We start from the raw sequence: 271,566 nt of genomic DNA on the forward strand, positions 1-271,566 counted from the left end.
CTATTTTCATTGCCTGGAGTGCCACAGCAACCACAGTTTGTGCTGTAAGCATACATTCTGGTAACCTCACTTTCAATTCAAACGGCCATATGTACCAAAATAATTCATCTGGGGAACAAAACAAACATGTATTGTTTAAACGTTGTAGCAGTACAGTAAAAGCCGGCTGGGTGAGTGGTTCAACCAGCTTGAGTTCTTTGACCCACCGAGTAAAAGGTCTGCCACTCCTCCATATGGTGAAGTAATGCCTCATAAAATATGTATGCATTATGGATGCACTATAAGGCCGATGCTGGAGGACAATCATTGGTTTAAATGCTATGCATGCCCACCTAAACAGGAATGTTCATTACATGTGCTTCTTCACAGTAATGGGTAAACATTGATGTGAAGTTTGTTTAATCTACAATGCATTAATACATTAATCCTAAACCTTGTACATACAGTGAGGTGTATATACATACTTTTATTGCAACTCTCCACTTTATATTTATCCACATAACGTATTTAAATATACGGCATATATATTTATACGTATAAACAGACAAACAACAAAATGTAAAATGCAGCAATGTTGCTCAATTTTCACCAAAAATATAATTTTTTGCACAATTACAAAACTTTTTGATAGATTTTTTATTTATAAGTCATATTTATTTATTTTTCATGCTTTAAGTTGTCATCTTGCTACAATGCCGCTCTCACTTTCAAATTCAGTTTTGTGGTTTTTAATTCTCAAAACCTCACAAATGTAGTTTTGTGAGATTTAATTCTAAAGCAGCTTTATATCTTGGTTCTCCCGCCTTCGTACTTCTCTGTAAACCTTTTGTTCTTTGAATTCTGATTTTAGGGGCAATATTTTGCACTAGAACATTTGTGTATTTATATGTTGCACAATTTTACAAGAACCTTTACATACAGTGGGGGCCAAAAGTCCAAGACCCCTGTTGAAAAAGCTTCTATTTTGCATTTTCTCATTTTTAATACAATGTTTTTTGGATAAATTATATAATCAGCATATCAGTTTCTCTTTAAAAAATAAACTAATTTCTTGGCACAACTGAAAAACTAAGCACATTTGTGAAAGTGACCATGTCGATCCAATTGTACCAAAGGTCAAGAGTTCCTTGAGTTCTGTCCTTTCTATTAAAGCACATTTTAGAAGACTTTGAGCAGGGTGATCTGCTCATTAGAAGTTTAAGTTAATACATCTGCAACTGTACATCTCTAGCAGAAGTTTTGTACTGTGCAATTTACTTTACTCTTGTACACAGTATACATCTGTGGTATTTTCATACAGATGTACTACACAATAAGCTAATAACTTACTACCATAATGGGTGGCAAAAAAAAAGCTAGTTAACCTTAAATTTCATCAAACTCCGGGTCAGGGTCGCGACAGGTCACTGAGCGTATCCTGGACAGGGCGGCAACCCTTTGCAGGGCTTATTTCTTTTGACTTTAATATGAACGAAACATGTGTGTTTATATGGATGTATAAACAATGACCCAGTGGATGAATCCAGATAATTTGCAAGCAAAAGCCAACATACATTTCTGTACATTACTGTTTACAAGATGCCGTTTGAAACTGATACGACCCGGTGCGTGAGCGCGCGCGTGCGCGTGCGTGTGTATGACTCTGTCTCCGCCCCGTATCTCAGTGCAGCAGTGGGCTGAGCTGATACAGGATGAAAGTGATGTGCATATAACGAGTCATTCTACTGAGCCGATTACTTCGAACCATGTCCTGTCAGTGAGTCAAATGCGAGTTTTGATTCACCACTGCTTCTATACTAGTGCGCAGGTTACCGTTTCATATGTATGAGTCAATTTATAATAAGAAACAACTGGACAGCAAACTTTGCGCTGATTATATATTTATATAATAATACACTCTAATTAAGAGCACATTTTTGAATCAGGATATTTTTACCTCACGGTTTAGACCACTTAACAGCACCGTGTGTCCTTAAATAATTAACAAGCACGTCGTGGTGAAAAATAAATAAATGAAAGTGAAATACGCAGATTTTCGAGTTGAATCGGTTCGATTGAAGGAGTTGTTTAAGTGAGTCGTTTATATGGAGCCGTTTGGAATGCGACTCGCTGATGTGTAATAAGGAGGCAGTGCGGATCCTGGCGGTCACTCCCAGCGTCTCTGTCGCGCACTGCGGACTCGGAAAGGAGGCGAAGTTAGAACGTGCTCTTCGCTTGGTAAGCGTGAATAAATGTTTATGTTTAGCATCTGGCTGAGAATAGATTTGCATGGTTTGAACATAGCATGCAGGTTGGGTTTAATTGAAGGATGACGCTGTATTTATTGGTTAGCGGCGCTGGATTGACCAATAACTAGAACTATTTCGTTATAGTTTGTGTCAATGAAATCAATGTCAGTTAACGCAGGCGCGTTTGGTGGTTCAGTCACTCGTGGCATGTTTATTACCGATTAAGCGTGTTCGACATGGACGTGATTTTGCCTCTTCTGGCCTAGTGGCCTTTATTTTTCTTGTATTTGTGATGATCTGCATGGAGCCTGAGAAATAACGGTACAGTAGATGGATGGAAACAGGCGTGGCTCTGCTGTAGTGGAAGGTTATTTGAAACGCCTGGTCTTTGGGGATTTTTTTTCATGCATTTAGCGATTAAACCTCAAATCTGCTCTGTCTGTTGGTTGTTAGTTGTCGATCTGATCATGTGCAGCTGCTTTTGCGCATTTATCATGTTTATGCTTTGCCTATCAACTCTGATTTCATGTGCTTTACATGAGCTTACAGATTTTTAAACCCCCTCCTGCATGTAGATGCTCATCAGTGGCTACAGTGGAACACTACTGGCATGTCCGATTCCACCTTCTAGAGGAGTTTTACCCATTAATCATCCGTGCTGCAGCACAGCAGCCGTATTTTCTGACGCCAGGCATGCAGTCGCCTCTCATATTTTATTATACTATAAACGAGTGGGATTTTACACACTGTAATCACCCTATCGGAGCAAAACATTGAGCTGAGTATGATGTCATATTGCCACACACATCCCTCCTATGCCCGTTCAACTCACTAAGCAACCAGGCAGCTCAGTCGCCATAGTGATCCAGGCTCAATCCCAAATGGCTCCATGCTGCCTATACTAGTATAGTAGTGATAAAGCACTTGTTATCACAAATCAAGTGGTGCCTGTTAATCCTCATCATTATGAGAGGTTTGGTTTGCAAGTTGTATGGAAAAAAAAAACACTTAGGTAGCTACGATAAATTGGCTCAGGCCTACAAAAAGGCTTAGACATCACAGTCTCCTGTTAAAAGCAATGTGGAAATCCTTAATGGTCTTTAATTTTTTATGGACAGGTCACAAATCCATCGCAGGGTTTCGACCACCATCCCCCTCCGACATAGTCACTCATGTCCAGTAAGCCGATAGCACAGCTGAGATTTTAACCCGAATCTCAGCTGTGGTGGGCTAGCGTAACATACCTCTGTGCCACCCAAGTGCCTATGAACATTCATTTATTTGCTTCATTTATTCACTGCTTTATGGTCAGGGTAGTGGTGGGTTTGTGAGCTGTGTGGATTTCAAGTACTCTGTTTCCTCCTGCTAGCAAAAATATGTCAGCAGGATTGTTTTTTCTTAACTGTCCGTAACCAAAAGCCTTTACTATTACTCTCAAAGCCATTTTATGGAACCACTGAAATCAGGAGTGTTGAAGTCGCTGCTTAAGCGCCCAAACAGAGGCTGCTTGGCAGAGCTGGGAGTTGAACACTCAACCTTCCGAAAGATGGCCAACAGCCCTAACTACTAGCGACTATGGCAGCTGTTATAACTTGTGCTTGTGTGAGGGTGGAATGCCTTATAATGGATTTTAGCCCTGTCCGCAACACTGGTCGGGATGAAGCAGTATCTAATTATACATTTTATTTCCTAAAAAAATGTGCCACAACTGACCACAACTGCTGCTGCAGTTAGCGCTATGTTTAAGTCATCCCCCACTTCCTATGCTATGTAAAGAAGATGTCCCTTTTAAGGTCAAAAAAGTCTACTACGCCTACTCATTTTGCATACTAACTTGTTTGTTTGTTATAATTAAAATATTATATAATGCAGCGAAGCCATGAGTATTCTCAAATCAATTTCCTATTGAAATTAATCACACACAATTGTACCGTAATATCATAAAATGCATCAAATATATCTTAACTGGGTATCAGTGGCTCAACAGCTAGTTTTGGTGCCACACAGCTGTAGGAACCCAATTTCTGTGTCTGTGGAGTTTGGTATATACTGCCCATGTTGAGTGGGTGTCCTTGATCCTAGTGTTTTCTAGTATCTTGTCTTGATCACAGTGTTTCTAAAATAGGCTCTTGACCCACCACAGCCCTGACCAAGATAATGCTTAACTGCAGATACATAAATAAAATATTTGTAATTTTATGGACTAACAGATCATTTTACCTGTGCTGTTTTGACAGTTTGTGGCCATACGTTTTTTAAATGTTTAATTTTTTAATAGTTTTACTGTTCTGACACAATGATGACAATTTTCGAAGCAGGCTTATTCATATAGGTTCAGTTTGCACTGTCACTGTTATTAGGCTACATGCTAAATAGTTATCCATCAAGCTATGCTAAATCGTTAGACACTAATAAAGTAATAATTAAAGTTTGATGTTTTAGTTAAACTATATGACCAGAGATTCAAAAATGTAGCATGAAAGTTGTAAATGAAAAATAGTCCAACAAGAGCAGAATTTGACACAATCTACCAAATCTAATAGTATTACATTTTCACTGTGGCATTTACAAACAATTAGATGTTACAGTTTATAAAAGAAATGCTGTAAAGTTTGACACAGATTTTTGTCAGAAATACTGCTGTGTTATTCGAATGACTTAGCATATTGCTAATAAAGACTCATAGCCAAACCACATTAGCAAACACTTATCTCTCTGTCTGAGTAGACATAATAAAACTTTGTTTTTTCAGTAAAACAAAACAAGCAGTTTTTGAGGTAATGTTTTTTTTATAAAAGATTTGGGTTGCTGAAATGCATTTTCATAATAAACAGTAACTACTTTTTAAACTTAAGAACCGAGGTTTAGAATACAACAATGCTCTCAACACAAACCTCATTTAGGTTTACATGTAATACATACTTTAAATGCATTAATAAATTTTAACCATTTAAGTACAATGTCTTTAAATAAGATGCTAGCATTATTACATAGCTTGTGAGGTCTGTATTTATATCTAGTATATTGCACAATAGTGCTAATAGGAAAGCTACAGGAAGAATACATGATAAGAGATGTGTATTGTGACAGCAGGAATTTGATTTGTTTAATGGTGGGGGGTTAACAACTGATTTAAAGGTGCTAAGGACACTGTGAATCACAACTTGTGAATCACTGGAATTTGAAGCAAATCCAGATGGTTGATTACAGCCAACAAGTGTGAGGCCAGTCACCTCAGAGTAAAAAGGCGATAGATTTGGGCCTGAATACAAGCTCTTGTAAAAGTTAAATTAAAATTGTATATTTGAGTAAACCTAGTGCCTAAAGATTTGCAAGACTTGACATTTGTTGCTGCTACAGTTGCATCCTTTGAAATTATTACATTTTAATATTGCTTAATTGCAGTTATTTTAGTTAATATCCATTATTTACAATATTGTTAGAATTGTCACAATTATTCATCAGGTTCCTGGCAAACACCAGTTTCATTATCAATGAGTTTGATACTCATTGTCTTAAGTGCCCTGCAGTATTTTTGTGGTAGCTGTTTTATCTTATGGCACTTCACAACAACTCAAGTGAGATTTGTATATCAAAATACCTTTAAGCCTCAATTATTTAGCTTTATACTTGGACTGTATCTGCTTTACTTGTAGATTTATCGATAAAATTGTCAGACAAAAGTAATGAATGTAAATATAATTCCACTGATTACTGTAAAGGTTTGTTTTGCTCTGGCGTTTACCATTTTAGTGCTTTGGTACGCTTTGTGATTAGTTGCTTTGCTTTATAGCTGTGTTTCTTTAAGGGTGGGGTCACCTTGCTAGGGAAATGCTTCAGCCACTGTGTGTGTATGTAAGAGAGAGAGAGTCAGTTATGTTCTCATCCCTAGGGGTACAAGTCTGCAGTGCATGTGCTTATTAAAGGTTTAATGTCTGGGGATTGTATATGTTTGTGTGTTTTTTAGATTTACGCCGCAGCAACGTTCAGTGCACTCAAAAGTATGGGACTCCTTGCCTTATATATTCCCCCAGATTATCCATTTCTGGATGCCAAATTTAGGTTACTAGGGTTTTCCACATGAAGTTACACTATTAATCTCACTCAGAGTAATTTCAGAAGTCACTGCGACAATCTGTTAGCAATCGGTGTGACTAAAACAGCTCAACTTAATAATTAGTGTCCACTATAGGGGTGTTAGCAATTAACTGATATAGTCATTGTTTATATAATGATGACAGTTCAAAAGTTCAATGAAAATGGGTTTAACTGTGAGAAAAGCTACAGAGCGCCACACACACACACACACACACACACACACACACACACACACACACGCACACACACACACACACACACACACACACACACGGTAGAGAGAATCCAGACTGCTTATTTGTCAGGAGCTTAGCCGGGGTTGCAGAAGCTTATCCTTTTATTATTCGCTATCTGTTGGATAACTTAATTACTTTCACAGCACAGTGACAGTGTGGGACAGGTGGCATCAGGGGGTCGTTTACTATCTGAACTTGTGAAATAAAAGGGAAATTTGGGTGATGTTTGGGAGGGTGTGGTGTGATCTTGACCAGCTGTCACAAGAGGCCAACGACAGGTGAGTAACACATGGTGCCTATAAGTGTTAGGCTTGCAAGCAAGGGGGTGAAAGGGATGGTGATGGCATGCTTGGTTGAATTTAAAGCATAATCTTAAGTCTGCCTGGCTGACCAAGCATCTCGGTTATCTTGACCGTGTTTCTCCAGCCGCCTCTCCTGGGACTGCCTGGAATGTTTCGTTTTTATTTTTAAGTCTAAAGTTTAAGACATGGCAGAGCGCCGTGTGGCTGCAGGGTTTAAGGGAACATTCGTGTTTTCTCTGTTCTGTGACCTTAAAGGAAATGATTGTTTAATATGATGCACAGTCTGTATGGCTGGTGTTGTTGTTCTTGTTTAGTTTCTTGCCTTTAAGATTTTTTTGAGTGACTGCTGTCTTCTTAATTACCTAAGATATCCATGTTGTAAAATGTTGCATTAATAACTTGGTGACAATTTGTGGCTCATTTTTACTTGCAGATTATTAAACTTTATTTATATGATGTTTTTAATGTTTTCTGTGGCTATGTGTATTTAGTTTGAGACCTTTTTGAAGCTCATTTACTTCACCATGGTTGCTACTTCAAATCTAATCTAACCAAACCAATGCCAACAGATTTTTATAATGAAACAGAGTGCAATCATTTATTTCTTTAAATGAAAATCTAGAACTTGACATGTATTTTTTACTATAGTGACCGAATACTTTTGATTCTTATATTTTTAACATCTCGCTATTAATGAACACATACTTTATTGTTTACATTTTTTAAAACATGTACAATAAAGTCAAAAGGCATGATGTGTATACATTCAGAGGGAATATACTGTATATACTGTATACTGGAAGTATAAAAATGTCTTTCAGTTTTCTAAATGACTCACTCCTGTTATTTGATCACAGATTTTTCATCATGCTGATGAAAACAGTATAGTTCGGTAAGGTGGTAATGTTTTGTAATATGAATTTAGTACCACAGTATTAATAAATCTGATTGCTCAGAGGAAGCAGAGAGCTGCATTGTTTTTCTAGCATTAACAAGCCCATTAGGCAGAAACCTCTCATTACAACAAGCCTAATAGCAGAAGAGATATTTGTGTGCTGATTGTTTTTGTCAGAGCCATAAGTGACGTACATATTCACCGCTGTCTGAGCCCAAAGTGAAATAGAAGAAACGAGAGAGATGCTGAGGGACTGGGCGAGGTTAGGAACCCTAGACTAAACCTCTCGTATACTGTCCTTATTTTCATTTCTTCTCACACCCCAAAATTCATTACCCCTTTTTGTTTTGCCCTTCTGTCCAATTCAGTCCATTATTCACCCTTTGTGTACTGAATAGTAATTTTAGTATTGAAATTATTATTAATAAAGTAGTAAAATATTTGTGCACACTCGTAGTCCAGTCCTGTTGTATTTCCTCACATCCCCCCGTTATAACTGTTTAATCAGCACATGTGATTATTGTTTAAGAACTTGTTTAAGAAGCCAGTTTAGCCTTAAATAAATATGTCATGTTTCATGTGTTCATTAAGCCTTTAAAAATGCCAATAAACTCAAAGTTTAGAAGAGCTGCCATTTGCTATTAAAAGGTTTTGTGGTAATGACCAGCATTCATGTTTTGGACATGTTTTGTCTGGCACTGGGAAACGTTTGGTCTGTTTTTAACACAAAGGGCAATAACTAGCTTAAACCAGTAAAATAATATCAGTACCGTATTTAGCAGCTTAAATTTACTTGGACCAGCAACCAGCTACACTGTACTAAACTGTGCTGTTTAATTAGTGAGAATAGTCTACATTATATTACCAATTAAAATGCCTAAAGTTGTTTATTTGTAGATAAGTCATGTGACTGTATATTTTCAAACCGTTATAAATAATGTCAGCTCATGAAAAGTCATAAATCATAAACAGAAAACTTTAGTCTAAATATTTGTGAAAGCCGTAAATAGGTTGAATTCCCACTTCATACTCTCCAGCTGTATTACACCAAACTGTTTAACAACTGCTTGTTTAGCCACCCATCAGTTCCTCCCTCATGCACCCACTCCCTCAGCTGGATGCTAATCTGCGTACAGCTGCCTTAATGTGCGGGCTCTTGACCTAAACCCTGTAACTCATCCAGATCCTGTTCTGAAGGACAACACATGGCCACGGCTGTTTGTGTGAGCCAACAAGACGTCGTGTCCCTAATTCACAGTGAAGACATTAGCTCCTCTGGTGTAATCCTTACAGCACAGAGCTGTCATTTGGGATACTGTAGGGGTTAGCCATTAGAAATAGATGAGCAAGCATTGTCGCTACCCTTTATTAGCAGTGTTCAAATCTAAGGCCCTGACTAAAGTTTGTAAAACCACACTAACAGGCCTGTGTGTGTTAAAGGTCTTAGAAAGTCTTGCGGAAAAAGGTGTAGCTCCATTAAATACTTAACAGCAACAGGGAAATAATAAAGTGTTTCCTGTGCCAACAATACATTAGTAGATGGTAATACTTCATTGAGACGTGTATACTAAAAAGATGTGTTCTGATTTTGAACCATTGTTTTGATTAAGAACCCTGTAGGAAGCTTTATTTCCATGGTGTGGCCCAAACACACACTTCCTGACTTACGTAGCCTGGTGTTTCAGTACAAAGTAGATGAATTACAAATGTTTTCACCAGCTAACTTGGCAGGTTCCATGTTTTTGTAGTCTAAAACAGTTGATTTCCCACTAGTACAGGTTAAAAGTTTAATAGCTAGATAGAAACTAAAAAATTGTAAACAAATACACAGAAATTTTTTTTTTGCTAATGCATTGTTACTACATGACTATTTTGTTAGCTACTATAAGAAATATATAGTACAATAAGAAACATATCCTATTGGTGGCCAGAATGTCACTTTAGCTATGTGTACCGCAACAGATTAAATAAACAAATTAGCATTCAAAAAAATTATTATTAGCACAAAAGCTACAACTTGGAATAACATTTACAGTGCAGGAAAATAAGTATTTAACCACTTTTGTTTTTATTTAATATACTTTCAAATATGTCTACCCATCTCTTTCACTTCACTGTCAATATCCCCCTCATGTGTGAAATCCAAGCTGGCCAAGAGGACTGCAGACTAGCACAGGCCCTCTATGACATGTGTGAAGCCATGGGCTCCTTTAATTCATAGCCAGTGGCAGATTCCTAGTTGTACCTGAAAAAGAGGAACACACTACACTGAACCTTAAACAGACAGTAGGAATTGCTGTAGCAGTGAGGCAATACCCCATCCAGTTTAAATATACACAAAATGTCTTCTGACGTTGTACCTATATCTAAATTCTAATTATTAAATCATAAATCTGGACGTTTCAACTACACACTAAGCCCAAACCTGCAGCAAAAGTAACTCAAGTTTTTTAAAAAGGAAGATAAGAGTGTTTAGATCCAGCTAATCTCCTGACTTGAATCCTTTCAAACATTTTTAGAGGAACCCTAATAAACTTGAAAAATTGAAAACAGTTTGAAAAAAAAGTAAAACAATAAGACTAAGTGTATTTTTCAACACTTCCTCTTTCTCTCTCCTCACACTGGACCGACTAAACGTGGGCTGCTGGAAATCTGAGCTGATAGTGATCTCATCTTCAAAGTCTTGCCATGAAACAGATTTGAAAAGGCTGTGTTTGCCTTATGTACACAAACACATTATTTCAGGAAATTGTTCTTACTATTGTATATGTTGAGGGTTAGAATTGGAGCCTGGATGGGAATTCATCATGTTTGTAAAAATAGTAATCAGAGATTAATTAGCAGCAAAATTTTAACATCTATACAAGTGTGTATATATATATATATATATATATATATTTTATATATATATATTTTTCCTCCCAGTCTAGTTGTATCCAATCACCCTATTGCATTACACTTCCTCTTTACTGATATTGATCTTCACTCTGGTTGAGGAGAGCCGAGACTGTCACATGCCTTTTCCGACACGTGTGCAGTAGCCGACTGCATCTTTTCACCTGCATGAGGCGAGTTCATATGTGGATCAGTTTTGTGAACAAAGATCACTGCATTATCCCTCGACTCTAATGTGCATTAATGTGCGGGCTCTTGACCTAAACCCTGTAACTCATCCAGATCCTGTTCTGAAGGACAACACATGGCCACGGCTGTTTGTGTGAGCCAACAAGAACACACGTGTGTGTGTGTGTGTGTATATATGTATATATATATATATATATATATATATATATATATATATATATATATATATATATATATATATATACAGTGTATCACAAAAGTGAGTACACCCCTCACATTTCTGCAAATATTTCATTATATCTTTTCATGGGACAACACTATAGACATGAAACTTGGATATAACTTAGAGTAGTCAGTGTACAGCTTGTATAGCAGTGTAGATTTACTGTCTTCTGAAAATAACTCAACACACAGCCATTAATGTCTAAATAGCTGGCAACATAAGTGAATACACCCCACAGTGAACATGTCCAAATTGTGCCCAAATGTGTCGTTGTCCCTCCCTGGTGTCATGTGTCAAGGTCCCAGGTGTAAATGGGGAGCAGGGCTGTTAAATTTGGTGTTTTGGGTACAATTCTCTCATACTGGCCACTGGATATTCAACATGGCACCTCATGGCAAAGAACTCTCTGAGGATGTGAGAAATAGAATTGTTGCTCTCCACAAAGATGGTCTGGGCTATAAGAAGATTGCTAACACCCTGAAACTGAGCTACAGCATGGTGGCCAAGGTCATACAGCGGTTTTCCAGGGTCGACCAAGGGAGTTGAGTCCACGTGTTCGGCGTCATATCCAGAGGTTGGCTTTAAAAAATAGACACATGAGTGCTGCCAGCATTGCTGCAGAGGTTGAAGACGTGGGAGGTCAGCCTGTCAGTGCTCAGACCATACGCAACATACTGCATCAACTCGGTCTGCATGGTCGTCATCCCAGAAGGAAGCTGACGCACAAGAAAGCCAGCAAACAGTTTGCTGAAAACAAGCAGTCCAAGAACATGGATTACTGGAATGCCCTGTGGTCTGACGAGACCAAGATAAACTTGTTTGGCTCAGATGGTGTCCAGCATGTGTGGCGGCGCCCTGGTGAGAAGTACCAAGACAACTGTATCTTGCCTACAGTCAAGCATGGTGGTGGTAGCATCATGGTCTTGGGCTGCATGAGCTGGCACTGGGGAGCTGCAGTTCATTGAGGTAAACATGAATTCCAACATGTACTGTGACATTCTGAAACAGAGCATGATCCCCTCCCTTCGAAAACTGGGCCTCATGGCAGTTTTCCAACAGGATAATGACCCCAAACACAACCTCCAAGATGACAACTGCCTTGCTGAGGAAGCTGAAGGTAAAGGTGATGGAATAAACCCAATTGAGCACCTGTGGCGCATCCTCAAGTGGAAGGTGGAGGAGTTCAAGGTAACATCCACCAGCTCCGTGATGTCATCATGGAGGAGTGGAAGAGGATTCCAGTAGCAACCTGTGCAGCTCTGGTGAATTCCATGCCCAGGAGGGTTAAGGCAGTGCTGGATAATAATGGTGGTCACACAAAATATTGACACTTTGGGCACAATTTGGACATGTTCACTGTGGGGTGTACTCACTTATGTTGCCAGCTATTTAGACATTAATGGCTGTGTGTTGAGTTATTTTCAGAAGACAGTAAATCTACACTGCTATACAAGTTGTACACTGACTACTCTAAGTTGTATCCAAGTTTTAGTTCTATAGTGTTGTCCCATGGAAAGATATAATAAAATATTTGCAGAAATGTGAGGGGTGTACTCACTTTTGTGATACACTGTATATATAATGTGTGTGTGTGTATGTATGTATGTCCAGATATATATAAAAGAGTGTTTAATGACATGGTTGGTCACTTGGACAGACTTAGTTGCCACTTGGACAGACACCCTTCAAAATCTTGTGGAAAGCTTTCCCAGAGAAGTACAGGTTTGGTCCAGCTCTGTTAATGCCCATGTGTCCACATATTTTTGACATAAAGAGTTTTTCTGTCAAATAATACAGCACATTATGTCCATGTGAAGCTGCATTGCTGAACTGGTTGTCATGGAGACTAAACATACTGTGACTTATTGACTACATTACTGGTAATTTTTATGTAATAATTTTTCGTAATCCTTACAAATAACACATTCTTTGTGTGTAAAACATTCCTGTGTTTGATATTACAGCCTGTGTGTTTACATATTTTGTTCAGGTCCATTAAATAGCATTTGGGATTGTTATGATTTAATTATAATTATGAGCAAATATGTGCAAATATTCAACATCTACCTTCATTCTGGATTTAATTAGGAATTAAAAATGATAATTACAACAATTTTTAAACAATATCTGCTATTCTAATTAGTAATATACGTAGATTTAAAAGCATTTTCTCCCTCTCTCTCATGTTTTTCTCATCACACTGACCCGCTCTGGTGACGTCAATGCTAGCACCGTTTTTACAGTTGAGCTAAAGAAGCATAGAAGCATTTTTGTAAAATCTATAATGCGTTCCAGTTCACCTCTGGATCATAAGCGCTGGCTTCATATGTTACAGATGTACAGAATTAACTTGCTGAAACAGCTGCATTATACTTGCCAGGTACCAAAGTGCTTTGCTATCATTTATTCTTTCTATTCTCACGGACGTGGTGTGGAAGTCGTTAAAACAGCTATGGAAAACGTGAGGTAATCTTAAAAAGACACACTCTTCCTGGGTCAGTGACCTCGACTTGGCTTATCTCCTCACTTTCCCAGAGTTCTTCGAAGCCGGAAGCGCTGTCCCAGGGTTCTACATGACACAATGGCTTGGTAGCAATGATAGAATGTGGCAGCTAGCCATTTAACTGGTGCTGGACAATGTAAACAATTACAATTAATGAATAAACGTGTATCTGTGGTTTCTGACATTGTCTGGTAGAATTGGACATTTGTCCCTTTTAAGATCTGTATGATCGTTTTGTGCTATTAAAAATAACCACGGCTAAATTTCATTAAATATGTATGAAGGATTTTGATTAGCGTTCAGGAATAAAAGACAGTTTGGCAAGAGAAACAGTTCAAAAATAAACCATAATGCTGCTTTAGTACATTATTTTGTACTGTAGACATCTCAAAGCTGTAACTTTGTCAACTTTTCCCCTAGTAATTATATTTCAAGCCATGTTTATGTACAGTGAGAAGGCATTATATGTGGAAATTAGAAGTGGATTTATGTATAGTAAGTATATTAAATAAAAATACTAAAGAAATGAGTGTAATATATTATACTCAAAATATGTACCGTGGGGGCCAACTACATCTACTTAAAGACTAAGACAAAAATGTGCTGACCGTCATGGATTTTGCTCCATAGTCACCTGACCATAACCCGGTTGAGCATTTTTGAAGACCAAGCAGTTAGTGACATCACAACATGCTATTTGTAGTATTGTAATGTGTGTTAATCAAGTGCATATAGCGTGAATTAATTTGTGAATTAATAAACCAAGTGCTAAGAATTCTGAAATTCATGGACTCGCATGGAGTCCATGAATTTTAGAATTTGTTAGCACTTGGTTTATTTATGAGAGAAACAGAAACTTGTGCAAGCACCTTGACAGCAGGAGTCACTCAAGCATCGGCTATGATGTTATACCTCCTACAGCCTTCCCCCCTCAGTCATGGAAAATTGTGTCTGTAAAACACCTGACCGGCTCATTGGCAATGCTAAGACTTAAACCTGGGTCTCAGCGGGCGTGGGTTAACGTAATACGATGCAGCACTGCACTGCTGCACGAAAGCTTAAAATAAAAAGTTATGAAACTGGGGGTGAGAGAGAGGAAGAGGAGGAGGAAAGGTACGAGTGCTGGAACAGAAGGGTATGAAATCCTGTGAGAAGACTAGTTCGAACCGTTGGCTGGGGGAGGCGGAGAGTGAGAGTTGGAGTGGGAGTATAATGACATCCAGACCTCGCTGCAGAGCCGAGTGTTTGTGAGCGTATGGAAGCCAGGTCCAAATGGGATATATTCAATTCCAGCCTCCTGCCAGAGAGCAGGGTGTGGTGAGACTGGCTTTATGAGCGCACAGCCCGTACAGTGAAAGGAAAAGGGGGTACACAAAGGGCTGTTGTGAAAATGTCATTGTTAAATAAATGCATAGGCATAGTAAGAATACGTGAAAGACAATGAAGAGCAGCGGGGTTAAACTGCATCAATAAAGTAAAATGTACATCATAAGCACTTCACTTTAACTGTTAAAGTGGAAATGAATTAGTCATATTAGTCAACATTACTCCATATGGCAAAATTATGTAGACATTCCTGCTAATTATTAACTTAAGGTGTTTATCTGTTGCAGGAAGGTACATTTTTACACAATAATCTTGTCATGATTTGACAGTTTGGTTTAGAAAACCAGAGCCGTGGTTTTAACTCAATTGAACACTTTGAAAAAACATTCTCATCTATTTGGGATGTCCAAAAGAGGGGTGTTACTCCATATTACATTTACATTTTTGCCATTTTGCAGACGCTTTTATCCAAAAAGACTTACAGTACTGTGACATTATATTGTCCTAGTAATTGAGGGTTAAGGGCCTTCCTCAAGGGCCCAACAGTGACAACCTGGCAGTGGTGGCTTGAACCAGTGATCTTTTGATTACTAGTCCAGTACCTTAACCACTAGGCTACAACTGCTCCTATTGTGCCCATGTTTTTGAAATGGAATGTTTAACATGCTCATGTTTAAGTGACCACATACTTTTGGCCATTTAGTGTAGCTTGTTTTTGGCACCTGTTGTAAAAACATGGAATAAAACCAAAAATAAACTCCATACACGAGGCTTTGCGTATAGCAATTAATACTACTTGTTAAAGAATGTACAACAAGGTCATATTATTGGAATGCCAGCTACTAACATTACTCAGACTCTGAGAAATTTCCCACACTGCACCCCTCGCCTACTGTGATCTTATTTTAAGTGGATCTAATTCAACTGCATTCCACAATCTGCTTGTATGGAGGTTTTATCTGAGGGTACACAACCCAATTCACTTCATCTGTGTGAGATTTAGGAAAATCTTAGGGAGCATGTTGTCGGGCTTTGGATGGGTCATGCCACGCCTTTTCTGTTCACTTTGGATGAACATACTGTCCAGCGAGTCTTTGTTTAAGGGGTGTGTGAGAAGGGAAACGGGGTTATGCCTTGCGTTTTCCAGAAATTCAGGAAGTGAGGTCATAATGCAGCTCATTCACTGGGGAGTCTGACATTCATAACACATGACATGTCCACTCCAGTTAACAAAGAGCAGATGGCTGATGGGAACACTGGTCTCTGTTGAGCTGCTTTATTGCCAGCAATTCAGTATTATGACCAAAGCTCCAGTGAAATGGCCTTGTACCAAACTTGTACCATTGGTCATATAGCAGATTTTTAATTTATATTTTCATTTCTATAAATATGCAATATATTAACAGCCAGTTCTTCAATGAATAGGATCTGCTCGGATATTTATTTATTCGAATAAACTTGTCCAGCTCTAAATCAAAATCTTCATTCAAAGTCCTGATTTGATTAGGATTTGAATGTCTGCCTTTATAAACAGAGCTCTGGTGAGCAGAGTCAAATGAGCATCACTATAACAGCTGGTGTACTTCCTCAACTACTGCTAGTGTTTTAAAACAGGGAACCTTTTACATGATAAAAAAATATCTCATGATGCTAATTTGGTGATAGCCAGAGGCGGAAAGTTGATTAAGACGACTCCAAATGGAGATTGACAGAACCGTTACTGCTAGACATACACTGATCAGCCATAACATTAAACCCACCTCATTGTTTCTACTTTCCGTGTCCATTTTATCAGCTCCACTTACCATATAGAAGCACTTTGTAGTTCTACAATTACTGACTGTAGTCCATCTGTTTCTCTACATACCTTTTTAGCCTGCTTTCACCCTGTTCTTCAATGGTCAGGACCACCCCAGGACCAACACAGAGTAGGTATTATTTAGGTGGTGGATCATTCTCAGCTCTGCAGTGACACTGACATGATGGTGGTGTGTTTGTGTGTGTTCTGGTAGGAGTGGATCAGACACAGCAGTGCTGCTGGAGTTTTTAACTACCATGTTTACTCACTGTCCACTCTATTAGACACTCCTACCTAGTTGGTCCACCTTGTAGATGTAAAGAAGAGACAATCGCTCATCTATTGCTGCTGTTTGAGTTAGTCATCTTCTAGACCTTCATCAGTGGTCACAGGACGCTGCCCATGGGGCACTGTTGGCTGGAGGCCTATTCCCAGTCCAGCAGTGACAGCGCTGCTGTGTCTGATCCACTCATACCAGCACAACACACACTAACACACCACCACCATGTCAGTGTCACTGCAGTGCTGAGAATGATCCACCACCCAAATAATACCTGCTCTGTGGGGGTCCCCTGACCATTGAAGAACAGCATGAATAGTGAGTGTAGAAACAAGGAGGGGGTTTTAATGTTATGGCTGCTCAGTGTGTATATACATACATGTATATGTTAGACATGTCATATACAGTATATCACATGTATAGTATTGCTTTATAGTAACTAAATGGTCATGCAGTGTTTAACAGTGTTGCTGATTCTTGTTGGGGATTGAACTCGATGTTTGAGAATAAATGTATGTACTTAACAGTATTGCTTTTTTCTATTTCATTTCCTCATAAAGTAAATGTTTAGACAAGGATTAGAGATGTTTTTATAGCTGTAGTGGAGTGGTGTCGTACCGCATATCCAGTTTTAAAATGAAATGAAGACGTGTGGATGTAGGGGTATGGAGGGGTGTGATCAAGAACTTTCTGTAGAATATTGGTTGAAAATGACTGGAGTTAATCGTAGAAAATTGATAAAACTGTGAAGAAGAAATGGGGTTTTCTAGGCCTGGAGAAGTCATGGAAAACAGTTTAATATGGAAAAAATGTTGTACTGTTCTCTTTTTTGCGTGGTCCCAGTTTCAATACACTAAATTACTCTGAGCAGTACACTGCCCTCCAACGTGTTAATCCATCAGCCGGATCTCTACACCAGACAGCGATGAATTCTTACAGAGCGCCTAAGCACGTACGGAGACCCAACACCCATTAATGACGTCACTTTACACTCGGTCTCTGATGTGGCTCAGATGTAGACATGGAAAATCTTTTTAAAATCGTTTTAAAAGCAGTGGTATACAGTCACGTGACCTTCATCAGAGTTAGTTCAGCTGTAGTGCCTTTGCTCTTGACTCGTCTGTGTTTTGCCTTTTAAGTAATCTGAGCACCAGCTTTCCCAACGGACATGTCCCAAGTGAACATGGGGCTTTTATTTAGGTTTATTTTTGGAGAGAACTTCTCTGTAGGAGCAGATTTTATTTTAAATATGTTTAAAATTGGTACAGTTTTGGTGGGGGAAGGAGGGTTGCAGGTATTGTTGTTGCATTTGTATTTGTTTCGAACCACAAATGCCCCACACGCTACAAGATAAAGAAACCTTACACTGAACACTGTGCTTTTGATATCATGGTCTGACAAAAAAGACAATGCAAGGGCTTTGTAAACACGGTAGTAAGTGCTGAGCGTTCTTCAACCTGATAGCCTCAGTGTACGTCCAGCATATGCTGCTAATTACTTTAACCATATTAATAATTATGCACATGGTTTTGGAATTAGATGTCCAATGAGCTCATGGTCAGGTGTCCACATAGTTATGGCCATATTGTGTATACTTCAGGTCTTTGCTCAGTGTGCCCAGCCGATGTCTTCTTTTGTTGGTCTGACATACACAATATGGAAAAAAAGTATTAGCCATATTAATTGCTGATAAAACAGGTGAAGTAAACCAATTATTTAAATAAAATTATGAGCTTCTATCTTTGCAGTAACAGTTTAGGGAAGGCTCTTTAATGTTCCATCATGACTGTGCCCCTGTGCACAAAGCAAACTATAAATACATGAAGAAAATCTCAGTTCTGACCTAAGCCCCACTGAATTGCCTTGGAATGAACTGGAACATCAGTTGAGGCTTTCTTGATCAACATCAGGGCTTGGGCATACAAATGCTCTTTTGACTGAATGGGCACAAATTCCCACAGATTTCAAGCCTTCTCAGAGGAGTAGCTGCTGTTATAACTGTAAAGATCACATATAGGTCACTCTATTTTAATACTATTTGTTTTGAAATGGGATGTCCAACATGCTCATGGTCAGGTGTCCAAATACTTTCGGCCGTATAGTGCTTCAGCTCTTGTGCTTTGCTGCGAAGGTTGAGAGGGCTGCTAAAGTGCCTTGCAAATGCATTTTGCCATTTAGCTATTAGCTTGTGGTCAACCAGCAATCAGCCTCCATTTTTCCCTCCGTTATTCTCTGAAATCCAAAGGCTGACGAGTATAGCGTTGGGTATCGGTGCCAGATGGAGCATTTTATTCCTCACCAAACGCTGGCTGGGTTTGTTACTTAGCAACTGCAAGAGAAGTATTGTCTCAGAATTTCAGCAGAGAGCGAGCAAGTGCGCTACAATAAACGCACTGTGTGTCTAAGGAAGCTATTTCTGTCAGAGCGTGCTTGGTTTATGGGCATGTTTTGGAAAAGTGAAGCAGACCAGGCACATTCTGCCAGATCAGTTAGGATCAGGCACACCCGAAATGCCATTACCGCCGGTATTAGGGGAGACTGGCACAGGGTTTAGGGAGTAGTACTTTAGATTAGTGAGTAGCAGGTTACATACCAGAGATAACAGGAATATTTGCGAGGCTGAGAGGCATTTCTGACGCTGTTGCTTCGGTAACGAGGGCATCTGCATTGCACATGTGTGGGTGTGTGCAGACAGGCTGAGATTGGTAGTGTGAGAGAGTTTGTGTAACAGGAGGTTGAGCGCTCCATCAGGTTGAAGGATGTGTCCCTGATGGGCCCTCATCCCACTACTTTTCATGGGCAGTGTGGTGTCAATTTAATCCACATGGATCATAGTGACCAGAACCTTTCACCCACACGGAACATGTTTTTATTTTTACCTCTGAATGAACAGAGGTCACACATGCTTCACTAGGACTGACAGGCACATAAGCCACATCTTTAAAGACTCTTAGAAGGACTTGCCGCATTGTCTCCTGGACTAAGACTGACAGGTGCAAAGGCAGTGTCCTCTTCAGTGGGGCTGATGGTTCAAAGGCCATGTGTTTTTTTTAGTGGGACTCACAGGCATAGATGTCAAGCTTCCTTTACTGGGACCGAATTACGTAAATGACAAGCTTCCTTTACTTGGACTGACAGGCATAAGGGCCACCCAGTCTTTATTGGGACTGACAGGCATAAAGGGCATGTTTTTTTCACTGGGACTGCGAGTCTTCCTTTACTGGGACTTATAGGCATAAAGGACATACCCCCTTCACTGGGACTGACAGGCATTAAGGGCAAGCTTCCTTCACTGGGACTGTCAGGCATACAGTGCTAGCTTCCTTCACTGAGACTGACAGGCTTTCTTCACTAGGACTGACAGGCCTAGATGTCAATCTTCCTTCACTGGGACTGAAAGGCATAAAGAGGGAGCTTCCTTCACTGGGACTGATAGGCATAAGGGGGGAGCTTCCTTCACTGGGACTGACAGGCTTCCTTCACTGGGACTGACCGGCCTAGATGTCAATCTTCCTTCACTGGGACTGAAAGGCATAAAGAGGGAGCTTCCTTCACTGGGACTGACAGGCATAAAGAGAGAGCTTCCTTCACTGGGACTGACGGGCATAAAGAGGGAGCTTCCTTCACTGGGACTGACAGACATAAGGGGGGAACTTCCTTCACTGGGACTGACAGGCTTCCTTCACTTGGACTGACGGGCATAAAGGGGACGCTTCCTTTACTGAAACTGACAGGCTTCCTTCACTGGGACTGAAAGGCATAAAGAGGGAGCTTCCTTCACTGGGACTGACAGGCATAAAGAGGGAGCTTCCTTCACTGGGACTGACAGGCATAAAGAGGGAGCTTCCTTCACTGGGACTGACAGGCATAAAGAGGGAGCTTCCTTCACTGGGACTGACAGGCATAAAGAGGGAGCTTCCTTCACTGGGACTGACAGGCATAAAGAGGGAGCTTCCTTCACTGGGACTGACAGGCATAAAGGGGGAGCTTCCTTCACTGGGACTGACAGGCATAAAGGGGGAGCTTCCTTCACTGGGACTGACCGGCATAAAGAGGGAGCTTCCTTCACTGGGACTGACAGGCTTCCTTCACTTGGACTGACAGGCATAAAGGGGGCGCTTCCTTTACTGAAACTGACAGGCTTCCTTCACTGGGACTGTCAAGCATACAGTGCTAGCTTCCTTCACTAAGACTTACTGGCTTTCTTCACTGGGACTGACAGGCCTAGATGTCAGTCTTCCTATACTGGAACTGACAGGCATAAAGGGCAAGCTTCCTTCTGACTGACAGCTATAAAGGTCACACCTTCACTGGGACAGACCTGCATAAAGGGGGAGCTTCCTTTACTGGGACTGACCGGCATAAAGTGCAAGCTTCTTTTACTGGGACTGATGGGCATAAAGGCCACACCCTCACTGGGACTGGCAGGCATAAAGGGCAAACTTTCATTAATGGCACTGACCGACATAATGGAAGGATCTTCTTTTACTGGTTCTAACAGGCATAAAGAACAAGCCTTTCTTTAACGGTACTACAGACATAAAGGGCAAACATCGTTCACAAATCTTTCTCTCACTCCACTATAGAATGGGTGCCCTTAGATGCCGGGTACCATGGTGATACGACAAATCTGGCAAGCTGTTACCACTGGGCATTTTTGTTTTAGGTGGGAGGGGAAGTATCACTTCAGTTTGAAGCGACAGTGCATATTAAACATTGAAGAGTTACACTGAAAGAGAGTTACTACTCTGAATTTAAATATATTAAAACAGTGTCAAGCTATAGAAAGTCAGTCTAATTTGACATTTTCTTGGATTTCCAACAGGCTAATTTAGTGCTAATCTATCTAGTAGGGATTTTTTTTACAACCCATTGAATTGTAAAGAAGAGGTTTCTGTTCTCACTAACAGTGTCGGCTGTAAAGCGCAATCAGAACAGTATCTCCAACTTTTTTACCAGTCTAAATCTTCAATATTAATGTTTTGAAATAGGACCTAGGATTTTATTTTAGGTGGTAGGGTGGATCCAACAGCTGTTTTGCAGAATTTATTGTAAGCTGGAGCATGAAGGACATGTTTCATGGTGGTATAAGAGAGCCAGCTGTGAACACACTGGTGGAGTCTTTAACAAAGGGTGGTGTTGCATAGATTTGACCCTTTTTATTAATGTAGTTTTATTATTTATCCAGTAAATACATAAACCACCCCATGTATGAATGTTATCGTTACGTCTGAGACACATGAGCGCCCCCTACTGTAAATCTAATGCATTATCATTCATGATTGACTGCAGTTTAGATTTAAAAAATAGATTTTAGATTTCTCCTGGGTTTAGGGTTCAAAAACCATTTGTGTTAGAGACCACTTAGGATTAAACCATATACTGTTATGATGAGTATAAAATCTGATCAATAGTCGTTTCCAAACCATCTAGCAGGGAGGTCTGAAAGTTGGATTGCAGTGTAGGCTGGCTGAGCTCTTCCCGTCTGTGATTTGGCTAAACAGGCTCCCTCGTCAGCTCTCACCACACTCAGCCAAGTTTACATGGGATTGGAGGCTCAGGTTTCCTGTTTCACAATGGTCCCTCGGCTCCCACAGGCTCTGCGCTTGTTTTCCTTCACGGGGAGGGGAAAAAAACATTGGAGGCCATTTCTTGGAGCTATTCAGCTTTCATTTCCTGGATAAGATTATGAGGGAGAGGGAAGGATCAGATAGACTGTATGACTTTGGTATAGATGTGTGTGATTCCCGTAAACGCAGAGCATTAGCTGTATTAATCTGTCAATAATGACTGAACTGCTGATCTGGAAAAAACTTCCATTTGTGGGCGTCCATAAATCGATCAGTCATGTCAGCAAGATGAAACCTTATGCTGCCTCACCGTGGTCTGACTACAGGAGCTTTGCAAAACAACAGTGTTAATGTACCGTACATCAATCAAAATGCTTCAGCACAAACTTCAGGACTGTAGCTAGAATTAATTTTATTTTTATATAATTAATTGTATGCACCTTTTAGCAATGGGTGTGACTGAATCACATAATCTGAATAATTAGGAAGGATGTCTACACACTTTTGGTGAATGTAAGTATACATTGGGCTAGATGAAGAATAAGGCCATCATAACAGAAACACTCATAATAATTAAGCAGTCATTCCTTCATTTTAAAGTCAGTAAGAAGCAACTTGCTTATAATACTTGACACTTCAATTGCAGATGGTGCAGCGGCCTATTTCGCTAGTCCACCACCGCTGAGATTTGGGATTCGAACTCAAATCTTGCAGTGCTATCAGTCTATACACATGATTAGCTGTGTCTGGGAGTCTGAGTGAGGATGGTGGAGGAGGGTTTGCCGCCCTGTTCAGAGTGTTCCTGCCTTGAGCTCAGTGTTTCCCAGTTGAACCGGACCCACCACTACCCTGACCAGGATTCAGCAGTTGATGGAAAAATTTGTGTTACCCTGTCTTGACCAACAGCAATCCAGAGTCAGACTAAAATTGAGATCTCCATTTGAAGCTCTGATTGGTTGAATCATGATGATGTATCATGATCATGATACTAGATCCCTCCATTTTCTATCTTCTAGCTAATGGGATCAGGGGTAAAATAGACAGTGAAAGGGCCGGTAATGGCTTCTAAGAGCTGGAGGGAACGTCGGAGGGATGCGGTGGGAGGGGAAAATGATGATGAGAGCAGTCTAAGAGTGGAGAAAGGTGGAGGTACAGTGATAAAGTGATGATAATAATAGCACCATCCACATTTTTATTCTTGCTGGTCATCCATTCTGACCTGATCTATACAGACAGCAGAGAACATAGGCTCCAGGACTAGCCACACAAAGATCATCTCGGCTCCAGGAAGCTGGCTAATGCAAACACATTAGCACTCACTTACAGGGGCTTGTATTCCACATTATAATTGTACTTTTTTTACTGCCATTTTACATCCTGACGATAACCCTTCACACCATCAGAAATGCAGTTCTGGTTACATTTGTGATGATTGGCTATGTTTTAGGTGAATGTGTTCATCATGGTGCAGCTGTTCTAATAACAGAGGGGTTGCTAGGAAAAGATGCGGCCAGTTTAATCAATCGATACGTAAAAGGGTGCGGTGCACTTGGCTGTCTGTCTGACGTCTGCGTGACTTACGGGATCTGAAAGCCAATAAGAAATCAATAAGACAATGTTTTTGGTTCTGGAGTAACAAAGAGTGCAACTTACACTACACATTATTTATTTTTACACACGTTTTCAATTAAAGCTTTAAACAGCACTGATGTGAAACTCATCTGTGTGCTTGGATGGAGCAGTATATTATGCTAGTCCACCAACTGGGTTCGAATCTCAGTGGTTCTATCTTCCAGACGGGTGTCTACGCTACCATGTCTGAAGGGGGCGTAGTCACCCTGTGCATGGTGTGTTTATGTCTTGCGCCCAGTAATTCCAGATGGTACCAGATCCATCGCAACCCTGACCAGGATAAAGCAGTGGATAGAAATGAAAAAGATAGATGGATAGAAAGAACTTTATTAATCCTGGGGCACATTGTTTTGTTACAGCAGCAGATATACAGAGCTCTATACATATTGCACAACCATTTAAAAAAAAAAAGAAAGAAAACACAATAAAGAAGGGATATACAGGGGCACTACTATATACTAATATGGAGTTTAAAAGCTATATCTAACGTATAAAAAGCTATATCTAAATTATATATAATAGTGTAAGCATACGTATACACTCATGCATACGTGTAGATGCATATGGACATACATACATACATGTGCATATAAATACACAGCTCATGAATATAGTTAATAGTAATAATAATTATAATTTGTAACAACAAATTAGAAGTTTAGAAAAAGTTATTTAGAAAATAAAGAGTTTAGAAAAGTGCACCAGAGCTGACATTTCGAATTCATCTGTTTGAAACTCAGCTCTGCCATCCGGCTGGGCTGGGCACCTACATGAACAACAATTGGCTGTTGTTCATATAGGGTGGGAGTCGGATAGGTATAACTGATGCAGTTACGACCTCTGCTGGCTGATTGATGGCGCCTGCACAGAGTTGAGGAGTAATGCGTTGATCAGGGCGTGGCTTTCCGTACACAAAGCTGATCCGCATATGAACTCGCCTCATGCAGGTGAAACGATGCAGTCAGCTACTGCACACGTGTCAGAGGGGGCGTGTCAGTCTCAGCTCTCCTCAATCAGTAGATCAGTAGAGAGGAAGCATAATGCAATTGGGTAATTGGATACACTTAAAAGTCAGGAGAAGAGGGGAGAAAATGCATAAACAAGCAAACAAATATATATATATATATATGTATAACAGGCTTTAAGTGTTTATATATTGTAAAGCTGAACTCAAATAGTAGCAAATAGTGAAATTTGGAGCATTAAATAAAAGTAAATACATGTTAGGCAAATACGTATCAAGGAGGTTTTAAGTTTGTTCACTTTTCTAGCTGAATGTGTGACTGTTCTGTTTTTTTCTGTGTGTATGCATCTTTTATATTTTTAATTATTTTCTCAAAAACGGTATATAAATGCTTTTTCTTTTGCACTTACGCCACCTGGGTTTGCTTTTGTAATTGCACCCTCTCGAACCACTGCACCCTACACATGTTAAAAGTCAGGCCCTGCAGCGGGGTTATATTTAGCCAGCTGCACCACCAGAGCACTCACAGACACAGCAAACGCTGTTCGTCATCTGGATAAGAGACTGATATGGACTGATATAGAAATGAAAATGATAAGGTGACAGTGACGGGCTGGTTTTGGCTTACTGCAACACTAAGATGTTAAGAAAACGATTTATGAAATGCATCGATAGGATAAGATGGCAGGCATGAGCACCATTCCCTGTGTGTGGATGTGTGGATGGTGTACATAAAATAAGCAGGAGAAACAGGAGTCCCACAGAACTGAAATGCAGTATTTTTTGCTTAACTTGAGCCTTATGGTAGCAATTAGGTCTTAAATGGAGTCTGAGCCAAGCAGTGGCACAAGTCGGGCACAGAGGGAAGCCCTGTATTTCCACTGTGAAAAGCAGCATTCGGTTTTGTTTGTGTTTTGTCGTGTTTGGTGAACCAACACGGTTAATCGTATTTTTATCGTATTATGAAACGTTTATGTGATAAACACATATGATGCTAGCCTGCCAACTGTGCCTACTAAACAAATGGACAACTAAAATTTGGTCCCAACTTTTTTGTGCTCAGTAATTGCTGTTTTCAAGCTTTCAAGTTCTAATATAACACACACACAATGATAAGATAAGACTTTATTGATCGTCTTGGGGAAATTAACTTGTTACAGCAGTATGAGAGATGGTAAAAACCGAAAGGAACAGGCAGTCAAATAAAAAACGTTGAAAAATTTAAAAAACGTAAGATACAGAATTAAGAGCTGCTAGACAAAATTGCACACAGTGTGTAGTTATTTACATCAAAGGGTTCTCTTTTAAAACAAGTAATGTACTTGGTTGTATTATTATGAATGTAGTATATACATGCAGAAGATTTATTTAAAATAATTGTAATAGAAAATGAAAAAAAAAAGAAACTGTTATTTCACTGACGTAATAGAAAACTGTTATTTAGGGTATACAGTCTGATGAATGGTCATTGATGAGCCATGACATTAGGACCACCCACCTAATATGCTGTCAAAACAGCTCTGATCTGTAGCTGTACAAGACTCTGGTACAAGGACATTACCCGTCGTTATTTTCTGTCCAGTGAATCTTCCTCTCACTTAAGTAAATGGTGCAGTGATGCCCATTGAAGGTGCTTAGTTCTGACAGTGGACAGGAGTTAGCTTGAAAGCTTTGATTGACCTGCAACTATGATGCACTGTGTGTTGTGATACATTTACCTCATTACCAGTATTAAAATTATCTGCAATTTAAGCCTAAGTAGCTCTGCACTTGGTTCGTACCAGACATGACTTCATTTTCTTTGCCATCATTGCCAACCAACAACCTAAAAGCAGTTCATAGCTTGTCCCTCCTCTGACCACTGTAGGTGGTTACTTACCACTGCTTTCTGTAAGCGCCCCTTGTTATTTCAGATACTTCAGCCTATTCATCTGACCATAACCATTGGGCCCTTACCAAAGTCACTCACTCACTGCTGCATTCAACACATGAACTACAAGTGACTTCCATTAGCCCAACATTTTAAAATATTTCTGACCATTACATGCACCATTGTTACAATCTAAGCAATTAAGGGTTAAGGGCCTTGCTCAAGGACCTAACAGTGGCAACCTGGCATTAGTGGGTTTTAACCGGCAACCTTCTGATTACTAGTCCAGTACCTTAGCTGTTAGGCTACAACTGCCTTTAAAAAAAAAAAAAAAGGTTAAATAAACTTGAAATAGTTAGTTATTATAGCATTTTAACAGTAATCAATATCCAGCTCCAGCTCATGTTCATTGCAAACAACAGGACACACACACACACACACACACACACACACACACACACACATTCACTCACACATACACTGCTATTTGCTGAGCTTTTAAAAACAAGATGCACTAATGCATTTAAGGCCAGAGTGCTGATTTCAGTCAAGTCGAACTAGCCAGCTGACAGCAAAGTGAGTAAAAAGGCATTAAATAACTTTACACATCTCTGGATCTGGTGTAACGGGTGGCTTGATGTTGTACAGGGCAGTTCTGAAGAATAACCACAGGGGGGCGGTATGTCCCTTATCTTCAAGGAGGATCTAAGGTGTGGTCCAGCAAGCCGCAATATAACAGGCTGCAAATACTGCACCATTATATAGTGGATACGGTATTCTGATCCAGGGACTAGTATGCAGTTATGGACTATTATAATTCCCTAAACTAGATTATGATTTGACTACTAGTCCATTAAATGTGTTATGGAAACAGTTGTTTATTTCCACACACAACACTGACACAAGTCTGGCTGTGGACATGATATGATGAAAACCCAGCATGCACCATTCAACAGTGACTAAGTAAATCAGCAAATAAATCACATTTCCTTACTCCCATCCCCTGCTTTTCACTACTCTATCTCTCACCTGTGCCTGGAAGGTAAACAGCGACTGGACGTGAATGTGAATCTTATCTTTAACCTGGGAAAATGATACCCTGTGCTTTCAGTGTTCCATTAAATTTCATTTATCAGACATTATTGTTCAGGGTCTTGATACAGAAGGACTTGATTGTTTTTTAGAAGCTTATATTGTTAGAGCCAGAGCAGTTTAACCCCTACATACTGTACACTTTTTGGGATTTTAATGAATTCTGTTTAGTGAGCGGTTGTGTTTCAAATACCGTCTTTTGTACTGAATAGTGTGCTAAACAACATTTTGACCAATGGCGAAACTACTGTTTGAGCACACTGTGTAGGAATTTGTGTACAGATTGTGACACAGCCATCCACCTTGGCTTCATGTGCACTGCTTCACCTGGGAAACGAACCCAGGACCTTCCTGCTATGAGGCGACAGTGCCACTTACCAAACCACCGTATTGACCTGTTTATAATCGAAGTAGCTGTATTGATATCTAGAGTCATTGACATTTTAGAGTCATATTTTTGGAAAACACACAAACATCACATACAAGGGCAGTTGTAGCCTAGTGGTTAAGATACTGGACTAATAATCAGAAGGTCACTTGTTCAAGCCCCACCACTGCCAGGTTGCCACTGTTGGGCCCTTCAGCAAAGCCCTTAACCCTCAATTGCTTAGACTGTATACTGTCACAGTACTGTAAGTCGCTTTGGATAAAAGCGTCTGCTAAATGTCCTCTCCCAGCAAGAAGGTCCGGGGTTCGATTCCCAGGTGGAGCGGTCCGGGTCCTTTCTGTGTGGATTTTGTATGTTCTCCTCCGGGTGGTCCGGTTTCCTCCCACAGTACAAAGACATGCAGTCGAGTTAATTGGATAGACTAGGTATGAGTGTGTGAAGGTGTGTGTGTGTTTGCCCTGTGATAGACTGGCGACCTGTCTGGTGTGTTTCCTACCTTTCGCCCTGTGAATTGGACACACCACAACTCTGAATAGGATAAAACGGTGGTCAAACAGACAATGAATGAATGTATTTAAGATTTTGTGCTGATTTTGTGAATCTGAGATGATCTGTATCTAACTTTTATCATTCTTTTTCTATGTAGGGCTTCATAGGAAGCCACCCATGAGGAAGTTTGACTGGTGAACAGACCAAAGGCGAGAGGTCAGGATGACGACAGTAGCTGCAGAATTCGAACACATGGAGATCCAGCAGCAGTACCAGGATACTGTGAACAACCGCTGGGATGAGGAGTGGGACAACGAGAACAGCTCAGCCCGCCTGTTCGAGCGCTCACGCATTAAGGCCTTAGCAGGTGAGACTGGGTTTGTAAAAGACTTAGCATAGGACCCGGAGGAACTCGGGCCATATTTTGACAAGTGCTAGTGTGCTGTTGAGAAAAACGTCAAGGGATCGTTACACAGTTACACAGTGAGGTGTTGGGTTAGATCAATTAAATTCCATAAAGATTATACGTATCAGACCAAAATGGCACCTCACATTGATTCACTCTTCACTCTTGTTTGATTACTGTTTTTGATGGAAAAAAAAATGTCATGCAAATTCATCTTCACCAGCTGACTATTGATTCTAAATGAAAGTGCAGCTGCAGGTTCCTACAGAGCTGATTTGAAACACACCCCAACAAAGTTTTTTGAATGATGTGGGTGTTTTGCATCATGCTTCAGTATAAAGATAAAACTCAGATCATCATCTGATAATAACTACTGTAATGTCAGGAACTATGGGGTGGCGCAGTGGACTATTGCACTAGCCCAGCACTGACTTTATTAGGAGCTATCGGCTGGCCAATTGTCTAGAGACGTCACCGGCTATGGCTGAAATGTTGAGAACTCAAGTGAATACACGCCTGTTAACAAATGAATTGGTTCTGAACTAAGGCTGCACCAGATCTGTTGTATGTGGGGTTGTTTTACATCACGTTGTGGGCAAAGGGCACTACCTGGAAATTGCAGCATAATATTGGCATACGCGAATGGCACATAGTCAGGTCAGTACTGGTCAAGGTAAGTTTTGAGTGTAAAAAGGCTTTAAAGAATGACCAGCCCCAAAATGCTCTCGTCTGCAGCGTGTTTACAGGGAGATGATGATGGCCGTGAAGCTGCCTGCTGAAGGGCAGTAAGATGGGCAGCCTTCAACCTTGCTTTTACCCTCCCACGCAGCACTGGACTACCTCAAATATTTCACTAAAAATAAAAAAAGCTTGGACGCAGATTGTTGGCTTCCTACTGTTGCATTTTGCTTCTCATAACCACAATCAGAGGTTTTTATAAAAAAAGAAAAACAGTAAGATTCCAGAGAGCATCCCGCTTTTCACATGACTGTTTTTATGCATTCCTCAGTGCACAGAACACATGGTTCTCTCTTTCCCTCTGTCTCACACTTGTGCATTCTCATGCTCTCCCTCTCTCTCACATACACTCTCTATTTTACTCTTACTCTTTCTTTTCTATCACTCTTACCCTCTCATTCTTTCTTACCATCTCTCATTCTTTTTTACACACTATTTCTCTTTCTTATACTCTCATTCTCTTATACTCTCTTACTTTTGCCGCTCATTCTCTTGCCCTGCTTTTTGCTCTATTTTAACTTTTCTCTTTTTCTCTCCTTCTTGCACTCTCTTGTGACTTGTTTTTTTACTCTTTTTCCCCATTCTCTCACCCTCATTCTCTTTCTCTCTTTCTTTTCACTCTCTCACTTTACCTCTTTCTCTACCCAGAACTGTAACAGAAGTTGAGGGGGAGGTAGGTTGAATAGTAAATGCAATACACATTTCCTTGTAGTTTTTCATCAGGGATTATTTGTACAGTGTCTGGTTTGGGTAATTTTTATGTCCAAACATGGCTTCTTCAATTCTGAAAGTAAGTAAAGACTCAGTCACAGTAGAACTAGCTGTGGGTATCATCTTGCCATACAGGCATTGGAAAAAGTTGGGGAAAAAATATTTTAGATCAGCAGGCATGTTTACTCATTACTAAACAGCCTATTATTTACTGTCCACCACATTTCATAGCTGGCAGTAGGGCAGATAGCATTTATTACAAAATTATAATTTAGTAAACCTGAAAGTGCACCAGTGGAACATAAAGTCTTTTAGGATTTGAGAGGCTGGCAAGATTTTGAACAGCCAAACTAAAAAGTAACAGATTATTTACATTACAGTTTATTAATGGTGGTCTAGGTCAGGCCTAAAATAACCCTTTTTTAAAATTAAAGTTTAAGAATTTATGTGGTACAGCCATCATGTTGAGCTCTACTTGCTTTTCCATTAATATTTTAATCATGAATATATCTCTACTTGGACCATCTGTGATCCTTATAGGTCATCGCTGTTGTGCTGTTAGTCAGGAATACAAATGACCATTTTAAAAGCCTTTTTTTTTTAAACACTGTCCAAATTTTTAACAATGCAATGCACAATATCATACAGACACGAGTTGAGAGCTTCAGTTAACAGAATGTGAAAGAATGTGATCTAAGTAACTTGTGGGGTTGCTGATGCCAGACAGGCTGGTTTAAATTTGTCAAAAACTGCTGATCTCTCAAACATTTCAGAGACATTTTTTCTCTGGCATGTCTGACCGGGCCACTGACGACGTGACTGGATGTGCAATGTAACGCTAGCACATATTTTAGTCCCAGTGGGTCGATAAGGCAGGAATCCCCCCCTGCTAGCACTCAGCATACCCCACTAATGTAGAACATGTGGGATATGATTATAAGAGCCAATACTATGACATACAGCTTTTAACGCCCCATTCCTCAGTGTGTCTCCAAAAAGGGTTGCCAGATTCTTGAAAAATGAAAAGTCAGATTACAAGTTTTCAAAACTTTTATATACTGTAAATGTAAGTAATCAATCACTAATAATTTCAGATATTTATAATGTACATATGTTATAAATGTTATATGCAGTAACACTCCCTGTACAGGATCCCAATCCATCTCGGGGCCTCAAGCATTCCATTCTCAAATATAGCCAATCATGTCTGTGTATGCACCACTGGGGATTTGAACCCTGGATTCCAACAGTAATGAGCCAGCACAGTTTACCGCTGCACCACCCATTCGCCTAGTTGTGACATTTCTTCACATCAGTTATAAAAGTTGAAACGAATTTCATGCTTAATAATCAATACAAAAGCACCTGCGAGTCTAATGTCTACAGAGGAAACACCCATGATTTTGGTTTCCTTTCTTTCTGCTTCCCTTCTCACATTTGTTGTCCAGATGCTACTACTAAAAGCTTTTTACGTTCACAGCATGCCTAGCCCATAACGTCATGTTCGTGCACCCATGCTCTCTATTGTACTTCACCTATTCTGCTCAGCCAGCTCACATTTGCTCTGCTGAAATCGGCAATCTTGGATGAATTTACAGCCAAAAAGATGTCATTGTTAGTGATGTAGCATTGGCATGAGCTGTACTCATTGGAATTGCATATTACTTGACAGTTTTTTTAAATATTTTTTAATATTACATTGCAACATCATGAGAAGAGTTTTAGGAAATATTCCTCCTTAAGAAGCTTTTGTCTTAATTCCTAAGCAAATAATCTGCGTAATTAAATATTAATGCAACTTCAGCTAATGTTGTATCTAATGGCTCTATTCTGATTGAAATAGAATTTAATAGCATTGACATTGAGGAGTCTAAACATCCCAACAACGCTGCTGCACCTGACTCATACAGTCATTGTACTGGTCTTCCATCTTAATAGCATTTGATAAGTGAGGAACTTATGCTGGTCAATTTCCACAAAGCAAACAGAGCAACAGGCTCAGGATGACAAATTCCAATTCCTTTTACTGAGATAACTCCCTGGTTAAGGTGAAAGCAAGGAAAAACAATAAAAGGCTTAGTGTTGGATCGGAAAGCTCAATGAGAAATCATTTTAAAGCTAAAAGTCAGACAGGATAGAAAACAGAAGTGCACCGGGAGGTCAGGACAGAGCAGTGATGCCTGTAGGGTTCTGGAGACACGTGGGTTCCTTGTGACCGCCTGGTGACACAACCACAAGTGTTTCTTGTATCCTTTATTACACCAGCGAGTCCAACCAGACCCCTGTGGCTGAAACCCCGTGCACAGTTAAATATGGCGTTATGGGAAAATGAATTCCCCTGGGGTGTAATTGCATCACATTTTATTTCTGGTGCTTAATCTCACAACCACAAGGTTTTATTATGAAGAAAATGTTAGGTCTGAATTTGGTCTGAATATTCTTAGGAGAAGTATAATTTCATTTCAATTTCATGTTATACCACTGTTCTATTCTGGTCATGAGCTTGACGGTTCCTGCTTCCCCAGTATCACTGGGCGCAATGCAGTAACACACTCCGGACTGGACACAGATCCATCCCAGGGCTTCAGCCTTTCTCTCTTCAGACATAGCCAGTCATGTCTGTATGTAGACACCCGACGGGCAGATAACACACCCCGGGTTCGAATCCTGGATCCCAGGGGTATGGCAAGAGCAATTCACCATTGCTCCATTGATAGCCATGAAGTATTATATACTTGTGAAACATTGATACCCCAATATACTGCATACACGTGATGTACAGTATTGTTGATATCCTCATATTTTGGTTATCCATTGTTACGCTTTATCAAGTTTACACATTAAATTAACAAAAAGCTTTCAATACCTCATTTGTATATGCAAAACACTCATAGAACTGTCTAGGAACCTGGCTCATTTATTCTCATACCCACATACTTACATTTACCAGGTGGACATTTCTGCTCAGGGTGGTGCTACTGGCACTGTTGGCATAGTTTTTGCCATTCTTTTGGATGCTCCTATATTTATGAGTTGCTACAGCAGATCATTCAGGTCCTCATACCTGATTTGACACACTTTTTACACTGGATGCCCTTCCTGATGCAAACCTCTATTTTTATTTGCACTTGGGACTGGCACTGAGAGCGCACTGAAAAGTGCACTTCACAAAGGCTAGGCTGTTCGGCCATCTCCGCCCAAGACATATACAATCGCAGTCTGTATAGACGTCCGATCAGCAGATAGCACCTCGTGAGATCTTAGTGGTAGTGGCTGAGTAGCACCACCAAAGCTCCCTGCATATAACACTTGAAAAGCCGATTATTACTGTTAGTGCTGTGCGATTACAGAAACTACATTTAGCAACATATTTCACTTTAAATACATTAGAAACACTTGTATTTTCATTTATAAGGCTTCCATTTGCATTTCATTTCTACTTTCGTTAAACGTTGACTAGAACACCTAGAGAAATGTGAAAATACTGCATGGACCATTTACTTTACGGTCATCACCTTAACTATAATGACCTCCCAAAATACTGCCAAGAATTCAGCTCTACAAATATCTTAACAACCATTTTTCTACAGTCTTTCCTCTTCTCTGGGGCCCAGGTTCTGTCCCGGCAGGGGACAGAGAGCAGACAGGATGCTTATGAAGACATGAATCATCAACTCATTAATCATGATGAAATTCTCCCTGTGTGATGTCCACTGGTGAAAGGTGCTGGCGTAGGAGTGGCCCCTTCGCTGAAGGTCCAGAAATCAAGCTCTAGTGCTCTCTTGAGAAAGCAGTCTACATATTTACCTTCTTGAAGGCCTGTGAAGCTCCACACACAGCATGCCAGTGTGTTTTGCAGAGGTGGGGTCTTTCTCCGAAAGGAAGTTCTACAGGAAAAACATGGGGTTAAAAGGACTGGGCAACTTGCTTAAGCAGGATGTTTGCAAATGAGCTTTGAGACAGGATGTCAGTTCCATGCTAATTTAGCATTTAGCATTTCTCGCAGCAACATATTTTCAAGAATTTGCTTCCGAACAACAATGCAGGGAAACTGGATGACATCCTGTTCTCTTTCTGCTCCCTGTCTGCTTAGAGGCTTGGTACATTCCAGTGAGTCTTTCCTCCCCCTTTCCACCCACAGCCTGCCCTTATGGTAATACATTTGGTGACATCATTGCCAAACACCCAGGCAATAGCAGGGCCTCTATGAAACTACTACCACCCAGTTCCAAGGTCTCCTCCCATCCACTCCTCCTATGGCTCAAGAAAGGTGGAGGGAAGCCCTTTCATTGGCTGTTTCAGTTTGCTCCATGTTCGCTCTGTTTCTCAAATTATTTTCTGACCCTCAACCCCCCTTGATCTCCGTTAGTCTGGGTGAATGAGGGCTCTTGGGTGAGACGCTTACTCTCTGGGTCTTGCAGCAGAGGAGGGGTGGTGGGTGTGCATTTAGCAGTGGGGGAGAGGCTGCTTTTGAATGGCCCGGGAGGAAAGACGGACCAAGAACAATCAGAGGAGAAGCATGCTTCCCTCCTCCTCCTCTGGTACAGATTTTGTCTTGCTGACCATTTTCAAGTCTTGACGGGGATGAACCCCTAACTAACCAGAGCCTGCCTGGTTCGGATTGCTTTACTTAAACCTCTGGTGGATGTAGAGGGAACAAAAAAGGAATCAGAATTTAACGGAGGGAAGAAAGCCTGGTAGTTTCCTTTGGTTCCCTCTGGTTTTTTTTAATTATTTTTGGTAGTTCTGCTTGCCTGTGGTTTTCCTGGTTTGGGAGGATTCGCTATCTCAATTCCCTTTAAGGGAACATGGATACAGAATGGGGCTCTGGAGAGCCTGATGACCTCTATCATGGGTCTGCCTATTCTTCTCAGATGCCCTTCAACTACAATCAACTAGAGGGGCGTTTCAAACAGCTGCAAGGTAAGACAACTCTGCAGGTACATCTCCATTGTTTACGGCCATTGCCATGCAAGGTTGCACCTCATCCCGAAGCCACTTTAGGAAGGAAGTGGTTTTGCTATGGTTCTGTCTTGCATACTGGATCAGCCCATCAAGAAGATCAGCCCATGTCATTTTTCAGATGCTGATAGCTGATTCTACTCTTACAGAAGGAATTGATGGAGTGGTTTGCTGTTTTGCAAACACTGTCCAGTTTCACACTCGCACTTAACTCAGAAAATAATTAGTCTGGTGTGTGTCTGTGAAAATAGGCTTTTCATTACAAACATTCCAGGACTATGTTTGCTCCCCTCTGTAAATGCTAGCACCGATGGGCTAAGTCAATAAAAGGACCGCTTAGACCGAATGGGTTGTCATGCACAACAATGGCAAGCCAAGGAAGGTGGGAGCGGTTGTTTTGTTCAGTCGTTCAAACACCAGCGTGTAGGCATATTTAGTCGTGAGTGTGTATATACATAGCTTTAAACAATTTAGCTTCATCCTATTCAAGTTACCAGAGACAAATAACAAAGAGCTCCGATTTTGTAGCGTGATGGTTGTTTTGTTGGAAAGAGTGATGAAATTCTGGAAGCTGTATTATTATGGTTCCAGTTTTAAGTCGTAATCTTAAAGCTTGACAAAATGATATTCAGTCAAGAGCCTTTTTGAAAGGATGTATTTTACAATGCTGGCTTATAACCTTATAAACTAATATGTGATGATTCAAAGTGGTTAGACGAGACTGATTAGTAGGATTAGTAGGAGTGTTCCAGACAGCGCAGCACTGTATTTATACATATTAATGCTGCTAAAGTTTCTTTACATTGATGTAATAATACCCAGAACTATTTTGAAACTGGTTGTCTTCTGGTTTTAAGATAAACATTCACGTTTTGTTTAATGTGTACTTAACTCACTAAAATGAAAAAGTTAAGAGAATGAAGTCTCTTAGAAATAAATCTTTTGTTCAGATAAGATGGTCAATTATTTACTACACATGCTAAGGTCTATATACACCACAAAGTTTATTTTATAATTAACAGTATGTATAAATTAATGTCCATAGGTATAAGTAAGCCAGTGAATGGATGGGTGTATGCTGCCCTACAATGGACTGGTGCTCTGTAATGAAGATAAATAAGTTCATAGATTGATTAAGGCCTGTCAAAACAGATTGTTAAGATATTATTTTAATAATTAATTAGAAAGAACATGTTGAAATTATAAATCCAACAATGTAAAATGTACAATTACCACAATATTAAGGAATTTTTATTAAACATTCTTCTGAATAGGAAAAATACAAAATCTCTTGAATGGACATGATCTAGTAACTGAGAATTTTGGTTTTAAATACATAAAAAAACCACAATGGATGTTAAAAAATAGAAATTTTGGTTAAGGTACTGGACTAGTAATCAGAAGGTTGCCGGTTCAAGCCCCGCCACCACCAAGTTGCCACTGTTGGGTCCCTGAGCAAGGCCCTTACCCTCAATTGCTCAAAATCGTGTTCAGTCATAATTGTAAGTCGCTTTGGATAAAAGCATCTGCTAAATGCTGAAAATGTAAATGTACTACTAAATGTAGTTCATGTAGTCATTTTAAAAGGGAAATATGCCGTAGTTGTGTTATTTTTTTATTCTATTATTGTTTTATATACTTTGTTATTTACTTATATACCTATTTTAGTTTTATTTAAAAAATTTATGTGGGTTTTGAGAAAATATATCAAAATATATGAACAGCACACTCATTATTTAGTTATATATTCCCTATTTTTTTTCTTTTGATACCCATTATTAAACTTCTAATACAACTCTTTGACCAGTCTACCTGGCAGAATTGGTTCAGACACTGATCATTGATTTTCTGGTTTTTATGTGACTTTTTTGTAGTTTCCACTGATTCCTGATAGGGTTAAGCTCTTAGTCATAGAAAGACCAGTTCATAGCCTGATTAAGCCCTTCAAAATATGTTTTATAGTGTGTTTTGGGTCAACTCCCTGCTACGACACCCAACTGTGGATCTTGCCACTTTGTTTCTAATTCTATGTTCTGCAATGTGCCAGTTTTAGCCCCAAAACATAATAAAACCACCACCTTGACTAGCAGTAAGTACAGTGTTGCTGGTTTAAATGCCCTAACTTTTCACCTTCCAACATACCATTGGTTAATTCAATGACCTACACCCTTTGTTCACCACCGAATGAATAATCCAAGCTGCTGTATTAATATGGTTTATGAATTGGGTTTCCATCAAGCTTATGATTAGCTGTTTACAAACTTTAGGCTTATAAGAAGAGTTGTACTGTCAAAGAAGTTAGGGCTCAGGAATTGACACATTATCTCTTTAACGTACATACTGTAGGAAAGTGCTGGATAAACACAGCTTTCTGGGTAATCATTAACCCCTGTGCTAGTTCTGTCCCATATCATAAACCACTTAATAGCAGGAAACCAAAAAGACGAGGACTTTCATCTCTCTCGTGCGTGTTGGAGATCAGACTTCAGTACTTGAAATTACGCTCAGTTATAAAATGGATCTTTGTGTCTACTCGGGCCAGAAACACTGATGTAATAAATCACCTTAATGACAGACGTGTTAATATTTACCAGTTGCCACACTGCACAATTTGTACATGCTAGCACATTCACTAGAATCCCTGGTCAGTGTAAATCAGCCAAGACAAATGAACCGCATCTACTGCTGGGATTGCCAAGAAGTGAGAGGCTAAGCAGAGCGGCCAAGATAAAATATGTTTCACAGCACTGGCCTACAGCTTTAAGCATACAATACAACCATAACAAAGAATATTTAACATTTTTTAATTCTCGGTGGGTGTTGGATAATAAGTACACCCACTTAGTTCTGAAATATTTTGAGGCTTACCCATAACTTTTACAACTTTTTACAAATCAAACTATTACAGACATTTCCTTACTCATACTAGTACTGTATAGGATTATTTGAAGCTTTAATTAAGATTTTCAAAAATGTTCTTGTATGTTTTCATATATATATTTTTTTTCATTTTCATCAAACATCTTATCCTGGTCAGAGTTGCGGTAAGTCCAGGTTATCTGGAAGTACTGGGCTCTAAGCAGGAATTCCCTGGACAGGGCTCCAATCACTGGGCTTTGGTCATTCACCTAGGCATAGCCAGTCATGTCTATGTATATGTCTGAGCATGCTCCATACTTTTTATTTTTCCAGTATTTTGTTTATATATTTCTTAAATTTCATTAATGGTATAAGACAGTAAAGACATACATTTGTCAAATGTTATGTTTTTATCATGTAAAAAAACCTTGCTAGTTGAACAAGACTTCTCTAGCATCCATTTGATGCCAGTTGATCTCTGTAAATGCCACTAGGGACTGCAGATGCCAACAGGGACTGGTATTGTATATGCCACCAGGCAATGTAGTTTCCACCAGACTTAGTAAATCCCATAATAATCTGCGGCTGCTACCAGGGACTGTAGATGCTGTGGGGATTGTAGTTGCCTGGTTAAGAAGATGCCACAAAGTTAATTCTATTTAAGAGTGTCTTTTATCTGTAGTATAGATGCCTCACTCTAGGTGTTACCAGTTATTGAACATTGATTTTTTTTTTTACTATACATAGTGCTGACAGTAGCGATCTGATGTCTACACAGGCCAGAAACAAGGGCATTTTTCATTAGTCTTAGTTTGTCCATCAGTTCGGATATAACGTTTCCAACTTTTCACTCAGCTTGATTCACTTTGTGTGTGTCATGACAGTCTGATTCTTTTGCTCCAGCGCTAAAGGAACAGTTGAAATGGCTATTAGTGTCACTTTAACAGAGCACAGAATGGGGTTGTTTGAGCTTAAGCTGTGGGTCAGTATAGATAAAAAGGTTAAGGGGAAAAGGTTTGTGAAGAGAAAAGGTAAAGAGAGCAGAGCCAAACAAGAAAAAAGAGAACGAAAGGTGGACTGGAAGCCATCCAAAATCCTCTTTTTGTGGATGATTGGAGACAGTGCTCTTAGTTTTGGAACAGATGAGATGAGGGAGCAGCACTTTTACTTTCAATCTCTTGCTTTTAAACTGTTGTTGAAGCTGATCTCTACAGAGCATCAGAGCATGACAGCTCTTCCACAGTTGTTAGGTTTCTTACAAGTGTGCCATGGTATTTATTTTCAAATGTAATTATGTGGGTTTTTTATTATCCTGTCTTTATTCAGTAAATCTGATTCATTGAGGGACTGGCATGTAACACTTTGAAGTAAATATATTATTAATGGGTTGGTTATGTCATGATGTGTCAAAATTGTTCAGTCAACCAACTTTTTGGTCTTAGCCATTGTGCTATCTTGCTTGTTCATGAGCTCCTAATGTCCGTTGTTGAACACAGGGTTGCCAAATGGTAAACGAAGCAGATCACAACAGCAGAGCGTCTAATAACACAAAATCTTGCTTTGTAGATGCCACCAAAGTCTCTGCATTGGATACACTATGTACTGTAGATGCCACAGGGCTCTGAAGATGCCATTCTGTTAAAAAAAAAACCCAACAGGCTTGGTGAATGTCACCATACACTGTAGTTGTCAACATAGTTAATAATTGGTACAACAGATTCCACTGGTCATTGCAAATGCCACTAGACTCTCAATGAAAACCAGTTACAATGTGGGTGGAACCATTTTTGTAGATGCCATCATGTACTGTATAAGGCTTTTAAAATGCCATTTGGTTTAAAAATCCCACCAGACACGACAGATTCCACTGGTCATTGTAGTTGCCAGTTGCTCAGAATTCACAATTTCCATACTGTACATGTTCCATAGTTGGCAGTTGCCATCTCTAATATTATCATTAATCAGATTTTTTTGATCAGATCAGGGCACCGCTCTTAGCAGCAATTTTGATAATTTAAACACCTTATGCATTTCCTAACTTTCCTGGGTTCATCTTAAAAGGCCAGATCCTTGTTCTTATTCTCAAGTGTTGCTCTTGATTGCTCATGACATTTTTCCCTCTTGTGGTTTTAGTTCAGGGTCACAAAATGTTGCAACACTGACCACCAAGTGTGGAAAAGCAAACAATCTTTGGCCAGATTAGTCCAGACTGAATGTTTATGGACGCATCATAAGCCATGCAGTGGACCCGCAGCAGTTCCTCACAAGACATAGTGTTTTAACTTATCTGTGAGACTTATGCTAGTTGCCACAGTTACTAAGTTACTAAGAGTAAGATTAGTATTATAATGACAGCCAAGAAACAGGGAGAACCAGGCTTGCACCTGATTACTCCTAGACACATGAAGCTAGCCATTGTGTCTCTATGAGTTGTGGCTCATGCCGTGTCAATGGAAGACCAATACCCAAAAGCATGGAAGCACAAGCATCGTATGGTTGATGGGATAACTTCCAGCTAGAGAGAAGGGCCAATCAGCTCCCAGCCACGGATGTCTTGCAGTATTTTTAGGACCCAAACACAGAACTCTGGATGATTGAATGCAGTTCTGTTTGTCATTTAGAAGCCAACATTTTGCAAATATAGACACATCAATTGCTTGACAACCAATCTGGGATAACTGGGAGTGACACAACGTCCGTTAACATTGATAATAGCAACTACTGCTTGTTTGCAAACTGCTGACCATACTACCTGCAGATCATTTATGGAGAGAAATGATGAGGCCATCTTTTCCTTTTTTTGGATGCTCCTATAAATTCCTGGAATGGAAGGCTCATCGGACTTCAAATGCATCTCCTATTGATCTGATGAATCCATAAATAGCCTAGGAAAACCATTAAAACCAATTTTGCCTTACACATCTAAAAGTGCAGCGGCACAAAGTAAACCAGGAGCCTGGATCTAAAAGTGTCTTGTTTACTAAACACAGTGTTCGCACTAAGACACACAATCCCTCCATCATTCTTAGAAACAAACCCTGTTTCTTATTGTCACAACATCAGGCTCATCTTAAATGAAAAATATGTGTGGTGTCCATCAATGCAAGAAATAAATGACTGCCTTTGGCACACCCCAAATCTGGTCCTGAGACCCAACTGCCCCAAGAAGTACAGGATGTCCTGAAGAATATCAGACATCTCACCACAGGATGCTTAAACATCAGAGGGAGAGAAAGGATGCCATCTCTGAACACAGAGCAACCCCTCCCCAGCATTCATTTACAATGACTGAGACATTTTGCCTCGTTTCTGCAGTCTGACCCCCGTGTTCAGCAGATCCACAGATTGCTGGGTAGGATGCTTTGCTGTGTAGGGTGTGGCTTGTTTAATGGGCAGAAATGTCAATAAATCTATACGCTTTGTCCTGTTAAATCTGTGTTGAGATGCAGCTAGCCAGGCAGGATCAAGCCTAATCTTTTGTCCACTGCTTTAGAGACAAAGTGCTTTGGTTTCAGTGTTCATTAGTCTTATTTCTAATGAAGTTTCACTAATATGAAAATTAAGCATCCTTTAATAAACTGCACAGGAACTTTTACTACCTGTATTACTTTTACAATAATTACCACTGCTTTATTCTGGTTTGAATCATGGTGGGTCTGATTCCCCGCAAACACCCCCATACAGGTCAATAGCCCATCACGTTGCAGACACAAGCACTCTTTTTCACACTAAGGCCAATTTTTTGTAACTTTAATTGACCTGACTATATGTCTTTGGACTTGTGAGGGGAAACCAGAGCACAGAAAGAAGAACATGCAAACTCCAAACAGACCGGATCCTGGCTCTCCGGCCGGGGAATCAAACCCAGGCACCTAGGCTACCCACTGCCCCATCTTGCCACTCTGTTTTTCAAAACCAAAACATTCTCTCTGTTTACTATTATATATTTTCTTGTATGTAATGTGATTACAATTACTTTATACTTTCAATATAATCTTTATCTTGTTCTTCTTTCGACTGCTCTGTCCTGAACATTCTCCTCTATCACACCAACCTCCTGCATGTCCTCCCTTACCACATCCATAAACCTCCTTATGGCCTTCCTCTCTTCAGCACTCTTCTCCTGTTAGAACTCTCATCCCTCCAAAGCACATGCCCAAACAGTCTTAATCTCACCTCCCTAACCTTGTCTCCAAAACATCCTTCATTCATAATCTTCCTCTCTGCCACCTACAGCTCCGTCTCCTGTCTTTTAGTTAGTGCCACTTCCTCTAATTCATACAGCATAGCAGACCTCACTAATGTCTTGTAAACTTTCCCTTTTACTCTCACAGAAATCCTTCTATTGCAAATAACGCCGCCCACTCTCCACCCTGCCTGCACTCTCTTCTTCACCTCTCTGCATCAATTTTTACTGCATTACTTTGTCCACTCAAGCCCAAGTATTTAGTCATCCAGCTTCACCACCTCACCTCACTGCACCTTTAAATGATTACTTCACCTTTCCACCACCCTGTCTCTAATGTACGCACATGTATTTGTTAATTATAAATTTATATATAAATTTATAAGTCTTAATTTCAATCTTTGATTAAAAAAGTCATTTTAATGTAAAAATGCAATCCTTTGCCATATTCAATCTATTTAATTTATGTTCAAAATCTAAAACTATTTATTTATAAAACATTAACATAACCTTGTAAGAATAACAATTATTATTGTTGTTATTATTATTAGTAGTCATTTAGTAATAAGTAATTATCTATTTGTTCATATAACATTAACATAACCTAGTTATAATAACAATTATTATTGTTGTTGTTGATGTTATTATTAGTCATTTAGTAATAATTATTTATTATTATTCAATAATTCATTACAAGTACATTAAATTTTAGTAACTGCTTAATCCTAATCAGAGCTCAGCGCCACATTGATGTAATTCTGGTGTAATACAAGTTCTAGTCCTGAGTCAAGGTGCTACACAAAACAACATACATACATAGTAAGTCATAACAGGCATAGCAATGAACATACAGACAAATATTTACATTTAAATGAGGTATGTGCAAATACAGTACTGTGGTGGGTGTGGTAAGGAACGTTAGATTAGACCAGGAGGACCAATAGAAGCTATTTCTGAGTCTCAAGGATTTGGCTCATATGCTGCTCAGTCTTTTTCCCATGCAGCAAGGTGAACAGTTTGTCTGATGGGTGCCAAAATGTGCCGGGCCTTCCTTGTTCATCAATCTGTGTATATGTTGAAATGTTAGAAAGACTGGTGCCTTCTGATAGAGTACAGCTATAATACAAGACTGTAATGTGGTGATATACACCCTAGATAGGGAACCTATCTGTTTATGGGCATCACATACTCATACTCTGTACTTACTCATTCACTTACAACTTGAGTGATTTAAAGCAGCTGAGTCACGTTTTGCATGTTTTAGGCGGTAACAGGAAATAGAAAGAACATGCCCCCTGTTGTCATTATATAAGGCTCATACCAGACATTTGACTGGTTATTTGTTTGTGTTTTTCCTAATTTTGCTGATGTTCTTTTTATCTTTATGGGTGCCACATCTGGTTCCAGAACATTTGTGCTGAACACATGAAGGTGGGATCCGTGACCCTTGCTGCTTTGCTTGCGCCTCCCTACTGGGTCATTAAGGCAACAGAAATATCATAAACCATATTTGCAATGTGGCAAGAGTTTAGAAGAGTTTACTGCGTATGTGTCCTAGCTGCTCTGCAGGGCAGATTTTAACGGCAAAGAGTAGAAAAGAGAGGGATGTGTTTACCTAAGGATAGGACCAGATGCTAGTGCATTCCTGCGGCTTTCCCCTGGGTTTTGGATGGGGCGAGGGGAGGAACACTGCAGCCATTGTTTCTTTACCCACAGTCTCATGGGGGAGTCCGCAGGCCCCTGCTAATATGCAGTGTAGGATGCTATCAGCACTGGTGTTATTGGCTTACAATGGAGCTCCAGTGCTTGTGCTGAAGCTGGTGAAATGGAGGTTATACAGCGTACTAGCTTCTGTTGGGCTGAGGATAATGAATTAGAGAATTTTTTCACTTTGGCTTGTCATATGACCCCTGTTTAGATTGGAAAGGCTAGCAGGACCTGGCGTATGTTCTACAAATGTTGTATTAAAAGTGTGATACAGAACACGTTTGATTCACGACACTGTTAATGTTGAGAATTTCAAGCATGAAATTAAAGTCTTATTTGTTGTACTTTTATAGCAGTGTAGTCCATCAGCACTTCATCATTATTATTACAGTGGTGTTAGTGGTAATAACGTGGTGATGTGTAAGAGAGAGGTCGTTATGTGTTAAATTCACTTCCTGGTTTGGTGCAGCAGTGCTCAAGCTTTAGAAGCCGTTGAACATGTGGAACGTATAGACATATGAAACGGAGAGAGACACGAGGTCAGCACTTTTAAGGTTCCCCTGTGTGAGCGTGTGGGTGTGTGCGGGTGGGTAGGTGTGTGTGTGTGTGGTAGGTCAGTCAGTCAGTGTGTTTATGCCTTACAGCAGTGTACAGCAGTGTACTTCAGCATACCTCAGCATACCTCATTTATCCTCTTGTTTCTTTGATTGACAGATTATGTGCATGCTTACCTCACTCATGTGAATGCGTGTTACAGAAGCAGTCATCTTTTACTAAATTATACACACCCAAACCTTATACATCCTGACTGTTAACCATGAAAAGACCTGTACATTCCTTACATTTAGGTGTTTTTTTGTATTATATGCAGCATTTTGGTTTGATAATAGAAATATATTAAATTACATACAAAAACTACAATTAATTAATTAATTAAAATTTATTTAAATAATGGCATATACAGTATTATGATAATTATATTCATCATCATTATTTCTTTATCATTATATTTTATATATTTATATGTGTGTGTTTATATGTTGTAGATTGTTTTTAAAATTTGTATTAATTTTCTAATTATCTCTATAAAATTATATATATATATATATATATATATATATATATATATATATATATATATATATATATATATATATATATACAGTATATATATATAATTAAATGTATAAAATATTATGTATTATGTATTAAATATATATATTTAATATTAACAGTGTATAAACTATTTTTTATGTTATTTTTTCCAATTGTATGTACAAAAGTTTGTTTACTGTGTCTGTTTAATTAATTATTATTCTTTAATAAACAATAAATTGTAACATTAAATATGTTTAGAACAGCTTGCAAAACCATATACAAATATCAATACAGTAATGTTCTGCTGAAACTCTATTGTTGTTGTTATTATTATTAAAGCTCTTAAGACTATTTGATAGAAGGCTTATGTTTACCCCAGATATCTGACCTATTTGGCCCTGTGCTCTGTGACCACTCTCACTGGCAGATGTGTTCTTCCTCTGTTTGCTGATGTTCTGTTGTTTTGGGCAGGGCACTCTGTTACGCTGACCCCTGTCATGCCCCCCGTCACTCCCGGTGCCTCTTTTTTTCTGTTTAACTCTCCTTCTGATTGCATGGTGGGTGAGCCGGTGGGTCAAGGAGAGCTGTAGTCTTCCTGTCTTGTTTCAATGACAGGGGGGTCGGTCAGGAAAGATGCTAGAGAAGGGAGAACAATTGAATGAGGTGCTGACGTCAGTGCAGACATGAGGAATGCAATAACAGGAAAATTGAAAGGTTTATAAATAAACTCTTCTCTAAATGTGCTCATGGGTGAGGTCAGGGTTGCAGGACAGCATGAACAGGATAGCCAGATGTCCACTTGTTTCATAGGACGAGATATGTTAGTGGTGGAAGTGTCATGTATTAAAATAATTCTGACAGAGGTGAGAGAAAGGGCACTAGATGTTTAAGTAAGATCATCAGAACAGAATGATGGACCAAACCAAATGAAATTACGTCTTAAAGGAAGTACAAGTCTCTGGTGTTATAACCACTTAACCACTTAGTCTTCATGCTGTGGTCGGTTTTCTACATGCTTTAATTAAAATCTAGTGCTGTGTAGTTAGTCTATACATAACACCTTGCATAAAGGGTGGTGTTCAAAGAGTCTTTCAGCAGATACAAGGGAAGAATGTTCCAGAAACTGTAAAATAAGTGCCTCACATAAGGAAAGAAAATCGTAGAAACTGTGAAAAGATGGTCTTTGTAGCCAGCATGCTGTATAAAGCTAGAAAGTTCTAGAAGCTGTGAGAATAGTGCATGGCGCTGATGGCCCAGCAAACTGTATAGGATTTTTTTTCTTTTTTAATTTAAAAAGAGTGCCTTATAGCTGTGTGGAAAGTGTCTGTAGGTGGTTCCACCATTATATAAATGATAAAAAAGGCTTTAGAAGCTGTGAGAAAAGTGCCTGTGAAGAGCAAACAGGCTTTGTAAAGAGAGGAAGCATTTAGTTCAAGACAAGCACACACCATGGTCAGGGTATGAGTCCACTTGGTCCACTTGCCCATTCACTTATTCACATACAGGGGTTGGACAAAATAACTGAAACACCTGGTTTTAGACCACAATAATTTATTAGTATGGTGTAGGGCCTCCTTTTGCGGCCAATACAGCGTCAATTCGTCTTGGAAATGACATATACAAGTCCTGCACAGTGGTCAGAGGGATTTTAAGCCATTCTTCTTGCAGGATAGTGGCTAGGTCACTACGTGATGCTGGTGGAGGAAAACGTTTCCTGACTCGCTTCTCCAAAACACCCCAAAGTGGCTCAATAATATTTAGATCTGGTGACTGTGCAGGCCATGGGAGATGTTCAACTTCACTTTCATGTTCATCAAATCAATCTTTCACCAGTCTTGCTGTGTGTATTGGTGCATTGTCATCCTGATACACGGCACCGCCATTGGATGCACATGGTCCTCCAGAATGGTTCGGTAGTCCTTGGCAGTGACGCGCCCATCTAGCACAAGTATTGGGCCAAGGGAATGCCATGATATGGCAGCCCAAACCATCACTGATCCACCCCCATGCTTCACTCTGGGCATGCAACAGTCTGGGTGGTACGCTTCTTTGGGGCTTCTCCACACCGTAACTCTCCCGGATGTGGGGAAAACAGTAAAGGTGGACTCATCAGAGAACAATACATGTTTCACATTGTCCACAGCCCAAGATTTGCGCTCCTTGCACCATTGAAACCGACGTTTGGCATCGGCACGAGTGACCAAAGGTTTGGCTATAGCAGCCCGGCCGTGTATATTGACCCTGTGGAGCTCCCGACGGACAGTTCTGGTGGAAACAGGAGAGTTGCGGTGCACATTTAATTCTGCCGTGATTTGGGCAGCCGTGGTTTTATGTTTTTTGGATACAATCCGGGTTAGCACCCGAACATCCCTTTCAGACAGCTTCCTCTTGCGTCCACAGTTAATCCTGTTGGATGTGGTTTGTCCTTCTTGGTGGTATGCTGACATTACCCTGGATACCGTGGCTCTTGATACATCACAAAGACTTGCTGTCTTGGTCACAGATGCGCCAGCAAGACGTGCACCAACAATTTGTCCTCTTTTGAACTCTGGTATGTCACCCATACTGTTGTGTGCATTGCAATATTTTGAGCAAAACTGTGCTCTTACCCTGCTAATTCAACCTTCACACTCTGCTCTTACTGGTGCAATGTGCAATTAATGAAGATTGGCCACCAGACTGGTCCAATTTAGCCATGAAACCGCCCACACTAAAATGACAGGTGTCTCAGTTATTTTGTCCAACCCCTGTATATTCACTCATGAGCAGCTAGTTTACGTTCTGCATGCTTATAGAAGGCGAAAGGTACCCACATACTCTAACAAAACCCAGTCCGACATATGAATCACAGGCTAAGTTCTGTAGTCAAGGAACGAATCCTGGTAGAATGGTGTGTAGCAACCACTTTACAGGCTGAACTGGTGTTTCACCAGGTACACATGTGAAATCTGAAACAGATTTCCTTGTGTCCAGGTCTAAAAATGTAGCACAATTTAATTACAGTAATTTTATACATATATTAAAGCAGGACTACTGGACTAGGTTCATTACAGAGTGGTACAGGCCTTCACTAACTTCAAAGAAGCTTTGCTATCTAAACTTTCTGCAATTTTAAGACATTCTTAATGTGTTAATCCTATTGTTATTACACTATCAAATATAATTATCATTTAGGAAAGACCATTCAGTATTCAGCCATAAATGCAACTATGTTACGAGTATTTATAGCTACAAAAGGCTGTTATTCTGTTTCTGTGTAAACTTCAAGTTTCTTGACTGTTAGTAGATCTTACATTCATTGTTCCCATTCTGTAGATGAGCGTGAGGCAGTGCAGAAGAAGACCTTCACCAAATGGGTCAACTCCCACCTGGCTCGAGTCTCCTGCCGTATTACGGACCTGTACATGGACCTGCGGGATGGACGTATGCTCATCAAGCTCCTGGAGGTCCTGTCTGGAGAGAGACTGGTGAGTGTTACACTTCTATGAATTACTATTGGCTTCCACTATTCAGAGGAAACATGATTCATCAACTACCCAAATTACAGCGGCTCAAGTGCTGAACTGGTGAACAGAAATAGAACACAGCCCTTAGAATACGATAATCTGTCTAGTTTTTGTTCTTTGTAAGACAAACTGGTGTTTACTTAAATGGGGTTAAGCTATGAGCTCCTAAATTACAGTGCTGTCATAAAGGGAAAGCAGTTATTAGGCCTTCGCTTGGGAGAAATGCTGGTGTTTTCACTTTCAGATGTTTAAACCACGTACGTCATGTAATCGCTCAAGCTGTGTTTTCCTGTTTTTAGCCTGATCCACAGAGTGATAACACACTGCAAACTGACCTACTGCTAAAAGAAATGACCATTTAAATCAATTTTGTATCAAATTGGAAAAATTAGTATGCACAGACAGTGCTGTGCTGTGATGGCGCACAGCAGTCTTAGAAGCTAGCCCACAATCAGCTGTCAGGCGGCTATTGAGTCTCGGGTTTGACGTTCCTGTTCCAGCATGACCGCGCACTGGCGATATTCTGACTGAATAATAAGGGAACATCAAAATGCTTCCTCATCTGTGAAGGGCAATTCCAGCATTCAGTGTGGCACAATTTTTCTGACAAAAAATTTCTAACATGGTGGACAAAAACTAAGCAGTGAGCGGAGATATTTTAAAATGCAAGTAATTGTCAAAAAATATAATAATTTTTGCATTGATCAGGGTGTGGCTCTCTGTACACAAAGCTGATCCGCATATAAACTTGCCTCACACAGGTGAAAAGATGCAGTCGGCTACTGCACGTGTAGGAGGGTGCGTGTCAGTCTCGCTCTCCTCAACCAGGGAGGAGATCAGCGTCAGTAGAGAGAAAGCATAATGCAATTGGGTAATTGGATACGCTAAAGTCTGGAGAGAAAATGCATAAACAAAATAAATAATCTGACTTTTAAAGTTCAATGTCAATTAGATGTCAGAATCCTTTCTATTTAGGCAGCTACCTAGGTAGACAGTTGGCAGCAAGGCAGCTCACTAGGTTTTTACACAAACCCACAGTCTAAAACCTTGAGAAAGGAAATGCTAATGATTTAAAATAGATAATCCAACAAACTCATAGGCTTTTGCTTATATAATGTCCTGGTCTTAAGTCCACCTCTAAGTCTCTAGTACTTGAAGTTTCTTAATGTGTTACTGTTGTGTTGTGAAGCCATGACCTTCTGTTTCAAAAATAACAAAATGACTTTTTGCACTGTTACACTGGATACATTTCTGAAGGTCTCTTTAAATGATAAAATTTTTCTTATTTCATTGATAAACAGAGGGTCACTTCTCAGAGCTTGTGCTTATCTGCATTGTAGTTGATTCTGTCATTTAAATACTGAGTGCAACAGCAGTGTGTAGGAGTAGAGCATGATGAAATAGCTGGACTGTATGACTCAACAAAATTCAGAATAGTGGACATGCCGACAGGGTTGAACCCTTGCTGCCTGTAATCATCACGTACCCTATTCACAAAGACTTTTCCTTTCGTCCTCGGGGTTTTTGATTAGGTATCTCCCCTCCCGGAGAATCAGCAAAGGAAACACAGTATCCAGGCACACCCTCGGCTTCAAGGATACACTCAGCATGCTTAAAAGGCTCACAGCTGAGCCACAGAGATTTTTTTTACATTTTACTTCCTCATATTTATCATCAGAAATGAATGGAAATCATGGATAGACTTTGATACAAATTTGAAGGTCACGTACACGATAGAAACATATTTAACCATTTATTTTTATTAATTACACGTCAACTGCAAATGTTCATTTTAAAGTTAGACTCCGGTTTACTTTGTACTTATAAATATAAGCAAAAAAAGTATGTGGACAGGACAAATGAATTACGCTAGTACATTATTTTTAAATCTTAGTTGACATTTACTTTTGAAAAGCATCTGCATTAAGAGATAAATATTTTTTGCAGCACTTATTTTGGCAAACCATCTTCAATTTCCCAAGCCTCAGGTGTCCCTTTAATTAACCCATGATTCAAAATCTATTCATTAGTTAATCTATGGACTCTGCAGTCTAATACGCAAGCCCACCACCATAAAGACCCCAGTGCAGCTCTCAGCTGTGCCAGCTGCTATTAGCTACTATTATTTTATGGGAGGAAATGCGGGGTGGGAAATAACCTCTTATTACTTTGGTACAAATACAGTAAAACAACTTGATGTGTATTAGTGGTGTTCTTACATGTTGGAGGGGATTCACAAGAGGGAATCTAGAAAATAATTAATTTCTAATAGGTTTTAATTCAAAATGTTGGCAGACCTTTTATCTTTTTTAAAAAACCAGTAAAGTTATTTCTGGCAGTATGCTTGGGGTTGTTGTCTTATTAAAACTTGAGGAAAAAGTTCCTCAAGGCTCCTCCAGTATGTCATTTGATGTTTGCATAGCGTGCTTGCATTTAAGTTGATTGGTTACTGTGGAGATGTCAGAGTATCAGCAAATACAAAAGTAATAGAGAATTATTGACTAGTCGTTATTGGATTAGGACGTTACGGAAGTCTATAAAATGATAATTCTGTGTAGAATTGTGTTTATTAAAATTTGTGGCTGAGAGTTCTTATGCTGAATGAACAAAAATGTTACCCTCCTAGTAACTAGGGATTAAGGAGGAGAAACAAGGAATGTGTTGAGCTGAGGGGAGTATCGCACACAGAGCACAACAATATTCACAGGGAGCGTAACATCTGGGGGCTCATCCGGGATCTTTTTCCTGGATATTTGGATGTGTGGGATACCTGTTGGCCAGCGTGGGAACTAATGCAGTGGTAGATGGTGTTACAGTTTTATTGTTGTAGTTACTGAAGCTGGGGAGATGGCTATCCCTTGATTTGGAAGGATCTCTTGCTACACCCAGTTATTAAAAGTATGAAAAGGATGACTCACTTAGCATAGCTGACTGTTAAAGGTTAAAGGTAGAGATCCATAGACTTTTGTTGGAGGAGTTAGTAGAAGTGGGTGTGTTGACTGTGTGGCCAGTTTCTTCCACTATTTTATGTTGACATGTCCAACTCTCTAACAGACACAATTGGATGTGTCTGTGGTAAGGGAAGGTTGGATGAAGTTTCTCCGGCAACTGTGCATGTCGGTTGGGCCCATATATGCTGCTCTCCTTGGCCAGAACCGAGGTAGTGCATGTGAATGGGGAAACTGGAAATGACTAGATTTGGTGGAAAGGGGGATTTCTGAACTGATAGCACCACACTGTCTTCTGCTCACCACTGGGTTTAGTTTAATCATAGTTAGATTTTACTTTCACTTTTACTTATACAATAGATACAGTAGGTCCAGCCCAAGGTTTGGCAAGGCCTTGATTTTAGCATGTGACATTGCTTTCATCACGGTACCCAATAAGTAATAAGATTTTTGCATTTCCTTTCTTACCAATTAGAATGAACCTAAGCCAAAATATAGTTTTGTAACTTAACCCAATAGGTGATAGTACATACAAAGCCAGTCCACCCAAGTGAGCTGCCACCAATAATGGTACTGGTTCAACTGAAAGTGAGGTAGATCTCGATTTAAAAGCACCTACACAACATCCTACTTTGCTTCTGTGAGGATTGTGGATTGTGGACATTTGATATTAGCTTGAAGCGGGTTCATGTACCTGAAGCAGACTAGTTTACACATGTCTTCCTGCCTTCTTAGCAATGATCCCGTTGTTAGTTCTTGACTTTCTTAGTTATCAAGCTTCCATCAAGCATAAATGGTTTCATATGAAGTCATGGTTCAGGTCCAGATCCGCTCTCTCAGCTTGCTAGATTTTTATCACATTATCTGCATTATCTGCAATGCAAGATCAAGTCAGATCCAACTCTGGTTCTATCTGCAACTTTTATTCTTTGACTAAATGTTTCAAACACACTCAAAACAACAACAGAAAAAAAACCTGTTAGCTATACCACAGTACTATAATGCGCCAGCTTCACAAATGTTATTTTGAGCTAATGGGCACAAATTCTGACAGACACCCTTGCAAAATGTGTTCCCAAAATAGTAGGGACTGTTAGCTGCAAAAAACCTTAATACTCATTGTTGTAGCCTAGGATGTCCAACAAGCTACTAGTTAAGTGTCTTTATACTTTTGGCCTATAGATGGCAAACAATGACGGTGCAGTGCCGAATAATCAGCTCCAGTGTTGTAGTTCCCCCGAAAAGTGCTGCCGTCATCTTCCAGCCTGTGTACCGTTCTCACCCCACCGCGAGTGCATGCCATCTGCATCTCAAAGAGCCGCAATGCCACTGCAGTGTGTGTGTGTGAGTGATTGCCTGCAGAAGACCTGCTCACACACTCAGCCAGGACCATACCACCTTTATCTCTGAAGGAGGGGGGGTACAGAAACAACACACCTTTTCAGTCTCCAATTTTTGGTCACTGTTTGCTAATCATGAAACATCTGCATTGATATTATGGCGTACAGGAACTCTAGGCGCGCACCCGTGATTCTGTTATTTCATTTTTCTCTAGAATCTACAGCCACACCTCAGTCTGAAGTCTAGTCAAAGGTCATTATGACATATGCACAGACTTTGGACTAAGGTTGGGCCATTGAGTCTGTCCTTTACCCAGCACACATCATTCCTGTTTAGTTTACATTTTTTGCATGTCCACTCCTTGCCCTTTGACATTTAGCTTTTCCTGTGAGGGCCACTTTCCTCCAACGCAGGTGTCAAAATAGAAACTGGACAGTGCACCCAGTCTGTGCCAAAGGCCACGCTGCAGCATTAAGTTCAGCTCAGCTGGATCTTTCAGCTGCAGTTCTGTGTTCCTGCAGGGGAAGGATGGATACTCTAGCCTGTCATGTTAACTCATGTCAGCCGGTGCACCTGCATGAACCTAAATGTGGACCTAGGTCGGTCAATCGGGGACTGAACTTTGACTTTCTGCATAAAATACCACTGATTAAAGACAGCAATACTGAACTCGATAACCTGAAGGGTATCTGAAGGCATCTGAGGCTGGTTGCGGCAACAGAAGAAAACTAAAACTGATCATGTTGACACCTTTTCTAATTACTGAGATTTAGGATTTTAGCCACACCAGAGATCTAAATGTGGGCCAGCTTAATAGACCGTCATGCCACTCAATAGAGACATCATGTTTAGCCTCATTTTCTTTGTATTGTAGCATGGCGTCATGACGTGGCAGAGTCCGGACTGTGATTGGTTGTATGGAAATGGGTTCATGTATCCAAACTCTCTGCTTTTTTGCACTATTCTTGGCTAGTAGCTCTTATCCAGTTCAAACTCTTTAGTAAATGTTGCAAACCACTCACATATACACATGTACAGTTCAATGAAATTCTTTCTTCGAATATCACAGCTTGTTTTTAGAAGCTGGGGTCAGAGGACGGGGTCAACCATTGTACGGCGAGAGGGTTAAGGGCCTTGCTCAAGGGCCCAACAGTGGCATTTTGGTATAGCTAAGATTCGAACCCTCAATTTTTCGATTGATAGCCCAAAGCACTGTCCACTAGGCTACCACTGTCCCAATAATGAATATTAGCCAGGTAAAAAAAATCTTACATTATGGGTGCTCAGGTGGCGCAGATGTCTAATGCATCATGGGATCTTGAGCTCGAGTTTGAATATTGGCTGTCAAACTTGGCCGCATTTATAAGACTGTACAAAGGAAGCCGGAGCACTTCAGGCTCAGTGGTTACAGTAATGGACTAATGATCTTGTCACCCCTGAACAAGGCCCTTAACCCTCAATTGCTGGAATTGTATTCAGTCATAGTTGTATGTCGCTTTGGATAAAAGCATCTGCTAAATGCCGCAAATGTAAATGAACTACATATTAACCTCACATTCATTTTGCTCAAATGGCATTTTTTGTTTAATTAAACAAAAAAATAAGAACCACTGCAGGAATTAATGTCTAAATGTTATTAATCATTCTGCACTTTGTTGTCTCCAGCCCAAACCCACAAAGGGCAGAATGAGAATTCACTGTCTAGAGAATGTTGACAAAGCTCTGCAGTTCCTCAAAGAGCAGCGGGTTCACCTGGAAAACATGGGCTCCCACGACATCGTCGACGGCAACCACCGCCTCACGCTCGGTCTTATCTGGACCATCATCCTCCGCTTCCAGGTTACAATAGAAAATACATTAATCACTGGATTTTGCATGTTTCGGCATGTCATTTAAAGTACGACGTGGTTGCTGTATGTCAGACTGTGTGTTTCTGTGTGTGAAACAGATCCAGGACATCAGTGTTGAGACAGAAGACAATAAAGAGAAGCGCTCGGCTAAAGACGCTCTGCTGCTGTGGTGTCAGATGAAGACCGCAGGGTGAGGTTTCCATTTTAAAAACCATACAGTTCCTTTTTTTCATAATGAAGATGAAATTGTAATATTTATTATTTGCTTTTTTTGCAGCTATCCAAACGTCAACATCCACAACTTCACCACCAGCTGGCGTGACGGAATGGCTTTCAACGCCCTCATTCACAAACACAGGTATAAACCCAGCTGACCACAATGTGTGGCTTAAACTGTCCACAATTCAGACCCCTCCTGTGGTATTTGACTCTCTGTAAATTTTCTCTCCCCCATCTTCAATTTGGTCACAGGCCAGACATTGTTGACTTTGACAAGCTGAAGAAGTCCAACGTTCACTATAACCTGCAGAATGCCTTCAATCTGGCCGAGCAGCACCTGGGACTCACCAAACTGCTCGATCCTGAGGGTAAGAACATCCTGCTCACCAACACCTGCATCTTGGGGAAACCTAGTGAGCTGCCTTGCTGCCTACTGCCTACTAAGGCAACTGCCTAAATAGAGAGGATTCTAATAAGACATCAAACTTACAAGGCAGATTATTTAGACACTGTTAGATTAATAGACGCCAGAATAATAGATGCACTATTAGACAGAGATTACACCGATTACATCACCGCAGTTTTAGCTTAATAAGCTAACACAGTTAGCCTCAGGCCATTTAAACCAATAAGCTGAGGCAGCTCGACCTGCTAGCAAGCTAACATCTCCCTCTGTGTACCGAAAATTGTCACTGACAAGCCCGAATTTGCAAATAAATGTCACTTATTTACATAAAAAAAAAACTCTGCATTTGTTCACCATATTTGAAATCTTTGGTGAGAATAGTTGTGCCGCACAGAATGCTGGGATTGCCTTCACCGCTAAGGAAGCATCGGATGCTCCCTCGTCATTCAGTCAGTTTGTCCCTTTGAAATAGGGCACCTTAGTAGGCAGCATTGTAAGGTATCTAAGAATTCGGACAAACTTCTTCCCAGAACTGTCGGACAAACTGTCTTCTTCCCAGAGGACAACAGAATCTGTTGTGATTAGATACTGCAACAGGATGCACTGGACAAAACTGCTGGTTCCAGGTTCCAGGTTCCTGATACTACAGTACTCTTTTTTTTGTCTTGTGGAATCCCAGCCTTGGTGGGCCAGAGCTGTTTTGACCAAATATTAGGAGGGTGGTCATAATGGATCAACCTAACAATGTCAGTTACACAAATACATAGAACAAGCTCAGTTAAAGTTACAAATGAGCTAGAAAAACCCAAAGGGGTGTAAATACAGCTACTAATGATTAAGAATAAGGCATAGGGTAACAGGGCCTCATACCAGTGACATGATGGGAGTAAAGACCAAAAAAGAAACAAACATTAACAAAATATTTACAAAAATGTGAACGCTTGCTGCTTATAGGTATTTTTATTAAGTGTCATCAAGTCAAGTCTGACTCCTGGCAAACATGTGGATGGTGTTTTTTCAGAATAACCTGTTTTCTATTTACTTTTTTAAGACTTTTTAATGGCTCGTTTAATGATCCTCTAATTGTATCCATTCGTCTTGTTACTGGCTGCCCTCTTCCTCTTAATTCCAACTGGAAATAATAAATGACTTAAAAATCTAAAGCTTTTGTTGTTATGAAGATACTGAAGCGTCATTTTCTTTGTAGATATCAGCGTAGATCATCCTGACGAGAAGTCCGTCATCACCTATGTCGTCACATACTACCACTATTTCTCTAAGATGAAAGCCCTGAAAGTGGAAGGCAAGCGTATTGGGAAAGTAAGTTTTTTTCTCACTAATGTAACATAATGTTGCGTTTTTATGAACTAATAAATACTAAATCATTGTGTGCTGTCCACAGGTGCTTGATTATGCCATTGAAACAGAAAAGATGATTGAGAAATACGAGTCGCTAGCCTCCGACCTGCTGGAGTGGATTGAGCAGACGATCATCATCCTGAACAACCGCAAGTTTGCTAATTCTCTGACGGGAGTCCAGCAGCAGCTCCAGGCCTTCAACACCTACCGCACTGTTGAGAAACCTCCTAAGTGAGTGGTACAGCTGGCACTGGGGCAGTTAGTAGAATGTTTAGTGATGGTTTTAATGGCAGATAAAAAGGTGTTGATTGGTTTTGCATTGGTTCAACTAAAATAAAGCAAAGTGACACTTGAATAATGGTGTAGGAATTGGAAACAAATAAAACTGGTAGAATGTTGGATAAAAAAACTGCCAGTACACCAGTTAAACTCGTTACTGAACACTGTCTGGAAATGACTGGCAAGAAAAGAGTTAAACAGCTGAAACTAATAAAAAATGAATTGAATTAAACTGAATTGAAGCAAACCCTATTGCACCGAATTAGCCGAAATTCAATTTGCTGATTCCTCTGGCGCTGTTTGTCCTCTTCTTTGTTCAGGTTTACTGAAAAGGGTAATTTGGAAGTCCTACTGTTCACGATTCAGAGCAAGATGAGAGCCAACAACCAAAAAGTGTACATGCCCAGAGAGGGCAAGCTAATCTCTGACATCAACAAGGTATGACACAGTGCTGGTAAATTAGCGCTTTCCTGTCTCACATTGTGTCCAATGTTGTTACAACGATGCTTTACAACAATGTTTTTACTACAGTGCTTTTACTATATTGTTTTTTAAAAGGCAGTGTTGCAATATAACTGTGATCATTTATCTGTTATGTACAGCCTTTGATGTATTGTTATATCTGGAGCTGCTTTAGCAATAATGACAGTTATACTAACAGTACTACTCAACTCTGGCATGATGAACGTGTGTTTGGCAGGCCTGGGAGCGCCTGGAGAAGGCCGAGCACGAGCGAGAGTTGGCTTTAAGAACCGAGCTAATTCGCCAAGAGAAGCTGGAACAGCTGGCACGTCGCTTCGACCGCAAAGCTGCCATGAGAGAGACCTGGCTCAGTGAAAACCAGCGTCTTGTCTCGCAGGTGAATCACATGTTGCATCATTGTTCTGTGTTTTGTTCTATTTCTGAGGGCTGGTTTGGAGCAGCCTGTCATATTTAGACGCCCAGTTTGTACGAGGGATCTTTAAAAAGTTTTTGCACTTTTATATTTTGGTTGGAAACGGTGAGGGCGGGAGGAGTAGTCTGAGAGAGCTTATAGTCCGAATTTAGTACCATCCGATTTCCACCTTTTTGGATGCTCTAAGAAGCTTTAAGGGGAAGAAGATTTTCATGTGATGATGTGAAAGCAGCGGTGCATTAGTGGCTACGCGCTTAACCAAAAACCTTTTTTGCTGATGGCATTAAAAAGTTGGTACGGCGGTGGGAGTAATGCATCGGAACGTGACTAAGCATTTTCAAGAACCCTCATACTTCTGCATTATCCCAGTTCTATCCACTTTGCCTGTTGTGGGTTGTGGATGTTTTTGTGTCTTTTTTTTGTTACTTTGCTTTTACTAAATTGCTTATTTTATTCGCAATTGTCCACTTATTCATTAGTGGCTATTTAGTCGAGGTATTGTTTTATCCTGAATAAAATATTTGCAAATGCAGGTGTGTTGGATTTGTCCCATGCTTTCTGTAGCGAGGCACATTCCAGTCCCGATACACTACTGTATACGGTTTCACCTCATCTTTTGAAAACCCAGATTTTTTAAATGGAACGATATAATAAAAATCCTTAATATATTCATCCTGCTTGTGTACACACATTTCAGCCCAGGCTTAAAGAGCATGGCGACATGACTTACTAGATGTGTGGAATAAATGAAAACAGTTGGAGAGGGGCGTTTACTGGAAATGTGTGGGATTTGGCGCCTCCTGGTGGTGAAGGAACGTTACTGTAGGACAGACGGTGTAAAAATCAGTCTGTTCTTATGTAAGATAATATTCTGGTTAGACATACAATTACCATTTGTGTCGTGGCAGTCCTAAATGACAGGAACTCAGTTCTTTGTCTAGACAAAACTGCAGGGCTTTTTTGAGACTGAATCTGTCAAAAAAAGATGATTGATTTGTTGGTCATATAATTTGATTTGATTTATGGGCATGGCCTCCTAATTTCTTGTTAGTGACTATGATTGACTTCAGCTGGAGATTTTTCTGTACCCATATTAAATGAAGCCACTGTTTAAAATCACATGGGCAAAAAAGCGGGAACTTTTTTGCTGTGCATGCCAGGTTTTAATCCCATGGTCATGCAAAGCTTGATTGACTGTAAACAGTGTCACTCATGTTCTAGCAGCTTGTAGTTGATAATAGACCTATTGTTTGGTAACTTTTGTATGACCTCTGACCATCTGGACAAATTGTCTTTCAACATAGGGTGACAGTTTGGGGGTTTTATGTTCAATAAAATTAGTGTTCTATTTGTTTTGGGTCTCTGCAGGTTGCATGGACACAATCTGTAAATATCACAGACATGATGAATGTAGTAATAACCTCTTCACCTGTCCACCTTGAATCGATTCTTGCTCGCTGCTCTTTTATCTGCCCCTGAAGTCAGTATGTTTTCTCGCACCTTCTTGCAGGACAACTTTGGCTTTGACCTTCAGGCAGTGGAAGCAGCCACCAAGAAGCACGAGGCCATCGAGACAGACATCGCTGCATATGAGGAGCGCGTGCAGGCCGTTGTAGCCGTGGCTAAAGAGCTAGAGGCGGAGAACTACCACGACATCAAGCGCATCACGGCACGCAAGGACAATGTACTGCGCCTGTGGTACTACCTACTGGAACTTCTCAAAGCACGTAGACAAAGGCTGGAGATGAACCTGGGACTGCAGCGTGTCTTCCAGGAGATGCTCTACATCATGGACTGGATGGACGAGATGAAGGTGAGGGAGGGTGGGAGGGAAAGAGAGAGAGGGAGAGTGGGCGAGAGAAAACGAGTGGGAAGTTACGAAAACAAGATGGGTGGAAGATGCAGAGATGGAGAGAAAGCAGAGAAAGGATAAAGAATTTTGGCTTTAGAAAGCAGCGCTGCGCAGTCATTATTGTTTCATTAATTGTTTGGTGAAGGCCCTAATGTGAGTCGTAGTGCACTAGAGAAGTGCACTAGACTTTCCATAAACCACTTGTCTTGACTGCTTGCTGTCTGTGCACAGATGCTGCTGTTGTCTCAGGATTATGGAAAACATTTGCTGGGAGTGGAAGATCTTCTGCAGAAGCACGCGCTGGTGGAGGCTGATATTGGCATCCAAGCTGACCGAGTCCGTGCTGTCAATGCTAACGCCCAAAAATATGCCATCGATGACGAGGGTAAGTAAAAAATCTTGAAAACGCCAATTAGAATGGAGATAAGACCACAGGAACCTTTCACTCATAACAGATCTTCCACTACCTGCAGGCTACAAGCCATGCGACCCACAGGTCATCCGTGACCGTGTTGCCCACCTGGAATTCTGCTACCAGGAGTTGACTCAGCTGGCGGCCGAGCGCCGTGCTCGCCTGGAGGAATCACGCCGCCTCTGGAAGTTCATCTGGGAGATGGCCGAGGAAGAAGGCTGGATCCGTGAGAAGGAGCAGATCCTGTCGTCAGATGATGTCGGAAAGGACCTAACCGGGGCCGTGCGGCTGCTGAGCAAGCACCGGGCACTCGAGGACGAAATGAGCGGACGTGCCGGGCACCTGCAGCACACGGTGCGTGAGGGCCTGGACATGGCCGATGCCGGTCACTCGGGCGCCGCTAAGATCCGCGAGCGTGTGGATGACGTGCAGGCGCAATGGACAGCGCTGGAAAAGCTGGCCGCCGTCAGGAAGGCGCGTCTCGAGGAGGCCTGCAGCCTGCACCAGTTCCAGACCGATGCTGACGACGTGGATGCCTGGACTCTGGATGCCCTGCGCATCGTCTCGAGCGACGACGTCGGTCACGACGAGTTCTCCACGCAGGCGCTGGTCAAGAAACACAAGGATGCTGCGGCCGAGGTGGCCAGCTACCGGCCCGTGATCGATGCGCTGCATGAACAGGCTCAGGCTCTGTCTCCAGAGCTTGCGCAGTCGGCTGACGTGAACGTACGCCTGGCGGGCATTGAGGAGCGCTATAAGGAGCTGTCAGAGCTGACCAAGCTGAGGAAGCAAGCCCTGCAGGATGCACTGGCACGCTATAAGATGTTCAGCGAGGCGGATGCCTGTGAGGTGTGGATTGATGAGAAGGAGCTGTGGCTCAACAGCATGGAGATCCCTGAGAAACTGGAGGACCTGGAGGTCATTCAGCACAGGTAAGGGAGATCGAGTGAATGAGTTTTAAACGTATAGGTAGGTTTAAAGGACCTGTGTTGTGTTTGTAGTTTAGAACAAAAAAAATATAATAAACGAATTTAATAGGGACATAAATACGACATGTACTTGTACATGAACACTCCCTTGTGGAGGCTTTATGTTACATCTTGTAAACTACAGTGGGACCACATTGATAATTCATTTTGTGTTTTGCTTTAATGCGTTGTTTGTGTTACCTGGGTCACGGTAAAGATCATGGACAAAATGTGGGTCACTTGAAAGAAAAGTTTGAAAAACTCTGATCTGGAATGCCAAGCTAACTGTCAAGAAGTGTAAACTGATGTATGCTAGATATAACCTCCAGATTTAAAGCTATGCTATTTGGCACTAATATACCTATTTGTCTCTGTGTTGTATTTGATTCTCTGCTTTAGCGCAGCCACTGTTATTAATCCAAACCAGCACAAGCAGTTCTCCTTGTGTATTTGTGTGCATTTGGTAAGTTAGTGCAGAGCTTTGTACCCTTTCTTTCAAGCGACTCAGATTTTGTCCATGATTTTACTGCAACCCAGGCCACACATCCAAACACATCAATTTATTAAAACATCAAATTCATCAAAAAAAACACAATGATATAGACTTAATTAATGAAAATGGGGGCAATCTGGTCCCACTGTGGTTTACAATGTGTAACGTAAAGCCTCCATAAGGGGGCGTTTGTGTACAAGTTTCTTTTTATGAGCCTGTTAAATTAGCTTAAATTATTATTTTTGTCTGTGACCCTGAGTTAGTGGATACTAAGCACCAAGAAGTGGTTTTGAAGCTCCCACCAGGAGCAGCAGTCAAAGTTAGACCGGGATTATGAATATTCAGTGGCTTCCATTGCTGTAGTTAGATACATAAATGTGCACATGTCGTGTTGAGGATATATCTAAGTGTGCCTAATCATGAAGATAAAAGTGCAGCCGACACTTTTTGTTGTTTCTATTATTCTCTATAAAATTTTAAGGTCTTTATGATATTTTGCAGTGACTAAGCAAATGCACTGCTTCTGTCTAAATTAAAAATTCTTGATGATCAAAAAGGCTATTATGGATGCACCGTGTGAAAAGCCTATCTGTGTAAGGGGACTGAGTGGTTTTGTGTACTCCCAAAATGGCAAATTAGGAACTATTAGCGCACCAGATGTCCCTGCTGAGTCACACAGAGAGATTAAAAGGCCAGAATTATGTCTCCTCAGTTTCACTGTGATCCCTCAGAAAAGCAGCAAAGCAGGAAACACGATACAGCACACATCGTTTACATATCACATACATTAGTGTTATTAGATTTCTATTTCCATCTGTCCAGGTTGTCGGATGTTAGTGGATTTTGGTGCCACATTTGGATCAGTATCCAATCCAACAATCCAAAATGTTTCTGTTAATGTTCCTTTCAATGTCTATTCTCTTAAAATTACCGATGTTCGTGTGGATGCCTTTAATATTTCTTTTTTGTTCTGTTGTACTAAATAGGTTCATGATCATGAACTGTTTTGTTGCAGGTTCGAGAGTCTGGAGCCTGAGATGAATAACCAGGCATCCCGTGTGGCTGTGGTCAATCAGATAGCCCGTCAGCTGATGCATAGCGGACACCCCAGTGAAAAGGACATCAAGGCCCAGCAGGACAAACTGAACACCAGGCAAGTTCCAACATCATTGAGTGCAACTGTATACCATTACAGAACAGTGTGTGTGTGTGTGTGTGTGTTGTATGTGCCCTAAAACTGAGTCTCTATATCCTCTGTAGATGGAGCCAGTTCCGTGATCTGGTGGACCAAAAGAAAGAGTCTCTTAACTCAGCCCTGGGTGTGCAGAACTACCACCTAGACTGCAACGAGACCAAATCTTGGATCCGCGAGAAGACCAAAGTGATCGAGTCCACCCAGGAACTTGGAAACGACCTGACAGGTGTCATGGCCCTGCAGCGCAAGCTGACCGGCATGGAGCGTGATCTGGCCGCCATCGAGGCCAAGCTGAGCGACCTGCAGGGCGAGGCCGAGCGTCTGGCGGCCGAGCATCCCGAGCAGGCCAAGGCCATCACAGACAGACTGGCTGAAATAGGCACGGTCTGGGAAGAGATGAAGGATACGCTGCACAACCGTGAGGCTTCTCTCGGCGAGGCCAGCAAGCTGCAGCAGTTCCTCCGGCAGCTGGATGACTTCCAGTCGTGGCTGTCTCGCACACAGACTGCCATTGCATCTGAGGACATGCCCAACACCTTGGCTGAGGCTGAGAAGCTTCTAGGTCAGCATGAAGGCATCAAACACGAGATCGATAACTATGAGGAGGACTACCAGAAGATGCGGGACATGGGTGAGATGGTGACCCAGGGACAGACAGATGCCCAGCATATGTTCTTAAGGCAGAGGCTGCAGGCACTTGACACCGGCTGGAATGAGCTGCATAAGATGTGGGAGAACCGACAGAACCTCCTGTCCCAGTCGCACGCCTACCAGATCTTCCTCAGGGACACCAAGCAGGCTGAGACCTTCCTAAACAATCAGGTATTGTCATTAAATGCTCTCCCCGTTTCTGCGTGGGTTTCCTCCGGGAGCTCCGGTTTCCTCCCACAGTCCAAAGACATGCAAGTGAGGTGAATTGGAGACACAAAATTCTCATTGACTTGAACTAAAGAATCTTGTGTAACCAGTAACTACCCGTCCTGTCATGAATGTAACCAAAGTGTGTAAAACATGACGTTAAAATCCTAATAAATTAATAATTCATTCATGGTTTCTGTTCTCATCACTTCAGGAGTACGTGCTAGCCCACACTGAGATGCCCACCACTCTGGAAGGTGCAGAAGCTGCTATTAAGAAGCAAGAAGACTTCATGACCACTATGGACGCCAACGAGGAGAAGATCAATGGTGTGGTGGAGGCTGGGCGCAGACTGGCCAGCGATGGTAACATCAACGCTGAACGCATTCAAGAGAGAGCCACCTCCATTGATGACAGGTAGCACACACACAAACACACATTCAAATTTCATTTGTAGTGACAGCTAGGTTGTGATTGGCTGGATTTATGACGTTTGCAGACATAAGAAGAACCGTGAGGCAGCTGTGGAGCTGCTGATGAGACTGAAGGATAACAGAGACCTTCAAAAGCTCCTGCAGGACTGCCAGGAGGTGTAGTACAGCTTGTCTTACATCACATTAGCACGTATACAGTGGACACTAGTACTTTTTATACTAGTTGGGCATACAACCCCAACCCCATTAACAAACCTGAGTGATCGTATGTGAGAGGCAGAACAACAGCAACCGAACATCCCTGAATACCACAAATCTCTATGACTGTGCATTTTATGTATTTATTTATTATATACATTTTTAAAACCTTCTTGCTTGTTCATGTATTGGTGCAGCGGTCTGATCCACCAGCCCACCACTGCTGAGACCTTGAGCACTCAAGTTTCAATCTCAGCTGTAATATTGACCTTGCCTGGTGTCCAACAGGCACATTTGACTGTGCCTGAGGAAGAAGTGGGTTGAATGGGTTCCTCATTGCTGCTGCAATGGTAGCTCAGTGGTAGCTTAGTGGTTAATGTGCTGGACTAGTAATCAGAAGGCTGCCGATTAAAGCCCCACCACTGCCAAGGTGCCACTGTTGGGTCCTTGAACAAAGCCCCACAAGACCCTCCACAAGAGAGTGTTGACTCACAGATTGTAGTGTGTGTCTCGTTGAAGGGGTGTGTGATAATCTGTTGTTCTACCCAGTGAGGGTGGGGGTCTAGAGCGAAGGATAATTTCATCAGGAAATTGGACATGACTAAATGTTAAAACTGTATTTAAAGATAATAGCAATAATTTCTGTTGGAACTACAGCAATTCTGCTAAATAAGCACCAGGATTTTTTGTGTTCCACCTTGGTGACAGAATAGTTATGTGGGAACACTTTCAGGACTGTTTGTTTATAAAACTGTATAGAAAGTATTTGTATGTTCAGCTGTGTATCTTGAAAAGACAAAACAATATTCCACTCATCTGAACATTTGGCTTTAGAGGATCTGTGAGGATCATGCCCTTTGTGTTGCTTACAATTTCTCGTTCCTGTTGTGTGTGTTTGCAGCTGTCTCTGTGGATAAATGAGAAAATGCTGACGGCACAGGACATGACATACGATGAAGCCAGGAACCTGCACAGCAAGTGGCTCAAACACCAGGCCTTCATGGCTGAACTACAGTCCAACAAAGAGTGGCTGGATAAGATCGAGAAGGTTAGCCATGTGATTATTGTTAGGATTGCATGTGTTAAAAATGTGTAAATGCTAATACATAAATGTAAACTGTGTTTTATCTGTGCAGGAAGGGAAGCAGTTGGTATCGGAGAAACCAGAGACTGAGGCTGTAGTACAGGAGAAAATGGCGGTGCTGCAGAAACTCTGGCTGGTGCTAGAATCCACCACACAGACTAAAGCCCAGTGTCTGTTTGATGCCAACAAGGCCGAGCTGTTCACACAGAGCTGCACTGATCTCGACAAGTGGCTGGCAGGTCTGGAGGGTCAAATTACCTCCGATGACTACGGCAAAGATCTGACCAGCGTCAGCATCCTGCTGAAGAAACAGCAGGTACGTGTAGCATGAGGTTGTTTTAAGCTAGCCCTGCACAGCAAGGGCCTTTTCATTGGCATGTCTGTGCTGGTAATTTCAGATCAATAAATGACTCAGGTATCATTCATGAGTAAACTGCTTGTGACTCCCCCTAACAAAGAAGGATAAAAAACTGCACAACAAAACAAACACAGTAATTTTACACGGTCTGCACAGTTTGTTGTGCAGACCGTTTGACAAGCACACATGACCCTTTTAAAGGGTCGTTTTTGGCTATCACAAGACAATTGCATGTTCTGCCCCATGAAAGACATCAGGGCTTTTTGCTTCTGAACCAAACTGATCTTTTTTTGGTGCACAGTGGCAGTCATGCTGCACCCAAAAAAAAAGCCTTAACCAAAGTTACCATACATTTGGTTTCATAAAATTGTTTTTATGACCTGTTAGCTGTTTAAAGTAGACTAATGGAAAGGGCTTCATGAATCTAATGAATCTTCTCTCTTTTCTCTCCTGCCCATAGATTCTGGAGAACCAGGTGGAGGTGCGTAAGAGGGAAGTGGAAGAGCTGCAGTCTCAGGCTCACGTGCTGCGCCAGGAGGGTAAGGACACGGACGAGGTGGACGGCCGTCGTGAGGTGGTAGAGAAGAAGTTCCAGGAGCTGCTGGAACCTATCTGCAAAAGAAAGAACTTCCTCATGGCCTCCAGAGAAATCCACCAGTTCAACCGGGACGTCGAGGACGAGATTGTGAGTGAAGCGAATGCGTGATTGGGTCTGTAAGTCAGCGTCTGTGTGTTTATACACTAATAAACTCTTTTGTTTTGCAGCTTTGGGTTGAGGAGAGGATGCCCCTCGCAACTTCAACAGACCATGGTCACAACTTACAGACTGTTCAGCTTCTAATTAAGAAGAACCAAGTAAGATATTAATAAACTCATGTAATAGTAACTTCTTTTTATTAGGATAGGCTAGTTTCTCATGTGGCCCCTTGCAGAATTTAACTGCCCACCCCTGTTCTATATGGTTAGCATGCATTTTTATGCTTTTTATTTCCAGACCTTGCAGAAGGAGATCCAGGGCCACCAGCCACGCTGTGATGACATTTTTGAGCGCAGTAAGAGCATCGTGACGGATGACAGCCAGAACGTAGACTCCATCAAAGCCCGTCTCGATGAGCTACAGGCTCTCTGGAAACTTCTGATCCAGGAGACAGAGAAGAGGCATGAGCGTCTGGAGGAAGCCCACCAGGCTCAGCAGTACTACTTTGATGCAGCAGAGGCTGAGGCTTGGATGAGCGAGCAGGAGCTTTATATGATGTCTGAGGAAAAGGCCAAGGTGAGGACGTCCAAAATACCCCAAACACACAATGACTCATCAAACTTGAACATTTTCATCGGAGTTAGCATGTGTATGAGAATATGCAGCTCAGTACACAGTTTTAAAAGGTCACTCAGGTCTTAATTTATCATATTTAATGATTAAACTCCAATAATTACCAAGAGCCCAACATTTAATGACAATGGCATGCACAATTATAATGAAATAGGCATTGCCATGCAAATTTTTTTTTTTTTTTGGGCTCTTCTGTACACATACAATATCTAGACTCAGTTCTAGTCAGTTCTGTACATGTAAAATAAATGGTTGTCTATAAATAAGATGTGAACATATTCAGTCATATTTAATTACAACCCAGGCATTTCCACAGTAGTGACATTAATGCATTTCAAACAATAATCAACTGCAGTACTTAGGTTAAAGCACTGTGTACAATGATCTGTTTTGTTTTTCAGGATGAGCAGAGCTCTGTGGCTATGCTGAAAAAACACCAGATCCTGGAGCAGGCAGTGGAGGACTACGCTGAGACTGTCCACCAGCTCTCCAAGACCAGCCGTGGCCTGGTTGCTGACAATCACCCAGAAAGGTACATGAATTTCTGTTGTTAATAATAAATTAATAATACTACAATAAGAATATTATTCTATTAACATTATTATAAAGACAATTGTTATTTTACATAATTGTTGTAGTTATAGGGTGCTTGGGTGGCACATTTGTAAAATGGGCTAATTCACTACCTTTGGGATCCGGGATTCAAATCAGAGAATATTATTATTATCATTAATATTATTAAAACTTAAACCTAGACTAATAACTAAGACGTCACTTGCAAATGACTCACAGAATGATTCACCAATTTGACTCGCTCCATATCAGAGTATATTACTTTCAAAACTTAAATAAGGTGATTCATTTTTACTTTTTCCAAATTGATTTAGTGATTCAGTGTCCTCTTTCTCTGAGTGAACAGGCTGTGATGGGTGCTGTACTGGTTTCGTGTTTTACAGTGAGAGGATAGGGATGCGCCAGTCACAGGTGGATAAGCTGTACGCAGGACTGAAGGACTTGTCGGAAGAGAGGCGGGGTAAACTGGACGAGAGGTTCAGACTGTTCCAGCTGAATCGGGAGGTGGATGATCTGGAGCAGTGGATCGCTGAGAGAGAGGTGGTGGCTGGATCTCACGAACTGGGCCAGGACTACGAACACGTAACTGTAAGAACAGTAAAAACTGATTTACACTGGTTTGGACCCTCTGCTCTCTCATTGTGTCTGTTTCCATTCAGGCTGGATGTTTTCTTTCTGCGTACTGACCACATTTCATTTTTATTATACGTGCTTAAACTGAGCTTTCAATACCAGTGAAATCCAGCTCTACCATGGTCCTATATTTATTGTTCATAATCATACATGATGAGTAGTTCATTTTTTGCCCACTGTGAAGAACAAATTTATTGTTAGTCATTTTTATGCACTTTTCTCCCTTTTTGCTCTAATTTAGCGTAGCCACTTAGTTTTCCGCTCCCGGGGATCCCAATTGCGTCCGAGGAGGGTATATTCACCTGCCCCATGCCCCCTTCGACTCGTGCGCAGTCCCACGACCCCCTCTCTTTTGCCCATGCCTCGGTGGATTTGCACTTGAGGCCGGATATCGCGCACGGAGGGACACGCAACGATCTCCATGTTCTTACTCTTTTGCACACGCGCCTCGGGCTGCTAACCAGGGTCCTAGCACAGCGTTTGAAGATACCACCTACTTATTAGTCCTGTCTTTTTCCACCCAGCGGTCTTGATGGCCAATATTGTCTGATTCAGGGAATGCCCAGCTGACAGGTAGCAGAGCTCAGATTCGAATCGGGGAGTTCAGAATCTCAGCGCTGATGTGCTAGTGGAATATCCCTATGAACCTTAATGTTTCAACAAAAATTAATAACAGCACAGTATTGGTATACAGTACCACTTTTTCACTATCCCCTTGTTTCTCTTCCATTCTCAGATGCTGCAGGAACGTTTCCGTGAGTTTGCCCGTGACACCGGAAATATCGGACAGGAGCGCGTGGATTCTGTTAACCGAATGGCTGACGATCTCATCAATGCTGGCCATGGCGACGCTGCTACCGTGGCTGAGTGGAAGGACGGGCTTAACGAGGCCTGGGCCGATCTTCTGGAGCTGATTGACACTCGTACACAGATCCTGGCTGCTTCCTTCGAACTGCACAAGTTCTACCATGACGTGAAGGAGATTCTGAGCCGCATTCTGGACAAACACAAGAAGCTTCCGGAGGAGCTCGGTCGGGATCAGAACACCGTGGAGACGCTGCAGAGGATGCACACCACATTCGAACATGACATTCAGGCTTTAGGAACACAGGTCTGTCAACACAAATGAACATGTTACATTTATCAGCATCGACTTGCACTTGCTTTACTCATCAGGATCACTACTTTGCTCCCTTGCTGTTTTGTGTAGGTAAGGCAGCTACAGGAAGATGCGGCACGCCTGCAGTCGGCGTACGCAGGTGATAAAGCTGATGATATCCAGCGAAGAGAAAGTGAAGTTCTGGATGCATGGAGGAACCTTCTGGAAGCCTGCGAGGGGCGAAGGTCACGCCTGCTCGACACTGGAGACAAGTTCCGCTTTTTTAGCATGGTGCGTGACCTCATGCTCTGGATGGAGGACGTCATCCGCCTGATCGAGGCTCAAGAGAAACCCAGGTATGTATCTGTGATCAGTCTGTGCAGGAAGACAATTGTGTTCAGCATTGCCATGATAAACTCAACCCATTCCATACAATCTCATTGTTGTGTCACACAAGTGTGAAAAGATGCATGTCAGATTGTGATAATGCAAGTGTGTGCTCTAGATTAATGTGTCACAAACCACTAAAATACTTGTTTCTGATTGGCTGTTTTGTGTTCATTTATTTCTACACAAGGACAATTTAAAAAAAAGGGACTAAGGGACTTAAATTATTGCTCTTAATTGTGTCATGGATTTTTGCAGACAGGTTTTATACTTTATAAAATAGCATTTAATAATGTGCCGTGTCCAGAACATTATTGCACTCAAGAAACTAGTGGCCTGCACAAAACACATCAAAGTCTTGTGAGAAGCCTTCTCAGAGAAGTGGCTGTTATAGCTGAATATATCACATAGAGGTCACTCTATTTTAATACCATTTGTATCTGAAATTGGATGTCTATGCTCAAGGTCAGAAGTCCAAATGCTTTTGGCCATGTGGTGTATATAAGGATGTCCAAGGATGTCAGTAAATTGTGTTCATCTATTTACTGTAGGGATGTGTCCTCTGTGGAACTGCTAATGAACAACCATCAGGGCATCAAGGCCGAGATCGATGCCCGTAATGACAGCTTTACTTCCTGCATCGAGCTGGGCAAGTCTCTGCTGGCGCGGAAGCATTATGCATCTGAGGAGGTGAGGGCAGATCACGCATTATGGTATCAGATCCGGGAATGGAAATGAATCATTTTTAATAAAACATGACGTTATGGGAATTGCACATCATTGTGTTTTCTTAATTTGATTTCTTTGTGCAGATTAAAGAAAAGTTGCTACAGTTGACAGATAAGAGGAAAGAGATGATTGATAAGTGGGAGGACAGATGGGAGTGGCTGAGACTGAGTACGTACTCCATTTAACATACTAGTAACGTAATAGTACCAGTAATAAATAACGGTAATTAATAATTGATACATATTAATAATTACTGTAAGGAGGCCTGCCTTCCATTACACTCAGCCAATTGTTGTGTCAGTTGTCTGTTAAACACCCAACCACTGGCAGACTGGTGCCATTAAGACTTACATTTGGGTCTTTGCAGTGGTAGGTCTTTCTCCCATGTGCCCAAATTAATGGGAATCGTGATATGCCAGCATTTATTAAATAATGTTCTTTTACTGTAAGATTGTGCTTCTGTCTGCTAAGAGAAGTAACAGCTCACAGTGAAAGCGTTCGTGTGTGTATTAAGTCACTGTGTCACTTACTTCCCCTCTCTCCTCCTTGTGTGTACGTGTGCAGTTTTGGAAGTGCACCAGTTTTCGAGGGACGCGGGGGTAGCCGAAGCGTGGTTGCTAGGACAGGAGCCGTATCTGTCAAGTAGAGAAGTTGGTCAGAGTGTGGACGAGGTCGAGAAACTGATTAAGAGACATGAGGCGTTTGAGAAGTCAGCAGCTACCTGGGAGGAACGTTTCTCTGCACTGGAGAGGCTGACTACGGTAAGACACAGCATATTTTTATTAGGTTAACAGGTTTTATCAAAAGGGATCTAAAAGTGAAAACTACTGAATTGGTTGACCGCTAATAATAAAATAGCCAATTTCAAGTTCCTAACAATAGAAAAAGTTAGAAATGCATCATATTGCTTTGCCTTAAAATAAAATACAATTTGAAATGACAAGAAAATTATGTACATCTTTGGAAAACAGCAACACTTCTAAAAAAGTGTTAGTTAACATTGCATATGAGTCAATAATACTAATTTAAAAAAAAAATAGACATATTGCCTTTTTGTTTTCACAGTAATCCATTCAGTACTTTCACATTTGCTTTGTCGAATCACGTTCTGTGGATTAGTGTGTAATCCTAAAAGACTTGAGGGTTCTTTGACGGTTGTCGGATGAGCCTTTATGCACCACTTGGTTAACAGTTGTTTGACCTTTCGACTCTCCAAACCGCCGACCTCATTTAAGGCGAGAGAGGCCTGCAGTTCCTAGCTTTTTGTTTGGTTCCTGAAAGAGCTGTCCAAGTGTTCTTAAAGGAATTTTAAAAGGCTGGTCACTTCATTTGGAGATAATTATTTAGAAATAATAGCTCTTAGCTCTTAGAAATATTAGCTAATAATAGCTCTTTCTGTGTCTAAGTCTTAAAATAAAAAAAAATCTTGTGAACCATATTAGTCAGGTATGTTTTCATGCTAGTAAGGGATATTTAACAAAAAGCAGAAGTGACCAGTACTGTACAATCTCTTCCCTAATTTTGCTTCCACTGTCACAAAAAGTTACACACAGTTACACGTGTTCATAAGAGCACGTAATGATGATGTGAAAGCAGCGCTGCATCAGAGGCTACACGCTCAACCAAAAACGTTTTTTGCTGATGGCATTAAAACATTGGTATGATGCTGAGGAAATGTTTGTAATTTGTTTTTGAAATCCTTAATAAATAGAGTTTAAAAAAGTGTGGAAACACCACGATTATTCATTCTACAGCAAGAAATCAGCAAACCAATAAAGAGCTAGATAAGCATGTTACTGATAAGTGTGTATTAAACTAGTAATGAACCTGTGGAAGGAGGTAGGGGAAGTGAGTATTCACTGTGAATTGAAACAGGGCTAGTTACTCAGACTGGTAGTACTGTTCTTCCTCTCTCAGTTGGAGTTACTGGAAGTGAGAAGACAGCAAGAAGAAGAGGAGAGAAGGAGAAAACCCCAAACACCAGAGCCGGCGGAGGAGATTGAGGCTCAGCGGAGGTAATTATATTTCTAATATTAGCTAATATACGTTTTATGTTCTTTACTGTACCGTCTGAGCTTTCAGTGTGAAATATGCAACAGATTTTAAAGGATGTTTATTTTTAAGCTACATTACTTAATTAGATAATGCTTTGTATATAGGTGTTTTTTTCCTGAATTAATTTTATCTCTTCACAGAGAAGGAGAGCAGATTGCCCAGAACGGACTGCCATCGGACCAGGAATCACCACGGGTCAGTGATCTTTCTTACTTTCTAAACTCGCAGCTCAGATCTGGGTGTGGAATGGACTCTGACAGCTGTTCTGACTTTAACTAGGACACCTGTGTCAAATAGGTTTGCATCTTACCAATGATGCAAATTTTGCCAATTTGTAACTGATAACCGGCCATCATTAATCAACAGTAAACTGTTAATTTTATATCAGTGAGTCTTCCTGCTTTATTTCTTTAAAAATGGTGTAAAGTATCAATGGTGATTACTGCAGTGATTTAAAACAGAAAGATGATCAGAAACACTGAGCAGAATTAGTTGAGCATTCGGAATGTACATTTCATACAGTATTTTATGCACTAGGTTTCCCAAAAGCTTTTCCTGACATTAGTGTAATTATTATAAGATCTAATGTGGATGTTATCTTAGGAGTCTTACCTTAATAGTGACGATGTGAAATATTTCAAGGCTGGTGGTCCTAATGTTTTGGCTCATCGCATTTGGCTCATCACATTATCTTAATGTTAATAAGCTAATTGCTTGTGTAAATAATTACCAACTGAAAATAATTATTTATCAAATTATATAATAAAATTCTATGATAATGTTTAAGTACATGTTACTTAGCCAACAGTGTGTTTTAATATATATGTGTAATGCATCGATTAGCGCTGTTAGCTCACCTTTTCATTTTTCATCAACCGTTTTATCAATATTAGCCTCATAGCTACCTTAGACACTAGACATCGTATCTTTTTGTATTTATATTCAAAACCCAAGTTTTTTAATCAGTGGTTTTATTTGTGTGGTATCTCTGTTACGCCGACAATGTGTAACAATAAAACAAAAACATTCTCGTCATATATCAGGAGGTAGTGGATGGAGAAATAGTGAACGGCGTGCCTGAACGCAGCTCTAAAGAGGCAAGTCCCATCCCATCACCCACCTCTGGTAGACGCGCTAAGGGCAGCCAGTCATCCACCCTGCCGGCCAAAAGTCAAGATTCACCCTCAGCCCAGCTGGAGGGCATCCTGCACCGCAAGCATGAGCTGGAGGGCCACAACAAAAAGGCCTCCAACAGGTATGATTTGGGACACAGCCCCTTTTCTTGTGACACATCACAACATTTTACTAGTGTCAGCCTAGTATCTGGTAAAGTGTAAACAAAGCACCTAAGCATGGCTTTCGTGGGAGCACTGTGCCATAGCTTGTGACTTTACTTAGACTCCAGCTTAAATACTCATGACTTGACCTGGAATCCAGCCTAAAGACTCGTGACTTGACCTGGAATCCAGCCTAAAGACTCGTGACTCAAATTGAACTTGTTTTTTGTGACAAAACATTAGCAAATTTGAACCCATGTCTTACATCCTGGCCTCTGCATTGTGTGTTTTCTTACAGGTCCTGGCATAATGTGTACTGTGTCATCAACAACCAGGAGATGGGCTTCTACAAGGACAATAAGAATGCCGGGCAGGGCATCCCGTACCATAACGAGATCCCCGTCAGCCTGAGGGACGCCGTCTGTGAGGTGGCTGTCGACTACAAGAAGAAGAAGCATGTTTTTAAACTGAGGTAAGCAAAAATATAAAAGGAATTATTTTGAATGCTGAATCCACTGAAACTGAAATTGTAACATGATCAGTAAATATTTTGTGTACTGAGTGTATTTTTTTCTTTACAGAGTGACAAATGGAAACGAGTATCTCTTCCAAGCCAAAGATGATGTAAGTCACCTTGTAGAATTTGTAGAATGCTTTTCTCAAAGGCTAACATATATATCATCAGCAGTTTCACCATATTGGGAAAAAATAAGTAAAGGAAAACTGTACTGCATGAAACTATAAGCATTAAACACCCTGCCATGATCTGTGGCAGTTCGAAAGCAGAGCTCAATTTGGGTTTTACCATCTGTAGTCACTGTCTGGATATAAATTTAAAATCTAGCAATGAGACAGACAGTTTTTATTATTAAGTATTATGGGAACCTGGCGGCTAAGTGGGTATCAGTCACCTTACAGCAAGAAAGTCCTGGGTTTGATTCCTAGCTGTACCGGCCTGGGTCCTTTCTGTGTGAAGTTTAGTGTTCTCCTCATGTTTGCGTAGGTTTCCTAAGGAGCTCTGGTTTCCTCTCACAGTCCAAAGACATGCAATCAGATCAATTAGAGCTGCTAAAATTGCCCGAGGTGTGCGTATGTGTGTGTGTGTGTGTATGCCCTGTGATAGACTGGCGACTTGTCTGGTGTGTTTCCTTCCTTTTGCCCAGTAAATTGTACCCACCATGATGGCAAAACAAGCAGTGAATGAATTATGGGAAGTCCATTTTTAGTCATTTTTGATCATTTTGGACTGAATAGAATTAAATAGAATAGAATGTCTTTGTTTGTCATATATACATATACAGGTGTTCAGTACAATGAAATTATTTTTCTGCATATTTCAGCTTGTTTGGAAGCTGGGGTCAGAGCACAGGGTCAGCCATTGTACGGCCCCCCTGGAGCTAAGAGAGTTAAGGACCTTGCTCAAGGGTCCAACAGTGGCTGCATGGCATAGCTGGGATTCAAACTCTTAACCTTTCAGTTGATAGCCTAAAGCCCTACCCACTAGGCTACTACTGTCCCCTAAATAATACAATTTACTGGGCTTCTGATCAAATATTATTTAGATTGACCATATATTCACAAAGTCCAAAAATTCATGAGGTGAAAAGTAATTGAAGACAGGTCAAGGAAAATTTACCAATCATTGCTTTCTGTTTTGGTTCACATTTCACATACTGTCACAACTTTTCTGTAACTGAGGTTTGGATATTATTAAGTTCCCTCACATCATTTCACAGATTTTTACAGAAAAATGCCACATTTCACAACAGTCATTAAATTACAATCATAAATTGAAAGATAGAATAAATAGAAACTAAATATACACCAGTTGCGATCTCTCTAAGACTGCAAGGGAAGCTCAGCTTCCCCTAAAATGTCAAAAATTAAATGGTCAAATATGTACAATTGTGTTAACATTTCATTGACTACAAATGCGTTAGAACACGTTCATCTCGAAGACGAGTTCGTTCAGAATCAGCTACTTATCACAAATCGACTGACTTGAACTTCTCATACATTCCCGTAGCATCAATGCATTTGCCCGCAGAAGCTGAGCATCTATTCACTTCAATGGGACTGCATGGAAGGTTTTTTCATTGCTTCGAAACTCGCCGGTCATTGGATAAATGCCACGATTTTGTCCCACCCCCGAACGCTGAGCGTCTCTGGGGGTGAATGGAGCTGTGGGCGGGTCTGGACGCTGAGCTTCTGCAAGATGATTGGAGGATCAGTCGAAAGGCTGAATCCCGTTTTGATTGACAGCTATTTTGATCTCTACACCATCACTTGATCACTGGGAGCTTCAGTCCCATCGCGGATTTTGCGAGTGAAGTCGAAAGACAAACTGCAACCCATTTCAGGCCATTTTCTTGAAAAGGAATGGAGGGCAGAATTTATGTATAAATAAATTGACAAATTTTATGATGTAAGCCGACAATGAGCTTCCCCTCTTTGAAAGACCAGCAGCCGCCACTGATATACACAGCACAGCTACCTTAACGGTTGAATATAAACCTAAAACGACCAGGGGCGGTGCAAGGCTTTATGCTTTGTCTTAAAGATGAAAATTCTTGTCCATGTTTTGACACAGCCCCCCTCTCTGTCCACAGAATTGGTTTTCCCGCATCAGTTACCCGAGTCGTGTTTTAGCTGCTTTACACTTGACATCTTGAACATTTTGACTAAGCGATTGCAAACTGAATTGTTGTAGGATTACTAGGACCGCCTCAGAGTGCAAATTAACAAGTAAACATGAGGCACTTAGACGCTACCTGAATGAAAAACATTAAATTGCTTAACACAAGCTTTAAAGTTTCAATTTCACAGCAAATTGCATATTACACGGGAAAAGCCTTATTTCACAGTTTGTGATGCAATTTTCACAGCTGTGAATAAGGAAGGACTTAGACATAATGTACCATGTAAGAATACAGTACAAAAATAATGTGATAATGTTAATGATGTGTGATCTTGGACTTGTTTTACAGGAGGAGATGAACACATGGATGCAGGCCATTCAGAATGCAGTCAGTGGATCCTCCCCATCAGACAAGTCAGAAGTCACACCTAGCAACCAGAGCACTCCCGTCTCCAGTCGCGCTAACACACTCCCGGCAAACGTCACCCTGGTGACCGAGTCCAGCCCGGGCAAGCGAGAGAAGGACAAGGAGAAAGACAAAGAGAAGCGCTTCAGTCTGTTTAGCAAGAAGAAGCAGTAGTCTCTATCCCATAGCAGCAGAAAAATCCTGTCCCTCGCTTTCGTCACTGGTTCATCTTTCCTCCTCCTTTATTCTCTTTTCTTGCTTTGTTTTTTCCCAGCTCTCATGTCTGTCTGTCCACTTTCTGTGATATTCCAGCATGCAAGCTGAAGAGCGAGTACGCCACACTCTGTGCCTAATCCTACGTTGATCGGGTTCCAAAGTTGCATTTAAAGAAAAAAAGAATTGAAAACAATAGAGGGAAAAGTAAGACTTTTGGCTAGGGTGTGTCAGGGGGTCAGGTTTGAAAATAACAAGGAACTGGATACGTTTTTATGCCGTTCTGTTTTTATTGTCTTTGAATTTAAAGATTTAATTATTGATTATGAATATCACTTTTATGTAATTGTGTGCCGCTGAAGGGGTTGAATATTTAAATCACTTTCCTCAATTTTGTGAGGCTGTCTTGAAGGGACGTGCCATGTCCTTTCTGGGTTGTTGGGAACAAGACAGTGATGCTTCGAAACAATTCCACTGTGCGGGTCTGCCCGAATTCCATATGAAGGAACCTTTGCTAAATTCTATCTGCTTTTGTAGTCCCCAAGTCTTGCTTTTGAACTATTCCAGGCTGAAAAGTCGTGGTAACTAACATGAAGGTCGATTAACATTAACTTGGGGGTCACGCTTGTCTTGTGTCCTATATTACACATTATTTACACATGTAAATGTTGCTATACAGACTAAAACTTTTTTTGTTATTTTTTCCCCTTTTTTCACTCCTCTTGAGTTGCATTATAATATATGTTTCAGATCATTCTAGTACAGAGTATTGATAAAACTAGATGTATTATAAACACTATAGCATCAATGTTAAGTGAAAAGTGAAACTCAAGCATTTACTGAAAATAAGGTAAAGTTACTCAAAAATATGGTTGGTCGCTTGCTTGTTGGCTATAGCACTACGCATTATAATTTTTTTTTTGCTACATTTTCCTGCTCTTTGATACATAGTGTGCATTATTCTGTCACTGTATGTAATGTAATGAAGAAAAAATCATCTACTGCACAATCAGAATTAGCATAATAGGAATGAAATCCTCTGCATTGTCAGGGCTGGTGGGGCGTATAGTAACCTCACATAGTCCGACTGTATGAAACTGCAACTGTAGACCTTACCCCTCTCTGTTAAATATGTGCGATGTCATTAAAATGCTTTTAAACATTACAGACTTGGAAGTGACTCGTGTTTTCCACTTGTTTCCTGTTTGTGTTTGTGAATGTCTTAACATGGTTCAGTTAATCAGATTAACATTTAGGGTTAATTTAGGGTTAATACAATGCAGGCGCTATCTGGACACCATGGTGTTTAAAGTTCTAATTATAAGCAGTTGTCTCATCATGTTTCCTAATATAGTTTTCACAAAAGTGTAATGTACAATATAGTATAATAATTTAATGAAGTAATACATTTAATTTAATAAATTTAAATGTCAAGAATATATATCTTACTTTTTTTACTTTTATAATTTTGTTAAATAGTTTTGACAATATTTAAATTGACAACGTAGTAAAATGTTATATGATTCGGGAGTGTATTGTACACAGCATACCTACATTTTAAGCCAAAAGGAAATTACCCTCTGAGTTGCTAGGGTGAATAGACGACGTATTGCTGTAAAACATTTAGGTGAATATACATTGCGATGTTAGCAAACATGGCCTCAGAGTTCAAAAACTGACAACAAAGACTTTGTCTATATGGATATGCTCAGTAACATGATGCTTCAGATTTTCCTGCATTGCAGAGATAACAGGCATTAATGTTATTTCAGAACTTGATATGGTCTTCTTTGTACTATATTACAGATAGTCATTAATTACTACATTAACTGTAAAACAATAACAGGTGTGGTCATGCATTTGGAGAGAATAAAACAATAGCAACAATAAGAAGAACAATAATAAAACCGTTATTTACGCTCCACCTGGTGGTAAAAACACACCGTGACACTGGTGTAGGAATTAAGGTTATTTTACTCTTTGGTCATGAAAAGTCGGATTATGAACATTGTTACCAAAATTATGTAAAGTTAAGCGTTTTACAAAACTCTTTTACAAAACTCATTAATCGTCTCTTTACCAATACTTAGGCTATATTAAATAATAATAACCAATACAATTACTATTTTTTCACATTAGCATTTAATATTGCAAAAGTTAGTACAGTTATTATAAACTGTTATACTGTATCTGTTTCTATTAAATATTCAACCACAATATGTCTGGTAAAAAAAAAACTTATTTAAGATTAAACATACAAAATGAACACAAACAGAGATATGATTAGGCTGCTCTAAACAACAAATCAGATAAAAGTAAAAAAGTGCACCATGCACAATGTTCCATGAAAATATAGTGTGTTTTGCAAGTAAAAACTAATTTTAATTAATTCAATACAACAGCATTTGGACTTATAACAGCCTCCACTTTTCTGGGAAGGCTTCATACAAGATTTTGGAGTGTGTCTGTGGGAATTTGTGCCCATTTAGTTAAAGGACTATTTGTGAGGTCATGTACTGATGTTAAATGAAAAGGCCTTGCTTGCAATCGACATTACTATTAATTCCAAAGATGCCCAATGGGTTGGAGGTCAGGGCTTTTTCCGGGCCACTGGAGTTCCTACACACCATACTTACTTATTAAATCATGTCTTTATAGGCCTTGCTTTGAGCATAAGGACACAATCATGCTGTAAAGAAGTTACCAAACTGTTACTGTTATGTTTGAAACATTTTATTTATCTAAATTATAACTAATATACTAGAAACTAGTTATGGCTAGCTTTGGCCAAAACAGGATTATTGTTTCAGAGAGTTTACTTACATTTTTTAATTTGAATAAATTATATATTAAAACTAATGATATATATTAAATCTGGATAAAATTGTCTGTATACGAGACCCTTAGGGGCCATCCACAAAACAGTAGTGCACAATTCGTGCAAAATAAATAAACTAATAATAAAAATAAAATAATAATAATAATAATGATGATGATGATGATGATGATGATGATGTGCGGAACACTGTGACCTTGCTACACCCCTCTCCCTCTCTCAGCCCCGCCCCCTTGTGGAGAAACTGTGCTTTGTCTCTGCCGTGTTTCCTGTTTGACATGGTTGATATACAGTGAAATATGGTTTTAAAATGTCAGTTTACGTTACGGTAAAATATTGTCCGGTACAATAAGAAGCTTTCTAAACGTACACAAGCATAAATAGCCGAATATATATTCAGGACCATGGACAGTGATAGATGGTGATGGTATTTGTAGTACTTTGTCAACGTCGCCTGATATTATTGAAACGGACTCGAGCAATGTAAAGAACTACAAGATCCGTGATCCTTTGCGAAGCATGCGACGCTAAACGGGACGGGAGGCGTCGTAGTAACCAAGCCGAATTGGTTGGCCGAAACGCAGACTTGTTTAGTAGTATTCATGAACCAAACTACGCAGCGGTTCAGTCGGGCACGTATGGAAATCCGCCTAAGCTGCGCTGGTTGCGCTTTGGCTGGGATTAACCACAGAAAACGGGTTTCTGTGGTCGTTTTTTGAGGAACCGACCCGGCTGATGATTATTTGACGGTCGAGCTAATGGATGAACCCGTTTAGCTTAAAAATGCAAACTGAAGTCAGATATTAATGGAGGAAATGTGCAGTGATGCGGGACACTGAGAGAAATCCGTATATGTGATCGGAGACTGAATATGGACCGTGCATCAGGATATTAGATCTGTTTAAAATATAGATCAGCTGCTTTTTTACGGGCTGGTCGATCACATCTGATCTGGATCTTCTTACCCAGGCTTGAACATCTGATCTGATCTGTGAGTTTTTCATTAAATCTGATATTCATGTTCACTGCTGCACTATGTAGCACAGTACAGGGATGGGCAGTTACAAAATACAGAGATCAGTAATCAGTAAATGATGTATGTGTATTTAGTCCAGGGTACATTGCCCTAAAATAATTCATTCTCTATTTTTAAGTGTCTCAGATTGCACATTTAAAATACACTATATGGTCAAAAGTATATGGACACCTGAGCATGAGCTTGTCAGACATCCCATTTCAGTAACAAATTATATTAAATTTGATGTTGGTCAGGAAAGTCTCAACAGATGTACCAGTTCATTCCAAAGCTCTTCAAAAGCACTGAGTTTAGTGCTTAGGGCAGAGTTTCTTTAAACCAAGATTTTCTTCATGATTTTCTTCACCAGTGTAAAACCTTGTAAAAGAATTTAAGGGTCCAGAGACATTCTTGCTAAGACCTATAGATCTTTAAACCATCTATCTAGACAGGACTATTTATCTAAGATCAGATGCAAATATTTGGGTCTACCATTTTCATAAAAATGCTTCAGCATGTGCCAACTTCATTTTCCAGGTACAAAAGGCTGTATATACCAGGACTACTTTCTCTGTCATAAGTGGAACCGGTGAGACAAATTCCTTCCTTCATGCTGCCTGGGTAAATCAGGGCGAGCATGGCAGATAAAACTGCGCCACGCTGCCAGCTTCGCCTCGAGTGGGTGCACGGTTACCGGGGACACCAGTGCCGCAACAACCTCTACTACACAGCTGGAAAGGAGATAGTATATTTTGTGGCCGGGGTTGGAGTGGTCTACAACACAAGGGAACACACACAGAAGTTTTACCTGGGACACAATGATGACATCATCAGGTACGTTTACAAACACAGTCAGAAAGTCAGTGTAAATCAGTCACAATTTTACTAACATGGTGATAGTAGTGTGATGGAGTGGGGGGTTTTCGCTGCTTTACGACCCTTACGATAGCTCTGGAAACATGGTAGACACTGTCCACCATCAAGCAAGCTTTACATTGCTGTGGGCTTAAAGCCTATGCTCCTGCTTTTTAAATGTCCATGTGCAACATCTTCTTTGACTTATACACTCAACAGGCGCTTTCTTAGGTACACCTATCTATCTGATAGGTCTATCTATTAATCATTTCATAAGTTACAACAATCCTACAGCTGACCTTTGTGGATATACAATGATCTGTTGCTCTATACATTTTGTCACTTCCTGTACTCCATTTATTTACTGAAAGTGACACCTATAGGTCCCCTACTGACCAAATGTTATTTGGGTGTTTCTCAACACTGCAATGACAGTAACATGGTAATAGCATGACTTGTGTTGTACTTGTATAAGTGTAGTAAGCACATCAGTCTTGTTGAGATTTTGATGTCAATGGGAGAAGAAAATATAAAGCCAACAGCATCCTGTGATCAGAAAGTGTCGACTGATAAAAGACTAGAAGAAGATTAACACACATTGTGTATTCTAGTCTCTTACTGTAGATCAACAAGTGCTAACAGGGTTTGTATTCCTAATGAAAATTAGTATATTGTTAGCCATGTTTTTCCACTGTGTTAGCCCCCTGTAATTCTCTCAAATCTGCTTCATCTTGACAGATTTTAGGCTACATTTTACCACTGCCTCTTTAAACCATACAGATAGTCATTCAGAACACACTGCATCCGTGGACACAATACCCATGTGGTAGGTCAGGTTGTACAAACAAGCTAAAACCAGCACACACACACAGAGTTACAAATCTTCCCTTGGCTATGACATACGCAGACAGTCTCATGGGGAAGTGTATTAACCCAGTTTATCCTGTAGCCTGCAGCGAGGTTAGCTTTTTAATGGCCCCATTAAAATTGTACAGGATTAAGCCTGTTGCTCAGTTTAAAAGGAATTTGGGATTTCTCATATTGTCACTGTGGTTGATTGGTGCCCTGTCCAGGGTATTCTTGCTTTGCACCCAGTGTTTCCTAATGGAACTTGACCTGCTGCAACCCCGAAAAAAGTGTAATAAATCATGATACACTGATGTATTTCAGACCTGAATCAGGACCTTGGGATGTCTGCCTGGACAGGCTGGTACTGACCTGAGCATCCTGAGCATTTCTCGCAGATCTAATATTTTCTTCATGCAGTATATAATAAAAATAAACAATAATTAGAATAATATAGAGGTTAACCTTGATCTCCCATTTTACAAAGATTCCTTGCACATTCCATGTCAGTAGTTGTGTGAACACAATCCTGCAATAACGACGCCCTCCACACAAGAAGCCCAGAATAAATTTTTGGTACAGACATGATTAATTGAGCTGAGTGTGTAATTACTTAAAGTGTAACTTTACTATTGTGGTGCACTATCAGACATTCTGTTTAGTATGGTATGGTGCAGCTTGAAATGTGGCTTGTTCCAATTACTGCTGTTTCTTTGAGCTGTTCCTTTAGAAAGTGTAAATTAGCTTATAGGAATCCATCTGCATTAAATACCGCACTTGTAGAACTTTGTTTCCACCCACCGTTACGCCAAAATCTGTAACAAATCTTTACAGTGTTTAGATCTTTTAAGTTTGCAGAGACTCTTATTTAAGTACAAGGAAAACAGGAGGGCCATTGAATTTTGAAACTAAGTCTGGGTTGTGTAAGTTAAACCCCATCTGTGTAGTGTCAGACTGCTGTCATCTTAACCACGAACACTCTGAGCTTCACCTTTACAGTTGACCTCTAGAAACCCGAGCAGACATCAAACGACTTGTTGCTCTGCACCTTGACTGCGGACATGGTTGTGGTGCTCATTAACAATAGCTGGACTTCCTGAAGACGATTTATTTATAGTGACAGAAATGTAATATATTTTTTCTAACTCTAAACATTTTTGTCCAGTTCTACAAATTCAAGTTGTGGAAAAAAGTTGGGACGGTATATAAAATATCTATAAAATTAATAAAATTGATTTATTACAGCAGATGCCAATTGTTGTGGCTAAAGCACATAAATAAAAAAATTAGAAGGTATGTCCTAATATGGTGTGACACAGTGGCTTGGTGGGTAGCACTGTCTCCTCACAGCAAGAAGGTCCTGGGCTTGATTCCCAGGTGGAGCGGTCCGGGTCCTTTCTGTGTGGAGTCTGCATTTTCTTCCTGTGTCCAAGTGGGTCTTTGCCCTGTGATGGACTGGTGACCTGTCCAGGGTATTTCCTGCCTTTTGCCCAGTGAATTCTGCCCACTGCGACCCTGAATAGGATAAAGCAGTGGTAAAACAGACAGTAAATGAATGTCCCAATGTGTATATGTTTGTCTACCTTTGGCCAAACAGTGGACAGTACATTGTTTTCTTATGGTACAGCCACACTAACAGTAATGACACAGTTTCAAAAGGCTGCTCCTGTTTCTTCTTTGCAGTCTTGCTTTGCACCCTGATAAGATCCAGGTGGCCACCGGACAGGTCGGAAAGGATCCGTTTATCTGTGTGTGGGACTCGTACACACTGACCACAGTATCCATCCTAAGAGACATGCACACACATGGTGTGGCCTGTTTAGCCTTTGATGCTGATGGTCAGGTGAGTAGTCTGTCCATCAGTAAAATTTGAGGCATTATAAAGACTGATTTTAACCTGTGAGCTGTTTAATAATGGCTGAGATGTGTCCTTCTTGTTTACAGCGATTGGTGTCTGTAGGTCTTGATGCCAAAAACACAGTGTGTGTGTGGGACTGTAAGAAAGGACGCGTGCTAGCCACCGCTACAGGACATTCTGATAGGGTAAGTCCAGGGTGAGCCACTGTTGTTATTAAATTGCCTTGAAATGTCCAGGTTGGCAGAAATTGTGCTGACATTTAAACTCGTGGTAGCTATTCTGTTAGACTTGAGTGTCCTCAAATCAGATTTCTTCTATTCTACTTGATCAGATTTATCTTGTATGGTCCACTGTCAGCATTTCACCTTTATCTGAACCTGCAGGTGAAGATCTGGTTTGATCTAATTTGATATCCAGTCTCACCGTCTTTTCCTGCCTGTCTGCTTTGCTTTTGCAGATCTTTGACATCTCCTGGGATCCCTACCTGCCTCACAGGCTAGTGAGCTGTGGAGTAAAGCACATCAAAGTGAGTCGACTTTGCTCTCTTTTCTCCAAAATGCTATTTATTTTGAACTTAGCAGCTCTGTAAAGGCCATGTGGAAAAATCTGAGAAATTGAAGACCATCTATATACAGTTCCTTAAAAAACATTTCACATCTGTCTCACTTGTCATCTGAGCAGCATCTATTATGAAAAATAGACAAGAATGCTAGTAATTGAGAGGAAAGAGTAACATAAAACTACAGCTACACTATTTAGGTCTCACCACTTTTCAACAAACTAGAGGGGAAATTTGGTTAAATGTGAGTCAAATCTGTGAGCTAAAGATGTCGGTGGCTGTAGCTCATCCCAAAAAGCATGAATTAGCCCCGTGCAAGGTGTTATACCAGAATCTAATAGACGCCAATAGTCTTGCTTTTAAAACATTACTTAAACAACCTCTCAATAAATTGAAAGACAATCTAGTGGTCTGATATGACTGAATGGAATTATTTAACTTGAGTTTGTAAATGTAATAAGTCACATTAGACAGGTAACAATAAGGCAGTTGTAGCCTAGTGGTTAAGGTACTGGATTAGTAATCAGAAAGTTGCTGGTTTAATGCCACTGTTGGGGTCTTGAGCAAGGTCCTAAACCCACAATTGCTTAGATTATAAACTGTCACAACTGTAAGTTGCTTTGGACAAAAAAGGCCTGCAAAATGTCAAAAAATGTTAAATGTAACATCGTCTCAGTTTAAAACAAAGTGGTGGTAGCATCATGTTGTGAAGATGGATTTAAGAAACAGGCACTGGTCAGGACAGATTAAAAAATGAATAATCTTTGGTACATACAAATGAATGGTTCTTTCCTCTGCCACATATCTTAAACTAAGAATGAACTGCCTTTATCTTAGCAAGATAATGACCCAGAGAACACCAACTAAACCAACATAATAAAAATTGGTGTCAATCTGAGTTTTGAAAAGCTGGATTCCATGAAAGAGGATTCTTACTGTTTGGTTTAGCTCAGTGGTGGTCTTTTTGTCTCTTGTATAAAATTCATTACTGTTGGTAAAAGCTGACAGAAGAAATGGAATCTAATTACCTTAATTATCGATCCTGTCCCCTTTAGATAAACGTTTTAGACTGCGAGTTTTGACAGAGCATTTCTCAATTCAAGTCGACACTTAATTCAGTTTGACTTTGAATAAACGCCTCTAGAGAAATCTAATTAAGAACTGTTCCTGATAAGAAAGCCTTTTAAACAGTTTCCTTCTCTGTTGTAGTTTTGGACATTATGTGGAAATGCACTGACACCCAAAAGAGGAATCTTTGGAAAGACGGGAGATCTGCAGACCATTCTGTGTTTGGCCACGGCAAAAGACGAAGTGACATACTCGGGCGCTCTAAATGGAGACATCTATGTGTGGAAGGGACTGAACCTCACGCGCACCATTCAGGCTGCTCATGGGGTGCGTAGACTAACACTTTACACTGTCCACAACTCCATAACATAGAAGTTTCCATATACAGTTATATAAAACATTATTGGAACTTAAGATTGGAACTAAACATTATTTTGCACCTTATGTCAAATGTTTCTTGATTAATTAAGGGATCAAATTATCCAATAGTTAAAAAAAAACAGTTGCTTATTCGATTAATCAGTTAACCAATTTACTGAATTGAACTGCTTAGGCTGGGATCTTCAGTATGCATGCGTGTGAGGAGGGTTTCGCCACCGGCGGTCGGGACGGCTGTGTTAGACTCTGGGACACAGACTTCAAACCCATCACCAAGATAGACCTCAGGGAGGCTGAGCAAGGATATAAAGGTAAACCGTGAATTAACTATGGTTCTGTTGTTTATCCAAGTTATACTTAGATTTTGCTAGAAATATTGTTTCCACAGAAGTTGATTACAGATTTACACAAGAATTTCTGCTCACATGACCATTTCACATCCTTATATTTCATATATTTCTGTGTATCATCCTACTTCAGATCCCCACATAAATAATATTATTTAGTAATGCAAGAATTAAAAGAAAATAAGTAATTTTAATAGGGAAAAACGTAAGTCAGCTGATGTGCCTGCTAATAACTGAAAATTTTATATTCTTCTTCATTCCTCTGATATTTTGTTAATATATTATTATTTATATTATTTATATATATATATAAACATTATACAAAACCAACAAAAATACTGCATTCCCATTAAACATCCTGGTGGCTCAGGAGCAGTCTGGACCCTCAAAATTCCAACTCAACTGCTGAAAAACTGTCATAGAGATCAGCAAGTGGTGTTGGTTACAGAATCATCCATGCAAGTATGCCCACCAAAAGGCATGGAGTTGCAGATAACTGACAGTGGTGGTTCCTTTAATCAGGCAGTGTCTGCACCTCATCAGCATTAATTTGCTGCAGTTGTGAAAGATGTTTAAATACCGGCTTCACTGCCTTATTCTCCAATGGGGCAGGGCAAGGCAGGATCTGTATTGTTCTAGGTAATTGTTCTAGTGAATTGTGCCAGGTGAAGCCCCACACCTGTGAGGTTGTGAGATATGAAGCCTATTGCAGGATGCATAACCAAGGTAGAACAATACTGAGGTTAAAGAGCCACAAACAAAAAGATAAAAAAAGATAATAACTAAAATAAGCAGTGACTAAAATAATGACAAAAGATCAGTTAGATGAGAGCATTGGTCAGGGTAGGGGACGTCACACTCAATGTGCTTGCTTAGAAAAAGGATGTTAGCCACACAGGGACATAAGCCTGCACTGTTCCTGTGGAACATCAGAAAACTCAGGTGGCTCATGTTAGTCACTAGTAAATCGTATTTAAAATTACATAATAAAAGTTTCAATACACAGTCTAGTTAATCCAACCATGTCTGGATCTGAAGAGGATCTAAAGATAAACCAGATCCAATATGGAAATAGCGTAATGATTTCTAGTTAGATTGCCTCTTAGTACCAGTGATTTTAGTGTGTAATTACTGAGCGCTCCCCCTCTCTATCCAAACTCAAGCGTCTAAAACTATGAGTAATTGCTAGGTACAGATGGATCAGCTGTTTTATTGCAGCAGTTTCCTTCCTTCAACTTCTCTCATGCATGCTTTAATTTGTTTCCCTGCACTGTCATATTTCAAGCTCGCTGAATTGCACTTTGCTAGATGCTAATTTGCACTCTGTGTTGTTATGGTTGTTTCATGCTTCCATGTTCATGCTGGGCTGACAAAAATGGAATTGACTAAAGTGTCTGACTTGATATTACACTTCTTCAAGTTGGTGGTGGAGCAGGAACTACATGATGCACATAAAGTGCATGAAAATCCTAAATTTAATTCTGTACCACAGGCTGAGATCAGTTTCAAGATCTTAGAATGACGGAAAACCAAATACTCCAGTACTCTACTCTGCTGCAGACACTTCTGTAATCCCTTCTCAGGTCTGTCCATCCGGAGCGTGTGCTGGAAGGCTGATCGGATCCTGGCCGGGACTCAGGACAGCGAGATTTTCGAGGTGATGGTACGGGACAGGGATAAACCTGTGTTGGTCATGCAGGGTCACTCGGAGGGTGAGCTCTGGGCTCTGGATCTTCACCCCAAACAGCCAATCGCAGTAACTGGCAGTGATGACCGATCTGTCCGGTCAGTGTGCTAGATTAATGTTTAAATTACTAATGTGTACGTTTTAGTATGCCAATTTTAAAATCTATTCTCATCTACACCTCAGACTATGGAGCCTGGTGGATCACACACTTATTGCTCGGTGTAACATGGAGGAAGCTGTTCGCAGTGTGTGCTTTAACAACGACGGTTCTCAGCTTGCTCTGGGGATGAAGGACGGCTCCTTCACTGTACTCAGAGTCAGGTAACCAAGAGGAAGTCTTTCATATGCTAATATGAAGTATTTGCTTTATGAGCTTGTCATTGTATGGACAAATGTTTGTATTGGTATGTTTAGAGTTTTGTGGTATCACCATTATAACCCTACTACTTGTCAGGACTTCAAAGATTCTTTGTTTGTTCTGAAATCGATGGTGTCCTGAGATTTTGTTGACCCCTCAGTGTTGGGGTCAATCACTCAGGCCTGCACCACAATTTCCCACTTGGCAAGAACATGGTAAAATATGACCCATCTGGTCACATGACTTCTTCCCCTGGTAGTATCAACATGTGTTATTTCTTCATTCATGTATTTGTGTTTTTAGATTGAAAATGTGAATATTGTACAAATAAATCTTAACACCACTTGTCATAACAAACATTTTAATTAAATTTATGCTCTTCCTGTGTCTCAGAGACATGACAGAGGTGGTGCATATCAAAGACAGGAAGGAGGTCATTCATGAGCTAAAGTTCTCCCCCGACAGCGGCTACCTTGCAGTGGGCTCCAACGACGGCCTGGTGGACATCTACGCCGTTGCCCAGCGCTATAAAAAAGTGGGTGAGTGCAACAAATCCACTTGCTTCATCACTCATCTGGACTGGTCTGTGGACAGCCGCTTCCTGCAGACCAACGATGGTGCCGGGGAGAGACTCTTCTACAGGATGCCAGGTATACTTGCTACAGATAACATTTTTTTGTGTGTAGGATAGGAGTTCTTGTTCTTGTGTCCAGTGCTGTGAAACACTACCAGCTGACCAAATAACAATACTGAATAAACCATATGTCATATATTTTTAATATGTTTAATATTTTTTCATAGCTGGGAAATTCCTTCCCAAGGAGGAAGCCAAAGGGATTCACTGGATGACGTGGACCAGTGTGTTAGGACCAGAGGTCAATGGGATCTGGCCCAAGTACTCCAATGTCAATGACATCAACTCTGTCGATGCTAACTACAGCAATGCGGTGCTGGTGACGGGGGACGACTTTGGCCTTGTCAAGCTCTTTCGGTTTCCTTGTCTTAAAAAAGGTCTTGTTAGAGCTCATTTTATTAACAGCAAATGTAAAAAAGACATCATCACAAATACAGGTCTGCTTATTTCCTTACAGCTTTTGCTTCTAATCTTATAAGCATCCTCTGTGTTTCAATTTGCAGCTGCCAAATTTAAGAAATACATAGGTCATTCTGCACATGTGACCAATGTGCACTGGTCACATGACTTGCAGTGGGTGGTGAGCACAGGCGGAGCCGATCACTCTGTGTTCCAGTGGAGGTTTCTGCCTGAGGGGGTAATGAATGGTGTACTGGAGCCTCTTTTACAAGGTGATTTTATTGATCTCAGTACACAATATAAAACACAAAATAAAACAGTACACAATATAAAACACAAAATAAAACAGTACACAATATAAAACACAAAATAAAATACTACATTACATTATGTCAAATCAGAAGTGAAAAGCTAATGACTGTTATGAATTTAAAAATAGGATTGCTGACCCTTTGTAACAAAAAAAAAGAAGAATCACATGTATGATTTTGAACCCCCCAATTAAGGAGAGCTGTATCACCACATGCCCTCTTCTGACATGTGACCAATCTGTGGCCACTTCTTTTCATCTGCCAGTGTAGGGTTCCCATACAGAGCCGTATTGCGTACAGAGAGTCACGCTAGGCTCAATGTGACCCCCCCGACTCACACAGGCACACTGAGCAGTCTCAAAGATCACATATTGCAGCGGCAGCAGGAAAAGACCCTTCCAACCTGCCCTCCCTCCGACAGCCAGATGTGTGTAAATTGAAAGTGTGCTCGAAGTTTATTAAATAATAAAAACAAATGGGCCACTAAAGTGGCAGAGAAGTCCATTATCTTTGCTTACTACTGCAGAGACCTGAGTTTAAGTTTTAGGGATGCCTACAGCAAGGTTGGGATCTTAACAGACACATTTGCCTCTCTAACAGTGACCTCTGCTGTTTGGAGGTCCAGGCATAAGTGGTGGATGAGTAAAGACAACATGTAAGATCACCTGTTCGTGGTACTTGGGTGGCATAGAGGTTTAATGTTCAAGCCCACCTCTGCTTCGAAATGTGCCATGGAAACACCTAAAATGAGTAATTACAGACAATTAGCAGTGTGTCTGATTTAAACAGTTAACTGCTGCTATTGCATCCTCTGCTGGCTTGTCGAGGTGCCTGCACAAGTGATGTTTGGTTCACGTAAAGCATACTCTGTACGCAATACTGCTCTCTGGCATGTGCAAAGTTTGTTTGTTCGTTTATTAGGATTTTAATCATGTTTTACACTTCGGTTACATTCATGACAGACACGGTAGTCACTCATTACACAAGGTTCATCAGTTCACAAGGTTATATCAAGGCAAGGCAAGGCAAGTTTATTTGTATAGCACCTTTCATACACAGTGGCAATTCAAAGTGCTTTACATAAGGAAAAAATAATTAAAAGCATTAAAACATTCCTGAGATCTAGAACCTCAGAAAGACTTCTTGCAAACATTTAGTTACAATTAAGACAACATGAAATTCAAACAAGAGAGATAAAAAATTAAGGACATAAAAAATTTAAAGAAAATATTGTAAAATATAACCTACAATTTAGGGAATATGAAATTAAAACAAGAGAGATAAAAAATTAAGAACATGAAAACTAAAAGAAAATATAGTAAAATATACACTACAATTTAGAAGAGCATGAAAAACTAAAAGAAATATGGTAAAATGAGGGTAATAGCAAAAATTTCAAGCTCAATCATAGGCACAAGAAAAAAGAAAAGTTTTTAACCTGGATTTAAAGATTTCTACATTTAAGGAACATCTAATATCTCCTGGCAGTCTGTTCCAGTTATATGCAGCCCAACAGCTAAATGCTGCTTCACCATGTTTAGTTTGGACTCTGGGCTCAACTAGCTGACCTGAGTCCATGGATCTAAGAGATCTACTGGGTTTATATTCTCTAAACATTTCTGAGATGTATTCTGGACCGAACCCATTCAGTGATTTATAGACCAGTAGCAGCACTTTAAATTCTATTCTGTAACTAACCGGAAGCCAGTGTAGAGATTTTAGAACTGGAGTGATGTGCTCAGTTCTCTTCGTCTTAGTTAAAACTCTAGCAGCAGCGTTCTGAATGAGCTGTAACTGTTTAATGGTCTTTTTGGGAAGTCCAGTTAAGAGACCATTACAATAGTCCACCCTACTGGAGATAAAAGCATGGATCAGCTTCTCTAGGTCTTGTTGGCACACTAGACCCTTGATTTTGGCTATATTTCTAAGATGGTAGAAGGCTGTTTTGGTGATGGTTTTAATATGGCTGGTGAATGTGAGATCTGAGTCTATTAGAACGGCAAGATTTCGGACTTGGTCTTTGGTTTTTAGAGCCCGGGAACTGAGGTGTTCACTGACACTGGTCCTCTTTTCTTTGCTGCCAAACACAACAATCTCTGTTTTGTCCTTATTTAACTGTAAAAAAATTCTGGCTCATCCAGTTATAGATGTCCTCCAGACACTGACACAGTGAATCTATTGGGCTGTAATCATCTGGTGAGAGAGCCAGATATATCTGTGTGTCATCTGCATAACTATGGTAATCAATGTTGTTAGCCTGTAGCATTTGGCCTAATGGCAGCATATAAAGATTGAACAGAAGAGGTCCGAGAACTGATCCCTGGGGGATTCCACATGTCATAGCCACCCTGTCAGATTCACAGCTGCCAATAGTGACGAAGTAACTCCGGTCTTCTAAATAAGACCTGAACCAATTAAGGACTGTTCCGGAAAGTCCAACCCAGTTTTCCAACCTATCCAGCAGTATTCTATGATCTACAGTGTCAAAGGCAGCACTAAGATCCAGTAAAACCAGAACTGATATTTTACCCGAGTCAGTATTCAGCCGTAGATCATTTAACACTTTTATGAGAGCCGTTTCAGTGCTGTGGTGAGCTCGAAAGCCTGACTGAAATTTGTCAAAATAACCACTGGAATTCAAAAAAACTGCTGACTTGATTGTAAACAACTTTCTCAATGATCTTAGCTATGAAAGGAAGATTTGAGACCGGCCTGTAGTTGTTTAACACAGACGCATCCAGAGTTCTCTTTTTTAGGAGTGGCTTAATGGCAGCTGTTTTCAGTGACTTTGGGAAAACGCCTGATTCTAGTGAGCCATTAACTATTTGTTGCAAATCAGTTTTTACAGAGTTAAAAATAGTTTTAAAAAATTCAGATGGCAGTATGTCGAGACAACATGTCGATGATTTAAGATGCTGAACTGTTTTCTCCAGTGTTTTTTGGTCTATTGTATTAAATTGTGACATAATAGTCATGTTATTTTTAGGTGTCTGTAGGGGCAGCATGGTTTCATCGTTTGACTGAGTGGCATTGATGGTCAGTCTAATAGTTTTGATTTTTTCACAGAAGAAATGAGCAAATTCATTACATTTCTCTATGGACAGAAGTTCTGGCGTGATCCGTTTTGGAGGATTTGTAAGCTTGTCGACCACGTTTAATAGAGTGCGGGTGTTGTTGATGTTCCTGTTAATGATCTAAGAGAAGTGCAGCTGTCTAGCCCTGCATAACTCCGAGTTAAAACTACAAAGGCTTTGCTTATAGAGATCATAGTGGATTTGAAGTTTAGTTTTTCTCCACTTACGTTCAGCTCTCCTGCATTCTCTTTTCAGAGCTATTACCATCATTGTGTTACGCCATGGTGCTTTCTGTTTGCTCAACGTTTTCATGACTTTTACCGGGGCAACCACATCTATGACAGTCAATATTTTCACGTTAAAGTTATCCAGGAGTTCATCAACTGACTCTGCAATTAAAGTTGGTGATATAGCTATGGCCTCCATAAACTGAGAACTAGTACTTTCATTTATGTACCTTTTCTTAACAGAAACAGAGCTAGTTTGAGCATCTGGAGTGATCAGCATTTCAAAGAAGACACAAAAATGATCAGAGAGGGCCAAGTCCTTGACCATAACAGAAGAAATGTTAAGACCTTTAGAAATAACTAGATCCAGAGTGTGCCCTCAAGTATGTGTAGGCCTTTCACATGTGGGCCTCAAACACAGTCATGGACAATTTTGTATCTCCAATTCACCTCTCTTGCGTGTCTTTGGACTGTGGGAGGAAACCGTAGCACCCGGAGGAAACCCACGCGGACACGGGGAGAACATGCAAACTCCACACAGACAGGACCCGGACCGCCCCACCTGGGGATCGAACCCAGGACCTTCTTGCTGTGAGGCGACAGTGCTACCCACTAAGGCACCGTGCCGCCCACATGTGCCGCCCACATGTGCAAACAATTTGGAAATCTCAGAGTGCACATGATGATCTGTGGCTCTCCTCAGTCAGGGTGAAGGTCTGCAATGACAGAAGAAGTTACAGTCAGGGAATTGGATATGTCTACATTCCCTCTTTCACACCACTGCATAAACATCTTGTTTTGTCCACAGAAGGATATGCTGATTCCAACAGCGGCGAGTCAGACTCAGACCTCTCTGATGTTCCTGAGCTGGATTCAGACATTGAACAGGAAGCTCAGATGAACTATGAACGACAGGCAAGATTCAGAGCTTCTACTGCACGACACCTTCAAACATCACTTTCATTAGTTGTGCATACAAAGCAGAACATTTTATTCCCAGAGTGCCGGTGGCTGCTTGTGCCTCAGAGATAAAGCCTTCAGCTCTCATTATTTTTACAGCTCACTGACCAATCTGCCTTAACCACAAAGCTGCCATTTACGCAGTCGTAGTGTGTGTGTGTGTGTGTGTGTGTGTGTGTGTGTGTGTGTGTGTGTGTGTGTGTGTGTGTAAAACCAATTCTCATTTACTCTGCCTCAGGTTTATAAGGAGGATCTGCCTCAGCTCAAGAGGAAGCTAGTGGGCTCTTTGAAAAGGCAGAAAGCTCCAGATGAAGGACTCCGACTGCAATTTGTGCATGGGTAAACAAATTTGATAGCATAAAAAGCACACTACAGTGTATCACAAAAGTGAGTACACCCCTCACATTTCTGCAGATATTTAAGTATATCTTTTCATGGGACAACACTGACAAAATGACACTTTGACACAATGAAAAGTAGTCTGTGTGCAGCTTATATAACAGTGTAAATTTATTCTTCCCTCAAAATAACTCAATATACAGCCATTAATGTCTAAACCACCGGCAACAAAAGTGAGTACACGCCTTAGTGAAAGTTCCTGAAGTGTCAATATTTTGTGTGGCCACCATTATTTCCCAGAACTGCCTTAACTCTCCTGGGCATGGAGTTTACCAGAGCTTCACAGGTTGCCACTGGAATGCTTTTCCACTCCTCCATGACGACATCACGGAGCTGGCGGATATTCGAGACTTTGCGCTCCTCCACCTTCCGCTTGAGGATGCCCCAAAGATGTTCTATTGGGTTTAGGTCTGGAGACATGCTTGGCCAGTCCATCACCTTTACCCTCAGCCTCTTCAATAAAGCAGTGGTCGTCTTAGAGGTGTGTTTGGGGTCATTATCATGCTGGAACACTGCCCTGCGACCCAGTTTCTGGAGGGAGGGGATCATGCTCTGCTTCAGTATTTCACAGTACATATTGGAGTTCATGTGTCCCTCAATGAAATGTAACTCCCCAACACCTGCTGCACTCATGCAGCCCCAGACCATGGCATTCCCACCACCATGCTTGACTGTAGGCATGACACACTTATCTTTGTACTCCTCACCTGATTGCCGCCACACATGCTAGAGACCATCTGAACCAAACAAATTAATCTTGGTCTCATCAGACCATAGGACATGGTTCCAGTAATCCATGTCCTTTGTTGACATGTCTTCAGCAAACTGTTTGCGGGCTTTCTTGTGTAGAGACTTCAGAAGAGGCTTCCTTCTGGGGTGACAGCCATGCAGACCAATTTGATGTAGTGTGCGGCGTATGGTCTGAGCACTGACAGGCTGACCCCCCACCTTTTCAATCTCTGCAGCAATGCTGACAGCACTCCTGCGCCTATCTTTCAAAGACAGCAGTTGGATGTGACGCTGAGCACGTGCACTCAGCTTCTTTGGACGACCAACGCGAGGTCTGTTCTGAGTGGACCCTGCTCTTTTAAAACACTGGATGATCTTGGCCACTGTGCTGCAGCCTAGTTTCAGGGTGTTGGCCATCTTCTTGTAGCCTTGGCCATCTTCATGTAGCGCAACAATTCGTCTTTTAGGATCCTCAGAGAGTTCTTTGCCATGAGGTGCCATGTTGGAACTTTCAGTGACCAGTATGAGAGAGTGTGAGAGCTGTACTACTAAATTGAACACACCTGCTCCCTATGCACACCTGAGACCTAGTAACACTAACAAATCACATGACATTTTGGAGGGAAAATGACAAGCAGTGCTCAATTTGGACATTTAGGGGTGTAGTCTCTTAGGGGTGTACTCACTTTTGTTGCCGGTGGTTTAGACATTAATGGCTGTATATTGAGTTATTTTGAGGGAAGAATAAATTTACACTGTTATATAAGCTGCACACAGACTACTTTTCATTGTGTCAAAGTGTCATTTTGTCAGTGTTGTCCCATGAAAAGATATACTTAAATATCTGCAGAAATGTGAGGGGTGTACTCACTTTTGTGATACACTGTATATGGCCAAAAATATGTGGACACCTGACCATGAACTGTTATTATACCAAAACCATAAGCATTGATATGAAGTTGCCCCTTTTTCAGCTATAGCAGCTCCACTAATTTGGTAGTGCTTTCCACAAGATTTTGTGCCTATTCTTTTAAAATAGCATTTGTAACGTTCAGTAATGTTTTTGGACTAGTTGGCCTGGATTACAAATGACATTTTAATTCATCTCTGAGGTGTTCGGCGGTGTTGAGTTTAGGGCTTTGTGTAGGACACTGAAATTTGTTTACACCAAAATCTTTAAACCATGTCTTTATGGACCTTGACCTCATGGAACAGGAACAGGAAAGGGCCTATCCTAAAGCTGGATGCATATAAAATATTTAATTCAATTGATATTATACACCTATAAGCAATGGTTGTGGTTGAAACATAATCATAATGTAGTGTCCATATACTGGATTATAAATTTGAATATGATCATTTCCTAGCAACACCCTGAAAAATCTTACATTGACGCTTGAAGCTTTGTAAAAATTAATTGATAAATAAAAATAATATATGCTGGTGTTCTGGTAAGCATGCTGTAGTATTATGGTTTGAAATAAATGGCTATTACTGTGTACCTAAACCTTTTATCTTCCATGCAGGTACAGGGGTTGTGACTGCAGAAATAATCTGTTCTACACACAGACCGGTGAGGTGGTTTATCACATAGCGGCTGTAGTTGTGGTTTATAACAGACAGCAGCACAGCCAGCGCTTTTACCTCGGTCATGATGATGACATCTTGAGCCTCACTGCACATCCACTAAAAGACTATGTAGCTACTGGACAGGTCGGTTACACCACCTTTTTACTACCGTACCGATGGGCTGATATGATTTGCTCAAGAATTATTTTATATTATGTAAAAATCGGCAACATTTTAACCTAAATACTAATGCATATAAAGGAGAATTGTGTAAAATGTTAGGGAAGATAGGGCAGAGTTATTAAAAAGGTGGCTTGTTACATATTCTTCTGATTTTACTAAAGTTAGAGAAATAAGCAATGGCTGATCTTGCATGTAATTGCTTTTGCCTCCCAAAACCAGGTTTAAATGAAATTCATGTGTGTTTGTGGGAGCAGGTGTTTACCTTTATGTTTAACTCCAGGGTGAAGGTTGATTATTTTTTCCTGATTAAAGTTACATTATTTATTTACACAATATGCCTTATATGGACTGTGAATTCTCTGGATTCCCTGAATCTCTTTACAATATTATTTACAGTAGATGGTGAAAGAACTAAATTATTTGCAATCTTGCATTGGGAAATTCTCTCACAAATGTTGGCACAAATTAATGATATACAACCCATCTTTGCTAGCAAAAAGGTTCGGTGTTGGAAATAATTAGTATATAAAATAATTTCCTGATAATTTGTTTGTATACTTTTATATTTACTAGTGACTGCTTTCACAAATCCTCTTCACCTTTACTTTTCAATGGATCTATCAATTCATTGTCAAGTTACAACTAAAAGGTTTTCTAGAGACAGAAGGGTTTTTTTCTAGAGTCAATCTGACCCCAACCCTCTTTCCCCCTCCCCATTGGCTGCAGTCGAATGTTCATGTCAAATCTTAATGTGTGTATCTGTCTACAACTGTTCAGGTGGGCCGAGACCCAGCCATTCATGTTTGGGACGTACAGACTCTGAAGTGTTTGTCCTTGCTGAGAGGCCATCATCAGAAAGGAGTGTGTGCACTGGAGTTTACAGGTCTTACTTTTCACTCATAATGCACCAGCAATGAGAAATACAAAGAAAAACATGTGTTACTTTCTAACTTTGCTGTTTTGTGTGAAAATAGCGGATGGAAAGAGCCTGGTGTCTGTGGGGATTGATGAAGGCCATTCCATAGTGATGTGGGACTGGAAGAAGGGTGAGAAGCTGGCCAAGGCAAGGTAAAACCACTCAGCAGCACTATGAACAGGACTAGATACTATGGAAAGATATTTATGAAGAAAAAGAACACAGAGCCTATAGGAAATGAAACTCTGTGCCTTGTTTGTGTTTCTTTATGTAGAGGCCACAAAGACAAAATCTTCGTGGTGAAGGGAAATCCATTCCGCATGGACAAGCTTGTCACAGTGGGTGTGAAGCACATAAAGTTCTGGCTGCACACAGGTACTGGATGCACAGCGTCTGAGAATTCTGATCCATGTACACAACCACAAAGTCGTAAACAGCAACTTTCTAATCCAGGTGGAGGCTTGACATTTAAGAGAGGGATATTTGGAAACCTGGGCAAGCAGGAGACCATGATGTCAGTGTGCTATGGACGCTCCGAGGACCTGGTGTTCTCTGGTGCCACCACAGGCGATGTTTACATCTGGAAAGACACAACACTGATAAAGACTCTCAAAGCTCACGACGGCCCAGTGTTTACCATGTGCTCACTGGACAAGGTATGCATTACCAGTGTCAAACTAATAGATTAGTTTTTTTTTCAGTACCAGACATTTGCACAATTTATATAATGAATTTTATCTCTGCAGGGGTTTGTAACTGGAGGGAAGGATGGAATAGTGGAGCTGTGGGACGATATGTTTGAGAGGTGTTTGAAGACCTATGCCATCAAAAGGGCTGCGCTCTCTCCTTCTTCCAAAGGTACCTATCATATCACTATGTGTTACGTACACTACTCAGCAGTGGATGTTGCATTGACACAAGCAAACCCTTTATTGTACAGCAAATCAGTCGCTTGTTGACACAGTTAATGCATCTAGTTTTCTAGTAGATTTCTCCTGGTTTCCTGAATCTTTTCACAATATTATTTACAGTAGATGGTAAAAGAAGTAAATTATTTGCAGTCTTGCATTAAGAAATGTTTTTTTTTCACACTGACAATTGTGGCACAAACTGATGATCAGCAACCCATCTCTGCTTGCAAACACTGCATCTTTGGTGGATCTTCCTTTTATAACCAGTCATAATGCTTTTACCAGATACCAATTCACTTGCTTATTGTGGAACATTTTAAACAGTGTAAGTTATATACTCTATAAACTTTTCAATCTTATTTTGAGCATTTTGCAGGCATAAAACGATACTAAGCTTTCTGAGTGAGTTAATGATGGGATTAATGAAGCTGCTGTGTTATGTTTGTGTTGTGTGTGCAGGCCTGCTGCTGGAGGATAACCCCTCAATACGGGCTATCTCTCTGGGCCATGGACACATCCTGGTAGGTACCAAGAATGGAGAAATCCTGGAGATTGACAAAAGTGGCCCTATGACTCTACTAGTTCAGGTAGGTGTATGTACAGCATCCTAACAAGAAACATACTTAAAGATTTAACCCAGATATATAAGTAATCCAACATGAATTGTACATTAATAACATGTAGTGATTGTGTGAGGTTGCTTTGCTATGTCAGAATATGGATGACCTGTTATGACTGTCCACTCCAGGTTTCTTCCTCATAATTTTAAGGGAGTTTTTCCTTGCCACTGTCGCCCCTGGTTTGCTCAACAGGGGGGTTTTGGTTTGAGACAGTGACTATTGTGAAAAGTGCCATTCAAATAAATTTGCCTTAATGGGAACGTTAATGGGAACAGCCATATGGTCATCTATCCATTAGCTACGGCTGAGGTGTTATGGGGTTATGAAGCACAACAACAAAAAAGCAGTCTATAAACTAAGTCTAACAATAAAAAGAATTAACTGACACCACCTCACATTTAAATTAATGAACGTCTTTATCTGTGTGTGAAGGGTCATATGGAGGGAGAAGTATGGGGTCTTGCTGCACACCCTTTGCTGCCTATATGTGCCACTGTGAGTGAAGATAAAACCCTCAGAATTTGGGAGCTATCCGCCAACCATAGAATGGTAGCTGTCCGCAAACTTAAGAAAGGTGATTCTCCATTTCACGCTTTACTTATCCTCCAAACCTCTAAACATCATCCACATTAAAAATCTAATTAATTTAAAATGTATTTGACCTGTGTGAGAATAGGTGGTAGATGCTGTGCCTTTTCCCCGGATGGGAAAGCCTTATCTGTGGGTCTGAATGATGGAAGCTTCCTGGTGGTGAATGCAGACACTTTGGAGGACATGGTGACCTTTCACCACAGGAAGGAGATCATCTCTGACCTCAAGTTCTCTCAAGGTAGTATGAAAATATTTTATGTTAACTAATAATATTAACTGATTTAATTTTAAATATTAAATTTTTTTTTAAATTTTATTTGTTTCAGATGCTGGAAAGTACCTAGCTGTGGCCTCGCATGATTCGTTTGTAGACATTTACAATGTACTGACCAGTAAAAGAGTAGGCATCTGTAAAGGAATGACCAACTACATCACCCATATCGACTGGGATACCCGCGGTAAACATAATATACACAAAATATATACACAAATATACCCACCCACTGTTCCTCATTCACTATTTTCTGGTATCAGTATCTTTCTTTTTCAACATCATCCATACATAAGCAGATTATTTATGACTAATGAATTAATTATATTATAGCATAGAAAACATCATGTGTTTATCTGTTACAATTGCAGGTAAATTGCTGCAAGTAAACACTGGTGCCAAAGAGCAGTTATTCTTTGAAGCTCCTCGTGGACGTAGACAGAACATCTCAGCTGCTGAGGTACAGGAGAAACTGTAAATGCATGGGTATCTCAATATGAAACAAAAACATTTAAACTATGCATCTGTGTGTACAGTTTGAGAAGGTGGAATGGGCTACGTGGACGTCTGTCCTGGGATCTACATGTGAGGGAATCTGGAATACGTTTAGCTTCATCAATGCCTCTTCACTTACCAAAGACAGAAAGCTGCTGGCTACAGGAGACGATTTCGGCTTTATCAAACTCTTTAGCTTTCCCTGTAAGGTAAAGTACACATGTCAAAATTTTAAGTGACTGGTCCTGTGGTATATATACTGTATATATATTGTAGCGTCACTGCTAGGGGGCCGCCACGGGCTTTACCCAGAAGCCCTTGCGGCCATGCTGTCCGTGCTTACCGTGACCGTGTAGCCCAGTGTTGGGGCTGGGGTGGCTACGGTGAGGGCTGGATAGGCAGCTTCTATGTTTGTCTGTTGTATGAATGTATGTGTGTATGAATGAGTGTCTGTCCTAAACCACTGAGCGAACTGCCACTCAGCTCACTCGCGGCCCCGACGCTCTCCTTCCTACTCGCCGGCGCCACAATATATATATATATATACAGGGGTTGGACAAAATAACTGAAACACCTGTCATTTTAGTGTGGGAGGTTTCATGGCTAAATTGGACCAGTCTGGTGGCCAATCTTCATTAATTGCACATTGCACCAGTAAGAGCAGAGTGTGAAGGTTCAATTAGCAGGGTAAGAGCACAGTTTTGCTCAAAATATTGCAATGCACACAACATTATGGGTGACATACCAGAGTTCAAAAGAGGACAAATTGTTGGTGCACGTCTTGCTGGCGCATCTGTGACCAAGACAGCAAGTCTTTGTGATGTATCAAGAGCCACGGTATCCAGGGTAATGTCAGCATACCACCAAGAAGGACAAACCACATCCAACAGGATTAACTGTGGACGCAAGAGGAAGCTGTCTGAAAGGGATGTTCGGGTGCTAACCCGGATTGTATCCAAAAAACATAAAACCACGGCTGCCCAAATCACGGCAGAATTAAATGTGCACCTCAACTCTCCTGTTTCCACCAGAACTGTCCGTCGGGAGCTCCACAGGGTCAATATACACGGCCGGGCTGCTATAGCCAAACCTTTGGTCACTCGTGCCAATGCCAAACGTCGGTTTCAATGGTGCAAGGAGCGCAAATCTTGGGCTGTGGACAATGTGAAACATGTATTGTTCTCTGATGAGTCCACCTTTACTGTTTTCCCCACATCCGGGAGAGTTACGGTGTGGAGAAGCCCCAAAGAAGCTTACCACCCATGGGGGTGGATCAGTGATGGTTTGGGCTGCCATATCATGGCATTCCCTTGGCCCAATACTTGTGCTAGATGGGCGCGTCACTGCCAAGGACTACCGAACCATTCTGGAGGACCATGTGCATCCAATGGCGGTGCCGTGTATCAGGATGACAATGCACCAATACACACAGCAAGACTGGTGAAAGATTGGTTTGATGAACATGAAAGTGAAGTTGAACATCTCCCATGGCCTGCACAGTCACCAGATCTAAATATTATTGAGCCACTTTGGGGTGTTTTGGAGAAGCGAGTCAGGAAACGTTTTCCTCCACCAGCATCACGTAGTGACCTGGCCACTATCCTGCAAGAAGAATGGCTTAAAATCCCTCTGACCACTGTGCAGGACTTGTATATGTCATTTCCAAGACGAATTGACGCTGTATTGGCCGCAAAAGGAGGCCCTACACCATACTAATAAATTATTGTGGTCTAAAACCAGGTGTTTCAGTTATTTTGTCCAACCCCTGTATATATACAGATTCAGATTCAGATTCAGATTCAGATTACTTTATTTGTCCCCGAGGGGCAATTTAAAGAGCATAAAGGTAGCTTAAGAGCACACACAACTCTCAAGACACATAACAGCACACAATACAACAAACAGCGTTCACAAATAAGAACATATACAAACTCATAGATGAATTATAAAGTGCATGCATTATTAAAAAGTTGTACTTCATGTAGCCGCATCAGCGCTTATGACTGGTCAGTGTTCAGCATTTAAGAGCTGAACTGCCCTGGGGAGGAAGGTTATCTTCCTCCTCTGCGTCCTGCAGTGTGGACAACGGAGTCTGCGTCTTGAGGGAAGCCATTTAAACTCAGAAAACAGAATATGAGAGGGGTCCTGTAAAATCCTGCGAGCTGCCTTCACAGTCTGCTGATCACATAAGGTGGTAAGAGAACGAATAGGTTGTTCAATGATCTTTGAGCATACTTTAACCACATTCAACAGACGGTTTCTGTTCTGGAGAGTGATGGAGTGAAACCAGCATGTGAAAGAGAAGGTTATTATATTTTCAATAAAAGTATAATAGAAAGTGGTAAGAGTGTCCTTACTAGTTCCAAATGATTTTAACTTCCTGAGTAAGTACTGTCTCTGATGGCATTTCTTTAGTATCTCCTCTGTGTTGGAAGAAAATCTCAGCATGTTGTCAACAATTGTCCCCAATATATATATACGTATATATATATATATATATATATATATATATATATATATATATATATATATACAGTATATATATATACAGTATATACAGTATATATATATATATATATATATACAGTGTATCACAAAAGTAAGTGCACCCCTCACATTTCTGCAAATATTTCATTATATCTTTTCATGGGACAACACTATAGACATGAAACTTGGATATAACTTAGAGAAGTCAGTGTACAACTTGTATAGCAGTGTAGATTTACTGTCTTCTGAAAATAACTCAACACACAGCCATTGATGTCTAAATGGCTGGCAACATAAGTGAGTACACCCCACAGTGAACATGCCCAAATTGTGCCCAAAGTGTCAATATTTTGTGTGATCACCATTATTATCCAGCACTGCCTTAACCCTCCTGGGCATGGAATTCACCAGAGCTGCACAGGTTGCTACTGGAATCCTCTTCCACTCCTCCATGATGACATCACGGAGCTGGTGGATGTTAGACACCTTGAACTCCTCCACCTTCCACTTGAGGATGCGCCACAGGTGCTCAATTGGGTTTAGTCCATCACCTTTACCTTCAGCTTCCTCAGCAAGGCAGTTGTCATCTTGGAGGTTGTGTTTGGGGTCGTTATCCTGTTGGAAAACTGCCATGAGGCCCAGTTTTCGAAGGGAGGGGATCATGCTCTGTTTCAGAATGTCACAGTACATGTTGGAATTCATGTTTCCCTCAATGAACTGCAGCTCCCCAGTGCCAGCAACACTCATGCAGCCCAAGACCACGATGCTACCACCACCATGCTTGACTGTAGGCAAGATACAGTTGTCTCGGTACTTCTCACCAGGGCGCCGCCACACATGCTGGACACCATCTGAGCCAAACAAGTTTATCTTGGTCTCGTCAGACCACAGGGCATTCCAGTAATCCATGTTCTTGGACTGCTTGTCTTCAGCAAACTGTTTGCAGGCTTTCTTGTGCGTCAGCTTCCTTCTGGGATGACGACCATGCAGACCGAGTTGATGCAGTGTGCGGCGTATGGTCTGAGCACTGACAGGCTGACCTCCCACGTCTTCAACCTCTGCAGCAATGCTGGCAGCACTCATGTGTCTATTTTTTAAAGCCAACCTCTGGATATGACGCCGAACACGTGGACTCAACTTCTTTGGTCGACCCTGGCGAAGCCTGTTCCGGGTGGAACCTGTCCTGGAAAACCGCTGTATGACCTTGGCCACCATGATGTAGCTCAGTTTCAGGGTGTTAGCAATCTTCTTATAGCCCAGGCCATCTTTGTGGAGAGCAACAATTCTATTTCTCACATCCTCAGAGAGTTCTTTGCCATGAGGTGCCATGTTGAATATCCAGTGGCCAGTATGAGAGAATTGTACCCAAAACACAAAATTTAACAGCCCTGCTCCCCATTTACACCTGGGACCTTGACACATGACACCAGGGAGGGACAACGACACATTTGGGCACAATTTGGACATGTTCACTGTGGGGTGTACTCACTTATGTTGCCAGCTATTTAGACATTAATGGCTGTGTGTTGAGTTATTTTCAGAAGACAGTAAATCTACACTGCTATACAAGCTGTACACTGACTACTCTAAGTTATATCCAAGTTTCATGTCTATAGTGTTGTCCCATGAAAAGATATAATGAAATATTTGCAGAAATGTGAGGGGTGTACTCACTTTTGTGATACACTGTATATATATAACAGCCATGGATCAGTCACACCAGAAACGCATCACTTTGTAAATCGGGTGTGGGCTGGCTGAGATTTTAGGTAGAAATAGTTTACCATTGTCCTTTGGTTTGCAATTTAATTATGACTTTGCATTTTGGCTGTAGCTAACTTAGCTTCATAAAAACAATTAAATCTTCATAAATTAACCTGGGGGACAAATCACGTACACAAAGCTTCGTTTGTTAGTAACCTGTCTTGCCCGTCTGTGTCACAGTTAGCAAGCTAAGCTAATGGCCAACATAAACCATCAAAAGCACACCCATAGAATTCATTTACACATTTTACTTAATAACATTTTGCCTCCTGACCATGCTAGTATATTTGTTGGTAAGAAATTAGTTTTATTATTGTATTAATACACTGCAATTGCCTTTTATAATCAGTTTTGTATCGACATAGCATCATCTTATCAGAGACACAGATGAGTTGTAGACACAAGTCGTTGGTGAAGGGAGATGTTTTTAGAATGGGGTTTCTAACAAGCATATGGTCAGGTGTCCACATACTTTTGATCATATAGTGTATGTTTAGTGCCTTTGAGATGACATCCTTTGCCGGTGCTTAATAATTACATCCTAAAGTGTTTTTTTTATTGATTTTTAATTACTTTGATGGACATTATTATACCTGTAAACTAAGAGAATGTTTGAGGGACTGAATACATTTTAACATCAAAAGGCACCCATTCATCTGTATCAAAATAAGTGAATGGTAAACATCGTCTTATCTGCATTTTATAGGGTCAGTTTGCCAAGTTTAAGAAGTACCTGGGCCACAGTGCCAACGTGACGAATGTCCGATGGTCCAACGACGATACCATGCTGCTGTCAGTGGGCGGGGCTGACACCGCGCTGATGATCTGGACGAGAGAGGGGATCGGGCCGCGTGAGAGCAAAGCGGTGGACAGCGAGGAGTCCGATGATGATGCGGACGAAGATGGAGGTGTGTTACCGAGCAGTAAGCAAAGACTTGCTGATAGTAAATACACTAAAACTGAAGAAATACTTTTGTGTGATGTGTAAGCAGGATATGACAGCGACGTGGCGAGAGAGAAGATCGTAGATTACACTGCTAAAATCTATGCGGTCAGCATTAGAGAGATGACCGGAGTTAAACCACACCAACAGCAGAAGGAGATTATAGTGGATGAGAGGTAAGGTTTAGAGATACAGTACAGCTCATCAGTCTACATTAGAGCATTTTAGTTCACCTTTAATCTGATGAAATGCACTGATTGGATCACTGATGACTTTTATAGGCCTCCTGTTAGCAGAGCAGCACCACTACCAGAGAAACTGCTCAAGAACAACATCACCAAGAAGAAGAAATTAGTGGAGGTTTGGGGTTTTTTTTTAAATCAATATTAACACCTAGTTTGCAGTGGCGGCTCCTGCCAAATCTCTCAGGGGGGGAGGGGGGGCAATTGTTGCAATGATGGCCAAGGTAACCTGTTCAATGGGTAAATTAAAGCTTAAATAATTAACATCTTAAGTCATCTGTCAGTTTGCCCTCACAAATAACTTTGAACATGGAGAGAGACCAGCTTTACCATTAATCATAAAATTAAGTAAAGCTTTCACCCTAACAATTTAATTCAGTCTTCATCAGATAGCATTTTATTTTAGGTGCAGCAGATCCAGAATAAAGATTGGCATCTGGGCTGATGTGAAATGAATAAAGAAGTACAATTAAACAATTGGGGAGATACAATAAGTGCAATCACAATTCACAATTAAAAAATTATATTACTTGTAATTTACTTGTAACTTATATGATTTTGTAGGTACTTGCTTGATGTTTAAATTTGGTCTGGGTGGCCCTAATTCTTTAGTTGCTCATTTTTCCTGATTACTACGACTACTGAATGGCATTTCCTGACACGATGGAGTTGCTCCGAACTGAGGTAATGGTAGTCATGGTGACGAGATTACCTGTGGCAATTTGGTAGTGGGACTAAATCGGCAATCTTCTGATTACTGTGTCCCTTTATCACTAAGCTACCACTGCCCCTAAATAAACATTTATTTCGTCTTCATTACAAGAAAGCAAAATTATTTACAGTTGAGGGTCAAGGACCTTGCTCAGTGGCCCAAATAATGACTCTTCAGTCTTCACTAGTCTTGTGAATGTTTTTACAGAACATGTGCATACCATTGGCTGGAAATATATACTTTATTGCCCAAAGTAAGTGGACACTTAAGTGGACCATTAGCTTTTTGGACATTCTATTTGAAAACATGACGATTAATATAGAATTGTTCCACTCTTTGTAGCTATAACAGCTTCTACTCTTCTGTGAAGGCTTAAGATTTTTAAGTGTCATGAATCAGCAGTCTATGTGGACCAAACAATTCTTCTTACACATCCTACTCGACTGCCTTTATATACCCATCATCCCTTTTTGTTCAGCTTGACAAATTATTGCACCCACTCCCTCGTCTTTTTTACAGCTAAAAGAAAAGAAATACATGCATAAAGGGAAGCAGATGCTGATCTGTTACCATACCATACAGTTTTCAAAAGAAACAGTGTTCATTTTTCACTCAAAATGCTAGATTTTGCAAAATCCATACATAATCATTACAGTGTGTTTGTGTTTGTGTGTAAATATCCAGGAGCTAGCACTTGACCATGTGTTTGGATACAGAGGCTTTGACTGTCGTAACAATCTACACTACCTCAACGATGGAGCTGATATCATCTTTCACACAGCAGCTGCATCTGTGATCCAGAGTCTCTCTGCTGGTACGTTTCTTCAGTTTCCACATAAAACTGATTGTCTTATCACACACACATTTCCTTTCCTCCACTGTGCATTTTTCAGATGTGTTTTTTCAACTCCATTAAACGATCAAATTTCTTAATAAAACACAATATAAAATTTTTTGCACAATATTTAGTTGCATCTTGTTGCATTAACCTCAGTGTCAGTGCCACTGGATGCACCATAGTCGGAGAAAGTAAACACTGGGTGATGAGACCAAAATGACTAACATGATCACTTTTCCATTCTGGTGTTTAAAGTGAACAATAACTGTAGCTCAGTTGGTAGAGCTTTGTGCTATCAATCAAAATCTTGCCTTTATGGTAGAGTGGCCAGACAGAAGCCACTCCTTAGTACAAGGCACTTGGAGTTTGCCAGAAGGAACCTAAAGGTCTCTCAAACCATGTGAAACAAGATTCTCTGGTCTGATGACACCAAAATTCACCTGAATACCAAGCGTCACGTCTGGAACCAGGCACCGCTCATCACATGACTAATTCTATCCTTCTGATAGAGGGAAAGATGAATGCAACTAAGTACAGATGTGTACAGATATGTAACCCCTAAACAAAGGATTTTTGTCAGTAAAATAAAATTGCATATTTTCTAAACCCTGTTTTCACTTCGTAATTATTGGCGATTGTGTGAAGATGTTTGAGGCAAAAAAAAGAGCTCAATCTATTATAGAATGAGTCTGTAACGTAACGTGGAGAAGGTGAAAAGGGTGTGCAAACATTCCGGCTTGCTTGTACTTAGATACCGCATACCCTGGTGTCCATGTCTCTGGTCCATGTCTTTGAGGGCCTTTCTTGCCCCTTTTAAATCTGTTGTGTAATGCTGACCCCTTTAGGATTTACAGTGAAGTGCAATGTGCCTTGCAATTATTATGTACACTTCAACTCTACAGTACATATAGACAGATGTTTGCCAGGTTTTGTAATTGATGTTCCTTCTGATCTTCCACAGGCACACAGAGCTTTTACCTCGAGCACACTGATGATATCCTCTGTCTCACTGTCAATCAACATCCCAAATATCAAAACGTCATCGCCACGGGACAGATAGGTGGGTTCAACTGTAATCAGGACTGCATATAAATAAACCCCACCACAGTAACAAATTAATATGGCTATGAAAGCTTTGTTTTAATCATTTTATCATTTGCTTTAGATAGTGTGAACACGTTTGCTTCTGTTTGCACAGCTTTGTGACCTAATACAAAGTTTGCTTATAATTTTGCTGATTTTATTTATGACCTGGCTCATCCGTGAAGCACCTTCTCATTGCTTTTTTTTCTTTGGCTGCGCTCTCATTTCCTCACCTACACCTCACCACTCAGGCGAGATCACTGATCTGCCAGGTAAGGCACTAGAACTACAGCTCCCATAATGCACCGCAGCCTGCTGTTTTTTACCCAAATTACCCAAAGTGTGCTTCCTTTGTATTTGCATACTGTCTCTTTGTCTCTACATTAAATCTGTCTTGCTCTTGTTGTCTAGTCCTCTCTACACATTTTCTACCTATTATAAATGAGTTATAAGGCTTAGAATTAGTATTTCTCATCCAAAATACAATTAAACGTGCAACAAACATTCTGTAGTTAGTATTTGTATACTCACTAGTGCATCTATATGGCTGGTGTAGCTCACAAGCTCAGCATTGAATGCAGATACATGATAAGTAAAGTTTCTTCAACTCAGTCATCTAGCCTTAAGCATTTGGTAACTACAATTAACTCCCATCAGCCCAACATTTAATATATTGCTGACTGTGACACACACAGTTGTAAGGGGGTGGTCCTAATGTTTTACCTCATCAGTGTTCATACAACCCCAGAGTTTTACAGATTTAAGGGCATTTTACTAGCAAACAATGTGTGTTCTGTGTGTTCTTTGTATGGCCATTCATGACCTTTCATGTGTTAATCCCAAAATAATCCATGTTACTTTTCCTGAACCATCATTGGGAAATGTCAAGGGAGTTTGGAAAGCAGTTTTCAAAATCCTATCAGCACCCTGTAGAGAGAAATCCAACTGGTGTGCGAACACAAACTCATTCTAGCTGTGTGTGTATGTCTGTCTGTTTATGTGTAGGTTTAGCCCCTTCTATCCATGTGTGGGATGCGATGAGTAAGCAGACCCTGTCTGTGCTGCGTTGTTCCCACGCCAAAGGAATTGGCTACGTCAACTTCAGTGCCACCGGCAAACTGCTGCTATCTCTGGGAGTGGATCCAGAACACACCATCACTGTGTGGCGCTGGCAGGAAGGTGTGTGCTGATCTGCAGTGTGTTTAATGTTCAGTTTTAGCACTTCTTTGTAAAACACATCAATGAAATGTTCAGAACCAGGCTGAATGTCAGAGGAAAAAGGGAAGACCCTGGAAGAAACCCATGCAGGAGCATATGCAATGCAAATGCGGTGCCCCCACCACCCTAATCTAAATTTCTCTGATTAAAGTTATTTAATTCCTTTTCTGTTATGTTGGCTAGCATTGCAGAGGCACAAGCCAAGCCCAGTATTTTTTTGTAATTAGTTTTTATTTTGTGTTTTCCACAAGGAAAGCTTTCCTATAGCAATTCTTCTTCCACTTGAACTACCCCTACTCTGGCCAAAAAGGGCCATAGACTACCACCCACTCTCTAAGACGTGTGAAATCTTCAGCGACTTCTTTACACCAGCCAGCAGTGGATTCCTTCTTTAGACATGGCCAGTCGTGTTGGTTAAGCACCTGACTAGGTGGTAGTACTTGGTAGCAAGCTAGCAAAGCTGCATCCATAAAGACATTATTTGACTAGTTTGTGTGGCCAGAGTCCTGACCTTAACCCCACTAAACTCTTTGAAGTTGATAATGAATTGGAACGGTGATTAAGAGCCAGGCATTCACTGGAATGTCTTTTCCAGAAATAGTCTCATGTCCACATAATTTTCACAATATAGTGTACACAGCTTTAATGCTTAAGTCCAAAACTGAAGAAGCAAACTCCACACCCCAGCACATTTTAGCTAACGGATTAGATTTTTATGAGTAGAAAGCTGTTGAAAATGTATCCCTGTATCCCTAATCTTCCACTCTGCAGGAACCAAAGTGAGCAGTAAGGCAGGTCACTCAGAGCGGATCTTTGTGTGTGAGTTCCGACCCGACTCGGACACACAGTTTGTGTCTGTCGGAATTAAACACATTAAATTCTGGACGCTGGTGGGAGGATCGCTGCTTTATAAGAAAGGAGTCATCGGAGCTGTGGAGGAAGCTAGGATGCAAACCATGCTTTCTGTGGCTTTTGGTGCTGTGAGTAGCCTACAACACCCTTCATACACAAAGCATACCATCATATGCTTTACATTTTATTGCGTTTTAAATCTTTGGGTATACAGTTGCTGACTATAGCCCATCTTTTGCTTTGTACACAAATCACCACATGATAGATACCAGATAATTAGCAGATGTCACTGACCAGATGTTTGGGTGGTGGATCATTCTCACTACATTAACGCTGACATGGTGATGAACTGGTAGTGTGTGTTGTTCTGGTATGAGTGTATCAGATGCAGTGGGGATCCTATAGAGGTCCCTTTTGATTGAAATTTGGGACAAGGGTTACTCATTAAAATGTATACAGGAACAAAAGGGCTACCATCAGTAATTGTAATCAGACAAAGTTCAGTGTTGTCTACAGGAAGCCATGTCAAGAAATCAAATGATTTACTTGTAGTAGATTTTTTTTTTTAACCGAAATGTATGTCTGTATTGCGGATCATGGCTATTTTCTTGTGCTATAGAATAACCTGACATTTACTGGTGCCATTAATGGTGACGTGTGCGTATGGAGAGATCACTTCTTGGTGCGTGTGGTGGCTAAAGCTCACACTGGACCCGTCTTCACCATGTACACCACTCTCAGAGATGGCCTTATTGTCACAGGGGGCAAAGAACGACCGTAAGTACAACAGTGTATAATATGTATTCATCTGTATATATAAAAAGGGATACTTTGATTTTTAGATTAGAAATAGTTTTAGCGTTGACTCTGAGGTTTTCCACTTCAGGACCAAAGAGGGGGGAGCAGTGAAGCTGTGGGATCAGGAGATGAAGAGATGTCGAGCGTTTCAGCTGGAGACGGGGCTTCCTGTGGAGACTGTCAGATCAGTCTGCAGAGGGAAGGTTAGAATGTAATGATGAATGAGACACATTTGGGTGTAATAACCGCCAGTTCCAATGTTTCATTATACTGAGCTAGCACAATAATAATTATTGTGTGGATGTTTAATGGTTTGTAAGAAAATTCAGAGTTTGGTTAGTGCTGCACGTTACCAGTTACAGTTTTTGAATTGTAGGGTAAGATTTTGGTGGGAACTAAGGACGGCGAGATCATAGAGGTGGGAGAAAAGAACGCTGCCTCCAACACCTTGATCAACGGACACACACAGGGTCGTATTTGGGGCCTGGCAACACACCCATCCAAAGATCTCCTAATCTCCGCTAGTGATGATGGAACAATCCGCATCTGGGATTTAGCAGACAAGGTAATTTGGCAACATGATAAACATCTGACTCTGATGAAATACTAACTAGTGTTTTTTTCTATGAAAGGTTTCTGATGCAGTGCGACAATTTCTTTTACAACTCTGTTCCTTTGTTTCTAGAAACTTCTAAATAAGGTGAGCCTGGGTCATCCAGCAAAGTGCACAGCATTCAGTCCTAACGGAGAGATGGTGTCAATCGGCATGGAGAACGGAGAGTTCATTGTATTGCTGGTTAATTCCCTGACTGTGTGGGGCAAGAAAAGAGACCGCAGTGTGGCCATCCAGGACATACGGTCAGCAGATATCACATACTGGTGCATTCCAACAAACACACTTATGTAGTCATGATGTTGCAACTGTTATTTTTAGCATTTGCTAAGTGGAAATGAAACTCTATTATGAAGATTTCCAGGTTATTTCTTCAGTACAATATTATAAAAACCTTAATATTTGTTATTCGTTTTGTAATTTGCAAGGGTCTGCTGTTTGTCAGTCAAGTTAATAATGTTGTAGTTTGTTGGTTATGTTGGCATTAACCAATATGTGTTGGCGATGTGTTTATTGCAATGAATCAGTGAACACACAAGCATATTTTATTTAATTATTTTTAAATTTCTATTTGTCTCCAACCTTTTTTTCCCCAATTTTCTCCCCTAATCTAGTCGTGTCCAATTACCCTGATTGCATCCTACACTGATTCAACCCTCCACCGCTGACCGAGGACGCTTCTCAACTGACACACGCCCGCTCCGACACGTGCTCAGTACAGACTGCATTTTTCACCTGCACGAGTCGAGTTCATATATACCAATCAGCACTGTGCACCCTGCCACACCCTGATCAACATTATTCCTCAGCCCTGTGCAGGCGCCATCAATCAGCCAGCAGATGTCGTAATTGCACCAATTATGAGGATCCATAATCCGGCTTGCCCCAATCCTATGAACAACAGCCAATTGTTGTTCATGCAGCCGCCCAGCCCAGCTGGGTGGCAGAGCTGAGTTTCGATACAGTGTATTTGAAAAAACCCAGCTCTGGTGTGCTAGTCTATTTTACCGCTGCGCCGTCTGAGCGGCACACACAAACATATTTAATCAGGATAATTTGTTGTTATTTTTTCTTGCAACAATAGTTAGAGATCTGAATATGCTATTTAACATATGCATTTGTAAACAATCTGTGTGATTGCAGGTTCAGTCCTGATAACCGACTTTTGGCCGTTGGCTCCATTGTGGGTGCTGTGGATTTCTACAACCTGACTCTCGGTCCTTCCCTCAACCGAATCGGCTACTGCAAAGACATCCCCGGCTTCGTCATCCAGCTTGACTTCTCGGCCGACAGCAAGTTTATTGCGGTTTGTATCTTGATGTTCATACATTTAATAATTTTCTTCAGGATAAATAAAGTATCTACAGGTATCTATCTACTTTACAGATTCATTTCTTGTCATTATTTTTTATCGTTACGTTTTCAGGGTCCTAATTCCATACAGTTAAAGCTTTTTATAATTCTGGGAAAAGTGTGGTGGTAGCTACTGGTCTGAGATAATCCTGTGAGGGATTACTGGATGTCATGATGGCTGTGCTTTAATCTGAAGAAGTGATTTATTTTGGATTATTATACTGTAGCTATTTTAGGACAAATCCAGTATGGAACATTTGCTTTAAAAAAAGGGTGGTAATAGCAACCTGTAATGGGTTGGGTCACACGTAGCAAATTAAGTGTGAGGTGAAGCCCAGCACACGCAAACATGAAAGATAACCAGAAGTTCAAAAGTGCTTGACCATGGTGCTTGACCATACTGTGGCTAAAAAGCCACTATCAAAATGAGGGGACAATCACAAATAAATATGGAGGCTAAAATATTGGAAACAAAGTAATAAATGACACCAAAACATCCTCAGCTCGCAATGAAGAAAGTGGATAGATCAGGGATAGCGCAGAACTACCAACTTGTTGTCACAATATATTAGGCTGCTCCAGCCATCTACGACAACATAGTTTTTAAAAAAAGGTCAAAGGTAAGGCATCCTCAGAACCAAACAGGACTGGCTATGCACTAGCGGCACCCTAACTCCACCAACTGGCGCAGCCTATAATGTGGATTTATGGGTGGGGTCAGTTCCAAAAAAGGGATGTCAGATCAACCTTTTAACACCACCTCATTATACTGCGACACAAGTATATTTTTGACCCACAAAATGGAATTAAATATTAATATTCATAAAACAATAAACATATTAAAGAACTCAAATTTGTGAAAGTCTTATCTTTTGGGGAAAATATGTTTTAGTTATTTGATGACAGAAAAAAACTCTTGCAAAAGTCATTAAAATCTTAAGCATGCTATGAAATACATGCCTCTTGTAAGTGTATGTAAACTTTACATAACTGTAAGCCCTGTGAATGTATCTCACTCTATAAGGACAAAACTTTAAAAAACAGAACGAAAGAAACTAAATGTAAAAATTTGCTATAGCTGCATGATTTCTGAATATATGGAACAGCTACAACTGTTCTCTTGTTCTTTTCCAGGTTTCTACAGGAAACTATAAGCGGCAGGTCCATGAGGTCCCCAGTGGGAAGATAACAGAGCAGACGATCGTGGACAGAATCACCTGGGCCACCTGGACCAGGTAACAAAATCCAAACATGTCTACAGATGTTTTATCCACAACCTCTAGCGAAAAAGTGTGGGATGCTATAGGAGGCGCTTCTGGACACAGTTGTAAATTAACACCTGATCTCATTTTCTGCCTCACAGTGTCCTCGGTGATGAAGTGCTGGGTATTTGGCCACGGAATGCAGACAAGGCTGATGTGAACTGTGCTTGTGTCTCTCACGCCAGTCTCAATGTGGCTACCGGGGACGACTTTGGCATCGTTAAGCTCTTCGAATTCCCCTGTGTTGAAAAATTTGTAAGCATGGTTTGTGTTATAGGTTTAGCCTTATTAACAACTAAAGACCAAGATGCACCAGAAACTTATTGTTCATGTTGCTTTAGAACTTGAAAATCTTAGTTGATCTTAGTTTACCATTGTGGTTTAGTTAGCACTCTAGCATTTTAGCTGTAACTATCTTGTAATTTGGGAAGGTATTATTGCCAATTGTAGGTGCTTTTACCAGTAGACAAAATAAGCAATTTCAGCCACAGTAGCTTTTCTGTTTGCCTGTACCAGACACTGTAGCCTTTGTGTCCTCTGGCATTAACAAATCTTGGCCACCCAACAACCTGTTGGCAGTTCATGGCTTGTCACTATGAATACTTTTGTTGGTGGGTGCTCACCAAGGCTGCCTGGGAGCACCTCTCGAGCTTGAACCAGCAACCTTCTCAGCTACCAGTGCCCACTGCACCACTGTTAAAAAATTGTGGATGGTGATCATAATGTTTTGGCTCTTCAGTGTATATATTACTAGTATACTGTCTTTCATTCCTAGGCCAAACACAAGCGCTACTTCGGCCACTCTGCTCATGTGACTAACATTCGCTTCTCCTACGATGATAAATATGTGATAAGTGTTGGAGGAAACGACTGCAGGTGAGAAACCGTTATGCAGTTCATTATGCAACTTCAGAATTATTGTTAACCTTAAAGTTAAAATTGAGTTGTAAGAAAATTTTTAATTGACTTGAATAATCGAGTGAAAGGTAACCTTAAATTGAAGTGTCTTATTTCACTAGTTTTATTTCATTTTTACATTTTATCACGCTTTATCCTGGTCAGGGTCATGGTAGGGCCAGTTTTAACAGTTTTGGGAAGGTCCTTAACTGTTCCAGCATGACTGTGCCCCTGTGCACAAACCAAGGTGTATAGGTTTGAAGGAACTTCAGCCCACAGAGCCAAGAATTGAAGTCTGGCTGATTTCTTAAATGTAAATAACATGCTGTTTTGTTGCTCTTATTTATTTGCAGTGTGTTTGTATGGAAATGTCTGTGAAAAAAGAAGGAAAAAAGAAAAAGAAAAAAATTCTACTGATTCCTCTGATATGAATGCTGCACACCTTCTAATGCTGCATCTGATCACAGTGTGGGAATGGACTGGAACTTCAGTGGTTCAGCAGATAGTGAGTTTTGCCACCATTCCTTGTAAAAAAAAAAGAAAAAGTGCAATGTTTACGTTCTCATATACTTTCACTAAAGTGGAGTAAAAACATAGTCATGCCAATATTTAACAGATAAATGTATTACTTTTAGTTTTGACATTGAGTGCCTTAAACACACCGTTTGCTGAATTTTACCCATTCAGTGATTCTGATTCATATCCGGTGCTATATGGAACTTAAATTAGGGCTTTGAATGGTCTGTAAAATCTCATCACATGTCATGTTATGCAAATGTGTTTTTATTTTTATATTTTGTACTAATTGTTAAATGTACCTAGTTCTTTAGTTCTTCCTATGAAGTAATATTCATCCAAAAAAAACCCCAATAACTTGGGACTCAGGAGCCTGTTAGGGCATAAACACTGTACCAGACTATTTGTAGACGTTATTTTTAATGTGTGATATTTTTGTTAAAAGATTTATTTTTTATTAGTGTATGTATTTATGTATGAAGTATGCAACCTAATCAGTCATACAAAAATGCAAAAAACTATGAAAACCTAGTAAGAAACGATGTGTACTGTTGTCCGCAAAGTATGTACTGCGATGCGCTGTTTGTAGTCAGTGATGTGATGAAAAACGTGTCTGTTGTGTATAAATATCTAAAAAAAAAAGTCAAGTAACATGTTTGTTTTTGTATTTATTGAATGTCAAAATACTGTTGATGTAATTGAAAGACGTTAAATCAATGCATGATCTTGATTGTGTAATGGTCTAATGATATAATAGATGAGTGAATGGTATTAAAACTATTACAACTACAATATTTATTTTACAATTAAATAGAAAAGATTTATCACCCTCTGTAAGTTGTCGGTGTCGTTGTGTTTTAGGATCAGAGAAGTGTAGCTCCATGTCTTACCTGTAGATGGAGGTGTATCTAAAATGATCTTCATGTCCTTGGCCCGGTTTTCAACAGCTTCTTATTGTCTTTCAGCACCAAGAGTTTCAATCCTTGTGATAATGAAAATACAAACCTCATTTCTTCAAAACTAATAAAAACAGGAATCTTTCATTTGTTATTTTTATTCTTAAACCTTTATTTACCTGACTAAAATACAAAAATGGTGAACAAAGATGTTCACTGGTTGACAATCATATATTGTAAACATAGACATCAGAATTTGATGCCTGCAACACACTTCCAAAATGTTGGGACAGAGGCATGTTTACCACGGTGTTGCATGTTCTTATTAATTCCACTTGTTATTTATTTGAGTACTGTGAACTTATTGCCTTCTTCCCTTTTCTTGCTTGAATTATTTATTTATTTATTAGGATTTTACCGTCATGTTTTACACACTTTGGTTACATTCATGACAGGACAGGTAGTTACTGGTTACACAAGATTCATCAGTTCAAGTCTTTATTGTCAAACACAGTTTGTATCTCCAATTCACCTCACTTTCATGTCTGGACTGTGGGAGGAAACTGGAGCTCTCGGAGGAAACCCACGCAGACATGGGGAGAAAACTCCACACAGAAAGGACCCGCCCGGGACTTGAACCCAGGACCTTCTTGCTGTGAGGCGACAGTGCTCCCCTCTGAGCCACCGTGCCGCCTGTTTTTGCTTGATATGAGACTTCGGCTGTTCAACAGTCCGTGATCGCCGTTGTCTGATTCTCCTCTCCATGATGCTTCATAGATTTTGAATAGGAGACAGATTTGGGCTGCAGGTAATGCAGTTAAGCAAATGCACTCAGTGTCTACAAAGCTACACTGTTCTAGTGTGTGCAGAATAAGGCCTTGCTGAAATAACCACAAACTTAGTATATAAAGCAGTATATGTTCTTCTAAAAGCAGAATATAGTCCTTTTGTCCATAAGATACCCCATACTGTGTTTCAAAGCACTCCCTAGACCAAGTGGCTATATTTACCACAGTAATATGACTGTTTTTGTTGCAGAGGCAAAAAGGTGATGCTCTATCCAGCCTTCTGTTGTGCAGACATTAGGTAGTTGTGTTTGTTGCTGTGCCCTTCAAAAGCCACTTTATAATGGTTAACTAAACTGAGCTGAAAAACTGAGCTTTATTTGTATTTCAGTGTGTTTTATATTATATCCGAGTTATTTTCAGTGTATAGGTGTCAAAAACAACCCCATTTTTTTACATTAGCCTAAAATGTATGCAGTTCCACTGGACCGTGAAACGCATTAACAGGCTTACCATACATCCTTATGGGGAAAATGCCTTAAAACTCAACTAAACACTACTGCCAGAACCAATTGACATTGAGTTTCAGGGTACCACTGTATTTGAAATTTGATACAGTTTTTAAGACCCTGTACTTCTGTATGTAGGTCACAGGAAATCGACTGTACAACTGGTTCTTCTACATTATGCTTGCTAGTGAGGGGCAGTTGCAGGTCTTTTTCAAAAATCCATTTTCTGTAAGCCACAAGTGGCCCCTTGTAGTGCCGTGAGAGGAAGTTAACAATGGCAGGCTATTGAACAAGTCCTGAAGATTTACAGTGAGTGCAACATGAAGAACAAAATGTTTAAAGTGTTTTAACAATTTCTAATGTTCTATCATTAAAAAAAAATTCTGGATTCCACAAACAAGAAGACCCAACCACCCACATTGTCCGGCCTCCACCCTGCAGATAAGGTGGCCAATTAGTATCTGCTGCAGGCACTGCCAATTATGCCCACCAGATGGCGCACCGCTGACCGGTGGCAACACAGATTTTCAAACCAAGGAGTTCAGAAACTCGGTGCTGGTGTGCTAGCGGAATATCCCGCTGCACGGAAAATCCTAAACATAATCAGAAAGTAACAACTTTAAGAATAACTGTGGTTTAAAAAGAAGCTGTAAGCGTCTGATCATGAGTCATAAAAAGCAATGTTTAGTAGCATCCTTATACAATTATGACTGTTATTTCTTCATTTTTTACGTTAACCAATCAGCTGTGTTGAATAGTCTCAGTCTAATACTAATAAAATCGACCCTTTGACCAGCTGAGTGGTGTTGCTAGGCAGAACAGACATCTTGTTTTAAAATGCTTTAGTATTAGTAATAGTCTTTAAAAACTGTTTTGAAAAACCCAACATACTAGTTAAAATTCATTTCCCTGAAATGCCCTTACCCCATGTAAATCATGGCACAATTATCCATTAATAACTGTCATTCTTTCTTTGTGGGTAAAACACACTCATATAAGTTAGATTAAGATTATAGATAAGCAACTGACTAAACCTTGCGTGCCATCTCTATGTTCCTTTCATCTGCTCTTTGTCGGTGACAATTTGAACTTCTGTCACATCCTGTTCCCTTGAAACCTGATGTTAATCACTTTACAAAGCACAGCGATTATGCCACACTGCGCTGCACATTCCTACACACCTACAAACAATACCTACCCACAGTATACACCACAAATACACCCAAATAAAAATATGTGTAACAAATTACTAACAGTGCACTTTCGATAATCAGTGTGACACATTCTCCAGTCCTGGTGATGGATGAATGGCAGTTTTGACAGCAATAAGCCACGAGAGGCCGTGCATTACTGTGATTTTAGCACGGGGATGACGTTTTTGGCACGACGCGAAGCGGAGTGCCTAAAACTTCTTTCCCCGTGCTAAAATCATAACAGTAATGCACGGCCTCTCGTGGCTTATTGCTTTTATAAAATGGCGGTCAACATAAAATATAATAAATACAACAATGTTTAATTCATAAATGTATTTATTGTGTATAAACTTACAATAAAGCATTCTTCCGCGATGCAAAATAGTTCGATTAACAGTGTTGCTAGGCAACATGAGGGCGAAAATAACATTAATTTTTTCTATTCAGTGGCGTATTAATATGGAATGATGTGAGGTGGTCATAGGTGTGCGTTTATCGGGGATTTTACAACGGCTTCGAACGCGGTTCAGCCAATCAGATTTTAGGACCGGAACTATCCGTTTTATAACCTCCCAAGTTTAAACCAAAACCTTCATTTACCATCCATAGGTCATCTTTCAGAAACACACAGGCCATCACACAAACTCTCTTACATTGTAGGCACGCATGTAAAATAAGCTTGTTTTCTCTGAGTAGAGGCGGCACCTTGGCGTCGCAAGTATCGCTGTCGCCTCACGGCCTTGTGATGTTTGCATGTTCGCCCTGTGTCTGTTCTTCCCACAAGTCCAAAGGCCAATTGGAGCTGCTAAGTATTGCCCTAAGTGTGAGTGTGTATGTAAATGTGTGTGTTTTTGTGTGTGCCCTGTGATGGACTGGCGATCTGTCTGGGGTGTTTCCTCAGTGAATCAGACCCACAGCGACTCTGACTGGTGATAGGGCAGTGATAAAGCAGACAATGATTGAATGATTGAATTTTTCTGATTGGCCCTGAACCTGAACGTAACATCAGCTGTACACCACCGCTTTCCAATCTAATTTTATAAAGAAGAAATGGCCAAGATGTTTCACATTGTGCAATCTAAAAAATTAGCTGCCAAAGGTGGTTCAACTTAGTATCAAACAAGAAGGATGTATATTAAAAAAAAATGTTGATATTTAATGTTTTGTAGATGAGATGCCATTCTCACTGTTTATTGGTCTTATACCTTAAATCTTATACCTTATAATATGATAGTACATTTACTGACATGCCATTAATGTGGGATTAACATTGTTTGAAGGGAACTACATTTACGTTAATGTATTTGCCCTCTGTTTGGTATGTTTTTACCACTGGATAGCAAACAATCAATCGTGACAAATCAGTATAAAAATAATTATAAAAAAACTAAATTAACTCTCTCCCAAACCTGAAGCTGAAGGGTAAAGGTGGCACATCTGGCGAGTTAAAGGTTAGAGTGAAAATCTGAGACATGGATTTGAGAACAGGGGCTCCAGGGCTCCTCTTCCACCTGTCTTTACCTGCTTTAAATGCATGAACGACTTTGACAGAACTTCATCTGGGATGTTTATTTAGCTGATAGAAATGAGCTGTGATGTTTGTCAATGCATAAAATGAACACCTGGGTTGAAAAGATTGGAATGAGGAAAAAAGAGCGAAATAAGATTGAAGTGAGTGTGAAAGTAAAGTACATGCTTCTGAAACTTCTGCAAACTCGCAACTGGTAAATATTCAACTTTATTGTTTGATAGAATTTCTACAGCTATAAACTAGAAATAAATTACCAAAGACTCTACAAATGACAGATGCAGAGCCGGAGGGTGGCCAGCTTGGCATTAGCCATCCCTAACACCCTGGTTACCAGCTAGAATTAAATAACCCAGTGTTAATGTGACAAATTATATGACTTATTTTATCTGACTCTGACACCAACATAAAGTATAAAGAATTTTTGTTTTTATATCATGGATATGTGACATCTATTTTATCTATGTTAGTTCTTTCATATAAACACATTTTACTGCATAAAAATAACATTTATTGAAGGCATTTGCATCCCAATGGAAAAAATATATATATATACAGTATATATATAGCTATATATAGATATATATAGATATATATATATATAGATAGATAGATATAGATATAGATAGAGAGAGAGAGAGAGAGAGAGAGAGCATTGTAATTAATTTATTGCCTATAAATATTTTGTCATATTTTTTCCAGTTTCCCATTTTTTATCCTCCGCATTGCCATCTAGATCTCACCACTGCTTTAAATAAAACCTCTGCCCAAAGTACCAAAGTAATAGGACATATGGCCTCAGATCCACAGCGAGATTACTGCAGGCACAACGGCCAACTGATGCAATTCCCCTCCCATAATGCCTTCTCCTCACGTCCTCAGAGCACCTTTAAATGAGCTCCAGCACACTGGCACTCTGAGAAAAGCCCAAAACCATTCAGACGTTTTTTTCCAGGATGCTGTCTCATTCCTGGAATAAATAAGTGCCATATAGCATCTATTCAAAACCCAATCAGCAACCGCTAGCATTTAAACTAACACTGTTTCCTGTCCCATCTCATTATGATTCTGCTGTAGGGATTTATCATCCAGTGCAGGTGTGGCGTTCGGTCCCAGTTCATGAATAAATGGCCCATGGTGGTGCAGCCATAATGCGAAGAATTAAAATTTTATCGTCCTGCAAATGTAAATTCTGCATGAACTAATAGTTTGACGGCCAAGGAAATAAGGATGCCAAAGTCATGGGACTTTTTGCAAAAATTTGAAAAAATATATATGTTAAATTATTTACTACACTTGTGAGAATATGTTTGTGAACCCTGATGAATTTCTGCATCAATTACCCATGAACTGTGGTCTGGTCTTTATCAGCGTTATAATATATAACTAGTAACACAAACAGTTGTGCTTTTAAATAATTATACTACAACTGTCCTGTCCTACATGAAACAAACTGTATGTGTTCCAAGTAGTAGGTTGTAATTTGGAGTGAATAAAACCATGTTTCAGAACTATTGGCATTTCTGCAGACTAATGCTATAATGTCTGATGGGACTGGATAATCCAGAGCACTAAATCTGAGTTCACTGATCAATACAAAAGCTCTCCAGACCACCCAGGCTCCTATTTTCTCTTATGTAGACTATTCTCCTCAGCTGATCCAACACATTTTTATTCAAAATTGAAAATACTTTCCCCTGGGAATTTGGATCCTCCACCTTATTTAAACTGTGGGGTTTGAATAATTTTATTTTTATATCAAACCCATTTGAGCTGTAGTTCTTGCCTCATCTGAACATAGAAGCCTGTTTTGGCCAAATGGTAAATGCTAAAGATTGTGGTTTGGCAAAAGATGAGGGCTTTTTTGGCACGCCTAACAAATAGTTAATCAAAAAGCTGAGGTCTAACTGTAAATCTGGAGACTTGGTGACCTTGAAAATTCCACCACTGTCTGGTTTTCTTCAACTACAATCCATGGCAACATTTTTGCCTCCTAACCATCCTCCTCACTAAGAGGGCAAAATACAATTGCATCTTCTTACTTACTTCTTTAAGTCAGATTTATTACAATATTTTAAATTGCAATACATTATTGGCACAGTAAATATTTGCATGTTGATTTTTTATTTAATTCATTTTATTAATCTTAATACTTTTTGTTTCATTTTGTATGCATATTGTTTCTTATGTTGACTGAGTGATGGCCAAGAGAATTTAACATTTGAATCACTTTATCTGTATATCCAAGTGATAACCATTAGGTATTCCACACTCAGGTGAGCTTTTTAGTCTTAGAATATAGTTCAATTAAAAATTAAAACTTTGGAGCTGACTTTTTTTTCTCTCCCCATTTCCTCCCGATTTAGCGTGCTCAATTTTGTCTTCCACTGCTGAGAGATACCAGATTGCATCTGAGGAGAGCACGTCGCTGTACACGCCTCTTCTGACACGTGCACAGCCCTCCTCTTCTCGCCCCTGCATTCAGCTCAGGCGTCTCTTCCGCCAATCCTTCCGTCCTTACACAGCGTATGAAGACCCACCCACCCACACATTGTCCGGCCCCCACCCTGCAGATACGGTGGCCAATTAGTATCTGCTGCAGGCACTGCCAATTATGCAATTATGAATCGAGGAGTTCAGAAACTCGGTGCTGGTGTGCTAGAGGAATATCCCGCTGCTCCACCTGGGCACGCTTGGAGCTGACTTTTTGAATGCACATTTATTTAATGTTTGATGTCAAGTTAAAGTCCTTATTAAGTTGTAGCCAACAAATATCTAGAATTACCTCTTTAAGGGGGCAAGGGTTACAGTAAATTAGCTGTTTCTGTTCTCTTCCTACAGTGAGAGGAAAAAGGTTTTGCCCTGCTTCCCCAGAGTTGAACTCTGTTACCTGAACCCGGGGTTCTAATTAGTCTGATGGCTTATCCTTTTTTCTCTCTCTACAGTGCTGTGGGTCTGCACACGACAAATTCACAAAGACCGGGTGTAAATTATTCAGCCTACACAAGTACTTTTTAAACTTTAATTTGACTTATTTCTTCAGTGCAGGTGTTGCAACCCAGTGGTAGCAACATTTTTATTTACTAGCTGAGAAACGGATGAGCTTCACAGATTCATTCATCATTTTCAGCAATTATAAGCAATGAATTATATATAATTATACCATATACCATATACTTAATACCACCACTTTGTTCTGTTTAGGGTTGCACTGGTTTCGGTTTTCTCTGGGTGAATCACTGGGTGCAATGCAGTAACACACCCCTGACAGGACAGCAATCTATTGCAGATCCTCAGCCACCCTCCTCCCTTCCAGATACAGCCAATCATGTCTATATGTAAATGCCTAACCGGCAGATTGCACCACTGGGGATTCGAACCCTGGATCCCAGCAGTGGTGGGCTGGAGCACTGGTGCAGAGCCAGAATAGCCAATGTTGTCTTGTTTAGTGCTCTAGCAGCCTGCAATCATTAAAAAACAAAAATACATGAGGGCATTTCTAATATATTCTGGATGTTTATTGCAGGTAGAGATTAGGTGAGCTTTATCACCTGTTTTATTATTTTTTAGGCATTATTAATGGAAAAAAAACCTGGTGTAGAAGTAAACATCTGCCCAGGTTAAATATCTTGTTTCTGTTTAGTTTTTTTATCGGAATATGTGTGTCTGATTAGTTCACGTCTCATATTCACACACTTACATGTATCAAATTGAGATTTTAAACAGATGTTCAATTGTTATCTGTCATAGTGGTGCTTTTATTTTTGGGTCTGTGTTTTTTTCTTGTTGTAAAATGTGTCTTTTTATTAAAGTTGCATTTGGTAGAATTTACTGGTTACAGATGAGTTACAAATACACTAAAATAGTTTGTTTAATTCTTTACACATGATGCTGGGTGTTTAGAACAAGAGTCTGTAATGTTTATGTTACCTGACTGTGACTGACAGTTCAGCTCAGATGTGTTACATAGTTCAAAGTGTTACATAAAATTGTCCAACTTGTTTAGAATAGTAAAACCAATAAACCTGTTCATGGTTCATATTAAATGTGCCTGAAATGACAGGAATTCAAGATCTGACTTGCTGTACTTTCTCTCTCTTGCTACTGAATTCTCAGAACCAGCTGTTCCACTTCGGTGAGTAAGCATTCCTGAGCAGTAGCACTGGGAGGAAAGGGAGTGCCTCGTTGTGTTGCATCAAGAAGAAGGTGGAACGAAACCTTGTAGGCGTTAAAAGAAAATGTGTAGGCTTTATAGAGACTTAGAACGAGACACAGGTAGAGATTTTGGTGAAAGCAGTGCAGGACAAAACAGATCTAAGTCATCCATTCATAGAGAGGAAATGCTGCAAATCATTGACAAGTACTATTATTAGTACTAAATGACACACATGTGGTGTGAGGACGTGTCCATAATGAGTTTTAGTAAAGTTCCTGTCTGTAAGTGGAAGGCATCATTATTATTACTATTATTACTATCATTATTATTATTATTATTATTATTATTATTATCCTTCTGGGGTGGCACAGTGGCTTGGTGGGTAGCACTGTCACCTCACAGCAAGAAGGTCTTGGGTTTGATTCCCAGTTGGAGCGATCCGGGTTCTTTCTGTGTGGAGTTTGCATGTTCTCCCTGTGTCTGCGTGGGTTTCCTTCAGGAGCGCTGGTTTCCTCCCACAGTCCAAAGACATGCAAGTGAGGAGAACTGAAGATACAAAATTGTCCATGACTGTGTTCGACATTAAAACTTGTGAACTGATAAATCTGTGTAACGAGGAACTACCTGTCCTGTCATGAATTTAACCAAAGTGTAAAACATGACATTAAAATCCTAATAAATAAATAAATATCATCCTTCTGGAGGTATTTTTTATTTTAATTTTAAACTTTGTATTAGTTCAACAGTCATAAGTTTAGAATTGCTTCAACTCAAAAAGTAAGGACGGAAGCACACAAACTGAAGAAATGAAAAAGTTGGTGTGAGCTTATGTAGGAAAATACATAACAGGGCATGGGTAGGAGTACGCCATCCTACTCAGAAGGCCAAATTTGTAGTCTGATAAAAAATACATATGAAATCTTAGACACTGTGTCAGTCGTTTGAAGCTTTTATGGCATCTTATCAGCCCTTAAAGAAAAAGTATGTAAAAACTCAAGGACCAGATAAAAGTTTCTATACAAAACAACAAAGCGTTGGCTCATTGGAGCAAATGAATTGTATCTGAAGATTTAAGATGACCACACAGACAGACACAGTGTCTTGTAAAGGAACACGATCACGAAAAGAAAAACTAAAGGACTCTTTAGGCTGAGGTTTCAAAGCTGTTTAACAAATTTTATCATGTGCTCTTAGAACCTTGTATAAACAAGTCCTCTAAGAAAACACACTGGCAATATGCTCCAGTCTTCATCAACAGCTGCTGTGGTTTAAACAAATGGAATTAAGAAAGACTTTAATTTGGTGAGGCTTATACAGAAAGCTCTGAACTCTTACCACTTCCACATCACCCCATGCTCTCTCCACCACTAATCCTGTCTTTCAGCAATGCTCATCCTGCAGAGAGCAATTAGTACAGCAGCATTTAAACAAATAACGAGTCTTTAAGAGCGTGTCAGATAAGATCTGGGTGCAGTTTGAAGGTGGTTTTGCAGAATGACCTGTAGCTGCTGAGGTGACTGAAGTGCACACATTTCTTACTAAAAAATAAATACACGTAGTAAAAATGGTTATATTTAAAGGTATTATTGCAAACTTCACCTTTTTGTGTCCACGCTGTGTAGTTAAGTGCATGCATGCTATTAGTGGTCTTTTATCACCCAACAAAACTTGAACACATAACTCCCAACTATGCTCCCACTGATCAAAAACATGTAAATACAAATATATTGTGTGAAATGCTAGGCGTCACAGGGGCGCAGTTGGTATTGCTGTCACCTCACAACAAGAAAGGCCTGGGTTTGATTCCTTTCTGTGTGGAGTTTGCATGTTCTCCCTGTCCATGTTCATTTGGGTACTCCAGTTTTCTTCCACAAGTCCAAAGACATGCAGTCAGGCTAACTGGCACTACTTACGTATGTGTATGTGTGTTTTCCCAAATGAATCAGACCCACAGATTTATCATTCATGGCAAAATGCCATAAAGAATCCTGGGAGTGTGTACTGAATTGTGTTCCCTTTAATAATAACTTTTTTGAGGATCCCTTGAGAATAAACATTTCTCTTCACTTTAGTTGGTTGCTGTGGCAACCCAAATGTAATGTTCCCATCATAGGAATGGTTCTTTTGGAATCGCAGCACAACTTTTACACAGGCGAAAGGGAAATGTGTTTGTCTCTGTTTGTCTCTGATTGACTTTTTCCCCTCATTGCTAACGTTTGCAATACGTTAAACTTTGCACGACTCTATTATTGGAAAGGAAGGACAGGGCAGGGAAGGACTGGACACTTTACTGCATCAATTTCTGACTATGCAAACACAGGGTTACTTCATTACATCGACATCTGCCGCCCATCACCTGCTCCATATGGTTGAATTTACTATAAACTTGGGCGATGAATGTACATGAAGGATTCGTTTAATCTGGTCTGGAGGGCTGCAGATACTTTTCTTTTTCCTCCTTTTTAATCTGGCATATTTGTGTACCAGCTTTTACTTCACTTTACAACTACAATTACCAAACACTTTATTAGGTACACCTATCTGATACGTACATTAATTAGTTATTTTATAGACCACACTTACAGGTATCAGACAGGTGAACTTTGAGGTTAAACAATTGCTGACTGTAGCCTGTTTGTTGCTCTGTACATTTTGTAACCCCTTGTACCCTCACTCACTTACTTTCTTAACTGCTTATCCAATTAGGGTTGCAGGGGGGTGCTGGAGCCTATCCCAGCTTTTCAATGGGCGCAAGGTATACCGTAACACCCTGGATGGGGGGCCAGTCCATCGCAGGGCAGACACAGACACAGACACACACACACATACACACACCCATTCACCTATAGGGCAATTCAGTGTCTCCAATTAACCTGACTGCATGTTTTTGGACTGTGGGAGGAAACCGGAGCTCCCGGATGGAACCCACGCAGATGCGGGGAGAGCCTGAAAACTTCGCACAGAAAGGACCCGGACCGCCCCGCCTGGGGATTGAACCCAGGACCTTTTTGCTGAGCGGCGAAAGTGCTACTCAACGAGCGACCGTGCTGCCCCCCCTTGTCCCCTTTTAAGTCAATCAAATTAGACCACAATAAGATCCCTATGAATTAAATGATGTTATCAGCACTGCAAAAACACCAACAGGGCAATGACATGATATTGTGTTTTGTTCTGGTATGAGTGTATCAGTGGGAATTTTAAAACTGCTCAAGCTTACTAATAAGAAACACAAACCCTGTTAGCACTTGTTGTAGGTCCACAGTTTATAGACTAGAACTATTTTACAGTGCTGCACCTGCTACCCTTAGGCAGGTATAACACACACTAACGTCATTACCATATTAAAGTCATTACATTGCTAAGAATGGTACACCAACCAGCTACTATCAGGTCAGTGGGGGTCCTCTGGGGGTTCCTTTTGATTGATACACAATGATTGTTAACATTTCATTCAAAAACATGCTTGTAAAATAAAAAAACATGTTCCCCCTGTGACTGCTTCAAAATCCTGAGGGATTTTTTTCCATTTAACTATAAAAGCATTGGATACATCAGGCACTGATGCTGCATCTTGCCTGCAGTCATTTTTCCAAATTTAAACTCCTGCCACAAATTTAAGAATAAAAAACTTACTTAAAAGGAGTATCCACATACATTTGGTCATGTAGAGTCTTATTTATTTTATGGATATTCATCTATGCCTTGTCATCCTGTAGTCAATACCGGATTTATACTTGCTCACATTATATAGTTGGATACATTATTGGCTTTACTTCATTCAAAATAATTGGTCCGCCTCTACTTGGTTTCTTTATTTCCCTCCTGCCCCCGGGTGCTCTATTTTGCACCATCAATAATCTAATATAGACTTCTGTGACCTTTTATTTTTGAATTTTTTTGACTGATTGTAAAGTGCTATACTTTATTATGATGACTTTTACCGGTTGATTGCTACAATAGGAAGGCAAAGGTCAGGTGCATAGCTTTATATATATGTATATATATATATATATATATATATATATATATATATATATATATATATATATATATATTTAGCCTCTCCAGAAATGGTGCCAAATTTAGATGACAACAGTTATTGAATTATTTATCTTTAGCAATTGCTTCATTCAGATCAGTTGATGATGGGTCCAGAACCTTTGCCAGAAACATTTAGTACAAGGCAGATATAAACCATAGAGTGCATCAATTCATCACAGTACATTATACACTCACTGACTCGTTTGTATGTAAAGTTAAATATATATAATATTAATCATTACTATTGAAAATTATCGCTACTGCTTTTAATACAATGATATTGTGAAGAGCTGAAATTACATAACTATGCCATTTCAAAATTACAAACTATCCTGCAATGACCAAACGTCTGGCAATCAGAAAATTCTCATGGTTTCCTCTGTAACACACACACTGTGCCCATACAGATCAAGAGTAAAACATGATGTTAAAAGCACAATAAACAAACAAACAAATCATTTTGGTGTTACCCACTAATACCAGAAAACCTGCTATCTAACTACTTTGACATTTAAGTAGTTTTCTGGGCTTTAAATACTTATTTGTGTCTGTGTGTGTGTGTGTGTGTGTGTGTGTGTGTGTGTGTGTGTGTGTGTGTGTGTGTGTGTGTGAGAGAGAGAGAGTGTGTGTGTGTGTGTGTGTGTGTGAGAGAGAGAGAGAGAGAGAGAGAGATAGAGTGTGTGTGTGTGTGTGTGTGTGTGAGAGAGAGAGAGAGAGAGATAGAGTGTGTGTGTGTGTGAGTGAGAGAGAGAGAGAGAGAGAGAGAGAGAGAGATAGTGTGTGTGTGTGTGTGTGTGTGTGAGAGAGAGAGAGAGAGAGAGAGAGAGAGTGTGTGTGTGTGTGTGTGTGTGTGAGAGAGAGAGAGAGAGATTGAGATTGAGTGTGTGTGTGTGTGTGTGTGTGTGTGCAAAAGTCTGAATGGCTTGAAGTAACATAATGCGTAATAAAGCTGAATTATATGTATTGTACAGATTGAGTAATAATGAAACTCTCGATTGCCCGCCTGCATACTCACGCATACGTACAGATATACAAAAACATAAACACAAGCAGTAAAACTAACAGCTTAAACAAACACTACCTGAGAAGCAGCCATGTGTCAATAATCCCATCTTTACCCTTACATTATATTACCCTTAAGTTCCCCTTTGACCTGCTGTGTTACTAATGCTTTAATGAGTGATATTTCCAGTCCGTCCAGAATGTTTAGTGTGCACTTAAAACACAGATAGATGTGATGTGACATTTTCTGGATCATTGTGCTTCATGAACAAGTTTTTATTTGCCCTCTGAATCTCTGTAAACAGTGCTCTGGGTTGTGGATGCAACACTGAGAAATTTGGCAACCTGTGTGGCACAAAAATGTCTTTAATTGTCTTTGATTGACCAGTCAACTTCATTATCAAATCTTTAGCCAATAAAAATTACAAATAACCACCTAAATAGTAAAGAAATTAAATTATTCATGAAAAACAGATGTGCACTTGGATAATGCAATGAGCAGTGCACTTGGATAATGCAATGAGCAGTGCACTTGGATAATGCAATGGGCAGTGGCAGCTCAGTGGTTAAGTAAGATACTGGACTAGTAATTATAAGGTTGCCGGTTCAAGCCTCACCACCACCACTGTTGGGCCCCTGAGCAAGGTCCTAAACCCTAAATTGCTTAAACTTTATTCTGTCATGATAAAAGCGTCTACTAAATGCTGAAAATGAAAATGTAATGCTTATCATGATCAGGTATATTAAATATTTATTATTATCAGGTATATTATTTAAAACTCAGGCTTTTTGCATCAGACTCAGGCTGCACATGGAGAACATGAGAACCATAGTTGGATGGCTGTGTCTCAATCCGCAGTCTATTTACTATACACTTCACCGTCAAAGAAGATTAATTTAGCGCACGGTTTAGGAAAACTGCAGTTCTCCCCTGTTCCATATGTACCCCGAGTTTCGTTTTAGAAAATTCTTATATTGTCATTTTGAACCATTCTGAGTTTGTTTGTATTTCTCTCACTTGTTCTGCACTCTGATAACACCGCTGCTTGTAGGAGCGCGTGAGAACACAAGGCGCGTGGCTCTGTCTCTCTGTGCCGCGCGGTGAGCTGTTTCAATATGCAAATGAGATCTCTAAAGCGAGTTTTCATTGGTCGGCGTGTCAGGGTGATTAACATATAGTGGGCGTGTCCTCGCTCTGTGAGGGAGATGAATGGACGAAGCGGTTCAGATGCGCAGGAAGCGTTCAGAGTGTCGGCGCCGCGCCACACTGTTCTCACCATGAAGCCGTGGATATATCACTGCTACTAAAACCCTCCATTCCCTCTGGAATAAAACACAGCTGGATTAATTTACCAGGCGGAAAACATGTGCAACATGCGGAGAGGGTTCAGCTTTACCAGAGAAGGAAAGTTCTGGGTGAGTTTCTGTATAGTGAGAAATGAGCAGAGCTTGTCATGTAGAACAGACTTTGGGACTTTGGGTGATGAGTTTTATTGATTGAGAAGTGATTGTGGAACCTGAATTCTGATTTGTTCCAGTCAAGCAAATCCTGTCTCTAGAGTTCATGCTTAGTGATCATGTTTTAGGTTGATATTCATGTATTGGGGTTATACGTAAATATATATGATTGATTCGTATAAGAAATATATAATTGGTCATAGTACTGCTGTAAAATGTATTGAACTTTATAAATATAGACTGGTAAATACATTAAAATATTTTGCAATACTTCTTTCATGTGAACACATTTTAAAACATCAAGAAAAAAAGATTTTTTTTGCATTCCTAGTCAAAACATTTATGAAGGTTCAATAATCTTGATCATATTTGCAGATAGATTTAACAACTGAAATTGGTACTTTCATCTTTAGAAAATACTGGGCAGAGTATCTCATTAAAAGATAGACCACAAATAAACTGTGGTACAATGACAAGGTCAACACTCCTTTCACAAATACTAAAAATGTTGAGCCACCTGTGATTGACACCCTGTTTAGGGTGTATTCCTGACTACCCAGTGTTTTGAGGTGGTGTCAGACCTTTACACCAACCAGGATTAATAAACAAATGAATAAATTATTGACTCATTATTAAGCCATGTTTAAGCTGTCCAATGCAACACAGACACTACAAACATTCTAGAGTTTGTAATCATGTTTAGTGATCATGTTTTGGGTTGATATTCATGTATATTCAGGTTATACGTGTATATATATGATTGATTCGTATAAGAAATATATAATTGGGCATAGTATTGCTGTCAAATGTATTGAACTTTATAAATATTGACTGGTAAATACATTAAAATATTTTGCAATACTTCTTTCATGTGAACACATTTTAAAACATCAAGAAAAACTATTTGTTTGCATTCCTAGTCAAAACATTTATGAAGGTTCAATAATCTTGATCATATTTGCAAATTGATTCAACAACTAAAACGGTATGTGGGTATGTAACTGTATTTTAGAAGGCTTACAAGAAAGATATGGGCAGAGTATCTCATTCAAAGAGAGACCACAAATAAACTGTGGAACAATGACAAGGTCAACACTCCTTTCACATATTTTGCAATACTTCTTTCATGTGAACATATTTTAAAACATCAAAAATATATATATATTTTTTGCATTACTAGTCAAAACATTTTTGATGCTTCAACAGTCTTGATCATATTTACAGATAGATTCAACAACTGAAATTGGTACGTGGATGTATAACTCTTATTTTAGAAGGCTTACAAGAAATTACTGGGCAGAGTATCTCATCAAAAAGGAGACCACAAATAAACTGTGGTACAATGACAAGGTCAACACTCCTTTCACAAATACTAAAAAATGTTGAGCCACCTGTGATTGACACCGTGTTTAGGGTGTATTCCTGACTACCCAGTGTTTTGGGGTGGTGTCAGACCTTTACACCAACCAGGATTAATAAACAAATGAATGAATTATTGACTCATTATTAAGCCATGCAATGCAACATAGACACTACAAACATTTATTTATTTATTCATTCAAAGCTTTACCACTGCTTTGTCATTGTCAGCGTCACAGTAGGTCCAATTTATTGGGCAAAAGGCAGGAAAGACCACAAACAGGTTGCCAATCACAGAGCAGACAGACAGGCACCCACACACATTTACACTTAAGTCAGTTTTGATTAGCTCAGTATTTAGTAGCTCAATATATCTATTTTTAAATGACACCAGATTTGAAATGACTATTTTTTGCCAAATTTTAGGCCTCTGTCTGTGAATCCTCCTTCCTTTTTTCCTTTTGTCTCTCCCCCCACCATTCTTTCTCTACCTACCTTGGATGACTATTAAACTTTTTTTTATTTAACATTTAAGGTTGTATAGAAGTATTAACCAAAGTTAATATTTTAACTAGCCTTGCCCTATATTGTTTATGCAACAGTTAATCTAAAGTCATGTTAGCCATCTTTAGGAGTACCAGTGACACAGGACTACAGACAGTGAGCATTTGCTTGTGCAAAATCAATCTGGTTTGTTGCTTGAGCCTTAAAACAACATATGATGCAAATGCAGTGAGCTAGCCAATCACAATTCTAGATAGTTTAAATACCTGCGCCCAGAACTTATGCTTCATTTAATAGTGCCACACTGACACAAACAATCGGAGACCTACGTTCCTCCCATGGCTCACCCTGGAACTACCAATATGGTTGAACTCAAAGGTTTACATTTACTTTTATGTCATGACAGTCTTGGGATTTGATTGATTTGTACAACTGTTCCGTTTTTTTGTATCCCTTGGTTGGCACACATGCTTTTTAGTTTACAAATGTAAGTTTACATGAAAATTTGAATAGGGCAGCATTGTGGCGCCATGGGTAGCATTGTCGCCTTACAACAAGAAGGGCCTGAGTTTGATTCCTAGGCCAGGGTCAATTCTGTGTGGAGGTTGCATGTTCTCCCAGTGTCTGTATGGGTTTCCTCTGGATGCCCCACAAGTCCAAAGACATGCAGTCAGGCCAGTTGGAACAAAAATTAACCTTAAGTGTGCCTGTCCTGTGAATGACTGGCGACTTGTCTGGGGTGTTTCCTGTCTCTTGTCCAGTAAATCAGACCCACTTCAGCCAGGACCAGGATAAAGTAGTGGTAAAATAGATAATTAATGAATTAATAAATAAAAAGATGAATGAATGCAATATTTAAAATATTTTCTGGAACAAAACATACACAGAGCAACTTAAATGATTAATCTGGTGGTGTAGAAAGTAAAATGTAATTTAACTTTATGGCACAGCCCTCTACTTCTTGTTAGGTCAGGATTGACTACAGTATGTGACTAATGTGTTTTCAAATAAATATGGCTAGTTTGACTGCACTCATTAGACTGAAATACATGTTATACAATGTGAAGGTCTAGGCAGCTTTGTGTAGAGTTTAGAAAATGGATCTGAGATTTTTATAAAACCATTTTAAGCACATTTAGGTCCCAAGATAATCTGTATAATTAATTATCTGCAAGTACGAATAATATGAAACAGTGGTCTCTCTGCAACGGGTAAAAAGAAAATTAAAACTTTTACTTTAAGCTTAAGTGAATTTTCTTGCTAATTACATAAATAAAACATATCACGAGCAGGGCTTCTTTCTTACAAAACAGTCTTTAAGTCCTATGGCAGTGTAAAGCTGGTGTCCTGTGTTTCATTAGCTACTAATTCAGGGCAGACCTGTACATTGGTGGTTGTACTCTTAGGTGTAATGGCACAGTCACTTTAATTTTTAAAAATATAAGATGACAGTTTGGGTTTTTCTTTCAAACTTGTCAAGAAACCACTTTTCCATCCACCTTGTATTTGCCTCAATCAAACTAACCTTGTTTTCTTTGGCACAAATAAGTCACCAGCTGTAGACAATCATAATCACTAACATGGAATTAGCAGACCATGCAACAAAATGAAATTACAATGAAGAGTACCAATCATTTAGTCATAGAGAAAAAACATACACATATGAGGCATAACATTATGACCACCTTCCTAATATTGTGTTGGTCCCCCTTTTGCTGCCCCATACACAACAAATTGTGATACACTGTGTATTCTGACACCTTTCTATCAGAACCAGCATTAACCTCTTCAGCAGTTTGAGCTACAGTAGCTCGTCTGTTGGATCAGACCACACAGGCCAGCCTTTGCTCCCCACGTGCATCAATGAGCCTTGGCCGCCCATGACCCTGTCGCCGGTTTACCACTGTTCCTTCCTTGGACCACTTTTGATAGATACTGACCACTGCAGACTGGGAACACCCCACAAGAGCTGCAGTTTTGGAGATGCTCTGACCCAGTCTTCTAGCCATCACAATTTGGCCCTTGTCAAACTCGCTCAAATACGTACACTTGTCCATTTTTCCTGCTTCTAACACATAAACTTTGAGGATAAAATGTTCACTTGCTGACTAATATATTCCACCCACTAACAGGTGTTGTGATGATGAGATAATCAGTGTTATTCACTTCACCTGTCAGTGGTCATAATGTTATGTGTGGTCGGTGTACATATTCCATACAAGTGTATGTAAAATTTTAACTGTAGGTGCTGCCAATAAAAAAAAAAAACAGTATGGCACATATGACGTAATTATATCCAGTTGTGAAATTTGTGAAATCTTGTTACACCCATAGAATAATGTACATAATATCTGCCATGCTAGTAATTTTTCAAAACTAATGTAATTTTATATTTTGGATTTTTTAGATCCATTTCTTCATATAATTGTATGTTCTTTTTTGTTGCAGGGTCTGTGCATTCTCCTGCTCTACACCAGCCCTCATTTCTGCCTTTCAAAGTTCAGCCATCTCGTGTATAAGATAAAGGAGGGCTTACCAAAAGGGATTCTCATAGGAGCTGTCGGCGACGACCTAAAGTTGGATTTTTCTGTTGAGCCTCCGCTTTTGTTTTATCTGGAGCTAAGACAGACTAGTTCTCAGTATGTGAATCTTGATAATTCCACCGGTTTGCTTTACACCTCAGACGTGCAGATTGACCGAGAGGCTCTTTGTGAGGATTCCCACGAGGGACAGGGCTGCACTATCTTTCTGGATGTGATGATTTTGCCACAGCAGTACTTTCAGCTAGTTAAGGTCAAAATCATTGTTGAAGACGTCAACGACAACAGGCCCTATTTCCCAGTCAGTGAAATCAGGGTTTCTGTGCCTGAAAATGCTCAAGTGAATGCCAGGTTTGCAGTGGAGCAGTCTGCCGTCGACCCTGATATAGGCATTCATGGAGTTCAGACCTACTGGCTGGTTAATGACTATGGAGTTTTTACACTGGATGTTGAGGAGAATGAAGTGGGCGAGCTTACTCCTTTCTTGATTATTACAGAGTCACTTGACAGGGAAACACAAGGGGAATACGTGACTGATATCATCGCTGAAGACGGAGGTTCTCCACCACTTTTGGGAACTGCTACTCTTCGAATCATAATTACAGACGTCAATGACAACTGCCCCAAGTTCACAGAGTCTCTGGTGAATGTGACACTCTTTGAAAACACCACCAGAGGCTCACAATTGGCTCGGCTCCATGCCTTTGACCTAGATCAGGGTGCTAATGGTCAGATAACTTATGCTTTCAGTGAGCGGGTCAGCCGAGAAACCAGGAACCTGTTTCATTTGGATAAAGACTCTGGGGTAATTAAGTTAGCAGGGAAAATTGGTACAGACACTGGAAAATTTTACAAGTTGGTTGTGCTGGCCAATGGACCAGCCTGCATACCGGATATAGCTACAGTAACAGTCCATGTTTTTAAGGGGGTTTCTGGTCCACCAGTCATTTTACCGCGGTATATCGCTTCAGAGAAAGATGGTGTGGTTTCTCTGAGTGAATCAGAACCACCATTTTCCCCAGTTGCATTTTTTACGATAAAAAATGCAGACCCAAAGCAGGAGGTGGTATGCCTTTTGGAAGGTACTGGACCCTTTAGGCTAGTGCCTTATAAAGAAGTAAAAAATGAGTACATCCTGGAGACTACTGATCTTTTGGATTATGAGCAGCAAAAGGATTATAAACTTACTTTGGTGGTCAAAAACAACCATGGTGTGGTTGTTAAGACTGCAATAAAGGTGCAGGTATTGGACTTTAATGACAATGCTCCCAAATTTAAGCAATCAGTTATTGATGTAAAAATTGAGGAAAACAATAATCCAGGCACATTCCTAGCGAAACTTCAGGCCACTGATGAGGACAGTGAGAGCAGAGGGGAGGTGCTTTATCTTCTCGGGTCAGATGCTCCCCCAGTTTTCCACCTGGATCAATTGACTGGAGTTTTGACAGTGAGGACATCTCTTGACCGAGAGGAAAAGGAGACTTACCGGTTTATAGTGCGAGCTGTTGATGGCGGCACTCCAAGAAAGGAGTCTATTGCCACCGTTGTGATCACTGTACTGGACCGCAATGACAACAGCCCTCAATTTATAAACAAAGATTTTACTTTTTTTGTCTCAGAGAACTTTCCAGGCTTTGGTGAGATTGGCATGCTCTCTGTCACAGATGCTGATGCTGGGGAAAACGGCTGGGTGGCACTATCAATTGTCAATGGAAGTGACATATTTGTGATTGATACAGGACGGGGGGCTTTGAGGGCGAAGACTTCATTGGATAGGGAGCAGCAAGGAACCTATCATATTTGGATTGAAGCAGTAGATGGGGGAAATCCTGCACTGTCCTCTGTCACAATGGTCACAATCCTGCTTCTGGATGTCAACGACAACCCTCCAATTGTGCTGTTTCCTCAGTCTAACCAGTCCTACATGCTAGTTCTGCCTTCTACAACTCCAGGGACATCCATCACCGAGGTCTACGCGGTGGACAAGGACACTGGCATGAATGCGGTCATAGCTTACAGCATTGTCAAGCGGAAGGGTGGTGAACCAGGCTCCTTTGATATTGACCCATACACAGGGAACATTACTCTTAGGAAAGCCTTGAATGACCGAGGTCTGTACAGCTTGCTAGTCAAGGTCAGTGACCATGGCCAGCCTGAACCTCTCCATGCCACAGTTTTGGTCAACCTGTTTGTCAATGAGACCGTCAGCAACGAGAGCTACATTCAGAATCTGCTGATCAGGGAAGCAGAGTTTGGGATTGAGGAGGTCAGGCCACCAAACAGACTTGCCCAGGGGCCTGAGTACAGTGAACTTTTTCCCTGTCAGCCATTACTTATAGCACTAAGTGCCACCTGCCTAGGACTACTTTTAATAGTGGTGTCACTGACTGCTTACATCTGCTGTAAAAGGCAGAAAAAACATAAAAAGAAAAGGTTAGAGGTGGAGATTCCTTTAAAAATGAACAGTGACATGCAGGCCATGGACAGAAAGCTAATGGAACTTTCTAACATATAACAATGGCCTCATTAAAAACTGTTTCCCAATGTGAATTGTGCAGTTTCTGTAGACAGATTGTAAAATGTATATATTGTATATATGATGTTTTATAGTTTTATGACAAAAAGGTTAAAAAATGAGATTATAAAAGGTTTTTGCAAACCCAGATTTTAAAAAGCCTGTCCACCAGCTACATGACACTGTAATTTATTATCCCAACCTACAGCTGGCATGACCTACATGTTCCTTCCAAGTGTATGTAAACATTTAACTTGAACTGTAACTAGTGCCCTCAGCGATGTGTCAAATAGTCTTAGTTACTATGACTCATTGTTCTCCATACAATGAACCAGAATATTCTAAACATTATTATTATTACTGAATGTGGTACAAAGAAACAGCTGTAAGTGGAAATCACACGCAAATCACAACACACTGCCACACTGGTTTCAGTCATGGATATATTTAATGCATCCTGTATGGGATAGAGGATGTCTCTTATGCTAGAGTGCTGTGCAATGTTTTAGTGCTAATCCACTGTAGAGGGACCAGACTTTTCAAATGTATTACCTCACAGACTCCATTTCTTTCCTACCAAAACTATAGCTACGTTTACATGCATCCTAAAAATCCAAATAATTATAATACAGCTCAACGTTCACATCAGTATTGGAATATAATAACAAACTGGGGTCAGTCTAAATACAAATTCATTAAATAAAACTGTGGGGATATTCCGCTAGCACACCAGTGCCGAGATTTTGAACTCCTTGGTTCGAAACTCAGTGGTTCCACCGGTCGGCTGGGCGCAATCTAGCGTGCATAATTGACAGTGCCTGCAGGGAGGGATGATCGGAATATGTGGGTGGGGTCTTCAAACGCTGTGTAAGGACCCTGATTGGCAGATAGAGGCACCTGTGCAGAGTGCATGAGTGGAAAAAGGTTCCGCTAAGGGCTGCGCGCGGGTCGGAGGAGGCTCGAGCAGCAATATACCATTGACTGAAAAAAAATTGGGGATCCCCAGCAGACAAATTGACTACACTAAATTGGGAGAAAATAGGATATATATATATATATATATATATATTTGTCTGAGTATTTTCACAATGAGAACCTCTGCACCAGAACACACATTGACCAGTGATGGGTGTAAACAAAAGCAAACCAAATTAATGCCACAAATTGTAAGATGTGTAATATTAATTTTAGGGTTTTATGGGAGTGGGATTCGTTTTGCAGAGCCAAACATAATCTTCATAACGGTCTTGATAACACATCTGTGCAATTACTTTATGTGTTCTAAGTTACAGATTTTTAGTAAAAGAGGTGGAAGGTATACTTAAATATTGTTATTTATCTTCATTACTTTATTACACCATCTCAGTTTTAATCAGACAGAGAACAATCCTTTTAGGAATCAACACACCAGCTTAAACAGGGAAGCTTATAAATGAGCCCAAACCTTGTGAACAGCCTGACAGGGTTTGTAAGTGTCTCTGCTTTTCTTCACCTAGCAGTTATAGAGAACTCCATTTTATAAGTGATTACAGAAAAAAAATTGGGAAAAGTCCCAAACAAAGGGGAAACTTACAAGAGTAAGTGGCTTTTTAGTATTTTAGCTAACAGTAGTAGTTACATCGGATGGCTTATACCTAAATAAGATGCTAGTGAGCTAGCTGAATAGTATTTTGCTCAAAAGTATTAGCTAAGGAAATTAAGGAGCAATGTACAATATCATTTGGCATTGATGCTGTCCAGACTTAAATCTTTTGAACATTTTTATAAGCTGTTGCAAGGCAGTCTGGGAAATGTAGTTGGTTTAGATTATAGCATCTAAAATAAAGCAATTTAGTATCTCTAAAAAAAGTTAATTCTGTATTTCTTTTCATTCTGAATGTTCTGACAAAGATAGGTGTGCTTGTCAGTACCACTGGACAGACAAGTCATTATCATGGTTATTCCAAACATGTTTTAAAAATAGCTAAACGTTAATGTGCAACTTACAAGCTGATAAAATGATGGTATACTAAATGTATTTAAATTGTTTCCAAAAGATCTCAGTTATATTTATTCACCTAGGCTAATGCTTTGTTAAAATCTCCAGCATATTCATCTATGTGTCTGAGGTTTAGAACCCCTGGTATAGTGTTATGTGAATAAGCACTGTTCAGTTAAACTGGACTACACCAAAAGCCCTACAAAGGTCTCTGGACAAACGGATGAAGGTCTTCCAAACGTATGCTTGTGTTATATGGCCTATTCTTCTTTAGCTATTTACAAAAAAATTGTACAAGGCATTAGGGGTGAGTTTTAAATAAAAGCCTGTAGGCATAGCCTTGTTTATGCTTGATCAGAATTTTGTGTTTTTCATCGAGATCATGTTTGGCTCTGCAAAACAGGACGCTGCGTAATAATGACTTTCTCTGAAGCAAAATGTTCCAGAACACATTTTCTTATCTCCCTTTGCGTGTACACATAAATTGAGATATTCAGTATGTTTCCCGTAAACTGTTTACTGAAAATCTGTAATTGCAGTTATTTCATTCAGACTGAATGATGTTTGCTTGTAAACGTAGCCAATGAATGATACATTGTGAGATCTCACAACCTTGTGGTGTGTAAGCAGTGAGTACATGCTTATTAAAGTGCTTTATTTTCTTACAACCATCTATTTATTTTTTACGTCACTCCTTGTCATTTCTCTAAACCTGTAGGCTGCTGCTCTTTTATTTTACTTTTAAACAAATGAGTACCAGTGTTAGCAAATAAGCAGTGGAAAGTGGTTAGTTTGGTGAAACCGTTTAGCTAATATATGAAAACATTTAAAGAACCTGCAGTCATTATCTTTTCTGACAGGTTTCCAGGTGAATACAGGCTTTATCACTGCACACATCTGCCCTCAGGACTAAACCAGTAAAAAACCCACGAGACAAGCCAAAGTTAAAAGCAGATGTTGCTTATTACACCATGTCCTTCTTCGTTTTAAATGACTTCTTATGCAAGGTCAAACACCCATGTTTACATACTTGTTCGAAAGATCAGCAGGGTAGCAAGATTTATTTTGATTTCAAAAAAGGAAAGTTACAGTATCACGAAGCTCAACCAGCATGGAATGAGTGACAAGGTGCTTTTTTGGCTGCCAGGGCAGGTTTTAATCATGGGAAGGCCTCTGGCTAGTTTTCCTTCAAGGTGCAATTATAATTTTTTACTGCTGAGTGATTTTTGCACTGCAGAGGAAGATTTTGCAACAGATCCAAAATGCTACAGCTTTCAACGATCAGCTATTGATTTTATTGTTCTTTTTTATTGTTCTGTGCATTAGCTGTAGCAAATACACCCTTAAAACAGCTTGGAATGAAGTGGCAGAAAGTCTTATGCTCTGATGAGACTACCTTAGAGATTTTTGGAGTGAATTGTAAGCATTATATGTGGGTCAGGCTAAGTAGACATGTCAGACAGATAACACCAACTGCACTATGAATTGAACTGGTGGATGTATAATGTTATGGTGATGCTTTTGAGCAGCAGAGACTTACAATCTGGTCAGAAATGTAAAAACAAATATAGGTATCTTGTATTATTTTGTATAAAAAACTGCTCGATTCTGCCAGAAAGCTTAAACTGGGAAGCAATTTTTTTCTTTTTCTTAATGAATTTTCTCCACTTTTCTCCCTTTTTAGCATATCCAATTGCCTGATTGCGTCACGCTTCCTCTCCACCAATGCCGATCCCTGCTCTGATTGAGGAGAACGAAGCTAACCCATGCCCCCCTCCGACACGTGGGCAGGATGTCGTATGCATCTTATCACCTACACTTTGACTAGTGCAGTGCAGCTCAGCATTGCGTACGGAGAGACACACCCTGAGAGCACTCTTTTCTGATCGCTGTGCAGGCGCCATCAATTAGCCAGCAGAGGTCTACCTGAGCAGCCGCAAGTTTGTTTGTTAAAGCAATTAAACACTCATTTACTCAGAACACAGTAATTTGGGCAGTGGCATTTGTAATGCAATGCAAATCTTAACCCTGTAAAGACTCATTCAAGACCCACCACCAAATTGTCACTTTTGGGCCACTGAGCCAGGTCCTTAACTCTCAGTTGCTTTCACTGTACTTAACTACAATTGTAAGTGTTAGCTACAATTCATACAATATAAAGATGCCTCTTTTGCAAGGATAACAGCCCCCATTTTTTGGGAAGGCTTTTCACAAGATTTTAAAGAGGTCTGTCAGAGTTTGTGCCCATTTAGTCAGACGAGTATGTGCAATATCAGGCCCTGTGTTGGACAGGAAGGCCTGGATTGCAATAGTTCAGGGCTTTAAGCAGATTACTCTAATTTTTTATATATTAAACTCATTAAACCATATCATAATTGTAATTTGTGCACAGGGTCACAGTCATGTTACCACAAAGTTGGAAGAATATCATTAATTTATTCTCAATAATGTTATTACTATATTTTTCTTTTATACACCTGTTGAAAATGGACGTGGCTGAAACACTTGAACTCATTAAGTAGAAGGGGTGTCCACAAATCTTTCACTGTATAGTGTGGCGGCTAAAAGTGGTTCAACCACTTACTAAATAAGGATCCTGCATTTTGAATTAAATAGTCTTCAGTTTTCTTTCGTTATATCTAAAAAGAACATATGTTTAATGTTCAGAGTCAAATTAATACAGATCCTATGTGGAAAATTGGTGTTAGGGGAGGATTATCCTGTATTTGTGTCTTTAATTGAGGAGTCATTCCACTGCATACCTTTGTTGTCGATTCATTTGCATTTCAAAAGAATTTATCTTCTGTGGGTATCTCAGGTGTAGAGGTCACAAAGTATGTCTCAAGCTCATAGTTACCCAGGGAAATGTCACATTGCCTCTCAGCTGGCCACTCGACAGCTCCATTTTTCCTAAAACCAGTCAGGTATCATTTTTCTCTTTCACTGTTCAGCACACACTCACACGCTTGTTCAAACACATTGCCAGGCAGACATTTAAACCCTCTGAAGGCTGAAAGGCAGCTAATGTATCTGTGCCCACAGAGAGTGCAGTTTGGGTCAGGTTCAGCAGCTAAGCCGCTTACCATGTGCGCCAGCAACATAAGGTTAGAATTCCCCAGGGTTGACATTAACAGCTTGCTTGTAGTGGGGTCAGATTCAAAGCATTTGTGTTGTGTTCTATGCAAATTGTCATTTCATGTGCGCAGTGACGGAGCACATCTAAACCAAGCGGCTTAAAACCAGCTTTATCTTCGTACCTGATCTACCCAGCAGTTGAGAAACAAAGGATAAGCATGAATGATTGAATGGAGAAACATACTTCCTGACAGGTGCACAGTTTAATACGTTCACACAGTTGAGACCAGATGTGAACAGTGCTTAGGAGGTCCAGTTGGACTTGATTTTAGAGCAAGATGGCATGAGGGAAAATATCTAAGTGGAATAAACTGATGTGTTGATACGTGAGGCTGAGGAAACAGCACAGGTCTGAATGCTTGATCCATTTAGGGGTGCATTTTGCTGGAATGGTTTGAGTCTACTTGTCCCCTTTACTAACGGTCAGAGCCGGTATCTGGACTGATTACCTTAGTAATATGATAAAGTTTTATCATGATGGAAGGGGTTGTTTTCAGAATGTCAGTGCCTTTATTCATAAGAGGTCACTAAGTAGTTTTATTAATATTAAAATCATGTAAACTATAAGATGAAGGTATTTATGGTCACCAGATCCCAACCAAATTGAACATTGGAGGATTTTGGATGGAATATCAAAACACTAATGAAGAGGATTTAAAAAAAAAAAAAAAAAAGAATGATGCTTCATCCTTCCAGTACAGTTTTAGAGAGTTGTAGAATCTACACCAAGAAATTTTGTAGCTGTTTTGGCAAAGGTGGTAACCCTACCCCTAACTTATACAGTTTATTGAGTTTTTTTCCTTTAATTAGTAGATTTACCCTATTTAGAATCTCCAACCTCCATAAGAAATATCACATCTGTATCCTACTACAGCAAGCCGCATTCTTTTATTGCTCCACTATTAGAATTTTGGTTAAAACCACAACAAGTAGTATAAATCAAACCTCTAATGGACTTGACCAATGCAGGAAGAATGCTTTATCTCTATTTCCTCGGCTGCTCTCGTTAGGGGTTGCTAGCGGCTAGGTACCTACAGGACGATTCAGTATCTCCAATTAGTCTGGCTGCATGTTTTTGGCATGTGCGAGGAAACCGGAGCACCAGGAGGAAACCCACGCAGACAGGGAAAGAACATGTAAACTCCGCACAGAAAGGACCTGGACTGCTCCACCTGGGGATCGAACCCAGGACCTTCTTGCTGGGAGGTGACAGTGCAACCCACTTAGCAACCGTTCCGCCTGCAGGAAGAATGCTTTATATAGCTATCATAATGTGTTATATATCATGTGTTTATGCTAATCTAATAATAATTAGACCCTTAAGGTTTTTAAGGTTATCTAAGCTTAAAACAATGCATTATGCGCTCTATTTGTCCTTTAAGTAAGTATTAACTATCATGTAATTAAAAATGTTGCCTCAAATCTGGAAGCATTTTTATATATTTAGTTTTATACACCTGTTAGCAATGGCTTTGGCTAAAACACCTGAATTCAGTAATTCCAAATAGTGTCCACATACTTTTGACCACATAGTGGTGGGATTTTTCTTTTTTTTTCTTTTTAATTAGTTTGAAATGTGACATTTTTTGTAATGCATGACCTATCCCTAAGTCTTACCATTGGCACATGCAAACTGAGGGGTGTGGCATTAGGCTGTAAGATGTGACCCAAAACTGTCAGATTAGAGTGATGTGTTTATGCAAGTACCTAAAACTTAACTGAAAGAAAAAACCTGTTGAAAATCTGGTTGTAAAATATAAATTTACACAGAACAACTTCAGTGGAAGAATCCATGTGAAAACATAAAGAAAAAATACAAAAGAGTGATTAATTTACACAGCGTGAGTAGAGAAACACAATACTGATGCATATTTAAAAATCAACACTCTGCTTCTTCTGTAAACAACAGACCATTTAGGATCTTAATTCTCAGTGTTGAACTTTCTGCTGTAGTAATCATTCATGTCTGTGTGTGTTTATGTAGCTGCCTGAACTTTTGAATTGTTCACCCTGTATTTCCAATTAGTTTCCAGTTTTTTAACCAGAGTGTGAACCCTCATATCCCAGTCAGTACAGACCAACACAAACAGCCTGCAGTAAGCCGCCTTCATTACACACGCGGCCGTGATGAAGAGCCGCTGAGCAAAAAACAACAAACTCCCCCGCTGATTAATAAAATAGATGGGAGCTTTTCTACACTGCCAGCACAGCGTGGGAGAAGAGCGTGAACCATAAAAGGCCCTTCAAATCCAATCAACTTTCTTTTGTCTTTGGCTGGTGTTGCAGTTACTGCCGCAGTCTCCATTTTCCTCAGCACTTATGGTGAGTATCACCTGTTTCGACAAGTTTTGACAAATCATCCATGCCTCTTTTAATCTGCTTGATGTATTTCTTTGCATGATGGCTAGGCTTCAATGGAAAGCTGCTAAATCTGATTTTACTTTCTGGCCAAGTGGTGACCACCAGCTCTACAGCCAGGCTGGGTTGTGGAGTCATGCTCAGTGTTACACATTTTGTAGTCAAATGTTGTGTTCAGAAGTGCAGGCGAGAGAACAAGTGCACACAAATGTATTACAATCATGGGATCAGGTAACACAGCAACAGGACACCAACATCCAACATTTACAAACAGATACAAACAGGTACCAATATTTTTGACAGAAGTGTGTATGTAGACAACCTTCTGTTCACTGACTTCAGCTCTTTCGACAACACCAATGAACACTGAATCATACAGTCATGCAGTCTTCATAGATGAACATTGATAGTGGAATGGGTCATACTTTTAAAAGAGCTCTGTGACAGTTTATATTATATTATATTTTATATTTATATTTGTATGTTTTCGCCATTTAGCAGACGCCCTTATCCAAAGTGACTTCCAGTAGTGTGACAGTATACAGTCTGAGCAATTGAGGGTTAAGGGCCTTGCTCAAGGGCCCAACAGCAGCAACCTGGCAGTGGTGGGGCTTAAACCAGTGACTTTTTTTATTCCTAGTCCAGCACCTTTACCGCTAGGCTACAACTGCCCAAGTTTGAACTTGTACTGTCATCACCTTTCCAAGAAGTATGTTTTATATTTTTTATATTTTTTCTGCTAGAGCTAGCTGAAAGGGTGATATCATAAAATAGAAACATCTAGGAGTGATGACTGTGAACTGGGAAGCAGTAGGACACACAGTAGTTCCTACATTGAAAGCCCACATAGTACTAAAATATGAGGAGCAAAAAATGATCTCTCTTTGGATGCAACACTCAGAACTGAGTTCCAAATTATCTCTGGAAGAAATACGTAGTACAAGATCTATCAGCAGTTACATGGATTAGATTTCCATGGCTGAGGAACTGCACACAAGCCTAAGAATACCATGCACAATGCCAGGTGTCGACTGGAGTAGTGTAAATCAAACCTCCTTTGGACTTAAGAGAAGTTGGATTTGACCAATGAAGGAAGAATGCTTTATATAGCTATTATAATAATAGCTGTGAAGCCTGATGGAGGAGGAATAGTGGTCATGAATTACAATATTTTCCTATGTTTGTGAGTGCTGCAGAGCCACATGGTCTCTGACGTCCTGGGTTTGTTCCCTGACATCATCACTGCCTATGATGAGTTTTGCATGTCTCTCTGTGTCTGCGTGGGTTTCTTCCAGGTGCAACAGTTTCCTCCCACCTCACAAAAACATACAGAAGGGAAATTGGGTACGCTATATTGCCCTGCCATGGGTTGGCATCCTATGCAGGTGTGTGCCGCCTTGCAAACAGTGTTTATGTAGCACCAGACCAACTGCATCCCTTACCAGGACAACAGTTAGTGAAAATGCATGACGACAATATAAGCTTAGCCAAAAATATACATAAACCATGTCTTCTAACCTCAGTCAGACACTTTTAGCCTCTTTAACTCTGGATTGATCTTTGACTACTCTTTTGATATGTATGTTTTTATTTGCATTCGAACCACTTCATTCTGGTCGGGGTCATTGGTATGTCCACATGAAAGCACTGGCAGTATTAAACCTCTGGAAAAAGCAGCAATTTATTACAAAACAACACCTACGCATGTACATACTCATACCTTGGCATAATTTGTAGTGTTCAATCCATGTTCTTCAAGTTTTTGTAATATTGGAGAACTCATGCTGACACAGGCAACTAGGAGGAACTCCTCACAGACAGCACCACTATATGGGCTGCGCCACTGTCATGTATCAGCCGCTACAAATCAGCATCAAAAACCTTCACCCCATTTGACCCTCCATGAAGAGGAAATTGCTTGTTACATGATGACATGTTGTTACCCCTGCTGGGCAGTTTAGGGTGCCGGAAATTGAGTGCTGGAGTTTTTTTGTATCAGACTTCCATTTATAACCTTCATTTTTTTGAATATTTAGTACCAATACTTTTGGGATCTGGGTTCCTATAAGGCAGTTTTTTAGGAAGTACACTGTGTGCGTGCATTCATGTGCGTCCCCTTCATTCCCTCTGGAAAGTGCTAGATCTGAAATTACGTTCAATTATTGATGCCGTAGACAGCAAGTAATTACTATCAGTCATGGGCCGGTCCCATTTCCAGATTGGCCTTATTGTTCCTGCCATGCCTCAATTTCAAACAAATGCCACGCCACAATGGTGCAGTGGCTTGAGTTACGGCGTCACGGGCCACACTGCTGTCCCCCCTGCCATGCCGTTATGACAACAGATCCTCTTCTATTTTCTCACTCCTGTCCCAGGTGCTTGAATAATGCATTCAGATATTATTCTGCCACCCAAAATCTCAGCTTTTGATCTAATAGGTCTTTCAGGGTTGTGATGCAATAGAGAATAATCTAATCCCAGCCCTTTGATCCGCTGCTGGATTATGTTACTTATTTCGCCTCGCTCTCTTCCCCTTAACGTTCTCTGTCCCCTCCTGTCATCATAATTATGGGCCGGGGGCTACGAATAGAGAGAGCTTTTTATGTGCTTGTGTGCTTTTTGTTTGGTTCAGTTTAATTTTTGTGAATGAATGAATTTCTATTTAAATGACAAATATTCACAAATCCATTTATCCTGGTCAGGGTTGCAGTGGGCCTGGGGGCATCTAAAAGCACTGCACGCAAGGCAAGAAAATACCCTGGACAGGACGCCAGTCAATCACAGACACTTTTATAACACAATTACACATTTATTCATCACACATTTACTATGGGTCAGTTAAGAATAGCCAATTCACCTTCTGCATGTTTTATGTATAAATCTCATGCTATTTACACAGAGAAAAGGCAAAGACTGAAACCAGGTCCCCAGAATCCTTGTTTTTAACACCCACCAGCTGTGCCCACTAACAAAATTCACAGACAGAAATTGTACCCACATATTAAAAAGAATGAAAGAAGAAAGAAGTTCAGGGTTTTTGAAATTCAGGTAAGCTTGGGATCATTCCAAGAGTCCTGAGTTTTTAAGGACCCATGAGCAAAAAAAGTCTATAGTGGTGTCCAGTTCATGTCACAGGAACAAACAATCTGTACTGGGACACTTTATATGACTATAAAATTGCTAACACAGTCAGTTAAACCACAGTTAGAGCTTAATTTATTTATATTATATGTATTAATCTAAGTTGCATTAGTATGAAAGGTAAATAATACAGATGTTTTGTAGTTGTTAATTAAAGAGTTGTAAAATGCAAATACATGTGTTCGTTTTAAAGAAAGCATGTCCAAAAATATGCTAGTGTGCCCTAAAGCTAGGAGATCTGCATACTACTGCAAGATGAAGGAAACATGATTATCCTGATTAGCTTTGTTTACAAACCTAATTCTGTAGTCAGTCGAGCTGCTGTCAGTGTGGTTTTCACTACATAAACATTGAAGACATAGGCGGAGACTTTGCCGGAAGTTAGCTGAAACTAGCTGCTTTGAAATTCAAAATACAAACAAATATACTCCTTTAGTTCAGTGTTCACTCTAAATATGCTAGCAGCACCCCTAAAGTACAGTGTCAAAAAACAGCTTCAAGGCTGTAACAGTCCTCTTATTTCATTCTGATCAATCAAGGTGTCGAGAAATAAACTTTTACATTTGTGCCATTTATCCAATGGACTTTGTGATTACTAGCCAAATACCTTAACCACTAAGCTTCCACTGCCCATCTCATGCTGTATCTGATCTCACAGTACTGATGAATCAAAGGGAAGAGCAGATAGATAGATTGGAGCCAAACTACATCTACTGTATTTAGTGTGTGGCCAGAAAGCATGACTACAAGGAGGGTGTTACTAATAAACCGGTACTTTGTCTGTATTTTTAAATAAATATTCATTAAAGATCAAGAAATTAATATTACATATGTTTGTTCATTATACGCCTTTGAAATCATCCACATGCACTTGTGTTTTTTATTTTTTAGATTTTATTATATATTTTTTTAAAGCCTTTTTATGCTTTATTCTGGTTTGAGAACCACTGGGTACAATGCAATAACACACACAGACAAAGGCAATCAGGTCTGGATGTAGCCGCCCAACCAGCCAATAGCACCGCTGGGGATTTAAAGCCTGGATCCCAGCAGTAGTGGGCTAGCATACAGTAAATTACAATTTACCACTGCACCAACCAAGCACCCTATACGTATGTTTTCTATATGGAAATCTTTTTCATTTCATTTGCAGTAACTATGCTCATGGTAGCCAATAAATTCCTTACATCTCCATCAAACAAACACCAGAAAAGTCTATATGCCAGTATATACCAAAAAAAAACATAATTATGATTAACATTAGCGTGTATTTCTAAGTTTGTATAGTTTTGTATATTTGATCATGTGATCTTCTAGTCCAATAATATGATTAATGTTAATCCAGTTTGTAATTACACTGTGTTGTGTAGCTGCAAATCAGTTATGCAATATTCAGATGGGCAAGTAATCAATAGGTGTCTCTTTAAAGTGACACTTTAGTAAGCAATAATGTCTAACGGCAAATTTATTTTGTCCTTTAATAATCTGTCCTTTTTTGCTTTGGAAGAGTAAGGCATCAAGTAAAGGATGCAAATAAAGAACTACGATGTGGCATTAACAACACAGACTGCACCCCTAAATTTTTAATGCAACAGGGGGAGCTCTGTGATGAATATACCTGACAGGCAGGTACTGTAGAAACACATATTTGTTCCAATTGGTTGGAGATTTGTGGTTAAAATAATTCTTCTTTCCTATTTACAGAGCCTAGGGTTGTAAGAGAGACTTGAGGGTTTCCTCTGAGCAGATATGAGGAGAACTGATTAAATCACAAAACGTGTTCTGACTTTACTGATGCCACATAAAAAACGTACTCAGATAGTTCTTACATCCCAGATAGTTCCTGTAGAGGCGTTCTGCCAGTGTAAGCTTAATTATACTAACCCATCCACAAATTATAATAATAATAATGTCAGCTAGGTTATTCTTTTATTTACTTATGAACAACAGAAAACTGCTTCAAATCAGCGTTGAAGTCTACATTCTTTTAAGCAGTGATCCTCTCATCAACCCTGCTTCTGTCAGTAACTCTTTCAGATCTTTCTTTAAGCTTCCTTCCTCACTATAGCTTTGAGTGCAGATACAGATGTTTGAGTGTTCAGTATTGCAGGTTTGTACATGCTCTGTGTATAACATTAACAACAAGAAATTGATATTGATTTGTCTGACATTTACGCATAGGTTGCAATTTTGCTTCTGAAAATGCATAGTGTTTCTCCATAAGTTAATCTGATAAATAAAATACCAAGAGCAGGACAAATTAAGCACAGCAAAAGTTTAACATTTAATACTGAATGATGCTTAAATTAATGTACACACAGATGTAGTTCTGCTTTTGTATGTTGATTCTTTGTCATGCTACATAATTTAATCAGCCTCAGCTTACAGATAGATGACTTTACATTCTACATGATCCAATTAGTCTCAGCTTTAACTTACAGACAGATGACCTTACAATGTACTCAGGGTTTAAAAAAAAAAAAGTTAAATATTGTTTACTCAATGACAATAAGTAACATTTGAATAAACAGCAGTGTGCAGTACTTTTTATGTTATTGCGTACTGTTTTTGTTACACAATGCTTTTTGTCATTAAACCAGATACAATATTACACAAAGAAGACTCCAACACACATATCATCCTAAAAACACACACAGCTTAGCTAGTTTTTACTTAGCAACCCTTTTAAAACAGAAATCCCATTTGTAGCACCTGGATGATCCACAAATCCTTTGAGCTAATGTTCAATGAACAGAAAAATATTATTATTTTTACAGAAGAGCAATTAGAGCTTTGTATTTACATTAAGTAAGAACATTATACCCACATTCAAGTGTTGGGGTGCATTTCTATGTCAGAAGGAATACATTATTGAAGAAATGAATTGCACTTTCAAATACAAAATTCAAAAGGAAAATATGCAGCGGGACAATAATCTAAAAATTTAAGTTTAAAATTAGTATTGGACTGGATTTGTCAAAGTACTGACCTGAACCCAAAATAGCAAGACTTGAAACAAGTAGTTAACTCCTAGAATCTTAGCAGTGTCTATTTTAAAACAAGAGCTTATTCTCCAAGAGTCCTCTGCAGTGGTGTGAAAACATTTAAACAAACTATAGAAAGTGCTCAACTGCATTAATTGCTGGTTGGTGCTACCAGTTATTAAGAACAATTACTGTTTCATATTGATTATATAATAATATATATAAAATTCTCTGTTACAAACAGTGTTGTGTTTTTAGTTGCCATTGTGTTATATATTTTAAGTATCTACTGGGACAAATATGCAGCATAATTACAATGGAATAAAAATGAGGTGATTGTGTTTCACATCACTGTAGGTTCATTTGTTTACTTTTCAATCTGTAGCTAGGTGATTTTTTTTATGTGGATTTAGCTTTTATTAAAGTATGTTATTCTTAGTGATGTAGTGTTTCCCCTCTGGGAGGGATAAAAGTACAGCACCAGTCATTTCTAGACCATGGCAAGCCATTATAAGCCATTTTAAGGGTAAGTAACCACTCCAGGCTACCATTTAATCCTGAAATCCAGAGAACAATGAACCACTGGCTTGACCCATTTTTCCCACCATTGTTTATACGGTTGTTATGGTTTGGTGCTTTGTACAGATGGCTGTTGTTTCTGTGCCCCCTTTGAGACTTTTGTTGGCTTTTTCTCATCTCTGCATTTCTAAACTGGGCATCTGTTTTGTTGACTGTGCCAGAGGGCTTGTGTAACCCACCAGTGCTGGATGGATCTGTAACTTCAACCGGGTTTAATAACTTGACTGGTAAAGAGGACGATTGAATGAGGATTACTCACATGCTGATTGTGAGATTTACATCATAGGATGAAGCATAAAGCTAAAGCTGCTAGCGTGCAGAAGGGGATGGAACAGATGATCAGACTACAAAGGTCTGGCAGATGCTGATGAAGAAGATTATTGTAATGGGGCGGTCATGCTTCTCCAGTCACACAGTGAATTAAACCCTATACCTGTGAGATCGTAATATATCGACACAATTTCAGGATACCTAGCCTAGATAGAGAAACACTGTGGATAAAGAGCCACACATGAAAAGGAGAAAAGTAAGGCCTTCCCAAAATTGTTGTTTCATACAGACACTCAACTTGAAATGTTTCACATCAACATCAACCTGAAACTACACTAATGAGACTGAAAGAAATTCCACCAACCAATCAAATTTTATATGACTTGCTGTGACTGAACAAATTTACACTGTCAATGGCAGCATCATTAGCACTTACCCACCTCCCCACACCCCAGCACTATGAAGAGGTGCATATTATTTAGGGAACTCTTAAAAACTTTACCTACATCTGTATAAAAAGTCTTCATTTAAAAGTGCCTTCATTTATTTAAGTCTTGTGTGAAAATACATATATGTAAACACTGAAAATAGTACTTGAATTTGGATAGTAATAAAGACACATTTTTCCAGTTTTAAGCTTTTGCAATATAGACTTGACCAAAATACCTGACTGGTGTTTGTTTTATTTTACGAGTCTTACATAAACTCCACTGGCAAATGTTTGTATTCAAGTTCTACATAGCAGGGTAGAATCCAATTAGGATGAAGCTGAACATCTGAAAACAAAAAAATTGGGGGCCAGTTGTGGTCTCTGTCTTTGTATTGGAACGCAAAACCTTCTAGTAACTAGCAAAGTTAATCCTGGTCTTGTATATTCTTGTTCTTGTCATCATTGCACAAATAAAATAAGACATAGAATTCTAAGACCATTGGCACAGACAGGAATAATAAAAACACATAAAATAGTAAATGTGCCAAAACTTTTGTGTTTTATTTTTATCCAGTGTATTGAAATGTGCAAATAAACACTGATAAGCCAAAATCTTATTTACCCCCATTAATGTTCTGACTAATGCCAGACAGAAATAAATGCTTTCAGTGCTTTCAGACCAAAAGAATGCTTACTGTGTCTCAAAACAAAGAATGATTTTATAACTAAATTGTATTTACATTTCATTTCATTTGAATCACATTTTTTGTTCTGTAATGCATTGAAATAAAGAAATCCTAGAGATGTGGGGTTGTGCTGGCTTCTTTAAAATAAGGTCACTGGCCAAAAAGATTGAGTATCCCAGCCCTAATATAGTAAAAAAGAGAATCTTTACAAGAGTAAAGGAGGAATGACCGGTTATCATCATGTCTATATTGCTGAACAATCAAGACAGAATCAACGTCAGAAACACAGATATGAACAAAGATTTTGACAGATTGAATAAACAAGAGGACTCAGTATACTCTGAGTGATAAAGAGGAAGTAGACACATGCACGCACATGTTAAAAATGCCATTTTCTCCTGCCTCAAAAAACCTGTAATGAAGGTCCAACAACTAAAATGTTAAATGTTATGCTTTGCTTCTTTACTACTATCATGAGCGATGACTTTTGGTTGAATTCTTTACATATATTTAAAAGGAACTTGTATTTCAGTGCAGTCTTTAAGTTTTAATGATTCTTTGAGTTTGAATGTTCTTTTGTGACTTAAAGGTTAAAACACTTCAAATTGAAATTAATGTGTTCAAAATGTTCAAATACATTTTTATTATTGTGGGTTTCTGGAAATCTACTGGGTCAAAAACATGCATAGAGTAAAGATACACTGATCAGCCATAACATTAAAACCACCTCCTTGTTTCTACACTCACTGTCCATTTTATCAGTTCCACTTACCATATAGAAGCACTTTGTAGTTCTACAATTACTGACTGTAGTCCACCTGTTTCTCTGCATACTTTTTTACCCTGCTTTCACCCTGTTTTTCAATGGTCAGAACCCCCACAGAGTAGGTATTATTTAGGTGGTGGATCATTCTCAGCACTGCAGTGACACTGACATGTTGGTGGTGTGTTAGTGTGTGTTGTGCTGGTATGAGTGGATCAGACACAGCAGCGCTGCTGGAGTTTTTAAATACCATGTCCACTCACTGTCCACTCTATTAGACACTCCTACCTAGTTGGTCCACCTTGTAGATGTAAAGTCAGAGACGATCGCTCATCTGTTGCTGCTGTTTGAGTTGGTCATCTAGACCTTCATCAGTGGTCACAGGACGCTGCCCACAGGGTGCTGTTGGCTGGATATTTTTGGTTGGTGGACTATTCTCAGTCCAGCAGTGATAGTGAGGTGTTTAAAAACTCCATCAGCGCTGCTGTGTCTGATCCACTCATACCAGCAAAACACACACTAACAAACCAGCACCATGTCAGTGTCACTGCAGTGCTGAGAATGATCCATCACCCAAATAATACCTACTCTGTGGTGGTCCCGGGTCCTGACCATTGACGAACAGCATGAATGGGGGCTAACAAAGCATGCAGAGAAATAGATGGACTACAGTCAGTAATTGTAGAACTACAAAGTGCTCCTTTATGGTAAGTGAAGCCGATAAAATGGACAGTGTGTATAGAAACAAGGAGGTCATAATGTTATGACTGATCGGTGTAAATGTGTATTTAAGTTGTATGATGTAACTTGACTTCATGGCATGGCTATTTCTTTGGCAAAGTTGGATCATATAATATATATGTCTACATTGACCAACAATTCATCTTAATGATTTATATAAATACAATAAAAGCGTTTTTAACATTTCCTATACTGTGATATTCCCATACTTAAATATTTGTAATGTTTCTAAGCATTAAAATGCTAGCTCTGGGGTCTTTATGTTACCCATTGTTTTTCAGACATGCTGGTATATCCAAATGTATTATTAAATTTGTCCTTGCTGAGGCAGGTTTGTAGATTTAAAAGGTTAGGACAATTTTGTTGAAGGGCCTCTTTAAAAAACTTTATCAACATATAAAAGTTTACTGCCAACTCTTGTCATGCTGTGCTGCTACCCATACATTCCCCTTTAATCCACCTGATGCACCTTTCTGCACTGATAAGAAGAGTTTACTTCTCGTGGATTATCTTAACATGCCCACACCATGCATGTGGTGACATTTACTACGATTGTGCCGCCGTGAAGCTTCTTAAAATATATATATATATACCGATCAGCCATAGCATTAACACCACCTCCTTTTTTCTACACACATTGTCTATTTTATCAGCTCCACAAATAGAAGCACTTTGTAGTTCTACAATTACTGACTGTAGTCCTTCTATTTCTCTGCATGCTTTGTTAGCCTCCTTTCATGCTGTTCTTCAATGATCAGGACTCTCCCAGGACCACTACAGAGCAGGTATTATTTGGGTGATGGATCATTCTCAGCACTGCAGTGACACTGACATGGTGGTGGTGTGTTAGTGTGTGTTGTGCTGGTATGAGTGGATCAGACACAGCAGCACTGATGGAGTTTTTAAACACCTCATTGTTACTGCTGGACTGAGAATAGTCCACCAACCAAAAATATATCCAGCCAACAGCGCCCCGAGGGCAGTGTCCTGTGACCACTGATGAAGGTCTAGAAGATGACCAACTCAAACAGCAGCAATAGATCAGTGATCATCTCTGACTTACATCTACAAGGTGGACCAACCAGGTAGAAGTGTCTAATAGAGTGGACAATGAGCCCATACCAGCACAACACACACTAACACACCACCACCATGTCAGTGTCACTGCAGTGCTGAGAATGATCCACCACCTAAATAATACCTGCTCTGTGGTGGTCCTGTCAGGGGTCCTGACCATTGAAGAACAGGGTGAAAGCAGGCAAAAAAAGTATGTAGAGAAACAGATGGACTACAGTCAGTAATTGTAGAATTACAAAGTGCTCCTATATGTTAAGTGGAGCTGATAAAATGGACAGTGAGTGTAGAAACCCAGGAGGTGGTTTTGTATTACGGCTGATCGGTGTATATAGCTATAAGTACATATATAGATAAAAGTATGCAAAGTTGAGGTCTTTCAGCCACACCTTTGTTTGTAGCCTTCATTAAAAAGTCGAGTGTGGATCATGTTTAAGTGCAGAGACTCAGAACGTTGGAGAGTTATTTGGTAAGTGTGTCTACAGGAATAAATCAGTGCAGAAGTTGCTGACGTGTATTGGTTTTCTGTCAGAATACAAATTCAGTTCCTGCAGTAATGCATGACGCACCTCATAAAAGAACAAAGAGCATTACATATAAAGCCAGATTAAAAGTGCATATTCAGTAATGGTTATAAACAAACAATAAACGTTTCAAGGTTTTTATGCACTACATGGCAAAAAGTACTTAAATACCTATTTGAATCAGTTGGTTGTTAACAGGTACATATTTCCACACAAATATCAGTTGACAACAGTGGCAGTAGAACAGCTCATATGGAAAAGCTCAATGACTTTTAGTTTTATGTGGCACAGTCATTGTATGCCAGCTGTTTAACAAGTCATTAAAATTTTTTCTATTCTACTGCTTGTTTGATCAACCATTCGTACCCCAATTATAGAGGTGAAATGTCCAGTAACAAGATTTTAGCTGAGAAGTTGTTATCCTCACAAGCTCACAGAACAAGCCAAGTACATACAGAATAAAAAGAATGTACTTACAACACTCACCACAAAGTTTCAGACAGACAGCAGGAAGACAGGCTGTTTATTAGAAGCATGTAAAATGAATTTTTTTGCCCAAGCAATTTGAGTGCCCACATACTTGTGCCATGTATTTTAAGGTCATATGAAGTTGGTATAAAATGAAATAACATGACATCAATATTGTAACATATTATGTATAAATATGCATTTGGCAGATTCTATTTGCACCTGGGTGAAAATGGGAATTTTAATTAGAGTTTCCCCTCAACTCTAATTTCCTTCCACATCATGAAAACATGCGAAAGGTGGAATGGCTTTTATAAAATGTGTGAGTGGTTGAGTGAGTGAATGTTGGAATGGTGAAGCATTGGATTTAATTGGCACCCAGTCCAGGGTGTTTCCCAGTGTTTTTCTGGTGGCGAACCCCTGTGGCTAGTAAGGGGGTTAAAATAATTATAAAACAAAAGGTTTGCAAGCAAATCTGCCTCCTAGTCCTAAACTAAAATCAAGTCTGCTTTGAAAATGTGGCTCCAGGTTTTATTACACAATCAAGTGATTCTGACTAGTCTATGGCAATTGGTTAGCATAATGTTAGCTAGTTGGCTATGGTTTTAATGAGGACCAACTCAAACAGCAGCAATAGATGAGCGATCGTCTCTGACTTTACATCTACAAGGTGGACCAACTAGGTAGGAGTGTCTAATAGAGTGGACAGTGAGTGGACACGGTATTTAAAAACTCCATCAGTGCTGCTGTATCACGTTTCTACCTGTATTATAACTATTATGATATATTGTTATGCTTGTAAAATAGAGATCAAATTGATACTTTAATATAAAGCCTCAAAATCTCAACAAGCAAACAAAATTGTAATCACCTTTACAAAAAAATCAATTACTTAATTAAAGCACAATAAATTATACAAAAAACAAAAACCTGAGTAATAATAAATACATTTAGACAAAAAAGTCTAAGTTGATTAGATTATGGAGATTATGGCTTTATCTGTAAATGCATTACAGTTACATAAACACTGTAGCTGTATAAATAAGGACACAATAGATTTTTGATTGTAGTGTAATGACGCACATACAGATTTAATCAGATAACTGCAATACATACCAGCTATTCTCTAGTAATGAACTAAAAGCGAGCTCATCCTCTCCTCAACCCACTTTCATATTAAACTGTAATAGAACAGATCTGATCTTTTTTTAGTTCTGGTACTATTAGAAGCACATTCTGATTTCATTTAGTTTATAAATGAGAAACTTTCAGGCAACTTTGAGAAAGCTACTGATGCCATTTTTTCAACACTGAGACTTGCTAGGCAAACACAATGGTGTTAGCTGTTATCGTTCTTATAAACACATTTACATTTCAAAAGTATACTTTTTGATGTTACGCATGAAAATGAGCATAAACTAAAGCTTAACCAAACATAATCATCTAAGGGTGCTAGTGATTATTTTATTATAAAATCTTGTTTCACATTCATCTTGAATCCTTTGAACATTGTGCTCAGAACTATTTTTATATACACAGACCAATTCCCAAACGACTTTTCCTTCTGCACTGTACATGCAGTCTACAGTCTAATTAATGGTATTCCAACTCTACATAATGGACCTAACAAGGAAACAGCATTTTATTCACAATGAAAATGAAGGACAAGAAATAAACTCAAATGAGACACTCCTACCTAATTGGTCCACAACTGACGATCGCTCATCTATTGCTGCTGTTTGAGTTGGTCATCTTCTGACCTTCATCAGTGGTCACAGGTCACTGCCCATGGGGCGCTGTTGGTTGGATATTTTTGGTTGGTGGACTATTCTCGGTCCAGCAGTGACAGTGAGGTGTTTAAAAACTCCATCAGCGATGCTGTGCCTTATCCACTAATACCAGCACAACACACACTAACACACCACCACCATGTCAGTGTCACTGCAGTGCTGAGAATGATCCACCACCCAAATAATACCTGCTCTGTGGTGGTCCTGGAAGAGTCCTGACCATTGAAGAACAGCATGAAAGGGGGCTAACAAAGCATGTAGAAAAACAGATGGACTTCAGTCAGTAATTGTAGAACTACAAAGTGCTTCTATATGGTAAGGGGAGCTGATAAAATGGACAGTGAGTGTAGGAGGTGGTTTTAATGTTATGGCTGATCGGTGTAGATGCAAAGGGAATCCATGTTTACACCCATGTCATTGTAACAGGATGCTCATGGTAAGGCGTCCACATTTGTTTGGTCATATAGTGTTCTCTGCAGGGAAAAGGTCTTTAAGAACTAAGCTGTTTCGTCAGAGCAGTGGCTGCAGAGCTTTAGCATACAATCCTATTTTATATTAAATGCTCTGTACTATTTTGGAGACACTAATCTTAGAAATGTTCCTTCCTTTAATGAGATGCAGCGTTCTGTTCAGAGCCATTCACTTTATGCCTTCTGCTCAATAAACGGCGCAGTCTTTTAAATTCCCTGGTTTTAAGGTTAGCTGCACTTTTTGCTGACCATCTATTTCCTATTCCCTTTTTTATCCAGAGCCATCAAACCCACTCTGACCCTCTCACTCTGTTTCTCTCTAATTCTTCCACGCTAAATCAGAAGAGCCTTATATGGCTAAGAAGAAAACTGGCACTTCGGATTGAATTAGTGACCTACTCAGTGACTGGGCTCCTTGTTAATTCCAGCCACTGATGCATTTCAGCCTGTCTGGTGTGTCGCTGCTCTCTGGTGTGTGTGTGTGTGTGTGTGTGTGTGTGTGTGTGTGTGTGTGTGTGTGTGTGTGTAGATTTTGAATCACCTAAGGACTGGCCTGATTGCACAGAACTGAACATTTGTAATGGCACATCAGCTCTCTTACATGGTTAAATGTTGCTTCATTACACAAGTCAGACAAAAATATAAAAGCATAAATCTAAGTGTCTGAAAGTGAATTTTGCCATGTTAAGCACAGCAGTATCTCTGAGTTATTTTTATATTTATACCCCATACGTTTTAATCCGTTGTATTTAAACAGCTGTTGTGCTCTTTCTTTATTAATATTGCAAACAAAAAACTAGCACAGATCCAAACCAACAGACGAACATGAAAACATCTTTTGACTGAAGCTGTGATTAAAACAGTTAATAAATCAGCTTCAGGTGTGTGAGGTGCACTGACCTCTTATTTCCATATAATTTGCAACTGACATGGCCCAATTCACCCTTATTTACAAACCTAAATAAAAAAAGAATCTGAAATGCTTAAAACGAGTTGTTTTTATGTACAGGGCCACATTTAATCACTTATTTAAACAAAAGTTAGTAATCATTTAGAAAACAAAGACACCAACTGATCTAGATTTAACAATTTAATCACATAATTTTAAACATTCTTCTGTTAGGCATGACTTTAACATTCAGGACCTTACAGCACAACACATTTTTAAGGGAGGCAAATCTGGACTGCAGGCAGGCCAGTCTTGCACTCACACTCTCTGATTTTGCAGCCATGCTATTATAACATGTGCAAAGTGTGGCTCGGTGTTGTCATTTTGAACTGTGTTGTTTGGATTTGAAACTGGTTTTATCAGTAATTGTAATACCATTAAACCACCAGTCAAACACAGCAATGGTAGCATGATGTTCTAGTGGCGACTTCCTTCATACAAACCCAGACAACTTGCTGTTATTGCTGTAAGATTTTAACACTTTATCAGAAAATTGTTAATGAGAATGTGAGGTCATCTGTCCATTAGCTGAAGCCAAGTTGTATTTGTATTTGTTAGACAGCAGGACAAGAACCAAAAAAGGCTTGTTTATATCTACATATAACCAAATCAAAGACCTGACTTAAATAAAAAAGCTATAAAGAGACCTGAAATAAACAGTTTATGGCCAAAAAACTATAAATGTGTCTAAATGAAAGCAGTTGTACAAAGAACAGTAAACTAAATTTTATTCACGATGATGGAAAATACTCACTCACTTTCTTAACCACTTATCTACTCAGGGTTGCAGGGGGGGTGCTGGAGCCTATCCCAGCTTTTCAATGGGCACAAGGCACACAGTAACACCCTGGACGGGGCGCCAGTCCATCGCAGGGCAGACACATATACACACACGCACTCACCCATTCACCTATAGGGCAATTCAGTGTCTCCAATTAACCTGACTGCATGTTTTTGGACTGTGGGAGGAAACCGGAGCTCCCGGAGGAAACCCACGCAGACACGGGAAGAACATGCAAACTCCACACAGAAAGGACTCGGACCGCCCCGCCTAGGGATCGAACTCAAGACCTTCTTGCTGTGAGGTGACGGTGCTACCCACCGAGCCACCATGCCGCCCATGGAAAATACTAAAAACCAAATTATATGCTTTTGAATGTGGCATGGTTGTTGGTGCCAGGAGGGCTAATGTAGGTATGTCGGAATGCACTAGCCCACCTTATACCAGTCAAGCAGTGCTTTAATGCTTCAGATTGTGAGTTTTCAAGGTCCAAATATACCTTGATGTATTAAATAGAAATTTTATGTGCACATCTAGAATCACTGAAAAAGTGTGTGGAATTCACAAAGTCTTAAACCACGTAGTTCCAAAGTTATTTCATTATGATGAACTGTGCTTTTTGCAATATTTATTTTCATGGCTGCTATTCCGACCAGAGAGCAGAGCAGAAACTTTGAACTAAATCCAATATGCACTGCCAACTTCAAAGGGCAGCAATTAAAAAAGAAAGAGCGGTACAATGTTTTAGCACTTTGATTCAAACACCTAATTAGTCTCTTGAAGGTTTGGGGTTTGTTTGTTCTTGTGAGGCTTTATGAATCACAGCTAACGCTACACATTGGCGCAGTGAGTCAGGCCACCTAAAGGTTGTGTTTTGTTGCCAGTTATGTTTCACTAATCCAGCCAAAGAATTCAGCCAAACAGTCATAAGGGCAGTGATAGCTCAGTGGTTAAGGTACAGGACTAGAAATCAGAAGGTTGCCGGTTCAAGCCTCACCACCACCAGCTTGCCACTGTTGGGCCCCCGAGCAAGGCTCTTAACCCTCAATTGCTCAAAATTGTGTTCAGTCATAATTGTAAGTTGCTTTGGATAAAAAGCGTCTGCTAAATGCTGAAAATTTAAATGTCATGATGATCATTTTAGGTAAAGATAGGCATCTATGACTGTGGGTTGCACCGACAGTAGGGTGTAATGCCAAGCTTATCTTTGCACAAATCGTGGCAGACTGGTTCACATGAGCAAACTGGTCACACCTACTAAATGCTGGTTGGAAAACGTGTTCCATTTGGCAGACAGCCACTGGTGAAAGGATGTGTATTAAACAGCATTCTTGGGATTTTTATTATTTTTGCATGATTGAAACACTTCCTTGTTCAAAAACTTTCACACATTTTAGGTCTTTAATAAGTTTGTTGTAGCGTTTCTAAAAAAAGAGTTTCTAAAAAATTTTGGGTCAAATACTGAGTAATAGAACACCAGAGCTGGGATCTCGAATACATCGTATAGAGTCTCGAGCGGCCACATGAACAACGATTGGCCTGTTGTTCAGATAGGGGTGGGATATTAAAGCCAGATAGGGTCTCTCTCATAACTAATGCAAATACGACCTCTGCTGGCTGATTGATGGTGCCTGCACAGAGACAGGAAAAGAGTGCTGTCAGGGTGTGTCTCGCCGTACACAGTTACACAGGGCTGATTCGCATTGCACTCGTCAAACTGTAGGTGACAAAATGCATACAGCTGCTGCCCACGTGTCGGAGGGAGCGTGGGTTAGCTTCGTTCTCCTCAATCAGAGCGGGGATCGGCATTAGTGGAGAGGAAGCATGATGCAATTGGACGCGCTAAAAGGGAGAAAAGGGGAGAAAGGGAAGAAAATGAATAAACAAAATATAAAAAAAAAAAATACTGAGTAAATTATGATTGACAATAGCTGCTGACTTTTCTGTGCACATATACATACGATGAATTGGACTTCACACATTAAACAGTAGTTCCATTCCAAGGTCAGGGTTGAAAAACCCACATTTTTAATTTATGCCAAAGAAAAATGTGTTAGAACAAACAAACATAAAAACAGGTATTTAATTCATTTGAAGCTGCTGGAACACAAGATTTACATGGCAATGGAATTATCCTGCTTTTTTCATCCATGTGATAACAAACAAAAATCTAATTGTAAGCTGCCAGTTTGTTTAGCAGGTGCTTCTTTTTTGCATGGCAGCCTCTAAGCATGTGGTGGCATAAGACTGAGAAGAGAGTCACATGTTCCAGCAGGCAGACCTTGAACCACAGAAACCAGACCCATAAGCTTCCAATAAAAAGTTAGCAACAGAAAGTGTTGCCAAGAGAAGGGGGCACAATGAGGACCTTATACTGCTGCCCAATTCTGTGACCTTGTGTTTGACCCCTGCTTTATATCTAAGCTGCTGTTTCCAAGTCATCTTTTTACTGTGCCATGCTGAAGGTGAGTGGTGTCTTCAGTAGGACCCATTCTACTGCTAATGTATTTCAGTTGACATCATTATTAGCTACTTCTTTTTATTATTATTATTATTTAATGCATTTTACCCCCTTTTCCCCCAATTTAGTCAATCCGCTGCTGGGAACCTGTCGGGATCCAAGGGGGGTGTATATTCGCCGGACGTGCACACACCCCTTTCAACGTGTGTGCCCCCTCCAATGCCTACCAATCTTCTCACATTCTGGCATACTTTGGTGGATTTGTGTGTGAGATTGGCTTTGCGTACGGAGAGCCACGCCCCCATCTCTGCGCTCCTCCACTTTCTGTACGGGGCAACCAAGGTCCTTACTTTAGTCCGGCCTTACTCACCCAGTAGACTGGAAGCTGCAGTCATTAGGCAATTGTGGCTGCTAGAGGGCACCCAGCCAACCGGTAGCAGAGCTGAGATTCAAACTCAGGAGCTCAGAATCTTCTGTGCTGGTGTGCTTGCGGATTATCCCGCTGTGCCACCTGGGCGCCCATTACTAGCTACTTGAACAGGCATAGTGTTTGCTATATTGTTCTGTACTAATCTTTATCTACTTGTACTTCATATTGCATCTATGCATCTTATTACTAAAGTCTCATGTGCAGGGTAAACTGGGAAACAAATTTACTCTGTACTCAAGATTTTGAAGTGTGACTGTGTGACATTATGCCCTTTTAGTCAAAAAAGCTGATGTTGGATGAGAAGGTCTGGCTCGGAAACGGTGTACCAATTTCAGGGTGTTAATTGGGGTTCAGGTCTGGGCTACTGGACATCCTCCACATTAAACTCATTAAACCGTGTGTTTTGACAAAGCATATTTTGCAGTATTTGTTAGAAATTATTGATAAACTTATAAAAGAACTAAGGATTCACAATTTCTTCTAACAAGCATCTAAATATTCGACTTAAATTTTGACTAATTATTAGATTTTTTAAAATTTATATATTTAATGTTTCACAGATACAGAAATTCATCTTACATTTTTCCATTTAAAACAGAAAATGTTGCAGAAGTTGGGGAGAAGATCCTATTAGATCAGACAGTGTTGTCTTTGGTCAAGCTTCAAAAATTCCTGATATTCAGATTATTAGAGAATGACACAGTACCCATAAATAGACTATTAAGAGCCTCCTGATCAACAGTAACCCTCCCTGGTATGAACACAGTGACATCCACATTGCGATACTCTACTGCACAGATGATAACATCAGAAAGCCCTCTCTACATTCCAGCAAGGGCATTTTCCATAAACGCTGAATCCACAAGGCCACCAGCATTGAGGCTGACCCCTTACACCCCTCTTACAGACTTTATATCCTCATGATGTCTAGCAGAAGATACCGGATACTCTGGCTTATTACTGGCGGACAATAAAACTGCTGCTTCCTTCAGGCATTCAGCCTCCTCAACCTCCCCCTAAGCTCTTTTCTTTTCCTGTTCTGTTCTTTTTCACCACCAACATGGTTGTTCATTTAGAGGGAAAATAAGTTTAGGTCCATCACCCAAACTGAAGCAGGTTATGGAACCACAAGCCTGAAGATGCCATCATGTAAGCAATTTAACTTAAATAATTATATGACCAGCTGCCAAACTGGACAAAATAGGGTGGGAAGCTTTTTTTTAATGCACAGACTATCCATGACATTTAATTACCTATGCTATGTGCCACCCCAAAACTTTCACCAACAGATTTTGACCTATTTACATTCCAAAGACTCTCACATACCCTTTCCACCACATCTTTCTATAATTCTAGAACAGGTCCTACCTCATTTTTTGACTACATACATTTGAGTTAATATATTTGTGCGATGTATACAGTAGTCATTAAAGGATTTAAGTTTGGATGGTAAAATATGTTCTCAAACCAGAAGTACAACTTGTAAAATCCTCTTCAGTTGTTATTTTTACATTTTGCATTGAGAAACTCCTACACCTGCTTATGTAATAGACTGGTCCTTAACACAGTTTGCTGGTTCTGTAATCCAGTACACCAATACACAAAAAGTACAGCGTTAGATACTTAAATGCCTTAAAAATGCCTCACAAAACGTATTTTACTGAACAACAAGACCACAAAGCCCCACCACAAGCCTGCCAGCAGTGGATTTTCACACTACACCATGTGTTCCTCCAACACTGCCAGCATCTCAAACAGAAGGCAGAAGTCACTATTGTAATGACAGTGAGAAAAAAAAACCTTTCTAACCCTTCCTCCCACAGACGGTGGCAATGCAGATATTCACTTTTAAAAGCTCTTTAACTGTAACTAAAGCTCTCTGACTTTAACTATACATGATTTTACTGCTAGTTTACTAAAAGCAGTGCCCAGGTGGCGCAGCGGGATATTCCGCTAGCACACCAGCGCCAAGATTCTAAACTCCTCGGTTCTAAACTCGGTGTTGCCACCGGTCGGCTGGGCATCATCTACCAGGCATAATTGGCAGTGCCTACAGCAGACACTGATTGTTTACTGTTTCTGCTAGGGCGGGATGACAGGACTATGTGGGTGGAGGTCTTTAAACGCTGTGTAAGGACCCTGATTGGCAGATAGAGAGGCGCCTGTGCAGAGTGCATGGGTTAAAAAGGGTTCCACTAAGGGCTGCGTGTGAGCAGCACTATATTTGTCTCACACACGCTTTCTCCTACACGTGCTCAGTCCACCGACCCCCTTCTTATTCGTCCATACTTTGGTTGATTTGTTTGTGACACCAGTCTCACTCATGAAGAGTCACTCGCTGATCCCTGCGTTTCTCCACTTCTGTACAGGCACCTCAAGGTACTAACCATGGTCCATACACAGTGAAGAAGACCCCACCCCCTTTTAATTTTGGACTGCATCCGAAATTGCATACTTCCATACTGAACAGTACGCAAAACAGTACACGAGAGCAGAATACGTAGTATTTATTAAACAGTACACAAAAAGTACCTGGGTGACCTACTGCATGGGCGGCCATTTTTGAGTATGCAAACACAGCACACTACGGTCCGATAATCTATCCCATAATTCAACTGGAGTTGCAAAGGCAATCGAAGTGGAGACTCAGAGTAAGACTTAAAAGTAAGAATTAAAAATGTTATGTTTATGTACAACCCTAAAAAAACTTTATGAGTAGCTTTGTGGAGAACGAGTCCACAATTGTTATAACTGTGGCAAAGTGACGTCATGCATCATGTGACGTTGGTAAGACGGCGGATGTAGTACGTGTGCATAGTGCACACTTGCGTACTGAAAAAGCGTACTGCTTTACGTACTGCTCGGCCCGAGCAGTGCACACTGCCTCCAATTTTGTACGTACTATTTAAGTATGCCCTGGTATTTTCCCACACAGCAGATTAGTGGCCAGTCTTGTCTGCTGCAGGCATTGCAAATTGGGCCTGCTATGGGGCACCCAGCCGACCGAAAGCAAAGCTGAGATTCAAGCTGAGAATCCCAGCGCTGATGTGATAGCGGAATATTCTGCTGCGCCACCTGGGCACTTTGGCACAGCTCATGTTTGCTGTAGAATTAGCAAGAATATTTTTTATCTAATTTCGGGTGCATTTTTGTTTTTCATACTTTCATAACCTTCTGGGTGCAACTACGTACATCGAGCAAAAAGATGATTTCTTTTTTTAGTATGACAGATCTGAACTGTGCAGCTCATTAAGTCCATCTCATATCATTAACATCTTGTAAATCCACAGAGGAACAGATGGTGATGATTAAGGTCGACACACAAAGTGCTGCTAAAACGTCTCTCTCCGTGTTGCCAGCTCAGCCACCCGGCTCATCCGTCACTGTAATTGTCCGAGGTGTTTGCGCAAATATTTGGTCATGAACATCGATTTTATGGTTCAAACAACCATCCGCCCTTGCCTGACCTTCAGTCCCCTGATCGAAATAAACAGAGCTTTAAAAGCTTTGCCGGTTCTGGCTGGTAATGGATTTGTTTTATTAGTAACTTTGTTGAAAAGTCAAATGTAACACTATTTCATTCCAAGCTTAATGAATAATGAAACGTGTACATATTATAAATAATCTATATAAACAGTCGCTTGGGTAGTGCTGCAGTCTATTATGCTAACACACCACGCTGAGATCTGGGTAAGGATCTTAGCAGTGCTATCGGCCGGCTGGGCACTTACACAGACATGAAATCATGAACTTAAAAAAATCTATAGAAAATTATAATGTTTAGGGTCTTTTGTAATGCCAGAAGAAACTACTATCTACAAAGGGTTCTTCAAAAAGTTTCCGCACTTTTTAAAACTCAATTTCAAAAACAAATATCATCACTTTTCTACATCGTCACCTTCTGATGCATTTTTCTCAGCGTCGTACCAACTTTTTAATGGCATCAGCAAAAAATGTTTTTGGTTGAGTCTGTAGTTACTGATGCACCGCTGCTTTCACATCATCACCACATCAAAAAATCTTCTTCCCTTTAAAGCTTCTCTGAGCATCCAAAAAGGTAGAAATCAGATGGAACTAAATCTATCTATCTATCCATCCATCCATCCATCCATCCATCCATCCATAATAACTTATTGCAAGCCACTAATACACACTAAACAGGGTGTCAGTCCAAACACTCACTCACTCAGTTACCATAGTAGCCAATCCACATACTGGTTTTCAGATTGTAGAAGGAAGATGAAACACTATTCCAGCGTGGGTTTCCTCCCACAATCCAAAGACATGCAGTCAGGTTAATTAAAGCTACTAAAGTCCCCCTTAGGTATGTGTGTGTATGTGTGTTTGCCTTGTGATGGACTGGCGACCTGTCGAGGGGGTGTCCTGCCGTTTGCCTAGAGAATCTGACCTACTGCATCCTCAAATAGGATAAAGTGGTGGTAATACTGACACTGAATAAATGTATGAATGATTTACAGGTAGTCTACAACTAAAGCTGTAGGGATTTGGGTCCCTTCAGTCAAAAAACACTTGTAAAGTAAGAAACTGATGATGGATGAAAAGGCCTGGCTCACAAACAACGTCCCAAAGTTGTTCAGTGAGGTTGAAGTCGGGTCTCTGTGTAGGCCACTGGAAGACTTGCACACTGAAAGACAGTAAAAGGCCTTTCTCAAACTGTTGCCACAAAATTGGAAGCACAGTTTCTTTTGTATAAATATGTTGGCAATGGATGTGGCTGGAACACCTGAACTCATAATACAGTGTATATTTTTAATATGTTGTCTGAATTGTTTGTATTAAAAAGTCAAAAGACAGTAAATATTTTATCCAGTTGTTCACACTGAGTAATGTCCTCATTTTATCAGGGTTGTTTTGGGTCTGTAAAGACTGCACACACAGCAGGAATACCCCCTGAACTGTGTACCAGTTCATTACAGAGCAATACACACCAACACATCTACTCATTTACTTTAAAAGGTGGAAGAGACCCAGAGTACACAGAATCATGTTGCTGTCTGGCACTCACTTTAGCAGCTGTGCCATCCTGCTATGAACTTCACAATAACAACCACTCATTTGTATATTACTAACAAATCCACATTTCCAGGAATCTTGTAATCCTTGTTATAATAATCAGCCAGTAAAAGAGGTGTTATCATGTACATATCATGTTAGTAAAAATAAGGTCTACGTTACATATGTAATGTATGGAGGCTTGAATTTGTGGATCAAATCCCATGATCCAGTCCTGACAGACCTCTTGCCTCAGGAGATTTATGACTCGCTGGTGTCAGTGGTTCATCTGCACTCATCCATTCACTGTCATCTTTTACTGTCACATTACACTGTCATCTAAGAATGCTTTGAAATCCTGAGAGTGATTTTGTCGAGACTTGATCCACATCACATCGCCCATATAGCGACCGGGGATGACTGGGTAACTCGGGATTTGGGGACAGAGGCTCTTTTGTACTGCTGTCTACCAGACTGACAAAATAGCATGAATTTGTAGATTCAGCCCTCCATGTAAATGGGGTTTAAAGGCATCCGGAAAAGCAGTGGTCAGTATTTTCTTATGCAGGCTTCATAGCACATTTCTAACACAAGCGATTAATTGTTTTAATTCTGTTAAGAATTTGATAGTAAACAAATTGCAGGATTCTTTTCCAAGCTAAAATGATACCAGTCATTTTACAAATGCAAGGATGGTATAAACCAGTGAACCAGCATCACTGAATAAGCGCGTTTAAAAATACGTTTTCTGTTTTTGCCATAATTCTTGTGTTCTGTTTCATATTCATTCGGTGTATAAAGTCGATTAATTCCAGAGCAAAAACAAAACAAAGCAGGCACTGCAAATCAGCTCAGTATGGAAATGAGGTAAAGAATTTATATCTGTAATAATAATGACTGTTTGTAACTGTGATTAAAAGCTAACATCATTCTGAGGTATTAGATTACTGTATTTCTGATCTGATATTTATAAAGAACAAATAGGCTAAAAGGAACATAATGAATCTGGATCTGGAACAAACATATGAGCATAGATGACAGGAAAAATTTGCTTTTTACTCTTCAACCAATCATAACAACAGAGGAATCTTAATGGACTCCATGGAACAGCCAAATCTTCAGAAAGCAGAAGTGCAGTTGAAGCGACAAACAAACAGAAGCTTTGTGCAGACTCTTCCCTCAGCATCCTTCCACTGAGAACAAAAGGTCCAAGTGTAATTAAAGGCGACAGCTGATTTCTAACAGGCCGACCACTTCCAATGCTTTCAAATGTTTAATGTTTAAAATTACATTAGATAATTTTCACTCTAGTGGCTACAAAATGAACAACAGCAGCAGATTGTGTTTTTCCCGCAAAGCCTTGGTATCATAAAATCCCTGCAGTTTAGCACAGGAGCCTGCCATGTTTTCATTCCTGTGAATAAAACTATTTAGAGGGAGCATTCATTCATTCATTTATTCATTCATTTACTGCCTGTTTAACCACTACTCCATCCTGACCAGAGTCGCGGAGGGTTTGAATCACTGTGCGAAAGGCAGGAAACATCCTGTACAGGTCGCCAGTCCATCACTACGCAGACACACTCACACAGGGTGATTTCTAGTAGCTTCAGTTAACCTGACTGCATGTCTTTGGACTTGCAGCAGCACCCGAGGGAAACCCACACGGACACAGAAAGGACCCTTGGAATCGAACTGTGCTACCCACTGCGCCACCGTGCCGCCCATGAAAGTATTCTCACTCACTTTCTTAACCGCTTAACCAACTAGGGTCACGGGGGGGAGGTGCTGGAGCCTATCCCAGCTTTTCAATGGGCGCAAGGTACACAGTAACACCCTGAAAGGGGTGCCAGTCCAGACACACATACACACACACACATACACCCATTCACCCATAGGGCAATTCAGTGTCTCCAATTAACCTGACTGGATGTTTTGGACTGTGGGAGTTAACCCATGCAGACACGGAAAGAACATGCAAACTCCGCACAGAAAGGACCCGGACCACCCCACCTGGGGATCGAACCTTCTTGCTGTGAGGCGACAGTCCTACCCACCAAGCCACCCCCATGAAAGTATTGACTACTCTAAATTGCCTCAAGATGTGAGTACGTGAGTCAATGGCTGAACATGTAACACCCTGCATCTAGCATTTTCACGTGACTCCGGACCCACTGTAATCCTGAGTACTATACAGGGGAAGCAACAGAACAAGGTCTATTCAACCCTGCACAATGAATCCTAAAATGTGGCAATGTTCTGCACGTAAATATTAGTGATACCAGTGAAATGTGCAGACAAATAGCAAAGTTTGATCCTCTGGATAAAAACACACCCCAGAAAGAGAGTGTATGAGTAAAAATGTGTTTAAAACTTGACACGTCCCTCCATTTAAAGCACTGAAGCTTAATTGTATGAAGCACAAGACAGTTGAAAGCAGAGCTTGACAGCCTCTGTCATTTGGTTTGATATGAACAAGCCACAGTGCATGACTCGAATATCCACTGCAGATGTTTTAAGAATGATAAAGTAAGGTGACATCTAAAGATTCGTTTAACTTTCTGATTTATTTGGCAGCTCAATTTTATTATACAAAGCGAGTTTGGTGTGATGTAGAGCCTAACAGCTTTTTTTACTGAGAAGCTGCAAGTGCTAATATTACAGATTTAGACTCCATAATGCTGAAGTGTGAAGGAACTGGCCTGGCCTGCACAGAGCCCTGACCTCAACCCCAGCCAACACCGCTGAGATTTATTGTCGGGTACAGGAGTCTGACTTAATGTTCTCGTGAAAGGATATTACAACAGCAAAGGGCGACCAGGTTTTATAATGAGATGTTCAGCAGGTACTGTATGACCTGGTGTACTGTTAATAAGTATTGCGTCCAACAGGACTGGTATATCTTTATTCATTATCATGTACCAGAGAAGAAAAAAAAAAACTTATAAGGGGCTCAGTCCTGACTGAGGTGTTGTTAAAGACGGTCACTTCAAGCCACCAAGCCATATATTGTAATTTATTCACATAATAATAATTTATTTTCAAAATTGTTTGATAATTCATGTTCTGCTGTAGCATCACACTGTTTGTAAACTTGGCCAACTGATGCCAGTTTTGATATGAAGGTCGGGTTTCATTTTTTTCAATTTACTTATGAATTTTTTCCCTTTTTCTCCCGATTTAGCGTAGTCCATTTGTCTTCCACTGCTGTGGATCCCTGATTGCATTCAAGGAGGGTATATTGCTGCTCAAGTGCCCTCGGACACATGCACAGTCTTAGCAGACTGCTTCTTTACGCCCGTGCTTCTGCACCGGCGCCTCTGTGCACTAACCAGCGTCCTTGTACAGCATTTGAAGACCCCCACCCACTTGGTCCGGTCATTTCCCCACCCAGCAGATATGATTGCCAATTCGTGTCTGCTGCAGGCACTGCCATTTGTGCCCACTAGATGGCGCCCAACTGACCGGTAACAGAGCTGAGATTCGAACCCGGGGTGTGCAGAATCTTGCCGCTTGTGTGCTAGCGGAATATCCCTGCGCTGTGCCACCTGGGCGCCTGTCAGGGTTCATTTTGAATAAACAGGAAAAACAACACAAATGTGGAGGGGGAAATAAGTATCTATGTAGGGCAGTTGTAGCCTAGTGGTTAAGGTACTGGACTAGTAATCAAAAGGTTGCTGGTTCAAGCCCCACCACTGCCAGGTTGCCACTCTTGGGCCCCTGAGTAAGGTCCTTAACCCTCAATTGCTTAGACAATATCCTTTCACACTGTATGTATGATACTGTATGTCACTTTGGATAAAAGCATCTGCTAAATGCCTAAATGTATCTTACCATGCCATTTTCCAGGCTACATCGTTATGCTACGTTATGATACATCCAGGCGTCCAACTATTCAAGTAACTCCCCCTTCAGGGGTGCAATTAAGAAGCACCCTTCAGTGGCCAAAATCAAACACTAGCTCCCAGACTGAGGTCTTCAGACAACATTATTAAATTAAATACACCGATCAGCCATAACATTAAAACCACCTCCTTGTTTCTACACTCACTGTCCATGTTATCAGCCCCACTTACCATATTGGAGCACTTTGTAGTTCTACAATTACTGACTGTAGTCCACCTGTTTCTCTACATACTTTGTTAGCCCCCTTTCATGCTCTTCTTCAATGGTCAGGACTCTCACAGGACCACTACAGAGCAGGTATTATTGAGGTGGTGGATCATTCTCAGCACTGCAGTGACACTGACATTGTGGTGGTGTGTTAGAGTGTGTTGTGCTGGTATGAGTGGATCAGATACAGCAGCGCTGATAAAGTTGTTAAACACCTCACTGTCACTGCTGGACTGAGAATAGTCCACCAACCAAAAATATCCAGCCAACAGCGCCCCGTGGGCAGTGTCCTGTTACCACTGATGAAGCTCTAGAAGATGACCAACTCAAACAGCAGCAATAGATGAGTGATCGACTTACATCTACAAGGTGGACCAACTAGGTAGGAGTGTCTAATAGAGTGGACAGTGAGTGGACACGGTATTTAAAAACTCCAGCAGCGCTGCTGTGTCTGATCCACTCATACCAGCACAACACACACTAACACACCACCACCACCATGTCAGTGTCACTGCAGTGCTGAGAATGATCCACCACCCAAATAATACCTGCTCTGTAGTGGTCCTGTGGGGGTCCTGACCATAGAAGAACAGGGTGAAAAAATGTATGAACTACAAAGTGCTTCTACCTGTATATGGTAAGTGGAGCTGATAAAATGGACAGTGAGTGTAGAAACAAGGAGGTGGTTTTAATGTTATGGCTGATCGGTGTAAGCTATCCTATAACAGCATTGTAAATGAAACATTTAAATGATCTAGCTATGTAGTGGAAATTTTATATTTTATTCTTTTGAGTATAATTTGAATTGTTTGTGCTTTAACTTCTCATAGTTATTCTCTTGCTTAGAACAGAACGCAGTCAGAGTGGAAAATTACTGAGATGCTGAATGCGTGTGACCTTATGGTCCAACAATAAGGTCCTGTTTTTCAAACTTTTATGGACGTAGCATAGTTATCTGCCCAGTAACAGGACATTCTAGAACTTTCTAGCACGTAGACTGAGGGTGTGTTCGAAAACCTAGGGAGCTGCCTTGCTGTCTTACTGCCTACATAGGCAGCTGCCTCAGTAGAGAGGATTCTAATAAGTCAATGACTTACAAGGCAGGTTATTCGAACACACTACTTAGACAGCGATTCCATCGGGTTTAGCTTACTAAGCTAACACAGTTAGCATCTTGACATTCAAACCAATGTCAACTAACATCTCCCTTCGTGTACCGAAAACGGTTAAATTCGCTGAGAAGCCCGAATTTGCAAATAAATACACTTGTGCACGTTTATACAAATTAAAAATCAATAATAATTTATTTACGTTTGAAAATAATTCTCCGCACCATCAGCCATGTTTTTTTATTTTTCTGTGAAAGAAGAGCTGCCGCACTGAATGCTGGGATTGCCTTGATCACTTCCGATGCTAGACAGCTTGTTAAGGCGTCTAGGATTTCGAACAGCCTCATTCTCGGGAGCGCGTAGGATGACGTAAAATGCTGTCTATGTAGAGAGCTCCCTAGCTTTTCAACACACCCTGAGAGTACATAAGGCATGTTTAAAAAACACTTCTTCATCGCACTGCCTCAGCTTCTACACAAGACTTGGTTGGTGTGATCCTTCTCTGCAGACAAGAATAAAGCTTTTTCCTAGTTACAATCCATTCTCTGAGGTATTAAATTAAGGGTTTTTCACCAGAGCTAGATAGCCTATGCTAGCACCAGAGCCTATGCTAATAGCTTTTTCTGCTGTGTGCAGAAAAATGTTAAAATGTTTCCAGTGTTGATGGAAAAGAGGTTTCAGAGGTTTCAGTGACGCTCGGACACTTCTTACAACCTTCTAGGTTTAAAATAACTTTCATCTTGTCCTTCAGCTTTATCTTGCCTCTTTGGCAGTAATAGTACATTCTGTCTTTCACACACACCCACTGGTAAAAGGACCCAGGCTGAAAATCTCCTCAGGATGGTTCCTCAAGCCCTTCACGGCCATTTCTCCCAGTAAACATGTTTATCTTTAGTGAACAGAATTTCTCCTTGGCTCTTTTAAGCCGTGCCACTAACTTCAGAGAAGATTCACCTCACAGTTCACTTTCAACGATTAAGAAACAGCAACGCTTTCTGCACTGCAGCAACAGCACATCAATACTGATGATTACTTTATTTTTTCATGATACAGATATCAAGAGCTCTGCAACCGTTTTAGAACCAAATGAAAATAAAGTGGACTCGAACAGTCAGGCAGTGGACAGGATCATACCAGATTTATACTAATCTGCTACCACAGGATTATGTGATTTATTTTGAGTTCACAAGTTCAAGGTCTAAATATCTTCTATATTTTGGACAGAAATAAGACTTACCAAATTAGCAGATGCATGTGGACGTTTAGCTGCTTTACAACGCTTGTCAGGTAGAATTTGCATTCACTGTTAGCTGTTTACCAGGGTAGTAATAGTAACACATTCAGCTTATGGTTTAGGGCATTCTCATGATTTCACTACACACAGGAGCTCCGTTTTCCGTTTTCCTCCCACAGTACAAAGACATGTGAATTGGAGATACAAAATTGTTTAAAACTGTGTTTAATATTAAAACATGTGAACTGATGAGTCTTGTGTATCGAGTTACTACTGTGTCTGTCATGAAAAGTCATGAAAAGTCCCATATTAAAAAAATTATTTATTAGGATTTTAACATCATGTTTTACACACTTTGGTTACAATCTTGATAGAAACTGTGGTTACTAGATACACAAAATTCATCAGTTCACAAGTTTAATGTCAAACACAGTCATGGACAATTTAGTATCTCCAAATCACCTCACTTGCATGTCTTGGACGGTGTGAGGAAACCAGAGCTCCCAGAGGAAACCCAACACAGACATGAGAACATGCAAACATCTTGAACCCAGACCCCTATTTAAAAAAAAAAAGATATTATTACTATTATTATTATTATGACTGAAACTATTTTTTTTTTATTCATAAATCATAAACTTTACAAAACATGTATGAATTTATATACAGAACACAGGCAGAACTGTGAATTTGAAACAAGTCAGCACAGATCAAAAGTGATGTTTGTGCTGTGTGGCAACCACAATATCTGTGCCGCTGTGCCATTATTGCAATACTTGATATGAAATACACCTAATGATGGAAACTTCCATGATGCATCATGTTCTGATCTAAGTCGATTCCTAGTTTTATATCCGATTCATTTTAATCTTGTTTACAAATAAGAAATGAACAAATTTGGGAAGTTGCCAGACTACATGGGAGGCACTGTCAAGGCACAATTTAAAATCCTTTTCTCCTCTTATTGAACTCCACTCAAGTGGATGTAACCCTTAAACTTAATTTGTCCCCCAAACTTAGTCAGACCAGCACCCTTTATATCTATTGTTAGAGGAGAAACCTGCTGTGTGTGGCGTATGCCCCCCTCAGCCCTGTCTTGTCTCTTTTCTTTTTATAGCTCCTCCATTAGTCCAGATTTCCCTGGGAAAACTGCAAAAGGACAGCCAGACTCAGATTCACATGGTTCATATGTCACAGGGATGTTTATTGCATGCAAGAAGGGATGGATGGTGGAAACAAAAGAGAGAAGGGGGTTCCCAAACCCAGCCAAAAAAAGCATTTCTGCTCCTGTTACTGCAGCTGATCAGGTTCCAGCTGAACACTGGGAGGAAAAGCTGCATGGGAACGACAAGAGAGACCAAAAGAGCTTTATACAGACTAACAAGACCTGTGTGTATGAGAAAGAGAGGGGGGTTATACAACCCTTATGAATATACTTGTAGTGTGAATATACTTGTAGTGTATTTATCCAATTCAAATGTACACACAAAATGTCCCTTGCCTTTTAAATATTTGTGTATAATTAGAAATGTAAAAAAAAATAATTTAAAAAGTATTCAGATATTACAAATTAAAAACAATTGTATTGTCACAAAGCTGGACATCCTGATAAGAAAATTACATTTTGCAGCACCATTAATACATTTTGAAATAGATAGGATTGTATTGCAGGTTTCACTTACTGTTTATGTGGTAACTGTTGCTCCTGCTATTTTCAGGTTGTCCTACAAATTTAATAGACTATTTAATAGACTGAATTCAGAATTGTCCAATGGATTCATACCCTAACCATTCAGTACACATGCAAACAAAATTAAGGTTGGCAAATTAAACAACTAAAGAACTACCCCTGATTAACTACAACCTTAAATCAAGAAAAGTTGGGACAGCATGGAAAAATGCAAATAATAAAAAACAAGAGTAAGAGTTTTTTACATTTATTTTTACTTTTATTTATTTATTTATTTTGTATCTCCCTATTTTCCTCCCGATTTAGTGCACTCAATTTTGTCTTCCGCTGCTGAGGGATACCAGATTGCATCCGAGGAGAGCACAGCCCTCCTCAAAGCATTCTGCACAGGCGTCTCTTCCTCCAATCAGGGTCCTTACACAGCGTGTGAAGACCCACCCACCCACACATAGTCCAGCCCCCACCCTGCAGATACGGTGGCCAATCTGCAGGCACTGCCAATTATGCCCACTAGATGGCGCCCAGCCGACCAGTGGCAACACCGAGTTTCGAACCGGGGAGTGCTGGTGTGCAAGAGGAATATCCCGCTGCACCACCTGGGCGCCTATTTTGACTTATATTTGATTGCAGACAGAATGAAGCTGAGATGTTTCATGTTTTATCTGCTCAACTTCATTTCATTTATTAATAAACATCCATTCCTGCATTTTAGGCCTGCAACAAAGTTGGGATTTACCACTTCGTAATGTTGCCATTCCTTTTTACCACACTTAAAACACATTTCAGCACATTCTTCCTGCAAACACGTCTTAAGCTGTGCAACAACACGGGATCGTTGTCGCATTTTTCGTTTTAAACTGGAGATCCTCTGGCCATCTTTGCTCATCAAAGTCTCAGCCTTTCCTTGATGCTGATTTTGTACCAAACCAGGATTACAATCACCTTATTATTTGGAATCACCTCATTACTAGCCCTAAATTGCCCACGTCCCAACTTTTTTTGGAATGTGTTGCAGGTCTGAAATGCAGGAATGGATGTTAATTAATAAATGAAATGAAGTTGAGCAGATAAAACATGAAATGTCTTGGGTTCAAACTGTCTACAGTCAAATAAAATGTAGTCAAAGTAAATGTGAGGAACACTGCATTGTTGTTTTATATGCATTTTCCATACTGTCCCAACTTTTTCTAATTTGGGGTTGTAGAAAAAAGAGAAACAGAACAAGGTCTTGCTTTAAGTCTCCCTGAAAAGCTGAAAACTACTACGCTTCAGACTTATGCTGATAGTCCAGGAAGGTGAAATATGAATAAGAAAAATACCTGTGACATTACAGTGATTATAATGTGATTATGAATGTACTGTAAGAGGCATTCGTAACCACTAGACTTACTCCCTTGTCCTCAGTTGCTTATGGCTCTTTTCGGATTGGATGATATAATTGGGCTGGATCAGGTGCCAGTGTGCGGGCCGCTAACGGTGAAGTTAATGAGGGGCGATTAGGCCCAACACTGGTGCTCACTACATATAATGGGATTGTGTCAGAGGCGGCAGAAGAGAAAGGAAATTGCTTTGTTCTTCATTCTGCACAGCATTTAAATTACTAAGTAGCCTGAATTTAGCCTGAATTTATATATGACCTGATGATTGAAACTTCTGGGTAATGTATGTCAAACGAGGTGTAATTAAGCCAGAACATATATGACCTCTTCTGTGGAAGTAACGTATGACGCATACCAAGAACATCTATTAATAAATGCTTCATTCAAATGCCCTTATGAATAAATCATATTAAAAAGTCGTTTAACAGTTTCTCAGCCTAATGTAAATTAACAATTACTGACTGGAATCATTTCTGGTGAACAACGTGCAAACCAATTGGCTAGAAGGTGTCAAAACACACACAACTTCCACATTCTGATCGAGATTCTTGGCGTGCCCTACATTGCATCCTACATGGCATCCTCTTACTGAATCCCAGCCAGTACAAGCAGTGCTCCTGAGGCTTTGTCAATCCCAGCAATAGCTTCTTCTCACTGAATCCCAGCAAGTACAAGCAGTGCTCTTGAGGCTTTGTCCATCCCAGCAATAGCTTCTTCTCACTGAATCCCAGCAAGTACAAGCAGTGCTCTTGAGGCTTTGTCCATCCCAGCCAGGACAAGCAGTGCTCTTGAGGCTTTGTCCATCCCAGCAATAGCTTCTTCTTACTGAATCCCAGCCAGGACAAGCAGTGCTCTTGAGGCTTTGTCCATCCCAGCCAGGACAAGCAGTGCTCTTGAGGCTTTGTCCATCCCAGCCATAGCTTCTTCTTACTGAATCCTAACCAGCACAAGCAGTGCTCTTGAGGCTTTGTCCATCCCAGCAATAGCTTCTTCTTACTAAATCCCAGCAAGTACAAGCAGTGCTTTTGAGGCTATGTCCATCCCAACAATAGCTTCTTCTTACTGAATCCTAACCAGTACAAGCAGTGCTCTTGAGGCTTTGTCCATTCCAGCAATAGCTTCTTTCTTACTGAATCCTAACCAGTACAAGCAGTGCTCTTGAGGCTTTGTCCATCCCAGCCATAGCTTCTTCTTACTGAATGCTAACCAGCACAAGCAGTGCTCTTGAGGCTTTGTCCATCCCAGTAATAGCTTCTTCTCATTTAATCCCAGCCAGTTCAAGCAGTGCTCTGGAGGCTTTGTCCATACCAGCCATAGCTTCTTCTCACTTAATCCCAGCCAGTACTAGCAGTGCTCCTGAGGCTTTGTCCATCCCAGCCAGTACAAGCAGTGCTCCTGAGGCTTTGTCCATTCCAGCCATAGCTTCTCCTCACTGAAACCCAGCCAGGACAAGCAGTGCTCTTGAGACTTGAAAACAATTTTTCCTAAATATTTGTGGAAGCGTTTCTAAGAATGAGACAGCACCAAAAAGTCAACTGAGTTTCTTGGCATGTGCTGTTAGTTGTTCCACATGACAGGTACTTTTAAAGCATGCCTAGATTTAGGTTTTAGATGTAAAATACTACAAATACTTTAGATTGCAAAAATGCCTAGTGTGAACACCATGATGGGGAATATTGCCAGTTATATCGATTTAAAATGAAATACACAACAAAGTCTAAATAAAAGTTCTAATTACTGAATTCACTGTTTGCTTTATAAAACTGAAAAGTGGTTAAAACTTGTATCTTCTCACTTATAGTGACATCACAACATGACTAACAGGCTTTGCGTCTAGATGTAATGTTTTATAAATGTAATCAGTTGAGGGTGCAGGCCATTCATGGATCAAATGCTGTACATAATGTGAAACCTGATCTTCTCAATGCAGGGGTTCTCCATTTCAGGCAAATACGATCAGTTTACCGGTGCCATGCTTCACCAACTGTGACAAATGAATTCAACAAGCCTCAGATGTTCACTGACACACAAACGCCACACAACTCGAGCAGAAGCAAAGCCAGTCAACTTATTACCTTCACATTTGCACAGTCACCCGTTATATTTAATCTTGACCTCAAAAATGAGTTTATTTTTAAGATTTGCATTCAGGTTACTGTTGTGTGTTATTAGTTTTTGATTTAGCAAAATTAGTCCTGGGAACAAACCAGAATATTGAGTTACAAAAATGTTAAAATCTTACAAAATACTTATTCATTACAAAACCAATTTCAACTACAATTAAAACCTATTTTTAGTGTTTTTAAAATTAGTGTAAGAGCTTACTAACTCAGCTTACTAACTCATCACTATCAAGCACTTTGTTTGCTTTACGTTATTTACAGTGGCGGCACACCTCACAGCAAGAAAGTCATGGGTTTGTTTCCCTGTCCAGGTCTTTACTGTGTAAAAATTCCACTTTTTTCCCCCCACAGTTCAAAGACATGTAAGTTAGGTAAGTTGTAGATACAAACTTGCCCGTGGCTGTGTTTGACATTGAACTAGAACTGATAACATGTAACTACTGTACCTGTCCTGTCATAACTGTTACTTAAGTGTGAAACATGAAGTGCGCCCAGGTGGCGCAGCAGGATATTCCGCTAGCACACCAGCGCCGAGATTCTGAACTCCTCTGTCCGAAACTCGCCGTTGCCACCGGTCGGCTGGGCGCCATCTAGCAGGCATAATTGGCAGTGCCTGCAGGGAGGGATGTCTGGACTATGTGGGTGGGGTCTTCAAAAGCTGTGTAAGGACCCTGATTGCCAGATAGAGAGGCACCTACGTAGAGTGCATGGGTGAAAAAGGGTTCCGCTAAGGGCTGCACGCGGGTTGGTGGGGCCGTGAGCAGCAATATACCCCTGCTACACTAAATTGGAAGAAAATGGGACAAAATGCATAAATAACTTTTTTTTTTTTTTATATAATAATAATTTATAATTTATAATATAAAAAAGTGTGAAACATGACGTTAAAATCCTAATAAACAAACAGAGTAGCCAATTCACCCAACAGCATTTATTTAAAAAATGGAATCTTTATATTATTATTCACTGATGCTTATTCTTCTTACCCAGTGGGATCTTTATTTCGTTGGATTCACTGTTTAATTCTTATTATGCCTGGTGTTCTGTATGGGCACTCATGTCTGTGCAATAAATTGCCTCTCGGGGATAGTAAAGATATTCTATCCCATAAAGAGTATTTTCTGCTTATTTTAAGCATTTTCTGAATTACTGAACAGTTTATTCCAAATGTGGTAAATTCAGCCAATAAACAGTAACTGTGCATTCAAATGTGCAGAAGTTTGTTAACGTCTTTTTACTTCAACAAAACAAAAAATCTAACCAGTGGTGCCCAAATCTTTGCTTAAGGTGGTGGTTGATGCAAAACATCTTGTGTCGAGCTGTAATTTAAACGACTTGCTCCTGCGGGCGGCAGTTCGTCACAGAGCATCACACACCTACAGCTAGGTGCGATGTAGATTAGCCAATAAATTAATCAGAGATTTTTCGGGAGGAGAGGAAACTGCGGTACCTGAAGGAAAACCAAATGAATGTAGGTGTCAATCTGCACACAGACAGTAACTGTAGGGTGATGACTGAGTCCAGGTCCCTAGAGCTGTGTCGCATCAGTCTGCTGTCACAATGCTGCCATAAAAAGTATGTTTTGTATACAGTGGTACCTTGTAACTCGACGTCCCCTAAACTTGAAATCTTTAAAATTCTACACCCTTCGTTGAGAAAATTGTACTCTTAAACTCATGTGTGCAACTGCTGTTTTGTTCAGCGCTTGGCTTGAGCAGTGTGTTAAAATGTCATCAAAGTGTAAATGAGACGAATCTGCATTTGTGTGGAATAACTATCAAATCCACTCTGAAAGCTCCACATGTATCTGTGTTTATCTGGATTTTCCTCCTGTTTCACTTTTAAACTCGTTATAGCTCGGGGTGCTTTTCCGAGAGTCTAAAACAGTGGTCCCCAACCACCGGGCCGCAGACCGGCACCGGTCCGTGGGTCATTTATTACCGGGCCGCACAGAAGGAATAAACAATTAGAGATCGCTACATCAGCAATGAAAACACTACTTTTTTTACAGGTGTTATTGTTTCTAATCACCCCTAAGTGGGAGCAGCGTCTCGTTGCAGCGAATTTGTGAGTAGTACAGTTATTCTATTTTAAATCCTCCCACCCCCGCGAAATGATATCTTATATGAAACCGGTCTGTGGTGCAAAAAAGGTTGGGGACCACTGGTCTAAAACACTTATCATTGAAAAAGCTTAATGTGACTTAATGTATTAAAAGAACGACACAGGAACACTAAACCTCTCTTAATTATTACTGCTAATAAGTTCATCACTAATTAAATTCCTCACTCGTTGTTTTAGTACAATAAGTCATGTTAATCATTGTGCGCTGCCACAATTCATAGGAAATAACAGCGCAGCCAGTGCAAAGCTATTTTGTCACTTGTCATGTGAATGTACCTTTACCAAACGGAACATGTGTTATTTTCAGTGTCACAAACAACCCCATTATTTTACAATACACTAAAATATATGCAGTTCCACGGAACCATGGAACACATTAACAGGTTTCCCCATACATCCTTATGGAAAAAAATACCTTGAAACCACTTCCAGAACCAACTGACGCCGAGCTTCAAGGTACCACTGTATTTTCTATCGTTTGTGAAAACGTGTTTTGTACTTTAGAGTTTTTTGTTGTGTTATTTTGGACTAAGATGTCCCCTAATCATAAGGCATGACACCTGGATTCTTCTTCATACGACACCTGGTTTGTTAGACAAGCCAAACGTGAGTAAATCAAGCCGAGTGTGCTTATCAAATGTTGCTTCCCTTTAAACACTGAGATGTGTGCAGCAGATGGCTGATGCAGGCTGTATTTAAACCCTATTGACTATTAACCAGTGTTCACTGCTCAGCGCATATGCAAACACCCCAGCTGACAGGTGATTAAGCCTCAGGTGTTTGCTGTTACACCATTAAATACTTAATGCAAGACGTGTGAGGTCTAATTTACTGCTGAAAATAAAATAATTAAATTTTTTTTAAAAAGCAAGAGACTCCAAGAGTAAAATAGTTTTGCATTAGCATCGTTTTTATGCTAAAAACCGTCCACATTTACAGCAGCTTTTTGAATGGTCACATTGACGTGTGTTCGTGCATTTTGTGTAGCAAGTAAGCCCTTTTAATATTCTCCTTGTACGCCAGCCAGAGTCAAAAACAGAGTTTCGGGGTTGATCTTCTGTCAGTGTGTGAGCTGACTCATCTCAAGCTGTAGATGTAAATCAGATCATGTAGTTTGTCATCAGCATACCTTCCTGTCAGCTGCCTGAAGAAACAAACACATACTCCTGTCAGGCTTGTTTACTTTTTTTGATAAATGACCATTCAAACCTTAAATACCACCTATTACTATTAATGCAATATATACAGACAGTAAAGAAAAATCCAATTATCGTTCGACTTCATTAACCACGTAATTACCCACAGTGAATTCGGTGCCACCTGGAAACAGTCGGCGGTAGGTAGAAACACACCAAGGAAAGAGCATACAATTCCTGATTTTGTCATTAACACACAGCTAATGGCAATTCAGAGTTGCCAGTTTACCATCTGCATGTTTTCAGGAGGTATCCACAGGGAAGCCATGCAGCGACAGGTAAAACATGCCAATTATTGTACAGACAGTAAACAAAAGGAAAGACCGTGTCACGATCTGCAAAGGTATTTGGCAACCCCAGACAGAACATGGGCAGTAACTATGATGTAAAACCTGCCAACTGCGATGCATGATGGCAGACTGAAGAGTTGATGCCAAGAGCAGCTACAGTGCCAAATGTGTAGCGCTTCAGAACTATCTGTACCGTCGTCGAGAACCTGTGTCTGTCTCCCACTGCATAAAGGTACCTGTGAGAACAGGAAGAGTTCTCCAGTTTGTGGTGGAGTGACTGGTGCACTAACCTAGTAAATGTTATCCAACCACTCATACCCACTAGGTTGCAGAGGTTAAGCTTTTTTCTTGTTTAAAGATTGCCCAGAGTGCTTAAACTTTTGCATAGAAGGTTTGTGTTAGAACAGTAAAATACAAATTAAAAAAAATTTAAAATCTAACTTGTGAACTTTAAACCTTGCCTTTGCTTACTCCAAGTACTTCAGTTGTCATCCCACATTTAAAGAAGTGGTTGGACCTAGATATGCACTGTGATATACCGACACCCTGTACACGGGAGTATTTCTGGCTTGAACCCAGCAGGTTCCGAGTAGGCACCAGACAGAACAGTATGGACCTTGTACTTTACCTATTATAAACAAACATTTTATTAGAAATAGGGCCCTACTAAGTTCACAGGAAGATTTGCTTAATTTAACAGACATTAGATTTCACAGATCTTTTTGAATTGAATGACAAAATAAATGGAAGCAACAATACACATCACAGACTACCTTAGGAGGTGAATGTAAACCAAGCGACAGTCTCGATGACGGCCAGGAGTTCTGTTCTGACACGCCCTCCTCTGTGTCCCACAGAATTGGTTGCGAGTTTTTCAAACTTAGTTACCAGAGTCGTGTTTTAAAGTTGCATTAGACTTCAACATCTTGGACATCTTGGCAATTGCTAACTTAGATGTCTTGTAATTGCTGGGGTAACCGAGCATCAATCAAGAGCAGAATGCTTTACTGGCTTGTTCTTGAGAAACAGCACAGACTACAGAGAGATGATTACATGTGTAGAAAAGCAAACTTTTCCATTGATTATGGAATCCCCAAAGAGACAAAAATGCACTTATCATGCTCACTTAAAATACCCGTTAAAATACCATTGAAATTTTAAGATATCTTACTAGTCAGCATATTAAGGCATCTAGGATTTTGACCAGCCTACTTCTAGGGAGCGCACGTAGGATGATGTAAAATGCTGTCTATGCTCCCTAGGTTTTCGAACACACCCATTGTCAGCACACTACACCACAGAAAAGTCTGTTACACTGCTCATAGTGCAAATGAACCAATAAACGTGAGGCACTAGAACGCTAGGCGAATTAAAACGTTACATCGCTAAACACAAACCTTACATTTTGAATTTCACTCAAATTGCATATTACACGGGAAACAGCTCGTTTTCACGGTCCCTGGTGTGTTCTTCATGGTCATGAATTAGGTAGGGCAATAATTAGGAACTTTATACTAATATTGAGTAGGGTTTCTTTTACTCTCCACAATCTGTTAAAATCCACAATCTGTTGAGAAACATTCTTGTAAGATTTCAGTCCATGCTGAGATGGTTGTCATCTGCTCATTCATGCTGCAAATCTCCTGTTCTAACACATCCCAAAGGTACTCTACTGAATTCAGATCTGATGTGAACCTTGGTAACCACTGAACCCTATAAATCAGTTTGAAATGACTTGTACTTTTTGACATGGTGCAATATTCTGGCAGAAGTAGCCAATAAGACAGCGGCACTTTGTTGCTATAAAGAGATGCACATGGTCAGCAACAATATTCAAACAGACTGTGGAATTTAAATGATGCTTGATTGGTATTTGGGGTTCAATATGTGCCAAAAACATTTTCCACACCATTTTAGCCCTAGCAGCAGCAGCAGCCCAAACTTTTAAATCAAGGCAGGTGGATCCAAGGATTTATATTTATGCCAAAAAAAAATCAGAACAGGCTTTTTTTTATCTTTGTCCAGCTTTGGTGAACGTGTACCTTCTGGCTGCCTGGCACACTGCAAAGTTGGTGTGCGTTCTGAGATGCTTTTTTGTTTGTCACGGTTGTAAACATTATTTTTGAGTTACTGTAGCGATTTATGTGACCTCTCTTAAAAACAAAAGTATTTTCACTTATAGAACTGCTTCTCACTGGATGTTTTCTGTAGCATTCTGTTTATAACTCTAGAGATTATTGTTTGTAAAAATCCAAGATAATCTACATTCGAGTCAGATCACGTTTTTGGGCGTGTTTGTGAGTGTACATACCAATTGTCAGTCTCTGGCACGGGGAGGCTGGTAGTATTGCTGTGTTGGTCGAGCACGTCTGGGCTGTCCATCTCCTCCCCGTCTAAATTCCAAAGAAGTCTCATAGTAATCATCCTCCTCATTCTGTTAAAAATAGGGTTTGAATCTTTATTATTTTAAAAAAATAAATGTATTGTCACATTGTTTCATGTAATGTCAGCAGCACTTCTACACTGTGCATGGCCAAAGTACATTAACATCCTCATTCCTATAAGGTTCAGTTTTCCAGTTCCAGCATGACTGTACCACTGTGCACAAAGCAAGCTCTACAAAGACATTAAGAATAGTTCGGTTTAAAGAAACTTTAGTGGCCTGCACAGAGTCCTGACCACAGCCCCACTCAATAGCTCTAAAATGAACCGAAACATCAATAGAGGCCTTTTTGACCAACATCAGTGCACAGCCATTTAACAGTGGCCAATAGTGTATCTGGAGTACCCTCACACCAAACCAAATCTTTATTAACCTTGCTTTGCATATCATTTATTTAATATAAGTGATTTTTAAATGTCAGCAATGGGCTCAATTGTGGCTGAAGTGCTTAAACCCTTAAAGGGGTGTCCAGATACTATTGGCCATATCAGCACAACCCAAATTTAACCTTGCTATTCATGAAAAAGGCCCAGCGAGAGTTGTTTGTTTGGTTTTATAACACCATGATGTTATATCTATGACATTCATGGCAGGAATCTGTTTTACACTAGTTTTATTTGTTTTATATTATTATATTATAAAATTATATATATATACTGTATATATACGTATATATATGCCCAACAAGAGTAAGCCTACGCTCAGATCTGCTTACCCAGGTGTCCATGTGTACAGGTTTGATATTTTGAAGCAGGACCTCCTCACAGTTGCCGTAATCACTGAACACAACCACAGCTGTTGATCCTGTATGATGCACCGCGTCTATCACCGCCCGGTAGAACTGCACACAGTGAAACATGACCATTTAGCAAACAGCGAGTAGCTTACCATGCATTGACAAAACAACAAGCCAGCAGCATCACACTATTAAAAATTATATGACAATGTAACTGATACCGAATCAAAGGCAAATTGCTTTAGTGTAAATATCAGAGCTCTGAATGGCAGTGTAAATGACCACTTTAACAGTTGAGAAGACTATACTAGTGGTGGGGTGTTCCCTGAGTTCACAGCCTCTTTCTGTGTTGGATGGGGTGTCTGATGGTCTCAGTTCACCATAGCCATAAGGAGAATTGTAATAAGGAAATTAGGAGACTATGGATTGAAATGGTACAACGCTCCGGAAGATTGATGCTCCGAAACGTTTGGATTTGTTGGATGTTGAGTTTTGTGCCTCTCTGGCAAGTGCCGAGTGCAGGTGCACACAGCTGCCATGAAGTTAAAATGGCCTTCCAACTTCGACAGATTGGCCCCTTAAAATAGGTTTTCCCAGAAACAGCAACAACAGGTCAGTGTGTGGGTGTTTCAAACTGGGGTCAGGGTTTGGGCTTCAGCGGTGCTCTTGGTGACTTTTCAACAAAAACAATCCACACTTGACAATTCCAGCACTGGAACCTTAAAAGGTAAGTCACTTACCTTGTTGTCCTCCCAGTAAAGTGCAAGGCACTGGTCTCCAGGTTTCCAGTTTGCAAGGCTACTGCTTCCTGCTGGTTGTTCCGTCTCTGATCCTCTGTAACCTTTGATGGGTCCTGACCTCTTTTTAGAAGCTGAGTTATAAGAGCTGTTGTTATTTTGAGCTGGGCCTGATAACTGTGGTTTGATGGGGCCGGTGCGCCTCGGCTCCACATCTCCATTTTGGAGACAAGTGTTTGAATTTCCGCTATTTTTATTACCATGTGGCTGTCTGCCATCCTGTATGTTGGAAGGATCTTTGCCCCCTGTTAGATGGACACTGTTCGAGTGGCTGGCTGTACCCTGATTACCGTCAAATGTGGCAGAGTTGGGTCTTTCTGTCTTGCCTTTCCTTTTACTGTGAGGTTCAGGTCTGTCTGTAACAGCAGGTTCTGAGGTTTTGGGTCCTAATGGCCCGTTTGCCTGTTTTTTCCAGTATGGAGGAGGATCAGACAGTCCTGCAGGCTCATGCTCTCTTAAACCCCAGTCTCGTTTTGAGCCCTGGTGGTTCCCGGATTGACCCTGTGTCCCCTTTGACCTCGGGTTCCCTGAAGAGGTAGAGTTCAACTGTCCGGCCTTTACATCTCGCCTCTCGTCCTTCCACTGATCATCACCGATGCCACCCCCTCTTCCTCTTTTGTCACCATCGTTCCACCTCTGCGGCTGTGCCTGTATGGTTATTTGAAGAGGGGGTTCACTGGTGCCTGGTTTGGGGAAATCATTGTCCCTCTGAAAACGGGGAGGTCTGTCGTTCCTCTGCCCCCGTCCCAAATTTCGACCAGGCTGCTTGGGCTGCCAAGTGTCTTGGTTGACGTGATCTTGGTTTTGGAAGCTCGTCCTGACCGGATGCTCCAGCGCTTTCTGTGGTGGCTGTTTCTTTGGCTCTAGAGGGGCAATTAAAAGAGAAGTTTAGCACCCTGAGGTACTGCTGGGCTCAAAGGATCAATCCAAACAACTATAAACACACATCATGTATTTCTGCCACTATTGCGATACACAGGCAGCAGTACAATGCCTTCATCCCCAAACCTTCCATAGTAATAACTATAATAACTATCAGAACTTGGAATTTGTATCAGTTTGACTAAAATCATAACTACAAGTATGAAAACTACGAATCTTACTCTCAGTTTAAGTAATTACCACGTTAGCAGTATGTTCTCAGTTGATTTTAAGAGCTTTCACAGTGGGGACGAACAAGTAATCAAGCAATTACTTCAAGTTCTGTTTATATAATATATATACAAAATCTGGAAAACCAAATGTTGATTGTTTACATTGCAAAAATTGTACTAAGACCAGTAGTTCAGTAATTGCCTGCTAGCCGGCGCATATCTCTCCAATCACATTTTTCGAACCAGTTCGTTAAATCGAGGTTCCACTGTATTTATAAATAAATGTATAAATAAATACATATTACAGGAAACACTTGTAACCTTGTGAAATTAAAGACATTGGCCAAAACCAAACCACAATGCTGCAAAACCAAATTATTTTTTACAGTAAAAAATGTAAAATGTAAATGTAAAAGTATGTGAATACCCATCTTTCACAACTGAAACAGCCTCAGTCATCTTGACAAAGACCAGTCCACAGTAAGCAAGTGAATTGAGTGGGTGTCATAATAAGAGATAAAAGAAGGGACACTACAGTGAGAGAATTCTCAGTCTAAAAAGACTGTAATGCAAATTGTTTAGTTTCTTCACCATCTACCGTACAAAATATTACTTAAATAATAAAAGATTCCAAAATCTCCATCCATGTCGTGTGCCCTCAGATGGCATTGCATGAGAAATAGTCATGCAACTTTAAAAAATATAGCCACCTGCTCTCAAAATCTTTTGGTAGCCCAACTTTTTGACCCAGTTGATGAGACATTTAGAGGTATGATGTCAGTGTACAAAACTACTCAGTGTACAAAATCAAAATGACACTAGTCAAGTGTACTGTGTGTACAAGAAGGTCATTCTAACAGCCAGTGTTTACTTACACTAAAATCTCCATTAATTTCATGTTGTTTAGGTTGTCTTATAATTTAGGTGCCCTCAGAGAAAATATAGATAAAAATAGCAGATTCTATTTACCATCAATAGATAACACTCCCATTTTAGACTCCAAGAAGTCAAAAAGTGTGCTTGGACCCGAGGGTCTTCCTCCTCCATCCGCATCTTCATCTTGCCTGGACCTTCCTCGCCCTCTCCCCTTGCCTGATAGAGAAAGAACAAAATTATTCATCACACCTTGCAAATCATAATGAAACCAAATTGTACCCATGGACACTGAATATCCATGTAAATTATTTGCTGAAGCAGCTTTGCCTGGAGCATGAAGCTGGTATATTTAACTTTGTTATTTGATGCCAACGTCACCTCTGGGTGGTGGACGACTCGGCTCTGTGGTGCCAGTCTTGGGCTGGTTGGCTCCTACAAGCAGGGAGTTAAGTGCTGTCTCTACATTATTGTTGTTGTCCAGTAACGCCTGCCTGGCTGCCTCCTTACTAAAGCCCATGTCCATGATGTCCCTTAAAGCCCGCTCATCCACCTGAAATGATGGAAACACAAACAGCCACAGCAGTGAGAGAGGAAAAAAGCAGAAGTGGTGTAAACACATACATGTCAACAAGTATGTAGATATCATGCACAAAAAGAAAAAATAGTAAACTAGTAAAATACTGCTTTAATATAGCATATACACTATATGGACAAATGTATTGGGACACCCCTTCTAATTACTGAACTCATGTTTCAGCCATGACAATTGCTAACTGGTTAATAAATCAACTAAATAATAAAGAAAATGTATCATTTTCCAACTCTGCAGCAACAGTTTAGGGAATGTACTTTTCTGCACAAAGCAAGTTCTATAAAGACATGAAGAAAATCTTGGTTTAAAGAAACTCCAGTGTCCTGCACAGAGCCCTAACCACAGCCCCACTGAACTGCTTTGAAATGACCTGGAAAATCAACTGAGGCTTTACTGACCAACATCAGCACCCAGTCATACAAATGCTCTTTTGACTGACTGGGCACAAATTCCCACAAACATAATTTAATTTAATAATTTAAACATAATTTCTCAGAAGAGTGGAAGATCACATACTATTTTAAAAACAAACGGTTTTTAAAATAGACTGTCCAACAAGCTCATGGTCAGGTGTCCAAATAATTTTGGCCATATAGTGTAGATTGAACAATATTCAGGTTACACCATTTCAAAACCATTTGACAAAGAGCAGGTGAATTGGTAACAGGTAAGGGTCTCACAACTGGGTGTTAAGACAATTTTCTCAGTGCAAGATTGCAAACTATTTAGGTCCTTCAACATCTACCATACAAAACATTGTTAAAAGATTCATGGGTTTTGGGAATGGGAATTGCTATCCATGTAGGGCAAGGTTGCAAACCACTGTTAAATCTGTGTGACTTCGAACCTTCAGACAGCAGCACATGAGAAAAAGATAAATACAGCCACATGCCTCGGGAGTACTTTAGAAAACAGAAGTCACTTAATACACTCAGCACATGCATCAAGAAATGCAACCTGAAACTGTATTATGAAAAGAGAAAGTCGTGTGTCAATTTCATGTAGAGACGCCACTGAATTCTCTGGGTCCAAGATCATCTCTGATCGATTGAAAGCCAGTGTCATGTGTCATGGTATAATTGGTGCAGAGATGGGAGGTGGGATTTCCCAGGAAGTCCATGATTATGATGCCATGTTGTTGTAGTGCCTAAGATTGTCTAACTGAAAGACAGTGTGTTTGTGCTTAATCACATATTGAAAATGTATTGTGCATCATTAAGAGGAGAGCCAGACTCCACGGACTGTTGAGCAGCTGAAAAGGAAAGAATTCAATTTACAAAACTGCGACAATTAATGTCCTCAGTTCCCAAACCATTAAAAAGTCTCATTAAAAGAAAAGGTGATAAACATGCCTCTGTCCCAACTTACAAGAGTGTGATGCAGGCAACACATTTGAAATTTGTTTATAGTTACAGTCAAAACTCTTTTTTGTACTCATTAGTAAAACAAGGGTTCAAGAGAATGAACAAATCACATATTCTTATTTATATTGCAATTTATAAAATGTCCCAACTTCTGTTGAAATAGGGTTTGTACACATACCCCAGTCAAGTGTAGGCATAGTTACAGTGAGGAAAATAAGTATTTGATCCCCTGCTGATTTTGTAAGTTTACCCCCTTACAAAGACTTGAACAGTCTATAATTTTTATGGAAGGTTTATTTTAACAGAGAGAGACAGAATATCAACAAAAAGGGAGGAGCTTGTCAATGATCTCAAGGGAGCTGGGAGCAGAGAAATGCTGGATATGACCCCAAGAACACCATCCCAACCGGGCATTTCTTTGCCTCCAAACACGGCGAGTGGAGTTGATGCCAAAGAGCTCAATTTTGGTCTCATCTGACCATATCACATTCTTCCAAGCTTTCTCAGAATCATTCAGGTGTTCATTGGCAAACTTCAGACGGGCCTGTACATGAGCCTTCTTGAGCAAAGGGACTTTGCGGGCACTGCAGGATCTCAATCCATTACGGCGAAGTGTGTTACTAATGGTTTTCTTGGTGACTGTGCTCCCAGCTCCCTTGAGATCATTGACAAGCTCCTCCCGTGTAATTCTGGACTGACCTCACCTTTCTCAGAATAATTCTTACCCCACAAGGTGAGATCTTGCATGGAGCTCCAGAGCGAGGGCGATTGACTGTGATCTTGTATATTCGAATGATCGCACCAACAGTGATCTCTTTCTCACCAAGCTTCTTGCTGATGGTCTTGTAGCCCATTCCAGCCTTGTGCAGGTCTACAATCTTGTCCCTGACGTCCTTTGATAGCTCTTTGGTCTTGCCCATGGTGGTCGAGAGATTTGAACGGAAGAAACTGATTCTGTGACAGGAGTCTTTTATACAGGGACAGGACTAATTTGTGTGCCTCATGGGCACATAACCGGTCTGTGGGGGTCAGAATTCTTGCTGGTTGGTAGGGGATCAAATACTTATTTCCCTTAATTAAATACAAATTAATTTATAACTTTTATTTAATGTTTTCTTTCTGGATTTTTTGTTGATATTCTGTCTCTCTCTGTTAAAATAAACCTTCCATAAAAATTATAGACTGTTCAAGTCTTTGTAAGGGGGTAAACTTACAAAATCAGCAGGGGATCAAATACTTATTTTCCCCACTGTATTAGGAAGTGGAAACATTAAGAAGCAACAACACCTGTTAAAACACAAGCACCCAGAACAGATCCATCAAGAACTGAAACCTTTACAGCAGAAAGATGTCCTGTGATTGGTTGAGTCACTTACTGCAAAGTTAAGTCAGCACAAAAAAAAAATCATCAAAATCCTTATGGACCGGGTTTCCAAAACCAGGCAGCCACATACACACACAAATATAGTTAACAAATGCAAAGTCATAGGTAAGTTGGAGTGATCTAAAGCAGATTCTTATTGGACTCTAGAGCAGTAAAACAATCTTCTTCTCTACCGTTGGACAGTAATTCTATTGAGAGTCATCTGTCGACAATACAGTGTCAACTGTAAATCTTGGGGGTTCATGGGGTAAATAACTTTATTGGCCTTTAGTATTTGTGCTCGAAGCTTGATGTTTCACTTTTGTTACTGATAATATTTCTTTAATTGTTAAAAATGCAATCTGAAACAGGGAAATGCGAACGACTACACACAGGACATAAGTGGTCGAGGCACATGTATTCTACATGTCACATCTAACACTGCATCAGTACCAAAACTTGGAAGGAAGACCATTTGACAAAATGTCTAAACAAAAGAAAAGCAAAAACAAAAACAAAATACATGATGATAACTATGAAATAAGCATCTGTGATGCCAGTTTCATATGATAGACTGACATTACAGTTTTTATGAGGTAGAAGTCTGAACTCCTACCAGCTCGCGATACACTCCCTCGGGTTTGCTCTCTGTCGCAGTCTTCTCCCGCTCCTCTTTTCTTTTCTGGTAAGTGTCTCGGTTTCTGAAAGTGGATCCTGGATTGGAAAGGTTGCCCCCAGCATTGCCTCCTCCCCCAAATGTTCGAGTCTGCACACAGAGGCAAAATAAATCTCGTTTTGCAAACAATTTTTCTTCTCTGTATTGAATAATGAGCCTCTTGACTCTTAATTGCTTGAGTATTCGGTCACAACTGTAAATCAATTTGCATAAAAAACAAGTGCCCAATGCCACAAATGTAACCGTAAATGTCAAGGAAAAGGGTTATGACCGCCCCAAGTCGTTTTGGAATCTGTGGCAAGGTTTGCACAAGTCACACAGCTTATCCTGAACAGAATAGATTCAGAGTCTGACAGAAAATGGTAATGGGATTTTTCAGTATTGGGAATAAATAATGGACAGCCGAATAGAAAATCATTAATTCTCCCAGACATACGAAATTACACTTTCCATTAGTCATTTCAAATCAATTATTTCTGCTATGAGAACAATTGTATCCACTTATAGCCTGGGACAAAAAATTACTGCAATATACTGCACATTTATTCATTACATTAATATACATTTTCACATTTCAGCACAAGCAAATAAATATAAGAATGTAACTTTGCATTCCAGCAACTTTAAGACAAAATTCTTATACCATGAACGATTACAATTAAGTTTAATTATCAACGCTGCACTCGTGTTTTTGTTGTTTTGATTTTGGCCAGGGCATTTAGTTGACTGAGAAATGCTGCAATTACCTTGTGCATTCTTATTACACCAGCATGACTCAATAAAAGTGCTACACACGAGTAGCAAACATGCTTTAAACTGTCGTTAAGTGCAGAATGCGGAGAATATTAGAATTAGAACGACACCATCCGTTTTAAATCATCCTTTATGGCCATTACCATAAATTATCTTCATTAAAAGCTTTTGCACCTCTTTGCTTCTGGCTACTTCAGCAATAGCAGCAATCCTCTGCTTCTCAAATTCGTCGTTTTCGTTTGGAGCTTTAGATGCACTGCTGCTCTGTAAGGTTTTCTTCTGGTCCAGCGTCTGACTGTCCACCTCCTCCTTTCGCACACATTTCTGAAAATTGCAATGATAATGTGACAACTAACCAACCACTTTGCTAGATACTCCCATTTATAGTAACTACATTCCTTAATATATTGGCTTTTAATTATTGGTTATCTCTACACCCTATTTATGAGCTAAGCCCAACATAATCACTGCATTTTGTGGGTATACAACAACTAACTAGAGTAAAAGTACTCATTCATTAGTGCATGGAAAAGTTATAAAGTAAAGCTAAATACAAAAATGCTTGTATTAGAAATTGAAAAAGCAAATTTACTTCTTTATTCATTAGGACTTTAACGTCATGTTTTACACACTTTGGTTACATTCATGACAGAAACGGTAGGTACTGGTTACACAAGATTCAGCAGTTCACAAGTTTAATGTCAAACACAGTCACAGACAATTTTGTATCTCCAATTTCTTTGGACTGTGGGAGAAAACCGGAGCTCCCAGAGGAAACCCACGCAGACACGGGGAGAACATGCAAACTACACACAGAAAGGACCCGGACCGCCCCACCTGGGGATCAAACCCAGGACCTTCTAGCTGTGAGGCAACAGTTCTACCCACTGAGCCATTGCCATTGAGCAAATTATTTTACCACACATTTAGTTTGGCACAATTTTTATGCTGGGTGCCCTTCCCTTCCTGATGCAACCCTTCTATCTACCCAGGCTTGGGACCAGCACTGAGGGTGCACTGATGTGTGCTCCCCCAACCCCCAATGACCACATGCCTTCTGTAACCCCCAAGACTCAGGTATGTGTGGCTCTTACCATTATGCCACATGATCTCACTTAGTAAAGCAATAAGGAAAAATATACTATACTAAAAATGCTGACTACTCATATTAGCATAAAAATACAATGAGTCATATTTTTAAACATTAATAATAAATCTTGTATGAATCAAGTTAAGAGTTATAGAAATAAATGTTCATGATGGGAGAACGTTTAGATTCCTGACTAATTTGCAAATTTGTAACTAACAAGATCATTTATTTAAATTAAATGAACTTTGCTATATGGAAACACTATATTGTGAAATGTACAAAGACGTGGAGAACGTACCTGTCCGAAAGATACAAACGGAGGTGGACCACCCTCTGCACCGATATTATTCCTGCTATGCTTGGCCAGACTCTGTTCAAACAAAATATTTGGAAGATTAATACAAAATACACAACTAAACATAAGGAAAAATAGTCACTCAGAGTTTAAGCTACCAGAAAAGTTGAGGGTTTGAGTCCCACCAGTTGTCTCAATTAAAAGTTTCTTTGAACAAGCACAACTGCCAAATAAATATTTGTATATTTTAATATACAATGTTCAACTACAGACAGGTCAGGCTCATCTCTTCTGTATAGACGAGTCATCAAAACAAACCTTATCTGCAACCTCATCACAGGTCATTTACTGAAGTATGCAGAACATCTAGATAAGCTCAAATATTTTTGATGCGAGTGCGGTGTGATAAAATTGAATCACTCTGGCAGTGAAGGTATGTTTGGAGAAAATAAGGAGCAGCATTTGATGAAAACAACACTTGAGATGTAAGGCATGGAGCTGAATCTATTATGCTTCGGAGTTGTGTCACATTAAGTGGCACTGGAAACCTTGCAAAGGTAGATGGATTCCACCAAGTATCAGCAAATTCTGGAAGAAGTGGTGGCTCTGTGAGTCAGTGAGTAACTTAAGCGCTCAGGTTCGAATCTCAGATGTCCGACCAAGTCAGTAATACAGCTAACAGGCAAGATTGGCCATGCCTGTGAGAGGGAGGGAAGAAGGTCAGCAGGGTTCCTTATTATCACTGCATAAAGTGACCACTGCTGGCTGGTCAAGGCATCTGCACAAGTGGTAAATAATTCCCAGAGGGCATAGCATGACTCTCCATATGCAATAACGCTCTCTGTGAGAGTCTGCTGCTGACAGGTGAAAAGAGGCGGTAGACGACTGAACGATTTTGTTAACAACTCTATTGCTTCATTATTTTTCCAGAACGTTCCAGGCCTAACTTAAACATATATTTCATTACATAAAAATACAAGTTCAGTAATCCTTACCCTTTGCAACTCCCATTTCTCGATTAGGTGATCCACCTCTCCTCCGAGGACCGATATCTTGGAATCGTCCAGTAGCAGAAAGCCGTTTTTCACCAGTACTGTCCCTACTAGTTTCACTTTGGTTCCAGGTGGAGTATTCAAACTGCAAACAATCACAAATTCAATCAAACCTCAGAATTAATTATGTAATAACTGATACACAGTCATAAATACCTACACTGATCAACCAAAACATTAGGACCACCATTTAAAAATGCACATGCTGATGCCTATTTCATAATAATTGTGCATGTTATGGTCAGGTATATAGGGTAGTCCCTCATAGTTTACTTGTTAAAAGCAGCAGGTATAAACAGAATAAAGACCTGAATGACTGATTATGCCTAAATGTTTATGACCAGACAACTGGGGTCTCTTACAGGCCGAATACTGGGATTTCGAATATATCATATTGCACCTCAGCTCTGCCATCCGACTGGGCTGAGCGGCCACATGAACAACGATTGGCCTGTTGTTCATATAGGGGTGTGGTATTAAGCCGGATAGGGACTCCTCGTAACTAATGCACCATGACCTCTGCTAGCTGATTGATTGCGCCTGCACAGAGGCGGAGAAAAGAGTGCGGATCAGGGTGCGTCTCTCCGTACACAAGGCTGATTCGCAAATATGCACTCGCCTAGTGTGGGTGACAAAATGCATACAGCTGCTGCCGACGTCTCAGAGGGGGCGTGGGTTAGCTTCGTTCTCCTCAAATCAGAGAGGGGGTCGGCATTAGTGGAGAGGAAGCGTGGCGCAATTGGAAGTGCTAAAAAGTCGGGAGAAAAGGGGGAGAAAATGCATAAACAAAATATATTTTAAAAATGTCTCTTGCTTTATTACAATAGCCCACCACAACTGAAAACACTGATCAAATCTCAGCAGTGTGATCGGTCTGCCGGGGCATCTACACGATGAGACATGATTGGATGTGTCTGGGGGTAAGTAAGGTAGACCAAAGCCCTGCAATGAACTGCCTCCTAAACTGATTTTGGTGATTGCACTTTAAAATCGTTCTAGTCAGTTGGGTTAATTCACAATGACTTGCAAAGTTTTGACTCACTGAATTTTAGACTCTAGATCAGAACTACTGATTTTGTTATCTTGTGATCTAAGGAAAACAACTTTTGCTATCACGTAAACACGTGACAAATTAGTCATGACCTTAAGTTAAACGTTTTCTCTAGAATATGAGATAACGAAAAATAACAGATGGCCTTTTTGGATTTCTGTACAACAGAGTACATATTTTAAATTCGCTAACACAAAACTGTTGCACAAGATCTTTACAACACTGAAACAACAACGACAAGTCTGATCCTGAATGAAGAAGCAAAAATATCTACATGTGGCTGGTTTTAAAGGGAAACCTAAAGTTTCTTTCAAATAAGGGAACATGAAGGAAAAGAATTGGTGGAGTTATTATACAGTCTGTACACGATTCTTTATTTTAAAAAGAACATTTTCTACATCTGATGGGTTTAAACAAACAAGCTGCTCTGGCAGATAAGGGACATATTTTTACGCATTTTTAAGCATACATTTCTGGATAAGAAAAACTTGATATGCGACAATCTGGGTTTCTTTTTTTACTTATCCATAGAAGGGCATCACACTTCACATCCAATCACTGCCATCTAAAGACAAATTACTGTATCCAACCAGCATACTGGCATACTGGCATACTTGTTTTGGAAACCTGAGAGATACTGCGATGAAACCACTGCAAACCAAAAGCAAAGTTCGAACGCAGTTTCTAATGCAAAAAGTGCAGATGTACATGCAAGTTATTCATAAAAGCAATATTTTCTTTTTAATTTATTTTATTTCCTTATTTCAGATAAGTTTTAGACAGCAAATGTATGTGCACTTTCAGAAGGAAAGTGTTGCCGAGTTTAAGAAGTTGATTTAAAGTTGCAAAGTCTGCAGCCCAGGTTTAATAGCGAGTAATGCACAACAAAAGGCTTTTTTATGGCTAATTGTCTGAGAAACCACATCTCTGGCCGTTTTCCTCTGCTGGCTATAATGAAAGTAATGCTCCGCCCCTCCCTTCCCCAAAATGTCCTATCAGCTGTGCAAGTTTGGATTCAGAGCCAGCAGCCTAATTTTAATTAAAGTCAACATATCGAAGAGGGAGAGCGAGAGAAACTCAATTTCCCTCTCACAAGCATACCAATAAGCCATAAGCCTGAGGACATGCGGAAAAGTGAACACGCCAAAACGTTCCACAAATGAATCTCAGTGCCAACATCCCTGCCCAAATTCTGACATGACATGGTGCACGGCTAATAATAAAGTACCCCTTGCCCTGTCACTACTCGAATTTATTTGAGACTACTCATTCAGCTTTCCTCTCAAGTCTGGCTCTTGTGAGCTCTCGCATTAGAAAAGCCTGAGGATTGATACAGGATGAGAGTTACTGGTGCATTAAAAACAGTGCAGTAAGTGCAGACTGTCCTCCAGCCATTTCAGGCTTCCAGTTCTGGCTGACCTGTTCAAAGCTACAGCTTATATCAAAAAGTATGTTGACACACCTCTTAATAATCAACTTTAGGTTTTTCAGCCACACCCAAAATTAATTATTTCCATTTCATCAACCGCTTAATCCTGGTCCGAGTCGCTACGGGCCTGATTCAACCAGAAAAACACTGGGGCGCAAATCAGGAAAACCCTGGACAAGGCGTCAATCCCCCCCCCCCCATCCTCCCTTCAGAAGTATGCAATCAAATTTTTTTTGAAAACTGATAGATAGCGCTGCCGAGATTCTAGTGCGAGTGAACACAAAGAACTTTGTCTCAACCAGAGGCACACTACTCACAAAGATGAGAAAATAAAAATAACTACACACACTGGTTTCCCAGACCCTCAGAAATGGTTTGGTAACCCATTACAGACTGATATATATCAAATAAAAAACTTAACAGTGGGAATCTTGCCAGAAGTGGCGAATCTAACAAAATGCTTTCAGTCTACCAATGCCCCCCATCAATGCCTCATCCATGAACACCAGTCATCAGATGTCATTTACACAAATAATCACAGTACAGTAAAGCACATAATTGTATAATTGATTTGAGGATTTAAAAATCTAGCTGAGACCCAAAGGCCATTCTATAAAAGAAAATAATAAAATAATGCAAACTGTGGCTAAGTGCATCATTTAATGAACTCTTGCCAAAAGTGTGTTTTCTATTTGGCAATCGAGAAAACAGTCCTTCTCCCCCCACATTCTCTGGAAGGAATAACTGTGCTATAACACTGGTGTGAAGAACAGTAGGCGGCATTATCTCTCGAGTCTGAGGAGAGAGACGGGGATGGACAGAAAAGGAAAACGAGAGAACTGGCTGCATAAAAAGAGGTCTGTTTGGAGCATTACCCTGTAGCGCTTGTCCAGTGTCCACCTGGGGGTTGGCACGCAGCCACACTGACGGCTGCTGCTAGGCAAGCACTGTGACTGAGAGTAACGGAAAAAAGGAGTGAAAAGGTAGGGGTTAAAGGAAGGTAATGTGTCGGTATTTGGCTGCTAAACAGACTGGCCATACAAAGCGATGCTACCGATCAAGCGGTTAACCAATAACCGATGAAGAAGCTGTTTTTAAATTAATGTTGTTGATTGAAAATGGCTTTTAAACTCATTTCCAACAGCTGATCCTTCATTCCAATTGATAACTAGCTACAGTCTGTACAGAACGAGATGCTGATTTGAATTGCACCCTCACCCACACTCAGTCTACAAAGACATAATAGGCTGTGTCTGAAGGGAAGTGGCCGAATGCTTGCGATGAGGAGGCACCCTGGGTGTTCCTGCCTTATGCCTGTTGTTTCCCGATTGGGTCACTTCCATTCTAATAATATTCTGGTAATTTCAAGATTGTGTCTGAGAAAGCTTGTGTTGGAATGGGGCACCTCGACGACTAGCAGAAGGGTTGTGCAAGAGGCAGAGGCCATCAGAGGACAGGGAAGTGCAGGTGATTTAATGACAAAATCAGCCCATTTGTCCTTCTTGCTCACAAACACATCTAACAGAGAAGCAATAATGATTTTAGCCTGAGAAAATGGGAAAATCTTTGCAGAACCTGTAAGGTCAGTTTAAACTTTTACCCATCTTTCCTACAGAATAAAGGGAACATGCAAGTGTACAAACATTTCTACCATTAGCCTGGGGCAGCCATAAGAGCACTTAGCAAGCATGTAAATTGTCCTGATTTCTTTTAACCTATAACCAAGAAGCTTGTAGCGCCCCAGCAAACTACAAAACATGTCAATGAGTTTCATATCAGTCAGCCAGTAGTCAGAATGTAGATTTTACACAGTCAGTATTGAATAGTTCATTACAAGCTACTGGGACATGATGCAAAATATCCACATTATTTACAAATTAACTAAAACTGACAAACTACCAATTGGTTGTGATTTTAAACGTTTAATAGTTCCTTTGTTCAATTTTAAATGATAGAATTGCATAAAATCATTACTGTTTGGATAAAAACGTCAGAATGTGGCTGTAAGCAAAGCTGGCACTGTGCACTAATGTAAGGGCTTGTTTCAAATCCAGTTTTCCTCTGTACAGACTGCAGCTGCACTCTTATTTGGAATCGAGCGTCAGCTGTTAGAAATTAATGTAAAAGACTTTTTATTAACCAACAGCATTAAAGGAACAAGGACTTTTGTTGGTTATCAATAATATCATCTACTACGAGTGAGTGATTTAAAGAGTCATAAGCTTAGTGTCATATGCAGTGCTCAAAGCTTTGTACGTGTGACAAAATGACCTGCAATAGTTTTACCTGATTTTTGACAGATGTTCCAGTTCCAGGCCTGTGCATGCTGTGTGCCCATCAGTCATCTGGAGGCGGAGCATTCTGGGTGCCGCCTGAGACTCCTCATGTTCTTTGGGGGCAGTGACGTTTCGAATTTTCTGCACCTGAAGCACACACAAGCCCTTTAACTGGCAAAAAAAAAAAGTAACTGTGTTAGTTCAGTCACTTCAAATGTACTAAACAAACAATCATCATGAACTTAAGGCTGCAGCATGTGACTTTTAATGATACAGGGATGTTGAGCCCTCTCTGCTAGGTGTCTTGTCAAGGAACTGTGTTAAGTGGTGGGGGATTCACATAGAGCATAGCGTGACTCTACATACAAGATATGGTTCTGTGTGGGAATCCACTGCTGGTCGGCGATTAAGAAGCGACCAGTGATTGCACACTTGCCTGAGGGAGTGTGTTGTAGTGTGCGGCTCTCTTCAGCCAAGGCAGGGGTGGTGCAAATAACATGAGAAATTGCAACAGGGAATCGGAAATTACTACACTGTCAGAGAAAAAAAACTTCCAGCAGCCCCAACAGGGTATCCACTGTTTTTTTTACTCTCTTCTGACTCAATAATGCTGCTTTCCTTGTTTTTTAATACAAAAAATGACAACCACTTGGTAGCCCTTATGGGCTTCACGTTACAGATAATCTTTCTGTCAGCCACTATCTGTATATCTAGAGTGATGCGGATGCTATTCTGCAGGCTTTGGCTGTTTAAAGTCAAATACAAGAGGCTAGCCCACCAACGCTGAGAGCCGAGTTCAAATCTCAGCTGTTCTATCGCCTGGGCAGGCATCCACACAGACATGATTGTCTCAGGAGTGGGGGAGTGGTTGCTAAAGCACCACAATATATTGGCATTCCTGTTTCAGGGTGTACAGGAACCACCATAACCCAGACCACGATAAAGCTTCTTAAAAAAACACACCAGGTTTAAGTTTAAATAAGGACAAGGTCAGAACACCCATAGGGGAGAACATGTCACACTAGTGGCAAGACCAGAGGCAAGATTTGAACCCTGGTCCTCAAGACCCTGAAGTTGTACAACACTAACACACACAACTAATGCAACATACTTTATTATTTTTAGACTGACTGTGACCTAGAAGTTATCACTGTTGGCTTGTGGCCAAGAATGCAACATTACCAAAAGTGATAACTGGGTGGTAAATCATCAGATGGCACATTCTCACACCTACAATGAGCTGGCATCACAGCCATCACATGGCATCCTACCCTGGGCAAGTGTTCACATGCTTATCTACATACCCTCTGGGTATTTAATGGATTAAATGTTTTGCCCATTAGAAAGCAGGTCAGGACAAAATGCCATTTTTATGCAAGTACTGATTTATCAACTGGCCAACGAGATCGAGAACACAGAATATTAGGGTTTTATGATTGTATTGGGTATCAACCTGGAAACATGCACACAGCGTAATGAATAAAGCTTTGGTTAAAATGTTCTATAGACTGTTGAAGCTGGATAGCACCCTGATCACCCTAGGCAAACCACCCCACCCCACCAAAAAAGTCTGTGCTAGAAGGCCAGTATTATTTTTCCTTAATTACACATAGGCATATAGCTGAAAATGTCAATATGAGACTTTGTTAAAAGGAAAGATATACTACTAAAATACAGAATAAATTTAGCTTCACTAAATAAATAAAAAGCAGCCTGTTTAATTTTTTAATATTAGCCTTTTTATATTGACAGCTGACACTGTGCCCAGTGGACCATTCCTAACTAAGTCTAGACCAAAAGGCCATTTATTAATGCAATTTCTCCGTAAGGATCCAACTTCCAGACAAATGGCTTCCCGTTTCATATCTAAACACCAACCTTTACCGGGAGACCTGTGCCGATGAGATCAGTGGCCCATTAACTCTGGGAGAAGAGCCTGTCCAGGAGATCACAGAGCTCCACAAATTCCAGACTCAGATTCAATTTAAAGTGCTTCACAGACTCCACTATCGGAAAATCAGATTGAGTAAAATCTATAGTTCTGTGTCTCCACTCAGTGATGAATGATCAATGACTGAGGGTTCTTTAGCTTACCTTTTTTTATTCTGTTCAGTGCTGCAGACAAGTCAGTCCTGTGTTGTCTAAAACTGTATATATTAGCACCCTGACCCTAAGACATCATTTGTGGATACATCAGAAATCATTTCCGTTTGCATGACGCCAGGCAGTAATGGTCAGCATGAGTTGCAGCTAAAAGGGTTTCTCATTCAGGTTCATGTATCAGGATTGTGGTGGATTAAAAGCCCACCTGAAAAACACGCAAGGCGCCAACAAGCCGACCAATCCTGCGCAGGGTACCACAATGGACATTCACTGGCCATTCAGTGAAGCCAAGCCAGCTATATTTAGGCAGACGGTGGAAACCAGGGTGCCTAGAAGAAACCACTGTGTATATAAATGTGCCATATCTATTGCACATCATATTTTGGGGCAATAATGTGATGACGTTTCTTCTCTCCAGAGGATGTGTTCACATTTTTCTTAGCTGTGGTAACTCAGTGGTTTACGTTAATGGGCAGGTAATTGGAAAGCCGCCAGTTCAAGCGCCACCACTGCTCAGCATTGGGACCTTGAGCAAGGCCTTTGACTCTTAGTTGCTTGGATTGTATTTGGTCCCAGTTGACATAAATGTCCATGTGGATACAAATAGAATGTCTGGTAAATACTGTCAATGTAAAATGTAATCTAAATGCAAAGATGTCTGATAACATAATGCTTAAAGCAACAGACAAGAGGGTATCTGATTCCAGCCCAACCACCACTGCGTCACCACTGTTGGACCTATGAGCAAAGCCCTAAACTCCTAATCGCTTGCATTGTATGTAGGCACAATTGTAAGTCGCTTTAAATAAAAGCACCAGCTAAAAGCCATACATGTTGTTTTAAAATAGCCCAAATCTTAGTCCAGGTCTGCACCATTTCCCACCACCTAAAACTCAAACAAAAGGTGGACTGGCTCTCAACTGCCCCTAATTGTAAACAAGAAAATGGACGGTTGGGTGAGTGGCTGATGAACTGCAATGGACTGGCCGGCTGCCTAAAGTGTATTCTGGCCTTGCACCAAGCGTTTCCAGATTGCACCACACCCATCTCGAACCTGACCAAGTGGTTGCTGATAAATCCCTTGCAGCTTTGCTATTTATTCTTCCTTTCATAAAATAGGCCTAAACTAAATATATGTTTTGATATTTTTGATTTTGGGTGTTTTTAAGGTTTAAAATAATTTAAAAAGCAAGATTTCCTCCTATTTTTAACAGTGCTTGCATTTCCTTCAGTTAAGCAGATCAGAACATGAACCAATGGATTTCATGCAATTTCATAAGAAAAAGAATGAATGACAAAAAATGGTTTAAACAAGCTTTGGTGTTTCTTTCCTCCTTTATCTGAAGCCCTCTCTGTAAACATTTACTTATAGGGACATCCAGTGGCCATCATGTGAAGGTGCCAGAGCTGAAGTATACTCCAATCTAAAGAACAGAATGACCACCTGGATTGTTTCCAGCATTAAGATTTCTTATACTATAAGGAGTATTCATTTATTAGGATTTTAACATCATGTTTACACACTTTGGTTACATTCATTCATGACAGGACAGGTAGTTACTGGTTACACAAGATTCATCAGTTTAAGTTTAATGTCAAACACATGGACATCGCTGCCAATTTTGTATCTCCAATTCACCTCACTTGCAAGTCTTTAGACTGTGGGAGGAAACCAGAGCGCTGGAGGAAACCCACGCAGTGCTGCCCACTGATCCACCCCTTATGAGGGGTAACTTACACATCTATGAAAGCATGAGCACTTAAAGTTTTTGTACGTATTTGCATGTGTTACCTCATCATGGCTGCATCATCAGAGTGTGTGGGAGTAAAACTGACCAGTCTATGGTCCAGATCTGTCTTCTTTCATAATATAGTCCCAAACATTGTTCTACTGCATGTATACTGTGCTGCATATACTACTGAGCTACTATTGTATTGTAGCCCAGGTTGATACCATTTAAATTACACAGGAAACCATTTAGGATTTGACAAAACTAGGTAAAAAATCCTCCTTTATTTACCCAAAAAAAAAAACAGATTAATACACACGATTCAATCAATTTTGTATTTATTTATTGAACTGTGCGATATTTGAATACCAGATTGGGTAAAGCTATACTAGCATGGGTATAGTCAAAATATGCATTTATTTAATTAAACATGACCATTCATAGTTGCAACATGAATAAAAGATTCCTTTCAGCTGCTCCCGTTAGGGGTCGCCACTGCAGATCATTTGACTGCATATTTGATTTGACATATTTTTTACTCTGGATGCCCTTCCTGACACACCTGCTATTTTATTCAGGTTTGAGACCAACACTAATGGTGCACTGTGTGTCCCTCCATATTTATTTTGTTTGGATTTGGTTTTATGTAAATCCAGTCTGATGGCTCTTTCACAGTAAAAGTATAAACCTGGTATAAAAAAAAACAGCATACAGGTTGCAGGTCCCTTAACCTGTGTAAAAGAGGCTAGTTTGTAACCACAAACATGAAGGAAATCACACAACCACAAGAAATTACCTCCTCTACTCGGCCACTGTTGATGTCAGCAGGCAGGAAACCCTTTCCAATGGACCTCAGATCAGTCTGCGCAGGACAGGAAAAGAACATTTTTAATGGCAAGGTCAAACTGTAATATTTATCAATTATTTACTGAATACATTCAATGTTCAGTAATACAGTGCTTGACTGGCTACTCTCTTACATTCCCTTGCACTGCTTTGCTGATCTCTCACAAGCTAGCATAACAAAATTTACTGTTCATGTGGAGATTTTATAATAATTTATCAAATCAGAAAAACTATATGCACAAAAGTAAGTGCACAACTGAACACAAGCTTGTAAGACAACCCACTCCATACCACGGGCGTTAATATGTTGTTGGTTGGTTGAATGTTTTACATACACAATTGTCAGAATTTGAGGAAAGAAAGGGCAACTTTGGTATGTGCATATTTTCTATAAAACAGCGCCACCTAGTGTCTGATAAAGTGGTAAAAACAATACTTCAGATGTGCATGTCTTTCTGCACATGTTCCTCTATGTATGAATGTGCCACTGGCTAATGAAAAAAAGAAAAAAGAAAAGCCTGGAGAATTCACAAGGATCAGAGGGGCTGTTTGTTGTATGAGGGAATGATCCTCAGTCTAAAGAGGTCAGGGCTCCATGCAGGCCAGTACAATTTCTGAAAGCCAGACACCTCAAACCATGTCTGAATGAACCTTGCTTTGTGCACAGAGGCAAAATCATGCTGGAGCTGGAAAGGGCCTTTCCTAAACTGTTGCCGCAAATCTGGAAGCAAAATCATTTTAAAACGGTGGTAAAACAGACAATGAATAAATGAATGTACTTACATTTAAAGCTACATTAATAATGTCGTTAAGTGCTACATTTTCTTTTTCTGTGGATCTTCTGCTCTCCTCTATTCCCTCAGTTGTAAGATACCTGTCAAAATAAATAATAATAATAAGTCAGTTAAATGGCTTGTTTCAATTCAGACAAAAGTATGTTGACACCTGACCATAAACTAGCTGGCCAGCTCATTCAAAAACCATAGGCACAAATATGGAGTTGTGTGCCCCCTCTCCCCTGAGGCTATAACAGTCTCCTCAGTAAAGGCTCCTGCATTTTTCAAATTAGCTTAATTGTGCTGGAATTTAGCAGTTTTCTCATATCAAACTCAACAACAAACTATGCCTTGTGGAAAGTGGCTCAGTCATGCTGGAACAGGAAAAGGTCTTTCCAAAACTGTTGCCATGAAGTTGAAAACAATGATGAAACAACAATGTGGGTGTAACTAATACAACTGTACTTATTAATAAGGGGTATCTACATACTTTTGGTCATACATTGGTTCAAATTTACCAATGTATGTCTTCTAAACATTAAACAACAGAACTGGACTGTTTACTTATAAATAGTACAACTGGCAGAGGTCCTGCAATGGATTGGCATCCTGTCTGGGTGCGTTTCTATATTGCACCCAGTGATTCTGGGGAAGCCAGACCATACTGCGACACCAAACCGGATAGAGCTTTGGTATCAAATGAAAAATGATGATGAAAATGATGAATAACAAGTTATATGAATAGAAAATCTGTGCTAAGCCTTATTTGATCAGTGTGGAGATATAAAATAGAACTCTCATCCTGCAAGCTTTTACACTTTAAAAATAAATCAAGAAATAAAAATATTTTTATAGTTACAATTCAAACAAAACCAGGCAAGTAAACCCTACCAACAAGGCTACTCTGGTATTTCACTTTTTAAAAGAAACCAAGCAAATGTTTACACTGTTCAGCCCTGCAACACCTAAATCTATAAAATGACTGTAAAGAAATGGTATGCCTAGTCTGGTGTGAAAGAACCTGACCTGAATCCCATCTAGGAAGTTTGGAACAAACTGGAATGCTCAATACAAGTCAGGTGATCTCTCAACATGAGACTTGACGTATGCTCTAAAAATCCCAGCAGTCATGTTCCAAAAAAGTAATTGAACCAACTCTACATTGGTGCACAAGCTTTTTTTTTTTTTTTTTTTTTTTTTTTTTTTTTAAATAATACGTTTCACGAGCACAGATGAATGTGATGGTTGGTGTATACATACTTTGGGCAATGTGTTTGAAGCAAACATTAAGCATGTGAGTGAACTGGCTGCTCTGCTTGATAGTTGGTTATCTAGCGGCTAGGCTAAGCGTTCCCATTACTTTATACAAAACCTCTGTTTCTAATGTGAAGATAATTATTAGCCAGGTTAGCTAATTGTGTGTAGTTATAATAATATGGTACTGTCATTCGTTGAGTTAATGACCTATTTTGGACACCTGCCTTAGCACTTACAAGCTAGCCTGCTAAATGTAACGCTGGTTTTTCTACCCGTATTGATATAAACCCTGCCCACCACGCGAAATATTGGTCGCGGCATCAAGACTCCTGCGCCACTATTGGGCTATACAAAAGCTTCCAGCCAATCAGGAACAGCCAAGCGCAACCGTCAAACCAATCAAAGTACAGAAGGCGAGTATATACACAAAACGGGTGTCGTTAGGTAGCCGAGAAGTAACCCCAGCACAGCAATGCTATTTAGCTTGTCGTACTCACCAGCCTTCTTTAATAAGCGCCGAACTCAGCTCTGTCATCTTCGAGTACAAAATGTTATGTTTTGAAAATCAACAGACTATATAACTTTAAGTTTTAGCATGGTTTAGCGCTGCGTTTGTATAAAACCGCTCACTGTTCAATAACAATGCTACTCGGCCAAAACAGATGCGAGTTATAGGCTACTTTCCAAACCACACACCGCCGTACTAAATAGTATGTTAAATTAGTGCACTACCGATGGTGTCGCTGCTACAGTGTATACTACCAAATATGCAGTTTGGGACGCAGCCCTAAACTCCCTTGACGTCAGAGGTCAGAGTTAAAAAAGGTTTCAATTCTGCCAGCGAGCCATAAAAAAAATAATAACTATTATTATTAATATTATTATTATTATTATTATTATAAACAAAGTAGCAATATAGTATTGTCAGTAGTATTAGTAGTCAACGTAATTTATTACTAAATGCAACATTTTATTTGAAAAAAAAATGGTCACTAACACATAGTGGAGTTTGCATGTTCTCCCCGTGTCTGTGTGGGTTTCCTTCGGGTGCTCCGGTTTCCTCCCACAGTCCAAAGACATGCAAGTGAGGTGAATTGGAGACACTCAATTGTCCAAGACTGTGTTTGATATAAACTTGTGTGAAGTAATGAACGTTGTGTAATGAGTAACTACCGTTCCTGTCATGAATGTAACCAAAAGTGTAAAACATGACGTTAAAACCCTAATAAACAAACAAACTAACTAACACATAGAATGCCAGCATCTTTAATGTCAGGCCACATTCCACATGTTACAACAACATGGCTTTGTAGTAAGAGACTGCAAATACTAGACTTGCTAATGAAGTGCACCTGCCATAATGAAATCATTCCAAGTCCAAATGTTTAATCAAGGTAGAACAATACTGTGGCTAAAAAGCAAATAACAAGAAAGGAGACAAGCACACATAAAAAGGTGACCAAATTAATACAAACAAAAACTGGGTCAAGAATATGTTTAAATGACAAAATTTAAGGCTTGATGCTTAACAACAATGTACTGCATGAAATCAATGATATCTTAACACTGTCATGACCTTCAATCAATATTCAATATTTAATATTTATCATGTAAAACAATCAGGCACACTGCTGTGACAGAAGGTGTTTGGGCAGTGTGTTTTCTCCTGGAACTGCCATTACCACAAAGTTGCAAATCATCATCTGAAAATAAAAAAAACAAATCACACAATGTATAAAACATGAAATCAGCTAACTAAAATATTACTGTATTGTATTTTTAAATTTAAATATGTTGCATATTCACAAGTCTAAATCTTGCTATGGTTTTGGTTTGGATGGATCTTGGTTATATTTTGACATTAAAAGTCTTGGGTGGGGTTTGTGTTGATTATGTCAATTGTTAAAAGTCTTGTTTTGATCCAAAGAGTTGAGCATCTTGGTCATTACAAAAACCATTCTTGATTTGCCTTAACCTTGGGTGGTAAGCGTATTCATCTACAATTACAGTTTTGGTCTTGTCTTCAATGGAATAGACCTGGGTCTTGACCATTTTAGTTATTGCCCTGTATTGACCTTAGCTGTCTAGTCTTGTCTTTTTTGGTATAGGTCTTGTTCATGAATGGTATGGATCTTTGTAGTGGTCAGTATGGGCAATAGAAGCTCAGTGGTAAGGGTACTGGACTAGTAGAGGATTGCTGGTTCAAGCCCCACCCTAGCCAGTTTGCCCTTGAGCAACGCTCTTAACCCTTCATTGCTTGGATTGTATTTAATTACAATTGTAAGTCATTTTGGATAAATGTGTTTGCTAAATGCCATAATTGTAAATGTTTGGGTCTTGTCTTAATTAAAAACTTAAATGGAATGTATCTTGATCATAAATGTCTTGGTCTTGTCTTTGTCATGTTTGGTATGGGTCTTGTTCCTGAATGGTATTGATCATAAACATCTTGGTCTTGCCCTAATCATGATTGGTACAGGTCTTGTTTTAATCTTGATTGATGGGGTCTGTAGTACACAACAGTAAATTGATCTCTTGCCTGTGCATTAGCCATCACGCTGCAGTCCTCCAGGTTCACACTTCCATTGTTTCTGCAAGTGGTTGGAGCTACACGCACTTCAATGGAGTATTTAACCCCTAAAGGAGGGACAATCTGAGAAAAGAACACAACAGTAATTATATCACTGGTTGAGTACCAGCTTTTTAAGGTAAAATACAACAAGATGACAGGATGGTCACTGAAGGTATGATACTAATGCACCACTTGCCTGAGCAGAGTCAGATAGGATGTCCACTACTTTAAGTGCATAAGCATAACTGCTCATGCGATTGTGTTCAATGATGGCAAAGTTGGCTACTTTGACTACGTCTGGATTGATGTTTTGTGCCGAGCTGCTCACAGACACAATATGAGCCACAACGACAGTGAAAATAAAGCGCAGGATGGAAGTCATCTTGATGCAGTACAGATCTGTTGAAATAAAAATTACAGTGGTTACATTCACTTCTGCTCCAGATGTTGATGTGGAATTTTTAACAGAACATATGTAAAACCAACCACACTGTGTATGTAATACAGAAATAAATGTGATTTTATGGACCTACAACAGGTCTGTGTGATGTTTGCATTTCTCAGATAATGTGCCAGCTGTCTTCAAACTGAACACTTTCACTCCCTATGGTTTTTACTCTTACTTAAAATTTCGAAATTCCATGCGCAGTCCTCTTTACAGAGAACTACTGGGGTGATTGGAATGCACCTGTAGTCTCACAGGGCCAGCCAAGGTAGCTCATTTGCCGCTGAAGTTTATCTTGTTAAAGCTAAAGCCAAAATTGTACCTGATGCCTGGTGGCACCAGCACCAGAATAAATAAACCACTCACTACGTGATAACACAATCTAGAGTGTTCTATTTCTTTTATACAGCATTTTTTAAATAAAGTAAGTCAAAACAGCCCATTTAAATAAGATTACTGCCAGAAACGAACCTTAATTTGACCTCAGCTTAGAGATGTGTTGTGAGATCTGGCCCTAAAATTCAAAATATCTCATGATTAAATTTTAATCGTGAACAGTTTTACTTTTTCTTACCTGATTGTTTTCCTTGTAGATTCTTCTTGCAGATCAGGTAGAACAGTGGATTAGGAACAGTGATGCAGCACTGTTATTTATATCTATATATCTGACCCTGGTGTACCATTACATTGCACTGCATCACTGACTCTCCTCCAATTACACTCTCACATCTTATTCTCTTACACCATTCTGCTTACCCAAGGACTCGCACACAAAAAAAGTAATAAGTTACTGATAAACACACAGATTTGGCACACTAAGTACCAAACTAAATGCTGACGATACTACACACCAATTTCCAGCTTTGTAGTAAGAGACTGCACATACTAGACTGACCTGCCAGTTGTCCAGACCTGTCTCCTAAAAGACAGTGGTAGCTTAATGGTTAAAATTCTGAACTAGAGATCAGAAGGTTGCTTGTTCAAGCCTCACCACCATCAAGTTGTTACAAAAAGTCACTGTGGTTTAAAGCATCTGTTAAACGCTGTAAAAATAAAAATGTGAGGTGCATCATGAAGTGTTATATATCAGACCATGTGCAATGCTGTTCTATTTGAGACTCCACACAACACCCGTTTCCAAATTCTAACAGATTAAATGGGAACTTAAACAAGAGACATAGTTTTTTATTGTCTGCCTATTTAGTTAGCCAATCTGTGGGGTCTTTTTTCAGTTTATGGTGCAGGTGTGCATGCTGCAGTTAGGTGTCTATAAAGGAGCGCTTTATTGTCCCAGAGTGATAATGTAGTTGGTACAGTGAAATCTGTGTGGTAGGTATAGTTTACAAAATCATGAAGGACTGTATCTAGCAGATCACTGTAACTACGGACCTTTTAACAAGGACCTTTATGGTCAGATAATCTTATTCCTTCACATTCAGCATTAAGCCCTAAACAATAATAACAACAAATTAAAAAAAACAGTTGTCGCCTATAAATAAAAATCCCTTTATTTTTTAGTTTTTTTATTTATTGTACAATCATATTAGCCGACTTATTAGGAGTGTTAACTTTAATTTGATTCACTTTAATTACTTGCTCCCATCAGTAGAAACCCAGCAGTAAGGTGTGTCTTCTAGTGCTTGCTGAGCAATTTCCACAGAATGCCATTCAATAGAATCGGATAGTTCACGAACAACTCATCACGGTGTTGACAGGAGCCTCTGTGTTAGTACGTGTACGTGAAAATCAGACTTATTTTAACAAAACAGATGCACTCCTAAAAATACCTAAAAACATACACACAGAATAGCGAGTGCAGACTAGAAAAGCAGAATCCCGGACATTTTTGGTGATTTAAAAATTTTTTAGGTCTTAAAAAGAGGACATGTCGGGGAAAAAGAGGACGTATGGTCACCCTAAGTAAATGTATTTCAACCAAAAACAAATACATAATCAGTAGTTCTGAAATGTTTTTAGATTGTGACAGAGATACTGTGGTACTTGACCTTAATCAGTGTGTTTCACAAGGCTGCATGTATTTCATAAATCTGCAAACATTGCAAATACATCTTAAGTGTCTTGCTCTTTTGTCAACACACTCTAGGCAAACATTTTGTTCTGTATGTCCACTGGCTAAAAATCATGAGACAGCTTTTTTTGTTTCTTCTTTATTGCAGAATTATTGCAAGTTACAAGATGTGTTCTGATGCCCAATATATACACAAAGTTTGTGAAACAGGGCGGGTCGCAGCTTTCTACTGAAGTGCACCTGCCATAATGTAATGTTTAATCAAGGTAGAACAATACTGTGGCTAAAAAGCAAGTAATAAAAAAGGGGACAAACACACATAAAAGGTGACCAAATTAATAGAAACAAAGATTATGTCAAGGATATGTTTGAATGACTAAATACTTAACAACAACGTACCTACTGTCAAACACGATGTTGATAGCATTATACATGAGGATGTATATACTTTAATCGATATGTGAGAATATTGATTGATAACCAAGCACTACATGACAGACACATCAATATTCAATATTTATCATATTGTAAGACGATCAGGCACACTGCTGTGACAGAAGGCGATTGGGCAGTGTGTTTTGTCCTGGAACTGCCATTACCACAAAGTTGCAAATCATCATCTGAAAATAAAAGATAAATTACAATGTATAAAACATTAAATTAATTAATTACAATATTGCAAAAAAGCCATCCACTGTAAGTCTTAATCTTGCTATGGTTTTGGTTTGGATGGATCTTGGTCATATTTTGACATTAAAAGTCTTGAGTGGGATGGCTGTTGGTTATGTCAATTGTTTAAAGTCTTGTTTTGATCCAAAGAGTTATGTGTCTTGGTCAGCACACAACCATTATGGTTCTTTACTTGCTTTTACCTTGGGTGGTAAGCATATTCGCCTAGACAATTGTCTTGAATGGAATAAATCTAAGTCTTGACCAGTTTAGTTCTTGTCCTGTCTTGACTTGCTGGTATGCTTCTTGTCTTTGTCATGGATCTTGGTCTTGATTTAAACGTCTTGGTCTTGTCCTAGTCATGACTGACAGGTCTTGTTTTAGTCTTGATGGCGTCTGGAGTACACAACAGTAAATTGATCTCTTGCCTGTGCATTAGCCATCACGCTGCAGTCCTCCAGGTTCACACTTCCATTGTTTCTGCAAGTGGTTGGAGCTACACGCACTTCAATGGAGTATTTAACCCCTACAGGAGGGAAAATCTGGGAAAATACCACAACAGTAATTAGTTAGTACCAGCTTTTTAAGGTAAAATACAACAAGCTGAACACTAAAGGTATGACACTAATGCACCACTTGCCTGAGCGGAGTCAGATAGGATGTCCACTATTTTAAGTGCATAAGCAGAATTGCTCATGCGATTGTGTTCAATAATGGCAAAGTTGGCTACTTTGACTACGTTTGGATTGATGTTTTGTGCCGAGCTGCTCACAGACACAATATGAGTCACAACAACAGCGAAAATAAAGCGCAGGATGGAAGTCATCTTGGTGCAGTACAGATCTGTTGAAATAAAAATTACAGTGGTTACATTCACTTCTGCTCCAGATGTTGATGTGCAATTTTTAACAGAGCATAATGGAAAACCAACTTCCTTTTTGTTTTTCCTCTTGGTTAATTTAATTTTTCTTAATTATAATGATATTTTAGTCAAGTTGTGTGTCAACAAAACAGCTGAATAAACTGAGATCTAGCCCTAAACCGCAAAAAAATCTCATGATTACATTTTATGTAACATTTTATTACATTTTATGTAATCATAAACAGACAGTTTTACTCTTTCTTACCTGATTGTTTTCCTTGTGGATTGTTCTTGCAGATCAGGTAGAACAGTGGAGTAGGAACAGTGATGCAGCGCTGGTATTTATATGTATATATGAAACCTGCTGTACCAGTATAATGCACTGCGTCACTAACTCCCCTCCAGTTACACTCTCACATTTTATTATATAACACCTTTCTGCTCACATAAGGATTCGCACACAAAACGAGTGATAACTCACAGAGAAACACGCAGGTTTGTACACCAAGGATCAAACTAAGCACGAACAATATTACACACCTATTCCCAGACAGTGCACGGAGACCAGAGTATTCTGATCACGTGACCCAACTAAGCTTTCGTTACACCATGTCACGTGGTGTCCGAAAACTAAACACACCCCTGTACAATCGAATGTTATAATAATAAAAATACAATTAGTTCTACTAACTATATATGTATAGCCATGTTAAATAAATTATTTTCATTTTACAAACCCCCGCGATTTAATTCAAAACGAATTATTTGTCACCACAGATGTTTTTTATTTGTAAATAGCAACGTTTGCAACAAAGTAGTGATGTTAACATTAGTGGTGTGCGATACTGCAAAATTCGGTATCAATCCGATATCAAGTCACGACAACAAGACACAGCACGGTGAGCATGTAAGATAGGAGAGGGTTTCTACGAGACAAACGCTTGCTGGGTGAATAAATATGTATGTGTGTGTCTGTGTTAATTTAAAATAAAAAAAACAGATACAAATCTGTTTACATTTATAAGCACAAAGTCAAAACAAAAGTGAACTCATCAAAACAAACGTACGGAATGAGATTCTCACTACGCATGCTCAGATTCACTGACCTACGTTTTTAGCGTAGTCGGTGCGCAAAGTGCGTAAGATGCGTTCGTACTTTACCTATAATTTAAACTATCATTTCCGTAAAAATTGCCCCTATTTCAGTATGTACAAACCAAAGTATTCAAAAACTTGCACTCTTCTGTCAGAAAGTTTATTCACATATCAGGTTGAATCTCACAGTTTTGGGGTGCGCATGAGCAGAAGAGAACTGTTGTGATCCAAATACCATCTTATACACTAAGTAGTGTGCTACTTACACTTCGACTAATGGCTAGGCTACAGTTTCAGCCACACTGCATAGGATTGTGTGTGCGGATTGAGACACAGCCATCCGCAAAGAACGTCCGTCTGTGCCAAATTTCTGACAGAGTTGCGTTTACATCCCAGGACTCTGATGTTCAGACGGTAAATTAAAATTTGGTTGTGAAGCATCATGATCCAAAAGATAATTACATCAAAATGCCACAACGACAATGTCAATGCATTAAGGGTTTGATCAGGGATTCAAGTTATTAAATTACTGCAACAGTTAGAATCTGAATGAATACGAGTTGCACAATAACACACTAGGTGGCGCTATATGTCTACACAGCCTGTGACCCACACTCCAGTCCAGTTTGTGGCAGTAATGCACCACCACAGGTTTGCCAATTGCCAAATAAAATCCAAGAGAGAAAGAGTTCATACTGAGTTTGGGATGAACTGTAATTGATCTAATACTTAAACCCTGAGCAGCAGAAGTCATGGTAGTAAAGAAAGTAGTGATTGTTCCAGGTAACGGTGCAGGTGATGTTCAACACTGCAACTGGTATAGATGGGCCAACAAACAGATTAATAAGGTATGAAAATGGGCATTATACTGGGTACTGATGTGACTGGCAAAATAAGACACTTTTGAGGTTCATGGTATTTATATGTTTTTATTTCAAGACATTGGAAACGTTTCATGGCTGAAGACGTTTGTTTTTAATAATGGGTTGCCAAGTAGTTTGATTACAAATACGCAGTAACAACTTTGTTTTGGTCAGAGTCGCTGTGCGTGCGGATTCCTATGCTCACTGGGTGCACACTTGTCCTCACTTATTTGTAGTCCTTAATTCGTTAATTTATTAATTCAGTCACTTTTTTATTCATCTTTAGAGTTGTCTAGCAGTGGGCCTACAAAAGGCAGGAGCTTCACTCACAAATACTTTTTTCACTGACTTAACTACTTATCAAGTTATTTTTACTGTGCTTTTTAACAATGACAATGCACTTACACAGGACGCAAAGACAATGATTTGATAAGTATAAAGATTATGGAGGATTTTTTAGCTTATTTGTATATTTTGTCAGGGACCTTTAGAAGAAAAGAGATGCTTTGCAACAGAGTTAGCTAACAAACTAATTTTACTTAGTTTACTTACTTAGTCCCTGGGCAGGTAAACATTACTAATACTGAAAAAAGAAAAACACAATAAAAATCATAAATGTACTGTAATCAAATACTGTACTGTAATTGATATCACATTTTTACCCAGTTGAACACCTATGACCTGTTTGACCTGTTTGTTAGTCAGTGCTTCTCACTATTATCAAAACATCAACTGAGGAAACATGTTTTTGAAATAATGGTGTTTCACCCCTTCAGTACAGTTTTAAGTACATAAAAATAACATGTAAACAATGAAAATGACTATTATATTTTGATATTCTTCAGATTCCGGGTGTGTGCTGTCAGCTGAAGAACATGCCAGATCCAGGTGGGTAAGATTTATTACTGAAAATGTAATTTCAGTGCCAGTGTAGTTATTGTTAATTTTGTACTGGTGCTATGAGGCAAATGTATCTAACAAGTAATGGAAGCCTATGGGTAGCAGTTGTTTAACCTGCATGTTTAAATTCATTGTCTCCCTCTAAATACATTTATTTAGTTAATCATTCATTCCCTTCGCTATATGAACCTTTTTTTTCCCCCCAAGAGTTAATGTTAGGATCTGTCCTGAAGTAACTCAAAAATCAATAAAGATCAACTGTCCATAAAAATGGTCACACACTACATTGGGAACTTCACTGAGCTTTAGTAAAAAAGCACAAAAAAACACTGAAAATGCCAGATTATTGACTTTACATTTCGTTATCAGTTATTTATAATACCTTTTTTGCTTTGTCTTTTCAATGGTGTACCAGTGACGGCCAGAGAAAGCATATGGCTGCCTTTCATGGAACAGGACCTGCAATGTGATGAAGAGACTGTGATTATTGGCCACAGCTCTGGAGCTGCTGCTGCAATGAGGTATGAAGCAATGATTTGGTTATACCTTACAAATAATTCTGGGGGACATTGCACAGCTTGGTGTTACAGGGTGTTACTTTATTGCTGCCTACTATGTGGTTGAGGTACTTGCATTAGAGATGGAGGCATATTTACAGTGTATCACAAAAGTGAGTACACCCCTCACATTTCTGCAGATATTTAAGTATATCTTTTCATGGGACAACACTGACAAAATGACACTTTGACACAATGAAAAGTAGTCTGTGTGCAGCTTATATAACAGTGTAAATTTATTCTTCCCTCAAAATAACTAAAAATACAGCCATTAATGTCTAAACCACCGGCAACAAAAGTGAGTACACCCCTAAGAGACTACACCCCTAAATGTCCAAATTGAGCACTGCTTGTCATTTTCCCTTCAAAATGTCATGTGATTTGTTAGTGTTACTAGGTCTCAGGTGTGCATAGGGAGCAGGTGTGTTCAATTTAGTAGTACAGCTCTCACACTCTCTCATACTGGTCACTGAAAGTTCCAACATGGCACCTCATGGCAAATAACTCTCTGAGGATCTTAAAAGACGAATTGTTGCGCTACATGAAGATGGCCAAGGCTACAAGAAGATTGCCAACACCCTGAAACTGAGCTGCAGCACAGTGGCCAAGATCATCCAGCGTTTTAAAAGAGCAGGGTCCACTCAGAACAGACCTCGCGTTGGTCGTCCAAAGAAGCTGAGTGCACGTGCTCAGCGTCACATCCAACTGCTGTCTTTGAAAGATAGCCGCAGGAGTGCTGTCAGCATTGCTGCAGAGATTGAAAAGGTGGGGGGTCAGCCTGTCAGTGCTCAGACCATACGCCGCACACTACATCAAATTGGTCTGCATGGCTGTCACCCCAGAAGGAAGCCTCTTCTGAAGTCTCTACACAAGAAAGCCCGCAAACAGTTTGCTGAAGACATGTCAACAAAGGACATGGATTACTGGAACCATGTCCTATGGTCTGATGAGACCAAGATTAATTTGTTTGGTTCAGATGGTCTCAAGCATGTGTGGCGGCAATCAGGTGAGGAGTACAAAGATAAGTGTGTCATGCCTACAGTCAAGCATGGTGGTGGGAATGCCATGGTCTGGGGCTGCATAAGTGCAGCAGGTGTTGGGGAGTTACATTTCATTGAGGGACACATGAACTCCAATATGTACTGTGAAATACTGAAGCAGAGCATGATCCCCTCCCTCCGGAAACTGGGTCGCAGGGCAGTGTTCCAGCATGATAATGACCCCAAACACACCTCTAAGACGACCACTGCTTTATTGAAGAGGCTGAGGGTAAAGGTGATGGACTGGCTAAGCATGTCTCCAGACCTAAACCCAATAGAACATCTTTGGGGCATCCTCAAGCGGAAGGTGGAGGAGCGCAAAGTCTCGAATATCCGCCAGCTCCGTGATGACGTCATGGAGGAGTGGAAAAGCATTCCAGTGGCAACCTGTGAAGCTCTGGTAAACTCCATGCCCAGGAGAGTTAAGGCAGTTCTGGGAAATAATGGTGGCCACACAAAATATTGACACTTCAGGAACTTTCACTAAGGGGTGTACTCACTTTTGTTGCCGGTGGTTTAGACATTAATGGCTGTATATTGAGTTATTTTGAGGGAAGAATAAATTTACACTGTTATATAAGCTGCACACAGACTACTTTTCATTGTGTCAAAGTGTCATTTTGTCAGTGTTGTCCCATGAAAAGATATACTTAAATATCTGCAGAAATGTAAGGGGTGTACTCACTTTTGTGATACACTGTATGTAAAGCATGTTCATATTTGTGTGTTACTACTGTGTGGTGCACTCTTTTGACTGAATGGCCACAAATTCCCATGGACATACTTAAAAGTCTTGTGACAAGCCTCCTCAAAAGATTAGCTGTTATAGCTGGAAAGGTCCCATAGAAATCACTCTATTTTTATACCATTTGTTTTTTAAATGGGATGTTCAACAAGCTCATAGTGTAGTGTCCAAATACTTTTGGCCACCATGTGTATTTATAAGTACAAACGGCATTGAGAGTATATTAGAGGTAAATATATGGAGTGGAATCACAGTAAATACCCAAACCACTGTATTGTAACGGACTGGTAGATCTACAGGACTTGTTATTTCTTTAAGTGATTCCTATTTCACTCTAACTGGATTTCACTGGATTTTAGGTATAGTGAGACACACCAGGTATTCGGCATAATCCTAGTGGGTGCCTACACTTCAGACCTGGGGGATGAGAATGAAAAAGAAAGTGGTAAGTCTTCTTCTGAAAAATGTTTTTGTTTATCAATGCCCAACATTTTTGCATTTTTAATGACTAATGTATCTAGTGTACTATATGCATGGATTTTTGAATAATGACAGATCACTCTTCTTTTCTGTCTTCACTCAGGGTATTTCAATCGTCCATGGCAGTGGGAGAAGATCAGAGAAAATGTGAAGAACATTGTTCAGTTTGGCTCCACAGATGACCCGTTCCTACCATGGGATGAGCAGCAAGAAGTAGCAGATGGACTAAAGGCAGAACTGCACAAATACACAGATCGGGGACATTTCCAGAATACACACTTCCCAGAGCTGATCAGTGCTGTTGGAAAACTGATAAAGGCTGTATAAGTAGCTGTAGAATAGCCCTTCTTTTCCCTGAGAGAACTGAAATTGGTTCCAATGGACCAATTTTTATTAAAAAAAAAAAGCAGTAATTATAATGAGAGAGAACTTGTTTTACTTCCACTGCACAACGTTTAGTTTACAGTAACATCAGTAGGACTGTCTACTGTCTGTACAAATTCAAGATCTACAAAATAAAGGGTTAAATAACGGGGAAAAAAACAAGAATCTTACACAGGTAAAGTATGTTAGATAAATATCTGTAGAAATTTGTTTCTACAGGTGAGGTGGCACAGTAAGCTCAGACAGAATTATCTACATAATGAACCGAGCTTGTGTAAACATCAGCTATAATCAGTGTAGAGGTAGTGACTGATTAAACCATAATCCATGATTCTGCTTCAAATTTAGGGCTGTAGTTTTGGTAGTATTTTACTAATCAGTATAAATATACTGTAGTTGTATTTTAGCTATTATTATTTTTACCAGCCCGATGATCATTGAAGTCTTTTTGATGTCTTTCCTACAGTAAATAATACCCTTCCGGAAATGAAGCTTTGTCTTGCAAGGCCGGTCAACATATAGGAACGTTATTTAAAACCTGGCTATAAACGGTGCTAAAATCGAGCACTTGTTATGGCAGTATTCTTAAACCTACCCCAACACAAGAAATGTTTAATCCACAACACAAAATGTATGCGGAGGTATAGATTCGCTTATACAAAACATATTAAAACTAGTGGTTTCTCCATTATATGCACTTATTCCCACCCATTTTAAAGCCAAAATAATCAGACAGGCTCTCCAGACTTATCTCATCAGAGTTAAGACCGACCAAGCAAGACTAACCTGAACCAGAACAACAACACTATGACTAAATTAAATTCAACACAGTATCTCCAACACTTATTATATATACATAGAAGTTTACATTTTATAATTTTCAGTCAGTCATGTTAAAACAACCAAGTCTACACGTGAACACCAGTCATATTTTTACTGGGTTGAATACCTGAGGTTAAAAGTAAAGTGCAAACAGCTAAAAAAAAGTGAAACTCTTATGTACACTCGCTTATGCTGCTATTTATTTGGTTGTTTTATGACTTGTTTGAGGCGCTACATATAAAGGGGTAAGGCAGCTTAAAAAATTCACTTTTTAGACATAAAGGGCTTGAAATCTCTACCTCAAGTAAAGATGTCTGAATATTATGGGTGAAGCTTCAAAGCTGCTTAGCTGATGAGATCAGTCTGTGCATGAGCATACTAAAAGCAGACACAGTGATCACAACCATATGCTACCATAGTACCTTAGTATTAGTAATTAAGTGTAGCTGTATTGGAATATTAGTTCATAATTCAAAGTTCACAGTCTCTGCTCTAAAAAGAGACTATAAGATGCCGTGTTGAAATATTAGTAATGCTTTTTACTGATACTTTCAGAATTTAGAAATTATCTTACAATCTAGTCTAGAATTTGCTGCCGTTTGCCCACGATCCTGTCAAGGTCGGATCACCAAACACCCCCTCTGACACGTGTCCAACCTGTGGGTGCTTTTTATAATGTGCCAGTGATGATTTCACACACAGCGGTCTGTTGTGTACTAAGTCATGCTATGCTCCCTGCGACCAACCACCCAACCCCACGCTACAAGCACAGGGCCCTCTGACTAATCCAGGAGATCACATACTGCAGTGGTAAGAGACCGCATTCGACTATCCCTTTCTCAAACAAAGACAATTGTGTTTGTGTGGACGCCCGGCCTGCGTCGTGTTCAAACTCAGGAGCCCGAACATGATACAGTGGTGTGTTGGCGTGTTAGACTGCTGTACTACCCGAGCTCCCTTACAAACCCAATTTAAATAAAAACAAATTCTTAGAATGAATAGAAACATTCTATCTGAGCAGAAATGCAGGTGGGATCTGTGCTTCATTGTTTTATTTTGATGGATTGGATTTGATTAATCCAACCATGTGTATTTCTGATTCAAGGCACATCTCTAATTGAACTCAGGCATGCTACAACAAATAAAAGTCTAATCTTGCTTAATGTGGTAAAACTAAAGTTTTTAACAATACTATTAAAAGAATAACAACCAAAAGAATCTGAGTTTTATATGTTGAGCTTTTGAAATATAAACCCGTTATAAAGAATATAGCAGCCTAATGCACCATTTTTGTTATACAGCAGATAAGACTTTTCAGTTATTCATGTGTGGCTTAGCTTTTTAATTAAAATACGAGGGTTCTTTAAAAAGTTTCCGCACTTTTTTTTAAACTCTATTTACTAAGAACTTCAAAAACAAATATCATCACTTTTCTACATAATCACCTTCCGATGCATTTTTCCCAGCGTCATACCAACTTTTTAATGTCATCAGCAAAAAATGTTTTGGTTGAGCGTGTAGCCACTGATGCACCGCTGCTTTTACATCATCACATTAAAATCTTCTTCCCCTTAAAGCTTCTTTGAGCGTCCGAAAATGTGGAAATCAGATGCTGCTAAATCCGGACTATAAGCTCTCTCTTAGTCTCTCAGACACGACCAAATACTACTCCTTCCACCCTCATCGCTTCCAACCAAAATATAAAAGTGTGGAAACTTTTTAAAGATCCCTCGTATATAGGGGTTGGATTTGGGGTGGAATGTTTTTGGAGCTTCCGTAATTATGGCTGGTTTTAAAATGAACCTGAAATTCATTATGTAGATTTGCGTTTCCGTCTTCCTTTTGTGTAGCCACGTCCAAACCAACCACCCTGTACCGCCGTCTCCTCATCCTGATCAGCTGAACTTGGCACAGAGTCCACCAAAGCAGCAGGGAGCGCTAACGTTTTACGGCTGTGACTGACTTCTTCACCTGGCCTGAGAGGGGTTGCTAAGTTGAAGATGGGGTCCTCAGATCTGTTACATTGAAAATACATTAACTTGTGGAATAAGCTTGTGAAATCAAAGTGTTTTTAGGGGGGGGGGTCAAGTAACAAATAGTTACCTGTTGAAGGCTGGGATTTCAATACCCAACTCATCCATCAGGAGACGCATCACATCGTCACACTTTCCATTGATTTTCAGAGCGGCTAAATCGTCCTTTGGTGTCCACTACAAAAAAAAAACCAAATTATTTATTTTTTCACCCTGATTATCAGCACTTAAAATAGAAAAACAATTATGATAATCCAAGTACAAATTAATCAATCTTACCTGAAGGTTGACGATGTAGAGCTTTGGTCTTTTAGCAGCTGTCTTTTTCATACACCACAAACATGCATACTTCTTCAAGACCTGAAGCCATGACACTTAATATCAGAGGAGCTGGCAACACTCAAAACAGAATAATTTCTAAACTAAGCTCTAAATTTTACATCATGTTTTACACTTTGGTTACATTCATGACAGAGACGGTAGTTACTAGTTACACAAGACTCATCAGTTCAAGTTTTAATGTCAAACACATTTATGGACAATTTTGTGTCTCCAATGCACCTCACTTGCACGTCTTTGGACTGTGGGAGGTAACCGGAGCTCCTGGAGGAAAGAACTCCACACTGGGGAACGAACCTTCTTGCTGTGAGGCGACATTGCTACCCACCGATGCACTGTGCCACCCCATTCATTAATGGTAACGATCCTGTTTTTTCAGGTTGCACAGCAATCTATTATGCTAGCCCACCATCACTAAGATCTGGGTTTGAATCTCATGGTGCCATCAGCCAGCTGGGCATCTAGAGAGATATGATTGGATTGTGTTTTTTGTGTAGGGTTGTTTTGACACACTGTCCAGGGTACTATATTGGAAGGAAGTTTTACCATGGAGGGATGGACAGAAGTAATAAAGTTAGAGCACTACCCTTGTGACCTCAATGTGTGTGTGTGAATCAATGAATTAATTTGACCTGTGAATCAATTTTTTGATTCAATCAATTCAAAATAAGGTAAAGATTTGAGTATACAAGAAACACATTAAATAAAACAGATGAAGCAAGATGATGTGTGTGTCTGGCCTTAACTGGACTGAACAGGATGGTTTGTCGACTGACCTTCAGACTGGAGCCAAGGCACAGGATGAAATCGGCCTTCTCCGCAGCCTCTGTGGCACCTTTCCAGTTTAGTGGCTGCTCCAGAGTGCCTCTCTCACCAAAGTGCACTATGGTGTCTCTCAGCTCCCCTCCACAGTGAGAGCACTGCCGGCCTGTAGCGTGCCTGTGCAGTCCTGTGCGCTCTGTCACGTCAAACAATCGGATCACCTCCCGAACCGGAGAGCATGACACACAAACCTGTTACAAACAGCATTGTATGACTTAGATGATGCGGCTTACAGCAGCTAACAAGTACAGTAATAACAGTCTAGACTGACCCTTTACCTCTTGTTTGTGTTTTACAGAGGGATACAGTTAGTAGGTATTAAACCAACATGAGTATCACTGGGTCCAGACCTAATGTAATTGGCAGGTAAATACAGGGTAGGCCCATGTGTGCTGTTCTTATTCTTTAAATGCATTCTTTTATACCCATTTTTCAGCAAGAAATAAAGGATTGTTTTCATTTTGGCTTGGTTATAAAGGTAGAATTACCTCTATTAACATATTTCCATGGAGCTCGGAGAGTGCATGTCTGGGGAGACCACTACGCAAGTGGAGACCATCACAGTTTTGCGAGACAACATGTTGAATCTGCACAAACATACGAACAGTTACAAGCAGATTAGATACACAGATTAATATATATCAAATTACTCACTCACTTTCTTAACCGCTTATCCAATTAGGGTCGCTGGGGGGTGCTGGAGCCTATCCCAGCTTTTCAATGGGTGCAGGGCAGACACACATACACACACACATACACACACCCATTCACCTATAGGGCAATTCAGTGTCTCCAATTAAACCTGACTGCATGTTTTTGGACTGTGGGAGGACACCGGAGCTCCCGGAGGAAACCCACACAGACATGAGGAGAACATGCAGACCGTCCCGCCTGGGGATTGAACCCGGGTACCTTTTTGCTGTGAGGTGACAGTGCTACCCACCGAGTCACCATGCCACCCTTATATCAAATTAATATTTACCAAAAGCTCAACATTTAGTGGTCAGCTGAATTAACTCGTACACAAACCTAGATAGCTTTGTAGAAGTTTCACTTGCGGTATGTTTAAAGATCTAGCATTGCTAGTTTACACACCATTTTAACTTTGTGTAACATCCTGATACACATGTGAGTCAAGGTCGGCTCTGCATCGCTGAGGTCTGTATGCCTGGAGAACAGACAGACGAATAGATTTATGACATTAGTCATTTTAAATGTAATCTATTCCAACACAGAAAACAAATCAAGAGAAAATTTAGATGAATCTTGTACCTGACAGCATGTCCCTTTTGTAGTTGAGTCCACACTCCATTTGGGCCACGGTAATCCGGGATAGAAGCAGCCTGACAAACATTAAAAACAAATGTGAAGGTAAGAGTCAACATCTATCTAATTACCTGAAAATTATGTTGAAAACCAATGACTGCAACAAATGAAACAATTGCAAATTCCACCTGAGTGTTCTCTTTCATTTCATTTCACTTCCAACAAATACTCTTGTTAGGATGCCTGGTTCTATGGAAAATGGGCACAAGGCAGTAATACCCTGGACAGGGTGCCAATCCATCGCAGGGCTTCGGTCATCCTCTTTTCTCAGACATAGCCAATCATGCCTGTGTAGATGCCCAGCCAGCCAACAGCAACACAGCCAATTTTATATAATTTATTAAACCTAACCTATATGATGCATTAAAACTGGATGCTAGATATTGATTATTGCTGCGCCCAATTGAGGTCATGTGCCCCCTCTGACAGGGGCACAGCCAATGATCGCTTCTTTTCACACAATAAGTCTCGGAGTGCAGTATCGCCCACTGAGAGTCATGCACTGCCATATGTAAACACCTCTTCTGCATCCGCTACCAGCCGTCAAAGGCTGTAATTGCAGCAGGAGTGAGGAACCCCAACAATTGCTCAACCATTTCCCTCCCTCCTACAGCCCCAGTAAATCATGTCTGTGTAGGCGCCCGGATAGTGTATAACATCTGAGATTTAAACTCGAATTGCAGCGGTGACAGGCTGTGACTGCTGTGCCATACAAGCACCGACTTTTAGAACTTTAGTGTACCGTGCTGATTCCAGCTCCTGTGTAGATGACGGCGTGCTGGGCTTGGCGCATGGCCTCTGCCAGCTGCTTCACTTTGGTCCTTAGAGCTTCAGCATCATCATAGAGCTGCAACCAGCAAAACACAAAGACACGAGTGATTCAGATCAAGCATAATTAAGGATTTTAAGACAATACAGCAGTAAAACTTTTAAGCTTCAAATAAAACAAAATGTTGCCTGTCAAACCCACCTCTTCTTGTTTTCTTTTTAAGATGTTTCTCCGGGCCTGCCGTTTGTTCAGCTCTTGAACGGTATCTTGATGAAGCTGAAGCAGAGCACACTCCTCTTCAGTTCGCTCAGTTTCAGATTTCTTAAGTATTCTGGCCACCTGATTACGTTTCAAATAAATAGTTAGATCATTAGATTACCTGCAGACTGTACATACTGGCAACGGAAAGTTTGTCTTAGGGTTACATTTTATGTATGAATTCTGGATTCTCTTATGTTAACATTACATTGCCTCCAAGAATAAAGCTTGGGTTCATTTAACTTATTTAACTTATAGAGCCATTGATTAAGAAAAAAGCTTTGTTTATTTTATTGTTTTAAATATTTTGCCACAGTAACACCAGGTGGCAGACTGTACTAAACATATATGTTTTCAGATAGACATATAATCATAATCAGAAACATTTTGCTTTTTGGTTATTTAATTGAAGAAAATGTAAAAATGTTCTCATGTTTTTTGCCAACACAGCACTTTACATGATGCTTTGAATCAAACATCGGTGGATAAGTGAAGCCATCATTAAAAACTGGGTATCTTGTACTGAATTTGTAATACAGTGCTTTCCCATTAGCAGCATGGTGGCTCAGTGGGTAGCCCCCAGGTAGAGTGGTCAGGGCCTTTTTGTGTGGAGTTTGCATGGGTTTCCTCCGGGTGCTCCGGTTTCCTCCCACAGTCGTGTGAACTGGAGATACAAAAAGGCGCCCTGGATATGAGTGTGTATGAATGTGTGTTTGCTCTGTGATAGACTGCCAACCTGTCCAGGGTGTTTCCTGCGATTCGCCCAGTGAATCACACCCACCACGACCCTGAATAGGATAAACCTGAGGTAAGATAACCCAATTGTGGGTTAAGGCGCTTGCTCAAGGGCCCAACAGTGGTCACCTGAAGGTGGTGGGGTTTTAAATAGTAATCCAAATCCAATTGTGGGTTGAGCTTACTCATGGTCCAACAATTCAGGCAACTGTGTATTTAGGGCTCAACAAAGCAAATATAAATTAAGAGCTTAATAGCCCAACAATGGACACTTGGCTGTGACTGGATTGAACATGAGTCCAGTATCCTAACAGCTGAGCCACAGCCATGCAAAATCTATGGTGGTTTAAGCGTTGATATTAGTAAAGCAAGAACCAAAACTGAAATTCTTGTTTTCCTACAGATTAAATGAATAAAAAATAAATGAGTGAAGTGTTTAGTACTACCACACTGATGAACTGAAGGCTGGACAGTTTTGGATTAGATTCTATACTGGTACTGACTCTTCCAGTAAAAGCCACTGTGGCTTTAGGTTTTTATAGCAGCCAGGTAGAAACTTTATCTTATTCCAGTGATAGTAAACAGTCATTTAAAGACCAAGATGAAGATATTCAGTACCAGCAGCCCTGTGATTCTTACTGATTCAGATGAATCTAGCTCGGTTTACTAAACGCGTGCACTTAAAGGATTATAGAAATGTATAAAACCCAAAGTCCGTGTACTCACATGTTTAAATGTGCTTCTCTGATTCTCTTTCTGAATCAGTTTAGCTTTTTCCAGCGCTTTTCTCTCAGCTCGGGAAAATCCGCCTGTTTCTGGATGAGGCTCCATTCTCCATCCACCACTATTTACCTCAGCATAACACTGAGTAGCTTTTACATTTTCAAAATAAAAGCCCCACCCTGACTCCTGTTACGTGCATGGATTACCGCCTTTACTGTCTATGCAGTCGCAACATTTTCAAAATAAAAGCCCCACTTTACTGTGTTTAGTGCGGGGATTATAATAATCGCTTTTGCTGTACTGTATATGCAGTCGCAACATTTTCAAAATAAAAGCCCCACTTTACTGTGTTTAGTGCGGGGATTATAATAATCGCTTTTGCTGTACTGTATATGCAGTCGCAACATTTTCAAAATAAAAGCCCCACTTTACTGTGTTTAGTGCGGGGATTATAATAATCGCTTTAGCTGTATATGCAGTCGCAACATTTTCAAAATAAAAGCTTCACCTGACTCGTGTTGAGTGCAGGGATTTTACTGTATATGCAGTTGAAATCGGAAATATTCAGCCCTCACCTCTAGGGTATTATGGTGATATGAATAGAATTTAGTAAAAATATATAGAAAGAATATTTATCAATACATACAAGCAATTGTGAGAACATAAATTGACATTAAAATTGACATCACACTGACAACTGACTCATAATAAAACACTACACAAGTGAACTGAACAATCACAACACAGCACAATGTTCTACTCTACTCTGTCCATATATTTTATTTATTTATTTATATTTATATATATATTTATATTTATTACACATTGCACCATTGTTTCTAAAGTGTACAATATATTCAGTGCAACATCTTCTTAAGCTACTCAGGGCATGTGCAATACCCCACAGCTACCTCACTGTGGTTTTCAACCATTGTCTGTTGTCTTTATTCTTTATATTTAAGATTTTAGGCAGACATACATGTGTGTATATTGTGTATATGTATATACTTCTTATTCCTGTGTTTAATTATTGTATGGGTAAGCGCCGTTGGATTGCTGCTCAATGTTGTACACTGTGCAATGACAATAAAGGCATCTTATCTATCTTATCTTAAACTAAGTTTTAATGTGCCAGTATCTGGTGGTACATCATTTTGCCTGGAAAAGTTCTAAACAGTTTCCGACACTTCTCTTGTCGAATCTTGGCCCATTTTTTGTGCAAAGGCTTCCAACCAATTGAGGTTTGATGGCTTTCTTGATGCGACTGCTTCCTTTAAATCCAAGCTTAGATTTTATGGAATTTAAATAAATGTAGAGACACTACTTATTCCTTAAACTAGCTCAGGTTGACTTGGAAGGGTATTTTGAATCACTGTCTTGCTGGAAAGCCCAATCCTGTTGACTGACCCAAGCTGAATGTCAATCTTGCTGGGACATTTTGTAAAATGTCATTAAAACAAGAAACTGTTATTTGTGAGAACAAGAAAGCAAATTATATGTTTTCACTGATCAACTTTTTCGTATTTTGTTAATATAAACACATTTTGAATTTGATGCCATCATAAACACCATCATAAAGATTGGGACACAGGCATATTTTTCACTGTTACATCACCTTTCCTATTAAATGAATTTTGAATGGTTTGGGAACTGACAATACTAACTGTTGGAGTTTTGCAAGTGGAATTCCTCCCAATTCTTGCTCGATATGAGACGTCAGCTGCTCAACAGTTTGTGGTCAGCGTTGTCTGATTCCTCTCTTTATGATGCAGCACACATTTTCAGTAAGAGACAGACTAATATTGGCCAGACCATGGTATTACTGAGTATTGAAAGAATCTGTTGTTTTGGTGTACAGTTGAGCAAATAAGCACTATATTTAAGGAACATTTGTCTAAATTTTTTAAGTTTTTACTGTTGGAATGATGTATTTATGTATTAATACAAGGGTATTAAAAAACATTAAATAGGGCAGGGGTAAATAGGGCAGGGGTAGCTCAGTGGTTAAGGTACAGGACTAGTAGTCAGAATCGCTGGTCCAAGCCCCACACCTGCCAGGTTGCCACTGTTGGGCCCTTGAGCAAGATCCTTAACCCTCAATTGCTTGCAATGTATACTCTCAACTGTAAGTCGCTTTGGATAAAGGTGTCTGCTAAATGCTGAAAATGTAAACCAAGTTAGGAGTGTTGCATTGCTAATGCAAAAGGAACTGAAAAAAAACAGATTTTCTGTCATAAATGTCTTCCCAACCTGTACAGCGAGACGTCCAGTGTTACAATTTTCTACAATAAATGTGTAAAAATAAGCATTTGTATTTAACACTTACACCTGGCCACTGTTTTGGTATGTAGACATTTTATTAGGTACAATTCCTCAAGGAAAAAGTGTGGCATACAAGTTTCTTGCTGTACAACTAGTTTTTCCATGTGTTGAGCCCAGGTTAAAACCAGGCCACAAATGAAAAACTAGGAAAAAACACAAAACATAGACCTGAAGCTGGAGGTTAAAAAGGGAAATAAAGCAGGTGCTAGTTCACCACACTAACCAGTAGTGCAGCTTGGAAGCATTTAACAATGTCTGACTGAATCCAGTGTAAACAAACAGAAAAAACCAGGGTTACATAAATACTTCTTCCTTTTAAAATCATTTAAACATCATGCCTGCTGGTGCATTTCCATTCATCTGCAAAACATCACGATATAGAAATTCTTATTAATATCTCACCAGGCTTTTCCTCAAACATTTACACAGCTGTCAGAGCAGATGCTGTAGCTTCTTAAGTGTTATATATAGTGGATATCTACATCTATCAATCAAGGTAGAAATTAGGACAATAATAGAGAGATAAACGCTTCAATCCAACCGCAAACTGAATCTGTACACTACATTTACAAATGAATGCGCACTCCAAAATAATTCCTTTCATAAATCAGAGAACCAGGATTTTAACCAAGCTTGAAAAGGTGAAGAATTGTGGCGCAGCAGTTTAATGTACTTGCTCCCTACAACAGAGCTCAGTTTGTTTCCTCTGTTCCACCAGCCCTACTGCTGCAACCATGCAGCAGGTTGCCTAAGTGCACAAGGGAATGGGATATATCCAAATTAAGACATCACAAGGGTAAAAGCGGGGCAGGTTTCTGAATGTTTAGTACTTCAACTTCTGTAACGTTCACGGAACTTGAGTGGTCTGTCACAGTAAAAACATAATACAGTTGCAAGAAAAAGTTTATGAACCCGCTTGGAATTAAGAATTTCCAAATAATTATTCACAAATGTGGTAAATCCAAGTTTTAACAGGATTGTAACTCATTGTAATAAAACAACTGTTATTTGTGAATACCATAGATTGAAAAAGTATGTGCACCTGCAGGAACATCATCTTTGAAAGTCATGTGATCCACCTGCCATAATCAATCATATGGTAGGTGTAGGTTGAACCAAATATCAAAACAGATGTGCAAAAAAGCTTGCAGGGGCAACAAAAACTTGTGGTTGGTCATTGGAGCTAAAAGAAACCCAACCTTCTTTAAATAGAGGAAATTCTGTATGGTTGGTGTCCTGCACAGATCATACCAAGAGCACAACGTTAAAGGAGGTTTACTTAAAAAAACTCACAAAGGCAACTGCAATGGGCCAGCAAAAGCCTTAACAGAAATTGTGTTAAACGGTGGTACGGTGGGTAGCACTGTCGCCTCACAGCAAGAAGGTCCTGGGTTCGATCCCCAGGTGGAGCGGTCCAGGTCCTTTCTGTGTGAAGTTTGCATGTTCTCCCCATGTCTGTGTGTGTTTCCTCTAGAAGCTCCGGTTACCTCCCACAGTACAAATACGTGCAAGTGAGGTGAATTGGAGATACAAAATTGTCCATGACTGTGTTTGACATTAAAGACTTGAACTGATGAATCTTGTGTAACCAGTAACTAACTGTCCTGTCATGAATGTAACCAAAGTGTGCAAAACATGACGTTACAATCCTAATAAATAAATAAATAAAAATAACTACTCAACTACAAAGAAGCCAGGCTGTATTTCTTCATTTTCACTAACTGATTCATCCTGGGGGTGGCACGGTGGCTCAGTGCGTAACACTGTCGCCTCACAGCAAGAAGGTCCTGGGTTCAATCCCCAGGCAGGGCGGTCCGGGTACTTTCTGTGCAGTGTCCACGTGGGTTTCCTCCGGGGGCTCCGGTATGTGTGTCTGCCCTGTGATGGACTGGTGCCCCGTCCAGGGTGTTACTGTGTGCCTTGCGCCCACTGAAAAGTTGGGATAGGCTCCAACACCAGCCCACCCCACCCCCGCGACCCTAATTGGATAAGCGGTTAAGAAAGCGAGTGAGTGAGTGGATCATTCTGGTCAGTCCCGTGGAGGTTCCGGTGCTCTCAGGAGACACTGGACACAAGGTGGAAATAAAAAGGGCGCCAGTCTATTTAGAGCATCATACACTCACACTGACTTACCTATAGCAGGACTAAGTACTGTTTTGTAGAGGAAAGCAGACAATGTGGAGAAAGAACATGGCAAATTCTCACAAACAAAGATCATCAGTACTTCCACACTACAGCTGTGGCACTAACTTGCAGCATGTAATCAGCTTATGCAAAACTTAGTGTTTTAGTTCGGCTCGTTTCATAAGTAGATCGCATTTGATCTTTTCAGGCGCAGCTGTGCTATCTACCTGGCCGGGGTCCTGACGGGCACAATTGGCCTGCACTAATAATGAAACATTTTTAGGGTGTCTCTTCATATGCGCTATGGCTTTCTGTGAGACTCCGTCACTTGCAGGTGAAAAGATGCGAACAACGACCTCCGCATGTCACAGGGTGTGTGTGTCTAGTCTCAGCTTTCCTCGACCAGCGTGGGGGTGGTTCAAGCGGCAAGATAATAGCAGGAGAACTAGCAATGATTACACTGGGATGAAAAATGACTGGAAAAAATACAAAATAAAGAAGTACGTACATAAATAAATAAAAATCCAAGTATTTCCAAAGGGGTTCACTATGCTTTTCTTGCAACCGTAGAAACACAGAGAAATGAGTGACATTAGCGTTTGCGACTGTATACACAGAAAAATGCAAACAAAGGTATTTACAGAGGTATACCACACAAAGAATATATGTATATTGTCATGTTTCAGACACCTCAAAATCATCTGGGGGTCCATTCGCACCTCAACTGTACAGTTGTGTATGAAAAGTTGACATAAATACAGAACACATAATGCCACGTTTCCTGATGATGATAAAAGCTGTGTTGTGTTGTGTTTCAGACACTGTATGAACGTGTGAAGTCCGGAGAGCTACACTGCAGCATTGGTCACCTTCCTGAACGTGAAGCGCGCTACACAGTGCTTTGTAATGTAGTGCATTCTCATAACGTTCCATCCTGCTCCATTACTCTTTGTCCAGCTCAGTGTCTTAACAGTTCCGTTGACAGTTGCTACACATCAGCGAATCCCTTTATACCGACATCATCTACAGTACTGTTGTTCGTCTGTCTTTCGTCTGCAGGTACAGAATCGTGCAGTAAAGTTTCATATCAAAGCTCACACATGTGAGTTAAGTGTTGCTCCCTTTGAGGAAAAAAAAGAGTCACATTATTATTAAGAGAGCAGATACAGAAAACGAAGGGAGATCCCTTGCAGCAAAATGGGTTTTCCAGATTAAAGATCTGGAAAACGGCTGGGATCCTCCTTGTAGTCGTTGGGGATGGTGAAAATCGACTCCTCGAATTCGTCATAACGAAACTCCTGAAATGTCACGGTGGCTGTGATGGTGGGGAACACGGGGATGTCTAGAAAAATAAAAGACCACGTGTAAGGAAACAGTGTAAATTAATAACACATGACCATGAGCTTGTTGGTGTAACCATGGACATTATTATGAGGTTTTTTCATATAAATGTAGAAATTTCCAACCCCCCACCCCAACCCAGCTGCACTGTCAACCTCCGCTTCATGCAAGACATCCATGTTGGCCAAAGCGGACAGCACACTAGTACGTCACCTCTGACAGTCAGCAGGCTCCTGTTTTTGCAAGCCAATGACAGATTTCTACCTAAAGCAGCAAGTGCTTCGGAGATTCCCCCACCACTTGTGCCAGCGCTTCATCCAGACAGTAGGAGTCACTGTTGCTCCTACTGCCTTGCCTAGGGAGCTGTATCTACTGAGGCTCTCTGTAAGTATCCGTTACTTGCATGTGCATGTGCTAGCATGTGGTTCCTTGCGCAACGAGCAGTCTCCATTGTGCGCCTTGCCATTAAGCATATCAAAATGGGAAAATGCAAAAAAGGATGGGGAAGGGGAATGGAATAATAAAAATGAAACATTGGTACCACTGTGGGTTTGTAGGGTAAGTGGGATCTTACCTAGTTTAACAGGGAAACCAGGAGGGAGCTTCATTTGAACAAATTCTCTGAGTTTATTAAAGTGCTTGAAGGGTGCAATCACTTCCAATACATTTAATAACCTGTAAACACAGAGATCAAACAAAGAACACATTAAAAAAAAGCAAAAGAAGGACAAAATTGTCATAAAAGCATCTTGTCATACAGACGTTTGGTGACAAAGCAACAGGCGATGTACAGTATGTTGTAGAACTTGAACCCTCAACCTTATAAGCATAAGCCCATTTTCAGTCACCACAGCCTCTGTGATGAATACATTTTTGTTATATATCCAGCACTCGTGCCGGCACCTCAACAAGCCAGCAGAAGCTGCATTTTCAACAGCATTGGGGAACCCATTTAACCTTAATCCCTCAGGTACAGCCAACAGCTCGATCTCTCAGCAGTGGTGGGCTAGTGCATTAGACCGCTACAACACCAGAGCACCCTGGTGATTACATTTTTAATAGCGTTTTGGTAAAAGATGACTTACGACTCAATGCCTAGAGGGAAATCTTGGCTCATGGCTACAGTAGCTTTAAAGTTCTTCTTGCTCTCTTTGCACACCAGCTCTCTTCCAAGATGAAGAGCTCTAAAACCAAAACACACAAAGAATCATCAGTACTCAAGAAAAACCCAACAAGATTCAGAAATCCCAGTGGCACATAATGCGCTTATTTTTATTCAGGTTTGGGACCAGCACTGAGAGTGCACTGACAAGCCACTGCACCACCCAAGCACCCTAAATCCAGTGTAATGCTAATTCAATGTATAAGACCAAAATTAACCAGATAAACGAGATACCAGTACAGTAACTGAGTGAAAAAAAGATTCAGAACTGCGTCATTTCTCCCAGTGACTGTGGTATTAATTAACATTACTAAAGCACATGATTCACTAATACATTACTATCATGCACAGTGTTCTATGGAGGACTACAGGAATACAGAACACAGAAAATCAGACATACTTTCCAGTTTCAGCTGAAATGTACTCCTCCCAGGAAACAGTGTTGGGAGCAGGAGCGGTCAGGGACTGGCGTCTCACCGGCTACACAGACAGACACAGAGAAGACACAGAGGTACAAAGACAGAGTTTAAATAGAATCAGTTAATGGTTGTTGTTCTACAGTATTGATTACAGTTAACTATAACTGACAGCTAGGAGCTCAGCTAATTGGCTAACATTAATTAAATGAGACGAACCAGTCATGTGTTTGCACACTTTCTTTACTATAGAGATTCTCTCTCAGCATCAGGAAAGCCAAAGTAGGTTTTTATATAAGAAACTCCAAGTTCTAGAAATGGGAAGTTACTCGACATCAATAAAACCAATTACACATTCCAGCTACAAAATGGGAAAACAGACCCCTCGACTAAATACCTTCTTTGGTTTAGTCTGGTCTGTTCAGGCACAAATGGATTTATAATCCACATCTTATAGCCTCTTCAAACTCAGGTTTCCTAGTAGGAATTCCCTTTGAGTAGCATTTTTGTTGCTTTTTGCAAATAGAAATTGCAAATTCGTTACTTTGCATTAATACACAATAGCACACGTGTGCTGCTGTATTGATCTCTAATGAGCCATCCAAGACTTAACTATTTAATACAAACATAGAAATTTGATTTGCAGTTAGCTGGTATGGCGAATTAGTATAAAAAATGTAAATGTCAGGACGCTCGGGTGGCACAGTGGTCTAACGAGGTAGCACACCACTGCAGAGTGAACAAATTCACCAGTTTATATCTCAGCAAGCCACCGAGCACGCCGGATGTCTAACACAAACACAACTGACCATGTTTGAGGGAGAGAAGGTCGAATGGGGTATCTTCCCACTGCAGCTGCGAGGAATCACATGGAGCCTACCATGCTCTGGGAACCCAACACTAGCAGGTTATAAGAACAGGCTGAGGACTGGGCATGTGTGAAAGGGGGCGTGTGGTGATCCGGGTGTCCTTGATCAGATTGGGGGTTGTGCAAGCGGCACAATAAGGAATAGGAATTGGACTAGATTGGGAGATAAAGGGGGAAAAATCCATGTATTTTATAATATGAATTTAAATAGACAGTGGTAGCCTAGTGGGTTGAGAGTTTGAATCCTAGCTCTGCCATGCAGCCACTGTTGGGCCCTTGAGCAAGGCCTTCAACCCTCTATGTTCCAGGGGTGCTTTACAATGACTGACCCTGCACTCAAACAAGCTGGGATATGCAAAGAAAGAATTTCATTGTACTGTACATCTGTATACATATATATGACAAATAAAGACATTCTATTATAAATGTATTAAACCTTAAGCACGCACAGGACCTATTTAGTCCCACAGACTTTTTTTGGATGTAATATCGCATTTGCTAAACCGCTTAATTACAAGTCAGGCTAAAATGAGCTGAAACCGTTACAGCTATTAGCCCGACCACAGCCACTTTGCCAAGCAATGAAAACAGAACAGCTGTGGTGTAACCAGGACTTGATAAATACAGTAAGGTAAAACTACATATAAAGATCATTTTGTCCCACAGTATGTTCCAGCTCGATCCGAACAGTACATGCCAGTCACGGTTTTCTCAAGAGTAATTCTATTCTTGTGATTTAATAAAAACAGAGGATCTTTACGTTCTTCAGAGCAAGAATCTAGGTTAATAACGACAGCGGTGGGATTTGAGCAGCTCTTTCTTCTTTCTGAACTCGTTAAACATTTTTAGAAAGATAAGCTGCAGTAATGAGAAGTAAATCTGATGAGTCGGCCGTTTTACAGCGCTGTAAGTGGACGAATGCTGCCATCGAGCTTACCTCAAAGTTCTGCTCTATGAGGTTTCCACCTTTGCTAAGGCTCTCCATGATGGCCTTGTTCCTTAGAATATCCTCCTCGCTCAGGTGCTCCCTCCGCTTCCTGGACTCCAGAACCAGGCCATTGACTAGGTAGAAATCAGCCAGGAAATTCCCAACACGTTCCTGCAAAGCAGTGGTAACAATCAGAGAGTCAGTTTACGTCATACCCGGTGGTCACACTAATAGCAATTTCTACCGCTGGTTAGGAGGTATTATTTAAAGGGTTGCCAGATCACTATAACAAACAGGACATAAAATGTGGTTTCTGTTGTAAACCCTGCCATAAAATATCTGGCAACCTTTACTAATTCTGACCAGCTAATGCCCTCATTTTGCAAGTGCTTTTGAAATAGATGTGTGGGAAACATGTACTCATTAACACTAAATAAACACCTATATGTACAATATACACTATTAAGTCAAAAGTATCTGAAAAGTATTCCATCCAAAATAAAGGCAATTACTTTAGATTGCTTTTTAACAGCTGTCATTTTTCTGAGAAGGCTTTCCAAAAGGTTTTGGAATATATTAGTGGGAATTTGTGCTCATTCAAGCACATGAGCGAATGTGTGGTAAGGCACTGATGTTAGATAAGAAGTCTAAACTCATAATGAAAAAAGCAATGTCAGGCAATGTCAGCTGTCAGGTCCACCTGGGAACCGAACCCAGGAGACAGTGCTACCCACTGAGCCGCCTTTAATATATGACACGCGAGGCCATACATGGCCGTAATGAAGATACATTACATTTTCCTACTCACTCTAGTGATCTCTAGTGGCTGCACAACACCCTCACTGGCTGAGGAGAGCAGTAGGCTCTCAGAAAGTAGTACTCTCAGAAAGTCTCAGCCTGTATGAAGGACGGCACTACTCTGTTTGTATTATAGGTCTTTTATTCTGCTGTCGTTCTGAACTTACAGTTTTGTCCTCACGGAAGAGCCAGCCGCTCTGTGCTCTGGAGAAGGTGATGGATTTGGTGGACAGGGTGGCAGAATAGATGTCGCTGCTCATCAAAATGTCCACTTCTTCCTCCGTCTCCATCTCCGACTCCTAAAGTATCAACATGAAGACCGCATTAGCAGAGTGTCAGAAGCAGAGCTTAACAATCTGAAACTCTGACATCTCAGCGTAAATGAATCATCTACTATTGCTGACCTCGTGATGTATCCGCTGGTACACTTTCTGCTCGTTGTCCAGCACCACGAAGGACTCGGAGGGCACAGCATCACCGTTAAAGATGAAGCTCAGATCTCCTCTCTGGCATTTCATGTCTGTGAAGTCGATGAGGGTAGTGTCCAACCTGATAAAAGAAGTGTACAAAATAAATAGAATAGAAAAGATGCATAGAATGCATGCACAGTAATAAGGGAGACATTGGGATTTAAAATCTGTGTTTAAAAAATATTTCAACCACTGAAATTTTAACCACTAATATGTTACCAAAACATACATTATTTAAATAGGGGAGATTTGCCAAATAACCAAGTCAAAGTGTAGAGGGGAAAGCATTTGGATCGTCATACAGGTGTTTTGGTCTGTATGGTATTAACCAAAAAAGAACAGACAGAAAGAATGAAAAAAGAAAAAGAGAAAAAAAGAAAAAAGAAAGAAGGAAGAAGAAAGAAAAAAATAAAAAAGAAAGAAAGAAAAAGAAAAAAGAACATAAAGAAATAAAAAAGACAAAGAAAGAAAAAAAGAAAGAAAAAAGGAAATTGATGACTCTGAACACTGGCCTCTTCACTCCAATAAATTTAATCAAAAAAATTATAACAGAACCAACCAGAACAAAAGTAAACCCTGTTTTATGTCTTTTTGAGAAGCTGGTATTTGAAATACAGAAGCAAATATGTGAGGAACTTCCTTTTAAGTGGTGACTGCTGAACAGCTCATTTGTATCACAACTGATCTGATCTAATTTTCTAATTAAACATTTCACTCTTTGTATTGTATTTTTACATGGAAATGTTCGATAAGTACTTTTATTATGAGCTACAGAATCAGTGATTGTAGAGTCGTACATGGCTCAGACCACTAGAAGAGTGACGACTGTCAGGGATTTCACGCCAAAATCATTTTCTCCCAATTTACTGCAGTTTAGCTTTTACGATGACGCCCCATATCCAACCAGTAAAAGTCATTTATTTAAGCATTACATATTTTATATGTGATACAGAACATTAAAAGTGGAATCATTTAAGTATTATTGGGAGATATTATCATTTTTGTTTGTGACGTTGCATTTCTATCTGGTTATTGCCAAACCTATTAATATGCATGCATACAGAGCTGTCACACCTACAAAGTTTAAAATTCTGAGTATGTAACTGTGTTATGAAGGCATTATAAACATTATGCATACAGAAGACGCAGAAGCATACGCCCTTTAAGAAAATCTGACTTTTGCAATTTGTATAGAAGTATAATCAGTGACCCGTACAGCACTGCCAGTGGGTACTTTAGCATTTAGGTGGCATGAAATACTTGAACCCACACAAAGTGGAAAAAAAAACCTACTCTCAATCATGGTGTCACTGTATAATCTTTGGTGTGCAGCAGGTACGACTCAACATAGAGATACTGAGTAATTTTTCACTTCCACCCACTCTGACACAAGCAGTGATTTCACAGCACGGTTGACACCACTCGTCTTTAGTCAGCCTGCATTGTGCTATAAAATGCAGAGCGCTTGGCGTGATCTGACCTGACGCTGGCCGCTGCATGACCCACCTCTATTACATCAATGTCCCATTTTCATACTGAAGAGAGCTTTATAGAATCTGATTACTGTGTACTTAGTGTAAATCAGTACAGTTTCAGCACTTGATCTAGGATTTTTTTTATTTTATCTTTTAGGAGGAAAAGTATTACATCAGGGTTACATTTATTTATTTATTTGGATTTTAACGCCATGTTTAACACGTGTGTGTCATTTTATGGCAAGATAGGTATTCTGTTTCTGTCTGTTAATTTTAGCAATTATTTTTATAATTTGGCTATTTTATACTTTCATTTTCATGGTTGTGATGTGGGTTAAGACTGTTCTTGTGTTGTCAATAAGGTAACAAACTAGCATAACTGAATTATTGTGACAGTTAACACTCAGGGCTAAGTGTATTGTCCAACTTAATGACTGATTTTACCTGATGTTGATTCCCTGTTTGTAGATCTTGCAGGCATCAGATGGCAAAATTCTAGAGAGTAAAGGCACTGTTGGGAAGACAAACACATTATGTCAAAGAGCAGCAAAAATGTATTTGAAAGATTACAAATGAAATAAAAACAGAATCTGCTCATTTATCACCACTTTATTCTAGTGAGATTCATTGGATAAAAAGCACATTCACACACACTAACAATAAGGGCAATTTTAAAAGCTCCAGTTAGCTTGACTGCATGTCTTTGAAGTTGTGGAAGGAAACTGGAGCACACCCCAGATAGGACACCAATCCGTTGACGAGCCTCTGCCATCCCCTAGGCCAGGATTTTTCAAACACTGGGTACCGATACAACCAAAAAAATTGGGTCACAGGAAAAAATAAAATAAAAAAATAAACTAATTTTAACAGGCACATACACACGAAATTAACTTGTACACGAACACCCCCTTGTAGAGGCTTTATGGTACATCTTGTAAGCCACAGTGGGACCAGATGGCCACCAATTTCATTAATTAAGTATATTTAATTTTGATGCATTGTTTGTGTTGCCTGGGTCCCTGGTCTAGGCAATCGTGTGTATGTAGACGCCCAACAGGCCGACAGCACCGCTGGGGATTCCAGCAATCCCAGCAATAGTGGGATAGAGTCATTTAGAGCTGTGCCACCCGAGCACCACTTTGGATCTTCATAATTTAAACAACGGTATATTGTTAGTGACTGAATGGCTAAAACGTCCAATTCTTTGTCCAAAAAATTTTGTCCGTCTACAGTCAAGCAAGCTTTGCATTAGAAGACAGTGCTTTAAAGTTGGCATCAAGATAAAGTGAAGTTTGCAGAGACTTGTATAGAGAAAGAAACAGTAGGAGCACAGGCTGCTGGTTCATACTTGTCCAGTTTGTGGTTCAGTGAACATAATTGCAAGTGCTGACCAGAAATCTGCTGATTCCAACACATTGCTAAAAATAACTAGCAATTACTTTTGATAAGTGTCGTTACACACAATAGTATCTGCTTTAAAATACTGTATGATGCTACAATTCAAGTGTTTCCTTCTTTTAATCTTCTTCACTCTCGGCTAATGGAAGAAGAGAGGAAATAAATCAAAGATACAAGAAAATCATTTCAGATATGTATTCCCAGAAGAAGTGGCATGGGTTGACCACCGGGAGGGGCAAATGTCTGTTCAGTTTGAGTCGCCACTCCCTCAAAGTGTTTTGAAAACGATTTCCCCTTGCTCCCACCCTACCCATCCATCCATCCATCCATCCATCACTCTTTCTCTTCCCTTTGTCCCAGCAACCCATCCCTGTCTCTGTTTCCTCTATCCCACCCATTCCTTCCCTTCTGTGAGTCCAGCTGGACATCGCTGTCCCATCTAATGTAATCCGGCTCAGTGACGATGTACTGTCCTCATCCATTAATGCACCCCGCTGTGCTACAGCCAAGGACGGATTAAGGATAGTCTGGGCCCCTGGGCAAAGAGTTGCCCAGCGCATATTTGCAACAAAACGTCTGTTATGAAATATGGTAGCTTGCCTGGCAATTTGTAGGTCCCTAGAAAGTCAAGGAGCCATGGTAAACGACTTCTATGGAAGTCAAGGGCCCCATAGCAGGGGCCCTTGTGATCAAGGGCCCTCTAATGGTATGCCCTGCTCTTCTCTAGGGCCCCCTGGTAGGGGCTCTCATAACCAGGGCCCTCTAAAAATATGCCCCCCTCTTTCCTAGGACCCCTAATAGCCAGAAGTCGAAGTCAGAGCAGTGCCACAACGCCTCATCCATTTTAATAAGGGGCCCAAAAGCATGGCTAGGGCCCAATAGCATGACTAGGGCCCCCAAAAGCATGGCTAGGGCCCAAAAGCATGGCTAGGGGCCCCAAAAGCATGGCTAGGGCCCCCAAGAGGCCCTGGGGTCAAAGTCCCTAATAGTCAGAGGATCCTTAAAATGGAGGGCCCTCGGAAATAAAAATATATTGTATCATAAATGTTGATAGGCATCGCAAAATGTTTTGGGCCAGGGCCCCCCCGGGGCCCCCTGACCTCAAGGGCCCCTGGGCGCTGGCCCCACTGGCCCGGTCAGTAATCCAGCCATGGCTACAGCCACTATCTGTGCTTCTAATCTCATCACATAACCACACTGTAATACTCTACAAACACACCCTGCTCTGATCTATTCAGATTCCGTTCATATATTCAGAAATTTAAACTAAACATGAACTTACCCCAGCTTTGAAAGTCCCAGTGAAGCTCCAAATAGAAATCCCCAAGCTGAGGAATACAACCAGAGACAAAGAGTCATGTGATATATTAGATGAAATCAATACAGTCAGTCAGCATGACAAGCATCCACATCAGGCATCTGCTGCATTTATTTATTTATTTATTAGGATTTTAACGTCATGTTTTACAGACTTTGGTTACATTCATGACAGGACGGGTAGTTACTGGTTACACAAGATTTATCAGTTTTTTTCTCCCCTTTTTCTCCCGATTTTAGCATAGCCAATTTGTCTTCCGGTGCAGGGAATATTGCTGCTCCGACGCGTGCGCAGTCCTTGCAGACCCCTTCTTTCACCCATGTTTTCTGCACAGGCACCTCTATCTGCTAACCAGGATCCTCACACAGCGTTTGACCCCACCCACTTAGTCCGGTCATCCCACTCAGCAGACACTGTGGCCAATTATTGTCTACTGCAGGCACTGCCAATTGTGCCCACTAGATGGCGCCCAGCCGAGATTCAAACCAAGGTGTTCAGAATCTCGGCGCTGGTGTGCTAGCGGAATATCCCCCTGCGCCACCTGGGCGCTCCATCAGTTCAAGTCTTTAACGTCAAACACAGTCATGGACAATTTTGCATCTCCAGTTCACTTCACTTGCACATCTTTGGACTGTGGGAGGAAACTTTTACTGAAGAGGTCCAGCAGAGCCATTATAAAGGCAGCAATTCTGGTAAGAACAACACTGTACATACATTATTTTACTTTAGACTGGCTGTGTACTGTGTATTCATCAGATCATCCCTAATTTTAGTATGTCAGCATTATTTAAGGTTGTAGGGTGGGATTTTTTGGGGATTGGAAACACTTTATATAAATTAGAGGTTATACCTGTAACCCTGTTAGAGATCACAGATGATCCCTGAATTAGAACCCTATTTTACTCAATCACTGACAAACTCATGACCAGTACAAATATACGACCCAAGATGGACGTTGGAATGAATATGAAGCAGTTTTGATCTGAGCCAGCGTGAAGCTTGATTACCTCTTTAAGAGCTTTGAGTAGGCGAGGTCTCTTGTCCTCTACACTTTCTCTGGACTGCTGTTTCAGCTTCCTCAACAATGCTGTGACTGCAAACACAAAGAAAATATCCTGTGTGAGAGATCGCAATGCAGAGCTCATCAGATTTCACACATGCTCACTAATACCTCGGGTTACGTTTCAATATACGGCTGATTAGTGCTGGCCACATACAATAGTGGGAAAAAGAGGAACTGCCCTCTTTCTTATTGCTAAATTATTTCAGATAACTAAATGTTAAATGATGTTATTGAAATGAAACTTTTTATTGAACACAATACAGGAGCATATACACCGATCAGCCGTAACATTAAAACCACCTCCTTGTTTCTACACTCACTGTCCGTTTTATCAGCTCCACTTACCATATAGAAGCACTTTGTAGTTCTACAATTACTGACTGTAGTCCATCTGTTTCTCTGCATACCTTTTTAACCTGCTTTCACCCTGTTCTTCAATGGTCAGGACCACCACAGGACCACCACAGAGCAGGTATTACTCAGGTGGTGGGTGATTCTCAGCACTGCAGTGACACTGACATGGTGGTGGTGTGTTAGTGTGTGTTGTGCTGGTATGAGTGGATCAGACACAGCAGCGCTGCTGGAGTTTTTAAATACCGTGTCCACTCACTGTCCACTCTATTAGACACTCCTACCTAGTTGGTCCACCTTGTAGATATAAAGTCAGAGACGATCGCTCATCTATTGCTGCTGTTTGAGTCGGTCATCTTCTAGATCTTCATCAGTGGTCACAGGATGCTGCCCACCGGGCGCTGTTGACTGGATATTTTTGGTTGGTGGACTATTCTCAGTCCAGCAGTGACAGTGAGGTGTTTAAAAACTCCAGCAGCACTGCTGTGTCTGATCCACTCATACCAGCACAACACACACTGACATGGTGGTGGTGTGTTAGTGTCAATGCAGTGCTGAGAATGATCCAGCACCTAAATAATACCTGCTCTGTAGTGGTCCTGGGAGAGTCCTGACTATTGAAGAACAGCATGAAAGGGGGCTAACAAAACATGCAGAGAAACAGATGAACTACAGTCAGTAATTGTAGAACTACAAAGTGATCCTGCTGATAAAATGGACAGTGAGTGTAGAAACAAGAAGGTGGTTTTAATGTTATGGCTGATCAGTGTAGATAAATAGAAAACACCAGGGCATCAAACAATTGAAAGAAAAAAACAATGAAAAAAAGAAATTAACAATTTTGTATCTCCAGTTCACCTCACTTGCACGTCTTTGAACTGTGGAGGAAACTGGAGCTCCCAGAGGAAATCCACACAGACACGGGGAGAACATGCAAACTCCACACAGAAAGGACCCAAACTGCTCCACCTAGGAATCAAACCCAGGACCTTCTTGCTGTGAGGCGACAGTGCTACCCACAAAGTATTAAGACTGCTCGGACAGCAAATGGAGGCCCTACCAGTATTAGTATGGCATTTCTAAAGTAGCCAGTAAGTGTATATGGAGCTCTTTAGAACAAAGCATTGCTGACAGACATGTAAACCATGTGCTAATGAATAGTGACCGTGAGTTCATGATAAATCAGTTTAACAGTTCAAAGCCCTTCAGCTAACGCCTGCAGAAGGATCGATGTCTCCATTTTGTTTGCAAGCACAATGAGCTCATTTAAAGCAAAGCCATCAATCAGCCGTAAGCAGCAGGAGCCGAACCAGGACATCAAACCGACCAAACGCTACACAAACTCTGAATCCATCTAAACTAGGTACCACAGCCATCAGCGACTCCTCGGTTAGGCTTTATTCAATATTAAAGGACCTGATAAAGGACATTTGGAGGAAGCTTATAACCCTGGCAGGACGCATGCGCATAAGCGCAGCACAGCAGCACAAACAGCAGCAGGAACCAAACAGTAAACAGCATGATAGGAAACCCAGTGGAGATCCCAGTATGTGGACGGTATTAAAATAAACTTAGCTGCACCACCAAACAGAGTAAGTAAACAGATTTACAGCCAGATTTAGCTGCAAAAATTTGTCCAGGCCAAGAATGAAAGAAATGTTTACTGAAAGTATGTGGACACCTGGACATGTGCTTCTTGGACACCCTATATTATTTATTAAAGGTATCAATAGGCTTTCCTTTGTAGAGTGTCTTTATCCACTTCCAATTCTTCAATTGGAAACAAACAATAGCACATGGGTACTCATGAAAGTATAAAAAGAGGAGTTGGCTGAAGGTGAGGCTGTGACGGCATTCTTTACCAGACGCAGAGAACAAACACGTAACTGTAACTATATGCACTGTTTGTTTTTTTCCTGCTCCACCCATATGGTTTGCCTCAGTATACATAATTCCTGGTCACAAAGTGTAACCATATTTACATCTAACAGGAGGCTATAGAATAGAATAGAATGCCTTTATTTGTCATATATACATATACACGTGTACAGTACTACGAAAATCTTTCTTCACATATTCCAGCTTGTTTGGAAGCACAGGGTTCAGAGCGAAGGGTCGGTCATTGAACGGCGCCCTTGGAGCAGAGAGGGTTAAGGGCCTTGCTCAAGGGCCCAACAAGGGCTGCATGGAAAAGCTGGGATTCAAAGCTCCACCCACTAGGCTACCACTGTCCATAGTGTGAAGCAAACAGCCACCGGCTGGGCGCCATCTGGCAGGACCCTGATTGGCAGAAGACACCCCTGTGCAGAATGCAGGGGCGAGAAGAGGGCTGTACACGTGTCGGAAGAGGTATTGTACAGCGACGTGCTCTCTCGGATGCAGTCGGGTATCTCTCAGCAGCGGAGGACAAATTGACTGCGCTAACTCAGGAGGAAAATGGGGAGAGAAAAAAATGTTGATGTATATTAGGGCAGTTGTAGCCTAGCGGTTAAGGTACTGGACTAGCAATCAAAAGGTCGCTGTTTCAAGCCCATCCACTGCTAGGTTGCCACTGTTGGGCCCTGGAGAAAAGGCTCTTACCCCTTAATTGCTTAGATAATATACTGTCACAGTACTGTAAGTCACTTTGGATCAAAAAATATATATATTTAGCATGAGTACTTGGGTACAGTATGAGCCACTTGGTAATGCCAACAACCACAAATGTGGATCATGGATTATAAAACAGACGTGCAGTGGAAAAGAGACATTTTTTGACTTTGTGAAATTAACATTTGTGAGCAATGATGCTGTTAAAAAAGGGCGCACAATCGAACAAATCATACCAAAGGTGACCCATGGGGTTTAGGTCACAGCTCTGTAGAGGCAATTGTGGTTTCTCCATACCAAACCCCTCAAACCATTTTTTATTCATCTCGCTTTTTTCAAAGGGGCATAGTAAAGCTGGAAAGGAAAATGGTCTTCTCCAAACAGGTGGCACTACAGTTGGAGGCATATTATTTAATTTATATCATGCAATTTTAGGACCTGTTAAAAGTAAGAATGGCTGAAAAATCTAAACTGAGTCATAAGAAGGGGTGTCCACATACTTTTGGTAATTTTAACGCAGCTCTAGAACATTACATGACAAAACCAGTGCTGACAGAAAATCCTTACCATTACACAACATGTTTTGAGCAGCAACGCTGGCCTTGGGGAAACAAGCAAAAGTGGGGAAAAGATGTTTTCATGCAGCAAATTAAAAACAAAGTACGACAGTCATGCCTGGTATGACACCACACCCAAACTTCCATTCTATGACACAGAGCAGCATTTTAAAAACACTTAGGAGGGAATACACAGACCTACGGCATTTCGAAAAGGTTCTAGGTCTCCGTTACTTTCTGAGATTAATAACAAAAAAAAAAAGTCAGCAAATGATGACCCACCAATAACTGCCCTCAGAAATACTGACATGTTTAAATGTGACTTGGGCCACTTGTGGGCCAACAAAGAACCAAAAAGCCTAAACACTAAAATGTAATCATGTTTAAAGGGAACACACGTCTACATGGCACACTCCAGTGTGACATGGTGGACCATTGTGGGGAGGGGTCATTAATGGACCAATGTGGCAGACTCTTATTAGCAGACCTGGTGGGGTCTTAGAACATTTGATGAATGATCCATCAAGCTCCTGGGAAATTGAAATTTGAAGGTCAACCCAAAACGTCCTTGGGACACTGACAGCTAAACATGTCTGAGATTAAACCATTAGTGGCCAATGTGACAGGCCATTTGGGATGATAAGGGAGGCTCTTGGGACACCTGTGAGCCTGTAAACATTACAGGCTATCAGGGCACTTGTTGGGGTAGCACGGCAGGCACATGTGGCACTTGTCAGACAACATAATAGACTTAAGAACCACTTTGTGGCCAGTGTGGAAGACTTCCGTTTGCGTGCTGATGAAGATAACTTCTACTGCGTACCAACAAGGCGCCTATGTTGGTGAAGGTGCCTCATATAAGAGGAACTGGTTTGAAGCTTGTGAGTTGCATCCGTTTAGAAAAGCTAATTTGAGTAAACCAATTTAGTTTCATTTTGACCCACTTAGTAAAACACAGCTGATCTGAGGAAACATGGTCTGACAGAGAGTGGTTTATCTATGATATCCCTCAACAGAGTGGCAATGAATCAACCATCAACCTATAGTAGATGTGGTAAAGTACTAAATTAAAAATTTTTAAAAAATATCAGTATAGGGTCAGATACTTACCAAGATATGCAAATGTACAAGGGTGTAACATTCAGTGTAACCTCCAAACAGCTACAGAAACTAACATGCTGTTTAGTTGCGAGTATTCTTGCAACGTCAGCCAACATTCTCTTCTATTTGACCTCTAGGGTAAGACAATTAAAAATTGGCTTTAAAAAGCCATGATCCCGGTTTTTCTATAATCCCTGCCAACACCCAAAGAGTTTAATCCACAACAGACAAACTCAAGCATATGTAAATGTTTTTAAATCTATTTTTAACGGTTAAGAGCACATATTTTTTGCACTGTTTAACTCTTACTGCATTGTTCTCACGTCCAAGACACGATTCCCAAATTATCTGGTGTATTTTATTCATGCGGACGTTGTTAACAAATGATATCCAGGCTGCACCCTTTGTGCTACATGTTGTGTAACTAAATCATTTACATGCTAGACAAAATCATCCAACAGATTCTCCAAAAATGAATCTTGTCAGAGTAAAAGTTTGGCCCAGTGAGACTAAGTTGTAGATATAAAATTTTAATATAGATTTGATTTTTTTATATGAAACACAACACAACACAATCTAATCTTAACACATTACCAGGACTCACAGCAACATCCTAATAAAATAAAATAAAATGATTTGTTCCACTTGCTATTATAAAAATAAGCATAGCAGCAGATGATGGTCTGATCTGCTTACCCACAATAAATGAGCATATTAAAGCTTGACTGAGGACAGCAAGCTCAGTTAATCCGGCTTCCACACATGGTGCCCCGGTTAAGTTGCGGCAATCGCTAAATGACAACCCTACCCTTTTAAAGTACATTAAAACAAATAACATAAGAAGGTTAATGTGAAATCTCATAGTTTGTCCTTTCCTGTTCCTGCATGGACTGGTCTTTCCTCAAAGCATTTCCAGCAGAGCCCAGGTTGTTATAGCATATAAAAGAGGAAGGAGAACTTAATATTAACTTAATATTAATTGCCTATGGGTTTGAAATAGGATGTACAAGAAAGTCATGATCAGGTGTCGGGTCACATACTTCTGGCAGTAGAGTCTATGAGGGATAGATTTTCACTACTGTTTAAGATCGTTTTACTATAATGATATTTGGTGCCTTCTGGGTAAGGTATTAAGTTTTCTTTGTTCAATTTTCCGGTTGATAACATTGGAATTCCTAAACCAAACCAGAATTTAAATATCACATTACATGGACACATTTTTGAGTCATAAAAAGGGGTGTCCACATACTTTTGGTAATTTAATGCAGCTCTAGCACATTACATCATTCATCATATTAATACTTATTAGGTGCTGACTGGACTACATGGTTAATTTTTAGAACAATTTGCCTCAGTTCCACAAAACAATCCCAAAACCTCAGAACATGTTCTGCTTGTCCTCAGAGCAGATATGGGAGGATCAAAAAACATTTGCTGTCTTATGTGGCCAAGAACATCAAAATGAAGCAATGCAGCAGTGCTCCTGTGATCTGGACTCTAATACAGTCTGGACTTGGATGGAAAGCTGAAGGCAGGAAGAGATACGATCACATGTACCTTAGCAGTTATAGTTTTGCTCCAGGAAAGCACAGCAAAAGGGCAAAGGACAAAAAAATAAGCAAGAGGAAAACATGGTCTCTAACTGGAGATGACAATTCTGTCCTGAAGCTCCTGCATGCAGCGTTCACTGTCCACTGCAGATTTAAGCCCATTCACCCTTAAATATCTTAGGATTTTTTAATATCAGGATACTTTTACTCATACTGACAGGGCTTAACGTAATTCACACATGCATTGCTTTACATGATAATTTACTAAGATGAACCCTTTTACACATAAAAACCTAAAACACAATATGTGACCTTAACACAAGAATATATAAGAGCTTCCACCTTGCAATTTCTACAATCCGAAATGTCATTTAAATAGACAGTTAAAATGACCTGTGAAGAGTCAAGGCAATAGAAGAGAGGCCAGGAATACAGCTTAAATGCTGGCCAAAAACAAAGGCAAAGCAAAACCACTATATGACAACAAAGGACCTGTGGGAAAGTTTAGCTGACAAGGGAGTAACACATGGTGCTTGGATGTCATCAGATGGGAATTTTACCTTCAAACATAAATGTTAACATCTAATGTTATGCTGCTGATGAAGTAAAACCACAACTCTCAGCCACAATCATCAAGGGTATGTTTTAAGAAATAAAGGAGAGTGTGATTGACAGAACGTGAGCATGTCTGAAGAATTAGGAATTAGCACGGCCAACTAAAATCTACTCAAAACCTGATGAATTAGAAGAAATTCTGAGGCATGTGGGTATGACATCTATTCCTCTCAGGACTGCCATTGTGACAGCCCATCAAGCTTCACTAAATTTTGACTTCTCAATTTTAACCTAATTTTGAAAACCACACATCCTCATCCAGCTCCATAAAACCCCTTATTATTGTCCTCTTTGTTTCAAAACTAGGAAGTAAATAGAAAAACATAAGGCTTTCTGCTTAAGGGAACTTGATAAAACCACTCCATTCCGCCTGTTTAGGACATACATTTTACCTTCATTACTTGTAGCAATGGCATCAGCCAAACCAATAACGAGTGCAGAAATAACGAGAGCTGCTGGGACGACTTGCTTTAACCTTTAATGTTGTAAATAGTGGTGTGCACCTCAGGAGACAGTAAAGCCGGATTAATACACATGATCAAAGCAGCCAGGCAAGCTGTAGGGAGGGCTGATGAAGCACAGCCAACACACTCCTCACCCATTCTTTTTCATCTCATGAACTACAGAGGCCAGGAGGAAATCCCCCCCAATGCAATTAACAAAATAGGGCCAGAGTTCCAAAAACGTAATTAAGTTGAAGCTATATTAACTGAGTTTATATCATTCACAATGTGTGTTTAGATTAAAGCACCTGCAACTTGTGACACAGCTGGTAGAATGAGTCCTAAGGACCTAGGTCCTATCTTTGTGTCCAGTTACTCTCTATAAGTGTCGTCCCATGTTCTTCCCTGGTTCACATGAGTACATTTCTGTGGAACGTTATCTTACTGCTCCTTAATGCCCCTAGATATGAGTAAGTGAAGGTATGCTCCAGTGCAATGGATCGGCACCCTGTTTAACATGTTCCTGCCATGTACCCAGTGTTTCCAGGTGACATGAAGAATGAATAAATAATATATGAAGCACAAATGAATATTTCTTATCCAATATTAACAGACAATCACTGGTACTAAAAAGCACAGATAACTTACACATAAAGGCCTGTGAAAGATAATGGAATATCGGGATGTGTAAACTTACTCATCTGTCTGTCTCCATAACTGATGGCCTCAGCAAGAGGACTCCAACCTTGAGCATTTTTCACTTTCACTGGTGCATTGTGGGCCAGCAGAAGATGGGCACATTCTGAGAAAGCAAAAAAAACAAAACATACTATTAAAATAAGGCAAAAAATATGAGGTAAAGCTCTGACTGGGACATTTTGCCAAAAAATGGTCTAAAGTTCTAGTAGAATTAGCCATTTATCATCCTTTAAGGTTCTACATGTACTTAAAAAAATTTTTCTTTACATTGGGAGCTTGTTGGCAATCTGAATCACCTTACTATACCGCTGCTAGCATGCTAATTCCCCCAGAAACAATTAAAAACCCAACAACAGAACACATGTACATAATCTGCTCTCCATATCTCAGCTTTCTGATTGATTGGAAACCACAAGGCTATTTTCATTAAATGGTTTGCTGAAAATATCAACTGGTACACTGCAACCCATAGAATACTCATGATTTTGGAGTAGGATGTTCAACCAGCTCACATAAATACATACTTTTGGCCATAAAGTGTATTTTCTTACAGTTTTTAAGCTCATCTGAGCCGTTTTCTTATGCCAATGCCATTTCTTTCACTAATTTTATTGAAGAATAAATACAAATTGCCTGCACTTGCTAACATGCTGTACTTTTCTCTTCGTTTCCTTCGTCTCCTGCTTTAAACCCGAAAAAGAGGCCCGGCTTAATTCAACATCACCCCGATGCCAGAGGCACAAAGGAACAGCTCTAATTTTGTATTAAGGACTTTACTTCCCCAGGGAACATGTCCAACTAATGAAGCCCTCGCCTGGTAACCAAAATACAACAGAACGCCTGTGAAGAAATGGGTCTGTAGGTCTGGCCAGACAAGAGACTGTTAAACCAATAACATGTTTGTTGTGACTGGTAAATCAAAAAATAGCATTGTTTAGTTTTGCTTGGAGGTTTATAATTCAATATTTACACACAGACTCTATATAAAGCATCGTCCTTCTTTTTACTCATTTGTGGCTGGTGTTTCACAAACCTCAGTTTGTTTAAAAATAATTAAACAGCTAAATAAGTCTCCCACTGATTTAACGACAGAAGCAACTGGCAATTAGCAATGACTTCTTTTCTCTGCACTACAACTCACTGTGTTAAATACAAAAAACCCACACTACTGCTTTACTGACAATAAACAATGTGTTCTCTATATTCAGGCCTCAGTAGCTCATTTAAAGCTATTCTAGCTAATCAGAAACAAATGACTTTATTAATGACTTTATTAATGTGTACTGTATCTGAGCATAACACTAAAATGGTGGATAATGTCAACAGAAAAGAAAGTTAAATGCTAACAAAACATTAAAACTGGCATGTTTGATCATCCAAAAAATTCTGCTTCTCCCAATTTATTTACTGCTAAACACATTCACATCCAAAATTCACAAGCAGTTCACATGATGGGCAAAGTTTAATAAAACACTGTAAAAAATTTACTATGTCGCCTTAAGTAAAGTCCTAGTTCATAATCAAAATATTAAAACATTTTCAAAATAACCGGTTGGTAGCTTAGTTGTGTAGTAAAAAAATCATCTTAAATTCCATCAGCATGAGCCGCTCAGGTGGCGCAGCGTTAAAATACGCTAGCACACCAGAGCTGGGGTTTCGAATACATCGTATCGAATCTCAGCTCTGCCATCTGGCTGGGCGGCTATATGAACAACGTTTGGCTGTTGTTCATCCAGGGAGGGAGATGCCGGATATGGACCTGATGCAATTACGACCTCTGCTGGCTGATTGATGGCGTCTGCACAGAGTAGAGAAATAATGCTGGTCAGTGTGTGTCTCTCCGTGCACAGGGCTGATTCGCATATGAACTCGCCTCGTGCAGGTGAAAAAATGCAGTCGGCTACTGCACACGTGTCAGAGGGGGCGTGTGTCAGTACGCTCCCCTCAATCAGGGGCGGGGGTCAGCACTAGTAGAGAGAAAGCCTAATGCAATTGGGTAAAATTTGGATGCACTAAAAAAAAAAAAATCGGGAGAAAATTCATTACAAAAATTCCATCAGCATTATACCACCCTTGCCTACACGTTAAAATCCATATTGCCTGTACAGCTATTGCTGCTTTGAATATTAAGATTAATACCCTAATGTGCAATTGACACAATGGCCGCTTTTAAATCTGCTTTTAAAATCTGATGCTTAGAGTTTTTGGAACTACTAGATGTGAAAAGGTGAAGATAAAGTTTAGCAGCACACACACGCTTTGGTAACACATAACCGCTAACAACCATAGTGGGCTTAAACACACATTGCAGTGGACAGGCTACAACAGTAAAAGACCATATCAGGATCTACTTTTAGACTAGAACATGCTGTTTATGCCTTATTCTTGTCTCCAGGAGAGAAATTTTTGGATTCTTTGACTGCTTCCCTGAAGAACCAAAGCCACCCTAACAGACTAATGCTGGCACCACATACACTGACCTGATACAGTAGTACCAACAAAATGTACACCATCATGTTTCTGACATGTCATGTGACAAACGTAACTGAGGACAACTTAAATTAATTAAAATTTAAAGACAGAACACTTTAAAATCAGATTCATTTTTGATCTGTTTAATTTCGTCCAAATGTAAGAAATTTAAGAAATTATTTTTATCATTATAATTTCCTACCAATGGCTGACACTACAGTTTTACTAACCCCTTGGAGCTGTACTATAATATACATGTGTTGTGTTACACTTTGATCACTTCAGTCCTTCTCTAGACCTTATTACCGTATTACACACAATTAGCTGGTGTACGACTAAACAAGTGTGCACATTTCTTTTGGCCAATCCAAAATTTCTAAAGGTAAATGCCTAATAAAAGCTTAAATTTTCCCCATACTTTATATGGGCATAGATGTTGCATTTGGTTCAAAAAGGCGGGGTAAACGGTTATAACAGCAACAGAAGGCTTACATTTCCATAAGGTGTCATTAAGGCCCACAAGCACCACAGATGGCAGTAATGTATGAATCTTGAAAGCTTAAAATCTGCCAAAACACAGCCATTGTGGAAAAAACTGTACTTTTTTCATCAACCTATAATTTTCCAAAGCCAAATTATGCAACAATGTCAAAATTTTGTGCAAGAAGGTTTATGTAACAGACAGCCCTGACTGGAACTGAGCAGAATCAGACAGAGCAACTGGAACAGAAACGAGACCGTCCTTGCCAATCAGGAGCTAAATGAGAGTGTACAGGGTGCAGATGGTAAATCATCTCTGTGATTACGCTGGAGAGTTAAACCTCTTGCTTTCACACATAACTGAATCATGGATTTCCTTTAATCCTAGAATTTTTTAAAGTATGTGTCTGCATAAGCATCACCCTGGTCAGGCTTGGAGTGAAGCTCTAGGTTTATGGCAGTAAAAACCCTGGACAGGGCACCAAATATTTAAAGAGAATCACACACTCACACATTTACTTAATTACACCAATAGGAAATTTAGAGACACCAAAATACCAATGTGTTTTTGAAAATAGAATGAAACCAGTTAATGTTGCCAGGTGCAGCATGTGCCACCTATATTTTCCCGAGCTTTGACCTCAGCTTCAAAGCTTACTGGCATATGCAAAGAAAAGATGTTCGATGGACTGTACATGAGAATACGTATGATGTCAATCAGATTTACTTTTAGTATAAATAACCACTTTAAATTAAAACATAAGATGAGGGTTGAGGACCCATTTCTTTAGCAAATATCTTCAACATAGCTGCCGGTACAATCAGTTCAATAATTTAATAGTAAAAAGCTCATGGAACCACGAATCATACCCAGCCAGGTTTGCTCTACAACATTTAAAAACATGCCCTCAGACTAATGATTAGAAAAATAAAAAAAGGCAACAGTCACTAAAAAAGATAAAAATAGAGCACACCATTGATCTCCAATCCTATATTCCACACATTGCTTTCAATTAGGCCAAGAAACTAACTTAAGAAAAACACATGAAATCTGGTTTATAAAGATGGTCTGTAAAGATGCTTAAATTATGTAGCCAGTTGACTGACTAAAATTCTATTAAACACTGTAAAGAGTTTTTTTAAACTTTAAGTCTATGTAACTACGTAAAAAGCCAGTAGCTGGACTGCAGTCAAATCCACCACGATGTGTCCCAAACTACACACTACACATTACATTTAGACGCTTTTATCCAAAGTAACTAACAATTGTAAATGAATACAATGCAAACAACTGAGTTAGGTGCCTGGCTCAGAAGCCCAATAGTGGTCCTTGATCTTCTAATCATTAGATAATTAGTCTAGTACCTTAACCACTGAGCTAACACTGCCCTAAATGGTGTGTATAATTAAAACTAAACTATGCATTAAAACATGATTTAATTTGAGATGCTTCGTACGTAATCTAGTAAAATGTCTAAATTGCTTGTAAATACCACCACATACACAGTCCTTTGTAAACATTTGGGAAACACTAGTAAAAATCCATGTTTGGTTTATTTTACTGATTTTTAAAAGCTCAATTTCTATTTATTTGCTGAATTTAACATAAACTAATACAACATAAAATACCAAATGTGGCATTGAAATGTATTTTTCAGCACGAGTTTCTGCTTTGTGGTTTTTCTTTAGCTGTCCTGAAATGTATAGCTCACGCTTGCTATTGTCTAGCAAACGTACAGGCTGTACAGGAATTGCCAGAGATGATTTGCATCTGACTGATGCGTCCTCTGTCTAATGCAATCACACACACAACCTATTCAATTTCTGCAATGGGTGCATCACAGGTGCTGTCATATCAGAGCCATAACACCATTGTTGCACCAACTGTTGCACTACGGTCCCTGTTAGGAATGTTTTACCTTGCTTTCACTTAGAAATCAACAAACCATGGACTTGGAACAATGGAACCAAAAATTACCAGTTAATAGTGGACCCAGTTAATAGTGTTTACTTCTACACCACTGTTTCATTCAGCTGTTTAAATATGCAGGATTAGAAGCACTTAATCATCCTCAAACACCAGTTATGCGCCCCTGCTTACCTTTATGGCCCATCATTACAGCCAGATGAAGAGGAGTGTTTCCTGAGGAAAGGAAGAAAAAGATTCATTATAATCCATCCATAAACACTGATGCAATTTCTGTGTGAATCATCATTCAAGTCAGACATCAACACAACCACTAACTGACTTATTAGTAGTGAAACAGACATTTACTGATTTAAATAATCACATCATGTTGACTGTGATGCCCCTTATCTCTTACTGAATACCAATTGTAGACCTGAGCAACCTGAGTTTTTTTACTCTCAGCAAGGCAGCAGAGGAGACGGTGTGCTGACTGCAATATGAGACAAGAAGAGAAATAATTCAAGACCACAGTGTCCTCAAGAAATCACTAAAAGCAAAAAAAAACAAGGCTTGCACAGGCCATGTATTAACTATGATGAACATAAGGAGTCATACATTTAGAAAGAGACAGTCTTTACTTAACTACAGGTGACAAATTAAAGGAAAACAAATAGCCTGAACAAGGCCCTTATATCAACTCCACTGAACGTAGGATGAATTGGAACTTCAGTTGACTTAGTGGTTAAGGTACTGGTCTAGTAATAAGAAGATTCCCAGTTCAAGACACACCACCACCAGGTTACCACTTGTTCCATTACAACTATAAGTCGCTTTAGATAAAGTTTGTGCTAAATGCTGTAAATGTTAAATTGCATGCCAGGCCTTCTCATCCAACACCTGACATCAGAAATGCTATTTTGATCAAATACGCACAAATTCCCATAAACACCCCAAGATCTCATGGAAACCTGCACCAGAAGACCTCGTACCTAGCCGTACGCTCATGGTTTAGAATAGGATGTACAACAAGCTCATGATCATGAGTCCAAAAATGTCCTTACTGATCTCTCAGAATGTAATGGACACACGATGCTCTGACAGGATTATGGCAAGAAGGTGAATCCTGTGGTGTCAAATCTCTCAAGATTTAAGCATGTTGGCTGAAGCCATTGATTGTTACCATAGCAATGAACTGCTTACTCTGGCTAGTTTTACATGGTGCAGTTTACATGGTAGAAATACTCATCATTGTGGGTAGAGAGCAGGAATGTGAATATTAACCAGTTAACCAATAACCGGCAAAAAGGTTTTTGTTCGATTAATGCTGTGGTTCAACATGTTATACACATTTCATTTCCACAAATTGCGGCCACTTCTTTTCACCTGCCAGTGTTGGGTTCCCTGAAGCAAGGCCAACTGTGTTTGTGTGGACACCCGGCGGGGTTGGTGGCTCTACTGATATACAAAATCACTTCAAAACACTCCAGAGTTAAGTGCTAGTATGCTAGACCGCTGCACCAACCGAGCGCCCTAGATTTGTCTACTTTTTTTATTATCAGAAAGTTAGGTTGTGCAGTACCAGGGCTTATTTTTTCCTTACATGATTTGTAAAAAATGCCCAGGAAATAATCATAGACCAATATACAGATGTCATCACTGTCTGTATCATGCAGAGGAAAACGAGCCATAATTTAGTTCTCAGGCATCTTAGTCCAAGTGGCATCTTTAATTAAAAAAAACATCCAAGTAGCATAGTGGCTATGCATAAGTGGCTAGTTCTTACATAAACACACACATGTATTATCAGTCAGCCCATGTGCAGTCAGCACCATCCTTTCAGTAGAAGATGGGAACCTGTATAGCATGATGGTCTTGGCTCTTTCTTTGTGTCAGTAAAAGTACATTTTCATTTTTAAAGGCTTGCAACACAAGTGGTGCTGGCAAGATTATCATCAGAAGTTGCCTGACCAGCTTTCCTTTCCTTCTGGTGAGTCCATCAGAGCTGGAATCATTATTTTGTTAGATGTCTTCATTTTTTTTCTAGTAAAAGTCAATAGTCCTTAAAAATCACCTCCAAAGTCTCGATTGAGAAGCAGTGGGGTATGATGTCTGTAATAGCCTTTGAAGAATTTTCATTAAATCACACACTAATTTTAAAGACATAGAAATATGCCCTGAATTCTAAATAAGTGTATTTACAAATCAAAATGTAAATACATTTTACACATAAGTACATTTTAGACGCTCTCCGTATCCGGAAATATTCAGGAGATAAAAAGCTGAATGTTCAGAAAGGTCTGCAATCAGATCCTGGTTCTTACTATGTAGATAATCCCTCTTGAGTCTCATCTACAGTTACTGTCTGTACGGAGTTGCTAATTTTCTCTCAGGGTCCAGTGGCTCTGCATTTCTGTCCACTTGCCAATTTAGATGAAAGGGTCAATGCAAATCATTACTCTGACTAATCACTCGATGAATTGTTACTATTACCTCATCCACAGGACACAAGTGATTTAATGTGCATGTAAGTGATTTCATCTGTTGCTATATATACTTCTACCACAGTTTAGAAACCACTGGTCTAAAGGAGCATATATTAACATCTGCTAGATACAGACTTTGTGATGCCATTGTTAGTTCGATATTGATTGTTTAATATTTTTTTTAAAGCTCTATGATTAAACTGCCGTTCCAATATTACAAAAGTGCCAAACAATATTGTTCCACAGTGGAGTTAATTTTGCTTGATACAGACTTAGTGATGTTATTGGACCAGTTTTCTTTTGCTTTCATTTAATTATTGATGGTTTAGGTCATCATTAAACAGCCTTTTATTCAATATTTAAAAAAAAAAAATTAAAAGAAAAAGAAAAAAAAAAAAAAAAAATTATATATATATATATGTATATATGGGTCATTCTATAATTTGGGGTACATTTCACATCACCAAAAAAGTACAAAAACAATGTTCTCTCTCAATAGAACAATCAGTGATTCAAGTTAATATATTCCTTTAGTGTAACATCCACTATTTGCAAAGCTTAAACATTAATTTTTTTTATTTTATTTTAAAGGGACAGTAGATGTAGACTACTAGGTAACTTAGTTGACAGGTAACATAGTTGACAATTTCCCTATTTTGACCCATAACTTCAGTGGTAGACCTTGCCTGGCTGACCACATGTCATTTCTTGAACAGAATAATGTCTAATTTGAACATACATTTGAATTAAAATTATAAAAAAATTGTAACCATGACAATGTATGTAACATAGTTTACAGTCAGTTAATATACTCATTGACAATGTTCTATTATAGATAAAATATTTTAAAAAATAAGAGGACATTCACCACAGTTTGTTCAATATGCCCTCTACAGAGAAAAATGATATCATGTCATGCTGGTCACATAGTTTTAGAACAAACCATTTTAGAGTTGCTGAGTGGAGTTCTGTTAGTAACATAGTTGACAGAACTTTTGCAGACAATAAAATTATTTAAAAGAGAAACTCAATTTAAAAAATATTATTTTTCTTTAGTATTTAAACTTTTGAAATAAATAAAAAAATACATGTTGTTGCCCTTAATGATTTTATTCATTATTTTGAAACCAAGGCACCCTCAACTTAAAAAACAGACACAGCAAAAACTGTTCATTTAGGAACATCATGACAAATTTCAAGTTAAATGAAGCATAGGATGCACATCATGTTTTTGTGATATTACAACATGTTTTCCATTAATAGGTAAAATATGACATTTTTAAAGAAAATAGTTAGAATAAATATAATTATTATCATTGGACATGGAATGTACCCCAAATTATAGAATGACTCATATATATATATATATATATATAATAAAATATACAGATAGATAAACAGACAGACAGACAGATAGACAGACATATAGATAGACAGTTAGATAGACAGACAGACAGACAGACAGACAGACAGATAGACAGACAGACAATGAGATAGATAGATAGATAGATAGATAGATAGATAGATAGATAGATAGATAGACAGACAGACAGACAGACAGACAGAGAGACAGACAGAGAGACAGACAGACAGACAGACAGACAGACAGACAGACAGACAGATAGATAGATAGATAGATAAGTGGATAGATAAGTGGATAGATAGACAGACAGACAGACAAAGAGATAGATAGATAGACAGACAGACAGACAGACAGACAGACAGACAGAGATAGATAGATAGATAGATAGATAGATAGATAGATAGATAGATAGATAGATAGATAGATAGATAGATAGACAGACAGACAGAGAGACAGATAGACAGACAGACAGACAGACAGACAGACAGACAGACAGACAGACAGATAGATAGATAGATAGATAGATAAGTGGATAGATAGACAGACAGACAGACAAAGAGATAGATAGATAGACAGACAGACAGACAGACAAAGAGATAGATAGATAGATAGATAGATAGATAGATAGATAGATAGATAGATAGATAGATAGATAGATAGATAGATAGATAGTAGAAACATAGATATACGTGGTGGTGATGATGATGATGCTTATTATTATTTAGACAGCAGAAGGAGGAAACCCTACCGTGTGCATCTTTCTGCGCGATGTTCTGAGTGCGGATGAGGGACGATAATCGGCGCACGTCTCCCTTGAACACGCACTCATGTACGGGGTATTCAGCTCCGCTTCGAATAATCGGGTTTTTGTTTTTATCGTCGATAGTTTCCTGGGTGGCGATGCCATTGTTGGTGTTGGAGTTGATCTGGATCTGGTGATTGCTTTGCTGTGAGGCGGATCTGATGATCTTGTGGTTGCTGAAGATCTTGTTGTTCTTGGCTTTATTATTCCTGCCGGATGAAGTGAAGGTCCCGGTCGCAGCCTCCTCGTCCGGCTCCAGTAAATCCTCCTCCTTGCCCGGTGTGTGATCTTTACGGATTGAGCGGATCTTCTCTCCAGTCATTTTGGAAACTCGGGCTGGGAAAGAAAAGGGCGCAGCGGCCGATGACCCTGGAAAAAGCGCAAGCGCAAGTCGTGGCTGACAGCAGCGCCAGTGGGTGATCGCGCAATAACAACAAGCTGCGCCACATGAACACGCCCGATTAATCGACCCTGATATGTAGCGTTATACCGCGAATATACCGATCTAACATGGTTGATGATAAATTCTTAGTTTCTGTTCCCTTCTGCGACGCCTTCATACTAAAGACGGTCCAAACGGTGTTCTTCATCTGCCCACTTCCGCCTGTAGTCTCGCGATAACTCACTAAGTTCCTAGTGGTCCATTTAATCGCGCGTTGTTTTGTTTCCCACCTGTATTCCACACATAATACACTGCATGGCTGTGTTCTAAATGCCTTGCATTCACACTGCGGCATTTATATGGCCAAAACGATTTGGACACATCCTCTGACTTGTTTAGTCTTTTTAGTAACAGTAACAGTTATTAAAAAGTGGAAACATTAACTAGTAAAAACAACAGCTTGGTGAATCAGTCACACAATCTTAACAGAACAGAAATATAATAGAAGAATGTATTTATTTGTCATATATACACTGTGTTCCAAATTATTATGCAAAAAGTGATAAGGTAAGAATTTTTTTGTTTGTCAGTTAAACTCATTAGGGGCAGTGATAGCTCAGTGGTTAAGGTACTGGACTAGTAAACAAAAGGTTGCCGGTTCAAGCCCCGCCACCACCAAGTTGCCACTGTTGGGTCCCTGAGCAAGGCCCTTAACCCTCAATTGCTCATTGTGTTCAGCTCATTGTGTAAGTCGCTTTGGATAAAAGCGTCTGCTAAATGCTGAAAATGTAAATGTATTAGGCTTGTTCGAGATGAACTGCGCCTCGCCTTGGTGGTCAGCGAGAGCTGCCGGTTGCAGTTGGGGGAGGAGGTTAAAAGAAAGCCGGACAGTCGCCACCTGCAACACACGTGAGCTACAGCGGATCTCGCGGCGTTTGCGTTCTGCGTGGCTGATGAAGTGAATGCAGTAGAAATCGCTCTGCTTTTGCGTGAAATCGAACTAAACATTGTTGATCATTGAGCAGGTTAAGCCCAGCGTTTGTTTTCCAAATCCATAGTGGTGAATATAGATGACCATAAAGTGTCAAAATAAGTTTCTGTAAATAAATATAGTTTTACTCATCATTCATTTATCTTGTAGATTGTAGATTGAAAAAAAAGAAAGAAAAGTTCTAACAAACATGTTATCAAACACATATTTATGTTAATGAATAGATTTAAATATCTGTCTACAACAATTTAAATAAATAGACCTAAACTAAGTAGCCTATTTTTCAAGACTATTGAAACATTTCACATGAAAACGTAAGAATACATAATTCCAAATATATGGTTTGTTCAAGGTAGAATCTGTGAATGCGATAAACAATGTAAAAGTGTTCCAAAAATAATTAGATGGAAATTATAAAGTGCACTCAATCAGACCTTAATCATTATGGTTGTGTATATGGTAAATAGACTGCAATTATATTGTGTCAAAGTGGCTTAAAGTCCAAACTGTCTATATCAGGGGTCATCAAACTACGGCCCGATGCTTTAATTTGACCGGCCCTTTTAACCACTGCAGCAATACATGTTGTCTGGCCACTGTTCATCTTCGAACTCACAGTATTATAGCGGGCGGGGGGGGGGGGGAGTGATTGGCGCATCAATAGAGAGATGAGTGACCGCAGCCACTGAACTGTGTTGCAAAGTGGGATTTTGTTATGAAAATCCTCGTGTCCTCTGTTAATTTCATTAAAGCTAATGCTCTTAACTACAGGCACAGGAATTCTTGTCTGAGCTGAAGATGTGCTTTACTGAGATCCGCTGGCTGAGTCGGGGCGAGTTTTGAAATGTTTTAACGACCTGCTCCCGGAGATCAAGGCATTTATGCATCCAAAATCCAAACTCAAGCACATTGTTTAATTTTTATGCTTCTCTTTCCATTGCTCCCCGATCTCAATAAAACATGCACTCAAAGTAACTACCGTTTTCGACAGCATCTACTTCTGTGAGCAGACTTTTTCGAAGTTGAAACACCTTAAATCTCCAACCAGATCCAGACTCACTGATCAACATTTATTAGCTATTATGACTGGCAGTAACAAATATGGAACCTGACGCTTACTGTCGTCAGGCAAAAGCAGGCTCACAGTTCACACTGATTTTTTAAGGAAACACTGTACGAGGTAGGATAATGGAAATTATTGAAATAAATAAAATTTCTGCATTATCATTATGAACTACAATTATACAAAGCACAGACAATACATCCAGTATACATAGTAAATAGCTTTTTTGGGTGTGTTTACTATTTCACCTGCGGTCCGGCCCCCGAAACACTGAAGAACAGTAATCTGGCCCTTTGGTTAAAAAGTAGGACCCCTGGTCTACATAATTATTTTGTCTACGTAAGGACTTAATCACATTTACCCTTCTTTAGGCTTGTTCCAAAAACACAACATTTTGTAGAGGATGTTGTCCCCCTCTATAGTCTCTCAGAATTTAGAGGTCATTTCAGACTCACCAAAGGACAAGTGGAGGTACGTAGAGTATGTGGAAGCCACATAATCATCCAGATGGTTTCAATGTTATCATGATAACCGTCTTTTCTCTCACTTACTATTTAGGATCTTATAAACACGTTTGGCCCTGTCTATATGAATCCACAGCAAACAAAATTGCCACTGACAAAGAGTGTTCTAGCCTGTCTATGGACACTGTCGAACCAGGAGTCATATAGGGGTATTTCAGACCGATTCAGTATCACAAAATCCACTCTTGCCAAACATCTCCATGAGTTTTGTACTCTGGTAAATACACACATGGCACACCACATTTCCTGTCCTTTAGGACAAACCCTGCACAATTCTTTGTTAGGCTTTCAAGCAGCTGGATTTCCAAACACTGTCTGTGCAGTAGATGGATGCCACATTCATATTCGGAAGCCACACTGTGACAACCCCTTGGCATATTTTAAGAGGAAACAGTTCTATTTTATCATTCTCACTGTATTTCTGAAAGCAAAGTTTAGGAGACTCTGATGCCTGCACATGAGGAATGTCCAGTCCATCAGCTCAGCAGTGTCAGCTTGTTGCATTCTACATAATGTTTGCTTGGAGCCAGGAGACCAAGGTGATGATGTGCAGGATGAAGAGAATGATGAACAGCATTCACTACAACCTCACAACCAAGATGCAGTTTATTATAGAGACATAAGAAAAAAAATGTTTTGTGTCATCTTTAACTTTATGCCTGTTGGAGATCATTTTATGTTCAACTTGCTTAACTGTTCACAGTAACAGTAATTGTGACCGGGGTGCCCAAATGTTCGCACACCACTGTATTTTATAGATGCATTGTTAAACAGTAAACTTCAGTATGCTCACCAATGTGCCCAGTATGATTCATTAATGAATAATGTGGTTAATAAGTACATTGTACAATTGTGTAGAAGTTTGTGCTTCTTCGAGCATGGACACATCAGTTATTTAGGCATTGATGATGAATAGTGGCTGTGGTTTTATTGAAGATGAATCTCTTAACACAATCATCATCTGAACAAGATTGTTTTGTTCTTCCAGAACAGCTTACCTTCTGGCCTTGGTTCTTGTAAAGAAACGTGACACCATGCTCATCCACACATTTTTATTCATGTAGCATTTTTTTAAATTTTTACAAAGTTTACAGAGAAAAATGAAAAATAAATCAAAGTGTAATAGTGATAGTGGTATTAAAACAGTTAAGATATAAAATATTAAAGCAATTTAGATTGCTTTATATTAATAAAATTAGAAGACAAGAACCATCAGAAGTTCTAGAAAAACATCAAGATAAAAAGATCTGTTACATTAAAGAAATATCAGGTAGCCTACTTGAGTCTTTTCATGATATGGAATGATAATTATGACATATGTTGCAATTTGTACGAAAATAAACTGTCATGCTACTAGAAAGCATGATAGTATTTCGCACATATCAGGTCTTTAAGACAAATAAACTGAGATTTACATTTTAGAATGAAACAAAACAACCGCCAGAGGATTCAGCGGAGCTTCTAGCCAATGAGGATTAAGCTCTGTCGTCATCAAGCCGTCTCTCAGGCAGCGCAGCCCGTGGAGAGCAACTGCAGCGACTGGCTCCGCCGCCTGAAGCCGCCCCGCTCTCGCGAGATTATAACGAGTCTGTCACCGAGACGCGCCGGTGGCGCCGACGCAAGTCGGACAAAAAAAACTAACCGGCATGCACCGTACCGAGCCAGGCCGCGATCGGTCTGCGCAGCGCCGGGTTAAGTCGAACAAGCCTATTGATGGTGACGTGTGTCAGGGCTCTTTATATCACTGAAAGCAATTGCAGACACCTGTGCTAATTAGTTTGGCAGGTGTGTCCAATTAAAGGCAAGACTACTTAAGAAGGCTGTCCCACATTATTAAGCAGCCTACATTTTCAGCCAAAATGGGAAAGAAAAAGGATGTGTCGGCTGCTGAGAAGCAACAAATTGTGGAGTGTTTAGGTCAAGGCATGACTACAATCAACATTGCCAAGACACTTCATCGTGATCATCGCACAATCAAGAAGTATGTAGCTGATTCAGAGCACACACGTGTGCGTGCTGATAAGGGAAAATTGAGGACTCTTTCCAACAGGCAATTACGTCAGGTTAAAAGAGCAGCTGCAAAAATGCCTTGTCATAGCAGCAGACAAGTTTTTGAAACTGCTGGTGCCTCCAACGTCCCCCGAACAACAAGATGCAGGGTCCTTCAGAGGTTTGCAGCTGTGCGTAAGCCATCCTGTCGACCTCCTCTATCCACTGCACACAAGCAGAAACGGCTCCAGTGGGCCAAACAATACATGAAGACTGACTTCAAAACTGTTTTGTTCACCGATGAGTGCCGTGCAACGCTCGATGGTCCAGATGGATGGAGTGGAGGATGGCTGGTTGATGGACACCCCATGCAAACAAGGCTACGGTGCCAACAAGGAGGAGGTGGAGTAATGTTTTGGGCTGGAATCATGGGGAGAGAGATTGTCGGCCCCTTTAGGATCCCTGAAGGGGTAAAGATGACCTGCATAATGTATGTGGAGTTTCTCAAACAGCACTTCCTGCCATGGTTCAAGAAGAAGAACCGTGCATTCCGCAGCAAGATCATTTTCATGCATGATAATGCACTGTCTCGTGCTGCAAAGAACACATCTGCATCTCTGGCTGCTATGGGCATAAAAGGGGACAAACTTATGGTGTGGCCCCCATGCTCCCCTGACCTCAACCCCATTGAGAACCTCTGGAGCATCATCAAAAGGAGTGTCTATGATGGCGGGAGGCAGTTCACATCTGAGCAACAGCTCTGGGAGGGTATTCTGTCCTCATGCAAAACAATTGAAGCAGATACCATCCAAAACCTGACAAATTCAATGGACGAGAGAGTTCAGAAGCTCCTTTCGAACAAGGGGTCCTATGTGCAAATGTAACATCACCTAGAATAAAGTTTTGACTTGAAAACTGTTTGATTTCAGTTTGTAATAACCTGCTAATGCTTATAATTTCACAAATGACCATTTTTTTGTTCTTTATAAAAATGAAAAGGTTGAAAACTCTGCTGTGCATAATAATTTGGAACATGCATTTTGAGTGCATTTTGAGTGTTTTATTTTTTTTTTAAATATACTGTTATCATTGGCAGTTTGTTCAAAAATCTTTCAATTGTACTCTAATAGTTGATGACTGGAAAATTACAATGACTGCAATTCATATAGGTAATTTTGGAAAATCTGAGAATATTATTTGCATAATAATTTGGAACACGTGTGTGTGTGTGTGTACAGTACAATGAAATTCTTTTTCCTCATATCCCAGCATCCCAGCTTGTTTTTGGAAGCTTGGGTCAGAGCGTACAGCACCCCTGGAGCCGAGAGGGTTAAGGGCCTTGCTCAAGGGCCCAACAGTGGCAGCATGGCAGAGCCCGGATTCGAACTCTCAACCTTGTGATTGATAGCACAAAGCTCTACCCACTAGGCTACCACTGACCCGAAACACGTTTTCCACATATCCCAGCTTTTTTGGAAGCTGGGGTCAGAGCGCAAGGTCAGCCATTGTACGGCGCCCTGGAGCTGAGAGGGTTAAGGGCCTTGCTCAAGGGCCCAACAATAACAGCTCGTCACAGCCCGGAATCGAACTCTTAACCTTTCGATTGATAGCCTAAAGCTCTATCATCTAGGCTACTGTGTGTAGTGTGTGCGATAGCCACTGCTAGGCTTTAAACTTCTCTGGCAACATGAGCAGTGACATTAGGGATAGTGGTAGCCTAGTAGGTAGAGATTTTGGCTGTCAACTTGAAGGTTGAGAGTTTGAATCCCAGCTCATCCATGCAGCCACTGTTGGGCCCTTGAGCAAGGCCCTTAACTCTCTCAGCGCCAGGGGCGCTGTACAATGGTTGACCCTGTCCTCTGACCCCAGCTTCCAAACAAGCTGGGATATGCGAAGAAATAATTTTGTACTAAACACTTGTGTATGTATATATGACAAATAAAGGCATTCTATTATATTCTATAAGCACTAGAACTGTCAGAAGCTTTATGGATTGGGTTTCCACTGCCAGGCAGCTGTACACTAACTTGACATCATTTACATTTACAGCATTTAGCAGACGCTTTTATCCAAAGCGATTTACATTACAGTGACAGTATATTATCTAAGCAATGAAGGTCTAAGGGCTTTGCTCAAGGGCTCAACAGTGGCAACCTGGCAGTGGTGGGGCTTCAACCAGTGACCTTTGGATAACTAATCCAGTACCTTAACTGCTAGGCTACAACTGCCCAAACATCATGATAAACAATGTTAAGTGCTGGCTTAAATGGTGTAAAGTACACAACTATTGAATTCTAGAGCAGTGAAAATAAAGAAAAAAATCCAGAAAGAAAGTTTTTGCCCAGTTTGGTGTGGTAAACCTGACTGGTC

The 271,566-nt window shown here is 40.0% G+C and overlaps 9 protein-coding genes across 13 annotated transcripts; 4 read left to right on the plus strand and 5 right to left on the minus strand.

Moving 5' to 3' along the window:
* The first annotated feature begins 2,113 nt into the window (after nucleotides 1-2,113).
* Nucleotides 2,114-78,805, plus strand: sptbn1 (spectrin, beta, non-erythrocytic 1). 3 transcript variants are annotated; one of them, XM_063012829.1, is made up of 36 exons: nucleotides 2,114-2,217; nucleotides 29,136-29,345; nucleotides 48,961-49,112; nucleotides 55,106-55,279; nucleotides 55,389-55,480; nucleotides 55,568-55,648; nucleotides 55,762-55,877; nucleotides 57,123-57,235; nucleotides 57,318-57,505; nucleotides 57,874-57,991; nucleotides 58,254-58,412; nucleotides 59,959-60,261; nucleotides 60,532-60,685; nucleotides 60,774-61,644; nucleotides 63,189-63,326; nucleotides 63,434-64,190; nucleotides 64,441-64,643; nucleotides 64,726-64,816; nucleotides 65,760-65,906; nucleotides 65,995-66,258; nucleotides 66,761-66,985; nucleotides 67,066-67,155; nucleotides 67,295-67,573; nucleotides 68,032-68,162; nucleotides 68,587-68,791; nucleotides 69,573-69,947; nucleotides 70,047-70,291; nucleotides 70,874-71,012; nucleotides 71,135-71,219; nucleotides 71,616-71,812; nucleotides 72,969-73,066; nucleotides 73,247-73,301; nucleotides 74,150-74,361; nucleotides 74,682-74,855; nucleotides 74,965-75,007; nucleotides 77,371-78,805. In XM_063012829.1, the coding sequence occupies exons 2-36, from the start codon at nucleotides 29,201-29,203 to the stop codon at nucleotides 77,599-77,601; spliced, it is 7,050 nt and encodes a 2,349-aa protein (XP_062868899.1). In that variant the 5' UTR covers nucleotides 2,114-2,217; nucleotides 29,136-29,200; the 3' UTR covers nucleotides 77,602-78,805. The 3 variants fall into 3 exon arrangements, with proteins under 3 accessions (XP_062868899.1, XP_062868901.1, XP_062868900.1); XM_063012831.1 differs by lacking the exons at nucleotides 2,114-2,217; nucleotides 29,136-29,345 and adding an exon at nucleotides 30,777-30,795; XM_063012830.1 differs by lacking the exons at nucleotides 2,114-2,217; nucleotides 29,136-29,345 and adding an exon at nucleotides 35,671-35,756.
* A 2,251-nt stretch (nucleotides 78,806-81,056) lies between these two features.
* On the plus strand, nucleotides 81,057-118,099 carry eml6 (EMAP like 6). The gene is made up of 42 exons (XM_063012338.1): nucleotides 81,057-81,467; nucleotides 82,029-82,325; nucleotides 84,876-85,035; nucleotides 85,137-85,235; nucleotides 85,508-85,576; nucleotides 86,819-87,004; nucleotides 87,231-87,366; nucleotides 88,986-89,187; nucleotides 89,273-89,410; nucleotides 89,841-90,097; nucleotides 90,249-90,458; nucleotides 90,585-90,752; nucleotides 94,901-95,007; nucleotides 95,291-95,391; nucleotides 97,707-97,893; nucleotides 98,710-98,815; nucleotides 98,907-99,000; nucleotides 99,123-99,223; nucleotides 99,302-99,504; nucleotides 99,595-99,706; nucleotides 100,219-100,346; nucleotides 100,812-100,953; nucleotides 101,056-101,208; nucleotides 101,297-101,428; nucleotides 101,613-101,701; nucleotides 101,778-101,945; nucleotides 106,694-106,895; nucleotides 106,980-107,106; nucleotides 107,212-107,290; nucleotides 108,569-108,698; nucleotides 109,684-109,782; nucleotides 110,811-110,984; nucleotides 111,795-112,003; nucleotides 112,495-112,652; nucleotides 112,762-112,876; nucleotides 113,050-113,238; nucleotides 113,359-113,531; nucleotides 114,430-114,592; nucleotides 115,774-115,874; nucleotides 116,003-116,156; nucleotides 116,677-116,777; nucleotides 117,152-118,099. The coding sequence occupies exons 2-42, from the start codon at nucleotides 82,129-82,131 to the stop codon at nucleotides 117,174-117,176; spliced, it is 5,844 nt and encodes a 1,947-aa protein (XP_062868408.1). The 5' UTR covers nucleotides 81,057-81,467; nucleotides 82,029-82,128; the 3' UTR covers nucleotides 117,177-118,099.
* A 14,690-nt stretch (nucleotides 118,100-132,789) lies between these two features.
* LOC134331717 (protocadherin-20) lies at nucleotides 132,790-139,800 on the plus strand. The gene is made up of 2 exons (XM_063013224.1): nucleotides 132,790-132,840; nucleotides 137,194-139,800. The coding sequence occupies exons 1-2, from the start codon at nucleotides 132,790-132,792 to the stop codon at nucleotides 139,798-139,800; spliced, it is 2,658 nt and encodes an 885-aa protein (XP_062869294.1).
* A 45,686-nt stretch (nucleotides 139,801-185,486) lies between these two features.
* On the minus strand, nucleotides 185,487-211,387 carry tdrd3 (tudor domain containing 3). Of its 3 annotated transcripts, none has more exons than XM_063013117.1 (14): nucleotides 211,180-211,387; nucleotides 209,433-209,523; nucleotides 208,600-208,665; nucleotides 203,981-204,141; nucleotides 199,158-199,299; nucleotides 198,166-198,237; nucleotides 196,952-197,101; nucleotides 195,965-196,114; nucleotides 192,408-192,579; nucleotides 192,123-192,245; nucleotides 190,003-190,922; nucleotides 189,242-189,367; nucleotides 188,395-188,476; nucleotides 185,487-185,741 (listed from the first exon to the last, which is right to left on the minus strand). In XM_063013117.1, the coding sequence occupies exons 1-14, from the start codon at nucleotides 211,215-211,217 to the stop codon at nucleotides 185,734-185,736; spliced, it is 2,301 nt and encodes a 766-aa protein (XP_062869187.1). In that variant the 5' UTR covers nucleotides 211,218-211,387; the 3' UTR covers nucleotides 185,487-185,733. The 3 variants fall into 3 exon arrangements, with proteins under 3 accessions (XP_062869187.1, XP_062869186.1, XP_062869184.1); XM_063013116.1 differs by having other exon boundaries at nucleotides 188,395-188,517; nucleotides 203,981-204,117; nucleotides 211,180-211,381; XM_063013114.1 differs by having other exon boundaries at nucleotides 188,395-188,517; nucleotides 211,180-211,381.
* A 679-nt stretch (nucleotides 211,388-212,066) lies between these two features.
* Nucleotides 212,067-214,303, minus strand: zgc:194981 (uncharacterized protein LOC561073 homolog). Its single transcript, XM_063013372.1, has 4 exons — nucleotides 214,274-214,303; nucleotides 213,451-213,653; nucleotides 213,222-213,335; nucleotides 212,067-212,385 (listed from the first exon to the last, which is right to left on the minus strand). The coding sequence occupies exons 2-4, from the start codon at nucleotides 213,634-213,636 to the stop codon at nucleotides 212,302-212,304; spliced, it is 384 nt and encodes a 127-aa protein (XP_062869442.1). The 5' UTR covers nucleotides 213,637-213,653; nucleotides 214,274-214,303; the 3' UTR covers nucleotides 212,067-212,301.
* An 878-nt stretch (nucleotides 214,304-215,181) lies between these two features.
* Nucleotides 215,182-217,838, minus strand: LOC134331431 (cystatin-1-like). Its single transcript, XM_063012843.1, has 4 exons — nucleotides 217,525-217,838; nucleotides 217,038-217,240; nucleotides 216,826-216,939; nucleotides 215,182-216,348 (listed from the first exon to the last, which is right to left on the minus strand). Exons 2-4 carry the CDS (start codon nucleotides 217,221-217,223, stop codon nucleotides 216,265-216,267), a joined length of 384 nt encoding a protein of 127 aa, XP_062868913.1. The 5' UTR covers nucleotides 217,224-217,240; nucleotides 217,525-217,838; the 3' UTR covers nucleotides 215,182-216,264.
* Nucleotides 217,839-219,012: 1,174 nt separating this feature from the next.
* On the plus strand, nucleotides 219,013-223,358 carry rbbp9 (retinoblastoma binding protein 9). Its single transcript, XM_063012778.1, has 5 exons — nucleotides 219,013-219,202; nucleotides 220,063-220,105; nucleotides 220,533-220,638; nucleotides 222,819-222,904; nucleotides 223,043-223,358. Exons 1-5 carry the CDS (start codon nucleotides 219,107-219,109, stop codon nucleotides 223,264-223,266), a joined length of 555 nt encoding a protein of 184 aa, XP_062868848.1. The 5' UTR covers nucleotides 219,013-219,106; the 3' UTR covers nucleotides 223,267-223,358.
* sirt7 (sirtuin 7) lies at nucleotides 223,353-231,258 on the minus strand. Its single transcript, XM_063012777.1, has 10 exons — nucleotides 231,154-231,258; nucleotides 229,636-229,773; nucleotides 229,408-229,512; nucleotides 228,612-228,682; nucleotides 228,435-228,507; nucleotides 227,828-227,926; nucleotides 227,294-227,530; nucleotides 226,458-226,538; nucleotides 226,249-226,355; nucleotides 223,353-226,160 (listed from the first exon to the last, which is right to left on the minus strand). The coding sequence occupies exons 1-10, from the start codon at nucleotides 231,256-231,258 to the stop codon at nucleotides 225,959-225,961; spliced, it is 1,218 nt and encodes a 405-aa protein (XP_062868847.1). The 3' UTR covers nucleotides 223,353-225,958.
* Nucleotides 231,259-233,488: 2,230 nt separating this feature from the next.
* Nucleotides 233,489-264,779, minus strand: ankrd13c (ankyrin repeat domain 13C). Its single transcript, XM_063012974.1, has 13 exons — nucleotides 264,194-264,779; nucleotides 259,792-259,833; nucleotides 254,737-254,841; nucleotides 246,778-246,863; nucleotides 245,735-245,780; nucleotides 243,499-243,565; nucleotides 241,514-241,658; nucleotides 241,277-241,408; nucleotides 240,321-240,482; nucleotides 238,500-238,579; nucleotides 238,023-238,121; nucleotides 237,512-237,612; nucleotides 233,489-236,938 (listed from the first exon to the last, which is right to left on the minus strand). The coding sequence occupies exons 1-13, from the start codon at nucleotides 264,567-264,569 to the stop codon at nucleotides 236,808-236,810; spliced, it is 1,572 nt and encodes a 523-aa protein (XP_062869044.1). The 5' UTR covers nucleotides 264,570-264,779; the 3' UTR covers nucleotides 233,489-236,807.
* Between the last annotated feature and the right edge of the window lie 6,787 nt (nucleotides 264,780-271,566).

Source organism: Trichomycterus rosablanca, chromosome 17 (assembly GCF_030014385.1).
Source record: "Trichomycterus rosablanca isolate fTriRos1 chromosome 17, fTriRos1.hap1, whole genome shotgun sequence".
In the NCBI taxonomy this organism is placed as follows: Eukaryota; Metazoa; Chordata; class Actinopteri; order Siluriformes; family Trichomycteridae; genus Trichomycterus; species Trichomycterus rosablanca.

Excerpts from the sequence above, each read along its gene's own strand:
- sptbn1 (XM_063012829.1), top strand. The coding sequence starts at position 29,201 with ATGACGACAGTAGCTGCAGAATTCGAACACATGGAGATCCAGCAGCAG. Across the intron at positions 57,506-57,873 it reads ACTGTTGAGAAACCTCCTAA|GTTTACTGAAAAGGGTAATT; the intron begins GTGAGTGGTACA and ends TTCTTTGTTCAG. Across the intron at positions 69,948-70,046 it reads TTCAGGCTTTAGGAACACAG|GTAAGGCAGCTACAGGAAGA; the intron begins GTCTGTCAACAC and ends TGTTTTGTGTAG.
- eml6 (XM_063012338.1), top strand. The coding sequence starts at position 82,129 with ATGGCAGATAAAACTGCGCCACGCTGCCAGCTTCGCCTCGAGTGGGTG. Across the intron at positions 89,411-89,840 it reads TTCACTGTACTCAGAGTCAG|AGACATGACAGAGGTGGTGC; the intron begins GTAACCAAGAGG and ends CCTGTGTCTCAG. Across the intron at positions 108,699-109,683 it reads GATCCAGAGTCTCTCTGCTG|GCACACAGAGCTTTTACCTC; the intron begins GTACGTTTCTTC and ends GATCTTCCACAG.
- LOC134331717 (XM_063013224.1), top strand. The coding sequence starts at position 132,790 with ATGTGCAACATGCGGAGAGGGTTCAGCTTTACCAGAGAAGGAAAGTTC. Across the intron at positions 132,841-137,193 it reads CCAGAGAAGGAAAGTTCTGG|GGTCTGTGCATTCTCCTGCT; the intron begins GTGAGTTTCTGT and ends TTTTTGTTGCAG.
- tdrd3 (XM_063013114.1), bottom strand. The coding sequence starts at position 211,217 with ATGACAGAGCTGAGTTCGGCGCTTATTAAAGAAGGCTG. Across the intron at positions 204,142-208,599 it reads ACAGTGGCCGAGTAGAGGAG|TTAAAGGGCTTGTGTGTGCT; the intron begins GTAATTTCTTGT and ends TTTTTTTGCCAG. Across the intron at positions 189,368-190,002 it reads TTTACTGGGAGGACAACAAG|TTCTACCGGGCGGTGATAGA; the intron begins GTAAGTGACTTA and ends CACTGTGTGCAG.
- zgc:194981 (XM_063013372.1), bottom strand. The coding sequence starts at position 213,636 with ATGACTTCCATCCTGCGCTTTATTTTCACTGTCGTTGTGGCTCATATT. Across the intron at positions 213,336-213,450 it reads TCCTATCTGACTCTGCTCAG|ATTGTCCCTCCTTTAGGGGT; the intron begins GCAAGTGGTGCA and ends TTCTTTTCTCAG. Across the intron at positions 212,386-213,221 it reads GCGTGATGGCTAATGCACAG|ATGATGATTTGCAACTTTGT; the intron begins GCAAGAGATCAA and ends TTTTATTTTCAG.
- LOC134331431 (XM_063012843.1), bottom strand. The coding sequence starts at position 217,223 with ATGACTTCCATCCTGCGCTTTATTTTCGCTGTTGTTGTGACTCATATT. Across the intron at positions 216,940-217,037 it reads TCCTATCTGACTCCGCTCAG|ATTTTCCCTCCTGTAGGGGT; the intron begins GCAAGTGGTGCA and ends GTATTTTCCCAG. Across the intron at positions 216,349-216,825 it reads GCGTGATGGCTAATGCACAG|ATGATGATTTGCAACTTTGT; the intron begins GCAAGAGATCAA and ends TTTTATTTTCAG.
- rbbp9 (XM_063012778.1), top strand. The coding sequence starts at position 219,107 with ATGGTAGTAAAGAAAGTAGTGATTGTTCCAGGTAACGGTGCAGGTGAT. Across the intron at positions 219,203-220,062 it reads CCAACAAACAGATTAATAAG|ATTCCGGGTGTGTGCTGTCA; the intron begins GTATGAAAATGG and ends GATATTCTTCAG. Across the intron at positions 220,639-222,818 it reads GGAGCTGCTGCTGCAATGAG|GTATAGTGAGACACACCAGG; the intron begins GTATGAAGCAAT and ends ACTGGATTTTAG.
- sirt7 (XM_063012777.1), bottom strand. The coding sequence starts at position 231,258 with ATGGAGCCTCATCCAGAAACAGGCGGATTTTCCCGAGCTGAGAGAAAA. Across the intron at positions 226,539-227,293 it reads GCCTTGGCTCCAGTCTGAAG|GTCTTGAAGAAGTATGCATG; the intron begins GTCAGTCGACAA and ends TCATGGCTTCAG. Across the intron at positions 226,161-226,248 it reads GAAATCCCAGCCTTCAACAG|ATCTGAGGACCCCATCTTCA; the intron begins GTAACTATTTGT and ends TCAATGTAACAG.
- ankrd13c (XM_063012974.1), bottom strand. The coding sequence starts at position 264,569 with ATGACTGGAGAGAAGATCCGCTCAATCCGTAAAGATCACACACCGGGC. Across the intron at positions 238,122-238,499 it reads ATTTCAGCTGAAACTGGAAA|AGCTCTTCATCTTGGAAGAG; the intron begins GTATGTCTGATT and ends TTTTGGTTTTAG. Across the intron at positions 237,613-238,022 it reads TTCCCTCTAGGCATTGAGTC|GTTATTAAATGTATTGGAAG; the intron begins GTAAGTCATCTT and ends CTGTGTTTACAG.